This window comes from Lepidochelys kempii, chromosome 2 (assembly GCF_965140265.1).
Source record: "Lepidochelys kempii isolate rLepKem1 chromosome 2, rLepKem1.hap2, whole genome shotgun sequence".
In the NCBI taxonomy this organism is placed as follows: domain Eukaryota; kingdom Metazoa; phylum Chordata; order Testudines; family Cheloniidae; genus Lepidochelys; species Lepidochelys kempii.
Window position 1 is genome coordinate 94573029 of NC_133257.1, and position 288358 is coordinate 94861386.

At 40.4% G+C, this 288358-nt stretch overlaps 1 protein-coding gene across 11 annotated transcripts; it reads right to left on the reverse strand.

The window, feature by feature from the left end:
- Nucleotides 1-25452: 25452 nt before the first annotated feature.
- LOC140906869 (cadherin-19-like) lies at nucleotides 25453-194718 on the reverse strand. Of its 11 annotated transcripts, none has more exons than XM_073331695.1 (15): nucleotides 194471-194718; nucleotides 160170-160210; nucleotides 153372-153616; nucleotides 153194-153285; nucleotides 81784-82010; nucleotides 72687-72981; nucleotides 61735-61854; nucleotides 60117-60281; nucleotides 58109-58293; nucleotides 56505-56758; nucleotides 53683-53819; nucleotides 45125-45246; nucleotides 37162-37279; nucleotides 34879-35130; nucleotides 25453-26531 (listed from the first exon to the last, which is right to left on the reverse strand). In XM_073331695.1, the coding sequence occupies exons 5-15, from the start codon at nucleotides 81979-81981 to the stop codon at nucleotides 26041-26043; spliced, it is 2337 nt and encodes a 778-aa protein (XP_073187796.1). In that variant the 5' UTR covers nucleotides 81982-82010; nucleotides 153194-153285; nucleotides 153372-153616; nucleotides 160170-160210; nucleotides 194471-194718; the 3' UTR covers nucleotides 25453-26040. The 11 variants fall into 11 exon arrangements, with proteins under 11 accessions (XP_073187796.1, XP_073187799.1, XP_073187795.1 ...); XM_073331698.1 differs by adding an exon at nucleotides 164352-164448 and having other exon boundaries at nucleotides 153194-153616; XM_073331694.1 differs by adding an exon at nucleotides 164352-164451 and having other exon boundaries at nucleotides 153194-153616.
- Between the last annotated feature and the right edge of the window lie 93640 nt (nucleotides 194719-288358).

Here is a 288358-nt window from a genome sequence, read left to right on the forward strand (position 1 = left end):
GAGGAGTGGTAGATACGCTGGAGGGCAGGGATAGGATACAGGGGGACCTAGACAAATTGGAGGATTGGGCCAAAAGAAATCTGATGAGGTTCAATAAGGATAAGTGCAGGGTCCTGCACTTAGGACAGAAGAACCCAATGCACAGCTACAGACTAGGGACCGAATGGCTAGGCAGCAGTTCTGCGGAAAAGGACCTAGGAGTGACAGTAGACAAGAAGCTGGATATGAGTCAGCAGTGTGCCCTTGTTGCCAAGAAGGCCAATGGCATTTTGGGATGTATAAGTAGGGGCATAGCGAGCAGACCGAGGGTTGTGATCATCCCCCTCTATTCGACATTGGTGAGGCCTCATCTGGAGTACTGTGTCCAGTTTTGGGCCCCACACTACAAGAAGGATGTGGATAAATTGGAGAGAGTCCAGCGAAGGGCAACAAAAATGATTAGGGGTCTGGAACACATGACCTATGAGGAGAGGCTGAGGGAACTGGGATTGTTTAGTCTGCAGAAGGGAAGAATGAGGGGGGGATTTGATAGCTGCTTTCAACTACCTGAGAGGTGGTTCCAGAGAGGATGGTTCTAGACTATTCTCAGTGGTAGAAGAGGACAGGACAAGGAGTAATGGTCTCAAGTTGCAGTGGGGGAGGTTTAGGTTGGATATTAGGAAAAACTTTTTCACTAGGAGGGTGGTGAAACACTGGAATGCGTTAACTAGGGAGGTGGTAGAATCTCCTTCCTTAGAAGTTTTTAAGGTCAGGCTTGACAAAGCCCTGGCTGGGATGATTTAGTTGGGGATTGGTCCTGCTTTGAGCAGGGGGTTGGACTAGATGACCTCCTGAGGTCCCTTCCAACCCTGATATTCTCTATGAAAGTGCAATATTTCAGTGTCCTTCGAGTCAAGAAGGAAATGCTATTTATCCTGTCCTGAATTAGGAATCTTCTCTTTCCAAGGGCATAAAGATCAGGTTTCTAATCTTGAAGGGTTTAGCATATGTTAATACCTGTCACTTGTTCAGAATGGTGCATCTCAAAGCAGTGTAATTTGTGAAGAGACAGGAGATTTCACATTAGAGGAATAGAAGGTAACAGTTTTCTAGCAGGTTATTTTATTTCAATAACTAATTTCAAACAGCTGGTATTTTGAAAAAAAAATCAACCTGACTCCAAATATGGAATTCCGCCCCCCCCAAAATCACACTCATCTCAATTTAACTAATTGCTATTATTTCTTTTAAGATGAACGGCCTCATGCTTTTGACTCTCCTGAGTACTGTGGTTGTCCCAAACTCATATGGGAAAAAGCTTTATATTGCCATCATATCATATGTGCATCCCTTTGTTTCCCCTGATTACTTCATTGATGTTGTTTCTACTTATCTGACCACTGAAAAATATTTGCAAAAGAACATCTTGCCTAAACACACATGAGCTATGTTCTTTACTGATTGGATCCATTTTCATTGGGTTGTATTCCTTAATACAATTCAGTATGCAAAGGAAGCACAACAACTTCAGAATGCTCTCTTTCTTCTTCCCTTTGGTTGTAGCACCTCTGAAGCACATTGTGTATATAGCGTGAAGTATTTTGAGGTGTTTTTTTAAAGATGCTATATCAAAGTCATTTTATTTATGTTACATCCCACGGATTATACAAAGAACACAGATCAGGGGTCTGTTAAAAAGGGGAGAAAGATATTTTATGAATGACTATTTTGTCTTCGAAAGATACACATTTGAGATAGATAATATTTACTGTGACAATTTTTCAAAAGCTAAAGTATTCATAGATTCCAAGACCAGATGGGACCATTGTGACAATCTAGTCTGGGCTCAGGTACAATGCGGGACAGAGAACTTCCCTAAAATAGTTTGTAGAGTATATCTTTTAGAAAAAAGATCCAGTCTATATTTAAAAATTGCTAACGATGAAGAATCCACCATGGTACTTGGTAAATTGTTCCAATGGTTAATTATCCACACTGTTAATCATTTCCAGTGTGAATTTGTCTAAATTCACCTTCCAGCCATTGGATTATGTTATAACTTTCTTTGCTAGATTGAAGAGCACATTAGCAAATATTTGTTCCCCATATAGGTACTTATAGACTACAATCAAATCACTGCATACCTCTTTCTTTGTTAAACTAAATGGATTGAGCTTTTTGAATCTATCACTATAAGGCATGTTTTCTAGTACCTTAATCATTTCCACGGCTCTTCGCTGTACCCCCAACAATTTATCAATATCCTTCTTGAAGTGGACACATCAGAACTGGTCACAGTATTCCAGCAGCGGTAACATCAGTGCCAAATACTGAGATCAAATAATTTTTCTACTCCTACCTTAGATTGCCCTGTTTATGTATTCAAGGATCAAGTCTTGGATGTGCAGCGTGCAAACAAAAATGTCTGCAGACGTTTCTCTATGATTGTACCCATGTTTACCACAATTGTATTCACATTATATAATTGTACACTTTTTGAATAATATTTCTATGTATTGTTTTTGCAGCCATATTCTTGAAAATGTGGCTCAGAACAGTTTTATTCATGCAATTTTAGCTTCAGTATTCCCTCTGATACCTGGTGAGATGTTGCTTTTTGTGTGTGAAAATAGAGATTAGTAGGCTTGTATATCTGTTGACTATGAAAGTGATCTTTTAACTAGCCACTTTTACATTAAAAATAAAATTTGCCTTTTAACATATTTCTAAAATTGTGTTTTCTTTTGCAGAAATGATATACATTAAATGCTTAGATTAATACTAAATTTAGGGAGGAAACTGCTTTGCAAGTACAGTTGAGTTCTTTTTTTCAATAAGTAAAAAGCAAAATTGCTTTGTGATTATCAGAAATTAAGCTTCTACATTACAGTGTGGGAGGGAACCAACTGGCTGACTCCGTAAGTAGCAGAAGATTAAAAAATAGGAAAAAGAACAAATAAATGCAAAATAAATACAAATCAGATTTTTTTCAGACAACACATAGTACAATGGGGCCTATAGGTGCTGGAACTAGAGGGGCAGGGCGGGGTGGTGGGGGGCATTCCCCTGGCTTGAAGTGGTTTCTGTAATATACAGGGTTTATGGTTTGGTTCAATGGCTCTCAGTTCCCCCACTATACAATTTGTTCCAGCACCCCTGGGGGCTCCAATTTTCTTGGAGGTTCTGAGCACAACTATAATTAATACAGTTAATAAATAAATACATAATAACGATAATTTTCAGGGAGGGGGGAGTTGGAGAACAGAAAGTAAAAAAAAAGAGAATGAGTATTTGTATTTGTTCTTTGTGTAAAATTTCTAAATGGATTATTAAGGAATCGTGTGCCTGAGTAATTTTATTTGGTGGGACACTGTCTCTAGTTGTCACATTGGGAATGTACATTTAAATGCAAGCACACACACACAGCGTAAAGTATCCCCAAAAAGAGAGAGAAGTAGGATTTGTTATATTACATGGAAGTGTCTTAGCTTGTTGGAAAGAAAGTTAAATAGAAAACAAAGCTAAGATTATCCACGTTAGTGGCCTCAGGCTGCTCAAGGACTTCATTGCTTGCGAAATAAACCTCTCTGCCTTCATGGTAGATTGCCTTGCTGACAGTAGCAGTAGGCTTGATGATTGATCTATAGAAAATAATGTAGTGCTCAGAATGTGTTAAATTGTTAGCAAGGAAGGACACTACTTTTATACTAAACAAAGTTTAACCATGGTGAGCTTTACCTGTACCAGCCATGCATCAAGCAATAGTTTTATCTATTTCTAAGTACCTATATATGAGAAGGTTTTGTTGTTGTTTTTCCCCAGGGTGTCTTACAAAATTACACACATAGGGCCTAATATAATTTAATCACACTGTTAAACAATAATAGAATACTAATTTAAATTTATTATAAATATTTTGTATCTTTTTTCTACATTTTCAAACATATTGATTTAAATTACAGCACAGAATACAAAGTGTACAGTGCTCACTTTATATTATAAATTTGATCACAGATATTTGCACTGTAGAAAAGAGAAAAGAAATAGTATTTTTCAATTCAGCTCATAAAAGTCCACTCAGTCCTACTTCTTGTTCAGCCTATCACTAAGACAAACAAATTTGTTTACATTTACAAGAGATACTGCTGTATTTGTTCTTTGTGTAAAATTTCTAAATGGATTATTAAGAAATTGTGTTCCTGAGAAATTTTATTTGGTGGGACACTGACTCTAGTTCAGTGTCACCTGAAAGTAAGAACAGGCATTCATATGGCACTGTTGCAGCTGGCATTACAAGGTATTTATGTGCCAGATATGCTAAACATTCATATGCCCCTTTATGCTTTGACTTGTAGGATCTAAATTTTTACGCTGGTTTGTTTTTGAGTGCAGTTATGTAAAAATATAATAATTCTGTATTTGTAAGTTGCACTTTCACAATAAAGAGATTGCACTACAGTACTTGTATTATATTAGTTTTATTACTATTTTTTGTAAAATTGTCTTAATTATGACCCATCCACTGCTGCAGAGCTTGTCAGATCCGATGGAATCACAACACAAGGCTGTATAGGTGCAAACTAATTAATTCCTAATTAATATATATTTTTCAATCATTCCAAGTAGTCAGACACTGAGTTCAATAATATAATATTAAGGTTCCTGTATTTTCATTCCTCACACCATTTTTGTTAAAATTTCCTTTCCGAGCTATTAATGCATTCCTCTCTGCATATGCATATGTAGAAATGGTTAGAAAATGGTAAGTATTTTTCATAATTTTTGAAGATCATTTTTTTCCAAAATGTTTTTAGATCCATTCTGGTTTCTTTCGCTTTTCAAAAATCAAAAAGTTTTTGGATTTCAGGTTTTAACTGAAAAAAAAATGGAAAATTTCAAAAGAAATAAAAATTTCTCTGTGAAAATTTTAGTTTAAGGGGGAAAGCCATTTTTCATCCAAATGTAATATATAAACTTAGCAAGTTCTGTTGCTATCTGTTTAGTACTCTGCCCTCTACTTTTGATTGGTTTTTGATTGAGCAGCAGCTTGTTTGACTTTGAAATAACTTTAGTTTGCAGTATATCACTCTACATTTCACCCATAATTTTTCCCACTGCTACCATTTATTTCAATGAATATAATCAGCAGAGTGAATATCATATACAACACTTCTTATAAGATTCATATCTTAGTCAGGTTGTGGCCACTGGCCAATGCAATCATTTCCTGAAAACAAAACAAAGCAAACATAGATCTTTTTGCTCCTCTTCTCTTTTATTAAGAATTTAATAAAATGCCCAAAGATATTCATGCTCATTTTTTAAAAGACAGATGTTTGAAGATGATCACCACACATAGCCATGTTAGATTTTAAAGACTTTATTTTCAACACAAACGGGTGTATCTGAATTAGACCCAAATACTACAGTTGAACTCATGCAGGCAGACCTCAGTGTCTATGAAGATCCCCATTGACTTTCACAGAGCCCTTCATGGGAGCATGCAGTCCATCATTTCAGAGACAGTTGAGGGATCCAGATATTAATAAGATAGACATGGCCTAGTCAGTGACTATGGGCCAAGGGGATCATCCAAGGTAATCATAATAGTCTCGCTAGCCTTTCAAATCTATGAATCTAACAATCAATATGCCTGCAACAATCCGTACCCAAAATGTCATTATGCCAAAACTAATTATATAGAAAGGCACTATATCTCCCTGTCACAAAATAATATTTATCTCTTTGACTGAAGGTTAAATATCTGTTTCTTCTCCTTCATTTACTCTTAATAAGGAATCTCATTTAGAAATGGGACATAGCCCTCAAGGATTGTGTAAATGTAGAAACTGCTATTGCAAGCGCTCTATTAATGATACAAAGTTTATTGGAACTGATTCTCTTCTCACACATACAGCTCTTACATGCAGTTAACTCCAATGCCCTAGGTGGAGTTACTCCTGATCTGCACTATTGTAACTGAGAGGCCTTAGAGCTTAAGGTGGAAAGGCATTGAAACTAAACCTGTAGCTTTCATTTTCTCTTGGGCATTTCCAGTGCCTTCATGTTGAACCCTTGATACCTTTTATAGTACACTTGTCAAGAAAATATTACTGTATTATTATTTCAGAGCTCAGATGGTAGTTTTTTTCTTAACTTCCCTAATTCCATCTTATATGGAACATCACAACATGATTCTCTGGTTGTTCACCGTTACCCTATTACACATTTTTTGTAGGAGCACATGACAGAGTGAAATATTTCCAAAATATATAAGGAAATAACTTAAGCATCTTCTTTGTTTTAATGCTCCTTATCAAGATGCTCATGGCTAGATTCACAAAAGGAGAGGGATAGCTCAGTGATTTGAGCATTGGCCTGCTAAACCCAGGGTTATGAGTTCAATCCTTGAGGGGGGCATTTAGGGATCTGTGGCAAAAATTGGGGATTGGTCCTGCTTTGAGCAGGGCGTTGGACTAGATGACCTCTTGAGGTCCCTTCCAACCCTGATATTCTTTGATTCTATGACTTAGTTGTCTAACTACCACATTTGGCACCTAAATCCCAGAATCAGGTCCCACTGGTATCCACAATCCCTCCACTCAGCATCTCTCGAACCTTGGGTGCTGAATGAGTTTAGGCACCTATAAGTGTTTTCAATAAAATTCCTTAGGAGCCTCTGTTTCAGCCTCTGGACACATGCACAGCAGCTTTACTTTAGGTGTCCAGATGCCTAACCCAATGGTGGTTAGTACATTCATCCAGGATGTGGGAGATCCAGTCTCCTGCTCCAATAAATTATTTATACACAGTAAAACAGCTTCAACAAGAGAAACTGAGGGAATCTGACCTCAGACTATCCCATAGCCTAGTTGTTAGAGCAGTCACCTGAAAGGTGGCAATCCCAAATCAAAGCCTTCCCTGCCTCAGTTTAGGGAGTTTTTCCACATCTCAGATGAATATGCTAACCACTGGGCTAAGATTAGGAGGGAACTTCTCCTCTTTCTCACAAAAATACCTTAGATGCCCTAAATCCACTGAGAATCCCAAGGAGAGGGGGGCACTGAACTCTGCGAGAGGGATGGGGCTTAAGACATACCCATCTCTTCAGCATTTCCCATTGGCCAGTTTAGTCAGGGAGACACTTATCATGGTGACTTTTGTGAATCCAGTTCTTAGGTGCATGTCTCCCTTTATTCATTGTATAGGGATCCTGAGCCCTAACTCAGGCTTAGGGAATCCCAGTGATTTCTAGGCATATAGAAGTTAGGCGTGGTGATTCTTATGAGTTAGGGAATGAGGCTTTTCTACTATTGCACAATTTCCCCTTAATTAATTATACAAACTGCACCCTTCTCATAATCAACCTGGTAACAAGTAACGCGTTTACTCCCCTTAGTGCGTCATTTAAGTGTGTCTGTTTCCCCAGGCGCTGACTTTTGTTTTTGCCGGTGGGTTCTTCTCTCTCTCCCGCCACCCCCGTGTGAGCGGCAGGTGGAGACTTGGGGGGTAAGTGGCTGAGTGGGGGCGTGGCCTCAGGGTGGAGCACAGGTGGAGCAGGGGGGCTGGGCCATGGTCCTGGAGCCAGGGCCCACAAAAGATTAATCTAGCCCTACGGGTGCGGAGCATCCCCTAATTTGTTTTTGCTGGGTGCTTGAGCCCTGGAGCACCTACAGAGTCAGCACCTATGTCTGTTTCTGAGCTTCCAGGTGAAATTGTTGCTCACTAAAGGGAATGGCTGAGAGCACTGATGAGGGCAAGACAGTGTGGGTAAGTTCTGACTGTATGAAAAATTCAAGATATGGGAAGAGAGGGATGAGAAAGGCACTCATAACTGTTTCATTCACAAAGAGTGAAGATGAATACAGCTTAAGCTGAATAAGTGAATAAGGCAGAGTTGAATCATAGAATATCAGGGTTGGAAGGGACCTCAGGAGGGGTCATCTAGTCCAACTCCCTGCTCAAAGCAGGACCGATCCCCAATTAAATCATCCCAGCCAGGGCTTTGTCAAGCCTGACCTTAAAAATTTCTAGGGAAGGAGATTCCACCACCTCCCTAGGTAACCGCATTCCAGTGTTTCACCACCCTCCTAGTGAGAAAGTTTTTCCTAATATCCAACCTAAATCTCCCCCGCTGCAACTTGAGACCATTACTCCTTGTTCTGTCATCTGCTACCACTGAGAACAGTCTAGAGCCATCCTCTTTGGAACCCCCTTTCAGGTAGTTGAAAGCAGCTATCAAATCCCCCCTCATTCTTCTCTTCCGTAAACTAAACATCCCCAGTTCCTTCAGCCTCTCCTCATAACTCATGTGTTCCAGTCCCGTAATCATTTTTTTTTGCCCTCTGCTGGACTCTTTCCAATTTTTCCACATCCTTCTTGTAGTGTGGAGCCCAAAACTGGACATAGTACTCCAGATGAGGCCTCACCAGTGTCGAATAGAGGGGAACGATCACATCCCTCGATCTGCTGGCAATGCCCCTACTTATACATCCCAAAATGCCATTGGCCTTCTTGGCAATAAGGGCACACTGTTGACTAATATCCAGCTTCTCGTCCACTGTAACCCCTAGGTCCTTTTCTGCAGAACTGCTGCCGAGTTGCTTCCAGCCTAACTTCCCACCTTCCCTGTTCCACTGGTGTCCCATCGAGAACAGTTCCTCTAGGAAACATGGGCCCTCTGACTGCAGTTCCACTGATCATGATACAGTAACCACCCTCCAAGCTCCATCACCCATTTGTGTGAACTGGTTGCTTATTCACAGTTTTCTCACAGTGCCCTGGGCAGAAGATACTGCAGCTCCAGAACAGTAGTAGCTCCTGTCTGGGAGGAAGAGAGGCAGGAAAAAAGAAGACCAAGACCATGATCCATCCTCCATTCTCTTCACTACAGATCTTTAGGAATAAGGTATTTCCCTTTGCATGATTTCTTAATGTATGGAGTAAGTATTACTATGCATTTACTGCAATAATATTTTCCACTTGGTCAGAACTCCTTATGCTTCATTCTTTTTATTTATTTTATTCTAAGAATGATTTGCAAAATGATTATTATTATTTTATTATAAATAATAACAGTAATACTTAATAATAACACACACACCCCAAGCCCACCAGATCTACTGTAGTAAACAGAACAATTTCCCAAAGGGACAAACAATAGAATTTTAAGGCCCAAACATTCTAAAAGCATTTAGTGACCGTTACAGGTTACAAAACTGGATCTTCCATCGTAAATCACTTGCTGTCACATACAGTGCTCTGTTTTATAATTAAATCAGTCATATAAAGGTTATTGCAACTTGAAAACTTAACTCATGCAACATTATGGGAGCATAGCTATCCATTCCAAACTAGCTGTAAATTCACCATATGCTGTGATACAATAAAGGTTAAATTCTTCCCTTGAATAGCATTCACAGTGGTCAGCCTATGGCTCTACGTGTTACTTCGTCAAATACATTTCATTCATTTTTATACTACATATAATCTCATAGAAATCAAGATATTTTATTTTATCCTCTAAATGGTTTCATGAAATGCTGCAGGGTTAAATGTTGATGTAAATTTTATCACAATATTATTAAGCCAAATATTTGAGGCTTCCTGCTCAGTATGCCTCGTCAAAGCCTTAAAATTTGATAATTCATGGATTTCCTATCTCAAAATCCCAAATGAATTTACATTTAATCTACCTTTTAATAAAAGTTTGGAAATTATGGGTTAGATCCGCAGCTAGCGTAAATTGGCATAGCTCCATTGACTTCAATTGACTTGAAGTTATGAGAGTTACATCAATTTACACCAGCTAATGAGCTGGTGCTTCATGTTTACATATAGTTATCATTTTATACATAGAACATACATTCCATGTGGCAATTTGCCAATAGTTCTCTAATATTCTTCATTCTGCAATTTGCTAGATTCATTCATGAAACCCAAACTTAGTTTCTCTGATGCTGGATTCTCGGAATATTTCATTTTGCATCCCATCAGGAAGAGCTCTGAGAAGTATAGCCCAAGAATTTGTGTGACACAGCATGGTACATCAAAGAGGACTGGGCCAGCAGATCCAAAGTCCACATCATTGGCTGATATAAGACATAAGACTTTTTCAACCATAGATCCCAAAGCACTCAGAAAAGGTGGAAAAACTGAATTGTTACCACTTTAAAGATGGGAAAACTGAGACACAGAGAGATAAAGCTAATATTTTCACATTTGGATGCCTAAAATCAGGCCTCTCTCTATATATTTCAATACCTAAATTTGTAGTCCGATTTTCAAAGGTTTTCAAAGATTTTCACCTTCACCTTTCACTGAAGAAAATGGGCCTACTCATGAGGCTAAACAGCACTCATGATAGTGAGTGTATGCATGACCTAAATGCCGGGATTCAAAATAGGATTATACATGTAGATAGATAAGGAGAACTTTAGTTTCATTAGATAGGATTATAAAAATCAAATTGTAGTTGCTTCCAACCTCCAAATGAACTGGACTTCAAGAAATCTTTCCTGTGTATTGAGCGTGTCACTCCATAATAGGTGAGAGCCAGGTTTCTGACAGCTTGCAGTGAGCCATCTATGTCGAGCATCAGAGGAAGGCACTAGTTTAAAAGGACCACTGGATTAATCTAGAATGATATTATTTATATTCCTGAGCAAATGTCTAGCAGTTGCACCCTAGCCTCTCTGAGAGAGGTGTTGATGGTCTCCACTGATCCTGGACTCTATCAGATTGAATTGCCCATTATACCAGTGAATATTGAGAGTAACTCCATGGAAGCCTATCACAAAACCAATATAAGTGAGAGGAGATTCTGGCCCATTATGGCTGTTAGATTTCATTAAGCAAGAGAAAGAAGTGTCTAGTTTGTGAGTGATGAAGTGAAGTTTCTCAAACCCCACATCTGGAACAGAAGTCAAGGCTAGCACTCAGAAGATCTCATGTTTGTGCTTCTGCCCCAGAAATGATTCTGCTGCCGAGGGAATAAATTTTAAAAAAATCATATTTGAATAACAAAAGTTTAAATTAGAGGAAAGAAAATGTTGCAAACTTTTACTAGCTCTAAAACCAGAAAATCTATTTGAAGAGGCTCATGAAATCTCCAAGTTTGCAAGCTTTGCCTATATCTATTTTGCAAGTCAATGTTTAAGTTTTTTTTGCGGAAATGTGTGGTAGAAAACCAAAGAAAAGAAAGAATAAAGAAGAGAATACAGACTAAAGAGATGGTTTATGTTAAAGCAGTATATTTCCAACTGAAGTGTTCTGCTGAAAACAGACATAAATTTATTAAGCCCCGGAATTAAATATCCCATCTGAAAAGTTAATCACAATGTGAAGCTAATCCTGGATATCAGGATTTTCCCACCAATAATCTCTATGCTATAAAATATAGACCCTACTGTAGCACATCTATGCTTTACATGCTCATACTTGAACCCATATAAATCACCTTAAGGTTTAAAAAAAAAGAAGCAAGAAAGAAAGAAAAGGAAAGAAAAGAAAAGAAACACAATAATCAGCATTTAACCTAACACAGGAGCATGAAAGGATCTATATAATCACCTACTTAGTGGAAGCTGCTTGTAAAGTAATTCTCAGTAAGCACTGGCTCCAGAGGTCTCTCATAAAGCCATGAACATTTCTCATAGATGAGAAAACTATTTCCCATGGTCAGCAAATAAAAAGTTGCAAACATAGCCATAATTATTGTTAATAATTTTGAAAAAAAATCCTTCAGTTAAAAATATCTATGCTTTTCATAGGCAAATTATAATGATGCAGATACTTCCTGAATGCTTGTTTTACTATAGAGATTCCAAACCCTTATCTCCTTTATAAACATACTGTATTAAAATTCAAAAATGCCATGGCCAATCTTCTCTCCACTCCAGGAAGATCTTGGGATGCTCTCGCCATGCAAAGCAGCTCCAGCATAACACAGGAGAGGGACCAATATTTTCAGTAGTCTTTCTGTGGCATATTGGGCTATAACTTAAGAATACTATACCCATACAAATGCAGAAGGTGAATAAATTAAAATCAAACAATTTAATGGGCCTATTCGCTGGTCAAGGAACTCACAGTCTTCTATCTGCAGTTATGTTATTGCTCTGTGTTTCTTTCTTGGTCAACATTAGGCTTAGCAAGCCACACTAGCAATAAGTAACTTCATGGTCAAAGCAACTAGAATTTTAAAATATCTCCAATGTGACTTTATTTGATTTTTAACACCACTTCTAAGATATATGTTTTCTTTTTTCCTAATCCTTTATGTGGTTATTCAGTATTGATCGTTGAGGCTTCACTGCAATGATTTTCTAGGAATATTTTTTTTCCTCTTGAGCTTTGATGGGTGCTTGTCTGCTCACAAGCTCTAGAAACTACTGCAGATTGACAATTTCATCTTTCTCTAATATCAGTTTTGCAGGCTATGCCATGTAGCAGTTTAGGGATCTGAAAATAGAGTTTAAAGGGTAGGTTTTTTTTTTTTTCATTGCTCTTATTTTGTAAATGATGGGGTTAAGTGTGCACTGGGGATTTGGTGTACCAGGTTCAGGTATTAGGGGTTTAGAACATGTGTTGTAAATTGGATAATTAGCTTTTTGATGAGGAAGCATGGAGGATAAAAAGGAGGCATCTGGGAGCACAAAGAGGAAGTTTCTGAAAGTTGTAATGTCAATTGGAGCTGGACTGTTGCCTGGAACGTGTCCCTGTTCAATGATTAGTTTATGAACTAAAAGGGGGGAAGGGGAGATTACAAAATCATTTCTAGATAGGGCAACCAAAACCTGGCATTTAAAAATTAATACATTTTTGAGAGTGTGGAAGGTGAGTGAAGGGCACTGGCTACTAGTGCAAGGTACTCAGAGGGGAGAGAAATAGGGCATTTATGCATTGTAGCCAACTCTCCGAAGGGATGTGTGGAAATAGAGTATTTCTAGTATGCCTACCTTTAAATTATTAGCAGAACTATACAAAGGCCAGTGGATTTGTTTCTCAGGGGCGTCGCAAAAATATTTTTCTTTGGTTTTGAACCTCATAGGCCCACACCTTCTGTCTCCTTGCTATTTCCATTCCTCTCTTTGAATTTCAACTTGAAATGAACTCAAAACTCAGTCAAATTATTCACTTTCACTATGCTTTTCAGTGGATTGCAAATTAATGGTTTCACAGTAAAACCACGCAAAATATACTCAGCTTCACTCTAAAATTTGGCCATGTTTGTGAACTTTTGATGAACTGCTCTAAGTGTTAAGTTTCTAATAAATTATGAATTCAGGTAAATTTTGGATGGTTTCAAGTCTTGATCTAACGGTTATCATTTTTGCATAGCAAAGAATTGTTGGATATTACAGAAATAGTAGGGATTTAAGAAATAAGGGTTTATATGCTCTCCCTCTCTTAATATATGAACTACAATGTAAGAAGCAAACTTGCTTGCCTCTCCCCCAAATCTGGCTAAAAAAATATCCTTTGCCTTGGGCTCAGATTCTACAAGCAGCCTTTTAGGTAGCCAGATGGCTTCTGCTAGTTAATAGCATGCACGTTTCTTTCCCCTTAGCTAGAACCATTTTAGATATAATTAATATACAAGATCACTCATTTCCAGCCCTTAAAAATATATTGCCCATTTAGTTACTAAAACAGTTTTCCTATTTGGGGAGCCTTGACACACAGATAATATGCATAATGGACAAACTTTTTTTTCTGTTGTATTGCTGCAATTCTGTTAACTCAGATAGTAATATCTTCCCTCCTCTGATTTTTTTCTCCATATAATTCCTTCCAGTATTCATCGATTTTTGCAGCCAAAAGGAACCATTATGATCCTCTGCTCTGATCGCCTGCATGCAATGGAATAGTGTTAATCTAGAGGCTCTCTTTCTGGTTCTGTATGACATTCCTATCTTTGCCTGTAGGGAAGGACATGGTTAAAGAACAGGCAAGGCTACTAGGCACTCCTGAGTTCTAGTCCTACTATTAATGATTATCTTTGTTGCCAAAGTCAAGTAATTTGATCTCTCTGCTTTAATTTCCACCTCTGTAAAATTCTAAGAATACCTATTTTTGGGAGGAAGGTGGTAAACACTAATTAATTAAAGTTTACAGAACTTTTAAAAGGCTGTTTACAGTAAGGGCTAAGCATTATTTCATGCAGCTTCTATACTTTTTAAAGGATGGAGAGTGAGACTTTCAGTTGAGGAATAGGTGAAATTTCATTCATTGGGCTGGAGTACCAGTGGTCCACATCTCAACTTCAGTAGTAGTCCACACTTACAAACACAAGGCTGGAAATTGCACACAGCTAGAAGTCTGGTGTTGATAACACAGTTTCACTCAGTTGGGTTTGGATTAAGAAGAGAATTCAAAGTGAACTCAGTTATAGCAAAATCTATGGCGCTCCAAATAGAATGAACCTATGTTTTTAGTGAAGTTGCTCTGAGAAAAAAGTGACTGCACTATGGGGTTCAGTGAATGACAAAGGTGTTTCCTAAGTGCACCATACTATATGTGCTTTGTGTTTTTTGCACCAGATCAAAGCTTTTCCATGTTGTATCTATGGACTCCACTATTTGACCTGGCTAGTGTTCTCCCTCCATATATTTCTTAACAGTCTACTGACCATGTAGGTTTATATGTAACTACTTATATGTTCCTCACCACCACAGTACCAGATCCTCTTATAGCCGTGAATAGCCTTCTTTTGATGGGAAATGCAGTTGCACTTTTATAGTATAGGGTGGCTGGACGCTTTTTACTTGTTTATCATTTAATGCCCGCAGTGGGTTTTTATACACAGTGAACTCTGTCATTAGACTTTTGCTTTTCTTATTTAGCCAATTGTCCTGACTAGCCTTTCCTAACAGTTTTTCAAGAATCTGATGTTACTGTGTCAGAAGGATATTGAGTCCTGCATTTAAAACAATAGCTCTTCTTATATTTGTCAGTATATATATGAACGGCATCTTGTGCCTTGCAAAGGGAAAATGAAGTTCCATGTTATTTATTCATTAGACTTTAAGCAGTTGAGCAGTCAGGCAGATCCAGCTCTGAGTGTGTTTGACAGTGTGGGCTGCAATGGTATATAGACCTAGCCGAAGTCTCAAATAGCTTGTTGAGTTTATTTTCTTACTGGTCATGCTTCATGGGAATTTACTGTTCGGAAAAAAAAAAAAAAGATTTTCTTCCTGAACAGCATGAGGGACTCATCAGTGGAAATGCTCTGACCAAAAAGTGCACACCTGGTAAAATTGTTCAGGCCAGTAGATCAATAAGTAGGTATAACTTGAAAAGCTGAAACTGTTGGGATAGTCTCTGGAGAGAGAGCCTAAAAATTGTAATATTAATGAATGAATCTCAGGAGCAGTAGATCAGTGGTTCCCAAACTTGTTCTGCCACTTGTGCAGGGAAAGCCCCTTGTGGGCTGGCAGGTTTGTTTACCTGCTGCGTCCACAGGTTCGGCCAATCACAGCTCCCAGTGGCCGCAGGTCACTGCTCCAGGCCAATGGGAGCTGCTGGAAACAGCAGCTCCCATTGGCCTGGGAGCCGCGATCGGCCGAACCTGCGGATGAGGCAGGTAAACAAACTGGCCCGGCCCACCAGGGGCTTTCCCTGTACAAGCAGCGGAACAAGTTTGGGAACCACTGCAGTAGATTCATGCCCTACATACTGCAAAAGAAAATCAGAGAGCTGGATGGGCTAATCAGTATCAAGAAATATTATTCCTTTTTATTTAGATCACATCTTGTGCCCGACCTAATACATTATTTCAATAATGTTTGCAAGGACCCATTTAATCTACAAAGGATGGAATATGATACTAGATTGTTCTCATTTTGCATTAGCTGTTACACTGAAATCTATACACTGTCTCAGTAATGACTTACTTTCTGATGTTCTTTTTATGTATAACAGAAAACACTACGGAAAACTTCAAATTCATCTCTATGTTTGTGAGTTCTTTGTCTAACTTATTTGTGAATTCTTAGATCGCCACTAGTGTCCCTGAACATATTTGCGTACCCTGAAAGTTTTGTCATTCTCCTGATAAAGTTTGTCCTCCGATCGAGGAGCAGCTATTCAAATATTGAAAAACAAACGGTTGAAATCAACAGTTTGTGAAAAATCAGCACTCTGAAAATTATTCATCTGATCTCTTTGGTGGATACTTACAAATAGCAGATATTTGTAATTGGAGAATATTCAACTCGGGTGAGAGGGGTTTCAAACTAAAATTTTGGTGACCGCTCAAGTGATTTAACTTTGAAATCCTGCATGTTGTCTGGCTCAAAGGAGAACTAAGAACCTAACTTCTTTGGATCCTGTGTCATCTCTAGGGAGGGCTAATCTCTCTGTGTTGTTCAGTGGGTCCCCCTTCCCCATGCTGACACAGGTCATATAGGAGTCATGCTGCCACCTACTCCTTCATTTGCAAGTGACCATTCACCAAAGTGTCCTGGAAGCTGCAGAAGGGAGTTACAGTGGAGTGGAACACCATTAATTACCATCTGAATTTCCTCTTGGAATTTTTCCTGGTTGCTGAGAGAGAATGACATGGGGGACTTGGTGGGGAAGGGGCTCAGCTCTTTTCCTTTCATCACATTCCATCACACCTCTTCCCACAAACTTTTGAACCCCAAGCACATGGAGGAGTTTCATCGATGATTAGAATTTATCACCACACCTACTTTGAGACTTAACCCACATTTGAGTGGACTTTCTGCTTTGATCCCTTTTGCAACAGGGAACCCAAAAAGCTCTAAGAAAAGGTACACACAGTTAATGGAGAATAAAAAGATCATCCTCAAAAATGCTGATGGTGCTCTTTATTTCTAACATACAGCCTTGCTCCTATACTGTGCCCTTAACTTGCACTTGTTTGTATTTCAAAAAGCTATTCATATGCCCTCATGGTCTAGTTCCTGTGGGGAAAAAATCATCATCAACAAAAGCAAGCAGTTGCATTACTTTGACCTGACTTTACAGTGATCACATGAGAAAAAATGTTCAGTGTGACCTACAGAAACAGAGAGGAGACCTAGTCAGCTCAGATGAAAACAGCATTTTTAGTTTAATAGCTGTATTCCCCTGAGGTGCTAAGGAATTATGCCTAGAGCTACAAAAATTAACTGAAATGTTCCAATAATGCATCAAAACCAAAATATGTATGTATGTAAAATAAGTGAGAAAGGCACTGGACTAGAAATCAGGAGACTTGGGTTGTATTTCCAGCTCAGATGCTGAACTGCTGTGTGACTTGGAGCAAGTCATTTCCCATCCTTTGTCTGTCTAGTGTATTTGGATTGTACAGCCTTCAGGACTGGGACTGCCCCCATACAATGTGTTTTCACAGTGCATTTCAACTGAGACAACTGGTCTTTAGTGGGGCTTCTAAATGCAACAGTAATACAACAAAACAATCATGAGATCAAGATTGTCAGATAAGCGTGGTAGAGAGAGATGTTTATGAAATGAGTTTTAATTGCTAAAATAAACCATAGAATTTGTTTGTTGTAATTTTTCTGTTTTTTCTCAAAAAAAAAAAGTTTGAACACTAGCCCTCGAAATAGGCCTCAAATGTAAAAATAAAAGCATGCTTGGTTAGTTCCTCCCTAATAAGAATTATTAAACCTTGTTAAATGAACTGGCTGTGTGGATGAGGGGAAAGCGGTGGACGTGTTGTTCCTTTACTTTAGCAAAGCTTTTGACACGGTCTCCCACAGTATTCTTGCCAGCAAGTTAAAGAAGTATGGGGTGGATGAATGGACTATAAGGTGGATAGAAAGCTGCCTAGATTGTCGGGCTCAACGGGTAGTGATCAATGGCTCCATGTCTAGTTGGCAGCCGTTATCAAGTGGAGTGCCCGAAGGGTCGGTCCTGGGGCCGGTTTTGTTCAATGTCTTCATTAATGATCTGGAGGATGGCGTGGATTGCACCCTCAGCAAGTCTGCAGATGACACTAAACTGGGACGAGAGGTAGATGTGCTGGAGGGTAGGCATAGGATACAGAGGGACCTAGACAAATTAGAGGATTGGGACAAAAAAAAATCTGATGAGGTTACACAAGGACAAGTGCAGAGTCCTGCACTTAGGACGGAAGAATCCCATGCATCGCTACAGGGACCGAATGGCTAGGCAACAGTTCTGCAGAAAAGGACCTTGGGGTTACAGTGGATGAGAAGCTGGATATGGGTCAACAGTGTGCCCTTGTTGCCAAGAAGGCCAATGGCATTTTAGGTATGCATAAGTAGGGGCCTAGCCAGCAGATCGAGGGACATGATCGTTCCCCTCTATTTGACATTGGTGAGGCCTCATCTGGAGTACTGTGTCCAGTTTTGGGCCCCACACTACAAGAAGGATGTGAAAAAATTAAAAAGCGTCTAGCAGAGGGCAACAAAAATGATTACGGGACTGGAACACATGTCTTATGAGGAGAGGCTGAGGGAACTGGGATTGTTTAGTCTGCAGAAGAGAAGAATGAGGGGGGGATTTGATAGCTGCTTTTAACTACCTAAAAGGGGGTTCCAAAGAAGATGGATCTAGACTGTTCTCAGTGGTAGCAGATGACAGAACAAGGAGTAATGGTCTAGTTGCAGTGAGGGAGGTTTAGGTTGGATATTAGGAAAAACTTTTTCACTAGGAGGGTGGTGAAACAATGGAATGTGTTACCTAGGGAGGTGGTGGAATCTCCTTTCGTTGAGGTTTTTAAGGTCAGGCTTGACAAAGCCCTGGCTGGGATGATTTAGTTGGGGAGTGGTCCTCCTTTGAGCAGGGGGTTGGACTAGATGACCTCCTTAGGTGCCTTCCAACCTTGATATTCTATGATTCTATGAAGACAAAATCCTCCTTTTATGCTAAGAGCTTGAAGATCTGGACTGGGCATATGAGTGGTTCTAGGGAAGAAAGAATCTTCCTTTTCAGCTCATGCAATGTCAATGGAACTATATTATAGTCACATGTCCCCTTCTGAAGAGAGTGGGGAATAACTGGTGGATTTGTGTAGTTGTGCATTGATTGTCCACCCCACCCTAAAAAACACGTTTGCTGTTGTTCAAGGAAAGTACATGGGGGTTGGGGATGGCATGAGATCCCTACATCCTTCTCCCACTCCACACAACAGAGGGAGAGCAGACTTGGTTTTGGTTTTGGGGTGATTTTCATTACAAAATCATATTATCTGATGGTGAAAAGAGAATTTGGTCCACAATGTGATGGTGTTTAAAGAAGGGCCTCTTCACTGTGAATCCTCCAGGGTAGCACTGGGTGTGGACTAGCTGCATAGGGGCCCTCTGCACATCCTTTGTATCTGAAGTGGGTCTCCAAATCAGCCAGCATGCAGAAGGCCCCTGGAAGTAGATTGCAGATGCGCTTACTGCAATTAAATACTATCCTGTCACCTGGAACCTTTGTTTATTAATGCAGAGGGGCTGTAACAGATGTTAGGTTAGAATAACTGTTGCTGAGGTCCAAAATTCCCTTTGCAAAATGTGTCTGTGCTTTGTGTGGGGATGGGGTGAATTTACTCCTAAAAAACTGTATTTTGTGATTATTCCATATTTCTTCTCATACCAATTTCATTAGAACTTACATAGGAGTAAACAACATTAGTTTATGTATTGGCCTGTATTGACCTGTATATTCACCGCTATATTATAAAAGAAAACAATACAGTTTTGAAACACAATGTAAAAGTTTCAACATTCAGATAGCACAGATTATTCTGTTGTGACATCTACTATTGTAGATCACTGTTGATGGCTGTTAACGTTCTCTAAAGTAGAATGTCCTCTCACTATTAATGCTTCCCCTTTTTTTCAGGTGCTCTTCATGCCTGCCAATGCCTGTAGATTTGGATTTGAACCTCATACATGGTCTTGATCGTTGTTATATCCCTTTACATCTTTATGGGTAGAATTCACCCCTGTGCCAAGGGCCAGCACACAACCAGTGCACCATTTAATTTCCCCTGACCTCTTGCACCCTATGTGTTGAAACTGAGAGGAGAATGTGAAGGATTAATCTTTTTTTGATATGTGAATATGAGATGTAAATTACTACTGTGAAAAGGAGTCTAACCTTACATAAATAATACCAGACCATATTTTTATGTATACATGCTTTTACTGGCATGTCAAACAATTATGTGTTCTATTCTCATGATTTGTGAGCCAAGGGTAAAACTCATTCTTTGCCATATGTAATATATAAACTCTCTTAACTCCCACTTCTAGAGTGGAATTTTCAGAGAAAAAGTGTGCATTAAAACTACTTTAAGGCATAATAATATATACTGTCTGTTGAGTCCTATCTTCCTCTTATTTGACATGGTTACCCTGTACGATTAAGTACGCATGCTAAAACAACTGTATTTCCAATGCAAATTTAGCAAGCAAAGCTAGTATAAGAATGACAGTATTTATGGCAGGAGATGTGGATACATTATGTGAATTAAAGATTATCTCTAAAATGTTGGAAAATATAATCTCAACTATACACATGGAATTATGGGGGTCTACATTAGCTGTTAGCACTCAAGAATTATATCTTGAAATCATTGTGTATAGTTACATAAAGTCATCTGCTCAGTGTGCAATGGCAGTCAAAAAAGTTAAGAGAATATTAGGGACTATTGAGAAAGAGAGAGATAAAAAGACAGAAAACATCACAATGCCAATATATAAATCCCAAATATGCCCTCATCTTGAATATTACATGCAGTTCCGGTTGCTCCATCTCAAAAAAAGACGTATTTGAATTGGAAAAAAATATAGAGAAGGGCAACAAAAATGATTAGGAGTATGGAACAGCTTCCATATGAGGAGAGATTAAAAAGACTGGGACTGTTCATCTTTAAAAAAAGAGACAACTAAGGGGAATATGATAATGGTCTATAAAATCATGAGTGGCATGGAGAAAGTAAATAGGGAAGTATTATTTATCCCGTCATAGACACAAGAATTAAGGGTCACACAATTAATTAATAGGCAGCAGGCTGAAAACAAATATAAGGAAATACTTCTTCACACAATGCAGTCAGCCTGTGAAACTCATTCTGAGGGGATGTTGTGAAGGCCAAAAATATAACTTGGTTCAAAAAAGAATTAGAAAAGTTCATGGAGGATAGGTCCATCAATAGCAATTAGCCAAGAATGTCAGGGATGCAACCCCATGCTCTGGATGTTCCTAAAACTCTGACTGTCAAAAGTTGGGACTGGGTAACAGGGGAGGAATCACTTGATAATTGCACGGTTCTGTACATTCCCTCTGAAGCACATGGCACCAGCTACTGTCAGAAGACAGAATACTGGTCTAGATGGACCATTGGTCTGACCCAAAATAATATTCTTGAGATTATTTTTAGCAGCAACCAAGAGTTTCTCAGTGTTCTGATCATAAAAATACAATTTGAAATGCAAACGAAGGCAAATGACACATTTTTTGGGAAGTGAATGAGCAAGACTTTTTCTCCCCTTGAATCATAACAATGACTCATAAGTCACAATGTGTTAACACATAACTTTTGCTTCACATTGCTTTGTTATACCAAATTTATAATAAGTTTACAGGTAGCCTGTATTTCCTTATATTCAAAATATAAGAGTATTCCTTATATACCAAAGTGTGAAATCACTACAAGATCAGAAGTTAGATGTGGAAAAGACCTATCATTAGGTCCTCTAGTTCAGCAGTTCTCAAACTTTTCCAAATTGTTACCCTATGTTACAAAAGAATATGTCCCTTAGAGACATGAAGAATGGGAAAGTGGTCATGATTCTTCTGAAAAATGTTTATAATCTTCCCATGAGTCACGAACTCCAGACTAGGAATTAATGACCCCCTGCCACTGAAGTATTGTTTGTTATGCACCTATTCAACTGAATTGTCCAGTCTGATTTTAGATGACCTAAGTAATGGAGGTTTTCCTTAGGAGGACTATTCCAGGTGGTGTTTTGATGACTAAGTTGGAATTGCAAACTATTGCTTTGAGTGGGGGTGATTTCCTGTTCATGCTTGCAGGATAGGGGGCTCTGTAAGAAAGCATGCAATCAGACTGATTATGGAAAGAGACAGCCTAGAAAATGATGGGGTGAGTTGTCCATCTCTGCTTTAGGGGGAAGCCTGCTCTGTCTCTTTTGTGTTTTCATGTGTTATCATTCTGGATTATAAGAAATAGGGTTAAGCTGCAACTTTTCCATCAAGAGTATTTATGTTTTTATCTAACTGCTCTTTGTTTATGCTGTGAACGTAACATTCCATAGCGTAAGAGATCTCACAATGAGGAATTATTTCCTGGTATTCGGCTTACACTTTCTCTTTATTAGTTTCATCCCATTATCCTTATTATATATCCCTTTAATCTATTTAAGTAATTCCTGTCTCTTCTTGGTGTTTACATTCTTATATTTGTAGACTTCTAATAATATCCCTCTTTGGTCATTGCTTGGCCAAACTAAACATGGTTTACTTATATAATGTTTGATCATGTCAATATAGGAACACAGGATTTGTTACAATTGATCAGACCAGTGATTTGCTGATTTTTTTTTAATCATATATAAATATGTGTCCACATGATTGACCCTGGGCCTCATTATCAGAAATCTTGTTGAAATCCACTCCAGTGCCAACTTACAATGACGGCTGCTTACTGTGGAATTTAACTGCAGGACCCTCATGACTAGAAGCATGGTCCTCTATCACTTGAGCTAAAGGAGTAATTTCTTTAGCTGGTAACAGTAGTAGTCTCTTACCCTTTTATGTGAAGCAGCTACCAGAACAGGGATGGCCAACTTGTGGCTCCAGAGCCACACGCGGCTCTTCAGAAGTTAATACGCGTCTACTTGTGTAGGCACCGACTCTGGAGCTGGAGCTACAGGCGCCAACTTTCCAATGTGCTGGGGAGTGCTCACTGCTCAACCCCTGGCTCTGCCACAGGCCCTGCCCCCACTCCACCCCTTCCCACCCCCTACCCTGAGCCTGCAGTGCCCTCGCTCCTCCCACCCATCCCTGAGAGTCTCCTGCACACCACAAAACACCTGATCGTGAGGTGCGGGGAGGGAAGGGGAAGTGCTCATTGGCAGGGCTGCTGGTGGGTGGGAGGCGCTGGGAGCAGGGTAGGGGAGCTGATGTGGGGCTGCTGACATATTACTGTGGCTCTTTGGCAATATACATTGGTAAATTCTGGCTCCTTCTCAGGCTTAGGTTGGCCGCTCCTGTACTAGAAGGAGATATATAACACAATGAACCAATAGGACACAGTTAAATAATTTTGTAATTATTACATGAATATACACTCAAACTGGATGATATATGGAACACAACTTCAAGCAGGATGAAAGGCAATATCAGCATAATCATGGATTGTATCCTAGTCCCCTGTCTGAACAATTGAACAGTGATCATTTTCTCACAATCCATGTTGAGATGCAGAGGCTGACATCCTTCTTCATAATGAATGCTATTCCATTCCACAAGGGGTTCAATTAAAGACAATGGGACCAATTGTGGAGTATGGTACCTCTTACGGTTTCAGAATCTGGATGTTGATATGTACTCCCTGTAAAAGATCTCCCTTATGTTTTTCTCCCAGATGGTGGAAGACACTCACTACACCCACTTATTTACACTGGATGGTTCATGCAGAGGGCCCAGTTTTTTACTTCTTGCAAGGGGACTCTCCCCTTTGTGGACCTTCTTAAGTGCCTTCTGATAGAGGATTCTAAGGAAAGTTAAATGCTCCAGCATACCCCAAAATAACTTTTTACTAGGGCCATTCAAATGGAAAAAGTCCAAAAGTACAGCATCTGTGCAATGGTTTTCAAGGAGTCCCTCTGGTGGGGCTCCTGAATTAGGCTCATGCTGTCATGCTTGCCCTGGGAGTTTGCTGGACTCTTCATAGGGTCACAGTGGAGATCTTCTGGATGGGAGTTCCCCCCTGTGGAGCTGCTCCAGCAGTTTCCTGCTAAGGGTGATCTCTCCTCTCAGCTGACTGCAGTTTATTCCTTTTTAAAGGTCACCTCCCTCCAATACATGGTTGGCAGGACCAAGGGGTGGAACTAGCCCCACACAGAGGGACTCTGGCACTTTTCTCATCTGTGTGGGTTGTATATACCCCGTCACACTCCCATCCCACAAAACAAACAAATACAAGCTCATGTGTTGTCTCATTCCCATTCTTTTCCATGGAGCTAATGATTGATATGCACAATATTATCTAACTAGAAACCTTTTTGTCACATCTGTCTGCGTCCCATACAAGCATTTGATCTATTATTGCAATGCTTAACTGACATGCATCTTTTAAAGTTACTCTGTGACAAATCTTCTATGGAGGAACTTAGCATTGTTCTCACAAAAAAAAAACAAAACCCTCAACTTTTCCCCATTATACATGTGCTGGTTCATCGGCTGCTAGTCACATGCTTGATAATATTGTTTCAAGAACAAATAGCATCCATAGTTTTTTTTCTCTGAACTCATACCCCTTTGTGTCCTAATTCCCTTACTTTCTCATGTGTTTTATTTTTAACTTGCAGGTATTTAAAGTGTTTCTGTACTGGCATTTCTGCTTAGACTACATCCCTTGTTTTTCTTTAATAAACAAACAATTGTACAAGCTCTGTGATGTTTGCTATGCTTCATGCATTTTCATTTCTTGTATAAGATATGCCTAGCTTTCTGTAATTCAGTGGAGCTTACCTGAGAGCTTAAACAAAAAAGCTAATTGCTTTTCCTCTTCCTGATGCCAGCTTTCAGCTGTTGAAATGTTTCAATTGATTACATGTTGCAGATGCTGTAAAATAAACAACTAATGGAAAAAATGGTGAATAAATATAAGGCAGACCCTTCCTCTCTTAGTCAGCATTTGAATATATTTGATGGTTTTTAGAACACTAAATTTCTGTTGATCCACCATACAGATAAGTGAAAGGGAATAGTTCTGAGACAATTTAATACTCCCGAAAGACTGTGTAAAAAATACAGTGGGAAATTAATTTTGAAGTCTGACTCGATTCCTTCAGTATGATGTGGGATCATTTTCTGAAGAACTGGATTAACATTAAAGTGTTTTATTTTCTTATTATCTAATGTTATACATCAAGTTTTATATACATCAGCTTAGCATTTTAAAGATCTTTAATACTGTTACAATAAAATTGAGTACTGACGCTAATTTTATATTCCATAATAAAAAATATCTGTGCTGGGAAATCAGTCATCTTTTAAGCTCTTATAAAAGGGGAAAAGCCCAAATATGAATTGTATTTGATGCTATGCACAGTAAAATGTAACATGGTTGATACTACTCTATATAAGTTGAATATTGATTCAAACTTGAACCTAATACTTTTTGTCTTTTATAATTTTTGAATGCATTAACTGAGAAATTAATTAAGAATTTAACACACTTTCCAGCAGTTTAATAAAAATTCAAATTTAATAGTGAATAAATGTTGACTGTAACAGGCCTTTATTTCTACACAGCTAAAAATGGTATTTGCTTTAATTTTATGCTAAAAAAATAAATAGAGGACTTTGTAAGTGTTTATGGCAATCATTTAAAATATTTCTGGTGTCTACATTTTTTACACAATAGAATTTATATTACCAAACATAATACAAATATGCAAGCTTTAACTTTGGTTAATTAATATAAACAAAAAAACCCTACAAGTCAGCCTTAATTTTGAAAATAGTTGTAAAGCCTAAGCTAGGTCGAGTATTTCCAGGAACCATAGTTTTTTTGTTTTTTTTTTCCTGTACTTGTGGGACCTGTTTTAAGCACCCACCATTGGAACTAGATTTTCAAAGAAGTGCAGCTTGTATGCAAGCAACTGAATAAAATCTGACTTTCAAAATTGCTGAGCATTCAACACTTCTCAGAGTGATGCTCACGGGCAGATTTTCAAAAGGTTCTCAGCATCCACTATCCTTTTGAACTGCTCTTCTTGAAAATCTGGCCACTTTTTTTGATGCTTAAATTGGTCTCATTTTCAAATCCAGACTTGATTTTGATTTGAGTACTTTTGAAAATGTGGCCCCTAGTGGCTGCTAATCCGTTGCACTCTTAATGGGGTCATACATGCATGCTAGTTGTTTAAAGTCTGGCCCCCGCTCAGTAAGATAATCAAAATTCTCATCCACATCTGACATGCTTGATCCTAAAGAACTGAGGGATCCAGCCAGTGAGCCAGTCCCCTCAAATGCATATGTCTGAAGGGAATCGTATGGTGGAACAGTAGGATCTGTATTAGCTTCTTTAAGCTTTTCTAAAATGAATTCCCTGAACACAGCACTGTCAGGACCAACTTGCAGAGATTGTCTGTAAAGGCTTTGGATTTCTGTTGTGATGTTTCTTCTAGACTTGTGCTCTCTCATAACAGTACGAGTCCTGAGTGCTGAAATATCAAAAGCCTCTGTGTCCTCCTCTCCACCTCCTTCATCATCATACCTGACAATGTTCTCTCTGAACTCTTCAGGCTTGTCAGGAAATAGGGACTGCTTCCTCCGTTGCCTTAAAACCAGCATTGCCAAAAAAAACACTGACACAAAAGAAAAAAGAAAAAAGAAAAGAATCAGAGCCTTTTTATGTGTTTGGAAAGTCTTAAGGGTAATAAAACTTCCTAATGTTGAAGCATATGCAAACTCAAGCAATCTAGATGGATTTGTAGAGCTGTGATTTTTGTGGATTTATGGTTGCAAGATGTAGTATTTTTGGTGGGGAAATGGCTACAAAGGGATTTATAAAATGGGTTAAGGAAATGGAGCAATTTGTTTGGCCAATGAGAGTTTGGAGCAGTGAGGGAATCATGGGTTACTTGTGCTGTTTGAAACTCGTTTGTTTTATTACATAATATATCAATGCTCCATTCAAAATTTCATTTCCTTCTCCCAGATCAAAACCACTGGAAGGGCTGGGAAATAAAAAAGTAACATTATTGGGTTAGATCCTCTTCAGTTGGTGTCAATTGCTTCAACTCCATTGACTTCAATGAACCTAAGCTAAGCAGGTGAGCATCTGATCCAATAGTTTCTAGTAGCAGGTCTTGCACATTTGAGAAATAAGATTTTGGGGATGTTGTACCTCATATCTGTGCACCAGCAAGCTCTGTCTGTAAGAATGCCTTCTTTGTAACTGACATAAAAGCTTGAATTGTAGAATGACTGGCTCAGATAGAAAAGATTTTCCATTTGTTTATTTTTTTAAAATAAGCATTCATTTCCCCCCTGCCACCCTCCCTGCACCAAATCCTGGCTCACTTCATCCCAAACTGAAGGGTCCATTTCAAATACACAATGGGATCCAAAACGATGCATGATTTCAATTTGTAACTAATTAGAGCTGAAAACTGAATTCAGTTTTAAGCTTAAAAAATAAACCAAACAAATTTGATTGACAATTCTGGAAACAGCAATTCTTTATCCAAAACACAATATTGCACAGTACACTTGTGGTACTTAGAAACGTGGCAGTTTTACCTCATTTAAATAGATAAGGTTACTGCAATATTCTTTGTACTTCCATATAATTGCTAGAGATAATACTTTGAATACTGCAGATATTAATTGATACTAATAGATATTAATATTATTAATTAATAGCAGATCATAAGCCCCAGTCCATTTATCTAAGGCAAATAGCAAGAAGGTCAGACTGAGAGTCAGAAAATGTCACAGTACAGGTAGGGTGGCTTAGATCCAACTGCTGTGAGTTGGACCCAGGAGATTGAAGCTGAGATCAGAGTAAGGCCCATAGTCTTCATTTTCAAGCCTCACAGCTCTCCTGTGATTAGTGATATCCCACTCTTTGTTGTACAAAATAGGCTAGCAGAGGTTTTATTTTGTAATGAGGGTAAAATAAAGTGTTTATTTTCTCATGATATGCTTCACTTGAAAATATGTAGGGCTTCCTTAAGATGACTTTGTATTCACTTTCAACAATTTAAAACAAAGTTCTAAGACAAGAAGAAATAGTTCCCATTTATTTTGACCTCTTTAGCTAAACTCGGGCAATTAAGAAAATATTTATCCATAAAGGTTTGGGTTGTTATTTTAAAAAATATATTGGAACATTTTTAAAATTATTTTTCTCGTTTCTGATGCTACATCTTTGGGGATAGTTTTCTTAGGAAGCATTCTGAAGGGTTGAAGAACAAGTACAATTCATGCCATAGCTGCACGATTTAGAAAGGTAACACCTCTTCGTTATCATGCCCTTTGTAACAGTGGAATCAATTTTAAATTGAGATTCTACTCATTTTTTTAATTAAAATTTCACTTCCAGTGAAACAATTATGTTTGCCTAACTTATGACTTTTAAATCACACCATCTGTGAAATAACTCTAGTGCTGGTGAGTTTATATAGTTCTGATAGTAGCTGATAAGGAGGCACTGAAAAAGTTGTCCTTGCTTTTGATGACCCACATCTTTGGATGATGGATGGTGTTTTGCCCATGTCATGCTATCAGAAATTGTAGCATGTCAAATGATGTGCTATGCCAATGTTACCATAGGAAACACGTTCTTTAACAAGCTCACAGGGGTTGATGCATCCATCTAAGGGAATGCTAAATGAACACTCTAGTGCTAGCAGGGATTACTGTGCATTACATTTAGATGGAAGTGCAGTGTCTGAGTGGTTACTGCAGGGTTTCATAAATTATTTGCCTGTGTGAGCCTATTTTGAGGCTTATTGTGTCCTTTGACTTAAGATAGCAACAAAGCACCACAGCAGCCAAGGAATCCAAGGAATTTACGCATTAAGTATGTTACTTAATGCTCTTTGTGATGCATGGGCTTGCATATTGTGACACAGCTTCTTCATGTCCAGCAGTGAGGTAGAAATTGCACATCTAATCTCTGATGTGACATCAATGGTAGATCGATACTGAGACTTGACGGACACGAATGCTGAATCCAGCTTCACAGAAATACATGCTCGTGAATGGCACTATCAGTTCTGAGGTACTTCTTGACCATACATAAGAACATAAGAATGGCCATACTGGGTCAGCCCAGCATCACATCTTCTGATAGTGGCCAGTGCCAGGTGCTTCAGAGGGAATGAACAGAACAGGTAATCATCAACTGATCCATCGCCTGGAACCCATTCCCAGCTTCTGGCAAACAGAGGATAGGGACATGGTTTTGTATCACTGTCTACCATGGCTCGTAGCCGTTGACCAACCTAGCCTCCATGATTTATCAAGTTCTTTAACCCTTTTGTAGTCTTGGTCTTCACAACATCCTCTGGAAAAGAGTTCCACAGTTTGACTGTGTTGTGTGATGAAATACATCCTTCTGTTTGTTTTAAACCTGCAGCCTATTAGTTTCATTGGGTAACCCCTAGTTCTTGTGTTATGGAAAGGAGTAAATAACACTTCCTTATTTACTTTCTCCATACCAGTAATGATTTTGTAGACCTGTATCATATCACCCTGTATCATATCTCTAAGCTGAAAAGTCCCAGTCTTATTAATGTCTCCTCATACGGAAGCTGTTCAATACCACTAATAATTTTTGTTGTCCTTTTCTGAACCTTTTCCAAAGCCAATATATCTTTTTTTTTTTGAGATGGGGAGACCACATCTGCACTCAGTATTCAAGACACAATATGATATTTTCTATTTTATCATCTATCCCTTTCCCAGTGATTCCCAACATTCTGGTAGATTTTTTGACTGCAGTTGCACATTGAGTGGATGTTTTCAGGGAACTATCCACAATGATCTCTTTCTCTTTAGGTCCCATAATTTTGTCTGTAAAGTTGGGATTATGTTTTCCAATGTGCATTACTTTGTATTTATCAAGATTGAATTTCATCTGCCATTTTGTTGCCCAGTCACCCAGTTTTGAGAGATCCTTTTGTAGCTCTTTGCAGTCTGCCTGGGACCTAACTATCTTGAGTAGCTTTGTATCATTTGCAAATTTTGTGACCCCACTGTCTACCCCTTTTTCCAGATCATTTATGAATATGTTGAATAGGACTGGACCCAGTACAGACCCATAGGGGACACCACTATTTACCTCTCCATTCTGAAAACTGACAATTTATTCCCACTCTTTGTTTCCTATCTTTTAACCAGTCCAGTTACAGTTCTATGAGAGGACCTTCCCTTTTATCTCATGACAGTGACTCAGAACTCTGGGAAAGAATATTGAGTATATGTTCCTTGCAGGAATCGATAACAGGAAATTTCTGTGCTGTTTGATTTCAGCTGCTGGCAAACCAATGGCATCAGCCTTGCTTTGAAAGGGGCTTCATATCTAATCATACTTTGTCATGTCCAAGTTGGAGAAAAACGATACAAACTGGTCCTTCAGCCATCTGAGATACTCAGCCATCACCTGTGTGTCAGCCAGGAACTTGCAAAGCTTGAGGAAGGATTCACAGTTTATGTTCAGCAAATTATTCTTCCTGAAAACAATTTTCTTTGTGAATCCTGTGTTGTGATCACTCAGCTGAAAGATGTGGTGTTCTTTCCTTGCAGACATGTATTCAATTAATTCAGCTGTCGTCCCCTAATGCTCCTACTCTACTTGTGCTACATTGATGACATCTTCATCATCTGGACCCATGGAAAAGAAGCCCTAGAGGAATTCCACCATGATTTCAACAATTTCCATCCCACCATCAACCTCAGCCTGGACCAGTCCACACAAGAGATCCACTTCCTGGACACTACAGTGCTAATAAGTGATGGTCACATAAACACCACCCTATACCGGAAACCTACTGACTACTATTCCTACCTACATGCCTCCAGTTTTCATCCAGACCACACCACACGATCCATTGTCTATAGCCAAGCTCTACAATACAACCGAATTTGCTCCAACCCCTCAGACAGAGACAAACACCTACAAGATCTCTAACAAGCATTCTTACAACTACAATACCCTCCTGCTGAAGTGAAGAAACAGATTGACAGAGCCAGAAGAGTACCCAGAAGTTACCTACTACAGGACAGACCCAACAAAGAAAATAACAGAACACCACTAGCCATCACCTTTAGCCCCCAACTAAAACCTCTCCAGCGCATCATCAAGGATCTACAACCTATCCTGAAGGATGACCCATCACTCTCACAGATCTTGGGAGACAGGCCAGTCCTTTCTTATAGACAGCCCCCTGACCTGAAGCAAATACTCACTAGCAACCACACACCACACAACAAAACCACTAGCCCAGGAACCTATCCTTGCAACAAAGCCCATTGCCAACTGTGTCCACATATCTATTCAGGGGACACCATCATAGGGCCTCATCACATCAGCCACACTATCAGAGGCTCGTTCACCTGCACATCTACCAATGTGATATATGCCATCATGTGCCAGCAATGTCCCTCTGCCATGTACTTTGGCCAAACTGGACAGTCTCTACGTAAAAGAATAAATGGACACAAATCAGATGTCAAGAATTATAACATTCAAAAAACAGTTGGAGAACACTTCAATCTCTTTGGTCACTTGATTATAGACCTAAAAGTGGCAATTCTTTAACAAAAAAACTTCAAAAACAGAATCCAACAAGAGACTGCTGAACTGGAATTAATTTGCAAACTGGATACAATTAACTTAGGCTTGAATAAAGACTGGGAGTGGATGTGTCATTACACAAAGTAAAACTATTTCCCCATGTTTATCCCTCCCACACACTGTTCCTTAGATGTTCTTGTCAACTGCTGGAAATGGCCCAACTTGATTATCACTACAAAAGGTTTCTCCCCCCCCGACCCTCCCCTCACTTTCCTGCTGGTAATAGCTCACCTTATCTGATCCCTCTTGTTACAGTGTGTATGGTAACACCCATTGTTTCATGTTCTCTGTGTATATAAATCTCCCCACTATATTTTCCACTGCATGCATCTGACGAAGTGAGCTGTAGCTCACAAAAGCTTATGCTCAAATAAATTTTTTAGTCTCTAAGGTGCCACAAGTACTCCTTTTCTTTTTGCGGATACAGACTAACACGGCTGCTACTCTGAAACCTGTCAATTAATTCAGTTTCCCAGATATGTCTGTTACATAGGACAGAAGGCATATCTTCCTTTGGTCACCCAGAAAAAATCAATGAACTCAGTATTTTTTGCAATCCATTACATAGGCATGCAGCTTGTCTCTCAATTCAAAAAATCATCCCAGTACTTTCCCTCTCAAGAGCCAAAAACCTTCACTGTCAAAGAACAACACATCATGATTGGATTCCATTTCTTCACACAGGTTTACAAAGAGGCACACGTGAAGAGGCTGAGTCTTGATGTAGTTCACAATAGATGAGACCTGCTGCAAAACTTCACATAGCTCTGGACTCAGAGCTTTAGATGCTAGTTTTTCTCTTTGAATCATACAATGAGTTCACACAGCAAAGGAGCTACTTTCTCTACCAAGGCATGCACACCTGCTTTGTGGCTTGCCATAAACAGAGCTCCATCTGTGCAAAAGCCCACCATGCAATCACACCATAATTTTTTGTTTTGCATGTAGCCATGTAGCACATTGAACCATCTTGCACCATCTTGTGTCCTGGAAGAGGAAGAACAGAATGTCTTCAGAAACTACCATCTCATGTGTATTTCACAAAAGCCAAGAAATTTGCATCACAACCCTCAGTGCTCACATCAACTTGAAGAGCAAAAGAATCTGTGTTTTTCAGATACTCCATCAGTATGTTTTCTTGATCTGCGGCTGTCACTTTGATCCTTTGCTTCACTGTGTTGTTGGAGAGTGGTATGGATTTGAGCTTGTTTGCTTCAGTTTCCCCAAACATTATGTTAATCACATCAGTTGCAGCTGGCAAAATCAAAGTTTCTCCAATTGTATGAAGCTGCTTGGCCTGTGCAACGTGGTAACTCACCTCAAATGATGCCTTTTGAGCATGATCAGAGATGAACATGACTCTTTTGAATTGCAATTGTTGACGTGAAAGTTTGTCTTTCTGACACTGGAAAAATATCCTTAGTTTGTCTGTGTGTTCCATGTGAAGGGTTTTTAAGTGTTGTTTAAGCTTCTTAAGCTTTATGCTTTCTCTAAGTGACACTGTGTTCTGGCAGGCATTTTGGCCTTTCTTCTTTCTTGATCAAATCACTGGTGAAGTCATAATCAAAGAAAGCCTCATTATATTTTTCAAGCATGTTTCTTGGACTCTTTTTTTTGTTCATAACTGCACCATTAGATTCACTGCTGGAGGCTGAAGCAGATACTCTGGGTAAAAAAATGAGTCCTCTGTGTTTCTTATCACAAATCTGAAAGAGGAATTCACTATTCAGCAAATGAGGCCAGGACTTAGGAAGGCTCTGTGTGGTGATACTAGGGCAGCAAAATGATTCTTTATCCTCAAGTGACAAGGGTACTCAGGGTGGCATGAAAGAAGATACGGACCCCACCCTAGTGCAGATTCCCATCTCAGAAAAGCTTAGCACAGGTTCCTACTAGCTCAAGCAGAGAGGAGGCTCTCTTGTTGAGGCTGCTACCCACAGATAAGGATTTTCTGCATTCAAGTCCCTCAGATGGATACTTGCACAGCTGCATGGTGCAAATGGCCAAACTGGTGTCTGCACAGCAATCTCTACACAGACAACATGTCTGAACCTGCTTCACAAATGCCGCAACAAGAGCCCAATGTTATACTCTACAAAATGGTGGTCTCCACAAAATGTGACCTCACATGCATCATATATGCTAGGTTATGCTGCAAGGTTGCCATTGTGATCTAGAAAATGACAACTTCTGCACAGCATGACCTCGCACGCACTGTATGTATGAGGTTATGCTATGTGAAGACCTCCATTTTGTAGATCAAAATGGGGGCTTCCTGATGCAGTGTTTGTGGAGCAGGTCCAGACATGTTTGGGGGCAGATGCATCACAGTTTGGCAACTTGTGAGTTAAGGCACTTGATTACAGTCCTGAAGGTCTGTATTTGAGTCTCGCTCAAACTCACACTGAAAGTTTGGACGGACCAGATCACTGCCCCTTGTGCTCTAGATCTACTCTGAATGGGGGTGGGCTGAGAAAAGAGCAGAAACAAACAGTTTCTGCACTCAGAGTGCAAGGAGTGCAGGGCCTGCTACTGTGAGCAGTCCTTTCACAGCAGGGCAAAAGGGGAAGCTTCTTGCTTGAACCTTCATCCCTGTGCAGGCATAAGGGGTTAACACACTCTATCCCTATATTTATAGGGAATATATCTCAAACTAGTAGAATCTGTCTAAATGGAGGAAACATTTTAGTGCACAGACTGCATATGTCACATCAGGCCTAGCACTCTGCTTCCTAAATTTGTATCAACAGACGCGGAGGTAGGGAAGAAAGGGGAAGAGTAACATAAGAATGGTTGTATTTGAAGAAGAGACTATGTAAATATGTCACTTTATTATTCAACAGATCAACTCTGTATTCAGAGTCATAGCAGCCTCCTTTATGACAAAAATAAATAAAAAGAAACAGTAAAAAATTATCTTAGCTCTACAGAACCACACAGTTATGGTGGAGAGAATTGGATTCTATTCCTTCTCATGCATCATCAGTAGAACTGTCAGCTAAATTTCAACTGTAAGGCTAAATTCTGCTTTAGTTTTATGTGTGCTAAGACAAGATTTTAGCCTTCCACATCTTTACGACAGCTGATGATAGATGTGCATACAGGAACACACCTACACTTTGGCCAGATTTTCAGGGCTGGCAGTTACAAAGACTTTTTTTTTTTTTTTTTACTTGTAAACTGAACCAATTTGATTTGTAATCAGTGAAACACAATAAACACAACAGCATAATTAGCTCAGCCAAACCAAGGAACCTCTATTCAAATTATCAAGTCTCGCATATAGCAGAAGAGGGCAGTGGGACACATATATAAATACTAAAGCCATCTCACTTATTTTTTCTTACCTAATATTATTAGTATGCAAGCCGAAACTGCAACTAAGGTTTCTATGCTGAGACCCATGGAAAACATGAAAGCTCCAAATCGACAAGACTCGGCACTGGCTTCAGTATCACAATCACAGACGCTGACAGTTAGGGTGTTTGTGCTGGTAAGTGAGGGGGTTCCATTGTCCACAATTAGGACTGGCAGGAAGAAAGCAAACTGCTCTTGTCGACTGAAGCCATTTTTTGCTGTAAGAATTCCAGCTGTGTTATCTAGAAGATGAAGTATTTGTATCAGATATTTGTCACTTTAACAAAAATAAATAAATAAAAAAATCTGGCTAATAACTTATCCTTATTTGCAATGAATGACATTCTGAAAAGGTCAGACTGAGAGTCAGAAAATGTCACAGTAAAGGTAGGGTGGCTTAGATCCAACTGCTGTGAGTTGGACCCAGGAGATTGAAGCTGAGATCAGAGTAAGGCCCATAGTCTTTCATTTACACAGGAAAGCGAAGTGTGGGGAGGACTTTACTGATTTAAATGCTTTTATAAATCACCAAAACCAGGTAAAATGCAGGATGTTCTAAGCAAGATGAGATATTTCAATTTTGATAGATTAACAAAGCATCAGTTATAATGCACCATGCAAATCAGCTTCCAGGGACAACTCATTACTGTTTTATACAGTAATTTTCTTTAGTAAATTAATATAAAAATGGGCCTAATACAGAGCCATTTATCCAAACCTTCTGTACTTTGCAATATAAATATGGCTGATCAGAACAACCCCCAGGCTTTGTTTTGTAAAACCAGCTTTTCAACAAAGTATGCAAAACAAATGAACAAATATAAACATTCAGTTTTGTTTGCCTGCATATCTGTGGTTGTTGGTAACCTAATGTGTGGAGGGCAAACTCTGCTCTGTGTTACATCAGTAGATCCAGAGTAACTCCATTTACTTCAATGCAAGTATTCCAGAAGTGATGGCAGAATTTGACCAAGAACTTTGTATTAATGTTCAAACCCAAAAGTGGGGAAAAATACCTACCCCATATTCAAACTGATGAACTGATTTTTTGAAATGGACCCATGCAACCAGCTACCATCCTGTCCAGCTGTTTGTAGAGCATATTGTATAAGTGGCTAATCAAAAGGTTCAACATTCAAAGGATGGCTTTCTGATAGGTGGTGGTGGGGGGGGGGCAGACAAACTTGGTTGTGAGCATCCACAACCTCAAAACAGGGGCCAAGTGTGCTCCTGCTACTTTGGCCAGGGACTTCAGCTTAGAAACACTTTAACTATGTAGCTTGTTGGAAAAATATGCAGGGCAGGTGGCAGGGTTGTTTGGTTTTGTGTGATTAGAAAGTTAGCGACCCTACGTAGGATTCCACCTCCTAGCAGTGGGTCAGAGGTAAATGAAAACCAGAAATTTAAATATGTATTAAAACATTGCCTTTCCTTTTGAAGACATTAAGAAAACTAGTTTTCCTATAGAATGAACTTTCCAAAAGTTAGTCCCATTGATTTATTCACCTAGCCAGACATTCAAATAATTAGCAAAATCAATATAAGTAATGTGTATTTTAGTTGAGTTTGAAAGAAGCTCTTCTTCTAAGTCTCAGAAGACTGACTTTAACTGGTCATCTTTCCTGTAATATCACCAGCTGTTAAACTTAAGTTTTCCCTTCAGATTAGTTTCGATTGGTGACCCCCTAGACCATTCTTTTGAAGCATCTGGATCAATACCAAAATGGTACAGCATTAGGATATGCAGAGAAGTCATTCATATCATGTCATCAGTAATCAATGCATACAGTTTTAAATGTAACAGGATGCAAAGTTACATAATTGTGAATTGTGCTTCTGTTTATAATTCTATTTTTGCTGAACTGAGTAAAAGAGTGAACCCCTATTAACAGCATCTCTCTAATATTCTTTTTTTAACACCAATATGTGACAATTTAGGAGTTAAAATTATGCTCCATAACGTATACTATATTTAACTATCTATTAAGTAATATAAATCTATTTTTCTTGATTTTGTGCTAAGTATTTTTCTCTCTTCTATAATACTATCTTTTGTTGATTAAAGTTATTTAGATTCTAAAAGGACTATTTATTCTACATGAGGTTATTGGATTATATTATTATTAAAGTTTGCTCATGATAACTCTTTTGCCCTATTTCAAACTTAACACCAAACATTTCTCTGTATGGCTGGATGTGATGGTGATGTGAGCACTATTAAAGCATGAATATTTCATGAAGGGATTTTTAAAAAGCTACATGAATGACACTACCTTGATTATCTCTGACAGTAAAATTTGAGTTGTTTGTGGCCTCCCGAGCCAGATCGAAGTAAAAATGATGGCCTTCTACTGAATCATCTTTATCCACTGCACTGATGGTCTGGATTAGCTGCGAATAAACATGACTGTTTAAGAATAAACACTATTTACTTTCTTTTAACACAATAAATGTCAGCCATTATAATGAATTGCTGAGGCTACAAATTCTGCAGCAAATAAATGTATATAATTGTAACCTTGTTGGGGTTATCGGTTTTCTAATGTATTTTTAGTGTCCTGCCATTATGGCATTTGATTTTGTGTTGATTTGAGGGAGATAAGCATTAAATGCCTAGGATAATGTAAATGGCTTCCAGAATCAAAATGCAAAGTGTAAATAAAGTTTTCATATGCAAACAAGAATCATATATAAAATATTTTGCCCTTTCCTTTTTCCCACAAGGTGAAAAATATATCATTCTCCATTTGAACCAACCCTCTAGTGCAAAAGCTATTTCCTTCCAGCCCATAAACATAGCAGCATCATTCAACTGATGTATTATAGTGGCAGTAAGTGAAAGATGGTGACAAACCCATGTGCTGAATTGTTGGTTCTGGAAATTATGATAGACTGATTATGGAAGTTTTTGTTTTGGTTTTCAATAAAACAAAACAGGCCTTAGTTACAAATGTGTCAAAGCAGATTGTCATTTGCAAGAGAACAAAGTCAAAATTAACATCTTAGCCCTGAAAATAATATCTTCCATCTACATGAATAAACAACCAAGATGAACTCAATATAATGAGCAATATTTCTGCTTGCAAAGAGCAAGTATTTATCACTATTATCAGTTGCTATTCAGTGAATTATGCATCATCAAGTACATCATTCAATGAAGATCTTCACAGATCACTACAAAAGCCAATTTGTTTCTTTCATTAGCAGAGACTGGTTTCTTAAAAGTATGTTTTAATTAGATAAGGACCCAAACCAAAAATCCAGACCTGAATCTTTGATACTTAGGAAAATGTCATGTCCATTTCGAATAACGTGACTCTATTTTATCAGTCACTGTGTCTTCATTTTGTATATGGATTTGAGCGTCCAGGACTCTGAGTACACTCAACTCCCATTGAACACAGTGAAGCTGAGAGACCGTCACTCTTTTGGGTGCTACAGTGGAGATTTTCAAAGGCACTTAGCCAATGGGAGCCCAGCACCTAACTGCAATTTGTCTTCGAAAATCTCCCCCAATTACAAATATTTTCCATTCAAAGTTCTAAGTAAACATAAAATTCCATTTCCTTTTAGGCAAGATAATAATCATGGGAGTATCATGATATCTGTCTTTTCTGCCATGATACTTAAGGAATGTACGAGGCAAGTGTGAAAGCAACAGGATATGCTGTTGTTGTGGGTGCCCCATATTCCTGGCACTCCGTCTTGTTCATGTGACCAAGCCATCTTTCATCTGTGTAAAGATCCCATGGAGAAACAGAAGTCCTATGTAGCCTTATCTTGGCAGTGCTAGAACACTGATTGCTACTGCATGGGATGTCTCCCACATCAGACAAAAGGGTGTCTTCTACATAACTGTTAGGAATAATGGGATGTTTCCTCTTCTCCCAGAACTAGAGAGTATCTAGGGTGATTCAACTATGCAGAAAGGGGGGAGAGCGAACTAGCCCCAATCATAGCAGGGAAAGCTGCTCTCTCAACACTATTGTGAGAATAGATGCAAGATTATCTTTTGAAAAGTGAATGTAATTGTCACAGATAGTGCAATATTGACAGAACTAGAGAATGAAGCCATTTGCTTATGCATGTATCCAGTACAGAACTGGAAGCCATGGTCCAGCTTCCTCATGCTATTCTATCATGTACTCAACAAACTAATGTGGCTATCTCAGCAGGTTTGATGGTAATAATCTCCATGCCTATAGCTGACAAACTGTATGGCTGTGTGTATTCCACAAATATTTGCTTAAATTCAAAAGCAAATTACAATTTGGTTGTGTTCATGGCAGTTTCATGGTCATTTTCCATCAATTTTTGAACTTTACTAATGTGAGTTTCAGGAAAAATGAAAGTTGAGCCTCAATGTTTGACTATTTGATTGTAAAATTTGTACCTCATAATTAGCAATTTGTGCTTTATTGGTTAGTTATGTCATGTGACATTCTTTCAATTCCATGATTGGCTAACTATATAGCTAACCAAGATACTGATGCAGTGGTGAGCTCCATACAGACAATGTAGTCTGGTCACATGGAGCTCATTGAAGATTGACATTATCACAGAAACTATTAATTATTTATTTGATTCTGATACTCTCAATTTACAATTGCATTGTGCTGATTAGTAACATAGCCATCTAGTCAGGAAACAAATCATTACAAATCCATCATGTTTGGAATTCTCAAAATATCTGCAGTTTCAAGTCAACAGAGCTGGTCTGCTATTTCACTATTAATTCATTGTGACAAAGTTCCTCCTCTGCCTTGGTGGTTCCTGCACTTATTGGCGGATTTCCTTGCCTCATTGACTCACAGCAGCCCTCTGTTTGGTCACTTTTGCTAGTGGCTCAAACCTGCCATTCACTCAGCTAACCTCATCACTGGCCAGCATGGGGAAAAGAAAGGAAAACAATTCCCACAGTCTCTGCTGGTCCACCGAGTGGATCGGGGGACAGGCCAGGGACCTTCCCCTCTAATGGGACCCACAGTCCAGGTCAGCTCATCCTGTATCCAATAGGGAGTTGGGGGGATGGGCAGAACCCGGGCCCACCCTCTACTCCATGTTCCAGCCCAGGGCCCTGTACATCACAGCTGTCTATAGTGTTTTGTGTAACACCTGTGTGACAGCTACAAGTCCCTGGGCTACTTCCCCATGGCCTCCTTCCAACACCTTCTGTATCCTCACCACAGGACCTTCCTCCGGATGCCAGATAGTGTTTGCACTCCTCAGTCCTCCAGCAGCACATCCTCTCACTCTCAGCTCCTTGTGCGCTCTGCACTGACTGAAGTGAGGTCTTTTTTAAACCAGGTGCCCTGTTTAACCTGTCTTAATTGATTCTAGCAGCTTCTTAATTGGCTCCAGGTGTCCTAATTAGTCTGTTTGCCTTAATTGGTTCCAGCAAGTTCTTGATTGTTCTGGAACTGCCCCTGTTATCTTACCCAGGGGAAAGGGTCTGCTTAACCTGGGGCTAATATATCTGCCTTCTATCACTCTCCTGTAGGCATCTGGCCTGACCCTGTCACATCATGTATAGCTAGCTAGCTAAATAAATAATATATAAATAAATGTGGGCATCTGTATATATATTTTTCCATGCAGTATCAGTTATAACTAAGCAAAATGAATACTTCTTTGACAAGTTCATTTTCAGTCTGGAATAATAACAAGCTGACTTTTTCCTTGTTTATGTCTTTGCTATTTAAAAAAAAAAGAGAGGAAAAAATAAGGGAGGGGGGAATGGGAAACCTGCCTCTTTCTGACTATTCTAAGCATATGCATGTATCTTGTGAGCTTCATCCTAGAATTGAAGGAATACTGTCAACATATAGGTAGGGAAATGTCTTAATCTTTATTTCTTATTGGATCATTTTTACTAGGAATCAACATAAACCATATAAGTCTATAAATGATTAAGTGCAACAGAAAGCTCTGATTTTTCTAAGTGTGAAGTAAAAATGATCCAGAAAGAAAGAAAAAGATATATTTTTCCAGTCTCCCTAGTCTTGTTTGCATCTAACCTGGGACAGGCTGGCACCTCAGTGCAGTGCAGTGAAGGCAGCATCACAGTTTGAGAAGTTCTGCACTAACTGCTTGTGAATCAAGATCTACAAATCCTATGTGCTTGATGTCGGGAAAAAAGATAAGGAGGTTAGGTATTGCTTTCATACAGTTGTATAAGATGATTGGATTTAAATCTAATTGCCATGAATTGTGTTACTTTGAAGCTCATTAATCTGGAAGCTCTAATAATCTATGAGCCAATTTGAAAACGTGCATTTGTTTTTAAACTGAAATGTATCCATTATTTCTTCCCCTAGAGATGTGGTTTGGAGTTTTCCTTGGAGTGGTCAAGTCCACTGATTCTTTACATGAAAGTTCAGCTCTTTTTGCCAGATTTATCAGAGGTAGATGGAGCTGTCAGTCTGGATAAACCATGGGCCTGCCAGAAGTGTACTAAATGTTCACAACCTGTTATCCACGGTATTCATTGTTTGAAATTATTCACAAGTTGCCTCCTTAAAATTCATTGAAATTATTTCCACTTTTGGACAACTCTTGTATGAGCACACTCTACCAGATCAGCCTCAACTATGTGGTCAGGAAAAGCTCATGCTTTAGCTAACCATAATTACAATACGGCAACTTGGTCCATAGTTACATACCCTCTCAAAATACCAGAAGCTGGATTCCCATGCATCAGCAGATTCAGTTAGGGCAAGAGGAGGTTTAAATCCCTACACACTACTTCCGTTTTCTTTTATTGTCTATGGAGATATCCCCATTTCTCGTCCTCCCTGTTTTCTTATCACTCCTCTTTATGTGCTACTTGTACATGATCAATAGACATACCAAGGTAAAATAATAAATGTTGTCTTACCCATCAATTTCTCTCTCCTGATTTCAAAAATTCTTTCAAAACATGACTTGTTAGGAATGGTCTATTTTTGCAAACTGCTCATTTTCAACCTGAATCATGTACAGACAGTTCTATATACAACTTGGTATTCTTTGTGAGGGTTTTGTGTGTGTGTGTGTCTGTGTGTGTGTGTGTGTGTGTGTCTGTGTGCTACAATTCATTTTATAGGAAGCTAATATCACATAAATTCTCTTCACTTGCACTATAACTACTGGCTATTTTATTATATGCTAAGTAGTTGGGTAAATGCATGGCTTTTTCTGATCTCTAACTCAAAGTGCAGATTACGTAGTCTCTGCTTTTGGATCTAATAAGTAAAATTACAAAGTAAACTACAACATCAAAGTCAGTTCATGTGTGATCATCAAATTAGAAGAATTCATGCAAAACAAATATACATTAGAGAAGACAGCACTCATTCAAAATGTAGGTGAACTCAGTGCAGCTTGTCTTCAGCTGAAATCTGCTTCTTGCCTGATATGAAGAAAGACTAGGAGCCACAAGGGGGTTGAAATTACTATACATATAACTGGACACATTCTGGATGCTCAACTCACTTACCCTATCCCAGAAAGTCATTTGATGTAGTACATTTAAATCTCTCAAGCTGCAGTTTTGAGCTAGAGTCAATTCATTAATGCCCAGTGAGTAAGTCTTGCTGGGCTAAATTCATTCTTGCTATGACATCTGTGGTCTTACACCAGGGATGTATTTGGTCCATTTTGCTTACTGGCCATTTTTATAGATTTTGGTATAGAATTCAACGGAGTTTGTAACTACTGTAATAAAAGCAATAAAGAAAAACTGTCACACTGTGGTCAACAAGTTCCCAAAACGGATGAGCCTATTATTTATATATATATAGTGGTAAGGTCAAAGAGATTCAATGTGAATCCAGAGAGAATCCAACAGCCACATGGTTTACTAATATTGTTCTATTAGATCTGATGCTAGCAATAGCTATAATAGGATAGTATTCTATTTTATATAGCACCTTTCATGCTCAGGTTATTTTGAACATAATAGATTTAATACTGGTAGTGCAGTGAAAGTGGTTTCTCGATGTGCAAAAGGAAGCTGCCTTCCTGGCTACTATGCAGTTGATGTGTGGATTATAGGAAGGTGCAGAACTATAAGATAAAATGGAAAATGAAAAATCCATTAAAAATGTCTGATAAACCTGATGGATGGATTTGGACCATAGCCAAAAATATCCATCTTCTTTTACATTCTTTTTTATTGTCAAGCTATCTTTTCAGATGATAGTCCCAAGGACCCAAATGCAATTCTTCTATTTGAACCACTTCCAGGGGCTAGGAAACATAATATAACAAGGAAAAAATGAGAGCAAAAGTAATTTGCTAAAAATAGACTGAGAACTTTTTAATACTCTTGGGGGGTTTTCTGCCAAAAAGAAAAGAAAATGTAATTCAAGGTTAGCATTGTTCTTAGATATAAGCTATAGTATCACCCCACTGTCTTTGAGTTTGGCTAAGCAAAAGGGCATTTTATTCTATGTATTGTTATAGTTCCTTTGTTTCCTAAAATATGGCCCTTTTATGCTCTTGAATCATTCACAAATAATGTATTTATATGTATTTGCTTTTTGTTTTCACTTACAAACTGGATTGAAGTCAACAATAAAATCCTCCAAATCCCAGAGCATAAGGAACTTTTCCCCTTCAATAACTCCTCCCCATTCTGACAAACCTGAGAATACAGGGTAAGCTTTGCAGTGCCCCATGAAAGTAAACAAACTCCAGCTCTCTTAGGCTAAGGAAGGAAGCAATTTCCAGAGGTAGGAGCCCTTCAATGAAAATACCCCTCAATACCTTTTTCAGACATAAATAGGGGGGAAGCTACCTCAAGCACTCCAGCTTATCATGATGGCCTCACAAACCCTGATCTACCATTGCCATTGTGTGGACAACCCTGGGCCATCATAGAGTCAGTTGAGGAAAGATGGCCAAAAAGAGGGGTTGTATTTGACTGACTGTTCAAAGCTGACTGAAATCAATGGAAACCTTTCCACTGATTTCAGTAGTCTATATATCAGGCCCTTAGAGTTTGAAAGAGCTCCATTGCATTCAGTGGGCTATGGATTGGAATCTGAGTTAGGCAGGAACTAAACCATTTAGAGCTTCATAACGTGAAGCTTACAACTTTAATTGCCTTGTATTAATTCTCACTATATATAAATTCTAAAATCTAAATTGATCTGTTAAGTGATCATCATAAAAATACTAATTTTTATCTCTAGACTCCTTCTGATGAAAATATAAAAACATTAATAATATCTATGTATCTATATGGAAAGCCTACAAAAACAGTCTGTTAAAAGTAAAGGAAGGTAAAATTTATATTACACATCAGCCATAACAATCTCTTTTTTATACCATTAAGTTAAGTAAAACATCTTAATCATTGACTGTGATAATTATGCATTTCAGTAACAATTTCTTATTATTCCTTCCAAGAGTGTTTGGTGTTGAGCAAGTGACTGAACAAATCTCTGTTCTATAGTTTTGCCACCTGTAAGCTCTGATAAATATTATTTTCCTACTTCAGATAGGTGTGGTGAGATTCCACTCATTAATGTGTATTATTGTTTTCAGCAGTGCCTTTCTTCCTAGAGGATTCCAGAGCACCGTGGAAATTATATGTAAATTCAGAGATTTCTTCACCTACTCCTGAAAAGAAGTCATCTTTGGGGCAGAACACAACAGCAATTCATCAGCACACAACAACATTATGCAACAGTAGTAACTTTAGAAAAGAAAACCAATGTCATTTTGAATTATGAACAAATAAAAAAATATTGATGATATAAATATTTGTTTGTAAATTATATTATTTACTACAATGATATCATTGCATTTTTAGTTAAAGCATTAAAATATGCTAATAGCACCCGAAAGACTTCATTTTACTTCAATGGGCTTTTGATCAGGGTACATAATTAAAGATTTAAACCTTACTGTATTCTAAAAGACAATGAATAATCCTCTCAAAATGCTATACATAATTGCTGAGAATCTCAGTCCCAATAGGATTTTGTCTCTGTGACATTAAACTGTACTAAAATTGTGGTGTTTTTTTTTACCAGTTTCCTTCTCTACCCATCTAAGATTATGTTTTCTTGTTTGGTTGCCAGGGATATTGTTCTTATTGGAAAGAAATATTATACTCTATGCGATTATCCTGCATTTGTAATATCGAAATAAACTGGGTTCAAGCAAATAGCAATACCATATGCCAAATGTCTTAGGTCACTGAAAAGGGAAACAATATGGTTACACAACAACTTTTCAGCCTCTTACCTGTCCAGATCTTGCATTTTCACACACATAAATCTCATAGTGTTTTGGGAATTCAGGAGCATGATCATTAACATCAAGAACTTGAACATACACAGTTACTTCAGAAATTTGTTCTGGATTTCCTAAATAAAAGGAGGAAAGGACATCAAGAATCAATGGTTACGTTCTAACCCATTGCATGTTTTCAAGAAATAAGGGTATTCAAATTTTCTATTAAGTGATGACAATCTTCAGCTGAGAAGGAAATCCTTACTGATGCCCACAAATATTGCCCAAAATATTAATTGGTTGGGGTATTCCTATCCATTGCGCTGTAAAATTATTTTAGCAAGGTAACACTTCTGATTATAAGATTGCAGCAGCAACCAAGAAGATTTTCTGATATTGTATTTCATTTCGAGAAGCAGACAAAATTGTAAAGCAGAATCTCTCTTTATTATTATTATTATTATGATTATGATTATTTTCTGTTAATCCATTGTCTAAAAACACCCTTCCACAAACCACCATATTTTTTTTAAAAGGCAATTTTAAAATCATCCACAATGCTTTCGTTAAATGTTGGATTTGTTAATTCATCCATTGGATTATAAATTGATTTATTTTTTAAAAGGAAGCTATGGGACCTGATCCTACAAGCTGGTCAATGCATGCCAACTGTTGTACCAGCACAGAGCTCCATAGACTGTAATGGGGCTTTGCCCATGCAGAACACTGTAGAGTACTGGAGTCATGGATGCCACTAGAGCTGGTCTTAGTTGACATTTCAGAGGTTTGGGCAAAAACAAATTTCCCCAAAATTCCCACTGTTTCAAAAATATCCAGCCAGCTCTAGCCATAAACCAATCAGGATGGATGCACCATCCTCTGGTTCATGCCCACGGGTTGAGAAACTGTATTCTACAGAAATGAGGCCCATGGGTGACAACATATCCATAAGCCTCCAAGCACACAGATGGGTGCAGAAACCTGAATATTTCCAAACTTTCCCAAACTAGCACCTTTGTTCAAAATACGCCTACATATAAAAGGATGACCTCTTAGGTCTTGTCTACAAGCCTATGTTGTATCATTTTAACTATATTGATACAACCCGTCTGGTGTGGATACAGTTATATTAGTATAGCTGTACTAATATCTTTCTCTGGTATGGAAAGGGGATTTAGCTACACTTGTATAGGGCATCTTTTATTGGTATAATGGTGTCCACAGTAGTGGGTTGTAATGCTTCCCAGGGGGTTATGAGACACCTCGCTACCACTTGCCATTAGCATGAGGAAGCCTTGTTTGTGCCTGCCATGTGTCAGCTCCCTGACTCCTTTGGCCACAGGAAACACAAGCACTCCCCTCTTAGCCAAATCAGGCTCTACTGTCTAGTGATAGGCTTGCTACAACCCCTCTGACCATCTCCCTAGAGTGTCGAAGACTTGGTCCATTAGAAACAGACTTCACAGATTTGCTACTTCCAAAGTAGCAGCTTACAATTTTCCTCTTAGATCACAGCACTCCTTAACACACAACACTTAGATACGTTCATAGCGAAAACAAGCAAAAGTTTATTTAACAAAGAGTAAAGATTCAAATGATAGCAAGTAGAAATATTGGAAACAAAAGATGATTGCATATAAAATAAAATCATAACTCAAATTCTAGAACTTAGATTTATTTAATTTTCTACTTTCATATTTTACAGATCAATGCTCACCCCGAAGACCTTGCAGTGTTTTTCAACCAGGGTTGATCTTTCATTCATGATATAAGTTACGCTGCCAGTTTGCCTCCTCAGTGAGAGATGCCAGGGGGTACCTCTGCTCCCCTGAAACACTCCAACAATCCACTGTCTTTACTCGGAAACAATATTCCCTCCTGCTGCTTTATTTCTTCCTGTAAATATCCTCTCTCATATAGTTCACAATCTCTTGCTTCGAATTTTAGCTCAGTATGTAAATAGAGTTGTACTGTGAAGCAGACAATACACAATTCCCAGCCAGTGAGATAGCTTCTATTACCCCCTGCCTGGAAGGAACTGGTATGAGGCATGTCACCATGTTTATCTAAACTCCAAGGCACTGAGAATATAATTTCCAGTATAGATGCCCAACTCCTTAGGTGTTATCTGTACATTCATTTTGAGATAATTATGATACCCAGTGAGCTACTGGCTCTCAGTAGAAATCTCACATGCCATCATTTTGTGAATTATTGTGCATATATTTGACCCAGGGGATCCCTTTAAAAGTCCATGGACCAGCCGCCCATTCCCTCACCCAGTTGGCACAAAGAAGTTCCTGGGCCACAGGGTACTGATATAACTATTCCAGTAAAAAAAAATCACACCCTACTCAGAATAGTTATACTGGTCCACAATCTGTATGCAAATCAGACCTAGACATATTCTTGCTCATTTATTAAAAGATTCACAGAATGCCTCCTAAAGTCAATAGGAGCACGGCGGTTGAGGGTGATCAACAACTTTTGGAAGCACTCTTCACATTACTGAATCAAACCTCTACTGAGAGAAAGAGACAGTACAAGAATGTACGTGTCACAGGCACCCTAATAAACATACCACTTTGGCCCCAATACAGCAAAGCACTTGAGTACATACATAGTCCCACTGAAGTCAACAGGAATACTCACATGCTTAAACTCAGGTGCTTTACTGGATCAGGAGCTGAAGCATAATATTTTCCAGTGAATAGAACCATTGTAGTACATTCTTGTTGATGAATGGCACAACCTGGTCTGTCAGTACAGCATGATTGATATTGGCAAGACCCTTCACAGTAGTTGACAATGTGTGCTAGCATAAACTGCCTGGTGACCAGCCTTCCCATCAGGCTGCTTCCTCTACTCAGGAAAACGAGTCAAATGGATCATGAAGATCAACAAACACTGGAATCTGAGCTGATGCAAGAGGGAACGGTATCAGAAATAACTGTAAATAAATCAGGTCAGATCTGTAACTGGTGAGTAGCGGCAGAGCCCCATTGAAACCACTGGAGCTGGGCTGATCTATGGTAGGCATCAATAGTAGGCATCAAAATTCATGATAACTCCTTATATTAACCTCTTCATATATTTCTTGAAAGATTTCTTTTTGAGATGAAATTTCTCATGCTTAATGTTAATAAGAATTGATTGGGAATGTATCAATAAAATTGGTTGGGCTATTTTTTACATAACACAAGCATGGAAAAAATAAGTATCTTAAAAACAATTTTGACACTGCAGCCCTCACCCTATTTGATGCAGGTATGTGGTGAGGAGATTTGGCTGGGATGGCAGAGGGAATACATCTCTGAATTCCTGGCTAGTATGGGAGGGAATAGCAGCGCCTCCCCGCCATCCCTCTTGACAGCTTCATGGACAGAGCTTTAGTGGAGTGGGCTGATTTTAGTTCCTGCCCTCAGAGCCTGATTGGCCCATTTATAGACTGCATGGACACTTCATTGGCCTGATGGCACCCTCTGAAAATGTGAGTGTCGGAAGTTTATATTGCTCCTCCTGGCCACGAACTACCATTCACACTTGTTTTCTTTCCCCAGTTACCCTTCCATTTGGTATTTTTAGACATTTCTCTGTTTCTAATGGTAGATTCCAAACTTTTCTCTTAGCTTTTGGCCAGAAACCCCCACATAGCTAGTTAGCACCTTCCTCAGAGAACACAAGAGGTTTTTCTTGAGATGAAATATTGTACTATTGAGTTATTTGTCACAACTGTGTAATATCTGTCCAGGGAATGTTAACTGAGGTAGCAGGGGGAACAGAGTTGCTTCTGCAGTCCTTGGCACTGGCCAGGTGGCATCTGACTAGACCCTTGCTGCACATTGCATGGTGAGGGAAAGGGGTCAATACCTATGCAGAAAGACGTACCTCTTGTCTCACCACTTATCACTTGCGCAAGAAAATGAGGATATCTGGATCTGAGCATAGCTATTTTACTCATTGCCTATGATACGATAAGCAGAACATTTACTACGCAGAGCACAGTCTGCATGAGAGGAAGAGGAAGCTGAGAGACAGCTAGATTCCAAGACAGTAGAAGATCCACAGTAACAGAGTGGCTGGTGTCTAGGAAGGTTCTTTAAGAAGAAATCAAGGTTGTAGCAGTAATTATTGGAGACCAAACTGGCCAAATCATGCAGAAATCAAAACAAAGTTTGCTAATGTAATAATGTGATTGTCCCTAGTGATAAAATCCTATCCAATAGGTGCAGAGAACTAAAGAAGTTCTGGACTCTCAAAGGCCAATCCAAAGTGAGGTAGGAGAAAAAAGCCTAGGACTAATCATGATGCCAAGAAGAATATGCCCTTGGGAAGAAACAGAGGCCTCTCAGAAAAAACAGAAGTAATTTATACTCAACATAACCAAGTAAAGGTATCTCAGTCATCATTGTGTAAACAAAAAAAGATTTCAAAGTAATTCATTGTTATTAACTGAATCTGTAAGAGAATGAAACAAATTTATGACACTGCAGATTCATTTGGGAAGAGTATGAGATGTATTGTAGCAATTCAGCCAAGGCAGACGGGGTGGGCTTGCTTCAGAGTAGCACAGAGATGCACCACACCATGGCTGAAAGAGGATGTCCACTATTTGCTAGAGTCATTCCAGAGCGAGAAATAGTTTGTGAGAGAAGAGCAATATGGGGAAAACTTTCCAGTGTCCTCTCTGTTGCTGTGACTGACTGGAGTCACCCTATGTGTTGGCAGTGACATTTTTTATCAGACTAGGAGGAGTGAGGTTGTGTGTGTATGTATGTATGTGTAACAGGAAGCAAACAGGTTTCAGAGTAACAGCCGTGTTAGTCTGTATTCACAAAAAGAAAAGGAGTACTTGTGGCTCCTTAGAGACTAACCAATTTATTTGAGCATGAGCTTTCGTGAGCTACAGCTCACTTCATCGGATGCATACCGTGGAAACTGCAGAAAGTCTGCTGCAGTTTCCACGGTATGCATCCGATGAAGTGAGCTGTAGCTCACGAAAGCTCATGCTCAAAGAAATTGGTTAGTCTCTAAGGTGCCACAAGTACTCCTTTTCTTTTAGGAAGCAAACAAAAGAACAGTGTTGGGCTAAAAGCATTAATTAAAATGAGAAACAAAGAAAATGTTACAGATGGAATCCTGGCCTGACTGAAGTCAATGGCAAAATTCCCACTGACTATTATAGGGCCAGGCTTTCACGCTGCGTATTGGGCTGGAGGGAGTGGAAAGTGTTTCAAAGATAGAAGCGTGATTTAAATGGCAAACACTGTATTTGGAATTATAGGAAGATGCCTAAACTTAGTCTGAGTAGCTTGGCTTTTATGAGTACCGAGCACCCAGCAGCTCCTGTTAACTTCAGTGGGAGATGCTGGTTTCTCAGCCTTTTTGAAAATCAGGCCACACATTTAGGGGCCAGAGCATATCTGTAAGCATCCGTTTTTGAAAATATTGACCTAAATAATTATACTATGTGTTGAATCAGGCATTGAAATGTGAACATTGCTGGGAGAAATGCATTAAAGTGGACGATCAGTGAAAAGAATTCCTCGAAAACCTAAAAGACAAAAAGAGTCAATGAGTATTTCCCCCCCCCACAATAAGCTCACTTGTAAATAAAATTTAAATGGAAAAAAAATCAGATCACTTACTTGATTAGCTGAGCCAGGTTGTGACTGTGTGTTCTCCCACCTCATTTCCTAGTGGAGATGAGCAGGAAGGAAGTATTGAATGGTAATGCTAAAAGCTAAAAATATAAAAGAACTGTATATAAATTGAAAGGCTAATCAATAAAATCACACTTATCAGACAAAACTGGAGAGGTGAGTTAAATCCTTTACCTTCCATGCTTACGAACTGGAGAGAGTTGTGAATTCTGTAGTCAAAAGAAAATTCTGAAGCTCAGTATAAAAGGGGGGTGGTATGCTGAACTATTCAGGACAGATGGTGCTTTCTGTTATCTCTTGCTGGTAACTACTTAGAGCTGGTAGCGAACCACACCTCTGGGCATCCAAAGAAATAGCAAATTAGAGTCAACGTTGTCCCATGTTTCAGTCAGCTGTCACCATCAGAAGTACTTGATGGAGATGTATACTTCAATTGACAGAACTTGGAGGCAGACAACATTTTGGCCCCTAATGACCTTCCTTTTGTGAATGAACAAATCACCTTCAAGTCAGTCTGGTGGCTCAAGTTTTCTTGTTCTGTTTGAATTATTAGAGTGCTATTATTTCTGGTTTGGATTGTGTACTCCAGGGATCAGCAACCTTTGGCACGTGGCCCGTCAGGGTAAGGACCCTGGTGTGCTAGGCCGGTTTGTTTACCTGCTGCGTCTGCAGGTTCGGCCTATCATCGCTCAATGTGGGCTGCGGGAAGCAACGCAGACCGAGGGATGTGCTGGCCGCCACTTCCTGCATCCCCCTTTGGCCTAGAGCAGTGAACTGCAGCCAGTGGGACCGCGATTGGCCAAGCCTGTGGACACGGAAGGTAAATAAACCGGCCCAGCCCGCTAGGGGGCTTACCCTGGCAGGCCATGTGCCAAAGGTTGCCGATCCCTGGTGTACTCTATATAGGCAGATTAGCACCTACCAAAAGACAGAAAATATTTGGCTTGATTCACTGTTGCATTGGAACTCCACACAGTGCATGATGGAAGAAGGGTCATTAGGCATCTGGTTCTGGCTCTGAGAATCTCAAGGTCAGACCTGGCACAAGTAGACATACCATATGTTGTGCCACTGATGTATGCTCCTTAATGCAACTTACATCAGTGGAGGATTGCCGTGGAACTCATCCCTGTGCCCCTCAGCCCCCTATACTGAGAAATGGTTGGGGATGGAGGCATGACTATGGTGCAGATGCCAGGACACTTACTGGATTTGAAGCTGGATTTATGCCATCTGGTTGGTGCAAAGGGACTGTAACCATACATGGCCCATATGGGATGAAATCCAGGTTCCACTGTTATCAATGGTAGTTTTGCCATTGGGGTCAATGGAGCCAGAATTCCACCCATAGTTTCTTTGTTTTTCAAGAAAATATTGCTTTGTCCACAGGATAGACATGATGATTATTATTCAGGTGTTAAATGTTATTTATTGATAAAGTAAATCATCTTCAAGGATATCCAAACCAATGTGAAACACCTTTAATACCTCTGGATATCATCTTATTAAATGGTGACCTTATAATCATTAAAGAGCTGGAGAATAAATGTAGCAAAATGAGAAGGGCTCCCTCTTCTTACAATACATATCTTAATATTTCTTGACATTGAAAGCCTTGGCATTTCTTCTGGTTCAGGAGACATTCATTCAATTGTAATGTGTGGGTCTCTCCCTTTTTAGTGTTTAGCTAAACAGAAAAGTCACAATCCTAGACTGAAGTCATCCTGCAATGTTTCCATAGACCTATTCAAGATATGACAAAAATATGCCAGAGATGCTTTCCATTACACCATATCACCCGCCAGCTGTCCAATAAAGTGAAAAAGAAGATACATTTGTGTTAAAAACCTCATAGATAAACCAAGAATTCAAACAAGACTATCAGTTCACAAATATAAAATGAGGGTTGCAGTAACTATTGCCACCAACTTTACTATATTAAGCTCACTATTGCATCTACTATTCTGATATATACATGGGGAATGCTTTCTTATGGGGAATCTATTGGATTAACATATAGCTAAAGGTTGTCTTTTTCACCAGAGACAAGAAGCTGGTCCAATAAAAGATGTTACCTCACACACCTTGTCTTACACATATTTCTAAATAGTCATAATAAAAAACAAATGTATATGACACAATGTCTAAACCACATGCTAGTTATTAAAAAATACATGGCAATAAGTAGTTCATCCATTGATATCCTCCTATTTTGTTGACCTTTTCTCTTCCTATGGATGATGTGATTAATTTTAACTGAGAAGAAACACATTTTGCCACATCCAGTTCCAAATTAGCAAGCAAGCATTTTCCGTAATGTTGTCCCAAAGATAGGGCAGCTGGATAACTGAAAGCACAAACAGAGGCAATTTGCATTTGACTTTCAGACAAAACTGACAGGTGAAATCTATATAAAGGATAATGCCCAGACTTAACTGTCACTGTAGAGAACTCTAGCTGATTTAGGCCCCACATTAACCATTAATTTGAAATACAGGTTTCCTACTGGTGTTAAATTAGACCCTGGCTAATTTTACACTAGTCAAAAATCTGGTGTGAAATTAACCAGGGTCTAATATAACATAAGATCTTGCACCAGGGGAGCAATTCATATGCTTCAGTATAACTTGAAAGTGTTAGAGTCTTCATCTCATTACAATTTCTTTTCTTTTCTTTTTTTTTTTTAATAAGGTCATCTTTTATGAAAGAGCACAAGACCTTGGAGCTCAAAAACATCCTGCTTCCACTGAACTCATCATTTTAATAATGCTCCTTAATGTAACAAGAAACAGCAATATAATGAGAAATTAGCATGTATTCTCCATTTTAAAAAAAGGATGTTCAGATGATAATTACACTAAGTGCATGCAGGATACAAAACATAGTGTTCCTTAAATTCTTACTCACTTGTTTCTGTGGCTGTAACAGTTATGTTGTGCCAAGCAGCTGTCTCTCGGTCCAGAAGCTTAGTTATAATGATTGTTCCACTGTGTGCATTGATGCTGAACAATCTCTTTAAATACGTGCTGTGGACAATAGAATACCTGCACCAAAAGAGTAAAGAGGTTGCCTAATACTGAAATGTTCCATCTTGCAGCTTGGACGTATAAAGCTATTGTCAGTCGAGAAAACAGAGCTGTGCATATATACATATAAATGTGTGCAGCAGCAGCTCAGAAATTATGAAAAATGTACACTTATAAACATTTAAAATTCACTGCTGCCAAGATCAAAGCTCTTCTTTTCATAAAACTAAATATGCGTCAGATCTATATTAATGTGAACTGAATCTAAAATGCATTATTCATTCTTATTTCTCAGTCGGTCTCACAGCAGGTGAATGACTTGGTTGAAAAGAAACAGCAAAAATGCCTTGTGAAATGAATAACACTGGAAACTAAGTAGAGGTATAATGGTAAATCTATTTTATTGTTGCTGACATGTTATGATGTCGAAGGAATGAGCATTAGGGAAAAAGAGAGGCATCTGGCTATCTGTAATGAGGTGTCTGCTAACCCCAGGTACAAAATCCAAAAGTGAAAAATGACTGCAATGAGCCCAACTTGAAGCTCTATTGCAACAGCCATCATTTGAAAAGCTCTGTGTGCCATGTTCATATGCAAACATACAAAATGCAGGTGGAATGATAGTTACATTCTTATCATTGGCCACATATGAGTGACTATAAAAAGGCAGAGAGTGAAGTCAAATACATAAATTAAAATGTCAGAGATTTTTAAATGATTGGATTTTTTTTAAAAAGATAAAACTAAATGTGTGGCTTTATTCATAAGGTACAGTAGGTGGCTATTTCTTGGAAGTGAAATTTGCGCATACTCAGAAAGTCTGCATTGGTCCTGTGCAGAATACCCATACTTAACAATTCCCTCTTCTTCTTCAGCTTTCATTTTGCTTGATAAAGTCTTTATATAACAAATTGACACTTAAGACTCTTCTCTGATAGCCCTTATTAAATGCCAGTGGTTGGATGACTCTCTAACTTTTAATTTATAGTTACCATGCATCCTGTGTGAAAATCAGCAAGATACTAAATCCAAGAACTACCATACTAGCTTGTAGTCTGTTCACTTTAGTTTAGCAAGAGACTTGTCAATGTCTCCTTTATAAACTGCTATTTCAGGGATTTATAACTCAGCTTCAAACATATTTCATTTATGAGAATATCTTCTCATATTCCCTCCCCACGCAATCTTTTCTTGTTGTTGTTTCTGTTTTTTTTTCTGATTTCAGACATTTGTTTGTTTTAAATAAACTTCATTTATTATAACATATATTGCTGTTTGCAAACTAGTGTCCATAATGGCAATCAGGCCTGGGTTTGTTTTGTTTTGTTTTTGTATTATAAGAAAACACTGACAGCTGAGTTGTTGTTAAATAATTGGCTGCATATGCATATACTTTCCCAAAAACATACATATATATGTCTTAAAATCATAGTTGATGCACACTGTAAAATGAAATGTTCCATCTTAAAGGAAGTCTATGGTGCAACAACCCTGCTTAAACATTGCTGGTTTGGGGCAATCGACACACATTTACATCACAGCAACCCCTAGAGTAATATTTTATTTTGAAAAAATATACTATACAAATGTTATAAATATTCACAGTATTTACATGTTTTGGTACAGATGCTATAATTCTCTGAGAAAAAAACACCAAGTGTTTTGAAAAATTCTGTACATATATTTGTACTTTTTTTAACTTAATTTTACCCCAGACTAAGTCTTAAAATAATATAATAGGAAACTAGTATTATAAAAGACAAAAATATTAGAAATCTATAGTATATTGAAGCATAAATAATAATAGAATATATCATCTACTAAGAACTTGATAATGTAGTCCACACTAGTGTATTATTTTGCACCAAACTAGTTTATACTGTACCTTAGGTTGTCTAAATTAAGTGATGTTCAATTATATCAACTGACTCTACAAGCTATTTTAATTATAAATCAAATGCTAAAGATTAATCAGCTGTGCCCTGCCTTAAGATACATTAAAACTATATTGTGAAATACATAGTTTGTAGAATTGTTCAGTATAAAATTTCACTATTGGGGCAAATACCAGTCATAGAAGGCTGAAAGAGAAGGAAACTGGTACAATTATGTTACACAGAGCTAGCTGGCTAGATCCTGGCTGTTGGAGTGGACACTGTTCCTACCCAAGTCTAAAACATAACACAGCACTACAATATTTCCCTCTGCCCCTCTGTAAAGGAGATTTTGGGGAGCAGGCTGGAGTAGGGATAGGGGCATAGCCAGTGGATCAGCAATTATTCAGAACACCCTGACATCTGTGCTACTGCAGGCCTGAGGTTTTAGCTGTGAACATGGCACCACAGTTCTGCTGTTGCCCCATATCCTCTACAGGGCCACTATTTGATCTATTTTTCCATCCACTGGCTACTATGAAGAATTGATTTACAACACCCATTTATTCAGGCTTTGTACAGGGGTCAGGATTAAGCCCAGAGGGAGGAAATGACATTTTACTATTCCAGACTATTTGGCTTAAGGATATCCAGGCTATCATAACGTAGGTGAACTTTAGTTCAGTCGTGAAGCACAGACCTGTGTAATGGAAAAGAGTCCCCTGGGAATTTTTCTCACTTGAATAGTCTTGGGGCCCCTTTGATATCTCAGCCCTGTTTTTTAAATCATTTCTTCCTAGCATACCTATTTACATTGTACGGTGTGTACCTGATGGGACTGTTGGCATTGTCTGGATCTCTGGCAGTGATAGCACCAACCAAGGAACCATTTGTGGCCCCTTCAGCGATTTCCATCACATAGTTCTGTGAGGTGAAAACTGGAGGCTCATCAGCATCTTCCACACTGATCTTGATAATGGTTGTGTCTTCAAAGGGCCCTTCCTTCATAAAACGGCCATCCATTTGCCTGTTGACTGCTTTTGTTCTAACACTGTATCTCCTTTTGCTCTCATAATCCACTCTCTGTCGACAAACAAAGTGGGAAGTGGAATATTCCTTCTTCTTTTTTTTTTTTAGAATTTTAAAATTAATAATACATTAATGACTGATGTAAGATTAAAGACAAGAAACAGTGGTACACTTCTTTTGGGAATGTTTTAAAAGCAGTTACACACACACACATATACACACACTGCAATAACAGTTTAATTATTAATCTGTCTTACTTTAGTTTGCTTTCACTATTAAAGATTGATTTCCTTGGCTTGCTCTGATGTTATGATTTAATAGTATTGTAATGGATAGCTTCCTTTACTTCGTCACTTATGTCTAATGTAGGTTTTATGTTCTTAATGCCTGTAGAGTTAACACTATACAATACATCATATGAATTTTCATGTAGAATAAGGGGAATTAATTAATTTTCAGATGCTCAGACTGAGTTTATTAAAGTTTAGTCTTCAGAAAAAATAACTCTGCCTCCCCTTTAAAAAAACAAATGAAGAATAACTCTCTGACCATACTGTCTGTCCTACTATCTGTTTAGTCAGGGTTAGTAATACAAACTATAACAGGAAATATTAGCGAAATAGCTTCCTTTCCTTGTAACTGTTCCAAATGGGCAAAAGACAGCAACATAAAATTCTTTAGTCTCCCATACTTCACAGAAGTGCTGACATTGTCTGAGTAAATACCTTGTGCTCTCTAGCTCCATCACAGAATATTTTTTGGCTTTTCATACCATGAGAACACAGGTAACCAACTCAGTGAACTTACTTTCTGTCTTTTCCCTCCCCTTCAAGGTTTAAAATGAAAACTTGTCATCAGTTCAATTCTAGTAGCTAACTCTTTTTCTCCCTATGTGATGCTAAAGTAAGTCCCATATACAACTGAAGCTTCCTGAGTATGTTTCAGTGAAGAAATCATAACACTTTTCACTAATACACAGAAGTACCTTCCATCTCAAGATCTTAACATTCTTTACTAACAGTGAGTTATGCCTCAGAACACTCCTCTCCAATTATTCTTTCCATTTTACAGGTGAGGAAACAAGGCACAGAGAGATGAAGACATTTTCCCACAATCACATAAAGAGACAATTACAAAGCTGGGAATAAAACCCAGATATCCAGACCCCAACTGCTTGAGCCACAAACCAAAAATATCATTCTACTTTCTAAGCTAGTGAGGTTGTTTTTCCCCACATCTTTCCAGATCCTACTTTCAGTCAGATTATTAGTGCTTAAAGAAGCCAGATAGAAAAACATGGAGACAACAACATGCAGTGTTGTTGTTTTAGTAGTAGTAGTTATTATTTTATTATTTTAAAAGATTATGATATGTGTCATTTTAGTGAGTTTTTTAATGCCTCACCTCTTTTAATATAACAATTCCTTCTTGGGTCTCATTGTTAGTAATGATGTCAAAAACAAGTGACTCATCTCCTTCGATGACATAATTCATGGCTGCATTCTCCCCTATGTCGCTGTCTTCTGCCATGATTTTGCCTATGGTAGAGCCCGCTGGTGCTGCCTCAGAGATATTCATGTAGTAGAACTCTTAAAGAAACAGCCAAGTACCTTTAGATTAAATATTGTCAACTTTGTCAACAGTAACAGTTGAAAGCAGTGGTGTGCAACCTGTGGCCTGGGGAATAGTAGTGGCCGTTGAAACACTCACCTGAGGCCATGGGGGGGTGACTATTTAAGAAAAAAATGTTTGCCTGAATATAAATTGAAAATATGTCTCCTGAGCTGGGTAATGTGAGTTTCAAAGGGAAGTGTTTGAATCAGCATCATTCCCATGAGGAAGCACTAGGGGGCAGCAACTCCATAACTGCATCACAACTGCTCCCCTGCAGCCTGGGAAACCACTCTGAGGTGAGCTGGGAGCAGATTCTGTCATATTCCTACTAGAGCTGCTCAGCAGTGACCCTGTTGCTAGCCTGCTACTTTGCAGGAATAGGGATCGAGTAAGTCCCTGCAGCTGCAGCTGCTCAGCACTCCTGACACCCTAACAAGCCAGCTGGGATGCCTGATGAACTGCCTTGCCTGATTCGTTGAGGAAGCCAACAGGCTGGTTCTTAAACTCAGCAGCAGTGGTAGCTCACTGGTTGCTCAACGCCCACACTCTCTCTGCCTCCCTGTGCTTGTCTCTCGCCAAGCCCTGCTCCTCTTTTGCTCCTCCACAGCTCCAGTCCAGATCCTACCCTGCACCAAGCATTGTTCCCCTCCTGTCCTCCTGCTCCTAGCAAGCCAGTTCTGACCTTTGGCTCTGCTTGCTGGTTCTGGCATTTGGACTCCGACCACTAGCCCTGACTCCCACTCCAACCACTAGGCCTAACTGCCTACAGCTCAGTTTCCTGGCCAAGCGAAGGGAGGAGAGAGAAGATTAAGGTTCTACACTTCCTGTTTTCTTGCTAGATTGTGGGATCCATAGGGAGGACAGCATAGCAGCTCAGTTGCCTATGCCTGAGCAGAGGGAAATAGAATATTGATTGTGGCCCTGTGGCCTTTTTAAACTGCTGGATGAAATCTTAGCTCAGTTGAAATCCATGGCAAAGCTCACATTAACTTCAGTGAGACTAGGAATCCAGCTGTTAAGTTTAATTCTAATGCTGAAAAGTTGGACCCAACTGGTTTACAGTATTTGAATGGTGTGCACTTGCAACATCATTATTATTTACTGTAGGTTTCTGAATAAAAAGTATCTAAGTCCAAATTATTTCCCACCACTTCATTCTGTAACCACCTTTGTTTCCCACACTTTTACAATTAACCTTTATTTCAGATCAGTGACCACAGGGTGCAGAAAACTAGTGGTGTGAAAGCTCCTCTCTACATATGCACACTCTGGGAAGACTGCCATTAAAATATAGATCTCTGTATTAATCTAGCATAGTGTGCTTCTTTCTCCTGAATGCAGCTGCATGCTAGATAGCAGTGGCGATGCATAGCTTCCCTACTAGTTCAGTTTGTATTTATTGTTTAAGTAGTCAGTCCTGAAAGAAAGAATTTTTATCCTCAGATAAACATAATTTTACTGTTGTCAATATATTAACAGTAATAAAGAAAAAATATGCCCTAAATCCCAAGAGAAAAAAACTCCTTTTTTGTATTTAACTTCCCTAAAGGTATCTTTTTTATCTCAAAACTATAACAAAACATAGCACTGGCTTGAGCTCTCAAGATATTTAGTCCAGGTTATTTTTTTTATGGAAAAGTTATTGGTTTATCAATCTTTTATTTGACTATATGAGACAAAAGGCAAAATGTAGATCTGATCTAAATGGGTATACCACTGAACTCACTGACATTGCACTAGGACTAAATTTTCCCCACCGTTTCTTGTGTAATAATAAAACTTCTTGGCATTTACTCACTTTGTTGAAATTTGGGTTTGTTGTCATTGATGTCAGAGAGGTTGATGGTTACAGTTGCTGTTCCTGAAAATCCACCCATTTGCCCAACCATATCTTTGGCTTGGATAATGACAAAATATTGCTCCTTAGTTTCTCTGTCCATTTGGGAAGAAATTCTAATGACACCTGGAAGATACAGTTAGCTAAGCACATTATTTACAATATCTGACCGGACATTAAGAGTACAAAAAGAAGCACCAGATTTGGTAGCACTAAGAGCTCTCACAATTCATAACATCTGCAGGCTGAGCTTATTCTTCCATTCCCACACTCCCACCCATGTGCCACCGTCCCATCATACTTTATTGCAGGGGTTCCCTGCACCCTCCATCCCTTCCCTCATGCCAAGGGCTCTGGGTGATGCCTTTCCACCATGCAAGAGTTTCCTATTCCCCTATGCCAGGGCTCTGTATGCATCCCCATTCCCCCATGCTAGGGATTCTATGTGCCCCCTCCCCATTTGCCCTTCCCCCACACAATGTCCCCCATTCTCTGCTCATGCCATTTTAAATTTTATTGGGAGGATGGACAGAAATGGGATATTGTTATGCTCAAAGGCATTAATTGGTGCCATCAACCAGTGGTTTAATCATTATACAGTTGCAGAGGTACTTGAAGCTGGGTTAAACAGAGTAAAGGGGGCTACACATGTCCCTCGTGGTCCCCCAAACCAATAGGGTTCTGCTCATTGGTTCATAGAATATTCCCTGAAGTTTTGGAATTGATCAGATTCTGTGTTGAAAAGCTGTTGTGTTACATACAAATAGACAGACAGACAAACAGACAAATGCCATCAAGTTTTAAGTAGATGGCCACAGCCAACAATATACATACTAATTAGTTCATAGCACATGTGGCCTTGTGCTGGAAGTTAGGGCTTCTTGTTTTATATATCTTGGGTATCCCACTGTCTCACTTTCACCTTTTAGCAAGTCTTTTAACTTTCTGTGCTTCCGCTTACTCATCTCTGAAATGAGAATAATAATATTCCCTACTTCAGAGAAGTATTGAGGCATAAATAAATTATGCTGATTAAATTTTGTTTGAGGTGTTAAGCATAAAATCTTATAGACTTGGGAGTATTATTATTATATGTCCTGGAATTTAATGTTTGCATCGTGACTATTATTTGAACCAGTTTTATATATGTCTTAAAAATAGAGAGATATCTGAAATGTCTCGCAGGCTGAAATTTTCTTAGATTTATGTGAAATGTATTCCATTTTATTTAATGAAGTGACTATGGGCGCCATCCAAAAACAACTGAAGTAAATATGACTCATTCTATTGACTTAAATGGTCTCCAGATTGGGCCCTAAGGACTTGATCCTGTATTAGTCAAGTCAATGGGAGTTTTTCCATTGACTTGAGCAGGAGCAGGATCAAGCCATAAATCAGGAGACATTCAGATACTACAGTTGTGGGTGCTACAGGTAGGTAGATTGTCTGATCTGAGGAAATTATATTTGTGCTGTCTTGAGAAAATAAGATTACAATCTATTGTAATTTTTATCTGACACACAGCTATTTTAGGAGAGTTCATGAATTAAGCTTGGGTTATAGGAAGATCTAACAATACCTGTCTTTGGCTCCACAGAGAAGTAGGGCTGTCCTTGCAAAATACTGTAAAGCAACCGGGCACTATTGCCATAAGCAGGATCATCTCCATCTGTAGCTGTAACCTGTATCACCGAAGTACCTGAAAAGAAAAGAAGTGAACTAAGAAATTTCTTATATATATATATATACATTTGTTTAAAATGAAATGACTGTTTGCCGTATAAATAACATATAAATCTCTCATGGCATATCTATAGCTTTTAACCAGTGTCTGATTCTCTCTTCTTGTCTCATCTTTGTCTACATCTTTTTTTTTTACCCATTTAATATAAAACAATTCATACTGTATGGAACCCACCCTAGATATTCAGTACTGGCCAACTACCACCCAGTGTCAGACGTCTCATTCCTGAGCAAGCTCATAGAGAAGCTAGCAAAAGGCCAACTAAATGCTCATCTAACTAAAGCTAACATTCTAAACCATGCATAATCTGGATTCAGGTGAGGACTTGGAACTGAAACTGCCTTAATGGTACTGATGGTTGATCTTCTGCTGTCAATGGATAGAGGACAGACAACCATTATCATCCTCCTGGACCGCTCTGCAAGATTCAACACTGTTTACCACAAGATTCTGCTGTCTTACCTGAGAGAGATGCAAGGGTTCAGGGTAATGCACTAAGATGGTTTGAGTCCTTCCTGGAGGGATGCACATAATGAGTAATGATGGGAAACTGCACCTCCACCACTAGACCTGTTACTTGTACAGTCCCAGAAGGATCAATTCTTTCTCTGGTTATTTTCAGGATTTATACACAAACACTAGGTGAACTAGTCAAATCAAAACTTAAATGACAGCAATATGCTGATGATACACAGCTGTACCTATCCTTCAACACATCTGACCATATCACAACCACCACCAAAAAGGCCCAATGTTTGGATGAGATCAGCTCTTTGATGAAGAAAAGCTGGCTGAAGCTGAGGCTGATCAAGACGGAGGTGATGCTGGTGGGCAGAGGACAAGATTTCAACGAGTTTGCAACCACAGTGTACCCACAATTGGTCAATTCAGTCCGTAAAGGAGTACTCTTATATTCCTTTCTGAGGTTGACCTCTCACATATCAGCATCTACAAATAAGATTTTCTACCATCTCCATCTTGCTTGGAAACACCATTCCATCTTGGTGCATGAAGACCTGGCCTTTGTCACCGCTCCACTGGATTACAGCTTCAAATACAGTTTCAATGAAGACACACAAATGAGGGTCATTCTTGTCAGTTGCCAGCTTGTGCAGATCAAGGAGTGACTGGTTCACATTCTTTTCCAGGTGCAAGGCACACTCCATTGCTGTCAACCCTGGTCATGAATCCTTCAGCACTTAGGAAACTCCAAGTAGTTCAGAATGTTGTAGCACATCTCCTCAGCAACAAAGGCTGCTACAAATACATCAAACCCACCTTCCACTCTCTATAGGCTTCCCACATAATTTAAAAACAAGTTAAAGGTCTTTGGTCCTTATCTTCAAAGCACTCCATGGCCTAGGCCCAGGGTGTCTAAAAAAAACATCTGAAGCTCTGGGACAAAGACTGTGGTTGACAACTATGTTCCTGTGACACAGCTGGACTCTCAAAATTAAGAGTAAATCTTGTCTGTGCAGGAGACAAAATCTCCAGAAACTGTCTAAGGCTGTGGAATTAACTCCTCCAGGAAGTAGGGACTATTACAAACCACTTCACATTTTTGCTCCAGTGCAAGGCTCATTTCTTTGATCTTGCCTTCTAACAGAACTACATAGCAGCAGTATGTGTGTATATATATATATATATAAGGTACACACTGCCAAAACAAGACACTCTACTGGAGAGCAAATGAGAAAACAAACCTGTGATAGATATGTAGTCATGCTGCTTAATGCAGTACTGGAAGGTGCTCAGGTACTATGGTGATGAGTGTGGTATAAAAACCTATATAACTTAGAATAGAATAGTACACTGTACCTTACTTCTAACTAGGGTGACCAGACAGCAAGTGTGAAAAATCGGGATGGGGGTGGGGGTTAATAGGAGTCTATATGAGAAAAAGACCCCAAAATCGGGACTGTCCCTATAAAATTGGGATATCTGGTGACCCTACTTCTAACCATTTCATGTACCCAGCTATGTCATCCTGCAGTTCAGAGAGAGAATGGAAGAGTGTATATTCCAAAAATAGGCTCAATAGAAGGCTTAATATTTCTTCTCTTCTTCAGCCTCTGTTCTGGTTCCATTCTCCTTTTCTATTTATATTAAAAAGAAAGATTAACTTGCGCCTTTCCAGTGGGATTTTTATCTCTATATTGGCAAATACTGTATATTGTCCTCAGTTTTTTTCTAATTTATGATATGTGAATGGGCTACTTTCAGATTTATTTTCCATTGGATATGTTTAAAGATGTTTTATTAAAGTGTTCCACATAAAAAACAAGCCAAAACAAAAGACGAATATTGTATGAACCTCTAATTTAAAACCTACAGAGGAGCTGATAGAAAAAAAAAAACTGTTAACAAGCAAAGCAGCCAGGAAATAGAACAAGACTCTGATAGCATTTTATATCCTTGAGGCCTTTAATGAGCCTTTCCTACTGCAAAAGAGATAGCAAAATCAATCTAGAGAACATGATTTCATCTCTAGTTGGGAGTCAGTCATGTCCTAGATCCAAAATTGACAACATCCCCATGGGCCATCCATGAGGATATCCTTGCAAAGAAATATTCCTCAGCATCATCATTTTATAAGAAAATGATTATGTTTATCTTATTTCTTACCTGATTTCTATATAAGAATACAAATAGCTACCTCACTTGAGGAAAAACAAGACCTAGAGCCACTTTCCATGACTTTCTAACATATGATCACATTATAACATCTTATCATAAGACAGTCTCTCCCATTGCATGTTTTCTCTGATAATTAAGTCAGCAACACCCAGAGGGTCTGGGGTCATGAGTGTAAAATACAGTATCCTCTCAACATATCTTGCTCTGAGTGGAGGCCACTCTCTGGATACTAAAATACTCTTTTAGAAACTTCTCAGACTAAAGAATCAGTAACTTGGCTACTCTGAAGCAAAATGCTGTTCCTTTGCTGTTGACTTCAAGAGCAGTTCTGTGTCTAGAGCAAGTACAGAATACCACCCGCAGAACATGCCTATAATATCAGTCTCAGAGTGAAACTAATCGGGGTGGGGGGTGGAGAGAAGAGAGATCCCCCCCCCACACACACACACTCTCATGGCCTTTAGGTGTATATGTGGCACTTTTTCAAGCGTATTATGCAGAATCAACTCAACCTATAGGCAGACTAAACAGCTGCCTAGGTCTGCAAATTTTGAGGCCTCAGATGGGCAGAAATGGTATAAATGGCAGTGGTGATGGCGTGGTATGAAGATGGTAGCGCTGCCCAGTGCAGGGGGTGGCTGGGGCTCTGAGCAGCCAGAAGTGGCCCTCTACTGCACTAGGGGGAAGTGCTCCTGCCCCTTTCCCAGGGGCTCCAATGAGCAGGAAGCTTCCCCCAAATAAGCTGTGCCTGCTGAGGAAGCACTCTTGCCCCTCCCCCCAGCCACTCCCCACCCCCCTAGCAAATAAGATCATGGGTACTACCAAGAGCAGCCCTGAGCTGTTCGGCACCTGTGTCTGAGATTGGGGCTGTGGCTACAAATGCAGTGACCCACCTGGCTCTATGTTGGTGCCAGCCTGCACCTGCTGCTCTGCACCCAGTCTCTGTGGATCTTGCTGCCCCAGCTGCTGCTGCCACCACTCTGGGCTCATGCTACTGCTGCTGGTGGGGCAGGCAGGGGAGGGAGGCTGGGGGTGTGGAGTATGGGGAGACAGGAAGGGGGTCCCATTGTGGTTGAACTGAGCAGCTCCAGGGACAGAGTTGCAAGGGCTAGATGTGGAGTGTGTCCTTGGCCCCAGGGGATGGAGGAGACCATGAAGCATTTCAGGGAACAGATGGGGAATGCTATAACGGTGCAAGCCAGAGGGGAGGTGCAGTCAAAATCAAGGGATGCATCAACCACACTTTTTCGACCCATTATCCCCCTCTGCCACTGATCAAACTAGTGATATATACATCTTTCTATTGCTGGTGAGAAATTTCAAAGATAAATTGACAGGTTAATCTTCAACAACCGCAAATATTTGAGGCTTTCAACTTCAGAAGCAACACCCTTCTCAAACATGACTGATGAGTAAGGGGTGTATATATATATATATACACTCAAGTACATAAATGTTAACTCAAAACAAACTGTGATCTAGAAACAGAAGGTCACCAGAGATCAGTCTCACTGAACCACTCCTGCATATGAAAATCACTGTTAAGCATGAAAATAATGCAGCCCTTTTGAAGTAACTGAGTATTAATATTGACAAAAGCTACCACTGTGGATAATCCAGTGGATACAGTGTATGATTAATGCCATCTCTGAAACAGGAACCAAAATATAAAAAGTAAAGCTCAGAAATGTGCTATTTTATGGGATTATATTTAATAGATCGGGGATATAGATACACAGAAAAAGAGATTGCTTATGTGACTGCAATATGATGATTACAGCCTATTGGATCTTATTCAGTTAAGGCCATGTTTTATTTTCTACTCATTTTATTAAAAAATGAATACTTGAAGCTGTGATTTGTAGTACTACCCATTTGGGCAGCTCCAGTCCAATCCCTCTGGTTCTGTGTTGGGTCTGCTGAGGTATAGAAGCAGGCAAGGAAGGGCTAAGGAGCATGGAGCTCATACAGGTGGGCTCTGCCAGGCCTAGGTGCAGGGTATAAAAGGAGAAGTAAGCAAGTGGTGGTAATCTGATAAAGAGAGGCCAGGCTCAAGGCAGGGGTAAATGCTCCTCTCCTTCTTGAACCTCAGATGGAGGAGAACTTCCATTTTAAAATGTGGAATATATTTTTGAAAGGGATGGGCTTTATTTTGGGATTGGCTTCTCACATCTCCCAAGAAATGAGATTTCACATCATAGATTAAATGTGGACTTGGTACTAGGCAGCCCAATAAGGAGAGATTCCTTTCCAATTTTGAATTGCTCACCTCAAGTGGAAGATGTTTCTGTATGGGTATTACCATACAAAAGCAAGAAGTTACCTCAGTGGAATAGTTCTTCATTAAACGTGTCAACATGAGCAGTTATGCCTGAATAATAAAAAGTTGCCACTGCTACTTAGCATCCCTGAAACAATAGTATAAACAATACTTTCAGCTTCCTCTTTGGAATTAAAAAATAAATCAGCAAATACAAATGTTGTACTTTATACTAATGGGCTCACACATTTTTAAGCAATTTTCTGAAGTTCCAGGAGTAAAATGACATAACTGATGGCCTAATTGGTATTGTTCAGAGTTATGATACCATTTATGGAAGTATCATTTACGCAGGAATGGAAGTTTGGAAAGGACAATGAACTTGACTTTAGTATGCCGAAGATGCAAGTTACTCAGACATACCCATCAGCTTTCACACACTTGTGTCTTTGAATACAATACAGTTAGATTACACAATACTGATAAAACAGTTCAGACCCAAATATGTGTTTTATGTGTTCAAACATAGATCTAGTTAATAAATCAATTTACACTTTCTTTATGATACTACTTTACCATCTAAGTTGGGTACACTGCTTTCCGGTATGTTCTCTTTAAAGATAAAATTGTTCTCTTTATTATTGGTGCCTCCTATGGTGCAAACATCAGAGTCGTTTACCTATTATAACATATTAGGTAGCTACAGGAGAGTCATATAGGAAATATCTTTTTGTTTTTCTAACTAGTCCCCAAATAGATTAAAAATATTACATATTGATATATCATTGAATCTGACTCCTACCCATTCTATAAGATGTACTGCATTTGTAGGAGTTTAATAGCGCTATGGGAAGCACTTTATGTAAAATCATACCAAATGCCTGAGGGAAAACCATAGTCTTGTACTCCCAAAAGAGTCCATTTACTGATACATGTTTCATTTACTATGACACTTGCATAACAAATCCTAATAAAATTTAAATCCCGCAGATGTGGGAGATCTTAGAAAGCATACTCTTATGCTAATTTTCATTTATGTTCATATAAATATTAGTACTTGAACCTAACTTTGGGCTAAATTTTTCAGTGTATGTGGCAGGTCAGTGTTGGGGGCGAGGACATTCTGTGTCATACTAGGAAAAGTAATGCATTATTGTCTTTGGCTAGGCAGTGCTTTCTGTCACCTTATTTTCCTTGGTCTGTGCTTGTCTGCCGGCAGAGAACTCTTTCCCAAATGCAGAAGATGAGCACAGAGCCTTGTAGTGCTGTTTCCTCACTAGGTGATGCCCAGATCTGAAGGGAACCTAAGCTAAAAGATAAAAGCAAACTGACATGCTTAACTCAGCCAAGGGAAATTCTATGTCTGCTGTGAGAGAAGAACTGGTTTGCTGAACTGATATGGGGTTGATATCACAAAGCTTTGCTGTTTCCAGTCTCCATCTGCTGGCAGGTTAGAGGACCCTTTACTGGAATTAATGTTTTAGGATGCCGAGAAACTAAGGTCTTTGGCTTGACTCTACTTGCTTTGTCCAGATTCAGGGTGCAGTCTCTACACACGATGCAGCAACTGGTAGCCAGTATTTAACACCACTCTGAGTTCTAAAGAGGGTATGAGTGAGGGTAAAGGGGCATGTTCAGCCAATGTGCGTATGAGAGTTGTCTGTAGCAGTATAACTCCTGAAATGACCATGTTGTCAGTGCTGCAGGGGTTCCCACACCATGGTGCACCCCAAGAAAGCTGCTTCATGTGGGTGTCCACAGATCTGCAGGCTTTCACCTAGATTTATGTTCATGACTCGGGGCGATCAGAAGACCATGAATCTATCACTTCTGTAAACCAAGTGTCTCTCCAAGAGGGAAGCATGCAGAGAGTCTCCTCAGAGATCACCCATTCAGGTAAGGTTGGGGGAGTTTACTTTTGTACTTTCTGTGCTAAGGGGAGGATATAGGCTTTAGATCTGTAAAATTTCCCTAGCACTGTCGAAGTACAAGTGCTACATGATCTCAGAGCAGGGATTGGCAATTTTTGGCATGCGGCCTGCCAGGGTAAGCCCCCTGGTGGAATGGGCAGGTTTGTTTACCTGCCTCGTCTGCGGGTTCGGCCGAACACGGCTCCCACTGACTGAAGTTTTCTGCTCCAGGCCAATGGAAACGGCAGCCAGCATATCCCTCAGCCCGCGCCACTTCCTGCAGCCCCGATTGGCCTGGAGCAGTGAAATAAGGCCAGTGGAAGGTGAGATTGGCCGAATCTGAGGACATAGCAGGTAAACAAACAGGCCCTGCCCGCCACGGGGCTTACCCTGGTGGGCTGCGTGCCAAAGGTTGCCGATCCCTGTCTCAGAGGAATATCTTAGATTAAAAGAAACCTTTAACCAAATGGAATATTTAATTCATCTTATTCTATAATCCTGTGATATTAGAATGGAAATATATAATAGATGACTCAGGGGATTGGTTATAGGGTTTTGAGCCTTTCATTTTATGTGGTCAATTTCTATCCCAGGTCACTAATTATTTTAGAATCATCTAAAAGCAGTTTGCTGGACTATTTGAAATAAGATGAGGCTTTAAAAAAGGTTTCTTGGGAACATGTCTCCACATACCCTCTCTCCCCACACACACATATCACCACTACAATTGGCCCTAACTGTCACCCTTGTTGGCAGGCTCAGCCAAGAGGTCAAGGCCCAAGTTTATTCCTGTGGAGATGTAAGTGTCAAGGTTGAGGTTAATTGACAGTACAGCGCAAGAAAGCTTTCACAGCTGCACCCCATGTTGTAGCTCTTTGAAGAATTATAGAAAAATATTGAGCCAAAACTCACATGATATAAAGTGGCATTGCTCACGGGCTCCATAGCTGAGGATCTGGCCTACAATCTCTTGATGTGTCACATCAGCACTTTTCATGGACAAGAATTTATCTGTCACATACTTAATGGAAACAAATATACAAATAACACTTAATGTTAATGTACACATGTAAATTCAGAAACCAAAGGGAAGTGAAACATTTTGGTTTAGCCGTTAATTCCTTATTAATTCATCTTCCACTGTGGCATTTTCTAGAATATTTACATTTTAAAACCATTTTTCTTGGGTTACTGATGCCTGTTTATGCTCCTATTTTTATGTTAATTCAATATTCGTATCATGTGTATAGTCAATTCTAAATATCAATTACATAGACTAAGGGCCAATTCTAGGTTTATGCCTGCCTCCATGCAACCCTAAATGGAGGGGTTTTAAGGCCAAAATGTCTGCCAGGACAGAATTCTGTGGCAGTGAAGGGCCCAGAACAGGCCCCAAAGTGATCATCACTGTCAGGACATGGGTATAGCCTGGTGGTGGTAGATATGCTGATTAAGTGGATCTGCCAGTAGCATCTGCTAGTGCGGTCTTATGGATCCCTGGCTATAGAATGAAAGTGCTCCCTCTATGGGAAGTCCAAATGAGTGTAAACTGGCCTCTCAGAGTAGGTTATCATGTTATAATTTGAAATACATCCAAGGGTCACCCTATCCCAAAATCACTGACCATGAGATGAGAGCTGGGGGCAGGGTGTGGGTGTTACACCATGATAAATGATTATTTAATGATAGATAAGATGGTTGTCAAAAAATAAACATAACAGGGATTTTATTTAAATCAAAACAAAAGCATCTGGTTTCCATCTACTTCCAATAACATTAAATATATGAAGAATGCATATAATAAAAAATAACTATTTGAATAAACACACACACTTTAACTTACTACTAAGTGTACCTAACTAAATATAACTCTCTAAATAAAGAAAAAAACCTATATCTATCTCAGTATGCAGAGGCTATTATCTTATAGGTTATTGTTATTATTATAATTATTATTAGTTCTGGGCTCCCCTTTCCCCAGATATCTCACTGGGTGCTGTCTAATACTCAAGACAGTCTTTGAGCCCCATGTGCCTCTCGTGACTTCCTGAAAAGATGGACTTGATTCCAGTAGTGCTTACTTGTGGTGGTGCACATTTAACCAGACCCACGGGATCTGAAGGACCTTTGGTTCTCCTGTTCTAGATCTCTGGGACATTATGAATCAATGACAGGAGATGACCAGATCCAATGCTCAGGAACCTACAGGAATGGTTGCTCAGGAACATGCCATCAAACACAGACTGACTTGACCAGCCAGCATTGAACTCAGGGGACCCTCTCCTACACAAATGTCTGTTCTGCTCATCCTCAGCTTCTCCACTTACTCACGGTTTCTCTCAGTCCTGGTTTCCCTCTGTCCATCTGTCTACCCTTCCCCTCAGCCTGTTTCTCTCAGTTTACTCACTGACTTTGTTTCTGTCTCTCTCTCAGGTTCCCCCTGGCCTGCCTCTGTCCCTCCACCATCCACCTCTTCTCCTCCAATTGTCAATTCCTCTCCTCCCACTTTCTCAGAGAGAGGGGATAGGAACAATGACAGTGCAATCACATTGAACACACTCTAAATCATATATCCCAATACTGGGTCAAATCCCTTTACTATATTTACATGAGGGAAGTACTGCCTGCTGGCCTCTGGACTAAATCTCTCCTTCTTGGAAGCTGAGATCCAGACTGGCACAGGAAGTTGTAGTTTACATCTCGCTGTGAGGCTGTGAGGCTTTCCTTTTTTGACAGTATGGCATCTTTACTTATTCGTTCAGTACCAACCTTCCAGACATATTCCAAATCCTGGTCCAAATTCTGTCTGGCCCTAACATAGGGATGCTGGGACAGAGAGGGAATACAAATTACCTTCAAGACCCTTCCCCTCTAATGCAGCCTATCCAGGGGGCAGGGAAAATTTCTGTCTCCATGCTTAAGGAATACAGAGGTGTTTCCCTTATTGCACCTCCAGAGCATAATTCATTCTAAATGGAGAGAAACTGAGTGGGCAAGGATTAGGGAACAAGTGCCGCCAGTCTAAAGGATGGTGAAGTGTGAACACTCTTACTGCCAGAAAGTTTGGGAAGGAATTGTACCTTTGGACAGTGCAGCTCCACGCCACCCTATTGCATCCGCACACAATCCCCAGCATAAACCAGATTAGTAAACTTGAAATCTGGCACTAAGGGGAAATACTGACTACCCATGATGTGAAAGGCACTCTTTTCTGTTCCATTTACAGTACATGGTGTGTTACATGGAGTGTAATAAAAGCTTGTGATTTAATCATCATACAGAATCAGAGTAGCCTGAAAGAGGTGATCAAGTAATTTTCATTTAGTTTGAGCTTACATTTATGTACTTAAAGGAGTCAATAGAGGTTATAGGCCTTTGCAATTTAAATGTATAATGATAGATTTCCATGGATATAAGCCTGAAGAACAGACATGTTGTGACCAGTAAACATGATAGTGACACTTTTTGAAAGATTAGAGGATTGGTGTCCTAGCCAACTTTAAATTTGAATGTTAGATTCTGTTTCCCTCGCTTCTCCTTTGCAACCTCAACTTGATACAATATTCTGCCTGTCTTGAAATGTAATGTTGCTGTGTCCTGATATTCAACACTACTATTTTCAAGCCTAGAAAGTTAGCTGTGTTTCATTGGTGTATGAAGGGATGTACCATAGTTATATATCTGCTCATTACAACCCTGATTTTACAGAGACTTATGCACATGGAGCTACTCACATACTTAAAGGTAAACATGCCCAGGGGTTCAATAGGACTACTCACATACTAAAGTTAAGCCTGCATTGTAAGTCTTTGCAGGGTTAGAGCTCCCCTTTGGGAAAATGCTCTAGAGCCCTTCTGGAGCCCTTTATAGAGTGTCTTCTGAATGAAAGGCAATCTATAAAATAGGATATAAATATTTTAAAATAATATAACTGTCGAGCAACCTGGGAAAAAAAGAGTTGGTTCTTGACTTTCTTTTACCTTCAGGAGACATCTCGGGAACAGTGGCTTCATAAGGTCCATCCAAGAACTTTGGTTCATGATCATTGATATCCTGAACTTTGATGATAAATTCTGACTCAGGTTCAACGGGCAGCTGGGTATTCCTGTTAATTGCCTGTGCTCTTAGAGTGTAGAAAGGTTTCTCTTCTCGATCAAGCTTCTGTGTCACATGAATTGTACCTGTATACTCATCGATAGTAAAAATGCTTCCCGCTCCATCCCCCGTCAAAATGTATTTGAAAGTGCCATCATGTTTGTCGGAATCAGACTTCAGCTACAAGGGAAAAAGATTACTATTTATTTTCTGGGTAATAAATCAAAAGAATTATAGCTTTTTTTGTTCAGACCTATATGAATCTGGTCAACAGTGAGCATTCTTAGGATCTTATACAAGGCTGAGGCTACAGGGTATTGTAATAGATCCATCCAACCATGCAGTAGTTGTTGTTGATTTATGGCCAGAATTGAACTAAACATATAAGCACCTGCTTTACTTTAAGCACATAATTAAGTTCAGTTGACATCAATGTTTGATGTTTGAGTGCTTTGCTGAATTGGGACCTATATATCTATATAACAGGGTAGTGAAGGGGTGAAAAACTGTTCTTCCTTTTTTCATATATAGATATAGATATACTATTTCTCTCTATATATATACTATATACTATTTCTCTCTATATATATATTATATATATTTCTCTATATTATTGTACTATATACTATTATACTATATACTCTTATACTTTTGTATAATATACTATTATACTAAACTATTAACAATAGTAAATCTAAATCTGAACAAGAGTGGCACTGTACCTATACAGTAATAGTAAATGGATACAAAGCCATTTGGAGGAGGGTGGGAGGAGTAATTCTGTGTTATTTATTTTGAAATAATTGATTGCTGTTTCTCCTTTCTTTACAAAGTGGTGGTCTATGTTCCTGTAGCTAAGATGAGGTTTGCTCTAATCATGCTGAGCCACAGGGACAATTTTGGTCCAGCCGCATTTGTTCGTGCTGTCATGATTATTTTCTTAGTATTAACAGCACTTTTGTCACCATTTATGCAGTTCTAATTTGCCAAAGATCTATAATTATGGTATTTTGAGAACACCAATTTCCAACATGTCCTTTATTTTATAATGTTCCATTTATTTCCTTTTGATTTTGAATCATAATCAGTGCCAATACACAACCTCTGAGCACACTGCCAATTATATAAAATTAAAAATCCAGTCTCAGTCATTTCATTCCTTCTATCAAGCAGAAGCTCCCTCCAAATACAGATCTCAACTCATTAGCTAGTGCTTCACTGTTCCCTACTTTTCTGTAAAAGTCAGTGAAACGAATGGGCTCTATATCACACGCTGAAAGTTGGCAAATCCACGCTATTTGGGACCAGGGAAAAGAAGGCACGTCAAAGTTCCATCATGACCTTGTGAAGAATGAACTGCCAGCCATCTTCTCTTTTCTATCAAGGGGGATGTTGAATCAGGACCTCTGCTGGCTGCTACTGTGGCAGTGTACCATGAGCAGAGAGATAGTCCCTCATGTAGGCTCTAATTATGGTTATTTACTTCCCAAAAACTTCATTAATGCACAGTTACAGTTAACTGGCAATGTCTCATAGCTTTCCAGAATGTCAAGTGCACCCATATTTAAAACTCTAAAAACCAGGAAACAGAGTTAAGGTACACACCAGCCTTGTCATTTCTCACAAGCTAAACTCTGCCCTCTCTGGAGCTGGCAAGAGCCACTGGGGTAACACTGTAAGTATGTTTCAGCCAGGGTTGCCCTATGATTAGGGCCCTACCAAATTCACAGTCCATTCTGGTTAATTTCACAGCCATAGGATATGAAAATTAGTCAATTTCACAATTTCAGATGTTTACATCTGAAATTTCACTCCCTTGTAACATAGGGGAGGGGTTGCAAAGCTGTTGTAAGGGGCGGATCACAGGATTGCCACCCTCACTTCTGCACTGCCTTCAAAGCTGGGCTCTGAATGCAGCACCCCCAGAGCTTCCTGCAGCTGCAGGAGGGTCCTGGAGGTGGAGGTGGGTCTGATCTTCCCCATGCTGCTGGGAGCACCTCAGCCAGAGGCTCCTAGCTGCTAGTTCTGGCCAGGCTGAGGAGGCACAGGACTTGTTCTTCCCCTGCACGGAAGAGCTTGGAAGGAAATCAGACCCACCTCCAGGTACCTCCCACAGCTGTAGGAAGCTCCGGAATTTGGCAGCAGTCTTGGAGCTTCCTGCAGCTGCAGGAGGTTGCCAGAGGTGGAGGTGGGTCTGATCTCCCCTCAGGCACAGCCGTGCAGGGGAAGAGCAAATCTGGTGCCTCTCCAGCCCAGCTGGGACTAGCAGCTAGGAGCCCCTGGCTGGGGCACTCCCAGCACCATGGGGATTATCAGACCCACCTCTGGTAAGTTCCTGCAGCTGGGGTAGGTACACAGAGGTGGGTCTGATCTGTTCAGGGGAAAAGTAAGTCCTGCCCCTCCCCAGTCCCCTTGTTTCAGTGTTGAGCTATGTAGGCTGTGCAAGCAGAGGAGCACAATAGTGAGTTCTAGCCATTGGAATTTGTAACAATCTGGTTGTGTATGTGACAGTGCACTACAAGGCAGAAGTAAGTGCAGGTAATGTTCCAGAAAGTCCTTAGTATAATGGCCAAAGGGTGGTAACATCTGGTGACTAATGAGTGGTTTGTTCAGTGTAGGGGAAGTGGTTGAGTGCAGGCCAGGCAGATCCAGTTGGTTTTCACTAAGCTTGCTTTAAATGTGACTTTTGCCTTAGTGGGGATGTGGTCTGACAGTTTCTCCTACTGTATCCACATGTTGTGTGCTCTGCCATGTTCCATATCATATGGAAGGATAAAATGCTACAATGTCTCTTGGGGTAGATTGTGGCATCACTGAAAGAGGACAGAGTTAAGCTTATGGAGGTGGGGATGATGTGAACCTTAACTCTGTATTTTCTGGCTTTCAGAGCTTTAAGTTTGTTTTGTGAATTTTCCTTAGGGAAGCAGTGGTAATGAGAGGGGTATGACTAAGATGCACCTGTGGGGTACGCATAGACACTTTCTGAGAACAGTTCACTGCACTCAGCTATCAGATTGGACTTTCTCCTTGCCTCTCTATGGCCCCAATAGGGCTGAGAGGACCATGGGGAGGAAGGAAGACGGTAACTGAAGGATTGTAAGTAGATATGTGCAAATTATCAAATTGTCAGTTCAGTTGCTGACCTGGAAAAAAAAAAAAAGTTTTGGGCCAACCTAACTTTTTTTTAAAATTTTTCAGCAAAACAGTTTTAAAAAACCATTTCAGGTCAAACTAAAGATTTTGTTTGATCCAAAATTAAACATTTTGACTTTTTTAATCTTTTAAAGATCAATACAATCCAGGTAAAATTTAAAATGAAAAGCCCTTTTGAACTGAAAAATCATTTTAACTTTTTTCAGATTTTTCTTTTTTTCAGCCACAGCAATTATGCAAATTCAACATGAATTCATTAAATATTTTGTCTAACCAAATCTGCATTTTTTTAGAAATGAAAAAAAGATTTGTCCACATTTTTTTACCTAGCTCTAGCTGTGAAGAGCACATCTTCCAGCTGTAGTCAGCAAGGAGGGAAGACTCAGACTCTATACTTCTCTTCAGGGGCAGTGCAAAACCCTCTGTGGTTCTCAGATGAATCACAACATCCCCTGGAGGTGAATACAGCCCGACACAACAGCTCTGAGAGATGTGAACTGACCCATTCATCAAAATGGGTGTTTTCCTTCCTCCTTTCCCAAAGTCCACGTGTTGTGGAATACCAATTTTCAGGATAATCTTGGTACGCATGTAGGTTTTACTTCAATTTGAAACTAAAATCAACAACTTATTGTGGGGGCTATATCTGAGAAAGCCGTTGACCAAATTACCACAATTTCAACTAACAACTTCAATGTTGGCTCTAATGTGGCACAACAAATATTATGGATGGGTAGAGTTGCTACTACAGTTAAGGCTGCACCAGGATTTCCATTTGTATAGGGAAGAAGATGAACTAAAAGTCTGTCTTTCAGGTTAGAATAGCATTTTTGAATGTTGATTGTCATTTTCACACTGCTTGTTTTTTTCTATAGGGAGGGAGAATATAATTTGAGATTTGTTACAACTGTTTTTTAAAAGGCTATGTGATTTGTTTTCTATTTGATATTTCCTTTGGACCCCCTTTTTAGAAAAAAAACACATCACTTTGAAGGGTAAAATTGATAGGCATGAAACTTAGGTTTATGCACGTTGGATGAATTCTTGTAGAAACTTGGTTTGCAGCTTGTTCAGGGGAAGACCCTGGTGGGCCGCAAGACGCTTTGTTTACCTGAGTGTCCACAGGTACGGCCACTCGCAGCTCCCAGTGGCCATGGTTCACCGTTCTTGGCCAATGGGAGCTGCAGGAAGCAGTAGCCCGGGGATCCTAGTTTTCCACTACTAAAAAAAACAAAGTTCTCCAATAAAAACATAACATAAAAAACATAAAAACCCACATTTTTCCATGATTAAAATGAAACACTGAACTCTAATTTTCCTAGCCACAGTATATACTGGTATCAGTTGAACACAATGTTTTATTGATACAGGGGAACCCTGTTTATCTGATCTAAGTGGGACTGGGGCCAGATCAGATCATTAAAAAAATCAGATAATTGTAGAGCTTCAGACATGGATGAAGGGGTCCCTCTGTCAGCCCCAGTTCAGTTAATACAGAAGAATGGATAATGGAGTCTCAGATAAATGGGATTCTATTTTATTTTTTTTTTCACAAAATATAAAAACTAAATATTCTCTCTAAAAATGCAAATTCCATTTTTTTCTGCATTTTCACCTAATTATAAATAAATTTCCTGATTCTCAACAACATCTTTGATCATGCTGACATTGATGAAAGTCACAGCTATTTGCTTTCCTTTGATCACATGCAGTCCCCTTGTTCACAAAATGATTGAGGAGCACATGCCATGATTCCATTACCCTAATGCTGCTGCTTGCTAGAGTCTTTCATTTTCTTTCTATTTACATAATGGTACTTTCCTTGATAATACTTCTAAAGTAAAATCTGAGTGTGCATATGAATTTCAGAGTATTTATAATATCAGTTGTTAAACCAGAAGCTTTGCTCTCAGGTCAAACTTTCAGAAGAAGCCCTGCAGATTGCAGGTATACACATAATACACATTCTCAGAAAGCTGCCAAGTGTAGGATTCAGCGTCTCAGAATATAAGAATGACCATAATGAGTCACATCAGTAGTCCATCTAGCCCAGTATCCTGTCTTCTGACAGTTACAAGTGCCAGATGCTTCAGCAGGATTGAACAGAACAGGATAATTATTGATTGATGCATCCCCTGTCATATTTGTAGTGCTATACTCTTATTACTCTAGCGTGTGATTTCCATCCATAGCGATTATATGGTACACTTTGTTTCATTTAAGGTTTTTCAACTTTTAACTCGATGCTTTCTTTCACATATAGTGCCACTCCCCCACCAGCATGACCCTACTCTGTCCTTCCTATATATTTTGTACCCTGGAATTACTGTGACCCATTGATTACAATTGTTCCACTAAGTTTCTATTATGCTTATTATATCAATATCCTCATTTAACATCAGGCACTCAAGTTTATCCCATTTTAGTATTTAGACTTCCACTATTTGCATACAAGCACTTAAAAATTGTCAATATCTAGTAGTCTGCCTTATTGTGATATAACTGAGTGGGACTCTTTTTCATTTGACAGTTTCTCTTCAGGTTCCTTCCTGTACTTTATCAGCTTCTGTCCTCTTCTCTTTACTCAGATATATAGTATCCCCTTAATACGCCATCCCCTAATGGATGTCTCTGTCAGAAATGTGTGCTCGCCTGTACCTGTTGGCTGTACTCCAGCCGCTAATTTAAAAACTCCATTATGACCATTTAAAATTTACATTCAAGTAATCTGGTTCCATTTAGGTTTAGGTGGAGCCCATCCTTCCTGAATAAGATCCTGTTTTCCCCAAAGGTTCCCCAGTTCCTAATAAACACAAATCCCTCCTCTAAACACCACCATCTCATCCACACATTGTGACCCTGCAGTTCTGCTGGTCTAACTGGCCTTGCATATGGAATAGGTTTCAAGGTAGTTGCTCAGGTTCAATGAGTACGGCAGGTCACCTTGAGCCACACACTTACTTTGAGATCAGGTTACCTACAAACACTAACTTGCAACAGAATAATAGCACTGCTGCACATGTGCAAATAACTCTGGAGCATCATCTTGGCTCTAGCCACAATGTAGACCCAACTTTTACCTGGAATGACTTTTTAAAATATTGCTTCCCCACAAGGACACTTGCTTCCCCACAACTAGGTGCCAGACACTAACTGAGATCCGTCCTGAGTAGGTGATATCAGTTTGAAGAAGATCAGCATAATAGTTTGAGCTCCAGGTGTGTTATAAGAACCAAAACATGTTGATGCCATGTGATTATTTTTAATGGGGCTGTATCTTGCTTAAATAACCTCACATTTAGACCATTAACTAGAGATGATCAGAGGATGAACATTTTGTTTTGTGGCAACTTTTGAGGTTTCACAATTTGTTTTCATTCCACCTTGGAACAAAACCGAGACTTTTTATATATTTTTTTATGAAATGTAATTGGTTCAAAATGTCTGGTTTTGGACCACAACCAGATCTTGTTGATTCAGTACATATGTATATGTCCAAGTGGTTAGGATAACGGTTTGAGATATGGAAGACCCAGTTTTAAGTGCCTGTTCTGCCTGTTTCTGAGCAGAATCCTTCATCCCAGATCAGTATTAGCCTTATAGAGACTTGGACCTAGATTTCTTACATCCCAGGCTAGTACCGTATCTACCAAGCTATAGAGTGTGAGAGACTCTTTTTCTCTCTTCTCCTCCCGCATTCCCAACAAATAGTTAATCAAAACCAGAATATTGCTATGAAATTCTTCAGCTTCTGTGAAGTTAAATTTCAATGAAAATGTTCCAACCAGCTCTACCACTAACATCACCCCCAGATGCCCATTGAATGCACTGATTTTCAAGACAAACCATGTAAGCAGGTGGATTTTACAGCATTTAGAAAAATCAGCTGTAAAACAATCAGCTGGTCTCATTGGTCATTGGTCTCTTAACCAATGTTGTGCTACCATCCTTGTAACCAAAAGATTGTATTAGGTGACATGACCATATTACATAAAAAGAGGAGACTTTTTATATTGAACATTTATTGCAGATCCATACAAAGGACCTAATTCTTATTTACACTAAGAACTCTTTGTGCTACCCTGGTGATGTAAAAGGACCTTAGAGTGAGTGTAAATTGTATTAAGTCAGAGAGGCATAACAGCAAAGTAAACGGTCCTGTATTACAAATGAGAATTAGGCCCAAAAGGTTTTATGTACTTGGTTTAAGAATATATCTGGGGTTATAGATACATAGATTCCAAGGCCAGAAGGGACCATTGTGATCATCTAGTCTGACCTCTGTATAAGACAGGCCATAGAACAGCCCCAAAATAATTCCAAATGTGATGTTGATGGAGACATACCTTTTCACATATGTGATCACTGCAAAGGGATTCATAAGATTTATTTACATTTGCAAATCTAGGAGGGACTGATTTAAAATTGAAGTTGTAGAATCATAAGATCTGATTGTATAATCAGAGTGTGTAGGGGAGTTGTGAGCTGGAACAAGTGACAGTTAATAACAGAGACAGTCTGTTTTTGGACTCTTGTTGATTCAGTTCCCTGCAGGGCCTTATTTACTAAAAAGACACTGGCTGATCTTAGATTGTCACTTCCCTACTGATAACAGAACATGTGCTTCTTGGTGGAACATCACAAGTAAATGTGGCTGATTTAAACAGCAATAAGTTAATCATAATCCTCAATTACAATTCCATATCAATTTACCTGTATTACTGTGAAGAACAAGAAGGAAAGAATATAAGAATTATATTAAGGGTCAGGGAAATCATAGCATTTCTTTGGCATGAAACTAAATTCCTAGCCACAAAAGCATATGCTGTATCTACACTTGCTCCTTTAGAAGTGAGACATCATACTTCTACATTAGTTACTTTGAAAGGGCTGTGAAAAAGTAATTAATGAATTTTGAGCACTTCACCCTCTGGGCCCAATTAAATTTTAGTGCTAGTTAATTAGTGGTTAAAGTTATTTCAGTTCATTCATCTAGAAAGTGCCTTACAGAAAAGGACACCAGATCTAGAGATTATAGTTATTTCTGGTTGAAAAAAAAAGAGCAACTAAATAAATAAATTATTAATAATAATAATAATAATAATAATTAATAAAAATAAATAAGCAGAGAGGGAGATCTCATTTAGAAAATTATCTTAATGCACAATTTTAAAAGAGGTTGAAAAATAATTGCTCATTGTGCTAAAGCTACATTAATCTAATGAACCATGCAGGTTCCTATAGCTTCTCAATGGTAAAAGGATTTAGTATTAAACTGCTTCATTAAAAATTAATGAGGGGTAAATCACCTGCTACTTAGTGTAATAGAAAATCATGCTAAATACTGTTTGTAAACTGCATTGCACTCAGTATGGCTGCTTTCATACAGTGCCAAAAATAGCATAAGCAAATTGCCAGATGTTGATAAATGAGTCCTTAGCTTTCATTCAGAAGATAAAAGGAAAATTTAAAGTCTGATGACAACATCTACTGTGTGTGATTTTACTTTTAATTGCATAATGAATTTGGTGTTGAGGAAGATTAAGGACTTATATTGTAGCACTGGTAAAAGCCTGGTATATGTAGGGCTCCGACCCTGCAATGATCTTCCTGATTGTAAGATTAGGACCATAATAAGGGGAAATGTGCAGACATCTGACAAACCTTTCGGCCAATGCACTTTCCCTCCTGCCTCTGAGCACAGACTTCCAAATCTCTGGAGGTGATTGCTCTGTCGATGGCCAGATTTATATGATGCAAACAGTTGTTAATCAACTTGTTAAGTCAAAATGTTGCACTCTATGTTGCCGTACCTCCCACAGAACGTACCTGGCCAACACACAAAGGCTCTGTTAAAATCTGTTCTTCCAGCACAAAAAACTGGCTCCATACCCAGCCACGTTTGACTCTCTGAAGTGTTGCAAAAGGTTGCTTCATTTTGTGGGTGTTATGGTTCTGCATACTTGGAAGGCAAGGCCGTAGCTGACCAAGTGTTAGCAGAAGAGATAGCCAAGTATAACAATTCATACTGAAACCTCCTTTCAATCAATATTCATCTGTGGAAGGAAAAAAAAAAGAAAAGCTTTTACAAAGTAGCACTTCCCCAGCCCCTTACAAATATTGATTCTATGTTAATCTAACAGATAATTTTTACGATTAAAAAATCTTCTATTCCTAAAAGAGAAGAACCAGAAGAAAGGCAACTTCTGATTAAAAAAGAGAGGTATTTTATTAGGGATTCAAAGGTATAAAAGTCTGCATTCAATTTCCTTTTTATGAAATCCCTTCAGAGGGACCATCTATGCAAAAAAGAAAATCACCCTTCAATTAATTCATCCTCCAAATTAAGCTGGATAATTGTATTGTGTAGACCAGCAATAATTTGATTGGAATAATTGTACATTTCTGCTTAGACAGTGCTCATTTTGAGCTGTAGTTACTGAACTGCCTGAAGGGTGAATAAGTAGCCTGGGTGATCCTAATGACTGACAGCTAAAATGGAGGATTGCCTACAGTTGTTTTTAACCTCCTCATTCCCTCCCTCCTATCACAACAAAATCATCCTGCTAAAAATGCCAAAGGAGCTAGCGTGGTAAGAAGAAGCAGCTAAAATGTGCACATCTCTTCTTTCCTGATCAATAGAAATTAACTGTCTCATCCGATTCTACCTCCTCTGACATTTCATATTTTCAATTAAACGGACGAAAGGAAAATATAGCCTGGAAGCCCTTGGGTTCCACCAGTCAGTTTAACTGATCACACAAAATATTCTTTAGGTAAGCCAAGTCTTTGCACAAGATGTATGCTATTATCATTTGTTGTGAGTGGATCCTGCATTGACAGAATTAACAGAACTGTCAGTTTGAAATAAAGTGCAATGCTTGACTGAGAATGGCCATCCTCTCTGAGGTGAAATAAAGGATTCTGCAATACTTGGCCACACACACTTGTTAAAGCCTTACTCGTAAACCCAGTCTCTGGGGGCTATGGGGTTATCTAGGTATGAGAAAAAAATTGTTTTATGAGCTGACTCCATGTCCGTCAGTTCTTAGAATATAAGGGAGGTTTCCAGCAGTGACGACACATCTGGCTATACATCCATTTAACCATGAACAACTGTCATGTGTCCTTACCTACCCAGGCACATCTATTCACCTACCCTTAAGCATGATGATATTAATAATAATAGTAATGAATACCAACACAAACTAAAGACACTTGACCTGGCCTGGGGTTGGGGACACATGCTTGCCCTGAAGGAATGGAATCGCACAAGGCTGAATTACTTGGAAAGAAACTGAAATGTCTCTCACTTATAATGCAAAGTGTCACATTTTTAGGTGGGTGTAAAGGAATTTAAGTTGAAGAAATTTTACATGCTGAGGGACGAGAAGAAAAGAAAAAGTGCTAGTAGGAAGATATAAAGAGTTGTATGTTTTAGCTTTTACATTCATGCACATTCTTCTGTTTCTTCCATATCAAAGCTGTAGTATCATAGGGGAGATTTTGAAAGGAAGGAATTGGAGTTAGGTGCTCCATTGCCATCAACTTTCAGTGGGAGTTGGATGCCTACCCACTTTGTACCTTTGAAAATCTCCCTCTCATATTCCTTAACACTCAATAAGGATTAATTTCAAGGCATGTGAGAAGGCCAGAAAAAGGTACACTTTAGCTCCAAAAATAAAGCTTACAGAGGACTTAAGTAGTGCATAGGCCTTGGGCTTTTCTTCACAGAGGGTGAATTTCACCCTCACTGATGTGTGATTTACAATCTCTCTCAATTTGGGCAAAGAAGCCATTGGAATCTAACATATACAGTTCATTGTACTGTATTTCATAGCAAAGGAAAAACATGCTGAACAAAATCAAAACCATGTGGCCTTTTGAGATAATTCATAAAGAAAATTATTTCAATCATGACTTAAATCAACTGACAGGTGTTCAGCTTGTGCTTAGGCTACTTCTGGCTTAACCTGCTTCTGGCTACACATTAGCTTGTGTTTCACCCATCCATTCTGATGCTACCCATCTTACCCATCCAGTTTAATAGTCTCCTTCAAGCATGTTATAAACTAGTATTTCAAGCAGAAGGAAATCGAAGTTTGTTAGTAAACTCATCTGACAAACACTGTATGTATACACATCAACTTAATAAGTATACAGAATAATACTATGTTACTTACTATTGCTCACCCATTAAGAAGGCACTCAACAGCTAGCCATCAATGACAGACAACTGAAAGAACATAATTAATACATTTCTCCTGTATTTCTTATTTGAGATGATGGCTATGATACTCATAGAATAGTATTGTATCTACAGTATGCTGTAATTACTTCCATTGCAAACCTTCAATTTAAGGGGGATAAACATTGTTCTTGGTTTCAGGTGTTGCATACCGTTCACTAAATATGTAAAAATATTAGTCCAGTTTAAAAAAAAAAGTGTGAGATTTTTAACAGTGAGTGGTTTTGAACTCATAAATGATCCTCTTTTATGAGAAAAAAAAAGAAACAAAATCCAATTTATTGTCAAGTGGAGGTTGTATTTAGGAAGGGTTTGGATGGATAAGCAAAAGGGCTTACACAGATAATTTCCACATGGAGCAAGAGGGAAATAGGGACCAGATTGTACATTTCAACATAATAGTCTGGTCTCTGCCCTACTCTTCAAACGGTGCGGCTACATGTTGCCCCATACTTAGGTTGGATTGCACCTATTACATTGATAAGAATAATAGGAATATCAACTGCAGTAATACTAGACAGGCTGAAACTTTTTAGGGGGCTGTGGTGATTAACTTGTTATGGATTAGGAAGAAATTTACCCCAAGGACATCATATTGCACAATAGTCTATTTCTGGAGTTTGTGACACAGAGGCTACTTATCAAAAGTCCCCCTTCTTTGGAAACAACTCTCCTTCAAACCTGAAAAACTCACTACACCAAACTTTCACTACACTAAACATCTTACAGGATATTTATTATGGAGAGTAATGCAGAGGTTCCCCAACTTTTCTTATTGCATACACCCTTCCAGAGCTACCAGCTGCCTACACTTCTCATGACTCATACTTTGTGTGTTCTTCTTAACACTAACTGTCTTTAGCCAACTATCCATGTTTCACTGTTATGTACAGATATAGTTATAGTGCAACATATACAACTGAAAGGAAAACCCTAAATTCTGAGCTCAGTTACACTGAACAGTTGCTGGGCAACTGAACCCATGCTGGATAGTGATTGGAAGTGAGGGCTCTGTATGTCAGCATCTTTGTGTAACTGTCTTCTCATTGGTATATCTTGAAGTAAATTAACTACTGTATTTTATATAACAAATTCCCAAAGTATTATAAAGCTTATGAAAATTATGAAAATTCAATAAATAAAGAAATTAATACATGAAATCCACCATTACACAATTTATCCCATGTGCCTTCAGAGATGTCTTGCATGCTCCCAAGGGTCCACATACCACAGTTTGGGAACCCCAATGTAATGTATATACAGAGATTCATAACAATTGTGAAATACATGTATGGGTATTATTTAAGTATTTGTATTGAAAGGACTTGGAGTAAAAAATAGTCACGAGGGCATAAAGTGTATCAGTGATAACCCATTCAGGCAGAAGAGAGTTGTTACCCACTATGGTTAGCTCGTGATGCATTGCAAGGCTCATTTGCTTCGCCTTGCACAATACTAAAACTTTGAATGGAAAACCAACAGAGGAAACTGCAAGCAATCAAAACCTCTTAAAGTTAAAAAAAAAAAAAGGAATTTTTACAATAAGACAGGGGTTTGCCCTGTCTGTAAACAGAAGCAAAAGACTGTTTTAGTAAAATACAGAGGAGAGAAAGGATCTCTGGATCTATTCACTTAGTAACCCCCCTGTGGAGTAGGGTGTTTTCATGAACATTGAGATCCTGGTTCTTGTGATACCAGCCAGCTCTGCAATGGATGGAACTTGGGGGGGGGGGGGGGATTTTTACTTTATTAGCTAGGAAAGGTAACTATTGATAATGTAGACCCAGGTTCACATTTTAAGATTTTTTGTGTGTGTTATAACCATTTGTTTCTACCACTCTCTCTTGTTTCTCGTTAAATCTCTATTATTTTTAAAATAAACCTATTTTTTATTGTAAGTGCTCTCACATGCTATGTGTAATGCAGGAGTGATGGATTAAGGTAAAACAGATGAACTGGTGTACACTGCAGCTTTGGGGGCAGAGGATCTGGAATATCTGTGAGTTAGTAGTGTCAGGGGCTAGATATCACAGGGGAAAGATTCCAGGGGGACTAGGGTGCACCTATTGGTAACCTGCAAGATGAAGACAAGGGTGCCATAGACCAGAGGAGAGTGCAAGGCTGGTTGTGTCAGGGAGCCGACAACCAGCTAGGCACAGGCAAGACTTCCTCATGCTGGAGAAAGGGGTAAGAAGGTGGCTTACAGTCCTGGGTGCCCCAAGGACCATCACAGGGTTCTACTCCTTTCTTCTCCACAAATAGCCAGAAACAGCATACTATTTTAGATGTATCACTAGTTGGATCAGGTTTCAAATTTCCTATATTCCTATCATGGTAGTGTTGCCCCTTTTTTGACCTGAGTTGTTAGGTTCGTTTCCACTAGGATTGTTTCCACAAGTAGGAAAAATTGATGATGGAGTCAGGTATTTCTTTGATGCAATCCTGTTTATTTATAAAGAATGGGACAAGTCCAAATTTCTCTGAACACAATAAGAATCAAACTACAGGAGACAGGCTTGGAGCTGTGAGCAAAGAAACTTTTTTCAGCTAGCACAGTACCCAAAAACTTCTCTCGCTAGGCTTTTTCTTAGGGCCATGCTTCCAGTGCTTCTCCTGGCTGTCTCCTTGGCTTTCTGTTCCTTCTTTATGTCTGTTTCTGAGGTGTTTCTCACGGCCTCCCTCAAACACATGGATGCACACAGATCCACAAATCAATGCCCTAGCCTTAGCTTTTGCAATATCAGTCCTCAGGGAAGCACTTTGAGTCTCGTGGCTCAGCTTTTTCTCAAGCTTAGCCATGTCTCTGTGTTTTGGACGGTGCTCCTGTTGCTTCAGCTACCTGGTTCTAAAAAGGAACTCCTTTGCTTTTTACATTTATCCAGAATGAAAGGCAACTGTTAACCTACTAGCTTCACTGAGGTTTAACCCAGCTCTGAAGGAGTTTATAAACCTCACACTGTAGTTGAGGCAGGGGAAAGGATGGAGCAATACAGGAAAGCTCTGTTCCTCAGACATGGCAAAGCATGCTCCTGAGGAAAGGAGCAGGATAAAGAGAGCTACAGCAGCACAGGCTCAGGGAGGAGAGAAGTCATTTCCAGGAGGAGCACAGCCTGGAGAAGAAGACGCTCTTTCCAAGGATGCCTTGGAGTCCCCTCATCATCCAAGGGATAGGGAGGACCACGGATGGGGGAAGCAGAAGGTTCTCTCCAACAGCCCTAAGACTACGAGGCTGCAAAGGACTATAAATAAATAACATGCTACAAACTGAGGCATTGGATGGGTAGGAAGTGGCCCAGGGAAAGGTGTGCAGGAGGTGAGCTGAGTGAAGGCCAAACTGTGCTGTCACAGTTACAGGGCCCTGGGCCAGGATCTGGTAGAGTGGGAGGGCCTCTGTCCCCCTACCCACTCCAAATTACCCAATGCCTAGCCCTAGTATGGGCTGGACTAGAAGGTTACTGTCAAGGAAACTAACCAAGCTGACCCCCATTCAGGGAGTCCTGGGCACAATGAACTGAAAGAGAGACTGGAACAGCAGGGCCTGACCACTAGGTCTGCTGACTGAACAGACAAACCTGCTACATCAGCCAGTGGCAGTAGCATATTATAAATCATATCCATGTTATTTCATTACACAGAATATTACATGTTACATTGCACTGCTATCTAAAATGGGAGAAAATATTCTTTATTGCGTTTGGGGAGGAGATTAAGGCAAGAAATAAACAACAAAAACAAAATATGGACAACTCATATGTCTTTTATAATGAAAATATTAAGGTTCAGGTAAAATTTTATTAGAACAACTTCTTGAATTAAATATTTCATCTGGCGGATAGGTATAACCACATAATATTCAGTTTACATCTGTTGTGTATATTGCTATCAGTGTAGTGAAATGTATCTTTATTTGTAAACTTTCTGAGTTCTTGATAACCTTTATTTTTTTCTTAGTAGGTTTTGAGGAAAAGGGGGTTTGTAAATATTTTTTAGAAGAAGCTACTTCAGTAGAAGACTTGAAGAGTTAGAATACCTTCACAACTTCAGCTATGCATCTGGTATTTGATTATATGTCTTTTATATGACAAGCTAGTGATAATTTTACTATATTAAAATGTAAGCTGTTATATGTTTCTTTGAAAAAAGATTACCTCAGCAAACATGCTACTGTATACCACCAGCGACTTAGGATTCAACCAGTAAGTATGGAATTTATTTGAAATGTTATCTTTATTATTTCTGTAATTCCCAAGGGATGACTCATATATGGATCAAACTATATAATTAATGTGTATGGTTTGTTGTTTTTCTTTGTAACTGTTTTTTTTTTTTTAAGGAAAAAAACACATCTGTGCAATAATAGGTGTGAAATTATTAATTCTTTCCCTGTGTGCCAAATGGTGGACACCCTACTAGATGGCCAAAAAGCCACAATCCCATAACTGAGGAAGAAGGTCATACTGGTTAAAAACTGACCTGCTTTAATGGAAAAATGAAGACAGTGCATTCTCTCTCTCAACACAGATGGGAGAAAGGAGAAGTTGATGAAAATGAATGTAAATCACAAGTTAGGAATAATAGAAAATTGATAAGGGAATCAAAGTGACACAAGGGGAAATCTATGGCCAACAGATAGATAGATATAGGTTCATTAGTAAATGGAGTTGGTAGAGTTGTTAATAATAATTCAGAAAAGGCAAAAGTGTTCAATAGTTTTGTCCTGTATTTTGGATGGATGATATAGTCTCATTATATGATGATAACACTCTTTCCATTCCACTAGTATTGCTGAAGAATATTAAACAGAAGTTAGTCAAGTTAGACACTTTTAAATCAGCAGATCCTGATGACTTGCATCTAAGAGTTTTAAAAGAACCAGTTTAGGAACTTGCTGGACCATGAATGTTGATTTTCAGTATTTCTTGCAACACTGGGGAAGTTCCAGAAGACTGGAAGAAAGCTAATGTTATGACAGTTTTTAGAAAGGGTAAATGGGATGTCCCAGATAAATAAAGGCATGTCAGCCTGACATTGATTCCTGCAAGATAACTGAGCAGCTAATATGGGACTTGATTAATCGAGAATTGAGAGGGTAATGTGACTAACACAAATCAACGAGTGTTTATGGAAAATAGATCTGTCAAACTAACTTGATACCCTTTTTATGAGGTTACAAGTTTGGTTGATAAAAGTAGTAATGTTGACATAATATTTTTAGACTTCTTTAAGGTGTTTGACTTGGTACCACATAATATTTTGATGAAAAACTAGAAAGATATACAATGAACACAGCACACATTAAATGGATTAAAAATTGTCTAACGGATAAGTCTCAATGTAATTGTAAATGCAGAATCATCACAGAGCAGGGATGTTACTTGGAATCTATGAATAATCCAGTTCTTACTACTTCTGTTGTTGAATTCTACCAAGATGGTAAATAGAGACCAATTACAGCAGGTTTGGTGTGATAGAACCTCTTCATTATTATTCCTGCTTTTTAATTATAGCTTTATCTTTTTGGAACCTATGTGAAGGATAGTCTGATGTAACTTTTTTACTCTTTAGTTCTTTTAATAATACTGTGCATTCTACACTAGAAAAAGGAACACACTCAATCTAGTGGAATGAGTATGGCATTGGGAATAAGGAATTCCTTAATTCTAATCTTGGCTCCACTGAACTTTCTTTTTGGCCTTAGGTAAGTCACTTCAGTGATTATTATGCTTATTAGAGCTAACCCCCCACCCCACCCCCAAAAAAGGCACTAGACATTTTGTAGAAGTTTACAACTTTTTTCACTGAAATTTAATTTTTGACTAAACTTCCCAAATAGCTCTAATATCTACCTTCCAAGGGAATTGTGTGGATTAGTTAGTTAATATTTGTAAGGTAGTCTGAGCAAGTGAATTGTAATATTAACTGCCAAAAACTTTGTTAACACAGAGTAAAGGTTGACCAGCCATGCCTTGTACCTTCCAGAATATGAATATATTTAAACCTCTGAAAACCAAGAAATACAGAATCAAGTTGGCCCACAACCTTAATTCTGCCTCTGGAGAGAAGCCGGCAAGAGAGCTGGCAAGAGCTATTGAAGATATGTTTCAACCAGGGCTTCCCTATGATAAGCAGACATAAGGAATGAGTAGGTAAATGTGCCATTTTTTATGGCATATTGTTGTAACTCATTGTATTCTCTCATTCATCTGCATGCACCTAGTCCGCCCTTTGCTGTGTTATGACCAGCTGAAATGGCTGAGTAAAAGCTAGGTGTAGCCAGATGGAGTTTACTTAACCCTTCCTAAATGCAACTTTTGCCTCAATAAGAACACAGTTTCTTCTACTCTTCTCAAGTGCTGTGTCCTTGCAGTGCTTGATATCATCTGGTATAATATAGGGTGATACAATGTCTGTCATGGGTGGATTGTGGAATCACTCAAAGGGTGCTATCAGGCTGACCTGTGAGTTGTCAGAGAGGAACATTGTTTTTGAAAGATGTAAGGTATCTTTCCTTTTTTTTCTATAACTAAGCTGAGGAGGCCTATCTCATTTAGTTTATGAAATGTTTGCATAATATTTCTAGATTTTCACCATTTCTCCTGTTTTCCATTTTGCCATTCTGTTTTTTCTTTAAAAAAACTATTGTATGGATAACTTTTATGCATCTCTTCCTCAAGAGAGTGAATCCTGCCACCTCTAAGGAGAGGTATACCAGTATGGATAAGCCTTTCGCCAACCTGAGAATGACTAATGTTGATGCACTCCGCCATATCTGAATGATTGTCTGGCAACTGTGTCACAATCTCTGTATACATACAGTGGTCATTAACTGCTGTCATGTTTTGTTTCCTACTAATAAATCTAATTTCTGAGATCTTAGTTAGATGCAACATATGCTTTATTTTAAATGTCACAATATACATTGGCCTGGCATATGTATAATATTTATGTAGGTCCATAACTAATGTACCTGGGTCCAAATCAACCCTTAGTTAAATAGGCACAAATCTGAAGTAGCTCCTTTGATTCCAGCTGTCTGGATTTGCATCTGTGTATGTGATAACAAAACTTAGACCATTCCTGAGGCCTAGTATTCAATCACTGCTCTACAGCTTAGGACAGTGCAAGCAACTACAGTGTGCTGGAGCCCAGAACTTCCATCTCTTTCACTCCACTGCAAGAACATGCATACCAGCCGTGGGGACAGGATCACAGTGCATGACTAGGAGAAAGAGAGGGAGAAAGAGGATAGGCACAACATAACCCTGCAAAAGAGTTAATGGCCCCTTCTAACCATGTCTCAAAATGTATTTTTGCAGGTACTTCTTACCTACTTCTCCCTGAAAACATCATTAAAAATACACAAAGAATTGGTCACAATAGCAAAAGCCAAAGGACTTGATTTAAATGTTAGATATGGTAGAAGAATCAGCATCTTTGTTGTCAGGCTGCACTTCCTACTGAATCCTACATGTGGAGGTGCTGAGAATGAAAGCACATTTGGAAAACTAGTAAAAGACAATATGGTGTGGTGTTGTAAGAGGGGACACTTTCTCCTCGAAATCTTGTTTGGCCACTGCTTTTTCAAAACATAAAGAAAGGCATAGGACACTTCTTGGGACTATAACGAGGACTCAGGGAGACTAATATTGTAAGGAGCAAGTCACTATCAAATGCAATTGCCTTTTAGTGCAACTATTTACATTTTGTTCCTCTTGTTATTTTTATCACATAGCCAGGTGTGTTATCACTTTAATAAATGCTCAGGTCCCTAAGATCCTCCTCAGGCAAGGACTACCCATCCAGAGTCTCCTTCCCTCCAAACCACTGCTCAGTACCTCTCCCTCATTCCCTGGTATCTCCTGCAGGAGGGAGATTCCACAGTGCTCGGTGGGAGGACTCTGGGTAAAAATTTTCAAAAGTACTTATGTCCTGTTTTCAACATGACTTACGCATTTAGGTTTCTAAGTCCCATTGACTTTCAATGAGTTAAGCCCCTAAGCCCCTTTCATTTAAGTACTTTAGAAACATTTACTCTCAGCCATTTGCGATGGTGTTGCTCTTTATGGTAATATGCTGCATAAAGTAGCTGGCCCTTTGTGCCCCTCCCCTCCAACCCAAATTCCAAATTATATTTTCCAACATGTTCCTACTGGTTCTATTTGGCCAACATTTTTTTGGAACACAACAACGGGTCTGTTGATCTTCTGGTTCCTGGGGCTATATGTTCCTGAGACTAGATTAAGTCCTAGGCTCAGAGTTGTTAGGCTAATGCTCCCATACTTTAGATGGGAAACTGAGGCTGCTTCTGTGCCTATCTCTGATGCTTGTCTTCCACCGAGCCAAGGCCACTGCCTCTTTTGCCATTGCTGTGGCTCTGGGGAGGGCAAATGAGGACGAAGATCCTGGGTGTTCTGGAAGGGTAGGACTTCTCTACAGATTGGCCTGTCACTCACAGTTTGAGCCACAGTCTTCTATCCCCCTCAGATTACCTCAATGGCAGATGCCACCATTGTACTTTTTTCTGTCAACATGCGGGAGAACAGGATCCAGTAGCATACCACTGCCATTCTTTTCAACCTCCACCTGAACAGAGAGCTCTGTGAAGACTGCCTTCCCCATCCAAACAGTCATAGGACAGACATGTCATCCATACCACTCCTGCCACATGAGTAGACGGCTCTGTTTGTGGGTGAGGGACATTGAGAGGACTATCGCCAAAGCCAATGGCTCTGTGAGGGTGCTGTCCTTCCCCCACAGACAGTGAGCTCTATGGGAATAGTGGCTCCCCTACCCTAACAGTAGCTCCTATGCATCCTTGCTGCACATAGAGTAGATGTAGAGGGAGTTGCAGGGGGTTGAGGCTGAAAGCAGGCTTATATTCAGGTCAGCCCAAATAGGGCCCAACATTGCCATAATCCTGCCCTGTTAGTTCTTAGAACTATTGGTCTTTCAACTGAAACCAACAGAGACTATTTGAAAAAAAAATGAATAGAGATCAGAAGAAATTAACAGAGGACAGCTGAATTAGTGTAATGGAGTCTGCTGGAATTCCCAGTAGGGCTCTGCATGAAACAAGTAGGGGGGAGCTTACACAGGTTCCAGAAAGGTGCTCCCCTCCTTCTGCATTTCCCTAGCCCAAGCAATGCCGGTGCCATACTGTCTGCTTGCAGAAGCAGAGGACAGCCTGTGTCATCAGACTGAAATAAGCAATTTGAATAATCTAATTCGAATGAGGTTGCTTGGGGGAGTTTTTTATATTTATTATTGTGTAATATACACTGTCTGATTTTAATAAAAAAGAAGTAATGCTATTTTTGGCTCATTATCAGCAGTATTTTTATACTGTAATTAAAGAACTGTTGCTTCAATTATATCAAATGCTTGTTTTAAGGAGTTTAAGCCTGAAAACTAAAAGGTTGTTCCAAGCCAGCATCACAATTGGAGCAATACATCATAGCAGTCACACAAAAGAGATTATGCACAGAGTTTATGATATACCTGTAGAAGAGCTCAATCCCAAATCCCCTTGGATTACTTAGCATTTGCCAGCAGATATTAAAATATGGGTAAGAAGTTTAATGCATCTGATTAAACTTCTGATTAAAAATAGTGTTTATCTCTAACACTGACGAATAAATAATTATCTCCTGCTCTCCTTCACAGATTACACTAGTATAAAACCAAACCCTATTTAAATCAAATTGCAGCTGGATGCTACCAAGCTGAAGAAAAATTGAAATCTTTATCTGCAAATTGAATATTATGACAAATTACATTCACTTTTACAGTCATTCCGTAACTATAGCAATTTTATTTAGAGATCTCAAATCAAGAAATCAATTTAGCAAACAGATGCTTGGACTCTAAAAATTCAATTATGTCAATGCTTGAAGTACAATCTACAGACTAAAGTAAGAAAATGTTATATTTGAATTGTAGTTTTTTCTAAGTGTTCTGTTAGATAGATATTTTTGAAGATAGTTTGTGCATTGTGTGTTCAAAAAAAAAAAAAAAAACCCGACACCATGTCCTTAACATAAATGTTTTGATGATTTAAAAACACCCAAACACAGTGGCAACAACAAAAATCACTCCCTTCAGTACCCAATTTCTATTGTAGAGAAATGGCAAATCCAATTACAAAATATTTGACTCACTGGGCAAATTCTGGAGGAACACTGTCAACTCTTCAGGATATGACTTAGTACTGTAACACCACTTGTCAGCATAACTTTGTAAAGGACCACATTCTGTGACTTAACACACTTGAATCTGTTTTGTCAGATGATTTTCAGGAAAGCACTTCCTGAGACATTCCACTATGTTTCTTTGGGGTTTGGTTCCTTTTTGTCTTCATTCAAATTTGTCTTCCCATGTAAAAACTAACAACATAAATGCCTGAATCTTGCTCACATTGAAATCAATGAGATAGTCTCAAAGATGTCTAAAGCTTTAGTATCCTCAGCTAGGTCTGTCTTTCTGCCTTATCTGACAAATCATGATGGGCTGATTTTTCTTTCACTTACATTGGTGTAAATCAGGAATAACTCTGACGGAGTTACCAATGGGAAACCAGTATGAGATCAGATCTAGGCACTTATATGTGAGTAATATTACATTCCATAGTAATGTAACAAAAGCCCTCAGGTAAACATAAAAAGTAACCATAACAGAGGATGAGATTTTGGAAAATGCCAATAGGATAATAGGAGCAACAAGAGGGCAGAATCTGTTGAACACCTTAGATGCCTATTACATAAATGCAAAGAGTATGGGGAATAAACAGGAAGAATGGAAAGTATTAGTACATAAGCTAAACTATGATTTAATTGGCATCGGAGAAACTTGGGATAACTCTCATGACTGGAACCTTAGTGTAGAGGGGTATAGCTTGTTCAGGAAGGGAGGTGGTGGTGCACTATATATTAAGAATATAGAAACTTGTTATGAGGTCCAGAGGAGATGACAGGCAGAACTGTTGAGTCTCTCTGTAAAGATAAAAGGATGTTTAAAATAGGGTTTATCTCATGATACTACCAAATCAGGAAGAAGAGGTGGATGAGTAATTTCTAGAACAAATAAAAAATATCGAAAAATCAAGACCTGGTAATAATGGAGGACTTTAACTACCCAGCAATATGTTGGAAAAGTAATAGGGAAAAACACAAAATTTCCAGTAAGTTCTTGGAATGTATTGGGGACACCTTTTTGTTTCAGAAAGGAGGTAACTAGGGGAACAGCCATTTTAGACTTGATTCTGAACAAAAGGGAAGAATTGGTAGTGAATCGGATGGCAATTTAGATGGAAATGATCATAACATGATAGACTTCATGACTATAAAGAAAGGAAGGAGAAAGAACAGGAGAATAAGGACAATGGAGTTCAAAAAAGCAGATTAACAAAAACAAACATCTGGTAGATAAAGTCTCATGGGAAGAAAATCTAAGGGGAAAAAGGAGTTCAAAGGAGATGGTAACTTCAAAGGAGACAATATTAAAGATGCAACTGCAAACTATCATGCAAAGGAAATATAGAAAGAACAGTAAGAGGCCAATAGGGCTCCATGAGGAGGTCTTTAAAGATCTGAAAGGGTCAAAAGGGATCCTACAAAAATGGAAATATGGACAAATTGCTAAGCAGGTGCACAAAAGAATAGCACAAGCATATAGGGACAGTCAGAAAGGTTAAGGCACAAAATGAGTTACACCTAGAACAGGACATAAAAAGCAATAATAGGAAGATTTTAAAAAACTTTAAGAGAAAGAGAAAGAGGAAAGAAAGTATAGGTCCTCTATTTAATGGGGAAAGAGAGCTGATAACTGATGACATCAAGAAGGCTGGGGTGTTTCATACATGTTTTGCTTTAGTCTTCACTAAAAAAGATAATGGTGACCAGATACTCAGCAGAATTAATATTAACAACAAGGGGGAAGGAACACAAGCCAAAATAGGGAAAGAACTGGTTAATTGTTTAGATAAGTTGGCAGGGCCTTATGAAATTCAACCTAGGGTACTTAAGGAACTAGCTGAAGCAATCTCAGAAGCATTAGTAATCTTCATGAATTCATGGATAGGTGAGGTCCTGGAAGAATAGAGAAGAGCAATCATAGTTCCTATCTTTAAAAAGGGGGACAAAGAGGACTTGGGGAATTATAGACCAGTCAGCCTTACTTTAATACACGGAAAAATACTGCAGCAAGTTATTAAACAATCAATTTGTAAACACTTAGAGGATAATGTGGTTAAATAATATCCAGAATTGATTTGTCAGAAGCAAATCATACCAAACCAACCTAATTTCCTTTTTTGACAGGGTTACTGGCCTACTAGCTAGGGGGAAAGCAGTATTTGTGATCCATCTTGATTTTAAAAAGAACAGGAGTACCTGTGAGACTAACAAATTTATTAGAGCATACGCTTTTGTGGGCTACAGACCACTTCATTGGATGCATAGAATGGAACATACAGTAAGAAGATATATAGATATAGATATATACACATACAGAGAAGGTGGAAGTTGCCATACAAACTGTAATAAGCTAATTAATTAAGATGAGCTATTATCAGCAGGAGATAAAAACTTTTGTAGTGATAATCAAGATGGCCCATTTAGACAGTTGACAAGAAGGTGTGAGCATACTTAACATGGGAAAATAGATTCAATATGTGTAATGACCCAGCCACTCCCAGTCTCCATTCAAACCCAAGTTAATGGTATCTAGTTTGTATATTAATTCAAGCTCAGCAGTTTCTCGTTGGAGTCTGTTTTTGAAGCTTTTCTGTTGCAGAATTGCCACCCTTAAGTCTTTTACTCAGTGGCCAGAGAGGTTGAAGTGTTCTCCTACTGGTTTTTGAATGTTATGATTCCTGTTGTCAGATTTGTGTCCATTTATTCTTTTGTGTAGAGACTGCCCAGTTTGGCCATGTCAGGGTTCCTTCCCCATTCTGAACTCTGGAATACAGATGTGGGGACCCGCATGCAAGACCCCCTAAGCTTATTTTTTACCAGCTTAGGTTAAAAACTTTCCCAAGGCACAAATTCCACCTTCTCTTTGAACAGTATGCTGCCGCCACCAAGTGATTTAGACAAAGAATCAGGGAAAGGACCACTTGGAATTCCTGTTCCCCCAAAATATCCCCCCAAGCCTTACACCTGCTTTCCTGAAGAGGCTTGAGAATAATATCCTAACCAACTGGTTACAAAGTGAACACAAACCCAAATCCCTGGATCTTTGGACACTTGATTTTAGTAAGGCTTTTGACACAGTCCCACGTAACATTTTCATAAGCAAATTAGGGAAATTAGATGAAATTACTCTAAGATGGGCACATATCTCATTGAAAGAGTATATCCAAAGAGCAATTATCAATGGTTCACTGTCAAACTGGAAGGGAATATCTAATAAAGTCCTTTAAACTTGGCTCTGCTACTATTCAATATTTTTGCTAATTACTAGGATAATGAAGTAGAGTGTGTGTATAAAATCTGCAGATGGCATTAAAATGGGAGGGGTTGCAAGCACTTTGGGGGACAGGATTAGAATTCAGAAGGATCTTGACAAATTGGCTAATTTGTGTGAAATCAACAAGATGAAATTATTTAAAGATAACTGAAAAATACTTCTCATGGGATGGAAAATTCAAATGCACATTTCCAAATTGGGGAATAACTGGCTAGTTCATTGGTGGGCAACCTGTAGCCCATGGGCCGCATGTGGCCCATCAAGGTAATCTGCTGGCGGCCCACCAGACAGTTTGCTTACGTTTGCATGGCCACCCGCAGCTCCCAGTGTCCGTGGTTTGCCGTTCCTGGCCAATGGGAGCTGCGGGAAGCGGCACGGGCTTCAGGGACTATCCCCCCTTAGTCATCTCTTTTCCACTGCTCTGCACCTGGTACAGTCGCTTGTATGGTAGCATTTTATATTTCCTGTTTGCACTTACTCTGCATATATATTAAATGGGAGAATCAGATCCCAAATGTAAATATAGCCAGAGGCTTCATGGCACAAATGCCTCAAAAATTAAAAGCTATTGTTATTAGTAAAATTAGTAAAATAATCAATTTCCTTTTGGGCTGTTATGTTTTTCTGGAGGCAGGTTTAATTCTTCTAAATCCCTACTCTTCATGGTATCTTGGATGCTGGCCAAATATTGTGTATCTAAAAGAAACAGGACTATATCAACCCCATCCTCATCTCTATGATGTGCTCTCTACCCTTCTTCTTTGACCTTACATCCAGTAAATTCCCTGCCCACTTTATCTGTCTGTCCAATTTATCTTCCTTGACTCACTGCAATGCTGAGTCACTTTTTTACTTGCTCTCCCCAGCCTACATAGAATTCTCCCTCCCCTCTCATAAAGATATTAAATCAATTTCTTTCTTCCAATCTTAATTTAAAACCTGCCTGTTTGTTTGGGTCTAAGATTGATCATCTACCTGCTCACTAAAGCACCTGTCAGTTCTATCACCACTACTGTAACTTATCTGCCAGAATACTTTATTGCACCTTGATCCAAGTTTCCTAACTCTCTTCAATCTTTGTATGTCATTATTCCCTCTTTACCTACATGAGCCTCTGTAGCTAACTCTGTTAAATGTTATCATAGCTCTCTGTACAGCTTTTTTGATATTTTGCTTCATAGAACACTATTGTAAAAAAATAAATTGTGCTATATTATGTTGTTGAACTAAAGTCTCTGTGACTCATTCAGAAGGTAATTTAGTCTACCTCAAGAGCTACTACAACTCTGTAATCTCATTTTTCATATCTCAAACTGAATAGTGTTTGATATCTTCAGTGCTTTCTATGTCACTGTAGTGTTAAAATGCATAATCAAACTGTAGATTTTTAAACTTTATTACATACTTTTCTCTTTCCCGAAGAGATACAACTCAAGCTGAGAAGCCAGCAGAGGGAAAAGATAGAAACAGAATGAGTCCACATTAAAAAATAAATCCTGGCCAGTTTGAGAGAGCGTGAGAGGATTAATGGAGCGGAATCTGAATTAGAAGCAAATGACAAAGAAAAAGTGAGTGACTAGTAGAGGCTGTCCTTCAGAATGCATAACAAAATAAAGTTAACTTAATTCTCCTGCAGTGGTTGGGAAAGTAGCCAGGCACTGAGTTAGAACCTAAATGGAGTTAGAGGGAAACAATAGCTATAGAGGGTCTCCAGCAGTTTAGTCCCTCATTTATTCCACATAGAGCAGTATCCTGTGTCCACAGTCATATACTAGGATACTAGAAATCAGGATGGAATGTTGTCAAAAGTTGCAGTTTTCTTCACCATTTTTAGGACTCATTGGAGATTTTAGACAAAATCTGCAAGGAGTTTCCATGTAGTTTTTGGCTCTGGTAGGGTAATTCAAAATATTATTATTAAAGTGATATTCTGTTGCTGGGTTGAACTTTTCAGAAACCATGCAAGATCCACTAGAAGAGTCCCATATTTTGTAGATGGCAGAACTGCATTTTAAATTTTAAAGCCTGTCACAATTGTCTCAAATTACTAAGCAAAACACTATATATAGGGCTGGCCTTGTTGCTATGTGGTTAGTGTATAACACTGTAGGGTCTGAGTTGATATCTACCTTCCAGATCCAGGTGAGTAAGAGATTGGAGCAGGAAATAAGAGTGTTACAGATGCTGTATGATCAGACCTTGTTAAAAAGGTAGACTATTATGTAGTTCTGAAATAAATCATGCAGCTGAACAACAAGCAGAGTTCATGGGATGCAAAGTGAATCACAGCCTTCCTTCAAAGACAAGGAATATCATTGGGACAGGAGGGATTTGGATGCTGGGTTATCAAGTTGGGAAAACAACATGAGGCTCTGGAAGATGGCAGGATTGTCCTGGGATGTAGGAAGTTTAGGCAGCTAACAGAGAATTAGACAATTTATAACTGTTGTTAAGACTATGTCCTGGGATGGAAGGGGGTTGTTTCTATAAATAGCTGCTCAAAATGTGCAATGAGATGTGCGGATACATAAAGAATCAAAGTAACAAGGCAAAATTTAAAAGAATTATGTGAATCTTGTAAATATATTATTGCTAAAGCAGAGTTTGTGTATCTGCATTTTTTCACATTATCTGGGTTACTGAATAGAAGCTATTGTATCATGTGATTGACAGAACGTAAATCAATACATGTGTGATGTTGCACTCCAGATGATTTTATGAAAATATGTTAATGAATGTGAATATAATGTAACTGGAATATGCTTCATGCAAAAGGTCTCTTGTAAGGTATCATTACAAGCTTATAATCTACTGAGTGTGGTCATCCTATTTTTATAAATGTATCATTCTTGTATCTGAAACTAGAAATATGAAATATAACTCTGAGGTCCTATTGTAATTATGCAAAGTGTGGGCCATTAATGGTGGTATGGAATCTTGATGGCTCCCATCAACTAGGACAATTGGTTGTAAATGGCTCTGTTTTCTTGCAAGCCTTCCTGTGAGTCAGACCAGGAAGAATGAAGGCTTGGGATCTCACAGGACATGTGACCATGTCACCTGGTACTGGAATCCATCTTAAATCTGGTGCTTTTCCATTTAGAAGGAGGAGTGGGGACCCAGAGAGACAAAAGATTCCTGCCTTGTGCCAAAGCCATAAAAGGGAATGGAACATAATAAAGGGGGTTGCCAGTCATGATAAATCCCCTCGTTACCACCTGATCTGGAACTAACAAGAACTGTACCAGGGGAAATTATTGAGCCCAGACTAAGAACGAGTCTAGTCTGTGAAAGAAGCTTATTGAAACATCTCTGAGAGTGAGATTTACCTGTATTCAGTTTCTTAAATGTATTAGGCTTTGACTTGTGTGCTTTGTTTTATTTTGTTTTATTTTGCTTGGTAACTTACTTTGTTCTATCTGTTATTACTTGGAACCACTTAGATCCTAATTTTATATTTAATAAAACCACTTTTGCTTATTAATTAACCCAGAGTAACTGGTTAATACCTGGGGGAGCAAACAGCTGTGCATATCTCTCTATCAGTGTTATAGAGGGTGGACAATTTATGAGTTTACCCTGCATAAGCTTCATACAGAATAAAACAAATTTATTTGGTATTTGGATCCCATTTGGAGCTGAGTGTCTGGGTGCTTGAGACAGGAGCACTTGCTAAGCCATTTACAGTAAAGTCTGCAGCTTTGGGGGTGAGGGTCAGACCTTGGGTCTGTGTTGCAGCAGATTAGCATATCTGGCTCAACAAGATAGTGTTCTGGAGGCCCAAACTGGTAGAGAAAATGAGCTCAGAGGTAGTCTCAGTACATCAAGTGACAGTCCCAAGAGGGTCTCTGTGACTGAACTTGTCACAACATGGTTTTGGTAACTTGTCAGAAAATAATTAAGGAGACTCAGACTAGCTATGACCTGGTTTGCTTTCTCTCATACTGATTTGTAAAGTTCATTTAATTACTATAATTATTATTTTAAGGAAAAGTTAGCATATGTGACTTCATTTTGGTTTGGGGCCCACCATTGTCTAAAAGCAAACACATCATGCACCAGGAGGAGTGTTCCTTAGATATTGCATTCCTGTGAACCCTCCCCCCCACCCCTTGTTTCCAGCCTGTCTTGACTCCCGGTTTCTGTTCTTTGTCTGTTCCTAACTCCCTGCCTCCTGGCCTTGATGCGAGCCTCCCATCCTGATAAGAAAGGCTACTAGTGCATTGCTTTAAAACCATGTTGTGTAGTTGAAGTAATGGTTTAGCACGGGGGATGCACTTAGCAGGGATAGGTGGTAGATAAGGGAAGGGTTTGTCTATTGGCTAAGGTTTCTGATGCACGAGGGCAACATGCTTTGCTAAAAGGTATATAATATCTGTATAACCTGCATTCGGGGTCCCCTCCTGATTAGCAGTGGGGCACCATGCTTGAGCGTAATAAACTTAGTATCTTTGGGAACTCTGCAGTTGTGGACTTTGTTCGTGTGCCTCAGCCTAGACTCGAACTGTACGTGACCTATCGGGTATAATTCGTAGCAGTTCCTGTGCGTGACCTATCAGGTATAATTTGCAGCAGTTTGTGTCCATGACCTGTGAGGTATAATTCGTAACAATTAATAAAATATTTATATAACACCATGGAGTTCAATCCACAGTGAACAATAATCATATTTAGAAAAGGACTCTGCCTCTCAAAAATTATTGTGCTTGTGCAGGGCTTTGCTCCAGAAAATATTTCAAACTCTTAAAAAATATCCTATCAGGGGGATAGTGTTTATGAGCAACTCTATGGAAACACACTGGTCTTTGTGAGGAGGTCAGTAAATTCTGCATGAGGAAACTGATTTAATTTTCAAATGAGTTGTTATAAACAATAGTTGGAAGAAAATACTTTCACAAGTATGAAAAATATTCTGTGTCCTCTAAATGGTTGATATTACTGGTGATTAAGAAAAATGCTATTTGCATGCTGATACTGATTTTTTATATAAAAATGGGAATCTGTTACATAAGGAGGCCTTAAATTCCCTCTCTCTTATACATTCACTTCTTCCACACTCTGCACAAAGCTTAAAGTGGACTTTGTGTAAGGAGCTATGGAGGACTAGATGAATAGAAATTACTTCCCAGTGTTGGGCAGGATTGTAGGAGGTAGTTCTTCAGCCCTGTTATGTCTACAGCTGCACCCTGAGCTGACTCAAATGGTGGTCATGAACTTCAGCAGCCCTCTGTATTTTTCTGACAACTGGATTTGTGTAATTGTGGACCTAGTGGTCATACTTCTCCAAGCTCCACCACTACTCCTGCCACAGTGACCTATGCAAAGCTGCACTGTAGGAGACCCTGCTTCTGTCAGGATCCTGGACAAAGGTAGTCACTTCTAGTGACAGGAGCTCGGTAGGTAGGAACAACCATTGGGGTTGAAGTCAGTATTAGGGCCAGTAGTCAGACCTATGATCAAGCCAAGGTTCAGACAGAAGGGTAAGACTGGAGACAGGTCACAGATCAGGCCAAGGGTCTATACCAGGTATCAGGTCAGTTGGGTGTTGTTTGGAAAGCCAATTAGGCACCATGAGGCTGCTGTCTATTGAAACCCTTGAGGCAGGATTGCCTGTGGTCTGTGACTGCAGTCGGGCATGGGTAGGGAATTGTGAGCCGGTTAGAGCTGCCATTGCGTGGCAGTGTTTGCATGGCAACTCGACAGGCCTGGGTTTGAGACCTTCTGGGCCTTACAGCTCCAAAGCCCTTTGAAGCAAATGGGTATTTTCAATCAACTTCAAAGGTGTTGGGCCAGACTCAAAGTGTAACATCTCCCTGTGGTCCTGCCTTGTAGCTATATCTGTCCCCTTTCAGCTACTGTGCTGCATTGGGACATTCTCTGGCCTCTACACTGATGGCTGACTGTCATCCAAAAAAACTTTGACACACATATAGGTGTATGTAAATATATATGTATAAAACACACAAAGATGGTTTTAATTTTGATTGCCTTTTAGAATTGTTTACAATTGCCTACAAAAAGTAAACCCTGACAACAGGAAAACAATATGAAATTAATTTCTCCATATAATCTTTCTCCTTTAAAGTTGGTTTTCCCCACATAATTCTCCTTCTTGCAAAAATCAGGGATCGTGACCACTGAACACAATTCATCGTGAGCTGGACAAAATTGGGCAGGCCATAATGTTGCCATAGTAACTGATTGGACAAGAATTAATTCAGTTGTCTGGCTGAGCCAGAACTCAGATTCAGCAGACAGTAGAGGTTTTTAATTATTTATGTATTATCTATAAAGTACACTGAATGTGTAATGAAATGTGTATATATATATTTAATAAATAGGTGCCAGTTCCTTAATAGTAAGAGATGTGTTTTGATTGTCCTGTACTGGCACAAAAGCACTTTGTGTTTGATATTCAGGCAATCAGGAGGTCAAGATGGATGGATAGGAACAGGAGAACACAATTCAGTAACACTAATTCTTTTCATATTAAGGTACAGAATGTGATATGTGTCATTAATTTATTAGACATTTATTTTGATAAGCATAGTAAAAAAGGTCTCAGAAGTGCAACAGTTAAGCTCTGTAAAAATAGCGTGGACAGTGTAGTAGCAGGGGGCAAAGTGCTTCTGGTTTTGCAAGCTAATGAAAATTGGTGGGCCAGTCCTCTGTTCTCCCTGCTCTAGTTCACAAATATAATTTGTGAAGAGCACTGTTTGCCCAAATAATGAGCAAGCTGTGCAACCGGGCAGGGGAAAAGGCTTTTGGAAAATATTTGATGCATTACATCAGTATGTCATGAGATGTGCCATTTATTTTGATGTATTTGAATTCTGTTATGTTGGAATATGTGTGATGTGATGCAGTCATCTGTTATGTTCTGTGATGTCAAGATGGAATGTGTCAAAATTAAGTAATAAAAAATGACACATTACCATTAGTTCAGAGAAGTGGCTTGCTTCTCTATGTATTTGTCTCTGTGATGAAGCAGAGAAACTGCCCACCAGCATGGCAGGAGTTAAAGAGAGTCTTTGGGCCCAGCTAGCCCTGCCCTCTTATACATGCAGCCAATGCCAGTTCTGGAGGGGGAGAAAAGGAGAGAGCCTGGCTTAGTTCATTGCTGACTGGTAAAGAGGTAGGAGCTACCTGCCTGAGCACATACTGTCCCCCTAGCCAAGGGTGATTGTGGAAGATACCTAGGAGTCTCTGTAACTGAAGCCCAGAGACATTGTGGGGTTTGGTCTCACTAAATTTGCAGCTTCCCTGCCCAAAGGAGCCTGTCCCACATCTGGAACACAGGCCTGGGGTCCCCAGACAGTTGCCACATCCTAGCTTCCACCCAATGGCTGCTGAAACCAGTGGGCTGTGAAGCTACTAAGGCTATAGTCCCAGCCAAGACACCACCCACAGGAGCTCTGATTGGAGGATCACACTGCTCCACCAATCAGTCCGACTGTGCTACTTATACCAGAAGGAGGAACAGGAAATTTGAGCAACAAAGTAGTTTCCTGTTGTGGCTGTATTGGACTTTGCTTGTACCTGCCTCTTGCACTCAACCTGCTCTGTGCCTGCCTTACTCCTGCCTGTGCTCCTGTTTCCATTGTGCTCCTGCTCCATAGTTGATCCTTGCGTCTCCTCCTGTCCTTATGACTCACATCCGATCCTCAGTGACCAGTCTTGGCTCCGACTCTGACTTCTGATCTTGACTCTGGCTTGACACTGTGCTCTGGCATTTGGTATCTGACCTTGGCTCTGACCCTCATTATCAATTCCTGGTTCTGATTCTGGCTTGACCCCTTGCTCTGGTAACTGACAGTTGACTCTGGTGCTGACCCTTGCCTTCATTCCCCAACCTGGATGCCTTCTCTGCCTACTACATAGGACTCCTGCTCTGATTACTAGGCCAGACAACCTCCCTCCCAATCCATAACACCATGGCAGGGTGACACCCAAGATCCATGAGAGGACGCTATAGGAGGAAAGCCACCCCAGCAAATTCGACTGAAGGGTCCATGCCCCAGACTGAAGAGACATTGGAAGAAAGTAGCCCAGGGAGCAGGATTTAGACTCCCTGGTGGTAGGGCTCCCTGTTCAAGGGTTGACTCATACAGGCCCTGGGCAGGGACCCAGAGGAGAGGGTGGGCCCGTGTCCGCTACCCCACCACCTACAAAAATGAGGCAACTCAAGGAGGGAAACAAGGGGCCAGAGGTCAGGCATGCCAATTGCTAGGTAGCTTGGCCTTCCAAGCAGCCTGTTATAGTCTCTAACACCAGATCTTTGACTATTAATTGTATGGAGGTCACACACTAGTTCTGACCACTTATCACTTATAAGTGTGTTCTTTGATCTATGCATAATTTCATATGTGAGAACTGGGTTCATTTCCCTGCAGTCATTTATAACTGTGATATGTTTAAAATGCTACCATTCTGATTGGTTAGCATGTGAAACCGACTTCCCATAGTGTAAACCAGTGGTTTTCAACCTTTTTTTCATTTGCAGATCCCTACAAAATTTCAAAGGGAGGTGCGAACCCCTTTGGAAATCTTAGACATAGTCTGTGGACCCCCAGGGTTCTGCGGACCACAGGTTGAAAACCACAAGTGTAAATGATTACACTAGGTGCAAAAGCAGTGGAGAATATAGGCCACTTTGTTTTAATTGCCCTAACTTGTTCTAACTATTCATAATCTTTGTATATAAGATTAAATGTACGATTGGAACCAACCCTACACTGGCAGGGAGATGGACTAGATCAGTGGTTCCCAAACTTGTTCTGCCGCTTGTGCAGGTAAAGCCCCTGGTGGGCCGGACCGGTTTGTTTACTGGCCACATCCGCAGGTTTGGCCGATTGCGGCTCCCAGTGGCCGCAGTTCGCTGCTCCAGGCCAATGGGAGCTGCTGGAAGCGGCGCGGGCCGAGACTTACTGGCCGCCGCTTCCAGCAGCTCCCATTGGCCTGGAGCAGCGAACCGTGGCCACTGGGAGCTGCGATTGGCCGAACCTGCAGATGCAGCAGGTAAACAAACTGGCCCAGCCTGCCTGGGGCTTTACCTGCACAAGCAGCAGAACAAGTTTGGGAACCACTGGACTAGATGATCGATTAAGTCTTTTCCTATCTCTAGCTTTCATCATTTTATATAACCCATACTATAAAATCTAATAGCCTAGATGTGTAATTTCATGGGACCACTAGATTCTCCCATGGAGCTATGTCACTTTCTCTTGGGGTTTCTGACGACTCCACTTACTTTAATATGGCGTGCTTGATATGGGTAGCAGAGGTGGGGACCTGAGACTATTGCTTTCATTATTTTAAATATTCTAACCTTACTGTCACCTTGTGTTCACAGTTTAGGGTGAGCTGTACTTGTGATCTCTCTCCATTCCCTCCCCATGAGAACTTCTTACTGTTGACAGACCAACACCTACACTATACTCTTAGCGTGGAATCCCGTGATTCACCCCAGTTTAAGGCTGGCTCACAAGACAACAGCACCTTCCATTTCCCAAACATATTCTCTTTGCATAAGAAGATTTTCAGGGTAGGAAGCATAGATAGAGAAAAGGGAGGATTACACTATGGCAGTCCTCCACTGGTGGAATGGACTGTTGGGGTCACGTGCAATGGAAATCAATTAGAGAAGACCTTCAGATGCTTTCAGGTACACCAGTGTCCCCAGTCACCCTGAGAACTGAGGGGCAATAAAGGCGGTGTACCTTACCCCTAGCACAGCTTACATGGATCAGTTGTTGGCCTCCAGTTTTGGGTGCCTCTGATTTCAGGTGACTAATGTTAGATATGGACAGCTGATTTTGTGAGCACCCACAAGTCAGCGGGATCTGTGAACCGTCAGAATCTCCTAGTGAAGGTCCTAAGGGTTAGATTCTGTTCTACACCCCTTCCTCATTCCTTCCCACCCACTACATGCCTTCTATGCTGGAAACTGCAGGAGATGATGTGCTTCTTATACTGGCTCTATGCCCACTCAGGGCTACACCACTGTGTAGGAATTCCTATCTGGGGAGATCTCTTAGAGATATGCTATAGGCCCTTCTAGATTTCTGATCCTGTCTCACTATGGAGTTTATCTCAAAGAAAAAGTCTGGCCCAGGGGGTCTACAGTTGGATGCTCATAATTAGATGGCACTTTTGAAAATTTTGACAAGGATTTTCCCAAGCATGCAGCTTTGGCCTGACCACTCCAACTGACATCATAGTAATTCCCACTGATGTGAATGGATACAAAGTTTTTGAAAATCCCACCCAAAGCGTTAGGAGATGTGCAGGTGCTCTTGGTAAACAATGTAGAACTCATGCTCATCAAGGCCAAAAGGAGCAGTTAGCTGTACTTTCACAGTACATCAAACATTATACTGACGCTTTGCTGAAGCAGATTGAGGAGAGGGAATTTTAAATGACTATTCTGGAATAAATTTATGCAGAGGGCCAACTTGAGATTTAGGTCAATTGTTGGTCCTAATGTGTTTTGCCATCAAAAAACACAGGGTCCTGAGAGAGAATTAAATACATTTTGGGTTTAGCCTCCATTCTGGATGTTACCAATATTCTATTTTTCTGTCTTAGGCATTATTGTACTGAGTGTCTTGCAATCACTAATATAGTTATCCTCCCAGCACCTCTGTGAGGTAGGGAAGTTCTATTATCCCCACTTTAAAGATGGGGAACTGAGACACAGAGACCAAGTTGACTTGCCCAAAGTAACACAGGCATAGGCAGCGAGTTATATTGGCCCGTGGTGCCTGTGATCCATCAGTATTCATAAAGGTGGGCCCGGCTCCACCAATGTTTGGGCCACAGGCCCCGCACTTTGTGGGGCCCCGTGCCCTGGGTCAGCAACGTGGGGTGCTCTCACCTTGAGGACAGCTCCCCCACCTCCCCACAAGCAGCTTCCCCCCCGCCTCCCAGCATCCCTGTATGTCAGCGGAGGTGAGTCTCAGCGGAAGTGAGTCTCCGGCTCCATCTGTCTGTCCCCCCTCCGTCCCCAGTGCTGACCCAGCTCCTGTCCAATGGGAGCTGTGAGGGGCAGGTGCCAGAGCTGCCTGGACACGCCTCCACAGCAGGGAGGGGGAGGGAGCCACAGGCAGCAGCTTTCAGCCCCGGGCAGAGATAGCAGCAGGAGTCTGTCACTGTCAGACAGAGATGCACAGACACAGCCGGGGGGTTGTGGGCAGCGGCGTATTAATGCCTAGGCCAGCAAATTTGCAGGGGCAGCAAATTTATAATAGCAGCCAGAGGCCGCTTCCCCCGGCGTGGGTTCGTGCCCTCCGCCCCTGGCCCCGCCCCAACTCCACCCCTTCCCCACCCCCATCCCTCGCCCTCTCCCTGCCCCTATTGGTCCCCTTCCCCAAATCCCCTCCCTGGCCCCACCTCCTCTCCTGAGTGCTCTGTGTTCCCCCCACTTCTCCCCTCCTTTGTGAAGCTGTTTCGAGCACAAGCACTGGCAGGGAGAAGCAGGACCCAGCAGCGCACTCAGGGGAGGAGGCAGAGGCAGAGTGGAGGTGAGCTGGGGCGGGGGGGTCGGGAATTATTTCAGAGCTTAGGGGCGGCAAAATCTTTAATCCGCCACTGGTTGTGGGGACAGAGAGATGGAGCCTGAGGGAGGGGAAAGGAGCAGCAATGGGCACGCAGGGGCTGGCATAAAATATAGAGTACAGAAGGGGATTCCTTGGGGGGCTAGAACAACAGTCCCGCCCCCACCACAGAGCAGACCCGGGATGCAGCTGGCTCTGTCCATCAGTCCCCCCCACCACCCAGAAACCCACACAAGCCCCTGCCTCCCCAAAAGACACCCACCAGCTCCTGTGCCCCCATCACCCCTCTCCAGAGAGCCCTCCCTTTGAGCCTCCCGAGACAGCTCCTTTCCTGTTTCCTCTGCTCCTGAGCTCCCTACAATCTCTCCCTTTGCATTCCCTCTCCCCACCCGAGCCCATTGGCCAGGAGGCTCACAACCTATTGCCCACCGCGGCCAATGGGAGCTGCACCTGAGGCAGGGGGCCTGCTTGCAGATGTAGACCTGCCTGGCCATGCCTCCACAGCACGGGGAGGGGACACCACAGGTGAGCAAGCCCTGGTCATCATCATCACAGGCACAGCAATTATCTGGGTATTTAATTTCACAGAGGCAAGTAATTCAATCTACTCTTCCTTTCCAGACACTTTGTGGCTTTTCCTGTAGGAAAACTTACAATTTCTTTGCAAAGAAGTCCATTTAGTTTTTCACTTGAGAAATATATTTTCTGGTTGTTCATAAGCTCATTTATTTTGTTAACTCAGTTTCATAGGCAATTTTAAAAGTCACTTGAATTGCACCTGTTTTTTTTCCATTTGTCCAAAAACACATGGAAGATGTGTAGATTTTTATTTCTGTGCGCCAAACCACCCTATGTAGAAATGTAAATGTTGGAACTAGAAAAGTTCAGCAAGAGTAAGAGTCCCTTCAGGAAATTGTCTGTAAGTTATTCATTCTTCTGGGCATTCCATTCTATTGTTCCCTCCTATAGTGATAGTGATCAGTGCTTCCACCCACAGGGGAGAGGCAGAAGACTGGGTCAAACCTGCAGCCACTCTGCCTCTACTCTTGTTCTCTGTCCATTCCCTCTACCACGCACGCACGTTGACCTCCCTAGGATTCTCCCTACCATTACTCCATCTGGGTCTTCTTTCTCTGGAGCGTCTCATGAAGTAAAGTCTGTCATTACAGGTTCTTATCTCTGCAATGTATTTAATTGTGATGCATTGATTAAGTGTTAATTAATGCACTATAGGAGTCCCCCTTCAGCCCTCTGTATAAATTGATCCCCTTCTTTCCATATGTTTTGCCCATAGGGTTTTCTACAGCCCTAGGGCAGCCAGCAATAACCCCTGTGCCTTTGCAATGGAGTGAGGGAAGGGGACCATCGGTTCCCTATTTATGTGATTTGCAAGAAGTTTTATTATTACTCAGGGTACCAAATGTGTTTAAATGATATAAATGCCTTGTAAAATCCCAAAGCAAATTCATTTTCGTTTCTCATGTAATAATCTCATATACAGTATACACACATTTTTTATTAATTATGAGTTGAATTTATTATCTATTATTATTATTAGATAAGTTACTGGGTTTTTTTCAGTGCGGAGCAGAGCGGAGCGAGGCAGACTGGGGCCGGGTTGCTCACTGCTGCCAGTGCCAGGCCCCCTGCTAACTCCCCAGGCTGCCCTGGACCCCGCATCCCCCCTCAAGTGTGGGCTCCCCCAAAATGTGGGGCCTAGGATGGTTGCCCCAGTTTGTCCTATGGACAGGATGGCTGTGCTTGAGCACCACCAAAAATTATACAAACCTGGCACCCATGCACACAGGGAATTTATGGTGGATCAGGGGCTTGAACTCAGGTGTCCTAAATCCAGGCTAGTGCCCTACCCAATAGATCATTGTTCCTCTCTCATGCAATGCTTTTTGCCATGCCTTTAAAACAGATTAAAATTGACTTTCTAAATATGGAAGACAGGCATACCGATTGCTAAGAGGCTCTTAAAATTGTTTCAGTGGAAAGTAACAGTGAGATACCATTCACAATATATATTTATCAGGAGAACAGAAAGACACTGGGAATGGACAATCTGCTAGGTAGATTCTGTAACAATGTGGCTTGCCGGTGGACTGAAGAGCCTCAGGCTAAGCCAGTCCTGATTACAAGATGAGCCCAACCTGAAAGGTATGACCTGATTATATAAAAGGCAGCTGCAGGGAAGGGTGTGGATGAGAGAGTAGCTGAGAGCATGGGAGGCAGGAAGCTAGGAAACAAGCCTGAGAGGCTGTAGCTGGCTTGAAGAAGCAACTTCAGGGGGGCAAGATATTGAGCTGTGACCCACCATTGGGAAAGAGGGCTTGGAACAGCCTTACATACACCCCTGCCTAATGCAGAAAGACATGTGACTGGAGCCTGAAGGGCCAGCGCGTACCTGAGGACTGAATAAATTGAATCCAGGTAGGAAAAGTTTTAATTTTTCTTTGGACTGTGTAGAATTTGTTGAAGGAGCCCTGTGAAGGAGAAAAACAGGCAGGGCACTGTAGAGGTGCCCTTGGCCACAAGGGGGTGCTCAGTAATTGGTCACTGTGCTACAGGCTCTAATAGGTATACAATATGGAGTAGGTACATGCATATAAGAGTTCACTAATGCTGTTTTGTCAACCTTGTCCTGTTTAAGGATTTTGGTGGTAAGGAATTTAATTGTTTATCTGACTTCAAACCAAACAAAATTTGATATAAACTAATGTTTGTAGGGGAGAGGAAATGTGACTAGAGATACCCAGATGTGATGACTGAAATACACCATTCATGGTGGGAAATACATTATATTTACTTAGTCCATGTTCACTCTTCAGGAGAAAAATGTTACGCTTGTCATCTCCCAACCTCTACATAAGGGCCCAGCTTCTGTACTATAAAAACATTTATCCTGCAAAAACTATCCCTACATCTGGTATAAATGTCCTCGGACTGATCATCCTGATGTAGGGAGCTTCTTAGGTGGTATAGGGATGCTCCTAAACTAGCCTTTATGACCCCAATACTTTTGTAGGGACTTTCTGTCTAACTGCCATGTATCTCCCTGAGCACTTGGCTAGCTGGTATAAAGTAGACCAGAATACAGGCACTGTGTCCATACCCACCCAGCCCAAGACCAGTTAAGCAAAAATATGAGCTTTATGCCACCTTTGCACCCCTACTTTCCTTGTTGCCAGTATTTAGGCTAATTATGCCAAAATGCTGCAATCAAATACCTGATACCTGAAGATTAGCTATCAAATAGGCTTTTCCAGAACACAATATCCAAATAATTTTATGGATGGTGGAAATGAGATCTAGGTTCAATTCCTCCTTCTCGGCCAGAAGGGGGAAAAAAGAAGTGAACCACCTCTCCAAGGGGTACTCTAACCATTGAGCTATGCGATATTCTGAATTGGGTTTCCTCTGCTGAAGGTGTTCCACTGTGGATAAATAACAAAAGAGTGACTGGAACCGGGAGACTGGGCCCCGGGTCTCCCACCCCCCAGGAGAGTACTCTAACCATTGGACTGCAGAGTCCTATTTTCTTTCTCTCTCTCTCTCTCTTCCCTGCCCCCCCCCCCCAATGATTGTTCCTCTCTGGATAAATACTTAGTCATCTTGTCTATCCCCATGCTAGTGAAATATTTCCTCCCTTAGATTAGCTAGTGCTTTATCCAGTCCTATTTTAAATGACTCAACCTATTTTTTTAGTGTCTGATTCTGATCTCCTTCCTCAAATTGCATATCTCTTTATTTTAAGCAGTCCCACTTACTTCAGTGTTTATAATAATAGTAAAGAAGACCATAATTTTTAAGATGTTACTCTTTAAATTAGAGTTTAAACCTGGGTAGTTCCTAGTTTATACCTTATGTATATCATGTATCTCAGGTAAAGATGGATAAATCTGTTCAGACAAATAAGAATGGGAAAAAATGTTACCCAAATCCAAGTTTGTTTGTTCTTTTTCTCCAGCTTGGGAGAATGTTTGGTGACTTAAAAAATATTATTTTGTTGGCTACATTATTTCCTAGCTCAGTTTTAAAACTGAAGATGTTCAGATAAGATTTGGATAAACAGCTGATCTCTTGGATGTTTTTCCTGAATTGAAACGCTAAAACAATCAACCCTTCCCTTTTCTCAAGTATCAAAAGAATGGAAAAACGTCTTTTTTGGACAAGACTAAAAATCCCTTAAGTCTATCTTTTCATGTTCTTATTTTTGTGTGTGAAGGAATTTATCATGTTAGTGTCTCAAGCCTGTTTAGTGCAATATTTCCAGTAAATCACAGCAGATTGTAATGCTGCTGCTCTTACTTTTGCTGGTGGTTAGTTCAACCCTCTGCCCCAGCACTCCCCAAGATCAGGAGTATGTGAAAGGAAGTGTATCCCTCCCTTTGCAGAGGTATATATGGAAATGTGTCCTCAACACAAACATAACAATTTGGTCTGTGTAATGCTTTTGCCGGAGACAGAACAGGAATGGAGTCTTAGAATTTAGTTAGTAATCTAGCTAGATATGTGTTAGATTATGATTTCTTTAAATGGCTGAGAAAATAGCTGTGCTGAATAGAATGAATATTCCTGTCTGTGTGTCTTTTTTGTAACTTAAGGTCTTGCCTAGAGGGATTCTCTGTTTTGAATCTAATTACCCTGTAAGGTATTTACCATCCTCATTTTACAGAGGTGATTCTTTTTACTGTTTCTTCTATTAAAATTCTTCTTGTGAGAAACAGAATGCTTTTTTCATTGTTCTTAAGATCCAAGGGTTTGGGTCTGTGGTCACCTATGCAAATCGGTGAGGATTTTTACCAAATCTTCCCCAGGAAGTGGGGTGCAAGGGTTGGGAGGATTTGGGGGGGGGGGAAAGACATTTCCAAACCACGCTTTCCTAATAAATAAACCCAGATAAACGTTTGGTGGTGGCAGTGGAAGTCCAAGGGCAAAGGGTAAAATAGCTGGTATCTTGGGGAAGTTTTAACCTAAGCTGGTAAAAGTAAGCTTAGGAGGTTTTCATGCAGGTCCCAACATCTGTATCCTAGAGTTCAGAGTGGGGAAGGAACCTTGACAGAGATATAAGAGTTTCTGTAAAGATGCCTCTTGCTTTGTTTACATAGCTGCTGTTACAGCTGTTAACATTATTGCTTAGTTGTTCCAGTCAGACATTTTGTATATTTAAAATAATTCAGGTCAAAAAAGTGCAATGTACCTGGAAAGACTTTGAAAAATATGTGGAGGTGTTTTCTTTAAATTATGAAATCTTTAGTATTGTCCAAGTGTAAAAAGCTTGCTAACTAGGATCAAACTGCCACCACATTATTCCTAAGAGTGAGCAGTTACTTGCAAAGATAATCCCATTGACAGTAACAGAATGATTTAGGTAAGTAACTGCTCACAAATGTGAAAAAAGGGCTCACAACCTGACCCCCTGGATAAGCATCTCAGGGTTCACTGAGCTTCCATTAATGATATGGTTACATGCAGCTTATAACACCACTATCTATTATCATATTTTTATATACCTTTCTTACAATATTCTGTATTTTTATATAGCTGTACTTCAGGTTCAGGTCTCGTTTTCCCTTAAGCTTTCAAAGGAGAAAAGCTTTTCACAAAAGGATAACTGAATGATTAAAGACTGAGCTAAAGAACTGAAAAGCATAATATTTTATACACAAAACACTACTTGTCTTATGCTGTTCAAAAAGGCCTTATTTTATAACATTAGCATATTTCTCAAATGCACACATGAAAAGCTGAACCATCATCACAGTCTGTCTCCATGTGATATTTCCAAATGCTTTTTATATATTTCATGGGTCAGTTTCTTTATGAAAATAGCCCTGCACATCAGCAATCTAATCTGGCCTTTTGAAACCAATTCAATTTGTTACATTTGTTGTTGGGGGGGTGGGGGAGACAGATTTTCTTTATGTAGGACTGGCTAACATCTTTTTAATTTGTATGGAATTTGTTTTTATTTTCCAGAGCTATACCATGAATGAAATAAAAAGATGCTAACTTGCCCACCGTTAGGGCCAAAATATGGCCTCGCTAACATCTTGGCACTTGGAAAAAGCCACAATTTAGCCCTCGATCACGAATACGAAATTTTTGAAAACACAAAATGTAGGCTACAAGTGTGCCTTAAGAAATGTTGGGAGCCTTATTTTAAAGCATTATTGAGAATTCAACAGAAAAGAAGATATAAGAACTTAAAAAGCAGCAGCAGAAATCCAGTCACTGAAAAAATGTTGGTACTTTAATTGACAATGTTTTCTATCTCCCTCAAGTAAAGAGTCATTTTGTATAAAGAGATTGTGGCCACTTCTATTGCTTTAAACACTCTGGGAAAAGAGTTCAATTTTCCACGGGCCTTGAAGACATACTGTAGCTGAAGCTATTTCATAGTATCAGAAGAGGTAAAATGAAAACTCTTCATCTTTCAACATTCAAAAGGGAACTCTTTTTGATGTTTTGTGAATAACCATGGTAAAGTTTCCAGTGGCATTTTTTAGGGATTGATCCTGTTACTACTGAACTCATTTTTGCTTTCTGACTTCAATGCAAACAGATCTGGGCCCTAAACTACCTTTACATAACGTACAAAAAGTTTGAGGAGTGCGTGCCCTTACATGTGCATTTAAAGTGCAAGCACATTCTCAAATAATTTAATTCTGATTTAATAATGTAGATACTTTAATAAGTACACTAAGATAGATTGTGGGTTTAGCACAAGCTCTGGAAAAGGGGCAGCCCAACCATGGATGGAAACACAATACGATCTCTGGTTTCCCCCAGGCTCCAGGAAAAAAGGAATCTACACTAGCCCGGGATCTGGTGGAGATTACTTCCCACGCTGCAGCAACACAGTTGTGATGGCTTGTGCATTGGGGGAGGCAGAATCAAGTCACTGTCTATTCCTAATTTACGCTTATCGACGCCTCTCACACTTGCATGGGAGGGTGAATAATGGCACCACATGGGCTCTTCTGTCTTCCATGTGGCAACCTGCAATATGGGTAGTTCATGCAGGGAAACAAGAAAGCTCTTCATACCTGCCCCCCAATTATTCCTCTGTGCTGGCATGTACTGTGGGACACAATTGTGCCCTCTAAAGGTATGTCTACACTTCGAAATTAGGTCGATTTTATAGAAGTTGATCTTTAGAAATCTCTTTTTATACAGTCAATTGTGTATGTCCACAATAAGCGCATTAAGTTGGAGTGTGTCCTCACTACCATGGCTAGCATAGACTCATGGAGTGGCGCACTGTGCGTAGCTATTACACAGTTCCCGCAGTCTCTGCTGCCAATTGGAATTCTGGATTAAGCTCCCAATGCCTGATGGGGCAAACACATTGTCGTGGGTGGTTTTGGGTACATGTCATTAGTTGCACCTCCCTCAGTGAAAGCAATGGCAAACAATCATTTAGCGCCTTTTTTTCTGTGCAGATGCCATACCACGGCAAGCATGGAGCCTGCTCAGCTCAGCTTACTGTCACTTCTGCTGTTGCGTCCTGGGTGCTGCTGTCAGCAGAAGGAGCAGTACGACTGCTAACCATCATCCACTGCTTCCGCTACAACTGTGCTCTCCTGCTCTTGTAAATGAGCTCAGTCTCAATAGCAAATTTCTCCATGTTGTTGACATCCACCGCTTCCGCTGCAACTCTGCTCTCCGGCAGACACCATACCATGGCAAGCATGGAGCCTGCTCAGCTCACTGCTGCTGTTGTGAGCATTGTAAACACCTCACGCATTATCCTGGAGTATATGCAGAACCCGGCTAAGACACCAGCACAAGGACGAGTTTGATGAGGATATGGACACAGATATTTCTGAAAGCACAGGCTGTGGCAATTGGGACATGATGGTGGCAGTGGGGCTGGTTGATACAGTGGAACGCCGACTCTGGGCCCAGCAAACAAGCACAGACTGGTGGGACCGCGTAGTGTTGCAGGTATGGGATGATTCACCATGGCTGAGAAATTTTCGCATGCGTAATACCACATTCCTGGAACTCTGAGTTGCTTTCACCTGCCCTGAAGCACAGGAATATCAAAATGAGAGCTGCCCTCACAGCTGAGAAACAAGTGGTTATTAGCCCTGTGGAAGCTTGCTATGCCTGACTGCTACCGGTCAGTTGGGAATCCATTTGGAATGGGAAAATCTACTGTGGGGGGCTGCTGTGATCCAAGTAGCCAATGCCATCATTGATGTTCTGTTATCAAGGGTAGTGACTCTGGGAAATGTGCAGGTCATAGTGGATGGCTCTGCTACAATGGGTTTCCCTAACTGTGGTGGGGCGATCGATGGAACGCATATCCCTATCTTGACACTGGACCACCTTGCCAACCAGTACATAAACCACAAGGGATACTTCTCAGTGGTGCTGCAAGCACAGGTGGATCACAAGGGACATTTCACTGACATTAATGTGGGATGGCCAGGAAAGGTGCATGACGCTCACATCTTTAGGAACTCCAGGCTCTTTGAGCAGCTGCAAAAAGGGATTTACTTCCCAGACCAGAAAATTACTGTTAGTGATGTTGAAATGCCAACAGTTATCCTTGGACCCAGCCTAACCCTTGCTCCCATGGGTCATGAAGCCATACACAGGCAGCCTGGACAGTAGTAAGGAGCAGCTCAACTATAGGCTGAGCAAGTGCAGAATGGTGGTAGAATGTGCCTTTGGATGTTTAATAGCTCGCTGGTGCTGTTTGCTGACTAGGTCAGATCTCAGCTCAACCAACATTCCCATTGTTACTGCTGCTTGCTGTGTGCTCCATAATATCTGTGAGAGTAAGGGGAGACATTTATGTGGAAGGTTGAGGCAAATCGCCTGGCATCCTATTTTGAGCAGCCAGACACCAGGGCAATTAGAAGAGCACAGCAAGGCACGCTGCGCATCAGAGAGGCTTTGAAAACCAGTTTCATGATGAGCCAGGCTTTGGTGTGACAGTTGTGTGTATTTCTCCTTGATGCAAACCCTCCCCTTTTTTGGTTTTTAATTCTCTGTAAGCCAACCACCCTTCCCCCTTCAAAATAAAGTAACTATTCTTTTGAAACCATGCATTATTTCTTAATTAAAAAAAAAAAAAAAGAGAACTGACAAGGTAGCCTGGGTAGGGTGGGATGGGGGAGGAGGAAAGGACAAGGCCACATTGATTTGTAGTGTGGCTACAATAAGCAAAGTGTTTCAATGACAGCCTTCTATTGCTTGGGCCGTCCTCTGGAGTGGCTGGGTGCCCGGAGCCTTCCCCCGCCCCACTGCATTCTTGGGCATCTGGGTGAGGAGAATATGGAACTTGGGAAGGACGTCAGGCAGTCATAGATTGGATGCAGTGGGGGGTCTGTGCTCCTGTTGGATTTCCTACAGCTGCACCAGATGCTTCATCATGTCCATTTGCTCCCCCATTAGCCTTAACACCACCTCCTGCCTCTGCTCTTCGCACTCACTTAATGCTTTCCTAGCCTCTAACACTGAATGGCTCCATGCATTCAGCTGTGCCCTATCAGTGTGGGAGGACTGCATGAGCTCAGAAAACATGTTATCGTGAGTGTATGGTTTTGTTTTTTTGTTTTTTCCCGCCTTCTAATAGGCAATAACCTCAGGGACAGAGATGATAGGGGGAGCCTAGAAACATCTGCACGTGTGGGGAGATAAAAAGGGAGAATAAAATGTAAGATACATTTCTGAGAACAAAAAGGAGACTCTTGCACAGTGAATCAAGCAATTCACAGCAGACAGCACATGTGCTTTAGGTACAAGGTTGCATTTTGCCTTTTATATTGAGCACTTGACAGTATGGTGACACATTACATACAGCTGGGCAACAGAATTTGGTTTCCATGCAGCAGCCATGGTAAGGCAAAGGGTACGTGGGGTTGGCTTCTTATGCATAACATGTGGGAATGGTTTCAAACTGCAGTGCCATCCTTTTCCATAGCAAGCAATGGTTTTGGCCTTCACATTTAAAAGGAGGGGCTGTGGTGTTTGGGTGGATGTGCAGCACACACCTCCCCCCCCACCCCCAATCCCATCTCTGGGAAGATCCCTTTTAGCCAAGCACAAACAGACCAGCATGAACAGGGTCCTTTTTACTGTTCCCTTACAAAACTTCCCCTATTTCAACCAGGTGACCATGAATGATATCACTCTCCTGAGGCTAACGCAGAAAGATATAGACCGAATGTTGCTAGAATATGACCAAAACCCAGGACCATTCGCTGCCATGCTTTGTGCTGCAATGAGTCCAGAATACTTTCAGTGTACCTCCAGGAGAGCTTCATGAAGAAGTCCCTGGAGGATTCCCGCTCCATCTCCAGACATGTGAACAGACTTTTCCAGTAGCTATACTGGCCACGAATGCATCCCAATGCTTCGGGGCAAATTAAACATTATTTCTTTTTTTAAACCCTGTAATGTAGTTACAAATGTGCACTCAACAGAGGTGCCTTCTCCAGCTTCAGGGTTGGGGATCCAGCATTTGGAGGGTATTGGCTCCAGGGTGATGAAAAGGTCTTGGCTACCAGGGAGAATGGATTCACCGCTTGCCGGCTGAACATTATCCTCTTCCTCATCCACAAAATCCTCCTCCCTGTTTGTATGAGACTCTCCCCCTTGCAGGTGTCCACAGACAGTGGTAGGGTAGCGGTAGGGTCCCCCTCCTACAATGGCATGTAGCTGATCATAGAAGTGGCATGTATGTGGCTCTGATGTGGAGTGACCATTTGCCTCCTTTTTCCTTTGGTAGGCTAGCCTGAGCTCCTTAACTTTCATGCATCCTGCTGTGTGTCCCTGTTGTAGCCTCTCTCCAACATGCTCAGTGAGATTTTGGCGAATATATATGCATTTCTTCTTTTTGATCAGAGTTCTGCCTGCACAGATGCTTCTCCCCATACAGCATTCAGATCCAGTGTCTCCTTTTCGGTCCATGCTGGAGCTTGTTTGCAGTTATGTGGGGACTGCATGGTCACCTGTATTGCTGAGTTAGCCATGCTGACCAAACAGCAAATGAAATTCAAAAGTTCCTGAGGCTTTTCCTGTGTACCTGGCTAGTGCATCGGAGTTCAAAGTGCTTTCCAGAGCAGTCACAATGGAGCACTCTGGGATAGCTCCCAGAGGCCAATACTGTCCATTTGCATCTGCACTACCCCAAATTCGACCAAGCAAGGTCGATTTTAGTGCTACTCCCCTCATGGGGGAGGAGTACAAAAGTCAATTTGAAGAGCCCTTTAAGTCGACAGAATGGGGTTGGTTGTGTGGATGCAGTCATTTTAAAATCGACCTAGCACGGCTAAATTCGACCTAACCCCATAGTGTAGACCAGGCCTCAGAGTGTATATGTGAATTTATTTCTAAACATAACTTGCTACACCTATTGTAATATTTATATTTCAGATCTGATAGATTAAATATTTTGTTATATATACTACAAAATATTGAGATTATTTTATTTATATACACATAAAATATAACACTAGGAAACATAACCCCTCTTTCTCCCACTCTGTTTTTTCAGTCTTGTTTCCTAGTGCTCTATTTTGTGAATAAAGACCATACATAATATTTGTCCTGTGATGCCTGGCTATCTTCTGGATAAAATTCAGGGTGCTGCTTATCTACAAATCTCTGAGAAATGACCACTAGTTCAGTACATGTTCACATTTCTCATCTTTTAATATATCACAACATTTTCATTGGATTGGAACTCTTAAGCTAATTTTCCCCAAGGTGAGAGTCTAGGGGACTAGGACACCAAAGCATTTTATGTAGTATCCAAACCTGTGACCGTACCAAAAATACATGTCAACCTCAACTTGAGTACACTGAGAAAATGCTATATAACACACCTCTTTGCCTTGGGTTTTTTTGGTTAACTTTTTTTCCTGAGATCTAAACCTGGTAAATTTCAGTATTTCTTCAAATTATTGAAATTTTTCTCAATCATGTTTCTACCAGCTTCTACTAATATCCCTGGAATTCAATCTATTGGCAGGATTTCTGTAGACTCATAGTTTTATTTATATTTTTAAGGCCAGGAGGGAGCATTATTATGATCCAAGATCAAAGAACGTCCCCTAATATTTTCCCCCCTAACTTCTGTTTCAAATATAGCATCTCTTTTAGAAAGACATTCAGCCTTCACTTAAACACTGCAAGTGATGGAGAATCCACCATATCCTTAGCTAAGCTGTTCCAACAATTAATTATGTTCACATTTTCCAGTCTCCATTCTGTAAAGTGGCTGTGTTGGAAAGGTATGCTGGCACCCTATGCTATATTTGGGCAGTTTTATTGCTTGCAGTGTAGAGGACTTAGACTGCAGATTGTATGGTGGTAGGTGCTATAGAAATACCTGCAAAGAATGAATAAATTAAATATGGTCTATACAATCTATATGACTGAGGGGGAAAAGGTTATGGTGCCATTTTACATTTAGGGTTGTTACTCATTTTTAATACATTTGTAGGAATAAAATGTTCAGTTGACATGACCATGAGGAATCTAACTTCAAGGTAAAAGGACCTAACAATTGTTATCCACACCAAAAGTAAAATCCCTGCAAGCTGCATGGAAACTTTTGAAAGAAACCAAAATAAAGGCTCAACTTAAATGTATATCCCAAATTAAAAAAACCTACTAAGAGAACCAAAAAAGAACCCCCATGTCTAAACAACAAAGTAAAAGAAGAAGTGAGAGGCAAAAATGCCTCCTTTAAAAAGTGGATATTAAATCCTAGTGAGAAAAATAGGAAGGAGCATAAATTCTGGCAAATGCAGAGTAAAAATATAATTAGGAAGGCCCCAAAGGAATTTGAAGCACAGCTAGCTAAAGACTCAAAGTAATAGCAAAATAAATAAATAAGTACATCAGAAGCAGGAAGCCTGCTAAACAACCAGTGGGGTCACTGAACAATCAAGATGCTAAGGGAGCACTGAAGGATAAGGCAATTGTGGCAAAACTAAATGAATTCTTTGCGTCGGTCTTCATGGTTGAGGATTTGAGGGAGATTCCCAAACCTGAGCCATTCTTTTTAGGTGAAAAATCTGAGGAACTGTCCCAGATTGAGGTGTTATTAGAGGAGGTTTTGGAACAAATTGAAAAACTAAACAGTAATAAGTCACTAGGACTAGATGATATTCACCAAGAGTTCTGAAGGAACTCAAATGTGAAATTGCAGGACTATGAACTGTAGTCTGTAACTAACTATTTAAATCTGCTTCTGTACCAAACGACTGGAGGATAGCTAATGTGATGCCAATTTTTAAAAAGGGCACCAGAGGTGACCCCGCCAATTACAGGCTTGTAAGCCTGACTTCAGTACCGGGCAAACTGGTTGAAACTATAGTAAGGAACAATTGTCAGACACATAGATGAACGTAATTTGTTTGGGAATAGTCAACATGGTTTTAGTAAAGGGAAATCTTGCCTCTCAAATTTATTAGAATTCTTTGAGGGGGTCAACAAGCATGTGGACAAGGGGGATCCAGTAGATATAGTGTACTTAGCTTTTAAGAAAGCCTTTGACAAGGTCCCTCATCAAAGGCTCTTAAGCAAAGTAAGCTGTCATGGGATAAGAGGGAAGGTCCTCTCATGATTGGGAACTGGTTAAAAGATGGGAAACAAAGGGTAGGAGTAAATGGTCAGCTCTCAGAATGGAGAGAGGTAAATAGTGGTGTCCCCCACGGATCTGTATTGGGTCCAGTCCTAGCCAATATATTCATAAATGATCTGGAAAAAGAGGTAAATAGTGGGGTGGCAAAATTTGCAGATACAAAAGTACTCAAGATGGTTAAATCCCAGGCAGACTGCAAAGAGCTACAAAAGGATCTCAAAACTGGGTGACTTGGCAACAAAAAGTTAGCTATTACCACTCAAGAAAGAAATCTTGGAGTCATTACAGATAGTTCTCTGAAAACGTCCACTCCAGTCAAAAAAGCAAACAATGTTGAATTATTAAGAAAGGGATAGATATTAAGACAGGAAATATCTCATTGCCTCTATATCAATCCTTGGTACACCCATATCTTGAATACTGTGTACAGATGTGGTCGCCTCATCTCAAAAAAATATATTTTGGAATTGGAAAAGGTTCAGAAAAGGGCAACAAAAATGATCAGAGGTATGGAGCATCTGCCATATGAGGAGAGATTAATAAGACTAGGACTTTTCAGCTTAGGGGGGGGAAAGATGACTAAGGGGGGATATGCTAGAGGTCTATAAAATCATGATTGGTGTGGAGAAAGTAAATAAGTGTTATTTACTCCTTCTCATAACATAAGAACTAGGGGTCACCAAATGAAATTAATAGGCAGCAGGTTTAAAAGAAACAAAAGGAAATATTTTTTCACACAACATACAGTCAACCTGTGGAACTTTTTGTCCGATGATGTTGTAAAGGCCAAGACTATAACAGGGTTAAAAAAAGAACTAGATAAATTCATGGAGGATAGGTCCATCAATGGCTATTAGCCAGGATGCGCAGGGATGGTGTCCCTAGCCTTTGTTTACCAGAAACTGGAAATGTGTAACAAGGGATGCATCACTTGATGATTACCTGTTCTGTTCATTCCCTCTGGGGCACCTGGCATTGGCCACTGTCAGAAGACAGGATACTGGGCTAGATGGACCTTTGCTCTGACCCAGTATGGCTGTTCTTATGTTCTTATCTTACTTCATGCTGCTCTGGGTAAATAAGCTGATCCTTAAGGGAATTAGGAAACGATGGAACAAAGTTGATTTAGCAGAAGAATTTTAGCCTTGCTAGAATTGAATTATCCTAATAATGAATGCATAGGGCCAACACTTCTTCTCACCAAAGTCAAATATTGTGTTGCTATTGACTTTAATGGGAATTGGATTTTGCTCCTAGTATGCAATAATTCCATACCAAACACACAAATATTTTTAAGTTACAATGTCAAACATTCAGATGTTAGAAAATGCCAAAATTAAAGTTGCCTCTGCAAAAAGAGTTTGTGAGTAAATAATTAGACTGTATCATAATGCACAAGGGGGCAGAATTGAAGTTGTTTGGGCAACCTTAATTCTAGCATTTCTTAACTTGATTTTGCATCCTTAAATACAAACCAAAAAAAAATGCAGATTTTTAAAATTTCTTATGAGATTTAAAAAAGAAAAGAAAAATCAGTTGGGTAACAACTTCCCACATGGGTCATTAGCATGGTTTGATTTACCTCTTCACCTAAATGAGTAGTAACTCAATCAACTGATAGAAATAGGATGTTATGCCCCATGTACATCAGTCATTTGATGGCAAAATGATACACTTTTTGCCAGTTGGTCACACAGTTATTCGCTAGACACCAGCACAATGCTGAGACTCTGGATTCCTGAATTCTATTCCTGGTTCATAGAGAAGAGTGATACAGTGATTAGAGAACAGAGTGAGAGTTAGGGGTCCTGAATGCTTTTTGTTAACGAAGCTTTCATTTATTTAGCCCTTATCATTTGTGTCTTTCAAAGGAAGTATGTAGGAGTAACCCCATTTTAAAGATACCATAGCTAGTTGCATATATTTGTCATATTCATTTCAATAGGCAATATGCTTAAAGGAATAACATATGACTCTGCCATATTAGAAACTTGGGTTGTATTTCCAATTTGCCCAGTGCAAGATCTTCTGCAAGCTCTCTGATCCTCAGTTACTTTCTCTGTAAAATGGGGAACATATGTTTGCCTTATTCCTAAGGTAGGGGCATGAGCTAAGGGTTGTGATTAATGCTAGTAACCTGGGGTCTTGTATCCAAGTCCAGTGCCTCCTCTTCTAGGCTAAAGAGTATTTTCTTGGGATAAAAGTGTTGGAGAAATAGCAGTAAGTGGAGGAGGAGGTAATCTTTGGTTGAATTGTTCCCCTGGCTAGAGCTCTAGCTTTGTGTGTTGTAGGTATTCACTAAGAGAGGCTCTATGGGGTCTGGGAACAAGGTGCAGTGCAGTTGGAACATTCACAAAATGAAGGGACAAGTGTGGAACAAGTTCTACTGCACATGTGGAAATGAGATTTTTCTCTGGCATATAATCCTGACAGATGTGTGGTCTTTCTTGGGGACAGACTGAATCTCTCCAGTCTCAGCATTGCCCCCTTGTACATTTCAAATTTCTGTTTCAAACCACATAAGCTGTAAAGAGGTTTGCAAATATTGCACTAATCACATTCTTGGTAATGGCCAAACATTTTTTTTGATCAAACCTAATATAATTTAAGTAAAATTGAACTTGAGACAGAGACTACACATGGAAAATGTCAGCCCAAATAGTTAAAATTTATAAAGTTACAAGCAACTGAAAACACAGCATTAAAATGAAAAGTGATCGGCAACCTTAACTATAGGCATCAATCCAGCTCCAACTGTTAAACATAGCACATATATTGACTTTTTATTGAATATAAGAGAATATCAAGATTTATTGATCTTGGTCAATATTTATCACTTGGGTCAATAAATTCTCAGTAGTCACTGAAATAGGAAGTCATTATTGTGAGAATTTGTGAAAACTCTAAACATTGGTCTGCACAGATATGAAATCAATGCTGCATTTCATAGAATATCTGACATCGCTAAAAATAGTTTAAATTGCAGTTCTAATAATAATCCAAATGTACTGATTTGTTTTAACCTCTTCTATTATGTATGGCTCTCCTCAGTGTATGTTGATACCCCAAGTGATATTAAACTCTTTCCACTCCTCCCTTAATTAAAAATGTCTCCATGCATGGATTTCATTGTCCATTAGTTGGCCATAAGTCTGATGAATTAATTAATGTGAGAAAAGGCAATAAAAACAGAGCTCTATAGGCGCACACACACCACATTATCTGTCTGGTTCAATCATGTACAACAGAGATAAGCCAAAGTTTTTAAAATACATCTCTCCAATCATTCTTGGTTGAGTCCACAGACAGAATTCTGTATTTAGTTATACTATTGTGACTCTTAACACTATTGTGACACTGAAACTAAGTGATTTTTTGCATAGGAGCAGAATTTGTCTCCAAGTTATCATATATTATAGTGGTGAAATAATAACCCATATATCTCATAATACAATGATGTTTAAAGTTCAACACACTGGTATACATTTTGCATTGAAATGATGTATTTTCAACTATTAAATACCTCTTCTTTTTTTCCTGCTTGTCTTCTTTAGTCCAGTCTAACCTCAGAAATGTTGTACATGAAAGAAAAGCAAAATACCCCACCAATATTCTTGGAAATTTTACTTCTGGCTAATAGCGGGTTTACAAAGGAAAGCTCAGTTAGAATATATTTATGGTATACTCTATTAATGTTTGAAAAATCTTGTTTTTCGGGCAAGCACCATTTTACACGTGAGATCTAATAAAAACACAGCAATAACTTTCTGCAGCCTGAAAGGCATTTTGATTGTCAGATATAGAATTATAAAGTGAAATAGGATCAGATATGTGCATGTACAGCATAGAAGGCTAAACATTTCTTATTCCTACAGTAGGATGCTGAATTGTGGAACAGATAACACTTCTAAGTGTTTCTTCAAGACAGCAGGAAGCTTTTTCTCTCATTTCTGTAGAGTCACAGAAATTGTGAACATATTAAAAGAAAATCTCCTGGATGACTATGGAGTAGATGTTTTCATAAACTGTCAGGAGAGAATGCCTTTCAGGACACAGACTGATAATCAGCAGGAGAGTTCTAACATGCAAGGTATACAGAACAAGTGTAGTCAATGACTCCATCAGGTGAATCAGAGTAAATAAAGTCAAGTTTCCAACAATTACAAGATTCCCAGTAAGTTTTGAGAAAAGAGTACAGAAGCAGAGCCCGGCTACTGAAGGGTTTTTTAGTGGCTTCTGGTTTTGCCTTTGTAGATCTTTCAGATGTATACTAGAGGCACTCAGTTAAACATTTTTGCATTTGATTGGTACAGATAATGAAGAAAAAAATATCACAAACATACCTGAGGCCTCCGGGCCCTCCTAGTCTTAAAGCAATGAGTAGTATAAAATCAGATTAAACATCTGATGAAGAAAAGGAAGGAATTCTCTTTTAACTTCTCAGCCTCCTCCTCAGAAAATTTTAGAAGTTACAGCTTCCTGCCAGTAAGACACTTGTGCTTTTAGTTTTGAAAACTCACAGTATGTCACTGCTTACTGCGTGCTATTTTCAGTGCCGGAAGTAAAAGTATGAACACAGGCACTTTTGTGCTAAACATCATAAGGCCCCTCTGAAGTTCACTGAGAGTCCAGAATTAAAATGCAGAAGGATCCAGCAAGCAAAATACAAGCTTATTATTTTCTATTTTCTAGTGGAAAATAAAGTACTTCTTGGCATGTAACCGAAGTGGTAAGAAAGTAATTCATCTTGTGTGAGAGTATTTTGCAAATGAAAGGGACATGCCGTCTGTTTAGGGAGTAATCAGGGAAGCAAATGATAAATTTAGAGCAGTCACAAAAATTATATAAAAGAGGAGAGGGTTTCAGCAGTCTGTGTTTTTGCTCTCCAGCAATGACTTTTCCGAATCTTTTCCTTGTTTCTGAACAGAAATGATACTGTGAGAGAACCATATCCATAGTATAGCTTTGTCTTGCCTCTTGTTTTCTGACACTTTATGAAATGTCTCATTTTATCTTCCTTGTAACTGACTAATAAAGCTAATTTTGATGCTTAGTTTTCACAAAAACCCCAAAACAAACCTTAGTCTACCATAATAGAGAATATAAAATGATTATAATTTGGGCTGTCAAATTATTTTAAAAGATAATTGCACTTAATTGTGAGATTAAAAATATAGTAGTGATTAAATCAGTTTTAATTGTACTATGCCAATTTCAATTTATTATGCATGTTTTTGGATGTATTCTACATTTTTCAAATATACTGATGTCATGGTAGGGGACTACTGTACAGCACCTAACTAGGAAAACACGAGGCTATTTTTAAATCAACTAACAAAATCATCCAAAGCACGGGACTTGGTGTTGGTGGGGTATTCAAACTACACAGACAGCCGGTACGGCAGGGTAGATTATCCAAACAAGTTCTTGGAATGCATTGGAGATCACTTTCTCCATCATTTGTAATACAAAGAAAAAAAAGTTACTGTGGGAGAGGCTCTTCCTCCTATTTGTCAGAATCAAATCTAGAACTAGTTGAGAATTTGAGGGTGGAAGGCAGCTTGCGTGAAAGTGATCATGAAATGATAGTGTTAATGATGCTGAGGTATGGTAAGAGGGAAAACAGCAGAATACAGACAATGGACTTCATGGATGCAGACTTTAGAAAACTCAGAGAATTGGTAAGTTCCTATGTGAATCAAGTCTAAAGAAAAAGGTTCAGGAGTTTTTATAAAGAGACATATTATTGAGGGAATAAGAGCAAACTATCTCAATGTGTAAGAAAGTTTGGTTATATGGTAAGAGACCACTCTGGCTTCACCAGGAGATCTTTAGCCACCTGAAACACAAAAAAAAGTTATACAAAAAAATGGAAACTAGGTCAAATTATGAAGGATGAATATAAATAAACCCACCACCACAAGCATGTACAAAATTAGAAAGGCCAAGGCACAAAATGAGATTAAATTAGCTAGGGACATAAAAGGTAACAAGAAAACATTTTACAAATACATTAGAAGCAAGAAGAAGCCTAAGGGCTGGGTAGGCCATTAATATGAGGAGAGAAAGATGATAACAGAAAACATAGCAATAGCCAAAGTGTTAAATGCCTTTTTTTGTTTTGTTTGTTTTTTCACCAAAAACTTTAGCAGTAATCATATGATAGTGCAGTGAACATCAGTTTAAAAGGGGTAGAATCTGAAGCTGAAATAGGGAAGAACAAGTTAAAAATTACTTAGAGAAGTTAGATATGTTCAACTTGGCAGGGCCTGATAAAATACTTCCTAGAATACATAAGGACCTGGCTGAAGAGATCTCTGAGCCATTACTGATTATCTATGAGAAATTGTGGAGGACAGGAGAGATCCCAGAGAACTGGAAAAGGGCAAATATAGTACCCTATATATAGAAAGGGGGAATAAGGACAACCCAGGGAATTATTGGTACCCATAAACATAATGGAGCAAATAACCAATCAATTTGTAATCACCTAGAAGATAAGGTAATAAGTAACAGTCAACATAGTCTTGTAAAGAACAAATCACTCAAACCAACCTTCTTTGACAAGGGTAACAAGCCTTGTGGATGTGGGGGGAAGCAACAGATGTGGTTTTTCTCAACTTTAGAAAGGTTTTTGATACTGTTTCACTTGAACTTCTCATAAACAAACTAGGGAAATACAGCCTAGATGAACCTACAATAATGTGGATGCACAGCTGGTTGGAAAACTGTACTCAGTAGTTATCAATGACTCACAATCAAGGTGAGTCTCTAGCTCTATTCAATACCTGCATCAATGATTTGGATAATGACAGAGTACACTCATAGAGCTTGTCGATGATACTAAGTTTGGAAGGTTGCAAGGGCTTTGGAGGACAGGATTAGAATTCAAAATGATCTTAAACTTCAGAAATGGTCTGAAATAAGTAAGATGAAATTCAGTAAGGACAAGTACAAAGTACTACACATAGGAAGGACTAATCAATTGCACCAGTATAAAATAGGAAATGATGCCTGGGAAGGAGTATTGCAGAAAAGGATCTGGGGGTCGGGTTACCAGATGTCCTGATTTTTATAGGGACAGTCCCGATATTTGGGCTTCGTCTTGTATAGGTGTTTATTACCCCCCGCACCCTATCCCAATTTTTCACATTTACTATCTGGTCATCGTATCTGGGGTTATATGGATCACAAACTAAAATAAACATGAGTCAACAATGTCATACTGTTTGCCCCCCCCCCCAAAAAAAAAAACAAACCATCATTCTAGGATGTTTTAGCAGGAATGCTATAAGCACAGATTAGGCCTCAATTGGAGTACTGTGTCCAGTTCTGGGCACCACACTTCAGGAAAGATGTGGGCAAATTGGAGAAAGTCTCAAGGAGAGCCACAAAAAATGATCAGAGGTCTAGAAAACATGACCAACAAAGGAAGGATTGAAAAAAATGGATTTGTTTAGTCTGAATAACAAAAGACTGAGTGGGGAATATAACAGTCTTCAAGTACGTTATAAAGAGGAGGGTAATAAATTGTACTTCTTGTCCACTGGGAACAGGACAAGAAGTAATGATCTTAAACCACAGCAAGGAAGATAAAGGTTAGACATTAGGCAAAACTTCCTTATTGTTAATAATTGAAATCAATTACAGAAAGAAATTGTGAAATGTCATTCATGTTATGTTTTTAAGGGCAGGTTAGACAAACAGCTGTCAGGGATGGTCTAGATAATACTTAGTCCTGTCTCAATGCAGGAGACTGGACTATATGATCTATCAAGGTCCCTTGCTGTCCTACATGTCTATAATTTCTATGACTGTCTAATTTGACCCATGTAGTTATTTGGGTATGTGATGCACTGGATGAGGTACACCAAATGTTGTGGCAGGCATGCGTCAGATGCTTAAATCTTGAAAGGTGTGTAGTAGGGGGTACTAATCAACATAGCAGTGGAGATTAGGGCTGTTAATTAATTGCAGTTAACTCACGCGATTAAGTTAAAAAAATCAATTAAAAATTAATCCCGATTAATCACATTGTTAAACAATAGAATACGAATTAAAATGTATTTAATATTTTGGATGTTTTCTACATTGTCAAATATATTGATTTCAATTACAACACAGAATACAAAGTGTACAGTGTTCACTTCATATTTATTTTTGATTACAAATATTTGCACTGTAAAAAAACAAAAGAAATAGTATTTTTCAATTCACCTAATACAAGCACTGTAGTGAAATCTCTTTATCATGAAAATTGAACTTACAAATGTAGAATTATATACAAAAAATAACTAAATAAAACAATGTAAAACTTTAAAGCCTACAAGTCTACTCAATCCTACTTCAACCAATCGCTCAGTCAAACAAGTTTGGTTACAATTTGCAGGAGATAAAGCTGTCCACTTCTTGTTTACAGTCTCACCTGAAAGTGAGAACAGGCGTTCAAATGGCACTTTTGTAGCCAGCATTGTAAGGTATTTACATGTCAGAAAGGCTAAACATTTGTATGCCCCTTCATTCTTTGGCCACCATTCTAGAGGACATGCTTCCATGCTGATGATGCTGTGACTGAACTCCTAGGGGGAGAATTGTATGTCTCCTGTTCTGTTTTACTTGCATTCTGCCATATATTTCATGTCAGCAGTCTTGGATGATGATCAGAACATGTTTGTTTTAAGGACACTTTCACAGCAGATTTGGCAAAACACAAAGAAGGTAACAATATGAGATTTCTAAAAATAGCTACAGCACTCAACCCAAGGTTTAAGAATCTGAAGTGCCGTCCAAAACCTGAGAGGGATGAGGTATGGAGCATGATTTCAGAAGACTTAAAAGAGCAACACTCAGATATATGGAAACTACAGAACCCGAACTACCAAAAAAGAAAATCAGCCTTCTGTTGGTGGCTTCTGACTCAGATGATGAAAATGAAGCTCTGCTTTGGATCATTATGGAGCAGAACCTGTCATCAGCATGGACACGTCCTCTGGAATGGTGGTTGAAGCATGAAGGGACATATGAATTTAGCGCATCTGGCACGTAAATATCTTGCGGCACCGGCTAAAATAGTGTCATGTGCACGCCTGTTCTCACTTTCAGGAAACATTGTAAACAAGAAGTGGGCAGCATTATCTCCTGAAAATTTTTACCAAATTTGTTTGACTGAGTGATTGGCTGAAGTAGGACTGAGTGGACTTGCATGCTCTAAAATTTTACATTGTTTTATTTAGGGGTTTTTTTTGTACATTCTACATTTGTAAGTTCAATTTTCATGATAAAGAGATTTCACTACAGTACTTGTATTAGGTGAATTGAAAAATACTATTTCTTTTGTTTTTTACAGTGCAAATACTTTTAATCAAAAATAAATATAAAGTGAGCACTGTACACTTTGTATTCTGTGTTGTAATTTAAATCAATATATTTGGCAATGTAGAAAACATCCAAACATATTTAAATAAATGGTATTCTATTGTTTAACAGTGCGATTTAATTGTGCAATATTCTTTTTAATTGATTGTCAGCCCTAGTGGAGCTATATCTGGAGGATTTTCATCTGTTTTGGCAGGACCTATGGGGCAGGGTGATGATTTGGGTTGGTGTTTCCTAGTCTGTGGGGAGCTTGCTTTTGATGTGTTTTTTTTTTTTGGGGGGGGGGGAGTTGAAGGCCAGAAGAGTTCAGGAAAATTTTTCAGGACATGGTCATCATAGATACAATTTTTTGTACACAAGTGGTTGAAATTTTCTCATCAACTAGAGAGAGCATAAATTCCAAGATATCTATTTGTTCTCTATATTCATTTCATCTGGCTTCATTTGGACCCATTTTAATTATTTTGTGAAGTGAAACATTACCTTATGGTATTTTTTTTAAAGTGGGTATTTTGTAAATAACTGCATTTTTTTTTTTTTTTTTTTACTTATTTATTGGCAGCTAATTTTATATAAGGAAAGGAAATGTAAATTACTATAATTTGACTGCATTATTTCTGAGTGAAACTCAGGTTTAACAAACCTGGTTAAGGTCTGAAAAACTTGCAAGGGGATTATTTTCTTTCCCTGCATAAAGCTACACCAGCAATTCAGTGTTTTTGTTGTCGTTGTTTGTTTCCCCCGGCCCCGGCAAATTTAGCCCTTTATTCTGTTCACAAATTGTCCACGTATCAATTGTGGATTTTTATCATTTTGGCCCTGCCCTGCAAAGTGTTCTGCATGGGTACAGAGGTCCTCCTATACAAAACAGCTTGCGGAATTGTGGCCTTGTTCATTACTTGCATTGGTGTAATTAATCATTTGTGCAAATTAATTTCTAGATGCACTGACAGCAAAATATTCATTCAGCTATTCACTTCTGATGATTTGATATTTGCACTGTGAGATTACTAACTTAAATCACACAGAGCTGTTTTTATTTCCTGATCAAATGACCTGACTTACATGTCCCTATCTTTTTTTTTTTTCCTTCAAGAAGGATGTGTCTGTAGATTTTTTTTACTTTAACTAGTCAATGGCTAACCCTTCATCTGAGGATCAAGAAGTTGCTCTGGATTTAATAGATTTCTTCTTGAATTTGGCAATTCCATATTTTGCAGGTTCCTCATTAGAAAATGAGATTACAGGATGCCTATGCTGGACTTGGCATAAAATTTCTTCTTCACCTGATAGCTCGTAAAAGTTACTTTTGACAGAAGTCTCCCCTGAAGATGATCAGGAGGTGAAAGGTTTTCTGTTGATATGCTTAGGTTCGCTTCTAGCCTTTAATTTGACCCATTGAGCACATGCTAAAATACAACTTGCTTTGTCCTGACTAGAATTCAGAGCATGTTGGAGTAAGTTAACTAATGTGAGGTTTCAGAGTAACAGCCGTGTTAGTCTGTATTCACAAAAAGAAAAGGAGTACTTGTGGCACCTTAGAGACTAACCAATTTATTTGAGCATAAGCTTTCGTGAGCTACAGCTCACTTCATCAGATGCTTATGCTCAAATAAATTGGTTAGTCTCTAAGGTGCCACAAGTACTCCTTTTCTTTTTAACTAATGTGATCTAACATCACACCTTTAAAGTTTAGGCTAGACCAAGATTTAAAGTCAGATTTTCCTTCTTACTTCTGAAGTGGTAGTTCTCGGAAGGAATTGTAACTTCCTAAGAAATGTGAATCTGCATCGGATTCAGAGCATGTGAATAGGTGCAAAATACCATCTGACGACACAGACTTTTTAGAGCTTAAGATGTCTGTCTCCAGAACTGTCTGTCACATCACAGCACTTCCTTAAAGAATAAAGTGAGAGGTCTAGCCTCTAGCAGATGACCTGAAGGGCTACACATGTAAGACTATGCTGTGAAAGCCCTCTTTCTGTATCTGCAAAGAGTGGAGATATATGGATGGCATGACAGTGGTATGATGAGATTTGCTGCATTAGAAATACTTTTGCTCTTACTATTTGTGTCATCCTTCATTATTTCTCCAGTGGAGATGAAAGTTAACTCAGAACCAACAATAACGTAGAAATAGGCAGAACACAGCAATATCCTCACTCATTGAGGAGATGGGAAAAGGCTGTGGACAGAAACTGGTGATGGGAATTTACCTAGGCTATCTACACAGACCTGCAGCCAGGAGTCTAAGTTGTTCAGGGCAACTATATCTGCATTTCCCCTTTGTGGTTCAGCAAGGGCACTCTGTCTCAGACTTCCAGCTCCTAGTCATTGCCTTTTTTGGGTAGAGACCCATGTCTGTCTCTCTTCTGACCAGAGTATTTTCAGGATAAATGGTTCCTTGCCTTGACTGTGTTACTCTGAACAAAAGATGGGGAGCCTAAACAGAGACTAATAATAGCATAACTGTTGGCAATTACTCCATCACAAAGTACTTCCTATGCATGCACATTTATTCTTAGGATAAAAGCATTACAGAGAAAATATATTCAAAGCAATAAAAGAATAAGCTTACCAGAGTTCTCTGCAACTGTCTCCAACTTGGGTTCTTAGACCTCACTCCCCTCCAAGGGGTCTTTTCTATGGTCACAACTCCATAACACCCTCAGGTCAGAACTACAATACTCATGAAAAAATTAGCCCATCCTTTACACCATTCAGGGGTCCTTTTCTGGAGTTTTCAGCAGCATGTAAACAGTAGGCAATGAGTTTTTCCTCAATGCACAGCTTCAAAACTTAGAGGGGGGTCATTTGCATTGACTTCAACACAAATATTTCTTAGGAAATCCACTTAACAAATATTGTTCCAAAATCCTTTCAAGGTCCTACTCCTTCCCAGAGATTGCATTAGTCAATCTACAGGAGAAGTTACATATTTTCACAATACAATACACACAATTGTGTTTTTAATACAATGGACCCCAAAAGTATTAAGCTTAGTTAAATAATGTTTATCTTAATTCCATAAGGTTTGTCCAAGACACTGCAGAATATTGTCATATCTGTTATATGCGCATCAAAGTTGTATCTACTCTGTGTAAACCCTGCTGCTGTAGTGTTGCTGTGTTGAACTACTAGGATTATGTTAATGTGAACTAGGTACCTTTTAGTTTGCTCTAGCAGGGTCTACATGGGGCAGTTACAACACACTTTAGTGCACGCTACAATTCATACTCCCATAGTCCTGACTGTGAGGCCATGTAGATGAGCCGTAAGTAGGGCATGCTAAGTGCATACAGAAGAGAAAGGACAATAGGAGGCTACTGGAAGTTAGAGGTTAACAGGAAAGAAAGTAGAACTGATTAAATGGACTGGCCAGCTATGATAAGCACACCTATCCCATGAAATGGGGAACCATTGGCCAGAAGCAGATAAGCTTGCAGCAATAGATGGCACAGAAAGATGGGCTAGGGTAAGCTGCACTGTGTGCACAACTTTCAAAGCTATGAAAAAGTTAAGCAAGTTTTTTGCTGCCTTAAAATGGCCATATTGAGAGGGAGAGGGCTTCCCATGATTGTGAGAGGAAATCTCCCAAATAATTTACTCTGAGGAGAACAGAACATCATCTCCCAGACTGTGGTCAAAGCAAATTAGCTCAGCGGCGACCACCAAATTGGGGGACGACTGATTGTATGAGAAAATAAATGGAACATTAAAGTAAGTTCTTGGCAATAAAGGGTAAGAACCACATAAAATCACCCTGGCTATGTGTTTGGCTAGTGATGCACATCCCAATGTGTTTTACTGATGTATAGATAGATAAAACAATGATTTTTAATACATCTACTAATTACCACCAGAACTTTTTGTTATAAACATTCAAAGTAAATAATTAGGACTGCCATATTGTGACAAATAAAATTACCCTGATATCTTTTCCCTGAATCTCGCAGGTCACAGTCCACTACTTCCAACAGAGAGGTATCTCACAGAAAGATGGTACCTTTCAGCAGACACTGTCACCTTGACTGTTGTCACAGCTTCCCTCCAAGACACATGAAAGACCTAACATCAGCTATCTCTACAGGGGAGAACCTCTGCTTGCTGACAGTAAAATCTGTATCACAATCAAAAGGAATAGGCAAACTAGGTCAGCTACAGTTAAGCAACAACCTGAACATTTGCCCATCACTTTTGAAACAAATGTTTTTGAAGGTTGGAAGAAGCTGAGTTTAAAAACAAATGAAATTTTAATTTTCATACTAGTGAATATTACCTGGGTATTTGGGGCAGGGGCTGGGGGAGGGGAGAGTGACAGAATTCCAGCTGATTTTTTTTTCATATTTTTACCTGGCCAGAAGAAATTTTATATAGTCAAGAGCGCTGGATATTTCCATTAGGTGCTTATCTGGATAGTTAAAATAAGGTGCCAAAAATGGGTACTTATCAAAATCACTAAATAATTTTGAGGTTTTGCCCATTAACCAATCTTTCTAAACAACCTGCAATTCAACCTCATTCCACCCTTTTGCCAGGGAGTTTAGTATTGCATTACTGTTTAAATATAATGAAATGAGACCTTTTTAATGTTTTTATTGTGATGGCTTAGTGGGTTAGGGTTAGTGGAAGAGAATTGCAGCAGAAGTTTGTTTAAATATTCAGAATAGAATAATTACTCTGTTTGAAGAACTCAAGTTGTTTTCCCCCGCTTAAACAAGCATTGGCTATAACACTTTCTTTTGATGAAAGAAAATGACAACTGGCAACCTTTAAAAAAATAAGATTTTAAAATAAAACAAATTAAAGTAGGACAAGCTCTCAATTTAGCACAATAGAGGGCAGGCATCACTGAAAAACTGCTTTCTAATGATACCACTCTGGTAGATTCATCCAGCTGTATTAGTGGTTGTGATGTTTGTATACCCCACACTGTAGAACAAGGGGCTAAGGAGCAGATCTGGTTCAGGCAGTGCTGCCGTGCCACACCTGCAGAGACTGCACAAGCTGGAGGTGAGGTTCAAAAGAGAAGCAGAGCCACTTGGAGAAGGCAGGGGGTAGAAGGAAGCTCTCCTCTGAGGTCAGGGGAAGTACTGCCTGGAGTTCTCATTGCCTGACATCTGGCAACACAAACCTCATATAGCTTGCAGAGGAGAGACTAGTGAGACTGATTGCGAAGGTCAGAAACTTTCTTTGTGGTTCTTTAATTTGCTGTGGGAGAAAAAGTTATTCTGCAAGTTTGGAGGGTCTAAGCCCATGTTAAACTGGGACCTAGGGCTCTGAGCCCAATTGCTTTCCTGTGTGCCCAGGGCCCCAGCTTGACTAGGTTCTGGAAGTCCTCTGGTTGTATCCCAAAGTTCCCTGTGGCAGAGGAGCAGCACAGTTGGCCAGAAGTGCCATTACTGCCTGGCTGAGCATGTTCCCCATTCCTGCTCCTCTCCTGGTAGCAGCAGTTCCGGCTTCATCTCCTCCCCACTGCTGTGCAGAGCTTGCCCAGAGCAGGAAGCAATGCTGACACATGGGAGGCACCCCTTAGTTGTACTGAGCCAGGAGCCTTGCCATTCCCCTTTCCTGCAAGGCAGCTGCTTGGCGCCTGCTCTGCTCTCTGGCCCTTGCTCCCGGCCTTCCCCTGCCCCTCTTGGGGCTGCATATGCAGAAGCACTTGGGCTTTCAGGGCAGTAAATGGGAATCAGCCCCAGTTAGATATATCCAGTTACAGATATATATGTAAAGGGGAGTTCGTCAAGGAGGGAGACAACTTGTTGCTCCCTCGCCTGACTACTAGGCAACACCGATAGTGAGTGTTCCCCTTTACAGTGGACTTCAGAAAAATCTGTATGTATTCCTTGCCCATTATGTGGAGGTTTCACCATAGTGAAGGATGTCTTAATGTGGGAATTTTTGGCATCCCAAAGGAGAAGTCAGACAAATCTTTTTTCACCTTCAGGGCAAAAAATGTGATTCAAACCTTATAATTTTTCTTCTTGCCTTGTTTAAAATTATCCTTCTAACGTACAGAATGGGCTGACTATACAGAGAGAGAGGCTTAAATTGGATTTCAGTGATGGATAAGCTTTGTGCTGGGCCTCTGCACAGAGTTGAATTTTACACACTGAACATAAGAACCCTGAAACTAGAGCAGAGTATGGAAAAAGAATGAGTATTGCACCACAAACAAAGCTGCCTTTTTTTTTTTTAATTTTAGGAAGATTTATGGATCTTAGAGAAGGTGAAAAAATAAATCACAAGTGCAGCATGGTCATTAAAGGGAGAGAGAGAAAGAGGGGGGAAAGAAAATAATCACTTTGTAAAACTACTGAACATTTTGGCAAGAGGTTAATGGAAACCAGTCAAATGGCCTCCAAGTGTCCCCATTGCTGGCAAATTGATGTGTTTTATGGCACTGCTCTATAAATGAGATCTGTCTCTAGAAACGCAAATAGTTGGCTAATAGATAAATTGTCAATACATACTGATCCAGAATATATTAGCATCTTTCCTGGATTTTGAACAGTGCCAACAGAATGGGAATGTGGTGTACACTGGAATTGGCTTCTTGTGTGTATGTCTTTACATGGTGCTTTTATCACTGTGCAATGAGCAGTATTAGGGAAGGTTATCTCCGGGAGTTTCATTCTTAGAAAGGGCTTTAATCTGATGAATTCTCAGCTCATCAATGATACCAAAAAAAAACAAACAAACCTCAAACAAAAAAAACGCCCCTACATATTTATGTAACCTACAATTTAATAGAAATAGTATAAGAAATTGAGGGATATTTAGATACTGACCTAATATGCAGGTTCAACTTTGTTCAGATGGATGCACAATAAAAGGAAATATATACACACACACATTCCTGTTTCATATATTGCAGGCAGTGGACACAGTGGAAGTCTATAAGTGTAAGGATTACTTCAGGCTAGAGCAGCAGTCCATGCTTTCCAAGGATAGGGAGGGAGAGGACCCTACATACAGACCAGCCAATGGGTCCTAGCAGAAATAGTGGGAAGGTGCATTACAGCCTCTTTAAGGATTGTGTAGTGGCTGTCTTCCCCTGGATTCTAGTAGATGTTGAGCCTGACCCTAAGTCAACGAGAATCTCTCATTGGGGTGTACATAAGAATGGCCATATTGGGTGAGACCAATGATCTGTCTAGCTGGTATCCTGTCCTCTGACAGTCACCAGTGCCAGAGGCTTCAGAGGGAATGGACAGAACAGGACAATTATTGAGTGATCCATCCCATCATCCAGTTGCAGCTTCTGGCAGTCAGAGGCTTAGGGACACCCAGGGTTTCACTCCTAATCATTTTTGTTTTCCTTCTTTGTACTTTTTCCAGTTCTAATATATATTTTGAGATGGTTTGACCAGAACTGCACACAGAGTTCAATGTGTGGTCATACCATGGATTTATATAGTGGCATTAAGATATTTTCTGTTTTATTATTTATACCTTTCCTATTCGTTTCTAACATTTGTTAGCTTTTTTGACTGCCACTGAACACTGACCAGATGTTTTTAAATATTTACCTATGATGACTCCAAGATCTCTTGAGTGGTAACAGTTAATATAGACCCCATCATTACGTATGTATAGTTGGGATTATGTTTTCCAGAGTGCATTACTTTGCATTTATCAGCACTGAATTTCATCTGCCATTTTGTAACCTAGTCAGACAGTTTTGTGAGATCCCTTTTGAGATCACAAATCAGATGTCAAGAATTATAACATTCATAAACCAGTCGGAGAACACTTCAATCTCTCTGGTCACGCGATCACAGACATGAAGGTCGCTATCTTAAAACAAAAAAACTTCAAATCCAGACTCCAGCGAGAAACTGCTGAATTGGAATTCATTTGCAAATTGGATACTATTAATTTAGGCTTAAATAGAGACTTGGAGTGGCTAAGTCATTATGCAAGGTAGCCTGTTTCCTCTTGTTTTTTCCTACCCCCCCCCCAGATGTTCTGGTTTAACTTGGATTTTAACTTGAAGAGTGGTCAGTTTGGATGAGCTATTACCAGCAGGAGAGTGAGTTTGTGTGTGTATGGGGGTGGGGGGGATGTGAGAACCTGGATTTATGCAGGAAATAGCCCAGCTTGATTGTCATGCACATTGTGTAAAGAGTTGTCACTTTGGATGGGCTATCACCAGCAGGAGAGTGAATTTGTGTGGGGGGGTGGAGGGTGAGAAAACCTGGATTTGTGCTGGAAATCACTTTAGATAAGCTATTACCAGCAGGACAGTGGGGTGGGAATAGGTATTGTTTCATATTCTCTGTGTATATATAAAGCCTGCTGCAGTTTCCACGATATGCATCTGAGGAAGTGAGCTGTAGCTCACGAAAGCTTATGCTCTAATAAATCGGTTAGTCTCTAAGGTGCCACAAGTCCTCCTTTTCTTTTTGAGATCCCTTTGTAACTCTTCTCAGTCAACTTTGGACCTAACTATCTTGAGTAATTTTGTATTGTCTGAAATACACTGTTTACCCCTTTTTCCAGATTGTCTGAGTATGTTGAATACCTCTGATCCCAATAAAGATCCCTGGGAGACCCCACTATTTACCCCTCTCCATTCTGAAAATGGACCATTTATTCCTACCCTTTGTTTTATGTCTTTTAACGCGTCACTGATCCATAAGGATCTTCCCTCTTATCCCATGACTGCTGACTTTGCTTAAGAGCCTTTGATGAGGGACTTTGTCAAAGGTTTTCTGAAAGTTCAAGCACATTATTATATCCACTGGATCACCCTTGCCTGTATGTTTGTTGACCGCCTAAAAAAATCCTAATAGATTGATGAAGCATGATTTCCCTTCACAAAAGTTGTGTTGATTCTTCGCCAATATTTTATGTTCATTGATATGTCTGATAATTCCATTCTTTACTATAGTTTCAACCAATTTGTCTAGTACTGAAGTTTGGCTCATTGACTTGTAATTGCCAGGATCGCCTCTGGAGCTTTTTTCAAAAATTGCTGTTACATTAACTATCCTTCAGTCATTTTATACAGAGGCTGATTATCTATCATATCATAGTTATCTATCATAGTTAGTTCTCCAATTTAAAATTTGAGTTCATTCTGAATTCTTGGATGAATACCATCTGGTCCTGGTGATTTATTACTGTTTAATTTATCAATTTGTTCCAAAACTACCTTTAATGACACCTCAATCTCTGATAATTCATCAGATTTGTCACCTAAAAAGAATGGCTTAGATGTGAGAATCTCCCTCATATACTTTGCAGTGCAGATTGATGCAAAAAATCCATTGAGTTTCTCCTCCACTGCTTTGTCTTTCTTGAGTACTCCTTTTGCACCTTGATCATTCAGTGGTCCCACTGATAGTTTGGTAATCTTCCTACTTCTGATGTACTTAAAAAAAAATTGCTCTAAGCTTTTGTCTTTTGCTAGTTGTTCTTCAAATTCTTTTTTGGCCTGCCTAATTATACTTGTAAACTTGACTTCCCAGAGTTTATGCTCCTTTCTATTTTCCCCAGTAGGATTTATCTTCCAATTTTGAAGGATGCCTTTTTTGCCTCTACCCGCCTCTTTCAGTTTGTTTAGTGATTGTGTTTTGGATTATGGCCATTGTCCTTATCTGAGATACACCATCCCAATGAAATCACTGGGAGGCATTGTATCTGTGCATCTCCCTTTCACAATATAGCTTGAAGCCCTTATGTTGAATAAAAATATTTCCCTTTTTGCCCTTTTGTTGGTAATGACATCCACACAGCTAAATCCTACCTCCCCCATTAGAACTATTATAAGCAACAAGTATTAACAATAAATCCAGAAACCATAAATTGGTCAATTATCTTTAGCCAAAAGGTGTGCATACAATATGCAATATCAATGGATGAATAACACAATAATCCCATTTCCTTATAGATAGGATAATTGCTTTAAGTAGCCACCACAAGCTGTAACTTCCCTTTTGACAAATCGGACCCCTTCCCTTGGTAATCGTGACAATCAATTTCATTATCTGGTTTTTAATATTGTTCCTTAATTGTGTGCATTTATGTACTATTTATGTTTTTCCTCCTCCATCTTTGACTCTGCATTTCCATATTGTGGAATCCTTTTTGAATGGGGATAGGAGTTTAATGAATCACAACAAAACATAATTACTTTGGGAAAAGTGTAGACTTAGTAAATGTGTGAAAATTAGTGGAAATGGTGCATAACCTTCTTAATGAAAATAATCTGAACATTATAGTGTAGTCATGCCTTTCCAAAGGTGAATCTTTCTTTTTCTAAACAGTGCAATTAATATTGCTATTATGGAGTGCATTGTGTCAGAAAGAGAACATACTCAAATTCTGTCACTCTTTCCATTCATTGCACAGGCTAAAACCCAGGGGAATGGGCTCAGGGCAAGGGAATCTCCTGAAGAATCCCCTTTCAGAGGGGATCCCCCTCTACATTTTTCTGCTAGAGGTTGATACCCCCCCCCCCGCCACACACACACCCTGGAATATGTCACAGAGCCAATTTGGGACCCCTGTATATCCTAAGATAGGCACCAGAGACTAGAGTAATTCTGCTCCACCACAAAAGTTCTGGCCCCTGGTTGTTCCACTGTTTCCTGGTGGTAGAATTAAGCCATGCTGCCATGAACTCCCTCTGGCTGCAGCAGCTGCACCTGCACCCAGATGCCTCCTTAAACAGGGATCCCTACTGCTGAGTTGTTTACTAAGTTGGACTGATTGTAGTTTTATTTTCTTCACAAAGGTTACCACAATGAGTTAATTGAAACTAGGTTTATTTGATTTTTACAAGAATTAGTATAGTAATTAGTTTTGTGTGTGATTAATCCCAGTCACACTTGAGAGCTGGGATTTCATTTTTTTTTTACCCAGAAGGCACATCTTTAAATTGCTGCATTCTTCATACCTAGTTCAAACTGAAAAGATTACTAGTTGAAAGCAAAGAAAAATAAAGGTTGAGATAAACCTGTTTCCCTATTGGAAACAGGCTAAGTGGGATTATTTCAAAGGAAAGAGTTAACGCTCACACTCTTTCTGCATTAGGCTACCTCCTACACTTGGAGGTAGGATGTTGATTCCCACAAGAACAAATGAATATAAACTGGTGATTGGGAAGTTTAGACTTGAAATTAGATGAAGGTTTCTAACCATCAGAGGAGTGAAGTTTTGGAATAGCCTTCTGAGGGAAGCAGTGAGGGCAAAAGATCTATCTGGCTTTAAAATTAAACTTGATAAGTTTATGGAGGAGATGGTATGATGGGATAACATGATTTTGGTAATTAATTGATCTTTAAATATTCATGGTAAATAGGCCTAATGGTCTGTGATGGGATGTTAGATGGGGTGGGATCTGAGTTACTACAGACAATTCTTTCCTGGGTAACTGGCTGGTGAATCTTGCCCATATGCTCAGGGTTTAGCTGATCGCCATATTTAGGGTCAGGAAGGAATTTTCCTCCGGGGCAGATTGGAAGAGGCCCTGGAGGTTTTTCGCCTTCCTCTGTAGCATGGGGCACGGGTCACTTACTGGACGATTCTCTGCTCATTGAAGTCTTTAAACCATGATTTGAGGACTTCAATAGCTCAGACATAGTAGAGAGGTTTTTTGCAGGAGTAGGTGGGTGAGATTCAGTGGCCTGCGTTGTGCAGGAGGTCGGACTAGATGATCATAATGGTCCCTTCTGACCTTAGTATCTATGAATCTTCACATTAGCTTTCATTGAACTAGTGTGCTAAAAATAGTAGCATAGCCAGGGTAGCATGGGCAGCAGCTAGTGGTCGCACAGGCTACCTGTGAGAAGTACACACCCATGAGGTTCAGGTGGTCTTGCACTCAGCATAACTAGCTCATGCTGTTGCTCACTGCTGCCTATACTACACTTGCTACAGTACCATTTTTATCACCTTCTCTTGATGAGAGCTATTGTGAGTATGACTACACGAGCTGGGAATCACATCCCTAGCTCTAAGTGAAGACCAGGGATTGGCAACCTTTGGCACATGGACCATCAGGGTAAGCCCGTGGCAGACCTGGATGGTTTGTTTACCTGCCGCAGTTCGCTGTTCCAGACCAATGTGTGCTGCGGGAAGTGGCGCAGGCCGAGGGATGTGCTGGCCGCCACTTCCCATAGCCCCCATTGGCCTGGAATGGTGAACTGCAGCAGTAAACAAACCATCCTGGCCCACCAGTGGATTTCCCTGACAAGCCGCTTGCCAAAGGTTGCCGATCCCTGGTGTAGACATACACTTACAGCCAAAGTAATTAGCAGAGGTGGGAGTAAGAAGTGCCCAAAAGAAGTTGTAAGCACTGAAAATAGAGTTTACAGAGTGAGCATTATCTTAGATTTCATTTTCTGTTTTTTTCCCCAATTTAATTTGCCAGCATCTCTACCACCTCTTCCTCGTTGTTGTTTTGCAAGAAAGGGCAGACCTGGCTTGGACATCTACCTCTAGATGGGGGGGGTCACAGAACCTAAATGCCAAGTGTTGCAACTCTGAGTTTAAGTTCCCTTTGTGGATCTAGTGTCCCATGACCAAATGGATTTGAGCTTCAGAATTCTGGCTTCACCCTTGTAATAATTAATAGTAATATTTTCATGAATGGATTTTTCATTCTGATGAATGTCATTGCAGAGATCGTTACTAATGAATTAGCATTGGCCAAAGTTTACCACAAAAATGAACCTGAAAAACCACAAGTTTGCCCTGTACTTATAATAGATTTAGAAATAACTGATATTTCATATACCACTGAGTAATAACTGTTAACAGATGCTGCCATTTGAACAATATAGGTCAGATTCTCAGATGAGGAAATGTTGGTCTCGCTCCTTGATTTCAATACAGAGGACGCTGCTTTAAACTAACTGAGGATCTTGAAATAAATGTGTATATAGTACAACTGAGATGCAGCAACCTTAAAGTTTCCAAAACTAGATGTCCAAATATACAACACTGCACAATAGGAGTAGGGAGGGAACATTCTGTGGCAAACCCAGGTGAGATGGGATCTGTAATAATAGAATAATCATCCACATCACCTATATAGTGTTTTGCATTTACAAAACATATAATCATGAACTATTTATTATCAATCCAAAGGAGACAAGACTTTGGTTTTACAGATATCATTCTATTTTCTGGAGTTTGAATGGCTAGAGTCTGTTTTCATGTAATGCTTACAAAGTGACTATGTTATAATAGGCAGTATTTTACCAACAGAGGGGTGAAAACAAACAAATGAACAAACAAAACAGGTGTATAAGGCTGATATGGATGTTTTGGAAAAGACCATGAAGATACAATTACAATATAAGACGGATTCTGTAGCTGGTTTACAAAGGACTACAGCAAACTATTAATGGAACGCTGCATAAATGAGGAAAGTGACAGTAAAGACGAGAGATTCTTAGGTGGCTCTTCTGCCAGCTAGAGCAGAACAGTAAAGAAACAGAAGAAGAGGCACAGAAAAATAGAGCCAGATTCAGTCTCTGCATTAGGCAGAAATCAAGCCAGAAATAAGTGAGGATATACAGTAGCAAGGCTGTAGGAGGAGTGTGTGGGGTGACTATATTAAATTATCAACAGACGGCAAATCATTCCAAGAATAAACCAGATGGAGAAGTTGCAAATGGGTCATCTTGGCCACCAGCCAGATGGAGAACCAGCTAGCGTGGCAGCCAGGAGTGGAGGAAACCATGCTAGAAGCAAAACAGCAAGGTCCCAATCAGATTAAGAGCTAGCTACCCAGCAGCAAGGTCACTCCTGTCTTGGGAGACAGCCAACTAACCACCAGCCAGATGGAGAACCAGCTAATGCAGCAGCTCGGCCTACTCAGTTCCACAGTCAGTCAGCCTACTTTGCAAACAGCAAGGTCAAGGGATTGCAAACAGTGGAAAAGCCTGAAATGAAAAGATGGCTATTATTATTGTTAAGCAGGTCTACTTCAAGATGTCTGAAAGGGCATAGGGATCCAATTAGCTAAAAACAGTATGATGCTATTATAGTGTGTTGGTTCAAGCAGGACATAGGCTATCAGGAGTCCTGGGCTCTATTGCCTATTCTGCCAGTGATTTACTGTTTAGCCTTTTTCAGGTTACTTGTCTGCCTTATGACTCCTGAACTGTAAAAGCAGGGTAATTATATTTACCCATTCTGTAAAGTACTTTGAGAATCTCAGATAAAATTCTTTGTGGGCTCAGTCCAAAGTCTGAAGTCAGTGGAAGTCAGCCCTGTATAACTGCAAAGTATTGTTATTGAGATTTCTTTGTTATTCTAATAAAGATTCTGGACTTCATTAGAAAAAAACAGATTAGCACAAGAATTTATCTCAGTTTCTCCTTAAAGACAAAAGGGTCTGACTCTGCTCTCACTTATTGTATCTAATGCAGTGGAGTTACTGGTGTAAAACAACAACAGAGCAGAATAAAGCTGAAAAAATAGCTCTAAAAATAGAAAACTTCACATTTTCTTCCTAGAGGAACACTGTTCTCTCTTTCTATTTAATAGCTTATAAAATATTCACACTTAAAGATAAACTTTTCCTTACACGCACATGCGTGCACACACACACACACACACACACGTTGGGATCCACTTAACTTCGACAGGAACCTCTGCTTATAACCAAAGGTAGAATTTGCACTCCGTGTCTCACATTGATGCAAATTTGTACATATCTTTAATCCAAGGGTTTTTTTTGCTTTAAATTGTTGCTATCACTGATTTGCAGTGGGTTTCTTATGAGGGAAGTAGTGGCTTACAGGTGTAAAGCTTCAATAATTCCATGGCCTATTACAGAGAACAAAATGGAATGGCATGTGCCAGTCTAAACTCTGCCTTACAAATATACCTTAAGCCTGACCTGGAGAAAACACTGCTCTAATGTCAGTCTATTTGCTGGTTCAAAAGTATGATAGTTTATTGGATAGGGTCTGGTCCGGAAGGCAGGCAACCTGGATTCGGTTCCTCTCCCACTGACTTGCTGAATGGCTTTCGACGTCTTGATTTGGCTAAGCAATTGCTTAACTATAAGCATGTGCTTAAGGCCATCCCTATTCAGGAAAGTATTTAAGCGTGTTTTAGTTTAAGTGTTTTGCCTCTGTGCTCCAGTGTCCCAGTCTACAAAATGAAGACAATATGTCCCTCTTTTGTGAAGCAGTGAGATATATGGATGAGAAGAGTTATATAAGTGCTTAAGTTTTGTTGTGGTAACCTTGTTTGGTCCTCTAGCAAGGTTGCTAAAATTTTATTCACATGCATGCACTCCCCTTCCTGCCCACTGCCTCAATTTCAAAAGAGACGATTAGTCTCTAATTTCTGTTCAGTTTAGAGATTCAACAGAGAAGTCAGAGATATTTATAGGGACAGTGCTTTAATCACTTGTTAGATTAAATCATACACACCACATCTTTATTGAGAAAGTATAATTCCTTTGGTAATTTTTAATACCTGAATTATAAACTAAATTCTCTGAAATATAGAACATAAACATTTTTGCTCATGTCCACTGATTCAAGTATAAAGTGTTCTTGTTTTTGTTTTTTGGTTGGTTGGTTGACTGGTTGGTTTCCCCCCCCCTCTGATTCATGAAGTTTTTCTGCACATCCCTAAAGGAACATTAACAGCTTTTAAGTATTTCTGCTTTAACCCAATCAATCAACAAATAAAGGCAGCTTTCACTGTTAAACTGACATCTCCAATGAAAATTACACTGTTTTGTCCCTGTATATTCCTGCTAAAGAATCTCTGCAGCAATGCAGCAAATGAATGCACAACTAACTTGGCTCATTTCAAAAACTACTGTGCCTATGTAAAGAATTTTACTTCAGTAAAACCATTTATAAAAACCCTGTAATACACAGTGTTTGTGTGCTGTTCCCAAGAAGTACAGAGTCACCTCACAACTACTTGGAGTGAAATAGTCTTCTGTGTCTGCTGCGGATCAGCTCCCTAAAACGAACAGCCTATTGCAGCACAGCACTCCCTTACAAGACTTTGTAGACCTTGCACTCTCTCTGTACGACCTGTTAGGTAGTAACAGGTTCCTAAGCCCCCAAACCCTCAGAGCATTTCCTGTAATGTCCAGCCCCTTAGCTAGGGTTTCCAACTTTCTAGTTGCACAAAACCAAACACCCTAGCCCCTCCCCTGCTCATTACATTCCCCCACCCTTACTCACTTTCGCCAGGCTGGGGCAGGGGGTTGGGGTGTGGTAGGGGGTGAGGGCTCTGGCCTGGGGGCACTGGTTCTAGGATGGGGCTCAGGATGAGGGGGTTTGGGTGCAGGAGGGGGCTCCATGCTGGGGAGTGGGGCTGACAGATTTGGAGTGTGGGAGGGGGCTGCGGGTTGAGGTGAGGGGGTGAGGGCTCTGGGGTGGGGCTAGGGTTGAGGGGTTCAGGTTGTGGGAGGAGGCTCTGGGCTGCAGCAGGGGGTTGGGGTGTGGGCTCTGGGCTGGGAATGTGGGGTTTGGGGTGCAGGAGGGTGCTTCAGGTTTGGGGGGGTCAGGGCTGGGGCATGGGGTTGGTGTTTTGGGTTGGGATGTGCGTGGGCTTACCTTGGGTGGCTCCTAGTCAGCGGCACAGCAGGGGGGCTAAGGTAGGCTGTCTGCCTGTCTTGGCACCACGCTGCTTGCACCCTAGAATCAGCCAGCAGGTCCAGGTCTTGGGGGCGGGGGGGAGGGGGTCATAGATTATTCTGAAAAAAAACTTTGCACTCAGGACACTCAAGCTCCTGGAGTTTCTGCTTGATAGCATATCATGATAGACTGTTTATCAGCACTACAGTTATTTAAAAGAACACAGAAACGGCTATATTGGCTGAGGTGAGTGGTCCATTTAATACAGTCTTTGGTCTCTAACAGTGGCCAGTACCAGGTGCTGCAGAGGAAGGTACAAGAAACCCTTTAGTAGGTAGTTGTGGGATAACCTGGCTTCCTAATCCTCAATAGTTAGAGTTTGACTGAAGCACAAAGCCCTTCCAGGTTTCATAGGCCTGGGCCTGAACAGAATGCAAAGACAGAAACTCTTTGTGGGGAGTGGGATAGATCAACTGATTAATAATGGACCCCTTCCAATAACGGTGAAGATGTCAGTTCAGATCCCACCTATAGTAAATCAGTAGTGTCCTAAAGTCATTGTTACAATCTGATGGCCTCTGAAGTGAAATGAGTTGGTGTTCTGAACCACATCTTAGTGGATAGATGGTCAGTTCATAAAGACTAACATGACAATTGGTATCTTTGTTTGTGGCCTCAGGAGAAATCCCAAGACAGAAGTGGGCATTAAGAGTCTCCCACTTGGGAAGTGCCTCTAAGAAAGGATTGACATGGACATATTGCAAAAACTTTGCATAGGTTGAATGTTTACTTCCTTTTTTATTTTGAGCCACACTGGGACATCCATTGCTAGCCATCAGAAGTAGGTTTCTCAACTTTGACAACATGGTACACTGATTATGTGATTGTGGTTAAGGCTCTTCAGCAGACTGAAGAGTGCATGTCAAGATACTTGGAATCAGAAGCAGGAGAGGAAGCTCTGCTCCAGTGTGATCTCTTTCCCTTGTGGCTTCTGACTTCCTTTCCTCTTACTGCACCTGAGTCTCCAGCCCATCTGCCTTCTACACAGTGATTTTTTCCCCTGCTTTTTTTTTTTCTCAAGGGATACCCTAGCTCTGGAACTCTGGCTAAGAACTGGATTTGTGACCGCAAAATAACAACCTCCCCAACCCCAAATATCTGATGCGCAAGATTAATGGGAGCTTTTTATTTGTTTCGAGAGGGTCTTTATCAGATCACTAGATAGCTAGATAAATGGAGAATCAATAAAAATACATTAGTGATGTCTGCAAGGAGAACCATGAAGAGCTTTACTAATGTCAATGGGATTCTGAAAAAAAATAGTTTCTGCAGAAAAGGACGTAGGGGTTACAGTGGACGAGAAGCTGTATATGAGTCCACAGTGTGGCCTTGTTGCCAAGAAGGCTAATGGCATTTTGGGATGTACAAGTAGAGGCATTGTCAGCAGATTGAGGGACGTGATCGTTCCCTTCTATTCAACATTGGTGAGGCCTCATCTGGAGTACTGTGTCCAATTTTGGGCCCCACACTACAAGAAGGATGTGAAATAATTGGAAAACGTCCAGCGGAGGGCAACAAAAATGATTAGGGGACTGGAACACATGACTTATGAGGAGAGGCTAAGGGAACTGAGATTGTTTAGTCTGCGGAAGAGAAGAATGAGGGGGGATTTGATAGCTGCTTTCAACTACCTAAAAGGGGGTTCCAAAGAGGATGAATCTTGACTGTTCTCAGTGATAGCAGATGACAGAAGGAGGAGTAATGGTCTCAAGTTGCAGCGGGGGAGGTTTAGGTTGGATATTAGGAAAAACTTTTTCACTAGAAGGGTGGTGAAGCACTGGAATGTGTTACCTAGGGAGGTGGTGGAATCTCCTTCCTTAGAAGTTTTTAAGGTCAGGCATGACAAAGCCCTGGCTGGGATGATTTAATTGGGGATTGGTCCTACTTTGCGCAGGAGGTTGGACTAGATGACCTCCTGAGGTCTCTTCCAACCCTGATATTCTATGATTCTGTATGAGTACCGGGATGTGCTATGCAGTACTCTTGGCAACTACTGACCTCAACAATAACCTTCAAGATTTGGGTTCAAAATTACTCTAGTCCACATTGATGGATCAGGTGCCACATTAGTCCCAGGGGACTGAAAAGTTTTCAAGTCCAATGTATGTAAAGTAGTGAAAAGGTCCCTTACCTTGAGCTATAAGCTCTCTGCAACTAGAAACTACAGCAGAGGTGCTGCTGAAATTTAACTTGCTTACACAGTTACAAAAAATGAGAGCAGTCAAGTTGGCCACATGTGTGTCAAATCCATAACAAGACCCCATAACTAGGAAATTAATTACTTTTGCTCAGCACTGGGTACCAGGGGGTTATTTACAACAAACGTCAGTGTGCCTATAGTATGACTAAATGCAATACTGATACCCCAAATTCCATTAGAACCAAACTCCACGTAGAATTTGGGGATTGTTTTATTTCTTATTTTACAAGTCTTGAAAATGTTCTGATACTAAGAAACAAAGTCAACCAGTGGGTCCTAACCTGGTGAAATGTTCTGATGTCAAATATAGCCTGAGACTGAATTGAAGTGTTGACAATAGACTTCTTTTTAAATTTTGTAATGAATTAGGAAACAGTGAGGAGTATATTGGTATATAAAATACCAGTGAGGAGCAGTTGGTATATAAAACGAACAGATGTTAAATATCATTATTACAACATTGCCATGGTTGTAATAATATTTATCTTGTAATAAGCAATATATAAATAAAGAGTACTGCCAGAACGAGAAAGGACCTGTGCAGAAAATGTTCTGATTCTTAAGGATAGAGAAAAAAAGTTCTAGATAAATACTAATTGAGATTTTTGAAAAAATGGTATGTGCCCATAAATCATTAAAAGACACACCCAGTCTTTCCTCATTAAAAGGAAAGTAGAGATTGGTACCATTAGAACAGAGAAGGAACCTTATGTACATAAATCAATGCAAAAGTTCACTGAGCCCTCAGAATGTAGAATTAAAAACTGTGAGAATGAAGAGTTATTGCATAGTGCTTAATGGGAGAGAGCAGATCCCATTGGCAATGGAACAGATGACAAACATCATTATTGTGAACATCAGTATCATCATGCAAGTTATATACACATTCTAACCGGGCAAAGGTGAAACTCCCAAAAGGAAAAAAAAAATCACTCTTCTGCTAGCCAAGAAGGGGTAAAGAGCTACATTTCCCATATTCAACTGTAAATGTATTGTCTTGGATTCAGTGTCCAATTCAATAGAGACTTCATAGGAGCTATGCCAGTTTACATAAGCTTAGAATCTGACCCAGTGCAGGACTAATAGCAAAAAAAAAGATAAAATTCTCCAGTAGAAGAAATTTCTCAGTGGAAACTCAGAACAGAAGGAGTGATATCATACTGAAGTCAATTATGATTTTTCCAGTGACTTCAATGGTGCTAGGATTTCATCCAACCGCTCAATCTGGCAATTCTACAGTAGAAAAATTGACAAAACAGGTGGAACTCCTCACCAGCCTTGAGAGAGAATTTAGGAAAATGGTTTGTCTTGATTCTTCAGAGAGATATTCATTATTCTTACATACGCTGCAGTTACCTGTTCTACTGTATAACAACATTGGCAACAAAAGAGAATATTTTACAAGAAGAGTTTCTTTTAGGGAACATGCAGGGTAATAATATATTTTGGTAAAAATGATCAGATAACAGGAAAAACAACTTAGTTACTTTTTTAATAAGGCTTTCCAAAAAAGAAATGCATGGCATTCAAAATTATCGTAGGACTATACAGTCTGCTGTTTGGAGAACAATGTATCTGATGTAAATCAGCCCCATTTACTTCAGTGCAGCTTAGTCAATTTACACCATCTGAGGATCTGACCTATTTTTCCAAGGATTAAATATCCCTGAAAACCTTCAGCATATTATATGCTCAGGATTTGGTGCGATATCCCAATATTTGTATTTCTTCCCATAATTTTTAGTATTATTCTTGGTAATACAGTTTTATTTCACTTTTGATTAAAGGACAATACTTTACTTTCACTGAAGAAGCCAAATCTGTAAAGGGAAAAATATGGTCATGCAGGGGAGAAGAGACTTGTATTTCACACTAAAGTACTGTAAGTGGCTCATTTAGATATAGTTTTGACATATGGGCTAAATTAAGGCTCTAAATAGTGCAATACATCTTTTAATGCAAAAGGAACAGCATAAATGGGGACTCAATTAATGAGCAGAAAATAAAGTATCTGGAAAGAGCTATACATTGCTTACTAAAATAAACCACCAAAATGAATACATAATGACTCCTGTAGCTCACTATCATGCCCTCCAAACCACAACACTGATCGGAAAAACAAACAAAAACAAAACATGATTATACCTCAGGTTGTGGGGCTGTTTTTTTTGTTGTTGTTGCTGTTGTTTTTGCACTTGCTGAAGCTACTAGGGTGAAAACAATGATGGTTCAGTGTGCTGGGGACAAATTAAAATAGCTTTTAAATTGCCAACTCAGACGTATATCAGAACAGTGTGTAGAACGTTAATGCTTTCAATCTCACCATCGCAGGCCTCTCTTCCTTCCTCCCCTCCTTCTCTCTGAAGTGCAAGTAGCCATTCATCAGGCTGTTCTGAAATCTTCAGTGTGGAGAGTTGGCTTTTGCCCTCTCCTGTTATAAAGACTGACTGCCTCTCAATTTCCAGCTCCTGCAAGAGCAGTCTGTTCTGCCCTTCGCAGGCAATGCAAAGCAGACAGTTGAGCAGGGGGGTGATGAAGGCCACAACGAGGCGGGGAAGGTCCTGGCCTCTGTCAGAAATCAAACAATGGCAATTTGACAATTTGTTGCCTTTTTCCCATGGCGTGGGGCTCTTAATCACAAGGTAGGAAATTACATAATTATCTGTTTAACCACAGTAAGATTACTACAACTTCAGGTTTCATTCCTGCCTGTAAGTGTTAACAGTGCTGCGCATTATCACTTTGTGAGTTAAATAATCCACTTCATGCTTCAGTGATTTTACCTGACGTTTAAGAAGGGGGAAAAAATAGTGGTGGATTGTGATTCTGAATCATGATTTAGCATTATCACCCCAAACCAACTATTTTACTGGTTGGTGGGAGACGCTCAGTCCTCCAGATGTGATAGCAGCTAACTCCCTTTTTTATTTTATTGTAATAATCAAATATAATTTTAGTGCCTCACAAAACCAGCACACATTACTAATTTTATTGGACAGACACAAACATGTACAACATAAAATTGCAATATATTTCCTTTACCTGTCCTTTCCTTTCTGTCCACTTGCCTGAAATATATCTGTGGACCTTATTAATCTCTCATAATGATATTTGTAATATCCCCTGGGTCCGTCTCAGTTTCCCCCCTCCAGTTTATCCAAAACTCTGCACCCAACACTTTATCACTCTCAACCTTGAATCCTGACATGGCTTCTTAGATTTTTATTGCATCAGATTCAATATTCTAATCTTTAAAGCTTCATCTAATTTCACCCCATCTTTATTTCTGCTCTCATTTCCTCCTGCTCCCTATGGACCTCACAGCCCTCTTTCCTTATTGCTCTATGTGCCAGTCTCTGTAATACTGCTTCCTATGGCTGAAGAAGTGTCTCATTTCTTGCCCCCCAGGGGCTTTCTCTTCACCCAGTCCTCTCCTCAAAGCACATTTCTTCCTTGAATTCTTCTTCTATTGCTCTTCTCTGCACAGCCCATATATATTGAAATCCCAGGAGCCAGAAACTGCAGTTCTAGAGGGTCAGGGAAGGCTAAGTAAGTCTCAGTCTGCCCTACCTGGGACTCGAGAAGAACCATATTGGTCTGGAGCTCTATCATCCTGCCAGAGGCACTGGCAGAATCCTACTGGGGCAGAGGAAGACTCTAGTTGCTACCTAATATTGCAGCCTCACAGTCCTGGATTCCACCCTGATACATGGGCGTATAATATGGTGATCTGCTCATTTGTGACTGCTTGGAGGGAGGCAAATGAAAGAGCAGTAGCAGCACTGATATCAGTCAAGAGAGATCTACTCCTATGACCTTTAAAAATGGGAAGCACCCTATCCCATTTTTGGAGTGTTTTTTGAGGGTCAAAGAAATCCAGTATGGTTATTTTTATACCTGTCTAGAAGATATTTCCATTTCATGACAACTTTTGAGATGTAGAAATATGGTTTTGTTCTGCATGGTTTTTGATTCAGGTCTCTCTCTTTCTCTCCGTGTTTAGAAGTGATCAGAATGCCCTGGATCTCAAAAACCTTCCTGATTAATCATAACTGGTACCTCTTCTCAAAACAGCACATTTCCATGAAATTTTATTTGGTCTAAAACGTTCCAACCACCTCTACTCATTTTCTAACTACTGGTTTCAGAGTAGCAGCAATGTTAGTCTGTATTCGCAAAAAGAAAAGGAGTACTTGTGGCACCTTAGAGACTAACAAATGTATTTGAGCATAAGCTTTCATGAGCTACAGCTCACTTCATCAGATACATTCTGAAAGCATCCGATGAAGTGAGCTGTAGCTTCCGAAAGCTTATGCTCAAATACATTTGGTAGTCTCTAAGGTGCCACAAGTCCTCCTGTTCTTTTTTCTAACTACTGTTCCCCAGCTACAATGAACTTTGTCACTGTTTTAAAATGATGGTGTCCTTCTCTTAGAAGTACACCCCTATGGTAATATTGGAGCTGGTTTACAGTTTGGGGACAGACACAGGAAATATTAGTGCCTTTCTAATATTCCTGGATGTGTCACCTACCTGAGGCCGCACTTCCAGTAATGAAGTCACTCAGGATAAGCCTTCAGATATGTGAGCATTTGGGGGCTTATGCACGGTACTGTTACACTGGGTACTTTTGCATTGGGTATTTCAGTGATAACCTTCACTTTATGCTGGTTTCTGGTACTGTTATGTACTGGGCAACAAATTAGACATAAGTTTACAACATGACGTGACAGCAAAAAAAAAATGCTAATACACTTTTGGGCTACCTACATATTGTTCTGAATTGAGAGAGAGTGCAAACATACCTGGAGTATAGTGGGAACTGCATTAGCAGGGTGATATTCACAAAATGGAAGGGGTTCAGAGAAAGGCAAAATAAATTATTGGGGGCTCTGAGAAATAATTCACAAGAAAAGAGTATGGGACAGATTGTCATTCCAATTAAGGACCCTTAGACCACTCTGAACCCCTTTACATTGACAGACTGGGCTTTAAAGGGTTAAGTCTATGCAACCTGCTTAAGTGCTGATAAAGGGAAGGGACAAGATAACAATCTAAAACTATATGAAGGGTTTTATTACAAAAAAAATAGAAGAATTATTTTGGCTAATACAAGACATATAAATAGGAGTAATGGATTGAAAATAAAATGTAGAATATTAAAGTTGAATACCAGGAAAACATCCAAACAATAGGATTATGTTAGACTCTAGGACAGTCTTCCCAAAGAGGTGGTGGAAAATTTACTGCTTGGGACATTTAAAAATAAACAAAAGCAACATTTAATAAGGAACAACCCAACAGTGGCAGGGCAATAGACTGCAATACCTGACTTTGCAGCTAGGGAAATATAGGTTGGGTATTAGGAATAACTTCTTAACTATAAGGATAGTTAAGCACTGAAACAGGTTACCTAGGCAGGTTGTAGAGTCCCTGTCACTGGAGATTTTTAAGAACTGGATAGATGATCATCTATTGGGGATAGATTAGGTAGACTTAATCCTGTTTTAGCACAAGGGGATGGACTAAATGATTTCTTGAGTTCCCTTCAGCCTGACATTTCTATGATTCTATGACTTCAAAGGACTTTGAATATTCTAATATTTTAAAACTATCTAATGAAACTGTGAATGTTCTTATTGTCCATATAAATGCCTAATCTTCTTTCTTTAATTTTAAAAAAAATCTTGCTATGCTCTTGGCCTCAATTGTATTTTGTGGCAATGAAATGAAGTATATGCTTAAGTGATATTCTGGGTCAGAGTCAGAAAGTTTAGCTTATTTAGCTCTGTCCTTCTGCTGGGGACATCAACTGCTTGAAGATATATTTCTTTTCTTGTCCCTATTCTTTTCCTCTTGCTGTGTCCTATCACCACCAGATAATATGATGCCGGGTCATCATGTAATTTGACGTCAAGACCTGTGAGAACAGCCACCAAAATTGGTGATGTCTTCCTCGCACTTTAATCTATGTTAGCCACTGTAGGGGCTGGAGCTCATCTGAAAATCTGACTCCTTATATTCTAATTCTCAGTTTTATAACATCAGGTATATTTACAGTTTTTTCTAGATCATGTCAAGGGCTCACACATGACTTCTGAGGATTTCACAGCCGCACACCTTTATTTGCTAGGGACCAGGGACTCAGAACAATCAATGGTATTCCTTTCTTCAGAACAAGTTCTTTCACTACTGAACTTGAATATTTTAGAAGTGTTCTTGAGGTTTATACTGTTGTCAGACCGAAATTACAGCTGTAGCAACCTATCAGTGAATGTGCTGTTCATTCCTACACAAAGTTAGCTAGGACAAATTTATGAGAGGAAGGAGAATGCTGAGAAAGTAAAATAGGTTTCACATGCTGATATATACATTGTATTAAATTCTTTTGAGCCAAAAAGGAATACCCAAATGCTAGGCTTATTTGTGCTATACAAGTTTATCCTGGTTAAATAAAAGACCTTGCATAACTGCTGAAAGCTCTTTTGCTTGAAGATAAATAGTCTGGTGCCAGTGATGGAATATATCCTAAAGTGCTCAGCATCAACAAAAATTAGTATCATAGGTATCTGAGTGAATTTGTGCATCACATTAGGTTATTTTTATGTCAGCCCTGCAGATATACGATTCCTCCACTACATATTTCCATTTAGATTTAATAGGTTATCTTTAACAAGTACACTTTTCTTTTCTTTCCTGGAATTTTTCTGTTGTGGCAATTGTTACTGGATACAATCTTTTTTCTACTGCACCTCATCTGAGTTTGGCTAACAGTTGCAAGGGAGCATATATTTTTGAACTATCAGTAAAGCAACATTTAATAAAGAAGACCTTATCAAGGCTAGAGTTGTCCTTACTTTTCATACTGCTGTGAAGCAACATGACAGGCTAGGAGGAGGAATCTTGAAGTGCTAGTCACCTGTGTAGAAATGAATAACCAAGGGACAGAAGTTGAGTGACCTTTGTCTGTTATGTGTCACCATGCTGCTATATCAGTGGCCAATGTTAGCAGGGTACAAGCAGCTGCCTTAGTGAGCTAGTCTTGCTGTTGCCAGTGTGTGTCAGCTAGTGCTGTAGAATGTAAAAAGAGAAGATGGACTGGAGATTAATGGGCAGGGGGAAGACTTAAATAGAAATCTCCAAAGAATATGAGTCCTGGGAGAAGTAGTGTTAGTCTAGCAGGCATTATATTTGATTTTTACTTGGTTACGTTATCTGATTTTGCTGCTGAAAATAATATCTTACATTTATATACAACCTTCCATGCTTTGTGAACTGTAATGATGATGATAATGTAAGAATCACTTCATCTAATCCTGAAGCTCCGCTAGCTCTGGAGTGAAACACAGCAACATCCGAACAGTGCACAGCAACACTGTAGAACAACAGACAAACTTGTTTCAGCTAAAAGAAAAGGAGTACTTGTGGCACCTTAGAGACTAACCAATTTATTTGAGCATGAGCTTTCGTGAGCTACAGCTCACTTCATCGGATGCATACTGTGGAAAGTGTAGAAGATCTTTTTATATACACACAAAGCATGAAAAAATACCTCCTCCCACCCCACTCTCCTGCTGGTAATAGTTTATCTAAAGTGATCACTCTCCTTACAATGTGTATGATAATCAAGTTGGGCCATTTCCAGCATAAATCCAGGTTTTCTCACCCTCCCCCCTCCCCCCACAAACCCACTGCTGGTAATAGCTTATCTAAAGTGACCACTCTCCTTACAGTGTGTATGATGATCAATGATATATGCCATCATGTGCCAGCAATGCCCCTCTGCCATTTACATTGGTCAAACTGGACAGTCTCTACGTAAAAGAATAAATGGACACAAATCAGATGTCAAGAATTATAACATTCATAAACCAGTCGGAGAACACTTCAATCTCTCTGGTCACGCGATTACAGACATGAAAGTTGCTATATTACAACAAAAAAACTTCAAATCCAGACTCCAGCAAGAAACTGTTGAATTGGAATTCATTCGCAAATTGGTTGCAATTAACTTAGGCTTGAATAGATACTGGGAGTGGCTAAGTCATTATGCAAGGTAACCTATTTCCCCTTGTTTTTTTCTACCCCCCTCCCCCGCCCAGACGTTCTTGTTAAACCCTGGATTTGTGCTGGAAATGGCCCACCTTGATTATCATACACACTGTAAGGAGAGTGATCACTTTAGATAAGCTATTACCAGCAGGAGAGTGGGGTGGGAGGAGGTATTTTTTCATGCTTTGTGTGTATATAAAAAGATCTTCTACACTTTCCACAGTATGCATCCGATGAAGTGAGCTGTAGCTCATGAAAGCTTATGCTCAAATAAATTGGTTAGTCTCTAAGGTGCCACAAGTACTCCTTTTCTTTTTGCGAATACAGACTAACACGGTTGTTACTCTGAAACTTGTTTCAGCTAATTGCTAGTGTTCTAGTTCTGAGGTAATACTAAATGCAGTAAGGAAAGTGCAAAGCATTTGTCACAAAACCCCCAAGTCAACCTTTGTTTAGAAAAAGAGTCAGTGATCTTTGTTAAAGTTTCAGTGATCCTGGACACAGGTTTAATTCACTTCTAGGACACCAATCTCCAACAGGCTCTGGACCCATATAACTCTCTTCTATCTTCTAGATGTTGAGTCTGGCAGGCTACAGTTCTTTTGCTTGACAACATTTTCAGAGATAGGGTTGGGTTGCTGGCTGGCCCTATGCTAAATTCCATGGATGCCCAATCCATAAATATTGTGGTTGTCAGTCCTAAACAAAGCCTGGCTACATGATGGCATACCTGTTACAAAAGGTAAAACCTTTGTACTCACAGCTTTAAAAAACCTCAAGGCATATGAGTAGCTAACTGGCTTTTCTGTCATGCTGAATCAATCTAAAGCAACAACTGAAAGATTTCTCTAGTAATAATGGAGAATGCTGTGGCTGCAGAGAATGCTCTACAGCCATTACCTCTAGAATGAGCCCCAGGCTTCCTTCTGAATAGTGACATGCTTTTTCTAAGGCAATGAGCAAATAATTATAATTTAACAGTTTCACAAACCTTTTGGGGGCCTTTTCCTAGCTGCCCAAGATGTACTATTTGAATCCTAAAGAATGAACAAGATGGGAGACTCCTTACCTTTTTCCTAAATCTGTTTCTTGTTTTTCACTCTCTTGAACCTGAGGCACAAAATCAAAAAGAGGGATAGACTTTTTTTCTCATTTGAGCTCTGCACATTAAACAAAACAGACTTTTCTACAATTCTGCTTTCCTAACTACCAAAGAGCACCATGCTGGAACAATGACACACATTGGATGGGGTTACTTAAATGAGTAAATACTATGCAATGTGAGTAAAGGCTGCAGAATCTGACCCCAAAATGGTGAAAACCCTCAATGTTGATTTTTGTGCTGTAGGCAAAATGATCACTCACTCTATATTCTTCCAGGTAGCCAGCACCTAACTCTTCTGCACAGGCTACTCAGCGTACACGTAGGTCCATATGGGACTGTGCAGATAGTGTCTTCAGTGGGGCCTCTTCTCTCTGCTCCACAGTGTGTTGGCCAGTGCCTTTGAACCAAGTTGGAGGGGAAAATAATCTATGCCAATACTGGGATGACCCAGAATACTTTCTCACTGGAACAAGAGGGGAACCAAGTGCCATATTGTGATTCAAAGTTTTTCCTGAGTCACACTATGATCCTTAGTTTGCTCCTGGTGCAGCACAGCTGCATGCTGCCCCTTATTCAGTGCTTGTGGCAGAGCTGCAGTCTAGTCCTATGTGAGTAAGAATCATGCAAGCTAAATTTAATAGTTGAAATACATGTTTTTAAAAAATTGCTTCTGAACCTTATCTTTTCCCACAAACAAAAAAATATAGCCCTGCATAGATTTCCTTGAACATGCCAAGGATCAGTTAACCAAAACTGTAGTTTATAGGCTAAGACACATAAATTGTGTAGAAGTTGATTGACTTTATCATGAATGTGGACTCTTATCAATGCTAGCAGGCATCTGGCTGTATTCACTTTGATTTACTCAACCGAGCATTTATTCTACTGAGCATTTTTACAGATGTAAACCTGTTTTGCCAAGACAAATGGAGTGGTAAATATTATAAACGAAATTCTCATAGTAGGAGAAAAAGGAATTGTCAGGGCGCTAGTTGCAGAAGAAAAAAGCCCATAAGATACACCCTTCATCTTTCCTAAAAGATAGACTCCAAAGACTGAATTAAAAATAAAAGCCTTTCTGAAGAAGAAGAAAAAGAAACAGCTACAAAGATGGAGGGGGCAGAAGGGAGGGGGGAAGTAAGAGACAGCCCTGCTGAGGTTAAGGTTCCTTTTTCCCCCACAAAAGGCAGCTCAACAAACAGTGGCAGATGTCACCCTGACAGGGAAAGTGGCAAGCGGCCATCTCAGTTCTGTTTGTGACTTTTTTCACAAGAGTCAGGCTGCTTTTTCCACTCCATTCAGCATGTTTGTGAATGCTTGATTTTCTCAGAAGACAAAAGAGGGCAAGAGCTCTAGAATTCAATAGAAGGTCAGAATGGCAATCTTTTTGCTGGGTCCGGCTTCCTTTTATACTCTGACATCTGGGGCCTATTACCAGAACAAATTAGAGCAATTCAAACCACCAGCAGGGGAAAGAGAGTTTTCTGTTTTTCATACAGCATAGCTACAAACTCAGGAAGGGGAACTGGGGCTCCTGACAATACAGCATAGCAATAGATTTGCCACACTTGTTTTACAGACATATACTGCAACAAATGTAATCAGTGATTAAGTAAAAGATGTCTGGTCTTCAATATGTCCCCCACAAAAGGAAAAAAAGAAATAATTAAACTGATGAATTTACACTTAATTTTCAGCCTGTTACAGCATGAAGCTCTAACTGTTTCAAGGAGTCACATTAGCAGAATCTATAACATGGGTCCCCTTCCCCCCATCTGGCACATTAATATGTGGGGCTTGTGAAATTTCATTTTCTTCTGCATTCCAATAAATAACAAAGTATTATACTCTTAGTTGAAAGCGTAACTTTACTTAATATGTCTGGAATGTTATGCCAATTGGTGGTGGTAAACATTTTCACATATTTATCCTTCTTTTAATTGTGTTTTTCAGCATTCCGCTTCGCTTTCTCTTAGAAGTCAGTCTTTGGAGCCAAATTCCTTTTACTATCTGGGAAGCAGAGACAGGGACAGTTAACACTCTTTCTGGGTACATTGGCTGGAGGCAACAACAGGTCTTAAACATGTAATCTGTACTTGTTAGAGGGACTCATTGAGCAGCAAGGCAATTTATTCTGTCAAATTGGTCTGAATTCTCAGTATGGGGGATAAGCGTATTCACTGAAGCTTTTTGCAGTTAAACTCTTTTCTCCCTGGGTGAGATTTACTTTTCAGTCCAGTCTACTTGCTGTGGAAAGCACGTTCTGCTGGTGACCCTTCAGTTGACCGGAAAAATCAGGTCTTGATGAAGAGGAGAAAATCATAGACATGATACAGAAAATGAATAATTGTAATAATAATAAAATGTTTTCTAAATATGGTGTGCCTTATAAAGCCCTCTGTTAAAATCCTACCCTAATGCTATATTTGTATTATCATTTTCATCCCTTTGCAGGGGCCCTATTATGAGAGATGTTATCGATACATTGGTATTGTGCTGGTGTTCTTCATGGGTGTGTGTGTCTGTGTGTGTACTTTTGCTAGTAACACTCTTTTGATCACTTGACCCTGTTAACAGATATGTGAATAATATCCAAGTTGGTAATATATATTGAAAAAAATATGTTGACTAGATTTGTGCCATATAAAACATTTTCAAACAGCCTTCACTCCCCACGCTCTCTCTTTCAAACAGTCCCCTTTAAAGCCTCTGCTATTAATGTTAAACTGGTCTGGCTAGGGTAGAACATGAGACTCTGAGAGGACCTATTTCATAGTAGTGCATTCTCCAGTGTTGAGTAAACTGACCTGTGAAGAAGTGCTGGTACTTACACGTGCTGTATATAATGTTTTTCATCTGAACACTTTCATCTGAACACTGTACACTTTAAGACTTTCAGTTATTTTATTCCCACAACATCCCTTGATGTAAGTACATATTATCTGCATTTTACAGGTGAGGAATCCTGAAAGTAGTTGGGGAGCACCATGGTTCAAGATTATCCAGACACATATCCTATTTTGTGGGTGAGGGCTATACCATAGGAGCTGCTCCAGTAGCTATTTACAACCTGAGGAGGAATCCTTAGGAGGTTGGATCCACTGGGTTTCCAGATTTTATATTTTCCGAATGATACAAAGTGATTGGAAAAGTGGTCAGGATCTGTCTTTCCTTTAGTCTGAACATTGTTGCCCATAGTGTGCCTTTGCATAGAAGCAAACACATGTTCTCCATTCTTTGCTGGATTGTTTGAATATTTCTTTATTCTTATTCTTTCACAATTTAGAGAACAACAAAATACCTTTAAAACCTTTTTCACTTTAAAATGAAGTAAGTACTGTACCTCTTTGTTTTCATCTACCTCTATAACTCTTCTTGCTTCCAGCAAGCAAAACACATTAGTGGCCTCCCAAGGATCAGGTTGTCATAATGTGGGAGATACGATGGGCCGGATTCTCTGGTCAAGCCAAGTAGTGTTTGGTGATAAGGTTTGGTCATGGGAGGGTAAGGCAAAAAAGGACTGAGGCAACTTTAAGGCACCTTTATGTTCCTGCAATCTGAGGGCCAGCCAGAGCCCAATCTGGTCACTGGAGTAAATTAAAACAGACTGACCGGGAAACTGAGAGTAATGGATTTTTTTTCTCTAACAAATTAGTGTTAGAGAAGCCTTCTTTAATGGTAAACATTTATGTAGCATTGATTCATGTTAAATCAGAAATGTTCACATCGTGGTCAACAGAGCACCAGTGGTTTTCATAGTCCTTGCAAAATTAAATAGTTTGAGAACCATTTATGGGGTGACTGGAGTATTGGAAGAGGGAGTGATCTATGAAAGGTGACTCTGCTTGCCAGATGGTCTGCAGAATGAAAAGGGCAGCAAAATATGACCATGTCTGTGTCTTCAGAATTGATGATGCCACTCTATCTTGGGTAAATATTGCAACCAGTGAAATAGATGTGCAATGGTGCAGCTGGGAGACACTGAGATACTAACACCAAAGTAACAACAGGTAGAATGAATTTTCCATTACTCTCCTACTCATTTTCATTGGGGGCTTAGTAATGGGGGGCTTAGTGAGGCACAAGAATGTCAGAGACATTTAGATATATTATTACTGTTGTTTTTCGTATTTCTAAAGCACATACCCTCAGTGTCTGCATGCCATGGTCCATTATACATTTTGAAGCACATCAGCTCTCTCGGGAAAGAACAAATCTACATGCTGTTTCCCACAGATCGAACCTACTTATGGAAGAAAAAACAACAAATAATCTTTCCCAGTCAAGACCATTTTGCAGCTTGAGGAAAAACTTCTGGAAAGAGATGATCTTCATAACTACAAATATTAGAGGAGCTGTTCATTGGGTGAAAACATGCAACGTTCCAAATATATAGTGATCCTTCTCTCCAACCGTTTTAAACTCATCTTGCAGGATGTTCTTTTCTCTGGTGTAAGAGATGCACCCGTCTGTGTATTTGTACCAAACTATTTTACAAAGAAAATAAAATCTGTAGTTCTTTGTTCTGCATCTGCAAAGTGACAGTCACACACTGTCCTTTTCTCAGGAGTTTGGCACTAAAATAGCCTAGCTCTATTGCAGGCTTACAGACAAACATTTTATGCAGGCTAACAATAGCAAATGATTTCATAGGTAAGGGATCCAACCCTGAGTCCATCCAGAGGCTTAGGGTGAATGACTCTATCTCCCAGACCCACTTAGTCCTTTCCCACTTGTCCCCTTTCATCTAAATTCAAAACACTAACTGTCAAGGTTCCTTCCCCACTCCGAACTCTAGGGTACAATGTGGGGACCTGCATGAAAACCTCCTAAGCTTACTTTCACCAGCTTAGGTTAAAACTGCCCCAAGGTACCAACTATTTTATCCTTTGCCCTTGGACTTCCACTGCCACCACCAAACTTTATCTGGTTCCTGAGAAAACGTTGTTTGGAAACGTCTTTCCCCCCAAAATCCTCCCAACCCTTGCACCCTGCTTCCTGGGGAAGGTTTGGTAAAAATCCTCACCAATTTGCATAGGTGACCACAGACCCAAACCCTTGGATCTTAGAACAATGAAAAAGCATTCAGTTTCCTTACAAGAAGACTTTTAATAGAAGTAAAAAAGCATTACCTCTGTAAAATCAGGATCGTAAATACCTTACAGGGTAATTAGATTCAAAACATAGAGAATCCCTCTAGGCAAAACCTTAAGTTACAAAAAAGACATACAGACAGGAATAGTCATTCTATTCAGCACAGCTATTTTGAAAGTATCTTGTCTGCTCGTTGGTCATTTTGGTCAGGTGCCAGCGAGGTTACCTTTAGCTTCTTAACCCTTTACAGGTGAAAGGATTTTTCCTCTGGCCAGGAGGGATTTTAAAGGTGTTTACCCTTCCCTTTATATTTATGACACTAACCCTCTTGACTGAATTCTGTATTTGTTTGAAGCTCTCTCCCCTCCGTTAACTGACAGTTCCCACACTAGTTAAGTAACAACTAGTGTGCTCCTGAGTGCTTAGGACTGGACATTTGAGACCCCTTTCAACAGTCTCAGTAAGGGTATGTCTACACTACAAAATTAGGTCAAATTTATAGAAGTCGTTTTTTTAGAAATCGGTTTTATATATTTGAGTGTGTGTGTCCCCACAGAAAATGCTCTAAGTGCATTAACTCGGCGGAGTGCTTCCACAGTACCGAGGCTAGAGTCAATTTCTGGAGCATTACACTGTGGGTGGCTATCCCACAGTTCCCGCAGTCTCCGCTGTCCATTGGAATTCTGGGTTGAGATCCCAATGCCTGATGGGGCTAAAACATTGTTGCGGGTGGTTCTGGGTACATATCGTCAGGCCCCTGTTCCCTCCCTCCCTCCATGAAAGCAAAGGCAGACAATCGTTTCACGCCTTTTTTCCTGAGTTACCTGTGCAGACGCCATACCATGGCAAGCATGGAGCCTGCTCAGCTCACTGTCACCGTATGTCTCATTTGCAAACCCGCCCCCTGTCTAGGGGACTCATTTCTCTAGGTCACACTGCAGTCACTCACAGAGGAGGTGCAGCGAGGTAAATCTAGCCATGTATCAATCAGAGGCCAGACTGACCTCCTTGTTCCAATAAGAACAATAACTTAGGTGCACCATTTCTTATTGGAACCCTCCGTGAAGTCCTGCCTGAAATACTCCTTGATGTAAAGCCACCCCCTTTGTTGATTTTAGCTCCCTGTAAACCAACCCTGTAAGCTGTGTTGTCAGTCGCCCCTCCCTGCATCAGAGCAACGGCAAACAATCGTGCATCTGAGTTCAGAGTGCTGTCCAAAGCAGTCACAATGGAGCATTCTGGGATAGCTCCCAGAGGCCAATACCATCAAATTGTGTCCACAGTACCCCAAATTCGACCCAGAAAGGCCGATTTAAGCGCTAATCCACTTGTCAGGGGTGGAGTAAGGAAATAGATTTTAAGAGCCCTTTACGTCAAAATAAAGGGCTTCATCGTGTGGACAGGTGCAGGTTTACATTGATTTAAAGCTGCTAAATTCGACCTTAAGTCCTAGTGTAGACCAGGGCTAAGTGTCAAGGTACCCTAAGTTCCATTGTGCATGGTTCATCTAATGGGACAAAGATAAGGTAGATTTTTTTCAAAGCAAATGAATGGGCTTCTATAATCTATTATGTGTTACTTGTGAATATGGCTTGATTCTGTTTTTGTAAGTGATTTCGGTGCTCGTGATTGGTGCCATATTGAAAACCATGTAAACTTCAGTTCTCTATTTATTCACAAAGCAAGGACAAAGTGAGCAGCAGAGATGAATCACATACTGAACTTCCAACGTACCTTAATCCTGACCTGAAGTGCTAACTTCTAGCACTGCAAGGGTAGTTCATTTTCTGTGGCGTTTGAGCTTCTGCTGTGACTAAACTGATTGGCATTAAAATATGAAATAAAACTAGCTTGTACCACAGCATGGTATTTGATTGTGATGCCTTATTTGGAGCATACCCTGTACTGAGAGAAACCCAGTATGAGAGCAAGGTCCTATAGTTAAGGCACTGGACTGGGACAAAGAAGATGCAGTGGATTTAGATTTAGGAAATTTAGATTCAGTTAACATTTCTGTTACAGACTTTCTCTATGGCATGTCACTTAGTCTCTCTGTCCTTCAGTTCCCCATCAGTAGAATGTGGATAATAAATGCTTTCTATCTCCTACCCTTTGTCTTTCATGTCTATTTAGTTTGCAAGCTCTTAAGGGCAGGGACTGTCACTTACTATATTTGTACAGTGCCATGTGCAATGAAGTTAGATCTTGTTTAGGGCTTCTAAGTCCTACTGAGATTATATTAATAATAATGGGCAATATCAGGGAATATTGAAAACACTACATTAAATTTAATAGCCACAACCAAAAATCATGCAAACTAAGATTTTTTTTGGGGGGGAGGTGAAGTGAACTGAGCTGAAGACTAACATATTTATCAAAGTCACCAAATATCTCACAGGCAGTAGCTATTTTTCCTTACTACGAACCTGTGCTTCAATTAGACTGATCCCATCCAAAGATAGGCATCAGTCCTACAGTGGTGCAGTGCACAGATGGACTAATGAAGTCTGGAAGAATCTCGCAGACTTCAATGGGGCTGTACACTGGTGCAGCAGTATGCCTATGCTTCTTAGACTAAAAGAACTCTTTTGCACTGTGTTCACCTGTAAACACAATTACTGGTTTCAGTTTTGCATATCATAATTTTAAATAGCTGGAAGCATACTGGAGAGGAAGCATGCTGCACAGGCAGCTGTGGCATGCACAATTCAAGCACTTGAAAACAATAACAAGCAAAACCCTTCCAGGTTCAGAGGAATCTTACAAATCTTTTATTCAAAGCTTTTTGTCCCTCTTCTCAAATCTACCTGTTCAAATAAAGCTGGGGACATCTGAAGTCTGACTGTTTTCCTGCAGTTAGTTTAAACTTTTTTCATGCAGTCATATTCCCACTGATGTCCAGTGCTAGCAATCTGACATGTCTTAGTTGAGAAAAGTTGTTTCACATCAGTGACATTGTCCCTTTAAGGGACCATTTTTCACAGACTTGAGCCTCCTCTAGGAATTCTGTTTTTAGCAGATAAGAGCATCATTTTCATAATAATGTTTTACAGATTTTCACAACTTGTTTTTGTTGACTAAATCTATAAAAATAAGGAGCAGGTAGGAGTGAACTGTGCTGTGGTTTGTCACATCTAACTTGTTTCCTCCTAATCTTGGTGCTGAGATAAAGAAGACTAGAAGCATGATTAGATATCAGAACTGTATTCCTAACACAGTTAGAGCTGAGAATCATCATAATAAGTGCATAGGTTTTATCTCCTTTCATTGCAGAACTATATTACAAAACCTAGTATGGTGCAGGTGCATTTTGAATACTTCCCTCTCCAAACACCCTCCATTATTCTCTCTGGTACAGAAAAGGAATGGTAAACTGCCACATTTTTACCTTGTAATTTTCCCCCTGTTACTTTATTGCCTGGTTTTCATTCTTCTCCACTCTGAGCTGCTGCTGCTTCTTTTTCTTTTTTTTTTTTTTTTTTTGTATTTACAGTGACTTTCAAGTTAGACTTTAATTTTAAGATGCAGACATCCCAGCTAAAATATGGGTCTGAGGTACTGATGATAACTTGTTTTACTTCCTCCCATGTACCTCACAATTTATATTGTCCTGACATAGTACTTTTACACTTATCTTCCTTCGTGTTTGGCACTGCTGTTCTAGTTTAGGAGTGTTAAGGAAGCCACCTGCTATGCCAGCAATATGGTACTGCATTTTGAATCTCTGAGAAATAGACTATCCCATATCCCTAGAATTATAGTGGAACAAAGGTTTTTGTTTGTTATGTATTATGACAATGATGATTATTTTCCATTGAATCTGGAGCATATAAAAGTGCTCTGGGACACAGTGTCCTTCATCTCCTCACTAGTACTGAAAATGGTCATGTGGGACCAGCAATGACTAGAAAGATCCAGCTGTGATGATTGGCCTTGTGGTTTGGTAAGCAGCACTCTGAGACTTAGGTTCAGGCCCATGGTGTGTTGCAAGAGTGATAAGCTGGGGCTCCAAGGGAAAGAGGAAAAAGACGTGGATGTTCATTACTTGACCTGCTTGACCTACGTGCAGCGAAAGATATATTCAGTGAATATAACCCTTTCATCTCTTTAAGAACAGACTGTGACTTTTGCACTAAGTAGCATCTGTGCTGAGGCTATCCCTAAGAACTAGGGAGGCATAAGAGGTTCTTTCTTCCCATTCTTTTGTGCCAAACACAGCTCTGGTTCAGGTGAAACTAGACATTAAACTAGTGATGATGAGAGGTAAATCAACTCTTCAATTTACAGTATAAAAGGTTTCATTGTCCTTTCTCAAAGAAGTATTACTTCTAAAAGAAAACACTTTTCCACGGTATGCATCCGATGAAGTGAGCTGTAGCTCACGAAAGCTCATGCTCAAATAAATTGGTTAGTCTCTAAGGTGCCACAAGTCCTCCTTTACTTTTCACACCGAAAAGCCAAAGGACGGTTTGAGTCTTATCACCTCCATTTCTGGTCCGAGCACTTTGGCAACATTCAAGGAACTTCTAACAACTGAATCTTGGCTCCCCTGTATTAAAACAGACAAAGAATCCAAACTAAACATTAAACCAAAACAACCAGTCCCTGTATCCAAACACCCATAAACCTTAGAGCAACATTTGCCAAAGTGTAGGACGTGCCACTCTGTGAGGAAGTGAAAGTATATCAAGGGATCATGGAAGATGCATACACTAAGATGGGCAGGCATTTAGAAACAGCTGGTGGTACTATTGGTTGCTCACTAGTAATTTCTCTGCAATAATAAACCCAAACGCTGCAGCTTAGATAGTACTATATAATATTGTGCATCATTACTGAAGAGAACTATGTATCTTTTGTAAATCAGCCCTGTGCAGAATTAATATTATTGACACAGGTTGAGCAAATGATGGGAACAAGTTGGAGAGCAGCAGCAATTGTAATGCTGTCAAAGGTGAATGCAGCACCACTTCTTACATTACTAATTTATTTAGCATTCAGAATTTACTGAGGAATCTTTTGTCACATCATCCATCACAGATCGGCACTAGAGAGATAGAAGATACGAAAATTAAAAACCTGTTTATTACCGTAAACAAAAGAGCATGAACAACATCCATCAAAGACAGACAGAGATGGAAGATAAACAAGAATTGTCTAGAGCCAACTCATCTGTGCTTATTTTTTAAAACTATTTATTAAAATGTTCTAGATACAGATTAACTTTCTTTTGCTCAATATTATTTAATTTGCCTTGAAATGGAATGGCAAACACTTTGATAAATTAATTGTAAGGGTCTCTGGTTTCACTCACTATCTTTTTAAATACCTTTGCATCCTTCGCTGAAGTGTAATTTTGTAACTTCTTTCACCTATACTTCTTCCTGAATTGCAACAAATGCCACTGACACACCCTACAGTGGCAATTAAGAAAGGGAGTGTTTTTCTTCTTTTTTGCTGGAAATACAGGAGGTATTACTGGAGGAAGGATAAAGGCTAAAGGCTTGATCCAAAACTCATGGATGTCACTTGAAGGCTTTCCATTGACTTCTGTCAAGCCCTAGGGAAGCCCTGTGCATTCCTATGGTTTTACTGAGGAATGAGCAAAACAATTTGCTTTTACTAAGAACCAGTCTCAAACTCAGTCATGTTCCCAATCAGACTAAACCTTTTTAGAGACAGATTAAATAATGCTAGCATCTCCCAGAGCCACCTATCTTTGTTGGTAAAATTGCAAGATTCAACATCTATGACAGACTTGCTACTGGGCCCAAAGTGCTACACAGTGTAAAGACTGTGCTCTGATACACAATGCACAGTGGGAAACTTCTAACATGGAAAACCCAAGTATGTGAGAAACATAAATTCAAAGAATGTAGCCAAGAGGCAGCTACAGTTGCTCTACCTAGCAAGTATATAGGGTGACCAGACAGCAACTGCGAAAAATCAGGACAGGGGGTGGGGCGTAATAGGAGCCTAGATAAGAAAAAGACCCCAAAACTGGGACTGTCCTACAAGTATATCAATAAGAACAAAGAGAATGCAGAAGGGTCTGTTGGTGCTACAGGGTGAAGATGAAAGTTGGAAAGAGTTCTATGAGCCTGTCAAGGACAAAACCAATGGGAAGGATGAAGGTCATGATGTTCAGGATTCTATCTGGAAAGGTTTAAATAGAGGGAGGTCATTAGGTTGTCAGAAGGTTGTCACATATAGAAATAAGAGGAAGAGAGAGGGAACACAGCACGGGTGAAGAGTAAAATGCAACATCATCGGATAACAGAAAAATATTCAGAATGTCCACACAAGGGTAATGGTATGGTACTGCTAACATACCTATCTAAAACAGGTATCTAAGAACACGATAGCAGATGATATTCATTGTCGTCAAGTGCAAAGTATTATACCTCGGAAGGGGGAAAAATAAGCTACTCCTAAAAATGGATAGTCTAAGAATTATGGTATGTGTCCACAGCAGCTGATAGTGTGGTGCCCAGCACTGGTACAGACGTGCACTAGGGCTGGTCAAGCTAGTGCCCTGAGAATAGCAGTGTGGCTGGGATAGCACAGGCAGCAGCTTGGGCTGGCCACCAAGCACAGATCTGCCCGACCCCCTGGCTATGTACTCAGACGGATACCCTGAGCTGCTGCCCAGGGTGCTATGGCCACACTGCTATTTTTCGCATGCTAGCTCAAGCAGCGCTAGTGCATATCTGTCTACCCAGGCTGGAAAGCACAGTCCCAGCTGCTGTGGAGACATACCTTTAGTTTCCAACCTGGTAGAAAAAGAGAGCCGTGCATCAGTGTGTACAGCTGCTTACTGCACAGAAGTGGTGAAAAAAGCACATAACATTTCTCCTGCATTAGGAAGGGATAGATAATAATATGAGAAAAGGATAAGTCCCTTCTCATTTTGTGAGTACTGGGCCTGATTCATAATTGCATTGTTCCAGTTTCATGCCAGTGTAATTCCACTAAAATCCGACACTCGTGTAGTGTCCAGTCAACCAGGTGCACAGTATTTTGTTTGCAGAGTTCATTTCTCAACAGAAGCATGTTGACTTGGCTGCTGGCAGAGTATTCTCTACAACAACCTCTCCCCTTTGAAATTCTCTGCCCCGCCCCCTGACCGTCCAGGCACACTACAAAGCATGTATGTGGTGAGGAGCTTTAGGAACCCTGTTGCCCGGCTAGGTCCTGCATCCACAGTAGCATCCACAGTCACAGCATGAAAGATTAGGAAGGGAAGCTCCCTGACATGGTGATAAAAATATATAGGTGGTACAGCCATCAGGCTTGATGTGTCCTTTTCTGAGGGGTAGAGTCACAGACTCCACCCCATCCTTGAGAGCTGCTTAACTCTTTTTGGATGTCACACATATCACTAAAAGAAAAGGAGTACTTGTGGCACCTTAGAGACTAACCAATTTATTTGAGCATGAGCTTTCGTGAGCTACAGCTCACTTCATCGGATGCATACCGTGGAAACTGCAGCAGACTTTATAGACACACAGAGAATATTCAAATATTAAAATATTCAAATATTCAAATTCAAAGCTTATGCTCAAATAAATTGGTTAGTCTCTAAGGTGCCACAAGTCCTCCTTTTCTTTTTGCGAATACAGACTAACACGGCTGTTACTCTGAAACACACATCACTGTTTCTCTTTGTCCTTTCTTTCCTGCTCCCTGTATAGGCTACTCCTGCATAACAGACTAGTTAGAGAGCTGATCGGTTCTGAAATATTGGATCCTATGTCCCCCATTTTTTTAAGTCCATACATACCAGAAAGGGAAGGCCCAAGTTTTTCTTACATTTAATCTCTGAATCCAAAACAATGAATGCAGACTGCACTGTATCCCCCAAATACTGATGAAAAATTGACATCCTTTAGTTTTCTATAAAACTTTTTATCTAAGTTGTTCCATTGAGCTTACAGCATTGCTAACATCAGTACCAAACCCAGAAAGAGAGAGACATAGTTAGGAAAGCTCCCTTTCTGTCATGAAACAACTAAAGAAAGAGAGAACTTTTCGGTTTCTTTTCAAGTGGGACATAGTTTTCACACGTATCACAGTTTTATTTTGTTTGTGTCTCTCTAGACTCTCAAAAACTGAACACTTGGGGATCAGTGCTTAGGGCTTATCTTCGCTTTAGCTCAAGTGTTGGCCCCAGCCCCAATTCCTATCCACACTTGCATATCTGTAGCTTGAGTTACTCAACCTAGCCAGCCTATTAGAAGGTATGGATGAAAGCATGAGTGCTGCTGATGCTGCAGCTAGTAACACAATGGGGACTCAGCGACTCTGTGGTGCTAATCTAATCACTCTGTGCACTTTGAGTGTTGTTTGCAGGGTTGTCAACTTTGGTTGAATGAATTCCGGGAGGTTTCATCACATGACATTATCTTTAATCAAAGACTAATCTTTAATTCCTGGAGACTCCAGGACAATCCTGGAGAGTTGGTAACCCTAGTTGTTTGACCAATCTCTCTTGAGCTAGGCTAACTCACAAACAGTTAACTTGAGTGTAGGTAACACGAGCTCACATTACAGTGAAGACAAGCCCCTGGTTGCAGCTGAGGTCTGCTTTGTGCAATTGAAGAGAAGGAGCAAAGATGTCTATCCATCTCTAGGAAAAAGAGAGAGAATAGTTCTTATTCTAAACTCATTTAATCCTTGGTCCCTTTGATGAAGCTGCCAAAGTGTGCTTGTTTTGAAGGTGGCTTTGCTTATGAGAACCTTGTCTCCCAGGAAATGTACTGTCACCATCATCTAATTTTTTATATCCTACTAAACAGCCACCCCAGATTTAAGCAAATTTCAGACCATGTCTACCTGAGTCAAATACAAACCAAAGTCCTACCGATAAAAATCTTTCCATCAAGTAAAGCCTACTCAGCCCATTCTTATCAATCAATGGAATAAAATAAAATCCATTTTCAAAATAAACCCAACCCTGCATTTCTTTCACAGTTTAAGTAACAAGCTAATTAGGTCCCAATCCTGCAAACACTTATGCATATGCCTGATTAAAGTAAGACTGCTCATAATTGAAAAGTTAAACACATGTAAGCATTTAGAGGAGCAGTGTCTTATTTGGGGGAAAAAATTACCCTGAAATACAGCTATAATCCTATTTTAATATACAGTATATTAGGGATATTCTCTCACACTCTCCTCTCTCTTTTACCACCAGAGTGGTGCACAGAGAACAGAAACTGGCTGCATCTCCCTAAATGGGGATTCCCTTTGCACACTGCAGTGCTCAGTCAGCATGTATGCAACCAGCACCAACACCATCCTTAACTGCACCCCCGGTGCGGGTAGCATAAAGGGGGTGTAACCAAAGTGTGCTGCGGGTGACTACTACCAACTGGCAAAGCTTAGGGCAGTGCCCAGGCTACTCAAAGTCCAAAGAGACCACTGTTGGCGTAGAACCAGCCATGGAATCTGGGAACTTCAACTGTTGTTCTGGTTATCATCCCTCTCTGCTGCACCCAGTTGAAATGGAAAGTCTGCAGACAATAAGAGCAGAAAATCTAGACCTATGTGTTTTTGAGCACATATCAATACCCCTTATATCAAGCTCAAGTAGAACATGATCTGGGTTTATTATTAATCTGTGTATGTATTTAATAGTGTAAAATATGTGTCCATGTGGATACAGATGGGGGGGGGAAAACATTTTCCTGCTTCGAAATATTACTATGTTCTGAATTGTTTCAAAAGAACATATGAGCTCTGTCAGCATGGCTAAAAACATGTCATCAAGTCCCAAGAGATGGGTTCAAATCTAGTTTTCCAATTTATGAATGTCACTGATAAAACTTAATATGCATTGGTGAAAGAATTCAGCAAGTTGGGAACATTTTCTAATTTTATACACTAGGAACAAATAGAGAACTGGAACAGAACTGGTTCATACAAAGGGTAATAAATCCATAGAGTAAGATACAAATACATGTGAATAAAGGAAAGCGTATAAATGAGTTCAAGAGACTCCTAGCATAGAATTATTTCTAAACAAGGAAGTGATTGATGGATATGATGAAAAGGTGAGAAGTTGAACCATGGGAATAAGTTAAACCATAAAAAAGTATGCATGCTGAGCTTAATGGGCATTTTATACTTCAAAAATGTCTTATGTTCACTAGCGTCTGATAGAATTTATCAGTTTAGTTTGATTTTACTGCAGGGTGCTCTGTAGCAGATTTTTGCCACTGTTGCCCATTGCTTCAGTAATACCTATTAGCTGAAAAGTGCATTGGGGTCTTTATTTCCCATAAAAGATGGTACCTTATCCTGTGGATTGTATATTATGTTTAAACAAGAGTTTCAACCTTAAAGAAAACATATGTCCTAGTTTTTACTGGGAGACTCATGGATCTTCATCTGAAGTTCCAAAAATATTTATATGCAGGATGCCTAAAGTGTCCTGGCTGACATTTTGTCAGTTAAGATATAAAGAGTTTTATAATGACAAAATGTCTGTGCAAGTCATATTGCTAGCTATCTTGATACAAAGTGCCTTGTATAGCCTCGTTTCACTGTCACTATGTATTGAGTGTGTGTTTTGTTCTAACCATAGTATGAGGATGAAGCTTGTCGGGTTTTATATGAGGTTTATGCGTTGGCAAACCAGTCTAGCTAATGCAAAAACTTGTTCAAGACTTCCGCTCTGGCCCCTTGAGGTGCTTGAGGAGTGTGAATGCAGGGAGTGGGCACTTGTGCTCTCTCTGTCTCTCCTTGTCTTCCCTCTTTGAGGGCTGCAGGGGAAAGGAACACAGCTCACCCTTTCTTCATTTCTTCTCCACTGATCCAGGTGCAGCTTTTCCATCCCAATTGGAGCCAACCAGAAAGTTGAGTGCTTGAGTATCTTGTAACCTTTAACCATGTTGCCAATAAAACTCTGGGCATTTGCTTTTGAAAATACGGTCCCATTACTGAGCCTACTGTCATTTAATTATGGTGAGTTTTAGTGTTGATTTCAGTGAGGGTCAGAGCAGGCCCAGAAGAACAAACATATATTAATCAGATCCAGTTATATAGACTGAATTGTCTGGTTGCAATTTTTTTGTATTTCATTTGAGAGTTTTCATGCTCACTTAACCCTCTGGGCTTCTTGGCCCTTTAAGTTAAGGGAGTTGTTCACAGAGGCCAAAGCTACAATCAAGAGGGACAAAACTTGGCAAACAAAGGCAGGAAACACTGTCAGCCTGTCTCTCTAGTCTGTCACAGTTTCACTAAATATTTCAGGGCCAGTTGTACCAGTTCAGCACAGTCACTGTGTAAAAGGATGGGAAAAGCTTACAAGGCTTATTTTGAGTCGGCATCCCAACATGTAAGGATCATTTATCTGAGCAGCTCAACCTATTTGATCTGGATATCAGAGCTTCCTGAAAGGAAACGGAATGCTCTTTATTCTGTCTGTCTAGAACAGTGGGAGAAAAACTTCCCTCTCAGCACATGCATGAACTTCCTAAGTGTTCAGTGGTCCGGCCCTGATCCAACAATGTATTTTAGCATGAGTTTACCTTTAAGCACATACATAGTCTCATTGACTTCAATGGCACTATCTATGTGCTTCAAATTAAACTCATGAGAGAATGCTTTGCTGAATCGGGGCCAGAGTACAGAATCGAGTCCTCTTTCTCTTTAGGATATTGACCTAATGCAAGAAGTTCAAAGATATGTGCATAATTTAATTAAAAGGTTTTCCACCCTCTCCTTAACAAGCCCAACCCCACAAAATAGTGCAGCTTTAGTCTGCGTTCTGAGTGAAGTCTTGTGTTAACACTTATTTAAACCATCTTGAATCACCTGAACAGCAGACTACTTTTGTTTCTTCTTCCAAAGGCTTCTCTGTTTTGTATAGCTAAAAAAATTAATTACGGTTCTACTGTTAGGTTTACGTCATGGCCTATTTCATTTACAAAAACATGGATTTATAATTCTTGAGAAACTTCCCAGCTATATTGAAAGTGAGGACATTAGAACTCCAGCAGCACCTTATCCAACCCTGGCTGGGACTCTTCTTTCTTATTTTGATCATCTGGTATTTTATGACTCATGAGACGGAGATTAAAGTTGGTGTTGTGAATAAAAATAATTTGCTAACGCACATTCTGCTTTCTGCAATATTCCGATAAGAAAGCCTCACTTAGTATGTAACAGATTCCACATACCTCCAGTGCCAGGATCCTCATTAAATGAATGCATATTTTACAGATTGGACCAGCTGAGCCATTTTCATATGAATAGGTAGCTAATCAACGATAGAAAGCTCTTGAAGTATATAAATGATTCTAGTAAGGAAATCCAAAGGAACAGGCAATGTTAAGTGTGTAACGGTATGACACTGCCTGCTGCGGTATATTGTGACAATGTGAAACTTGTGAACTTGAGTTGGGTATTCAAGGAGCAGAGACTCTTGATCTTCTTCTTCACTACAAATGTGAGGGAGCTTCTGGCAGAACATTCTCTGTAATGGCCTCCTACCTCCCACAAGGTCAGAAAGAGACCCAATTTGTTGACTTTTCAGGCACATTGCTAAGACCAGCTCTTTGAATGGTCATCGGCAAAGGACTGATGCAACTGAGAGTGGAATGTGTATCTTGTTGGAAAGTGTGTGTTGTTTTAAACTATATTAGTCATATGACTGGATCAAATCATGTTCAGTAGTACGGGAGAAAGAAGTGCTTCTGCTTTGGTCAAGTTTTACTTTCTATCTTTTCTATTTGTTATCTGCATGGCAAAGGAGCCCAGAGCCATGGATTTGATATAAGACTAGTCTGAATAAATAAAGACAGTATTTGTGAGTGGAAGATATGCAGATAATTGCAGTGCCAGATGCCGATGCTCTACCACACCTGAATTGTCAGATCTCTAGACTTCAGTCTTCAACCATCAATTTCACAGAGAATACCTTTTCAGACTCAAACTATAGCTATATTTAGCTATGCATGCAATTCTTTTTGAAAGAAATCTTTATATATTTTTTTCATTTTCTTCTCTCCAGTGTTCTTGTCAATTTTCAATCCAAATTCCTAGTCTAAATATCAGCCAATCAGACATTCTATCTAACTGGCCTATTGCTACATTCCAAGTATTATTTACTTGATTATAAAGCCTGGTTTGATGGGATACAATCACTATTCTGTTCTCAATTACTCTTTGAATGTTGTATTACTCAGACACCCATTTAGATGATGTAAATGACCTAATAGGTTAGTATTCTACCATGGTGATAACTGAACTCAAATGTCAAAGCATACTTGTAAACAAAATCTGCCTTTTTGCTTAACTGAAATTATGATCCAAAAAGCATAGGAGTATTATCTATGGCAGTTGGTTATTTCTTATTTCTTTCACTTACATGACATAGCTATATGTCTCTAGACACATACTTGTTATATAGGGACATTTCAAGATTTTCTCTACAATACAGTGTAAAGGAAAACTGAAAATGAATGAACAAAATGACATTTAATATAAAACACAGCAGATTGTTATTGTATTTTGGTTTTACCATAATGTGAACTGAAATATATTTTGATTGTGGGGGAAAGTTCTGAGTGAGGAAAATGTCTGTCTCTATTTGTCATTTTTAATTTACTTTTGTTTAAAGTCCTGTAAGTAACATTTCATTGTTCTATGACTAAAAACATATATCCCTTATCTGGTCAGTCCTGTCCTCATTAAAATAATTCTTTGCAGATTATAACCTATAAGTACTTTTGAAACACTGAACCTGATTCTATTAGTTCAATATAAGATATGGATTTGGTTCTAAACCCAAATCTCTCTCTTTCTCTGTCTCCCACATGCATTTTTGAAATGGTACCAATTACTGTAAAATTTGAGTACTTCCTAAAGAGTTGGAAGCCAAAAATTTACAATTAGCCAATGGTCTGATTTTCCTTCTCACTTACCCTGAGGTAGTCAGATTAATTTTTGATTCTAAATTTTTCTGCTTATTTTTTGTTTAGTTTTATTTCCTCCTTCTCTCTTCTCTCTTGTCTCCATTGCTTTATGCTCCTCTTCCTCTTAATTCTAATTCATGTGATCATAATCTCCAGTGGATGAGAAAGCCCTGTCTCCCACTCTCCCAAGCTTCACCCTTGAGGTTTTAATGTCTTAATTCCTGAGGAACAGGGCTGTTGAGAGAGAGATTATTGTCACCTACAGAGATGTGTTGTCTGAAATGCCCATGACCAGTTCTATGGAGTGTCCTAAAAATTAGGATCACAATTTTGAAACTGACATTATTTTCTGTGTCACATTGTCATGAGCAGATCACCAGAATGAGATTCTCTGAACTGCTAGAATTTTTGGGGGAGGGAGGCTGCTGCATTCTGGACTGACTGAGGCTTTTGTAAAGTTGAAGTGCACATTCCATTGGATAATATGGTGCAGTAATCAGCTTGGGGGACAAAAAGTGTGGACCGCAGTGACAAAGCAATTATCTGAGAGGATGAGACTCAGTCTTTTAACCAGTCTCATGTGGAATAAGGTGTTTTTCACAGCTGGAGGTAGTTGAGATTCCAGCAATTGTGAGAAGTCCGAAAGGGACTCCAAGGGAAGAGCAATTTGACAACTTGGTGACAGACTCTTGATCTGAGTGTCTGTTGTGGGGTCAGTGTCAGTTTGACAGTTTGACCATGTGCTTGATTGGTTGTTTGAAAAGTGTGAATTGGGAGTGCTTTGTTCCAGGTGAGCCTTGAGTGGGCCTGACTGTTTTAAAAAGCCAGTCAGCTGAGAACAGCAGAGAGGCTAACAGAGGGAGTTTGCCTGGGAGTTCACCTGGGGAGAGCCCACTGAGGCTTACATCTTGCCAGCTTCTCTGAGTAGTTACTACAACTCCTGAGGAAGCTCGTAGAAGGAAGGTAATATGGATGCGGAGTGTTCAGCTGTTGTGACCTTCACTGGAAGTGCCATGTTTGTTTTTCTTCCACAGGACAGAAGCGACTTTGTCTGTACAAAGTGCAAGCTGGTCTCCATATTGGAAGAGAAGGTTCAAGGTCTGGAGCAACAGGTATCGACCCTGCATTGCATAAGAGAAACTGAAGATTTCCTGGACAGACGTCAGGATATGCTTCTACGGACACAACGTTCTGAAGATTCAGAGCAGGCTGCACTGCGGGGACAGGAGGACAGTGAAGAACTTCGGCACATGTGACCTCCAGAAGAAGAAAGGGGAGCGTCCATGTACCAGCAACACAGATACAGGTAAGTAACCATTTTCATGTTCTCTCCACAGGTACTAATGTGGAGAGTGGACTAGATGATACATCTGAGGGAAGGGAACAGAAGGAGACTCCGCCGATTGGAAGTCATGAGATGCACTGTCCTAGGGTTGGGGGTTCCACAACCACTGCTCCCAACAGAAGGAGGCAGGTAGTGGTGGTCGGGGACTCTCTCCTCAGGGGGACTGAGTCATCTATCTGCCACCCCGACCGGGAAAACTGAGAAATCTGCTGCTTGCCAGGAGCTAGGATTTACGATGTGACGGAGAGACTGCCGAGACTCATCAAGCCCTCGGATCGCTACCCCTTCCTGCTTCTCCACGTGGGCACCAAAGATACTGCCAATAATGACCTTGAGCGGATCACTGCAGACTATGTGGCTCTGGGAAGAAGGATAAAGGAGTTTGAGGTGCAAGTGGTGTTCTCGTCCATCCTCCCCGTGGAAGGAAAAGGTCTGGGTAGAGACCGTCGAATTGTGGAAGTCAATGAAGGGCTACACAGGTGGTGTTGGAGAGAAGGCTTTGGATTCTTTGACCATGGGACGGTGTTCCAAGAAGGAGGAGTGCTAGGCAGAGACGGGCTCCACCTAACGAAGAGAGGGAAGAGCATCTTCGCAAGCAGGCTGGCTAGCCTAGTGAGGAGGGCTTAAAACTAGGTTCACGGGGGGAAGGAGACCAAAGCCCTGAGGTAAGTGGGGAAGTGGGATACTGGGAGGAAGCAAGAGCAGGAGCGTGCGAGAGGGGAGGGACTATCAGTGAATTATCTCAAGTGCCTATACACAAATGCAAGAAGCCTGGGAAACAAGCAGGGAGAACTGGAAGTCCTGGCACAGTAAAGGAATTATGATGTGATTGGAATAAAGAGACTTGGTGGGATAACTCACATGACTGGAGTACTGTCATGGATGGTTATAAACTGTTCAGGAAGGACAGGCAAGGCAGAAAAGGTGGGGGAGTTGCATTGTATATAAGGGAGCAGTGTGACTGCTCAGAGCTCAAATATGAAACTGCAGAAAAAATGGAGAGTCTCTGGATTAAGTTTAGAAGTGTGAGCAACAAGGGTGATGTCGTGGTGGGAGTCTGCTATAGACCACCGGACCAGGGGGATGAGGTGGACGAGGCTTTCTTCCAGCAACCCATGGAAGTTACTAGATCATAGGCCCTGGTTCTCATGGGAGACTTAAATCACCCTGATATCTGCTGGGAGAGCAATACAGCGATGCACAGACAATCCAGGAAGCTTTTGGTAAGTGTAGGGGACAATTTCCTGGTGCAAGTGCTGGAGGAACCAACTAGGGGCAGAGCTCTTCTTGACCTGCTGCTCACAAACCGGGAAGAATTAGTAGGAGAAGCAAAAGTGGATGGGATCTGGGAGGCAGTGACCATGAGATGGTCGAGTTCAGGATCCTGACACAGGGAAGAAAGGAGAGCAGCAGAATACAGACCCTGGACTTCAGAAAAGCAGACTTTGACTCCCTCAGGGAACTGATGGGGAGGATCCCCTGGGAGAACAACATGAAGGGGAAAGGAGTCCAGGAGAGCTGGCTGTATTTTAAAGAATCCTTATTGAGGTTACAGGGACAAACCATCCTGATGTATAGAAAGAATGGTAAATATGGCAGGCAACCAGCTTGGCTTCATAGTGAAATCCTTGCTGATATTAAACACCAAAAAGAAGCTTACAAGAAGTGGAAGATTGGACAAATAACCAGAGAAGAGTAGAAAAATATTGCTCAGACATGCAGGAGTGAAATCAGGAAGGCCAAATCACACATGGAATTGCAGCTAGCAAGAGATGTTAAGAGTAAAAAAGAAGGGTTTCTTCAGGTATGTTAGCAACAAGAAGAAAGTCAAGGAAAGTGTGGGCCCCTAACTGAATGAGGGAGGCAACCTAGTGACAGAGGATGCGGGAAAAGCTAATGTACTCAATGCTTTTTTTGTCCCTGTCTTCACAAACAAGATCAGCTCCCAGACTACTGCAATGGGCAGCACAGCATGGGGAGGAGGTGACCAGCCCCCTGTGGAGAATGAAGTGGTTCGGGACTATTTAGAAAAGCTGGACGAGCACAAGTGCATGGGGCCGGATGCGCTGCATCTGAGAGTGCTAAAGGAGTTGGCCGATGTGATTGCAGAGCCATTGTCCATTATCTTTGAAAACTCATGGTGATCGGGGGAAGTTCCGGACGACTGGAAAAAGGCTAATGTAGTGCCCATCTTTAAAAAAGGGAAGTAGGAGGATCCTGGGAACTACATGCCAGTCAGCCTCACCTCAGTTCCTGGAAAAATCATGGAGCAGGTCCTCAAGGAATCAATTCTGAAGCACTTAGAGGAGATGAAAGTGATCAGGAATAGTCAGCATGGATTCACCAAGGGCAAGTCATGCCTGACTAATCTAATTGACTTCTATGACGAGATAACTGACTCTGTGGATGAGGGGAAAGCAGTGGATGTGTTGTTCCTTGACTTTAGCAAAGCTTTTGACACGGTCTCCCACAGTACTCTTGCCAGTAAGTTAAAGAAGTATGGGCTGGATGAATGGACTATAAGATGGATAGAAAGCTGGCTAGATTGTTGGGCTCAACAGGTAGTGATCAATGGCTCCATGTCTAGTTGGCAGCCGGTATCAAGTGGAGTGCCCCAAGGGTCGGTCCTGGGGCTGGTTTTGTTCAATATCTTCATAAATGATCTGGAGGATGGTGTGGATTGTACCCTCAGCAAGTTTGCAGATGACACTAAACTGGGAGGAGAGGTAGATATGCTGGAGAGTAGGAATAGGATACAGAGGGACCTAGACAAATTAGAGGATTGGGCCAAAAGAAATCTGATGAGGTTCCACAAGGACAAGTGCAGATTCCTGCACTTAGGATGGAAGAATCCCATGCACCGCTACAGACTAGGGACCGAATGGCTAGGCAGCAATTCTACAGAAAAGGACTTAGGGGTTACAGTGGACGAGAAGCTGCATATGAGTCAACAGTGTGCCCTTGTTGCCAAGAAGGCCAATGGCATTTTGGGATGTATAAGTAGAGGCATTGCCAGCAGATTGAGGGACGTGATCTTTCCCCTCTATTCGACATTGATGAGGCCTCATCTGGAGTACTGTGTCCAGTTTTGGGCCCCACACTACAAGAAGGATGTGGAAAATTTGAAAAACGTCCAGCGGAGGGCAACAAAAATGATTAGGGGACTGGAACACATGACTTACGAGGAGAGGCTGAGGGAACTGGAATTGTTTAGTCTGCAGAAGAGAAGAATGAGGGGGGATTTGATAGCTGCTTTCAACTACCTGAAAGGGGGTTCCAAAGAGGATGGATCTAGACTGTTCTCAGTGGTAGAAGACGACAGAACAAGGAGTAATGGTCTCAAATTGTAGTGGGGGAGATTTAGGTTGGATATTAGGAAAAACTTTTTCACTAGGAGGATGGTGAAACACTGGAATGCATTACCTAGGGAGGTGGTGGAATCTCCTTCCTTAGAAGTTTTTAAGGTCAGGCATGACAAAGCCGTGGCTGGGATGATTTAGCTGTGGATTGTTCCTGCTTTGAGCAGGGGGTTGGACTGGATGACCTCCTGAGGTCCCGTCCAACCCTTATATTCTATGATTCTATGATGTTAACATTCTGGTCTTCAAAACATTTTCCTCTCCTACGCCAACATCAACCCTATGCCCTGTCTTACTGGGATTCTTCTTCAGCCAACAGTGTTTTATTCAGAACTGCCAGGCACTGGTAATTATGGAATTCTGTGGAAATGATGGAAGTGAAGCATACAGGTCGGCATGAGTGTGTCAGTAGCAGCTGCCAGTGTCACCTTATAGAATCTGACTGATTGTCCACTTCTCAGCTCTTCAGATGGGCATGGTTTTTATCTGGCTCCATGGGGGTGAGCCATAAAAGGCAGAATCTTTTATTTCCTTGTTTTGTTTTGATCTCTGCTTTGAGGAGGTAGTGCTCTATCAGAAGGGTTTGCTCCTACCTTTTCTGATGTCTGCTTCTAGGCTAAGGATCCAGTCTTGAGTCTGATCAGCTATGTGAGTTGCACATAAAGTCACATGTTGGAAATCTATCAGTGGACTGAGGGGACAAGAAGATTTGGTCCACTATGTCTGAGGTGTTGCCAACGTGGATATTAAAGTTTCCTTGGTCACTTGTCCTGTGGACACCATCAATGAGTCAGAAATGTTATCAAATCCTCTGTGAGGTCTTTGTTGTCTAGGGAATCTGTAAGTAGTATGTCTATGTTAGTAATATTGTGTCTTCTTAATATATCTTGCGTTACTGTGAACACAAGCTTAAGGAAGATCTGGAGTAATTCTTTGTTAGGATCCCTCAAAATGACCAACAGCAGATTGAGATTCTTGTACCTACCTCACTTCTTCTACATACAAGCACATGAAGCTGAACTGAGGAAGGAGTTTCTACATTAAATGAATGTCCATACTTTGGTGGGTTTCATTCACAAGATAAATATTATTGTGAGCATCTAATTAAAATATACTATAAAATATTTGCAACTTCAGTACTTTTCTTCAAGAGTGAGAGCAAATGGGAATAATAAAATGTGACAGGGCCGGGCCAGAGGGCTACAGGAGAGTAATAGAAGGCAGACATATTAGCCCCAGGTTAAGTGAGTCCCTTTTCCCTGGGTAAGGTAACAGGGAAGGTTCCAGAACAATCAGGAACCTTCTGGAGACAATTAAGACAGACAGGCTGATTAGAACACCTGCACCCAATCAAGAAGCTGTTAGAATCAATTATGGCAGTCTAATCAGGGCACCTGGGTTTAAAAAAGAAGCTCACTTCAGTTTGTGGTGCGCGTGTGAGGAGCTGGGAGCAAAAGGCGCTAGGAGCTGAGAATGAGAACATGGACTGTTGGAGGACTGAGGAGTACAAGCATTATCAGACACGAGGAGGAAGGTCCTATGGTGCGAATAAAGAAGGTGTTGGGAGGAGGCCATGGGGAAGTAGCCCAGGGAGTTGTAGCTGTCTCACAGCTCTTTCCAGGAGGCACTCTAGACAGCTGCATTCCACAGGGTCCTGGATTGGAACCTGGAGTAGAGGATGGGCCCGGGTTCCCCCAAACCTCCCAACTCCTGGTCAGGCACAGGAGGAGTCGGCCTGGACTGTGGGTACAAAAAAACGGCCAAGCTGAGGGGTGCCGTGAAGCTCCAAGGCGAGCAAATCCACCAGTAAGCGCAAGACCCACCAAGGTAGAGGAGGAACTTTGTCACACAAAGTAACCTGAGAGGACTAAAAAAACCAAAACAAAACAAAAAGTCAACCCTTTTTAGAGAGCACAGGCTACTTGTACAAAATATGAGTTAAAAGCATACCACTTTAGGCTTTGTTCACACAACAGCAGAGACAAAAATGGTACTTGTTCATTCTTTTTTTGGGTGACTTTGCATACGGGATATGGTATGAACAAAGCAAATGTTCAAGCAGGGTTCATGGGCAAGAGAGAGACTTGCCCATAAAGTTCCCCTTAAAAGGTTATATTTAAAATATTTCTATAACTTTTTTATTACTTCATTGTTAAAACATCTGTATTAACCTAAGTAGAATGTTCAACCTATGCCATCCAGTTTAGCTTGGGTATCTTTATTGTTCACAAATTTTGTATTTAGTAACATAACATGAAATAAACTAAGCATATTGTTTTTATTATTTTTCTTTTGTATGCAAAAAATTAAACAGAGAGTCTGAATCACTCATACTGTCATCAAATGCATAGGATTCAGAACATTTGCATTGTATTCTACAGTGTTAAGGAAACATCTCCTATATAATAACTATCTGCTGCATTTATATTCCTTTAGCATATCTTTGTTATTTCTTGTCCTTTGTTTTTTTAATCCTTGTTAAATCTGAAATGGGAGTAATTAATTGCATGTTCCCCATGAGTCTATCACAACAACCTTGGGAATCAGAAAATAAATGGCCTACAATTTCCAAGCCATGTCATCAAAATTATTTTACTGCAATGTGATGTTCCTTGTGCCATTCTAATAAAGATCACCACATTTCACGCACATAAAACTATACTGACAATCAATCCTACACACTCTGGGTTTCCCTACCTGTTGTTCACTTTCTGTAATACCTTTGGACACCTACATTAACTTATTCTATGGTACATCAGCTGCTTGAATGCTTAAGCTTTTAAACAAATGAGCCAAATTTCCAAATAGAACCTTAATCAAGGGAAGGGCAAACCCTTTTGATTGTGATCATTGAAAGGAAGTGGTGACTGGGTTTTTCAGCACCTGGCTTAGCTCACCTTTTATAGAAATTTCAATGACTGCTTTGATAACATCCATCACTAGTTTTAGTTCTTCATCTGCTATTCAGGGATAATATTTAAGAGACCGTGGAGGGGCATAAGGGCCAAAATAGAAATAGATTATATGTATTTTTGTCTTCCGGTGTTGACACAATGGCCCCTATCCCTTGGTAAACAAATAATCTCTGACAAATGAAGAGGAAAGGAATGAGACTACTGCACTGGTGGAAAAAAAAAACAAACAAAAAACCCCCACATTCCAAATCTGACAGATTGCAAATCAGAGAGAGACTTTCTATGTTTTCTAGATCACTGATGTAATAGAGGCAAAAAGTAAGTGTCCCCTACACTTCTCTAAAGTCTAGACCACTAGAATTAATAATTCTAGTGAACGGCGTAGTGACTCTAGACCAGTGATACTCAGACTGTGGCTCGCAAACTGCAAATGGCTCTTTGGTGCATCTTCTGTGGCTCTTTGCAGCATATAATAATTAAATCACATAATGTTTTAATATCAACCAGTCTAAGTTATTAACCAATCAGGATGCTTTTACTACGTTGTTAATAAATTATGTTATCAACTTCACTAAGTTATTAACTTATTTGCTGTGAGTATAATATATACATAAAATATTATATTATATTTAGATAAACTAAATATTTCCCCTGCCATACTATTTAAATATGAATTAAAGAACTTTGGGCTGAGAAGGTAACTGGAAAGTAAGTGAGTTCTTAAAAGTGTCCTGGTAAAGGGAAACTGAGGCAAGTGGTGGGCATAGTACTACATCTCCCTCTGGAAGGCAGAACACAGGCTGTTCTCAAACAAAGAGGGGTTATGCCCTTGCTAAATAAGCTAATACTTAATGTTAATGACTCTATTAATTACCACCCTGAACCTCCCTTTCTGGGGAATGTTACTGGACAGTCCATCATTGGGTAGCTTCATCTTCATGTGAATTATTCTAAATTTCTATGTACCTATCAGTTGCATGGTTTCAAATTTGGTTTTGGTTTTAAAAACTTCACTAATTTGGTCAAAGGTCAGATGTTCCTGTTGACTTTAATAGCTCTGCCATTGGCCTATTTATACTTCTGATGACAAGATATTGCTAACTCAGCTGAGCGATCTGACAGGGATGTGATAGATTAGGAGTTGCTCCTCAGTGACTCTGTTCCTTTCTTTTTGTGATTGTACTGAGGAGAATGTAGCATTGCTACCCACATTTATGAGATTTTTAACAATAATGCATTTAGGGTTTTCTTTATTTGCCTGGCCATGAACCCGGAAGACCTGCTGGATGCTGTTCTACCACCTCTCTTCCTTTTCATGTGTAGGTAACGCTATAGGGGAGACTTTGTGTAATTTGGAATGTGAGTAGGCTTGATTCTCAGCTGGTGTGAATCAGGCCCAATGAGCTCTTCCTCCACTTATTGTGACATCTGGATGATGCATTTTCCTTATTTTTCCAGTGCCTAAGAATGAGATGGCTAAGGTTTAGTCTGAATACTAATCAGCTGATCCTGGTCAGCAGAGGGAAAGCAATTAAAACCTTCCCCTTGCAACTAAAGATGTCTCTTCTAATGCAGAAATACAGACTTCACAAAATTATATTTCACAGCAAGCTTATGGTAACTGAGTTTTAGCAGCTGTAGCATAACAATGCCTTTTCTTCAATGTGGAGGCAACATAGCACATTATTAAATACAATGGATTTTTTTCGGATAGGGTTGTGGTATACAGACATCTGACTAGATGTTAAAAGTTTTCACAGACATAATACTGCAAATCAATAGTCACAATAGGGATGACAGCAACTCTTAAGTAATGTTACAGCAAAAAATATGTATTGTTATACCCAGCGTTCACCAAACGGTGCTGTTACACATAGTCTTACAAGTTCTTCTTAGTATGTGAGCTAGGATTTAATCTTGGAAGAAATAATATATTGCTGTTAGTGGTGGTGTTGTAGCTTTTCTTGGGAAGCTGTGGCAAGGAGCAAAGGATTCTGCTCTCTGGCTTAATCTCTTGAACTAGAGTCAGTTCTCCAGGTAGAGTTTGTCCCAGCAAACTGGGCATTAGTGGCTGGGCTAAGATGCCTGGAAAAAAGAGAATTGCCTGTGTGCTGTTTGACGCCTCCTCTATTCCAAAAGTGGTGTATATTTGTAAATCAAGTTGTACTAAAATATGCACAGAACCAACATCACTGGAGCCTTGCAGGGCAATTTTTTATTGGAGAAGAAATTGGATATCTGCCACTGATCAGTGGAGAAGCAACAATATTTAAACTTGACATAAACATCATTTAATTTGTTGAAACCATCTTTAAGATACTTCATCTGAACTCACTGTTCACATTCTCATTGTTTGAAGTATGTTGTTTTATCACAGCTGACTATCCCTAATTTTTATAAAACAAACAAAATACATTGTCCAACTATGAGAGCTGATTTGAAAAAAAAAAGTTTCTTTTTGTATAAATATGTATGTAGCATTAGGTAAAATATATATTTAACACTTTCAAATCTGTTATATATTTGACAGGTCTCCATATTTGCTTTACAGCTGTTGTGGTATATTAAGTAACTGTGTTTGTGTCCAAATTTTGAAAACACAGATTTACACAATGGACTAGCCACATGCACTCTTAAAGTAGAAAGTTCTAAGATATTGTAATACTTTGCACGAACCTTTCTTTATTTGTGGATCATTTTCCTGGTCGACTGAAAAGGCATTGGGCTCTGACTGCTTATGGTCTGTCACATCAACCTGATTGTGACGCATATGAACTGAGGTCCCTTGACTCCCAGTTCAGTTCCCTAGCCAACAGATCACGCTGATTTTCACCCTTACTTGGGTGAATTTCCTTATGTGAAGTAAGTGATTACCTTTTCTAACACACACAGGGTTAGTTTTGATTCTCCTTTAGGGGAAAAAATATGGGGTTTTAGGCTGCAATATTCTTTCTAGAGTCAACAAACTCCTCAGGGCAGATATTGTCTTCCTGTCTGCATGTCCAATACTTAGAACAGCAGGGAGCAGATCCAGAAAGGATTATATACCAATAATAGCTGAATGCAAGTACATGTTTGTGTTTGGTGGGTTGGTTTTTTTTTTTTTTAATATTAGATCTGGCATCACAAAAAAACAACTAAACCTGATAAACGTTAGGACCAAATTGACTTCTGGTCTAAACTGGCTCAGCTCCTTTGACTTCATTAGAGTTTTCCCAACTTACACCAGCAAAAAAAAAAAAAAATTCCTTTGTGTTTTTTTTTAAGCAAAATCAAAACTAAACTACATTTAACAATGATCAAATTGATATAACACTTCAACATTTGCCTTATTTTTTTCTCCTGTGCTGAGATCATAAAGAAGTTTCAATGGGCAATAACATTTTTTAAAGAAATTGAAATTTCTGTGCTCTAATATAACAAGAAAACCACTTATAATGGAGATCATCTACTTTGCAGCGTAGCATTGAGGACCGACTCTGCAATAAGCTTGCTGATTTCTACCACACTATTGGTTTCATAGGATTTTTGCCCTCTGAAGGTCTTACAGTGACCACCATGTGCATTAATTTCCATGTTTTTCTTCATTTGGGATTTCCTCATGTGGCCTGTTCATTCCTTAAATTCATGCTTAGTACGAAGGTTTGCTATCTTGCATAATAGAAAGGAAGATATACTACATAATAAAATCTGACAAACATACAAATGACTGTACCATGTTTGTCTGGCTGGTTTATTATACTCTGTATTTAGACACAAATAGTATCTAACAGAATTATTTAAAATCTTACATTAGAGTCCAACACTCTATCCAGTGGCTGAATGTTTGACTCATCAGTAACTGCCTCTCCACCACATCAACCCAGACACGTAATTTGTATAAAAATATCACTTTAGCATTGAGTCAAAACCTTTTGCCAGAGAGCTGATGAGTAAGTGGAATTCTTTAGTGCCCGTGACATGTCTTATGTGGAAAGGGTAGCTAGAAGATGCAAAAAGAACCAAAAATCTGAGAAACAAGTTTAGAAAGTGTCTTTGCCACTATGCCCCGTTTCCCCCTATTTCACAGAGGTGTTTCAAGGCTTAATTAATTGGGCTTCATTCTGTGGTGGTGTAAGCGGGCACAGCTCCACTGACTTTGGAGTTGTACTAATTTACATCATCAGAGGATTTGGCCTGCTGTTTCTAAAGTGCTTGGAGATCCTTAGATGAAAATCATGACTTCTGTATGTATCCATCTTTTAGCACCTGATCTGTAGTTATTCTGTCGATACTCTGACCTCTTTTCAGAATACACCACAGAGTAGTGCAGTGGAGACATCCTCTATTTCAATAGGTATCTAAAGAAGAGTACATGGCTTTCCCTGCACGCTAACAAAAGGGAGTAAAGAGGCATATAAACAGCCTATGATGCGATGTATAAACCCTGCACCAGTGATGAAGGTGTTAAAAACCTGCTGCGGGCAAGGCTGGTCCTGCTTTTCCAGCCCAATCAGTCATGTCAAGGGTGGAATAAGGATTTAGAAACATGAAGTTCCCAGCAGTTGCTGAGCAGTGGAGGGGAGAGGCCAGATGGCAGTGCTATAGCTCCCAAAGGGGATTCCTGGAAGCGTTTGGGCAACTACCCTCAATGAAGGCCCTCGGTATCATTCCTCTCTCCCTTCTCCTTCTTCCCTCCTCCATATACAGGGAAACAGTGACTCTGGTATACTGGTGGTAAAGACAAGTTGGGTAAGCCCCAAGACAAGCTGATTAGGTGGTTGGTGCCGTTCCCTTCTGCTCCTGTTGGAGTTAGACAATCTGAGAATTGAGTAAGTCTAGGAGAGTGGGAGCCAAAAGGCCCATCCTCATCAATCCAAAAAGATTTTTTAAACATTGTGTAATTGGGGCTCCTACTTAGGCAGATGGAGGCACCATAAGGACTTCTAAGCACCTCTCTGGTAGGACGTGCCTGTCAGCAGCCTGAGAACTATGACAGAGCTGCATCAGTGGTAGTTACGGTTCAAGGTGGCAACTCCTTGCTCATCTGCATGGTAAGGGCAACAGACAAAGAGGGGCAGGCAAAGTGACTCCACATCTTGGTGTTTTGGCCGGCATAGCTAAGACATGGAGGAGAAGCAACTTGCATCAGGGAAAGGGTTGTCATATTACATCTCCCTGGAGCAAGGACAAAGGTTGAGGGATTAACTAGGGACCAAACTGTGACTTTTACAACTCTGTGCTGCCCCTTATTCAGGGCTTGTATTCTTGTATTCAGGGCTTGTATTCTTGTATTCAGGGCTCCATATTCTAATCCTAAAAAAAACCACTGACAATCTAGGAAACCATTGAACAATATGGTCCATAGAAAGCATAGAAGTCCATAGAATATGGTCCTATGCCACAATAGGTTAACTATTTCCAACTTTCTCTTCCCTGTATTCTTCGTGATTAAGAAAATGGCCATTAAAACAGGAACTCTGTGTAGGATTTAAACTATACTTGCTCCTTAATCCCTATTTTTATTTCCCACTCCTCTTTGTGACATCATAATTGGTCAAGTGGAAACTAGTCTGTCACAAAGGGTTATAATTTTGGGTGGGAATTAAGCAGAAGGATAATAATGAAAGTAGGAATTGTGTCCTTACCTATACCAATGGGATTAATCCTGATGACTAAAGTGAACAAAGTTGGGCCCAGGAATTTTTTTTTCCTGTTTCCATGAAATTGCAAAAATGAAAAGCTTGGAAAATATATGGTCAGTATGAAAATGAATTTTAAAAACATTTTCACTCAGTTCCTTGCTCCTGAATGAGAAAATGCCTCCTGTCAAACATATACTTCCCTACTAATGGACACAGAAACATAAAACTGAATCCTTTAATATTCTCTATTTTAATTTACCCTGACAGGTGCTGAGCACTTTCCACTCCCAATGAAATCAACAGGTCTGCTCTGATGTCCACTTAAATCAATGGAAAGGCTTCTTCAGTGAGTGTTGGATCAGGCTCAGTGGGCTCAGTTCTCGAGTTGAGGTCAATTCCACTTTATACAAGACCCAAGGGAACAGCAGCCAACGATATGACCTTCCCCTTTTCCCCAAAAGCCAGTTCAGCTACTGGCACAAGTCAGAGAAGGCCTATAGCCCATGAGTCAATCCTTTGCTGCTTCTGATGTTGGTAATACCCCCACTTCTACCTGCTATACATGCGGTCTTGGAAGGATTAGGGGATTTTATTGGTAAATATCAGTACATGTAGACATCACCGCACACACAGACTGACAAATGTTTCCATTAATAATCAAAATGTATAGAGATAAAGGAACAAAAATGCTGCTGGAGAACTTATTAGGTTGACCTAATGATTTTTACTTTGCATCTTTTGACGTGTGATGTAGACAGTTCTGTTTTAACTGTTATAAAGCTTTAACTTCTTGAATCATCACCTGTACTGTCATGACACTGCCATCATTTCCTGCAACTAAACAAATTAAATTGATAAAATTTAAAAAATGCTTAAAACCCATAAGTTTGCACAACTGAATTTAAACGGATAAAAAGAAGAGCTCCAGCATTGGTATGTGTGTAAATGATAAACAAATAAAAACTGGATTCTGCCAAACCTATATATGCAGCATAGGCATATGATACTGTTGCTACATTACACCACCATCAGGATTGGTGGACTATATATGCTGCTGACTCCTAAGCCATCTTTTGAAGAGTTTGAAAATTAGATGCTGAAAAATTAAAGACGCCAAGATGCATAATTAAAAGATAGTGACTGACTGAGGTATTGAGGTGTGAAACGCTATACTATTAATTTATCTTATTTAGTTACAAATATACTTTAATATAGCTCAATACAAGAGATGGGTTAGCTTGGTATACCCAAACACTCTTAAAATAAACATAGCCAGTCAGTTTGTGGTCCTAGAGAGAGATAAATTCAAATCAGTGATGGGGTACAGGGGTGGAAAGGGAAAACTAGAAGAAAGTAGGGCAGAAATAAATAGTAAAACAATGCTGGATCTTGAAACCAGGATTGATGGCATGATTGATGCAAGGGATAGGACGCATCAAGAAGAGGGAACTTAATAAATTGTTAAAGCTGCAGTGTGGCAGAATTGCAGGTAAAAGGTGAGGGGAAGAGCAGAAGGCATAAGAACTATATCGACAGAATGATGGAGACTTGGGAAATGATTCAATGAGCTACTGTGTGCCCTCAATTCCCACCTTAACCAGTTAACTATGCACAGCACCACATAGAAAACACTCAGTTCCTTGTAGCATTATGCCTTTGTTGATCAATATCCATGGCAGAAATGCCCCACATAGGTGATCACATATGCCAGTGTTCTCTCCCATTCCTTTCTAAACTCAATTTCTATAAAAATCTATAGATTATTTGAAACATCACCTCCCCTAAATAATATATACAGCAGTAGGATAGTGATGTAACAAGCCCTAATAAACTCGTAGAGCAGGTAAAACTGTACTGCTTCCTATGCCTCTTCCAAAATCATAATGTCCTCCATTGAAAATATACAGCCTAAATGAATGTCTGGGAGGAGAATCTACTAATTTAAAGTGCCCTCTGTTTTAGAAAGAACAAAAACAGACAAGCAAGTAAAATAATGAATTCCATACCTGGTCTCCCAGTAAAGTCAATTCTCCCGTTTGGAGGATTCCTTCTCTGTGTTTCAGTATCTCAGCATTAATTCACTTGCACACCATTCATCACTATCACAGATGGAAGCTATACTAGCATCTGTAACAGCTGTAATATGCTTTGGATGAAAGATCTCCCTGTTTCCTGATAACAATGGCAATTGTTCTCCAATCTCAGTATTCAGAGTTGGCCTTTAGTAGTTAGAAACAACATACCCAGCTGTGCCGGGAATGAATTTTGCATAAAAACTGGCCAGGCAGCTAAAAACTCAGTGGTATTTATAGTCCATGAGGACCATACTTTTTGAATCTGAAACCAATATATGAGTGTATTGTGGTAGTCTTCCTCTTGCTAGACTGATACTGTTGTATAGTCATGTAAATAGACTTCCATCAGAGATGAATCTGGCAATGAATGGCAGTGGCCTATTTCTGCTAGATATCTCACACAATTTAAATTCCATGGGCCAGATCCTCAGCTAGTGTAAATCTGTGGCATCAAACAATTGTTCTCATATTTGTTTGTAGCCCCAATTTACAGTAGTTCATATAGTATAAGGTAGAAGAAACAGAAGGCAGATGACTGGCTTCTATTTATAGCTTACACTCTGTATCAATGAATGTTGTGTTTGCTGGAGTTTAGCTCTTATTAGCTGCTTTTTGTGATCAATTCTTCCCCTCTGCCCCTTAAGTGAGGTTAATACTCATGAAAAGTGCCAGACTAACAGCTGTACAGATCCAATTCCTTCATTTGTCCTCAGGACAGAAAGCTTCCCATGCTACCTCACTGGTGGCCTTCTTCCTTAAACCACCCAGACTATCAAAACGACTGAGAGGGTATCTCCATTCAACCTTTGGCTTTTCTGTCAATAAGTCTACCATTTAATGCTAACAGGTGGTGACATTCGGTGGTGATTACTTATACAGCAACATAAGTGTTGATGAGGATTCACAAACAAGTTAAAGAAATGGTCCCTAACTGGAAGACCCAGGAATCCCATTGGATTCCTATACACTGCAAATCAACTCACATCAAGTAGGCGTTCAGAATCCATCTGAGGGAAATGAATTTTGATGACTGAGTAGGATTAAGAACTGTAATCTTACACTGAAAAGGCAACACTCCTTCTCTTTGTACGTAAACATTTTATTTTTATTTTCAGATTGCATCTGTATTCATCAACTTCATTCCAATATTTGGAATATTTGGCCTAATACTGCTCTTAAGTCACTGATTTTTACATGGTATAACGCCTCTGGCTTCATTACTGACTTGTATTGATGTGCGAGGAGAATCTGGCCCCTTATCTCTAGGTCTAGAATGCTTTCCAAAATGGCTCTTTGTGATGGATAGCAATATGTTTTTCAATGTCTCCATCCAAATATTTCAATATCTGATCTTTTTAATTGATCAGAGATTAGAAAAACACATTTCTTTCCCTGTACCTTGTACACCCTTTGTATCTAGAGTATTAGTTTATTCGTGTATTTGTTGTTCCACGAGCCCTTTCACCAAGTGGGGAAAAAAGTTAAGTTGGAACTTCTGGTTTTAAGTTGAATGACAGAACATAGTCTATCTCCAGCAGTTCTCACATGGGTTGAGGGGCTTTTTATAGTGACTAAAATGGGTGCAGATATTGTGAGCATCTGCTAAAAAAAGATTTGATACTTCTTTCTAAAAATATAAAAAATATGTCCTAGTAACTTGAGAGGGAGTTCAATATGGTCCACACACACACACACATACCCCCCACATTACATTGCTCTTACTGCATTAGTATCACAGCCCGTGCTAACAGCTCTGGGAGGAAAAAAAAATTGAGCGGGAATATTAGTTCAACCAACAGACTCAAAGCGTAGCTTCCTTTTTAAAAGTTACAGCTCTTGGCTAAGACCATCATCAGAAATAACAAAAGGTGAGCTGTGAAACAAGGGAAATTGTTTGTCAACCTGCCCACGTATCAGTTCTTATGTATCTTCCTTTCATTTCAAGACTATTTTATTCCTTTAGGATATTGTACAGAATAGGTGACATATTATGCAGCCTCATATATTTGAGATGCAGGGTTTTGTTTTGTTTTTTTTTATTTTGTACTTGTTTTATAGATTATAAACAAATGGTGGACACCATTTATCAAGTCATTTGCCAACCATTACTACACAGTGGTATCTGAAATATTTATATTATGTTAGTGCTTTGAGGCACTAACCAGGATTAGGAACACATCATGCTAGATGCCGTATTTACATATCAGAAGAATCAGCCCCAGTTCCAAAGAATTTGACAATGACAGTGGGAAGAGAAACAGGGATAGAGTTTAACTGATCAAATTGGGAGTAGAAACAGGGCCTCCTGACTCCCAGTCCAGTGCCCTACCGGATCACACAATCAAAAAAATCCACTGAGTTTAAAATATTCTTTATTCGGTTTTGGCCTCTTTTAGGCACCTCTTTTTTTATTTGAATGAAATTAACTTGTAATTTTAACCTAGTTACTTAAGTACCCAAATTTGCAAATCTTGCACTCCCGTTAATATCACTGAGAGTTTTGCATGCAGGTTCAAGCCCTAGGATTTTGGGTTTTTTTCTTATGGACAATAACAAAGCTCTCATCATGAAGGGTTTTGTTTTCTTTCCTGTTCACATTATGAAAGACAAGAATATTGAACTGAAGCACCAAGAGCAGAATTTGGTGTGTGGTGTTTTGAGACAATGGACTAAATCCAGGGACTAAAAGTCAGTACTATGGGATTTTATTCCCAACTATGCCACCATTTGCTTAAGCAACCTTGAAAATTACTTTGGTTAAAAAAAATCATATGTGAGCCCCTACCTACAGGTAGGCACCTAAACTGTGGGTTGTCAGTAATCACAACTGAAAATAAGGCCACTTATTTCAGTGGCTAACTGCCTAGTATTATCTACCTTGCCTCTCTTGGATGGCTAAAAATCTTTTATTGGACTGACTTATGTTGGTGGGAGGGACAAGCTTTTTCACTTCACAGAGCTGTTTCTCAGATCGGGAGAAGGTAACTGGAGCATCTGAGCTAAATACAAGGTGGGGCTGCTTGTTAAACATACTAGGTTCTCATCTTTTATTTAGCTCAGACACTTCAGTTACCTTCTCCAGATGTGAGTAAGCTCTGTGAAGCATAAAAATGTGTCCCTTCCACCAACAAAGGCTGATCTAATAAAATATCTTATCCCTCATCTCCTGGGCTGGGATCAACATGGTTACAGCACTTTAGCCACCCAAATCAGAAAATGTTTCTCTATTACCTGTGTTCCTTGTCTGAGCCATTTTTAAAATGAGAATGTGTGCCTTCCTCAAAGGAGAGTGATGAGTTTTCATTCAGCAATGGTTGTAAAATGTTTTGACATCTTCAGATGACAGGAACAAATTAAAAGCATGTAAAATGTGATTAGGATAAATAGCATGGGACATATTCACCAATCAAAGGGAAGATACTGTATCCCATCTGTTTCATCAGGAATTAATTCAGTACTATTGTCTGACTCCATATCGCTCTGTCCCTACCAGTCCTTGAAACAAATAATAAAAGTTCTCTAACACTTCTGTCCATTCCACCAGAACACATATTTAAAAATCCTCTTGCCAAGGTAACAATATATTGTTCCCTTGACTCAGGCTCTACAACTGTAGCCAGCGGGAAAGATATGACCATAATAAAGCAAGCATTCTCACCCAGAGTTGTCACAGAAGCCATTCTTTTTTTATCCCCACATTAAGGATTTAATATAATGGAAAACTATTTGTTATACAGATTGTCATACTCTCTGAGAACTTTGAGCAGACACGCTAACCAATAGTGACAACTCTCGGCAATATTTTGTTGGTGTTGTTCTTATTTAAGAAATTTAGTTCTTTAACAAAATATTACTTTTGTGTTTGGGCTTCTTTTTTGCAGCATGAATTTGACATGAGATGTGGTCTCTTGAGGAAAACATACTGAGCTGTTGTGATAAAGAACCCTGAAGGACATTGTTGCTAGGAACCGAAGAAATTAAAAACACTCGATATATTTTAAACCTTTGCAGACTCTATGTGGGTGTACAGAGTGTGGTTCTGAGTTTGTAATGGTCTTGCATGGAAAAATCAATAACCAGAAAGATTTTAGAGAAAATAACCATGTACATAACTTTATGCTGTGGTTTTGTAAACCTATAGTATGAACACTTTTAATTTCATTGAAATGCATTTGCCTTCCACAGCTCTCTTCCTTGTCCCTTACTCTGACAACCTGACTCTCACACACAGTAGTTTTACACTTGTGAATTCCATTGAGCTCAATTTTTGTCTGTCTAATATCGACTAAGAGTAGTTGAAGGTGTGTACATGCAAAGAAGCTGTTTGCGACTTCCCCAATCCTGGGGCAAAGTGTTGGTTATCCTACAATATTATATCATGTTTGTGGTGTTTGGCTGTTACTGTATGTTGTGAAGGCTATTTCTTTATAAGATCTTTCAGTATAAAAAAAGGGAAAGCTACTGTCTACATTGTTTTCCCCTATGAGCCACCAATAAATCCTCCAGCAAACTGATTTCCTAGGTTTGGGCAGTCAGGAGTTTAGGTGTTCAAATGCACTCATTCTCCTTTGAATTTCCTTTTAGTTCTCAGTGTGTAAGAGAGCTGTCTTGCTGAGGTCACCAATTATGAAGTCTTGCACTCCTAACAGGTTTCTGAGTTGCTCATTCACACTCTTAGGGATGAATGTTCACTGGAATCATCTTAGTTCTAGTCTTCCATAATCACTTCACTTCATGGCAGAGTTCTTCATACTTCGACATCTTTTCTTCTTGTTTCTCTTCTATGTGGCTGTCTGCCGGTGATATCAATTAACATGGTCTTTGTCTTCCTTTCCACAACTACATCCTGCCTGTTTGCCTGCAGTGTTTGGTCTCTGACAATTGCCAGGTCTCATAAAATCTTCATTCATTTCTGTGGTTGTAATACTGCATGGTTTGTTGAAATCCATACTTGCCACAGAGGCTCCAATGCAGATGCTTGGTGACCTCATTGTGTCTGTTCATATATATTCTCCCAGCCAGGCTCCTGCAGGCACTCAACACATGCTCTACATCTCTCCCTTTATGAAACACATTCTGCAGTTTGGGGAGCAGTTCTGTTGGTCAAAATTTTGTTTTGAACACAATTAATCCTTAAGGACTGCTCTTGTGCACTCATCATGAGGCTCCCTGTCTCTTTTGAGATCCTTATCGAAGCCATGAGTTTGTCAATTTTCAATCACTAATGGATACGATTTCTCATCACCATTGTCAGTGCATTGATTTCTGTGTAAATCTTTTCAGTCTTTCTCTGGTGACTGATTTTCTCCTTTCTTTTATGTTTCTTTGGGGTTCGGATCCATTCCTGGCCATCACTTGTTGCAAACAGAACTCACTCTAGCATTAATTAAAACTAGCATTTTTGTACTACAATGGTGTCTAGGATCCCAATCATGGACAAGGACTCCATTGTGCTCTGTACTGTACAAACACGCAACAAAAAGATGGTCACAGAACAAAAACATTGTGTAGTGTAGAAAAGCTGTAAAGCTCTGAACTACTACAGGTGGCCTATAAAACCCCCGGTAGATCATCTACCAGCCGGAGAATGCTCATGAGTTTGGTAAATACCATTTGACCCACTTTACAGATGAGGAAGATGAAGCATCGTGGGGTGAAATGATTTGCCTGAGTTAATAAAGCACTAAGAGAGATCCAGGAATAGAATCTAATTTCTTGAATCCCAGTGTCAATAACTTGGCTGCCTATGCAACTTGTCTTTTTCTTAAAAGAACATAAAACACTACATGAACACGATGTCCTTTTATTTTATCTGAATTCCATTTTTCTGGTGCTTCCTTACCACTTGCACGCCTCAAGTACCGCAAAAAAAGCAGTCTACACTGGAAGACACTAAAAAGTGTAACCCTCCCTCAGTAAATGTATAGGGTTGGCCTACTACTGGTTGCATATGCTCCCCGAGAACTGAGTACACTGTTTCAGGGGGTCTTTACTATAGGAGTCACAAACTCATTTATAATAGTTGCTTCAGTGGCCTTTTGTGACAAGCTGTTCCATGAATTATTAACCTTTTGCATAGAATTGTTCTGCCAAAGTTCATCCTCCTCCCCGAGCTTCCAAATAATTGAGTCTTTGTTCCTCAAATGAGAATTGCCTCATTTTTCTGATTGTGCTCAGACATTGATCCAGTACCTAAAGATTCAACAGCGTAGTATTAAAAACAAACTTGTTCTCAGTTGTTGACTTTATTTTTCTGGTCGTCCTGGTTCATGACAGCAACTGAGGCTGACATCACTGCCATTAAAAGAACAGATACTTCTGACTCTTTTTCTGTACAACTAACTGGGAACATTGACACAATTATGTTCTGGCTCCAGAAACTCTAGTGCTTGAAAGAAAGCATTGTATTTTGTTTTTTATGAACCATTGGCCTAGCCTTCGTCTGTTTTCCACCCCTATGTTTGCACAAATATGTCCCAGCTAATTCCTTTAGTAAAAAATAGCAGGCTGCTTGAACTGTTCACTTTGGGGATGATTCTGAACGGAAATAAAAATCCATATGTCTTCTATTGAAAAAAGATGTTCATGATATGGAAAGCAGCTGGATTTTTTTCCCCCTAAACCAGGTCCTTCTTAGTGCTGATATTACTCATTTCCAATTCTTAAGCCTGCTTATCTGTGTTGTGTAATATAAAGACCTAGAATCAAATAGATCACTGTCTTAAAGGAACAACATCTCTTCCAATTCACTTCCATCTGGAACATTTTGTGCTTGCTGTTCTTACAATTTAGAAATACCACATACGATTACTATGAAGGAAAGATAAGAGGGGCCGGGAAGACTAATCCTTTTGTTTCAATACTTTGTGCATGTGAAAAAAAAACTATCTACAGTTAACTTCAGTTTCCCATCAGAAGACAGTCAGATTGCCCTGTTATTCATGTGTTTCTTTCATGCAAGAATACGGAAGAGAAAAGCTTTTTTTTTTTTTTTTTCAAACTGGAAAAGGTGATTGTTAAATCAGAAAAAAAAAAAAAAAAAAAAACCTGTCAGAGGAGCTCTTTAGCAAGTGCAATAACTGATTTATTTTTAACACTTAAAAGAAAAAGTCTAAATTTCAGTTTGAAAGGCTGTCAGTGTCCCTTGAAGTTCATTGAAATTTTCCCTTACTTAAATAATCATACAGTACTAAATTCATACAATCTATTTTTGCTGCCTTCTGAACTTCATACCCTTCATGAAGGATTTTGCTCAAACATGAAGATCAAATCCTGATTCGTTTCCTATTTTCTTTATGAAAGCACATATAAACACACAATACTTTTTCAGACTCTCAAACGTAAAGATGTATTTTAGAAATAACATCGGCAGCAAAAAATATTTCACTAATACATCAAATTTCTTATATTATATACGTATTTCCTGTATCTTAATTTTAAAATTCCCTGATACAAATATATGTATAATACATAGTTATATATAGGCCCCAATACAGGAAACACTTGCTTACATGATTAATTTAAGCATGAGAGGAGGCCCATTAAAATCAATGGGACTCTTTATGTGCGTAAAACAATTTAAGCATATGTATATTTGCAGAATTTGGGGCTTTATTTATTACAGGGATTTTAGGCACTCTCTGAGTGTGTGTGTCCAGATTTCTTTATATCTAGACCTATATACACACTCCAATTAATAATAAACAAAATGGCAGTATCTTTCAATAATATTACTTAATTTCCTTTCTCTTCCTCCTTTAGTAACCTTTAGGATTTGCATGGGTACTCTTTTCTCAACCCCAAAAGGATTACAGCCTATTCTCTTCTTGAAGCAGCTCTCTAAACAAACACACACTCCTTCCAATGGCCTTTCAAAAAAAAAAAAAGGTGGAAACCTTTGAACATCCCACTGAAGAGCCCAGCACCTCTTGGAAAGCTTCTCTTCTGAGTCTCAGTTTCTAGGACATAGACATACCATGTGTTCTGTCAAGGTTCCTTCCCCACTCTGAACTCTAGGGTACGGATGTGGGGACCTGCATGAAAACCTCCTAAGCTTACTTTTACCAGCTTAGGTTAAAACTTTCCCAAGGTACAAATTAATTTTACCCTTTGCCCTTGGATTTCCACTGCCACCACCAAACTTTATCTGGGTTCCTGAAAAAACGGAGTTTGGACACGTCTTTCCCCCAAAATCCTCCCAACCCTTGCACCCCACTTCCTGGGGAAGGTTTGGTAAAAATCCTCACCAATTTGCATAGGTGACCACAGACCCAAACCCTTGGATCTTAGAACAATGAAAAAGCATTCAGTTTCCTTACAAGAAGACTTTTAATAGAAGTAAAAAAAAAAAAAAAAGCACCTCTGTAAAATCAGGATGGTGAATACCTTACAGGGTAATTAGATTCAAAACATAGAGAATCCCTCTAGGCAAAACCTTAAGTTACAAAAAAGACACACAGACAAGAATATTCATTCTATTCAGCACAGCTATTTTGTCAGCCATTTAAAGAAATCATAATCTAACGCATCTCTAGCTAGATTACTTACTAAATTCTAAGACTCCATTCCTGTTCTGTCTCCGGCAAAAGCATCACAGAGACAGACACAGACCCTTTGTTTTTCTCCCGCCTCCCAGCTTTTGAAAGTATCTTGTCTCCTCATTGGTCATTTTGGTCAGGTGCCAGCGAGGTTACCTTTAGCTTCTTAACCCTTTACAGGTGAGAGGATTTTTCCTCTGGCCAGGAGGGATTTTAAAGGGGTTTTGCCCTTCCCTTTATTTTTATGACATGTTCTGAGGTATGTTAGCAAGGGAGTTGCTCACCATGGCACAGAGCACATCAGATTTTAATAGAATAGTTAATGGAAGCCAGGCCCAGTAGAAATTCCACCCGAGATGCTTGACTTCACCAATGCATTTCCAAAAGTGAGAGAGAATTGAAGGAAGGTTGGGTGATGAAATGAAGAAGAGTCAGATGTGCAGACCTATTGGCAGAGCAAATATTAGTAGGGAGGTAAAAGAAACATAAATGAGCAAGACAAAGACAGAATCTGGAGACTATTGCAGATGGGGAAACCTTACTCTTGTTGACTAGGGACAGGAGAAGTGAAGGATTCTTACCTCAATCAGTCTACGTCTGTTTCACTTCAGGTGATAAATTAAGTTTGAACATGGTTTGCTCATATTTGAATTTTTAATTTGCCTGATTTCTGCACAAGTGCCCAAAATAAAATGTTAAAAGCAATAATGCAAACAATTGCAAATCAGGCCCACAGACTTCTGTCTGAATGGCATTTAGAATCAGATAATACTAGAAAACATATGCTGAAAATTAGCACAAATTAAACCATTTGAGCACTACCATTTGGACATATGTTGCTTCTATTTAAAACTCCTCCCCCCCCCGCCCTTTTTTTATACAATCTGGGATGGAGAATGGTTTCAGAAGGATTACACATTTTAAAAACTCAGTTTGGGCTTTCTAGCTCTCCTGGGTTAATATTTTTATTATTAGTGCATCTAACATCACTGAAAATAGAACAACAGTTATTTCAATTGTATTCACTTTAAATGCCATTACTCATAAATATCAAGATAAACTTTGTCTTGAACTATGTACAATGTAACATGTCAAATCTCACATCATAAAATCAGAGCATACTGTAGGTGGGATTTGCCAATATCTAGCTGTCAGTCTTATTCAAAGATGTGTGTAAAAAAGTCAAGCACTTTGCTATTTCTCTTGGAAATAATGTCACAGAAAATTATGCAATAAAAGACTGTAGTATAAGCTCAGAATTTCATATGTTCCTAAAGTAATCTTTCCAGTAAGGACAAAGTGCTTTACAAATGTTAATAAACTGACTCACAACAACCCTAGGAGGTAGCTAAGTGTGATCATCCCCACTTTGCAAACAGAGAGGCTGAGACAGAGTTTCATTTGCAAAGAGTTCAACTGAACACAGATTAAGTTGAACAAGTGGAACTTTGTGGATCAATTTGTGGATCACTCTGTCCACCTGTCTGCATTGCCTCCAGTCTAACTCCATCCATTTCCTGTTGTTCTCTTCAATCACAATCCCTCCAGGGAATACAGGCCCTCTGACTGGTTCCACTGATCGAGATACAAAAAGAGGTTAAGCGATTTACCGAAGGTTATACTGAAGTCTGTGGTGGATCAAGGATTAGATCAATCCTAACTCTCATTCCCTTTTGTTTTGTTTTTTGTTTAAACCATACAAATATATTTTTTTTTGCTTGTCAGTCATTGAACTTCTGGCTTAGACTCAAAACAAACTTGAGAGGTTAGATAGAGTTTAGATAATTTTTTAGTAAGATAATGTGCATGGTTGTTTTTTTTTACTCCCCTTCCCCCCTCCCCGATTGATTTTGTCTGTGTATGTACATCCATGTACCTCTGCATTTCTAAGTTCTGGTCAGGATCAGAAGCAGAAGCACCAAGATAAATGCAAACGCCTCTTCGCCTTGAAATTTCAGACATAGCGAAAGTATAAAATATCAGGAATCTTAAAAACCTGTGCTAACAAGATTCACTGACAGTGGCTGTACTCTTTATCGTGCTCTCTTCTCCCCTTTGTAAAAGACAGTACTCCATCCTTATTCCAGATTTCCCATACATGAAATGATCAAAGTTTGAGAAACAGTTCTTATTTTAATTTTGTACAGTTTAATTAAAAAATGTAAAACCAGATTTTTAAGGTATTTGGGATTTTCACTGAAATACAAACATTCTGAAAAATAAAAATTGTGGGAAACTGTTTTTAAAAACATCATTTGTTTTAACTTTTTAAACTTTTCAACTTTTTAACCAACTATCTCCCTACTCCTCTTTCTTTGTTCAGAGGGCCATCATAAGTAGACGTGACTCCAAATTTACCCTGGGAGACATTTTAGGCAGTTTGTTTATTTTAGATGCAAATTACATTAATAGTAACAAACAAAATGTGCCCATCCCAGGATCTGGGTACCCTTGCCATGTCTTTAAGAGCATATATTTAAATAAGCAGACTCCTTCAATTACTCCCAGATTATAGGATGATAGGACTGGAAGGGACCTCGAGAGGTCATCTAGCCCAGTCCCCTGATCATAACAGATCAGAGAAGAAAAATAAAAAACAAAACTATGTGGTGTATCTCAGAATGTTCGAATGCCCTGATTAAAATTATGTAGGTGAAAACAGACAATCTCTATGTTTTCAAATAGCGTTGCCAGGCATCCAGTTTTAAACTGGAACACCCCATTAAAAGTCTGGTTGGCAGTGCAGCAGGGCTAAGGCAGGCTCCCTGCCTGCCCTGTCTCCACGTGGCCCCTGGAAGCAGCCAGTATGTCCAGCTCTTAAGTGCAGGTGCGGCCAGGGAAGCTCCATGTGCTGCCCCCCGCCTCGAGCACCAGTTACGCAGTTCCCATTGGCCGGGATCCACAGCCTTTGCCATATTGCACCACTGACCAGGAGCCACCTGAGGTAAGCACCACCTGGCTGGAGCTTGAGCCCCAAACTCCCTGCCCCAGGTCAGAACTCCCTCCTGCACCTTAATTTCCTCCCAGAGCCTGCACCCTGCAACCCCTCCCGTATCCCAACTATCTGCCCCTGCTCCTGCTCACACACTCAAACTCCTTCCCAGAGCCCCTCACCCTGCACCCTCTTCTGCATCCTGCACCCTTCCCAGAGCCCTGCACCCTCTCCTGCACCTCAACTATCTGCCCCAATCCTAAGCCTGCACTCCCTCCCACACCCCATGCCCTTACCCCAGCCCTGAAACTGCTCCCACACCCAAACTCCTTCCTGGAGCAAGCATCCTGCACCCCCTCCCGCACCCCAACCCCCTGCCCCAGCCCTGAGCCCCCTCCTACATCCCAATCCCCTCAACCCTAGCCCCACCCCAGAGCCTGCACCCCAGCCGGAGCCCTCACCCCACCTGCACCCCAAACCTCTGCTCCAGCCTGGAGCTCCAACCCACACCCTGAACCACTCATTTCTGGCCCCACCCTGGAGCCTGCACCCCCAGCTGGAAGCCTCACCTCCTCCCACACCCCAGCTCCCTGCCCCAGCCCAGTGAATGTGAGTGAGGGCTGGAGAGAGCGAGTGTCGGCGGGGGGAGGCAGGGAAGTGAGTGGGAACCGGGCTGCAGAGACGGGGCGGAGCAGGGGTGGGGCGTCAGGGAAGGGGTGGGGCAAGGGTGTTTGGTTTTGTGCAATTAGAAAGTTGCAACCCTGTTTTCAAATGAATTATGGAAAATATGACAAAAACACTGTATCCCCTGTGGCAAACATTTTTCACACAGCGATCTGATCTTTTAATACATGTCCTCAAAGGAACCATGAACAACACCTTCAAAAGGAGAGTCTGGAAACTTAAATTCATAACTATGATTAGACACCAAACACCATGGACTTCACAGGGACCCTGCTTTTATGGCTCATTACAAGTTGAAACTCACCATGCTGCCTGCTACCCTTAATTGCCCACTTCAAACAATATAACCCACAATTGCCCACTTGATTTCAAATGACTGCCTCTGACATGTTACCCATTCTGCTTAACAATCTGTCCCAAAAATCTGTATTTCGCTCAGAGTCAGACACTCTCTGTTTCCTTCCCCAGAGCTGAAGAGGAGCTCTGTGTAGCTTGAAAGCTTATCTGTGTCATCAACAGAAGCTGGTCCAATAAAAGATATTACCCCCCTACCCCCTCACATCTTTCTCTGTGAAAGTCTATAAAACTCAGTCATAAGAAATAATATAGTAAACCACATGTCTATTAGGCTACATTTTCAAAAATGCAGAAGTGCATCAGCAAGGTGGATAGATGCCAGAATGTATGTGTGAACTGATGTATCACTGGTTTAAAAAATATATTGAGTAGGGGATTAAAAATGTTTGAAAAAGAACAAGAAGTTGTACCTTCATGAAACTACTGCCACAGATGAAATTGGTAGATTAAAAAATCAGGTGATAAAGATTAGGCTGCTGGTTCAGTCCTGCACAGCTGGTGAAATCAATGTGATAGTAGTCAACAGTGTACACTACAAACTGAAATCAACCTGTGGGAGACTGGAGCCCAGTGGGGAGCCTCAGTGAAGCCAGGGTCCCAGTGGGGAGTGAGGAGCTGGGAGCCTGGGCAACACCTGTGGTCCTGGTGGAGAATTGGGAGCTGGGAGCGGGGCGCTGAGACTTCAGGGGCAGCCTGGTTCCAAAGTGGGGAGCCAGGCACAAGGAGCCCAGGCAACAGCTCTGCTGGGAGCTGGGCCCTTGGGGCAGCTTGGCTCTGAGTGGGGAACCTGGCCAGCACCCCGGCTCGGAGAGGGGAATTGTGAGCGCAGAGCCCAGACAGTAGGTTTGCCGCCCATCCAGGTTTTACATGGACAGTCCAGTTTTTAGCTACTGTGTCCGGGTGCCAAGTGCCTGTTTTTTTTACTGGAAAGTCCATTCGAAAAAGGGATCGGTCAGTGTCTGGTCAGCACACCTGACCGGACACCAAAAGTCCAGTTACTGCAGGACAGAGGTAGGTGCTGGGTCATTAACCCATGCCAGCCTCCGATGAGCTGGGGCAACCTCCTACCTGCAGGTAGGCTCCTTGTCAGGCTGCAGCAGCTCCCATCCCATCCCTGGAGCGGAGGGAGCCCAGGTGGGGGGTGGGAGGTGGAGACAATCCAGCCAGTGATGGAGGTGAGAGGAGGGGAGCGAGTGATGAGGGTGGGGCCTCAAGGGAAGAAAAGAAGGGGTGGGGCCTCTGGGGTCCAGTGAACAGTAAGATGGCAACCCTACTGGGGTTCTGCCCAGCTGGGAGTGGAAGCCGGGGGCGGGGGCATCTGAGTTCTAGCTGTCCCTGGGGTGACAGCCTGAGCTGTGAGTGGCTTTCTTGTCAATTTCACAGCTCTAGCCAACAGTCAATGTAAGTAACCCTCAGTGTCTACACAGAGACTTGTGGAGGTGGAGTTATTATGCCGGTGCAGTAGGGCACTTACATCAGTGGGAGCGAGGCTGTAGTGTGTACACTGACATAATTAGCTTGACAAAAGCTGCCTTATGTTGACCTAGCACTGTAGTGTAGACCAAGCCTTACTGTCTGCTCCCACCCTTTTCCCCAATTTGTGCAACTGATACTTATCAGCTGGACTCAGTTTCCTCCCTCTGATTGGCAGCTCAGTGCTATTGCTCTCCTCATGCTGTACCTCCCTTCTGACTGTTCGTTCAGTTTTTTATCTATGTACTGGCTTATGTGGCTACCACCTTGCTAGTATCAGAACTCCTCACCATTGTTAATGTGTTTCTCCTCACAACATTGGTACACTTCTCAAGACATGGAAGTTAAATTATCTGTAAAATGGGGAACTGATGGACAGAGAGATTAAGTGACATGCCCAGGGTTACACGGGAAGTCTCTAGCAGAGGCAGCAACATAACAAGTCTCACTTCAGCACCTTAGCCACATGACCATCCTTGAGGAAGTAAGCTGATCCAGCCATTTTCCTGGAAATGCTTACCCCCCTTTCCTGCCCCTGTACTGTCTCAGCTGCATTGGCTGATACATTTAGTGGGGCCAGAGCCTTGACTCCCCCACCCCTTGCCTATCTGACCAGGATGAAGAGTAGCCACCCAGTGATGGCTGCTCTCCCAGTGCTGTGTTGTGATCCATAATGTGGACAGCCCTGACAAGGGACTATGCGCGTACTTATGCCACTTACTCCCCTGTGTGTGTGTATAGGTAAGGTCATGACTGAGCCTAAATAATGGACCCAATCTTTATAGTCTGCTGTATTAAAAGGCACAACCTCTGCAGCATAATAGTGAAAATGCTTCCGCTGCACTGTTTTATGAGGAAATCATTTTTATCTCTCATCGGGATGGTCTACTTGTCCTTCAGCCTCATAGCTTATCCACTCAGGAACAAAATTATGGTCTCATAAAACAGCACAGTGGTTCTCTAACTGCTTAATTAAGTCTACAATATTTTATATTAAATTCTATCTAGAAGGGATTGTTTTGTTTAATTGCTAGTAATACAATAATATTAAACACCATTCTTTGAATAAGTTTATATATGCAAAACAGTGTAAAGATATATGCAAATAATATGTATGGTATTACTATTAAGTGTCCATATGGACATCCTTAATTTTAGAAGGCTTGCTAGATGTTTGGTATTCCCTTTCGGACTACATGACAGAATACTCCAGGCCCCATTTTTCACATGCCTGAGAGATGCAGCTATGCCAGTGTAGGTTCCCGGTGTTGACCACCCTGAGACTCAGAACCTCTAAAAGAGGGTTGGGCAAAATTCAAAGGGGAGAAAATTGTTGCTACCTAGAAGCTAGGCCAGGTGCTCTAGCCTAGGGACTGAAGAGCTGCCCTGATGAAGTAGCTTTGTTTATAGATGGTTTCAGGTGTTGCGGTTTACAGATTTAGCTCCAGAGCACTTAGGGCTTGTCTACATTTAGAAAACTGTAACAGCACAGCATCGTGGCTGTAGCATGTCAGTGAAGATGCTACCTATGCCAATTGAAAGGCTTATCCTGTTGGCATAGCTAAGCCACCTGCCCGATAGGCAGTAGCTAGGTCGACTCCAGCACTGTTTTCATGAGGGGTTAGGTTGGTTTAACTGCGTCACTCAAGGGTGCCGATTTTTCATACCCCTGAGTGACGTAGTTATACTGACCTAGTTTCCCAGTGTAGACCAAGCCTTAGGACTAGTCTGCATTGGGATCCTACATCAGCATTGCTACATCTCTCAGGGGTGTGGAAAATCCACACCCCTGAGCAACACATTTAAACCAACCTAACCCCTGGTGTAAACAGTGCCGGGTCAACCAAAGACACAAAAACAAACAGACCCTGATGCCCCAAACTGTTTTGTTTGGTTGTGTTTTTCACTATTTAAAAAACAAAACCTGAGACCCACGGAGAGTTGATTTTTTTTAATCTTCAGCCTCACAGCTACATTATAATCTGTCCCATGTATTATCAATAGAATTGTGTACCAAGTTCCATATATATATATATATATATATATATATATATATATATATATATATATAAGTTCTATATGCAAACATGGAAACTGGAAAAGACAATGATTTAAAAACAACAAAAAAAAGATTTAATTTACTTCTTTCTCTGCCCCTGTCTTTTTTTTTTCCTTTTAGGGTTTTTAAGTGGAATCAGACAGGTTCAAAGAAACTGGAATAGATAGATATATAATTTTTAAAAAATACCTTTAATTTAACTGGAATAATTGAGTTGTGTAGTAGTTAGGGTTATACAACTATGGCCGTAAATATGCAAACATTTAGGTACATACTTACAAAGGCACTGACTCTGTGGGTGCTCTGGGACTGGAGCACCACAGAGAAAAAATAGTGGGTGCTCAGCACCCACCACCAGCCTCCCAATCAGCTCCTCCTGCTCCCCGCCAGCAGCTCCTTCCAGCTGGTGATCAGCTGTTCAGTGTCATGTAGGAGGCACTGGAAGGGAAGGGGAGGAGCGAAGGCCGGGCGGGCATGTTTGGGGCAGGAAGAGGGTGGAACAGCATGGGAAGAGATGGGGTAGGGGGATGGAGCAGGGGCGGGAAGAGTCAGGGTGGTGGTATGGGCTTGGGGGAAGTTGTGGAGTGGGGTCGGAGCCTGGGGCAGAACAGGGTTCAAGCACCCTCCGGGCAACTCAGAACGACTGCGCCTCTGCATACTTAGCTTTAAAGTTGAAGTCGATGGCACTATACACCTGCCTAAGAGTTTGCTGGATGGGGATCTATGTGACCCTACTCCTCTTATTCTCATTCTCCCTCCCTTTTTCCTCCTCCTATTTGTTAAACCCACTTATCATGACTTGTCTCAGAATTAGAATGTAAGTTGTCAGAAAACAGATCTTACTATGTGTCTGTACAGCTCCCAGCACAATGGGGCTCTGGGAACTACTGTAACAACAATAAATAAGAAAGTTAGGATAATGGAATTGAACGGGTACCTAATTGGTCATACAGAATTGCTATCACTAATGATGTTGGAGAAGAACGAGAGATACACCCCCACCCCAACATGCCTTTCAGAGCCCAGGTTGAATTTGTAGGCTTGATAGTCAGATTAAATATCTTTTTGCAGGCAAACTGAAACTGAGCATATTTGGAAATCGCTGAGAGACAGCAAAATGGAACCCCACCATGCCAGTTTTATAGTCACTCTAAAAGAACAATCCAATATGTCCTACAGACAATACATTTTTGCAATTGACTTCTGAAGGAAGTGTTCATAACTGAGAAAAACTCACTTTAAAAATGATAGAAAAATGAAATTTTCTCACGGAGCTTGCCAGTTGGGGGATCCCCTAGTGGGCTTCTTGGTGATGAGAATATGAGGTAAGAGTTACTGAGTATAAAACTATTCTGAGGCTTTTGGAGGTTTTAAGTACCAACAGATAATTTGTTGTCCTCCTTAACTGCAGTAGAAAAGAGCCTCAGATTGATGGAAAGCAGGCTTGAAAATGTGGTATTCTGTTCACTGCTTTAAGCACTCAGTTTTCCATGATGGAAAAGGAGAATTGTGACAATTGATCATAAAAAATACTATCTCAAGAGGGCCAGGCGTTTACTCTTTATAATAATTGGAAAGTATGGGCAAGAAATTTTCAGTAGTAAAATTATATATGGAGCTATTGAAAAATCAGGTAAGGTCTAAGAGTTTATGGCAATGTTCCTATGTCTTTTATAATACTTTTGGAAGCTGTTCTGTGCTTAAAGCTGATGAATGATTCTTTGTACGTTACCAAGGTTCAGTATCCATATGCAGACACCCAAAGGCACAATAGCAGTGGGAGCAATATGATTTTTATATTGTGTATTAACTAGAGGTTCATGATAAAGGTAGGATTCTAACACATGGCAAGCAGCACGCAGAGTTCTGGATTTCTTTCCTCCAATGTTACTCCCATCACACAGCAGGAAGGATAAGAATTATCACTGAGTCAAACCCATAGTAATATTATATCCAGTTGAGTTTCAAGTAACCTTTGTGATGAGCAGTTTTTGTTCTATAACAATAAGCCAAAGAGAAGCTGTTGTTAAAGCTACCGCTAGAACCTCAAGTGGGGAGCAGAGAAATGTTGAAACATCTCTTCCTTTTCAAAATCATTACTCAGTGTTTGGCATCCTCTCATGCTGCAGTTTACTTCTTCTTTCTGAAAAGATCAAAGAGACAAGATGTGTAAGTCAATATCTTTAATTGGACCAACATCTGCTGATGAAAGAGACAAGTTTTTGAGTGTTTTTCTTTGGATCTGGGAATGGTGCTCAGAGTGTCACAGCTAAATACAAGATGGAAGAGACTGTTTATCATAAGCAGTTACCACAAATTCTAAAAGACCATTCAAGGTGAAATGTCCCATAAACACTTCTGCAGTCATAGGACAAAAAAGGGGGGTTTAGTGGGTTATAGATTGTTGTAATAAGCCATAAATCCAGCATCTTCATTAAGACCACGATTTTTAGTGTCTAGGAAATTTTTATGAATGTAAAATAACCTTTTGAAGATGCGATGGAGGTTTCCTTTGAGGAAGAGGCCTGAAGGTCAGATATAGAGTGATTGTTTTGTGAAAAGTGTTCACACTCAGGTAATGTGGTGTCTTTGTCTTTCACAATTTTTTTATGTGAGTTCATTTGAGAGCATAGTGATTGTCTGGTTTCACCCACACAATTGTTGGGCCATTTAGTGCACTGCATGAGATACATCACATGTTGTGATAGGCATGTGTAGAACCCATGGATCTCGAAAGGTGTGTTTTGGGAAGTACTGACTATCATAGTAGTGGAGATATATCTGCAGATGTGGCAACTGTTGTTCTGGCAGGCTCTGGTGTCACTCTGATTTGGTGTTTCCTGGTCTGCTTGGAGTTTTCTTCTTCTGATGAGCTTGACGAGGCTGGGGCATTTTTTGAAGGGCAGGAGAGGGGGTTAGGGAAAGATTTCTTTCAGAATGTGGTCACCATCAACTATGGGTTGTAACTGTTTAATGATACCCCGTATGAGTTCCACTGTGGGGTGATAGGAGCCAACAAGGCGTGTGCAGTCAAAGGTGTTTTGTTATTTTTCCAGTATTGAAGCAGGTTCTCTTGATATGTATCCAGGATAGTATGTATCCCGGACTTTTTCCTTAGAACTCATTCTGTAGTATTGAGTGCCTGGCTGTAGATAACCAATTAATTGGTGTGTTTGGGGTGGTTACTGGATCTGTGAAGACAAGAGTGATTGCCTGTGTATTTCTTTATATACAGTAGGGTATTGTGGCATTCTATGTTTCAAAACAGCATCCTGGAACCCTCATATTCACCACTGCCATATAATTCTGATATGTTTTATACAAAGTATGCCTTGTAAGGTGCCATTTTAAAAGTCTTGATCTGTTTAAACAGTAATATCCTGTTGGATTGTATGTGCTATCATTGTATAGGAAGATATGAAGGTTTTCTATATGTGTGTTATGGAAATATGTTGTGAGATTGGGAACACCCACAACCAGCCTATCAGGTGCAACAATGGAGGAGCCAGATGGTCTGTTAAAGAGAATCCACACTCCCAAAGACTTCCAAAGAACAATGGAGACCTCTCAGAGATAACATGGAGACTGCTTGACCCACATCATAGCAAAAGACCTTTCCAGAAAACTGGAATAAATTGTAAAAGAGGAAAAGTGACATCATCACTTGGCCTCACTCGTCCCACAACTCAACACCTGGAAACCAGTCAGGACAAAGATTTTGAACTGGGGAGGATGGTCCCGAACTGAAGGAGAGTTCCAGCCTGTGTATTGAAGATCTGTAACCTGCTTGCAATATCTGTCAGGGTGGGACACTGCTCAATTCAAATCCTGTTTGGTTTATAGAACTTAGAGCACAAATTTATTTTATTTCTTAGGTAACCAACTTTGATCTCTATGCTCACTACTTATAATCATGTAAAATCCATCTTTCTATAATTAATAAATCTATTTTATATTTTACCTAAAACTGTGTGTTTTGGCTGAAGTGTTTGGGAAATCTCAGATCAGATTACAAAGGCTGGTGCATGCCCACTTTCCTTTGCAGAACTGGCAAACTTAATAAACTTTTCCACTGGTCAGGTTTGTGCCCAGTGCAAGATGGTACAATTCTGGGCATAGATGACTGATGGCTCCCCATAATGGGGGGGGGGGGGGTCCCAGCAAAATGAGGAAGACAAGTGACCTCCCCACATATCTCCTTCCTGTCCCGCACTCAGCCTGGGACACCAGTACTCTCCCCTTGCCCCACGTTACCTGCGGGGAGGGAGGGCTCATCCTCCAGTTATGTGGGCTCCCACCCTAGCATGTTCAGCTGCCCTCCCTGGCAGCCAGGCCTGGGCGGGGAGTGGGACAGAGCTTCTCCCAGATGCTTCTCCATGCAGTGTAGCCTGGTGCCTGGGAGAGAGCCTGGCTGGGGAGGGGCAGCAGCCCACTCCCTGTCCAGGTTTGGCTTCCAGGGACAGGAGCCAACTCCAGCTCACTTGTCCACTGTCACCAGAAGCCAGGTCTGGGCAGGGACAGCCAGTTGCCACCTCCAGGCACTCTCCCAGGAAGCTGCTGTGTAGGCCTGAGACCTTAACTCCCCTCCCCTCTCCCCACATTAAAGCAGCTTTGGGTGAAACTCAGGGAGTTCACCACTAAAATTTAAAAAAAATATTTTTCTGCTGCTGATAAAGCACCCCCACCTCCAGAATGTCCCTAAGGAGAGTTATAACCACCAAGGCTGTAAAGTAGAGACACCCAGGCACTTGGAAATTAGGGATGATACAGAAAGAGGCTCAATAAATCGTAAAATAAGCTCTGACCAGTGTTTTAATGCTGACCATCTGCATAAGCAGAGAAGGTCTGAGGATGATTTCTATGAGTCCTGACATTCCTGCAGTAAGAATGCCATGGCCAGATATTATGGGTCTTCCTAGGTTCCCTTGTTTGTGTATCTGAGATACATGTAGAAGGTCCCAAGTGTAGATTGGTGGGGGATTAGGTTGTAAAGTTTCTCTTGGAGTTGTTTGGGGAAGGATTTGATAATATCCTTAAATTCCTGGGTGAACTGTGATGTGGGTCGTCTTTGAATCCTTTACAGCAGGTGGTGTTGGTGAGTTGTTGGTTGGCCTAATTGACATGATTATCACAGTTAAGAACTATGATGACTCTCCCTTTGTCTGCTGGTTTGATCATTAGCTGTTCATTGGATTTCAGAGACTGCATAGTTGTTCTCTCAGCAGTGGAGGAATTGTGGTGGATGTGATGTTTGTTAAGGATTTCACAGTCAATTTTTTTTCATAAGCGATCAATATAATGATCAAATATGTGGTTTCATCCACTGTGGGGTGTCCAGTCAGATGATTCTTTTTACTTATGACTGTCAGTGGGGACATGGTAGCTGTGGGTGGTTTCATCATTTTTGTGAAAGAATTATTTGAGGCAGAGTCAGTGAAAGAATTATTTTAGTTCTCCATGTGTAAGTACAGTATCAGGTTTTGAGGTGGGGCAGAAGTTCAACCTATTTGCAAGTATAGACAATTCGGGTCCAGATAGGGGTGGTCTTGATAAATTGACATTTGGGTGTCATGTTGTGTCCACATGGTGGGTCCTGATTTCATGGTATCTCCCAGAGGTGGTATTCTGTGAGTTGTACAGTTATTGTAGTCGATTCCACTTGTGGGCAGTTATGGGGGTTTTGTTGTTGTTGTTTTGGTTTTCTTGCATGATCATCAGGTAGATTTACTGATTTTTTTCTTCTGTGGGAGTATGTGATCATTTCTTGTGTGAAGTGGTCCCTTAGAATCAGAGAACCGTAGGGTTTGAATGGAACGCAAGGGTCATCTAGTCTAACCCACTGCCAAGATGCAGGATTTGTTGTGTCTAAAGTGGCAGTTGGTGGTGATGTCATCATTATTGTGAAAGAATTATTTGAGGCTGAGTTGGTGAAAGAATCCTTCTGAAGTCTATGAGGTACAGGAAATGGTTCTTTTTTTTCTGAAGAAAGGTCAGTTTTAAATTCTGTTTTAAAAAAAGCTTCTAAAAGTATTCACATAATACCATGAACATTCAACATTTGTAAGTAATGTTATTATGTATGACGACCTTTTGTTAAACATGGCCATATGAGTTATTTAAAAACATTGTAATGAGGCACTGAGAGCAGAGCGAAAAGGAGTACTTGTGGTACCTTAGAGACTAACAAATTTATTTGCGCATAAGCTTTCGTGAGCTACAGTCTCTAAGTCTTAGTCTCTAAGGTGCCATGAGTACTCCTTTTCTTTTTGCGGATACAGACTAACATGGCTGCTACTCTGAAACCTGAGAGCAGAGAGAAGCCAGGAAGATTAACCTGGAAGACACCGACTGACTTAAAGAGGTAATAGTCATAGCCACACTCTGACCTCCTTCCTGTCCAGCCATAGTTATGAGTGTGGCTTGTGTAAGCTGATGGGGGATAAAAACTAAAAATAATTCTTGTGGCAGGACATGAAGACTGAGGATATGAACAGGGAGCTGAAAGCCTTTAATATCCAGCTGAAAATCCAGAGATTAGGCCTTTCTGCCCCACTGCCATAGGTGGATTTCTGGCCAGATTGATGAACCTACCCTGAGCCTCAGGAAGTTGCTTGTGGTTAAAATTGTCCCTGAACATTATTAAAAATAGAATAGTGAAAAGGAAATCCTCTGACTCATGGCCATGACTTCTTTCACTGATACTGTAAACAATACTGCTTCTTCTTGTAAAAGGGGTGGTGGTGTTGATAAGACATTGTTACCCAGGGTTTTCAGAACCCACAGCAGGAGCAACTTAACTATTTCACTTCAAGCAGTGTCAGGAATAAAGCAATAAGAACACAGCAATTCTGTCTGATTAAAGATTAAATGCAAGTAAGCATGCTCTTGTCGAACGCTGCCGTTTATTAGATTTAAGTACACGCAAACATAAGCAATAAATTTAGAACATCCCAGATATTTACTTAACATCTGGAGTGGTATTCAGTAATTAACAGCAGGTTCACGGTGGCCAGTTGCTCACCCACTGGGGTGAAAAGGTGTCAGGAAAAAATATCTCTCAAGATGGCTTCAGAGGACTGCTCCAAAGTACACTTAACTAATCTTTTATAATTAACTTCTAGAAAACACATAGGTCATAATGACCCCTAATAAATCATCACTTTTTCTAACTTTAATAATTTTTTAATATCAGAGGTGTCTAGACTCAAGGTCCTCCATCCACTTATCTTCTTTCCGTCTCAGTTGTTGACTTCTCTTTCCTTACTCCCATTCTGATTAGCAGAAACTGCCAGCAAGTTTTGACCATGTATCTAAAAGCCTGCTTTCCAATGAACCCTATACTATGTGGTGTTCTATTTCATTAATTCATAGTAGCTGAATGCACATAATATGGTTGCAATTGGCTTGATCACATTCTGGGGCACACACACCCCTCAAATCCAGGATAACAGCATATATATCTCAAATAGAGTATTAATTCCACATTTTGTATAAAAGATATTCAGCATTATTTGTATTGTATTAAGTATTCAGCATAGTTGTACGCATATTAGATCTTTCATGCTTTCATGTGACCCATAGATTTTTCATTAAGAGCCCACACAATATCAACTATTTTACAAGTACATGCAGTATCATGTAAGAAAAAAACCTAAAGATTTTCCCCTAATCTATATGGGGGAATATTAAAGACTCTTAATTAAATATATCTCCATATGTGAAAGAGCCAAATGTAGACCTAAAACCTTTGAACTGATATTTGCCACAATTATATAAAGAGCTATTTTCTTGACTAATGGTATTAAGTAGAATTTCTTAGACCATCAAAAATGGTCATCAATCGTTACTATTTTTTTCTTGTTTTTTGCCTATTATGCATAAATGCACTTCCATTAAAAACATTTCAACTAGGACAATCCCATATGGACAAGTAGTTGGAAAATAAAGCCAAACAACTACAATTTCAATGGCTCAGAGATCAGCATAAATTGCTTACTTTGCCTGTAATTTTGCAAATGTTTAGCTAGTTTCAACTGAGGAATAAAAATTTAAAGCCTTTCACCAACCCCATCTTGTGTTTTAAAAGTCCCTGGTTTGTGTGTCACTTACTTTGGTTTTACACAAATGTATTTCCACTGACTTCAGAGAGGATAATCCTGATTTGCTTCAGTGTATGGCAACAGAGAAGAGAATGATGCTCAATGTGTGTATAAATGTATAATATATATAGATAGATAGATAGACAGATATAAAGGTATGTGTAGTTTGACATTTTTAAAAATGATCATTTTTACCTTCCAGTATCCTTCTCTTCCAATGTCAGTTCCAATGAAGAACAAAAACAGACTTTGATACCTCAAAAGATGCCACAAAATGGAATTGTCCTCCAGTCATTATTGGTAGAAACATTATTTTGTAATCACCTTTCCTATCAGCACTCTTCAAAGTGCCTAATAATTTGTGAATGCTCCATTCTTGTTGTGCCCCATTTTGTGGACATAGGGAAATTAGTTCCAAATAAGTTTATTGTGGTTTACCATGACTCAGTTTCCATACAAGCATTCCTTTATTAGTCCAAAAGCCACCTAATGCTGGCTACATACAGAATACAAATATAAGCCGATACTGCAGCCAATATGCATGCCCCCGATGGAGCATGCAGAGGTGTAATCAGGAAGGCCAAAGAACAACTGGAGTTGAAGCTAGCTTGGTATGTGAAGGGTAACAAGAAGGGTTTATACAAGTATGTTATCAACAAGAAGGTCAGGGACAGTGTGGGACCCTTACTGAATGAGGGAGGCAACCTAGTGACAGATGATGTGGAAAAAGCTGAAGTACTCAATGCTTTTTTTGCCTTGGTCTTCACAGACAAGGTCAGCTCACAGACTGCTGCACTGGGCAGCACAGTATGGGGAGGAGGTAAGCAGCCTTAGTGGTGAAAGAACAGGTTAAAGACTATTTAGAAAACCTGGACATGCACAAGTCCCTGGGGCCAAATCTAATGCATCTGAGGGTGCTGAGGGAGATGGCTTATGTGATTGCAGAGCCATTGGCAATTATCTTTGAAAACTCGTGGCAACCTCCAGATGATTGGAAAATTCAGATATAGTGCCCATCTTTTAAAAAGGGAAGTAGGAGAATCCTGGGAACTACTGACCAGTCAGCCTCACCTCAGTCCCTGGAAAAATCATGGAGAAGGTCCTCAGGGAAACCATTTTGAAAAACTTGGTGGAGAGGAAGCTGATTAGGAACAGTCAACATGGATTTATCCAGGGCAAGTCACGCCTGACCAACCTGATTGCCTTCTATGATAAGATAACTGGCTCTGTGGATATGGAGAAAGCAGTGGACCATGATATATCTTGACTTTAGCAAAGCTTTTGATACATCTCCCACAGTATTCTTGCCAGCAAGTTAAAAAGTATGGATTGGATGAATGGACTATAAGGTGGATAGAAAGCTGGCTAGTTCATCGGGTTCAATGGATAGTGATAAAAGGCTTGATGTCTAGTTGGCCGCCGGTATCAAGCGGAGTGCCCCACTGGTCTGTCCTGGTGCTGGTTTTGTTCAACATCTTCATTAATGATCTGGATGATGGGATGGATTACACCCTCAGCAAGTTTGCAATAAACTGGGGGGAGATGTAGATACACTGGAGGTAAGGATAGGGTCCAGAGTGACCTACACAAATTGGAGGATTGGTCTAAAAGAAATCTGATGAGTTTAAACAAGAACAAGTGCAGAGTCCTACATTTAACATAGAAGAATCCCATGCACTACTACAGGCTGGTGACTGAATGGCTAAGTGGCAGTTCTGCAGAAAAGGACCTGGGGATTACAATGGATGAGAAACTGAATATAAGTCAACAGTGTACACTTGTTGCCAAGAAGGCTAATGGCATATTGGGCTGTATTAGTAGGAGCATTGCCAGCAGATTGAGGGAATTAATTCTATTCAGCATTGGTGAGGCCACATCTAGAGTATTGTGTCCAGTTTTGGGCCCCCCACTACAGAAAGGATGTGGATGAATTGGAGAGAGTCCAGCGGAGGGCAATGAAAATGATTAGGGGGCTGGGGCACATGATTTATGAGGAGAGGCTGATGGAACTCGGCTTGTTTAGTCTGCAAAATTGAAGAGCGAGGTGGGGATTTGATAGCAGCTTTCAACTACCTGAAGGGGTTGGGGGTTCCAAAGAGGATGGAGCTAGGCTGTTCTCAGTGGTGACAGATGACAGAACAGGAAGCAATGGTCTCAAGTTTCAGTGTGGGAAGTCTAGGTTGGATATTAGAAAACACTATTTCAGTAGGAGGGTGGTGAAGCACTGGAATGGGTTACCTAGGGAAGTGGTGGAATCTCCATCCTTAGAGGCTTTTAAGGCCTGGCTGGAATGATTTAGTTGGGGTTAGTCCTGCTTTGAGCAGGGGGTTGGACTAGATGACCTCCTGAGATCTCTTCCAACCCTAATCTTCTATGATTCTATGATATTCTCTATCCTACCAACAATACAGTTATAAGTACTGGCCAAGATACTCAAAACAGGATTAGGCCAGGGAAGTACCTTTGCATCATGGCATGACTCTAGAGAGGTAAGGGAAAGCTCTGACAAAGAAACCTCTAAAACAGTGATGGGCAACCTGCAGCCCGTGGGCCGCATGCAGCCCACCAGGGTAATCTGATTGGGGGCTGCGAGACATTTTGCTGACGTTGTCCATCTGCAGGCATGGCCCCCTGCAGCTCCCAATGGCCGTGGTTTGCCATTCGTGGCCAATCGGAGCTGCAGGAAGCGGTGGGCTGCAGGGACGTGCTGGCCGCCACTTCCCGCAGCTCCCATTGCCTGGGAATGGCGAAGCGCAGCTAATGGGAGCTACAGAGGGCCCTGCCTACTGATGGTCAATGTCAGCAAAATGTCTCGCAGACCACAATCAGATAACCCTGATGGGCTGCATGCAGCCCACAGGCTGCAGTTTGCCCACCACTGCTCTAAAACCTTGTCTTTGTATGTGCCATAACAAACAAGTCATGTCATTGCTGGTTATCGGATCTTAGCTAAGACCAGAAGGGCAATTAGGGCTGAACGCTATTCTTTTGCCTAGTCAAGACAAAATTAATGGCTGGGCCTCTTTCTCTAGGTCTTCTTCATATCTTATTTTCCCATGTTTCTTCCCAACTACAGGACTAAGCCTTTCAAACCAATTATTTACAGCACTTGGTGTGAAATTAACTATGCTTCCTTTATTTTCATTACCTCGATCTGAACCTGAAGGGTCACTACAAGTTTAACACAAACTATTTTCTTTTTCATGTTGCTCATGGTAATATCCAAACTTAATTGAAAAGCGTAATTCACCCAGGTCTAACATGGGCCTACATTCCTCCAGTGAGCCAGTTTCATCTTTTAGTTCTAAAAGTCTTGGACATTGAAACACATGTGGCTACCAAAAGTACTTCTTTGTAAGAACAAAGAAAAATATTTGTGGTATGTTTTTAAAGTTTTCTAAATGAAGTTCTTTAAAGTGGAAGGAAGAGAGCACCTTCCCTTCAAACAATTTCATGGTGTTTAGATTAAGCCATTATTCAACATCTAGAAGAGGACACTAAATATGCTAAACTAATCACAGTATATTTACACCACTGAGTCAGCACATCACTTTTTCTTTTCTCATGTAATGATAATAAAGGTTGTATGAACTTCAGCACTTCAGCTCATGTTATTTCTTTGTATTTGGCAGGGTGACTTTTGACGATTATCTTATTTATACTGTCTGTGAAGTCCCAGGATCACAGAAATTTCCAAATCTGCACTTATGGGGAATGGAGATAAAATATTGTTTTATTTTCCCCTAGGGAGAGTCCACCCTTAACTCCTTTTGATACTCTTTCACTCCTTGTATTGTTCAATAACTAATAATGATGGACTATCTGAGCAATGTTATGCCCCTTAAAAGATCCCTAAATACAAGAAATGAAGTGTTACAAATAACAGCTCTGTAATTTCAATATGAGATACAGGTCTCATCTTAAGAGGTTTATTACAAAGGTTACTACTGAATGAATAATATGCCGAAGAAAGATATTTAATAGAAGTGCACAGAACTGCAACATCTCTGTAAAATCTAAGAACTCGGAGGCAGTTAGGATCATTTGAAGGACAGACATGAGAGATATTGTTTTTATGTGACATTCCTTGTAGTATTTGTTAGATAAAGAGGAGAAAAATCAGCCTAACTTCAGAGACTAAGGCCCCGTCTACCCTGGTGCATGCTATACCCACATCGAGTGACCACATAGCTGTGCTGGACACAGGTATCACTCTGTGTACACATGTATACCCGTGTGCACACTGCCACTTTTGCTACATGACATTAGTGCTACCATGTTGGTGGTTGAACCCCTGGTACTGTTCATCACAGAAGAAGCTCTAGGAATAGCTGTGTGTTGTTGGTACAGTCCTTTGCCTTCACACATTTGCCGATGGCAGTTCCTGCTCACCTCTCATTTCTGCCAAGCTGGGTGGAAGACATGGAGTAACTAGATGATGATATGGTTCTGCTCCTGCTCCTTATTGTGGTTCAAAATGTTTATGAGGTAGAGCAGGCAATTGACGAAATGCAGGAGGGAATCTGGACAGAATTTTCTGACACGCTGAAGATGGCTGAGCATGAATGACAATCCATTCTGGTCACTTGGAACAGATATGATGAATGCCAGTATTGCCATGATACACCCATAGGTGGACTGTTACTTCTGGTGTGGAAGAATCAGCACACTTTGGAGAGATCACATTGTTTTGTAAACCTGAGATGAGCATAACTGGCTTCAAAACTTCTGAATGAAGTAACTGACCTTCATGGAGCTGTGTGACAAGCTTGCACCACACCTCCAGTGCCAGAACATTCGATTCAGGGAAGCCATATGAGTGTAGACATCTATCGGTGAGTTGGAAACCACTTTGAGGTTGCAAAGTCCACTGTCAAGGTCATGTGCAGGCAAACTGCACTGTGATCTACCCGCAGCTGGTTGCCATAAGCCTGGGGTGGGCAAACTTTTTGGCCCGAGGGCCACATCGGGGAACAGAAATTGTATAGCAGGCCATGTATGCTCACAAAATTGGGTTTGGGGTGCGGGAGGGGGTGCGGGCTCTGGGCTGGGGATGAGGAGTTTGGGATGTACGAGGGTACTCTGGGCTAGGACTGAGGGGTTCGGAGGGCAGGAGGGGGATCAGGGCTGGGGCAGGGATGCGGGAAGACGCTGAGTTTAAAATCAGGAATGTAGCACCAGAGCAAGAGGAGCTTTTGGCAGGGAGGGTGGGGACCAGACTCAGTTTCAGGGTTGGACTAGATGACCTTCAGGGGTCCCTTCCAACCCTGATATTCTATGATTCTGGTTCCTGCTGCGGTTCAGGATCCACATCAGGCTTTTTGGGGAGACTTCTCAACCGGCTTCTCTGGGTAAAGGTGCAAAATGCCATTCTCCTCATCTTCCAGGTGTTCTAGGGTGTCCTCCAGAGTCCCCTTTGCCCCCCTTGTTCTGGTTCTAATTGGCATCCGATCAGGTGACAAGGCTGACAGAGCTGAGGAGGGGATTGTTAGCCTCTTCAGGCTCTGTACTGGAAGACCACTGGTAGTACCAAGTCAAGCTTGTTGTAGAAGGGGCACATACAATGAGCCCTTCCAGAGTTACTGTTGGAGTCTTTTGCTCTCCAGCACAGGAGCCTCAGAAGCTTGATGTATTCCTGGTACTAGGCCAGAATCTGCTCAATGCCTGCCTGCTCCAGCCTCTGTGAAATTTCCCTGTACAGGTAAATGCACTTGTTGCTCTGGAAGAAGTCATTGAGGAAAGTGTGGTCAGGTGGCTCCTCTCAGAGCAGGGTCCATGTTCACCTGTCCTAACCAACAGTGCAACAGAAAACTGTTCTGATGTGGTCAGCACAGCCCGCTACTATGGGTGAAAATGCGGGGAGGGACAGGGACCTTTTACAGATTAAGTAAGGGTCAGGTAGAAAAGGGGTCATTGTATTGTAGAAATGGAGGTGGAAGACTATTGAAACTCAAGACCTGGTATGTTCCCCTTGCTCCCATCCTCACTGCACACTGGCATGGGTACAGGGCCATGCCATAGGCTGAAGCATGTATTGACCCATACACCTCCGGTGGGCTAACTTACTCACTCTGTGTAATGTACTTCTGTACCAGATATGTTCTGGTTTAAGAACTTCTACACACCAGACATGTTCATTATAAGATCCTTTAATGCTCTGCTGGGTATGGCTAAGGTTAGCTTTAAATGAAGTATTTTATACATATCTCCACTGAGTTGCTGAACAGTATAATACAGTTTAGCATTCAATTATACTGCCCACTAAGTGTTACATTCCTACCATTTACAAAATATACACACACCATCATGCTATCTTTAAAGTTCAGTACAGATGCATCTATTAAGTGTCTCTGAATTGTACTAGTTTTCTAATTGCATGACCCAAATGCATAATAACTTGGTTATCTGGCTTTCCATTAGTTGCAATGACTTGCTGTGATTTATCTGGAGTTCTTCAGTTGTTGTCATCTTATTCTGCATCTGCCATTTGTAGAGCTTGCTCTGTTGTTTGTTCGTTCTGAGGAACAACCTATAGACTTTGATAGCTTCTCAACTGTCAGTCTCGATTGCATGTGATCTAGCACAGAAGTACATGACATGGTGTCAAGAATAAACTAAGAACAGAAACAGAAGAAAAACAACAAAGGTTGCAAACAGAAGGAAAACAGCAACAAAGATTGCAGGATCACATCAACATGCAACTCTTCAATGCCCCAGAGAACTTCAGCTTTGACATGTTTTCACAATGGACAAACTGGAAGCCATATTTTGAAAAATTTCAATTTCCAAACAAACCCGAAGAAACTGGAAATAGACAGGGATTTTTTTTTTAATGTATGTGATGTGGAAGGAAGCAGAGTGTATCTTTAAATCCTTTGACTGACTTTACTGAAGACAAAAATCCTCAGCTGCTGGATACAGGACACTAGATGTGGAGGATTCTGAGTTGCTACAGATAATTCTTTCCCAGGTATCTGCCTACTGGGTCTTGCCCACATGCTCGGAATCTAACTGATCACCATATTTGGGGTTGGGAAGCAATTGGCAGAGACCCTGGGTTTTTTCCGCCTTCTTCTGCAGCATGGGACTCAGGTCACTTGCAGGTTTAAACTGGTGCAAATGGTGAATTTTCTGTAACTTGAAATCTTAAAACCATGATTTGAGGACTTTGGTAATTCAGTCAGAGATCTGGAGTCTATTTCAGGAATGGGAGGATGAGGTTCTGTGGCCTGCAATGTACAGGAGGTGAGACTAGATGACCAAGATGGTCCCTTCTGACTTTAAAGTATATGAGTAAGACAGTCATAACCCTTTACTAGTCAACTTTGTTACTATGTTTGATGCATACTTTATGCCTCAGACAAATATAGGTTATGAAATGTGGGTTTCCCCAGAGAATTACACAACAAGGGGAAAATGTTGCATGTTTTAGAAGAGCTCTATATACATTGCTGAAAACTGATTTTTTGGGGAAAACAAAACATAAAAATATAAGAGACAGTCTGGTTATTAAGTTAACAGAGAACCCTTTCACAGCAGCTCCAGTTAAAAAGAATTTTTATCCTTGTCAGACTTAAAAAAACAAGACACTAGCTTAGAAGCTGTAAACAGATTCAATATGAGTGCTAAAAGTTGCTACTATAAGACCCCCGAGGCAAGGAGAAATAATTCTCAAGCTAAGAGGGACAAATTTCAGCCTACTTGCACAATGTGTGGAAAAAGTCATATCCTAAGAAATGATGCATGGCCAGTCAGAGATGCCCAGTGTAAATACATGAAATATGGACATTTCGCAGCTGCCAAAGCTGTCAGGGAGTTGACTTGTATTGCAGACTATCAAAAGTAATTTTTTCTGGGCTCTATCATATGTGAAGACATAGAATCTGCATGAAGAGTGAAATTAAATAATCATGGCAAGACTATTGATTTTAAAATGGACTCAGGAACTGACATCACACTCATCTCAGAGGGACTTACAATCCCCTTCAATCACACCCAAAGCTGAAGTCACCTGACACAACTCTGAAAAGCCATGGAGGTACTCTGCACTGCATGGACCAGTTCATCACAAAAACAACTTACACTCTGAATACACAGTGTTTTGTCTTTGTATGTGATCAAAGGACCATAGAGCAAGAGACTTCTCAGCCACAGTTGGCAGCCAAGATGGGTCTAGTAAAAAAGGTGGAAGAACTCAATGGACTATTGCTGATATTGTATTTTTGAAAGGTGACAAACCCCTTAAGAGGCAATGCTAAACCATACAGTGTGCATACACCTTGTAGGATTCCTATCCCATTTTTGACACCACATCATGTACTTCTGTACCAGATACAGACTGGTCACACAGCTTGCTTGTACACACCAGACGTGTCTGTCATAAGATCCTTTTAATGCTCTGCTTTAAGGTTAGCTTGAAATAAGCACACTTAGTGGCTGAACAGTATAGTAAGTTTAGCATGCAATTACACTCTGTACTTGTCTTCAGATACATGCTTCCAGGGTTTAGATATGGGAGCAGAAGGACTATGGCACAACTAAGTGCATGGTCATATGTACAGGAATGAAGATGTCCAAGGAGATATGGATTGAAAAACAATGCTCTAAAATTGAAGAGTATATCAATAATAAAAATAGCAAATGATCCTTCCATGTTGTAAAAGATCTGACAAAGGAAAGTTGGACGAAAGCTAATGCAATTCAAGACAAAGAAGGGAACAGTCTTACGGAAGAAAGGGACACCATCAATAGGTGGACAAACTACTGCTCTGCTCTATACAACCGCCAGAAAAATGGAGAGCCTAGTGTCCTAGACAGCCCAGATTCAACAGAGGAGGATGACTTTCCAATACTACATGAAGAAGTGGAAACAGCTGTGAAATCACTCAAGAACAGAAAGGCTAAAGGTATTGACAACATCCTAGCCAAACTGACGAAATTCGGAGGAGAAATAGTAATAGATGTACTCAACAAGATCTGGCAGATCGGTGAGTGGCCCTCCATGTAGACACAGTCACAAATCATCACTCTGCCAAAGAAAGGCAACCTGCAATTGTGTCAAAATTACTGGACCATAAGCTTAATTTGCCATCCCAGCAAAGTGATGTTGAAAGTCACGCTGAACAGATTAAAGCCACGAGCAGAGAATATAATCACTGAAGAACAGGCTGGCTTTCATGCTGGAAGAAGTATCACAGAACAGATCTTCAACCTTTGTGTTCTATGTGAGAAGTACTTAAAATACCAACAGGACATTAACCAAATCTTTGTTGACTTCAGAAAGGCATTTGACAGAGTATGGCATAAAGCTCTCTGGGCAACCACGAAAAAAGTTGAAAGTTGGTTGTAAGCTTATTCTTACCATTAAACAACTGTATGCCAAGGCCAGCAGTGCAGTTCTTGTCAATGGCACAATAGGAGAGTGGTTTCACACCACTGTTGGAGGCTGCCTTCTTTTACCCACACTGTTCAACATCTACTTGGAGAGCATAATGACTGATGCCCAAGAAGATAACACAAGCACAGTCAGCATTGGGGGGCACGAACAATCTCAAATCTTCGGTTCGCTGATGACATTGATGGCCTGGCAGGCAGCGAAGAGGAACTTGCCAACCTTGTGAAATAATTGGATGAAACTTCTGCAAAATATGGCATGGAAATCAGTGCAGAGAAAACCAAGCTGATGACAAACACACGTGACAGGATCAGCTCACATATCACTGTCAGTGGACAAGACCTGAAGACAGTGAACCAGTTCAAGTATTTGGGGGTATAATAATCACTGAATAATCACTGATGAAGGATCAAAGGCAGAAATTCTGGCAAGAACTGAACAAACAATAGCAGCAGTGGCAAATCTAAAGCCAATTTGGAGGAATAAGAACATCTCCCTGGAATCCAAACTGAAACTGCTGCATGCATTGGGTCATCTCTATTTTTCTGTATGTGTGCAAGACATGGACGTTTACAGCAGAACTTGAATGGAAAATGCAGGTAGTAGAGATTAGATACTTCTGTAAAATCCTGGACATCTCCTACTTTGACCATGTCACTAATTAAGAGGTCTGCAACATCATTACCCAATGCGCTGGGTCATATGAAGACCTCCTGATGACCATGAAGAAACACAAGCTGAAGTGGTATGGCCCTGTAACACGATCATCTGGCCTCGCCAAGTAACATTCTCCATGGGACAGTACAGGGGATGTAGACAGAAGAAGAGATGGATTGACCACATAAAAGAGTGGATAGGAATGGACTTTGCAGAGACTCAAGCACTGACACCCAATCGTCAGGGTGGAGACAATTGATTGATTGCTCATCAGTGATGGTGCCCCAATGACCCATGCGGTTAAGGGAATGATGATGACGATGATGATGATGATGATGATGATGAAATGTATACATCTAGGAACAAAGAATGTAGGCCATATTTACAGGATGGGAGGCTCTATCCTGGGAAGCAATGACTGAAAAAGAGTTGGGGGTCATAGTGGATAATCAGCTGAACATGAATACCCAAGACAGTGCGGTAGTCAAAAGGGCTAATGTGGTCTTTGGATACCAAAAAAGAAGGCTTAGAATACTGTGTTTAGTTCTGATGCCCACAATTCAAGAAAGATATGGATAAATTGAAGAGGATTCATAGAAGAACCACAAAATGGCATTGCTTCATAATCACATGCCTTTTCGTGATAGGTCTATTTAGCTTAACAAAGAGAAGGTTAAGGGGTGCCTTGATTACAGTCTGTAAATATCTACCTGGGGAGCAAATTCTTTATAATGGGCTCTTCAGTCTAGCAGACAAAGATATAGCAAGATCCAATGGCTGGAACTTGAAGCTAGACAAATTCAGACTGGAAACAAAATGTAAAATGTTAACAGTGAGGATAATTAACCATTGGAACAACTTACCAAAGATGGTGTTAGATTCTCCATCATTGACAACTTTTAAATCAAGATTGACTGTTTTTTTTTCTAAAAGATATGCTCTAGGAATTATTTTGGAGATGTTCTGTGACCTGTGTTATATAGGAGGTCAGACTAGATGATCAGAATGGTCCCTTCTGGCCTTGGAATCTTTATAGTAATAATCACAGCTTAATACAACATATATATATATATATATATATATATATATATATATATATATATATATATATATATATATATATATATATACACTATAAACATGAGTTCCAGGACTTTTTAGGTGGTGGTACTTCAACTGCAGCTCTGATTTTTTCCCCCCTGTATCTGCTTTCAACTTGTCTGACAATCACATGTCCTAAGAACTATAGTGTTTTCCTTTATCATGGTACAGGGTTTTATTTCCTATTTAATTTTTATTTCATCAGCCTCAGTGACTTTAAAAACTTGCTGTAATGATGTGGAAGATTCTTCTTAATTCCCATAAACTAAAATTTTATCTATTTCCAGTCACAGTAAGGGACATGTGTCCATATGTCTTAACTTGTCATTCTATAATGTGACTTACATATATGTAACAGCACACTTAACTCGCACATATAAGTCCATGTGTTATCTTGGTATGATAAAGTCTGGGAGCAGAGAGGAGATTTGGCGAGCGTATTTGTGACTTACAAGATACTTGCAGGTCTTCATACTTTCAATCTAGTGATAGACCACAAACAACTCACATCATTAATAAACATGAAGACATAGACCATTTGCCCAGTAGATGCCTTTAGATTGCTCAGTTACTTGATGAGATTTAAGCCTATTGCAGAATATGTACCAAGGAATTCCTTAGTAGTAGCTGACACTTTATTGAGGAGTTATTTTGATTGCTCATATTTTCCAGCAGCTGGGGATAATATCAAAGCACTATAGGAGTGTATTTTTTTAGTAGGGTGCCAGCCTCTTCTGCCACACTTGGAATGGATGAAAATAACCACTAGTGTTGATACACAGCTGTACACGATATCCAAATTTATGACACATTTGGCTTAGTTATTTACCAAGGGTCTCATATCCAGCCCCTAATGTCTGTGCAATAAGAGTGGAACTCTCAGAAGTTGAATGTCTGAGTAGCTATGACAAGTTTATTGCAGTCCCACAGTACTTAAAGGATAATATATTGGAAAGGATGCATGACGGAAATAGAATTTCACAAAATGGAGGGAGGAAGGGAGCCAAAAAGTGGACGTGATATCTTAGTGTAAGGTAGGACTTAACACACAAAGTGGAATTATAGACATAAGGTGGGTGAAGTAATATATTTTATTGAACCAGCTTCTGTTTGGTGAGAGAGACAATCTTACCTCACCTAATGTGTCTCTAATCTGTGACTGACTGGCTACAACAACACTGCATACAAAAGTAGAATTATGACAGCTTTGCAGAATGCCCACAATGTCACAATACAAAGAATCTCTTACCCACAGAATTACTTGATAGGCCTTAAAAAAGAATAATCCTAGATCTGTGTGAAGAAAAGGGAATCGTTTTTTGGTAGCCAGCGATTCCTCTAGTTTTGTGGAAATTCTCATTAGGCCCACACATCAGCTGTTCCTATAAGAGTCCCAAAGCACATATTTTCATTTTGGAAGAAATAGCTACTGATGACAGATCACAATTTGCCATCTCTGAATTCCAGACTTTTCAAATAGTGTATTTTTTCAAGTACTGCTAGCTTCCGAAAGATACAAAGGAGAGTATTGGTGGAGAGAGTAGTAGAGGTGCTAAGATCATTTTACAAAAAAAAAAAAAAAAAGAACTGATATTAACTTTGCTGACTACTAAGGTAACCTTCATCTCAGTCCCTGGAGTAAGCTCAGATCAGGCTATGACAACACTATGACCTAAAGAGGTTCACTCATATGCTATGGCTGCTTTACATTATGGGGATGGCACAAAACACCAAGAATACACCAGTGAATGTTTCCCTATTTATAAATTGATAACCTTATACAGTAAAACCTTAGTTAACCAGAATTTTGGACTTACCGGCACCCCCCCCAATCCCACAACATGCTGGATAACAATCAGGGCGAGAGTTTGGGTGCAGGAGGGTGCTCAGGGCTGAGGGTTGGGATATGGGAAGGGGTACAGGATGTGGGATCTAGGAGGGGGCTCGGGGCAGTGTGGGAGGAGTTTTGAGGTGCTGGATCTTGGAGGCACTCCCCTTGCGTGGCTCCCTGCAATGGCCAAATATCTGGAGAGGTGTGGCCAGGTGGCCCTGCGCACTGCCTCCGCCCGCAGGTGCCCCCCCCCCAGCTCCCATTGGCCAAGGTCAATGCCCCTAGGCCAAAGAATGGCCACGGGGGCTCCATGTGCTGCCCCCACCCTGCCCCAAGCACTGGCTCCATGACTCCCATTGGCCGGGGACCGCAGGCACCACCCCTGCATGCCCCATTGGCTTCCTCTCCCTCACCCCAACCCCCTGCGCCAACCCCCATCCCGCACCCCAACTCCCTCCCAGAGCCCACACCCCATACTCCATCCCAAAATGCCAGTTTATAGAGCTTTCCAATTTGTACAATGTTGCCAGATAACACATCTCTTTCTGTAGTGTCTTTCATACATAGCACAACAAAATATTTTCAGTCCAATGCAATGCATACAAACATATACTGCTTCTAATCAATAACATAAAGTGGTTTGCTGTGTTTTGTTTAGTTAAATATTCTATGAGACCATTTTACAGTGATTGGTTGGATTTACCTGGAACTAAATTTATCAGCCAGCCTGTCATTCTGTCTTTCTACTTATAGTAACTATCACATTGCTTCTTAGGCAGACTTTGAGATACTAATGTTGTCAGATCAGCCTTTAAAATACGATGCAATGTTTGCTGAAATTTTGATAATTATTTTCCCATAAAGTTCCTACAGTATCATGAATTTTTAAGTAGTTATTCTGAAATCTGGGCATTCTGCTTTATTCGGGTTCATATACTGTGATGATTTATGATTGAAACATGATCATTTATATCATTAATATTGCCACTATTAGACAATTGCAACAAATCTTGTACAAAGTTTGTCATGTAAGGTATCAATGGAAAAGTGATTTGCTGAATATGATTATCCTGTGTGTATGCACATATCATCTTTGTATCTAAAGTTATGAATATTGAGTAAGTACTAATATTTCAAATGTTTCTGTCCTGTGGTAACACCCACCAGGTAATTGACATTCAGTCTAGCCAGCACATTATGAATGAGCTATTCAAACTTATAGCCCATCAAAGAACACTTAGCTCTCACAGTGCCTGTAGAAGAAGCTTGTCCCCACCTGGTGAGCCTTCAAGTGGATGCATTAGCCAAAATATGGGTAATGGCTCCTCCTATGAGTCATCAAAACATGTAAGGACATGTGACTTGATCATGTGACCCTGTACTCCATCTTGTGCCTGTAATTTCCCACAAACTAAGACTCAGAGTGTTTCCGCCACCTGGGAGAAGGTATAAAAAAACCTTGGAAGTGTCTCCACTTTGCCTCTTTTCTGCTCTGATCTCTGGACTTACACTAAAAGGACCATTCCAACCAATGGACTGAGGACCTTCCAATAATTTGGAATTTACTAGAGATTTTACAAGCCAGCATTCTGTAACATTACTGCTTCAAACTTGGCACAAGAACTTTGCAAGAAGTGTATGTTTTTTTTTCTTGACCATTTAAACTCTCTCCTCTTTCTTTTTTCTTTTAAATAAACCTTTAGATATTAGATACCCAAGGATTGGCAATCACGTGATCATTGGTAAGGTCTGAGTTAAATATTGACCTGGCTGTTTGGCTGATCTCTTGGGAGTAGAAGGACACTTTGTTTGATTAAATTGGTTTTAAATAACCACTCATCACAAAGTCTAGCATCTGGGTGGTGAAATAAGAGCTGGAATGCCTAAGGAGAGTGCATTTCTGACTTCTTGTTAACCAGTTTGGTGAGACAGAAGTTTACTTTTGTTAAATCTAATGGAAGAATAACCATCAATTTGGAGTGGGTCTGCCCCATTTCTCAGCAGTTTGTCCTGAATTTGGCATCTTCAGCTGTGACCCACTGAGACACGATGACATTTACAACACCTAGAATCTGAATGACTCCCTGTAGCATGCTAATCATTAGTCATTGGAACAACTTACCAAGGGTTGTGGTATAAAGCAATATGATCAAAAGTGTAGAGTCATGGCTTATGAATCATGGGTGCTAACAGAAACTGTCAGTATGCTCAAATAGAGAGGGAGGCTGTGGCTTTAGTCTATTGGTGTAAAATGTTTCATGTCTTTATTTATGGGAGGCTGATGTTAACTGAAACTGACCATAGCCCATATATTGCCATTGCTGAAAAGGGGATTTGCCACAACCCTGTGAGTATACAGAAATTATTTTTGAGCTACAAATGTGTGATTTGCAAATAGAATACAAACCTGGGAGAGATCTGATGGTTGCAGACATAATTATAGAGCATTTGACAAAATGCATTGGAGAAAAGTCCAGAGTTTGATTTTTTTACAGGTCAAACTGATTAAAAAAATTCTATCCAGTCTCAGATAATATGTGGACTGTGATTACCAGAGCTATTGCTGAGGATGATATGGTGCAGAAAATAATTAAGGCTTTTGGGAGGGGTGGTTGGGGCAGCATGTTTCCAGCCTTTATTATAAATTGAAGGGGTGCTTTCAGGACTAGAAATGGCACCAGGATTGTGATCCCTGAGGTCTTACAGAAAAAGATATTTAAAAGGATACATAAAGGTCATGTAGGGATTAAAAACTCTCTGAGAAGGACTAGAGACTTTTTATACTCGCCTCAAATGAACAATGGCATTGAAGAAGCTGTTAAAGCTTGTCATATATGCCAAAATTGCAATCCTAGTCAAGTGAAAGAGCCCATGTTGGAGGCACAGGAATAAATGGCCTACTGGAGCAAAATGGGGATAGTTTTATTTACACTGGCTGGAAAAAAATACATACTTGTCCTAGATCATTATTCTTACTTCCCTGAGCGTCTTACTTGAATATATTACAGCTAAACATGTGATTGTGCATGTCAAATCTATTTTTGCTAGACATGGCATTCCTGACATAGTAATGTCTGACAAAGGGCTACAGTTTAGTGGGCATGAGTTTTAAGCAGTTTGCAGTGAAGTTTGGATTTAGTCATGTGATCACTAGTCCCCATTATCTCCAGTCCAACAGCTTGGTGGAAAACTGTCAGAATAATAAAGCATCTTCAGAAAAAGGCTGCAGAGTCAGGCTCTGATCCATATTCAACCCTGTTAAATTACAGAATGGCACTAATGAAGCCTGGTTGCACCTGCTGATATTTATTTGAACAAAAAAATGAAAAAAAAAAAAGAATGTCTTCACTGTTGGAAACTCACGTTAGAGTCACTGGGGATTTGTGGAACCATGTAAGGGTCAAAAAGACAAATTTTAAAAGTCAACATGTTTTGGGGTTCTGGAAGCTGCCACCTCTTGGCCGAAAAAAAAGAGTTTATGCATTCTGACGATGGGTGACAAAATGGTCATAAGCAGCAGTGGTGTCAAAAGATGTTGCCTTAGAGTCATATGAAGTTGTCACACCAAATAGAGTCATACTGAGGAGGAATAAGTGACAACTTCTCTAAAACCAAGCAGGGAATGAGATAAGAGGAAAGAAGCAGACAACAACCACAGCAGGTCAAGACAATACAGCCCCAGGACATGTAACAACCATTGTAAGTGGACTTCAACAAAAAAAAGGCATACTTGTGGCACCTTAGACTAACCAATTTATTTGAGCATAAGCTTTCGTGAGCTACATTTCACTTCTGAGCTGTGCCACAAGTCCTCCTTTTCTTTTTGCGGATACGGACTAACATGACTGCTACTCTGAAACCAGTAAGTGGACTTGACACCTTCAAATAGCAATAGTGCTGATGTTTAAAGGGAGTCTTTGAGGGCTAAGTGATATCTCAGGGCACCTTAAAGACTAATAGAACATCAGTAGTAAATTTGGTTATGAGGTTGGTATGCTACATGAAAAAACTGTTTTAAACTTATAGAGTGCAATTTAAATTATATGTTTTTTTTTTCCTGGTCCTGCTTGCAGGCTAGTAGGCTCTGTAAGGAAGCATACAATCTGGGCCTAGCACATTCAGTTCTCCAGAGAGCCAGCCTACTGTAAAGTGGATTGAGTTGTTGTTCCCTGATGTTGGGAGCAGCCTGCTTTTTCTCTCCCTGTTTTAGATTAATGTGTGTTATTGTTCTGAATTCCAATAAATAGTGTTACTCTTGCTTTAAGGTTGCAGTGTATTTTTATGTTTTTATCTGACATCTCTGTAAACATAACAGTTGGATACAAGGATTTTTAATTATGTATTATATTGTGTTGGGTTTTTTTTTAATGTTTTTGTTATGTTTTTGCTGGGAAGGGAAGATGCGGTATTGGGAACTATGCCTTTAGGGGTTGAGTTTCCTAGCCCTGGTCTACATTAGGACTTTATGTCAAATTTAGCAGCATTAAATCGATGTAAACATGCACCCGTCCACACAATGAAGCCCTTTATTTCGACTTAAAGGGCTCTTAAAATCGATTTCCTTACTCCACCCCTGACAAGTGAATTAGCGCTTAAATCGGCCTTGCCGGCTTGAAATTGGGGTACTGTGGACACAATTAGACAGTATTGGCCTCCAGGAGCTATCCCAGAGTGCTCCATTGTGACCGCTCTGGACAGCACTCTCAACTCAGATGCACTGGCCAGGTAGACAGGAAAAGAACCTCAAACTTTTGAATCTCATTTCCTGTTTGGCCAGCGTGGCAAGCTGCAGGTGACCATGCAGAGCTCATCAGCAGAGGTGACCATGATGGAGTCCCAGAATTGCAAAAGAGCTCCAGCATGGACCGAACGGGAGGTACGGGATCTGATCACTGTTTCGGGAGAGGAATCCGTGCTATCAGAACTCCGTTCCAGTTTTCAAAATGCCAAAACCTTTGTCAAAATCTCCCAGGGTATGAAGGACAGAGGCCATAATGGGGACCCGAAGCAGTGCCACGTGAAACTGAAGGAGCTGAGGCAAGCCTACCAGAAAACCAGAGAGGCGAACGGCCGCTCCGGGTCAGAGCCCCAAACATGCCGCTTCTATGATGAGCTGCATGCCATTTTAGGGGGTTCAGCCACCATTACCCCAGCCGTGTTGTTTGACTCCTTCAATGGAGATGGAGGCAATACGGAAGCAGGTTTTTGGGGACGAAGAAGATAGCTCACAGCAAGCAAGCGGAGAAACCGGTTTTCCTGACAGCCAGGAACTGTTTCTCACCCTGGACCTGGAGCCAGTACCCCCCGAACCCACCCAAGGCTGCCTCCTGGACCCAACAGGCGGAGAAGGGACCTCTGGTGAGTGTACCTTTTAAAATACTATACATGGTTTAAAAGCAAGCATGTGAAAGGATTACTTTGCCCTGGCATTCGCGGTTCTCCTAGATGTACTCCCAAAGCCTTTGCAAAAGGTTTCCGGGGAGGGCAGCCTTATTGCGTCCTTCATGGTAGGACACTTTACCACTCCAGGCCAGTAACACGTACTCGGGAATCATTGTAGAACAAAGCATTGCAGTGTATGTTTGCTGGCATTCAAACAACATCCGTTCTTTATCTCTCTGTGTTTATCCTCAGGAGAGTGAGATATAATTCATGGTCACCTGGTTGAAATAGAGAGCTTTTCTTCAGGGGACACTCAGGGGAGCCCATTCCTGCTGGGCTGTTTGCCTGTGGCTAAACAGAAATGTTCCCCGCTGTTAGCCACAGGGAGGGGAGAAGGTTGAGGGGGTAGCCAAGCGGTGGGGGAAGGCAAAATGTGACCTTGTAACGAAATCACATGTTCTATGTATGTAATGTTAACAGCAAGGTTTACCCTGAAAGAGTGTAGCCACTGTTTCATAAAATGTGTCTCTTTAAATACCTCTGTCCCTTTTTTTTTCTCCACCAGCTGCATGTGTTTCAATGATCACAGGATCTTCTCCTTCCCAGAGGCTAGTGAAGCTTAGAAAGAAAAAAAAATGCACTCGCAATGACATGTTCTCCGAGCTCATGCTGTCCTCCCACACTGACAGAGCACAGACGAATGCATGGAGGCAAATAATGTCAGAGAGCAGGAAAGCACAAAATGACCAGGAGGAGAGGTGGCGGGCTGAAGAGAGTAAGTGGCGGGCTGAAGACAGGGCTGAAGCTCAAATGTGGCGGCAGCGTGATGAGAGGAGGCAGGATTCAATGTTGAGGCTGCTGGAGGACCAAACCAGTATGCTCCAGTGTATGGTTGAGCTGCAGCAAGGCAGCTGGAGCACAGACTGCCACTACAGCCCCTGTGTAACCAACCGCCCTCCTCCCCAAATTCCATAGCCTCCACACCCAGACGCCCAAGAACGCGGAGGGGGGGCCTCCGGCCAACCAGGCACTCCACCACAGAGGATTGCCCAAAAAAAAGAAGGCTGTCATTCAATAAATTTTAAAGTTGTAAACTTTTAAAGTGCTGTGCTTAAAGTGCTGTGTGGCATTTTCCTTCCCTCCTCCACCACCCCTCCTGGGCTACCTTGGTAGTCATCCCCCTATTTGTGTGATGAATGAATAAAGAATGCATGAATGTGAAGCAACAATGACTTTATTGCCTCTGCAAGCGGTGATTGAAGGGAGGAGGGGCAGGTGGTTAGCTTACGGGGAAGTAGAGTGAACCAAGGGGCGGGGGGTTTCATCAAGGAGAAACAAACAGAACTTTCACACCGTAGCCTGGCCAGTCATGAAACTGGTTTTCAAAGCTTCTCTGATGCGTACCGTGCCCTCCTGTGCTCTTCTAACCACCCTGGTGTCTGGCTGCGCATAACCAGCAGCCAGGCGATTTGCCTCAACCTCCCACCCCGCCATAAACGTCTCCCTCTTACTCTCACAGATATTGTGGAGCACACAGCAAGCAGTAATAACAGTGGGAATATTGGTTTCGCTGAGGTCTAAGCGAGTCAGTAAACTGCGCCAGCGCGCCTTTAAACGTCCAAATGCACATTCTACCACCATTCTGCACTTGCTCAGCCTGTAGTTGAACAGCTCCTGACTACTGTCCAGGCTGCCTGTGTACGGCTTCGTGAGCCATGGCATTAAGGGGTAGGCTAGGTCCCCACGGATACATATAGGCATTTCAACATCCCCAACAGTTATTTTCTGGTCTGGGAATAAAGTCCCTTCCTGCAGCTTTTGAAACAGACTAGAGTTCCTGAAGATGCGAGCATCATGTACCTTTCCCGGCCATCCCACGTTGATGTTGGTGAAACCTCCCTTGTGATCCACCAGAGCTTGCAGCACTATCGAAAAGTACCCCTTGCGGTTTATGTACTCGGCGGCTTGGTGCTCCGGTGCCAAGATAGGGATATGGGTTCCGTCTATAGCCCCACCACAGTTAGGGAATCCCATTGCAGCAAAGCCATCCACTATGACCTGCACATTTCCCAGGGTCACTACCCTTGATATCAGCAGATCTTTGATTGCATGGGCTACTTGCATCACAGCAGCCCCCACAGTAGATTTGCCCACTCCAAATTGATTCCCAACTGACCGGTAGCTGTCTGGCGTTGCAAGCTTCCACAGGGCTATCGCCACTCGCTTCTCAACTGTGAGGGCTGCTCTCATCTTGATATTCATGCGCCTCAGGGCAGGGGAAAGCAAGTCACAAAGTTCCATGAAAGTGCCCTTACGCATGCGAAAGTTTCGCAGCCACTGGGAATCGTCCCAGACCTGCAACGCTATGCGGTCCCACCAGTCTGTGCTTGTTTCTCGAGCCCAGAATCGGCATTCCACAGCATGAACCTGCTCCATTAGCACCATGATGCATGCATTGGCAGGGCCTATGCTTTCAGAGAAATCTGTGTCCATGTCCTGATCACTCACGTGACCGCGCTGACGTTGCCTCCTCGCCCGGTATCGCTTTGCCAGGTTCTGGTGCTGCATATACTGCTGGATAACGCGTGTGGTGTTTAATGTGCTCCTAATTGCCAAAGTGAGCTGAGCGGCCTCCATGCTTGCCTTGGTATGGTGTCCACACAGAAAAAAGGCGCGGAATGATTGTCTGCCGTTGTCTGACGGAGGGAGGGGCGACTGACGACACGGCTTTCAGGGTTGGCTTCAGGGAGCTAAAATCAACAAAGGGAGTGTCTTTACATCAAGGAGTATTTCAGGCAGGACTTCACGGAGGGTTCCAAAAAGAAATGGTGCACCTAAGTTATTGTTCTTATTGGAACAAGGAGGTTAGTCTGGCCTCTGATTGATACATGGCTAGATTTACCTCACTGCACCTTCTCTGTGAGTGACTGCAGTGTGACCTAGAGGAATGAGTCCCCTAGACAGGGGAGGAAGCAAATGAATACAAAACAAATCTGGTCTATTTGTTGTTTTGATCCACTCCATCTATCTTTTACATCTTTGGCTGGCAGCAGACGGTGCAGAAGGACTGCATGCCATCCACATCTCATGGCTGCTCGGCAGAAGATGGTACAGTAAGACTGCTAGCCATCCTCATCTCTTGCCTGCCTGGCAGAAGATGGTACAATATGACTGCTAGCAATCCTCATCTTTTGCCTGCCCGGCAGAAGATGGTACAGTACAACTGCTAGCAATCCGTATCGCCTGCCTGCTCACCATAAGACGGTTCAATAGGACTGACTGCAGGACTAAAGAGAATGACCTGGTCAAGTCACTCCAAATTTAGTCCCTGTGCCCATGTCTGTCCAGGCGCTCCCAGCCGACGTGGCCAGGAGCACCTCGGACATGACGATGATGGCTACCAGTCGTACTGTACCGTCTGCTGCCACAAGGCAAGGGGTTGCTGCTACTGTGTAGCAATGCTGTACCACGTCTGCCAGCACCCAGGAGACATAGGGTGACGGTTACCTGAGCGGGCTCCATGCTTGCCGTGGTATGGCGTCTGCACAGGTAACTCAGGGAAAAAAGGCGCAAAACGATTGTCTGCCCTTGCTTTCACGGAGGGAGGGAGGGAACGGGGGCCTGACAATATGTACCCAGAACCACCCGCGACAATGTTTTAGCCCCATCAGGCATTGGGATTCCAACCCAGAATTCAAATGGGCAGCGGAGACTGCGGGAACTGTGGGATAGCTATCCACAGTGCAATGCTCCGGAAGTCGACTCTAGCCTCGGTACTGTGGAAGCACTCCGCCGAGTTAATGCACTTAATGCACTTAGAGCATTTTCTGTGGGGACACACACACTCAAATATATAAAACCGATTTCTAAAAAAACGACTTCTATAAATTCGACCTTATTCCGTAGTGTAGACATACCCCTAGACAGAGTCTGCGTGGGGTGCTTCAGTATCTTGTGTTGCTGTCATGAACAGTCATTTGGAATTGGACACAAAATTAAGCTGATTTCTTTTAAACACTACGTGTTCACTGATCACTATAGTGAGCAGAAAATGAGCATATTGAAGAGTTATGACTCTGTTATGTGTTTCATGCAAATGAATCACTTAGCTATACATTCCCTCTTTGGCCTTATGCTTTCAACCAGGCAACTACATTTAAGAAAGGACATGGATCTCATTAACGCATGGCCAGTGTCACCTATATTCTTTGTCCTGATCATCATTTATAAAGTCTCCCTAAATCTTGGTTAAGGGTTATACGAATGACCCTCTGACCCTGAAGTGCACATGATTATCCTTTCTAGGTATTATATAGGGAAAAAAACAAGAAAAACATACCCCTACTGAAGAACCTTGGTAATTCACACTGACTAGGACACCAATGGGGAGGTACTAAGCAATCAAATGTGACAGAAGTATGTTGACAACAATCAAGGATGCTGTGGTGTAAAAAACGCTTTGTGTATGTATTTTCACAAGTTTTGTTTTAACTTTTAACTTCATGAAATGATACAAAATTATTATTTGTGGATGAATTGTGTGCTGGACAGAACATAAAAGATGTGTGTGATCCTATGCTCTATAATCTTCATAGAAAAATACTTCTGATATAAATATGACATAATTAAGATGTTTTATGCAAGATGTGTCATGTGAGGTATCATTGGAAAGACTATGATTTACTGAATGTGATTATCTAATATGTATGCATGTATCATTTCTGTATCTGAAGTTAGAAATATTGACTAGTTGTAATAATTATATAAACTGTGTGTATTTGGGGAACGCCCACCAGACAGTTTGCAATCAGCCTGGATGGGCCATTAGGAAGGACAATAGAGCTTTGAAGATACTAATCACCCTCCTTCCTGAGAAGTTTCCTGGGAAGCTGATTTGACACGCTAGGGTCACGTGATCGTGTCACCTGGTACAGAATACATCTTGAAATATTGGTACTTCTCCATGGGAAGGAGGTGGGGGGTCAAAACTGGTAAACAAAAGATTCCTGCCATATGAAAATCCTATTTAAGGCTGGGGAGTGAGTTAATCTGGGCTCTTCTCAACTGCATCCCAGCCCAAGAAAGAAAACTGCTGAAAACACCTGAAGAAACAAAAGAACTAAGCTAGGGGAGGAAGGGGTGAGCCCAAACAAGACAAGATCAGCCTGTAAAAGAAATCCCTGAAGATTTAAGCTGCAAGTAGTGCAGTTTACCTTCAAGAAACTCTGCAACCTGCTTGAAACAACATTTAGGGTGAGAAATTATTATTTGTAGCCAGCATTCCTTAGTGTATTAAGCTTAGTTTGCATGTTTTGTTTTATTTGCTCAGTAATCTGCTGTGTTCTGTTTGCTATCCCTTATAATCACTTAAATTTCACTTTTTGTAGATAACAAAGTTGTTTTTTGTTTATCCAAACCGCAGTTTTTGCCATTCAGAACTGGCGGGGGGCTTAGAAAGCTAGGCATATCTTCCTCCACATTGAGGGAGGGGGCGAATTTCATGAGTTTGTGCTCTATAAATTTCTAAACAATGCAAGACAATATAATTTTGGGTTTACATTCCAGAGGGTGTGTTCCCCAGAGTGCTGGGCAATTCCCCAAGCTGAGCCCTCCCACACAGAGCTGATTGCAAACTCTGTGTGATTCTAAATCTGGGTGTGTCCCTACCTGTGTGTGTGCTGGAAGGGGGCTTGAGAGCCTGACACAGTAGCACAGAGTGGGGGGGGTACCCAAACTGGTGGGACAGGTGGGCTCAGTGGGACCCCAGCACATCAGATGGCACCCCGAAAGGGGGTCAAACCTATCACCCTGCCCTTGGAACTCACATTCAGTGTAGTTAAAATGCAGTGTTTTGTCAAGGTTGTAGCAGCTCTAATAGGAGAGAAGAGATAAGATTTGGTTGTAATAAGCCTAAAGGAGATTATCCTCTTTAAAGACACAAAGAGGAGCCTATAGTTCTGCCTGGCACTCAAGCTCCCAAAATATGTGGACACAGCCAGAGCTGCCTAATGTCAGACTCACTGCTTAGGGTCTTTGTACACCCTGGTCTGGGTTAGGTGGTCATGTAAGGGACTGTGACTGAACAAAAAAGGAATGAAAACAATACAAAACCTCAATACAATCCTCTATTAAATCTATGCAGAAAAGTTGGGTAAGACCAGTAGGCCTTGTGAAATATATGGGGTTTGTGGAATAATGAAGTCAAGACTAGTGAGATACTACTGTATTTAGAAGCACAAAACAACAATAAAATGAAAGCTGGAATATAAATTCACATGTTAGCACAGAAAATGAAATAAAGAAAAAAAAAGTGTGTGTGGGGGAGAAAATTTGGCTTTCCTTTATGTCAGATTTTGCTTTAACACAATCTCTCTCACCAAACTGTGATTGTCCATAAATATTTGCTATGCATTTGGACCTACAGCCAAGTGTGACCACTTACAATAAAACATTCATTGTGATGCTTTGAGGTCTTCAGAGGTACATAAAATAGTTCCCAAATTGCACATTACATGCAGTTTTCCATTACATACTGCACAAAATGTCCTTGACATTCAAGAGTTTGCCATACACATTTTAGCATGCATCACTCCAGGGTGTATTTGAAAATACCCTCCACTTGCCTTTAATAATAATGACATGTCATGTGGAATCCAGATCTTGGTTAATCTAACATAATATGTACTTGATGGTTTTTTATTAACTGTCAAAGGAAGCCCAATAGCCGTCAGAAACATTTTTCCCTTCTGTCATGCATTTGTTCCCAGCATGTTTCATTTCTGACCACTAATGTAAAAGGTTAATAAACTACAGGATTAGATGTCATTAATATTTAGTGGCATGGCAAGTGAATAATTTTGCAGACTTTTGATTTTAAAGATATTGGCCATTAATGTGACTATTTTACAGCCTTGTAAAAGTGCACTATGCCGCATGCATCCTCTAATTTGAAAACTAACAAGTCTGAAGAATCTTTGCTATGTTAGACTGTTCTTACCTTTATTGAAATTCAGATGATTGCTTCTGAATTTTGAAGGGCTAATTTTTCCTTCATATTCAATCTTCTTCCCTTTATTTTTTTTCTTCTTGTTATTTATGAGTTATTATTAATCTATTTTTCTTTTATACACCTCTTCATTACGTGTTGAATGTAAAATGGATATAGATAATAGAGGCTGACACTAGAGTTTGGGTCCAATTGATCATTGATCACTACCTTTTTGATGATGATGGTCATTTGTTTTCTATATAGTATTATATCTCAAACAAAGAAACTAAGTCAGTCCTGAGTTATAATTATACAAATGTAATTCTATGTGTGCTAACTGGAATCATTAAAGGTGCATAGAGCTATGGGAATATGGATCTGTACTATATTTACTGATGTAATTATGGAGTAAAATCATTGATGGCACTGGAGCTATTCTTGATTTACCTGAGTGTAACTGACATCAGAATTTAACTAAAAGAGTTCTATTGACCTAAGCCTTCAAAAATGGGCTTTGTAATTTGTTTTCTTTTATAAAAGTCCACTATTTCTCACTCCAGCCTCATTTAAAAACTATTTCAATTTCATTAGCAAATTATTGTTTAATAAGTTTATTTAACCAGTTGTTTGTTTCCCTCTTTGGCTTGGCTTATATGAAAACTTTTGTTTGAATGGGAAAACAAATGAATAGATTCTCCATGTTCTTCACTCCACCTTTCTGCACGTTCACAGAATCCTTAACTTGGCTTTCCTTCAGTAAACGCTATGCATGCCCACACATGTGCTTCTTAAGGTGTATGGGTCCAAAATATTGCAAAGAAGTTGGAAGATCCATATGATGCCCTCGGGTGGCAATTTGTTTTGTACTGTCTGGGTTAGCTGAAAGATGTATAGAATCACATATGGAGAAAGAAATCATATTTCTTTTGATTTTGTTGAACTGACTTGAAACACTTCCTTTCAAATTTGATCAACATCAAACTGCATTTCTTTTGCCTTATGCAAGGTGTAGATTGGATCCTATTGTCTTCTATGTGCTCCCTGGAGGACTTCATCTCCCACAGTGCAATGCACACCCAACTGACTGAACTGTGTGTACATCGGGGAGTCATATGGCTCTAGGGACATCATAGGAGGTATACTTTATCCAAGGATGCTGGTCCATACTGGAGGATATCTTCCATGATGCATCCAGAGTTTGCATCTAATATACCACCCAGTTTGGTCAGCTGGGTCTACATGGCATTATGGGAGAGGTAATCTGTTTTGGATGCTGGCCTATCAGAGACAATAGTGGCCCAAACTACAAATCCTAAAAGGCAATGATCTAGGGAAATGCAATTAAATTTATTTTAATGGTCAACTCAATAAGACAAAGTATTCTGATTTGGGTCAAACTGACCTAAAACAAAATATGTAACTGATTTTTCTCAATGCAAAATAAAAAAAATGGAAAAATTGAGATTTTCCCAAGTAAAATTTCAATTTTTATAGAAACTGCACTTTCCACTGTAAAATCATTCAGATGGAAAATTTCCAGCTACCTCTTATGTCAGCCTTCTGTTGGGTTAGAAATATGCACATTAGTGATTAAAAATAAAGTTCATAGTGCAATCATCTTGTCTATTGTAGCAATGGCATGATGTCTTGAGTTGCTGACAAAAATTTCATTTATGAATATTGAATAAATCAGGCACCTTGGTAACAACTAAGGGCCTAACTTTGCCATATTTACTCATATAGAGTGGTAGCCAGGTTAGTCTGTATTAGCAAAAACAACGAGGAGTCCTTGTGGAACCTTAAGAGACTAACAAATGTATGTGGGCATAGGCTTTTGTGAGCTAGAACCCACTTCATCAGTTGCATGGAGTAGAAAATACAGGAGCAGATATAAATTCATGAAAAGATGGGAGTTGCCTTACCGAGTGTGAGGTCAGTCTAATGAGACAATTCAATTAACGGTAGGATACCAAGGGAGGAAAAATAACTTTTGAAGTGGTAATGAGAGTGGCCCATTTCAAACAGTTGACAAGAAGGTGTGAGTAACAGTAGGAGGAAATTGTATGGGGGAAATTTAGGTTTAGGTTTTGTAATGACCCAACCACTGTGTCTTTATTCAGGCCTAATGTAATCGTGTCCAGTTTGCAAATTAATTCAATTTCTGCAGTTTCACATTGGAGTCTATTTTTGAAGGTTTTTTGTTGAAGAATTGCCACTTTTAGGTCTGTTATTGAGTCACCAGGAAGACTGAAGTGTTCTCCTACTGGGTTTTGAATGTTATGATTACTGATGTCAGATTTGTCCATTTATTTTGCATAGAGACTGTCCAGTTTGGCCAGTGTCCATGGCAGAGAGGCATTGCTGGCACATGACAGCATATATCACATTGGTAGATGTGCAGGTGAACGAGCCCCTGATAGTGTGGCTGTTGTGGTTAGGTCCTATGATGGTGTCCCTTGAATAGATATGTGGACAGAGTTGGAACTGGGGTTTGTTTCAGGGTTTGGTTCCTGGGTTGGTGTTTTTGTTGTGTGGTGTGTAGTTGCTGGTGAGTATTTGCTTTAGCTGGGGGATGGGAGGGTGTCTGTAAGTGAGGGCTCCACTCTCACAGGCTTTGGGAGACAGGCAAGGATCATCCCTCAGGATAGGTTGTAGATCCTTGATGATGCGCTGGAGAGGTTTTAGTTGGGGGCTGTAGGTGATGGCTAGTGGCATTCTGTTACTTTCTTTGTTGGGCCTGTTTTGTAGGATGTGAATTCTGGGTACCCTTCTGTTCTCTGTCAATCTGTTTCTTCACTTCAGCAAGTAGGTATTGTAGTTTTAAGAATGCTTGAGAGAGATCCTGTAGGTGTTTGTCTCTGTCTGAGGGATTGGCGCAAATGCGGTTGTATCTTACAGCTTGGCTGTAGACAATGGATCGTGTGATGTGGTCTGGATGAAAGCTGGAGGCATGCAGGTAAGTATAGCGGTCAGTAGGTTTCCAGTATAGGGTAGTGTTTATGTGACCATCACTTATTAGCACTGTAGTGTCTAGGAAGTGGACCTCTTGTGTGGACTAGCCCAGGCTGAGATTGATAGTGAGGTGGAAATTATTGAAATGGGACAACTCAGAATAAAATTCCACTCCACATTAATAATTTGGAAAATGGAGGCATTAAATTAATGGGCTATTCCTGGGATTTATGGATTACTGTAACTTGCTTAATTAAAAATAAAAATGGACAGAAGAAAAAAGTTCCTACTGATTTTTAAAAAGCAGTTAGGACTATGTAAAAACAAATGATGACTAGAAAATTTAAGAATCACATAACCTCAGTTTAGCTTTAGAACTTTTCTGAACTACAGGGGAATCTTCTGTTGATTCTTTTGAGGGTTTCTTAGAAGAGAAAGTCTTCAAAGTCCTCCCTCCTTGGCTCCCTGCAAGGAGATTTAATCATTTAAAAGTACAGTGTACTTGTAGCTTAGTTGAAAAACCAGTGTCTATTTAATCTAGGTCAACAGATCAAACTCACACTATGAAGGAGAACTCTAGTGGTGAGTGAAACTCTTTCAGTCCTGTGAGATCATGAGAGAGAGAGTGTAAGTGTTCTTACATTAATGAAGTTCATACTTCTAGTTCCTGTTATCTCTCATGGAAATAATGGATTACTTAACCCCTGTGACTGCACAACATTGTATGCAATTTTCATGCCACACTGCACAACTACACTGCCTATATCATTTGCTCCACTTTAAATCCCAGTTAGTACTCTTTGGTGTTATTAATAGAAAGTCAATCTTTTTAACCATCTGAAAGTGATTACTTTTAAACAAACCTAAAAGTAAGCAAATATTCATAGACAGGAATTATCCATGAATATTAAAATGTACCTACTTCACATGGTCATTCAATCAGCTAATTATCCATAAAAACTTATTTGCCACTTGAATTACAGCTTTCCGAAGAGTAATTTTGGCAGACTTAGCAACTAAACCCTGCCAAAAACTCTCTTGCATGTACCGTATGGTGTGTGGTGTGGGGAAAACCCTGAAATAATGTTCAGAAGAGATACAGTAATTACTTTGATATGGGGTGGGAAGGTTGCATTGTATCACATCCTATTGTGTTGTTAATTAGTTTTCACTAGTTAAAAGGAATCTAATCATACAATGTTCTCTGAGTGCAGTATATTTCCATACATTTTGCCTGATTTAATTGCAGAAATTGACTATTGAATATATTAAACACAGAACTTGTTGCCAGCAAATTTTTACCACAACCTGTTGCTTAGAGTGAACATTCCAGAATGAAGACTCTCACAAATCCCTAGCCTATTCTTTCATGGGAGCCATAGTGGTGCTCCCCTAACTGGACACTGCCAGAGTGCTGTCTTTAGGGCCCATGTACTCCTTCATGTCCCTTAAAGTTCCCTTAATATGAATAGGTGGCAGCACTGTCTCTTTCCCCAGCCTCTCTACCATGCTTCCTAGCCACAGAAACTCTATTTCTTACCTTTTCATGAAAATGGGACCATACAGCCTCAGTGTCAAGGCCCCAGGACTGGTGCTGACAACCCCTCCTCAACTCCCCACTCCCAACTCATCAGTTATTTAAGCATATTCTTTTCCAGAGCTCTAATCTTGTGAGCATCTACGTTCACAGTTACCCCTTCAGGGACATGGGATAGTGAAGCAAACAGACACACTGACTCTGTAAGGGGCCACAAACCAGTCATTCTTTACTAGAGCTGGTTGGGAATTTTCCAACCATACAGGTTTTTGCTGGAAAATGCCTCTGTTGAAACTGAATTTTTTGTGTGGAAATATCCCAATATTGATTAACTTCCACCATCACAGAGGCAGATTTCCATTTGATTTCCTACCAGCTCACCTGGTGGGTTGCTGCAGACCCTGAGCTCCCAAGAGCTGCAGCTCTGGGGTACCCCTGTCATCCTGACTTCCTGAGATCTGGGAATCTTACGTAGTCCAGGCTCCTAGCTCCACTGCTGGCGCATCTCCTGACTCTGAGGGACTCCTTAAGATGTTCCCCCAAGATCTGGATGCAGCCTGGGGAACCCCTGGAGTTGGGACAGCCACTGCTCTGTTTCATTTATTGGAAAATCCAATGGAAACATTTTTAGTTTTCCAAAATGATTTGAGGGGAGAAGGGGAAGGAGGAATCTCCTTTGCATGGGAAATTTCAAAATTTCAAGTTTTTTTTTTGTTTGTTTCACTCCACAGTTACAGCTGCACAACAGGGAGAAGAATCTGGCCACTGTTCAAAACTCTGAACCTTCTTTTTAAAGGCTACCAGCAATTACTTTTTTAAATGTAGTACCCTAGATTCCACACGTATGTGACTTCAGTTGCTCACCCCCACCCCACCCCCAGGAAGGGCAGTAGCAATGGGCAAAGCAGGGGTGAGAGGGATAAGAGGGACTGCCCAGTGGTTGTGGGGGTAAATTCTATTTCCCCACTTCCACTTAATTCCTTGCAAATGGGCTTTGTGCAGGAAGGGTTGAACTCCACCGAAGTTGAATCCACATATAGACCTAAACATTACAAATACACTGAGTATAGTTTAAAAGTGAGATGCAGTGCTGCAACCTTTAATTAACAATATAAATATTTTCAAAATCACATTGTACAATGGCCATGAGACACTCCAATATGAGCACTCTGTAGTGCTAATTCACACATAGTCACATTGGTGGTGACTTATCCTTCAGCCGCCTGGCTTGCAGCAATACACTAGGCATGAATTAATGCAATGCAGTTTATGTCCTGCCATATCTTATTGCTTATTAAACAGTGAACCAGTTTATTAAACTGGAGAGATGGAATTTCTGGCCACCATGACTGAATAACTCTTTAAGCAGTGCAAAGTTTTCTTTCAAATTCCCTTCTCCAAAGTTTCTTATAAGAACTATTCACACAAACATTTGTTGGCTGTTCTTGAATGCAGTTGCTCCTTCATCACTGCTGTAATCCATGTATTGCAAGATAATAAAGGGTGGGGATACTGACATTCTGCCCCTCTTCTCCCCCCGCATGTCTTTTAAAATGATGGTTTAAACTATGACACTGAAACATCATTTCAGGAAGCATCCCCCAAACAAACATTTCTGACACAGCACTATAATTTCCAAGAATACTATAAAAAGAAAAGGAGTACTCGTGGCAGCTTAGAGACTAACCAATTTATTTGAGCATAAGCTTTCGTGAGCTACAGCTCACTTCATCGGATGCATTCAGTGGAAAATACAGTGAGGAGATTTATATACACAGAAAACATGAAACAATGGGTGTTACCATACACACTGTAAGGAGAGTGATCACTTAAGATGAGCTATTACCAGCAGGAGAGTGGGGGGTGGGGGGGCGGAGAGAAAACCTTTTGTAGTGATAATCAAGGTGGGCCATTTCCAGCAGTTAACAAGAACATCTGAGGAACAGTGTGTGTGTGTGTGGGGGGGGGGGAATAAACATGGGGAAATAGTTTTACTTTGTGTAATGACTCATCCACTCCCAGTCTCTATTCAAGCCTGAGTTAACTGTATCCAGTTTGCAAATTAATTCGAATTCAGCAGTCTCTCGTTGTAGTCTGTTTTTAAAGTCTTTTTGTTGTAATATTGCGACTTTTAGGTCAGAGATCGAATGACCAGAGAGATTGAAGTGTTCTCTGACTGGTTTATGAATGTTACAATTCTTGACATCTGATTTGTGTCCATTTATTTTTTTACGTAGAGACTGTCCAGTTTGACCAATGTACATGGCAGAGGGTCATTGCTGGCACATGATGGCATATATCACATTGGTAGATGTGCAGGTGAATGAGCCTCTGATAGTGTGGCTGACGTGATTAGGCCCTATGATGGTGTCCCGTGGATAGATATGTGGACACAGTTGGCAATGGGCTTTGTTGCAAGGATAGGTTCCCGGGTTACTGGTTCTGTGGTGTGTTGTGTGGTTGCTGGTGAGTATTTGCTTCAGGTTGGGGGGCTGTCTGTAGGCAACAGACTCCAAGGAGAGACTGCTGAATTGGAATTAATTTGCAAACTGGATACAATTAACTCAGGCTTGAATACAGACTGGGAGTGGATGAGTCATTACACAAAGAAAAACTATTTCCCCATGTTTCTCCCCCCCCCCCCCCCCCCCCCCCCACACACACACTCTTCCTCAGACATTCTTGTTAAGTTCTGGAAATGGCCCACCTTGATTATCACTACAAAAGGTTTTCTCTCTTCCCCTCCCCTCCGCCCCTCCCCTTCCCCCCCCCCCCCGCTCTCCTTCTGGTAATAGCTCATCTTAAGTGATCACTCTCCTTACAGTTTCAGAGTAACAGCCGTGTTAGTCTGTATTCGCAAAAAGAAAAGGAGTACTTGTGGCACCTTAGAGACTAACACATTTATTTGAGCATGTGCTTTCGTGAGCTACAGCGTGAGCTCATGCTCAAATAAATTGGTTAGTCTCTAAGGTGCCACAAGTACTCCTTTTCTTTCTCCATACAGTGTGTATGGTAACACCCATTTTTTCATGTTCTGTGTGTATATAAATCTCCTCACTGTATTTTCCACTGAATGCATCCGATGAAGTGAGCTGTAGCTCACGAAAGCTTATGCTCAAGAGATCCACTTCCTGGACACTACAGTGCTAATAAACAATGGTCACATAAACACCACCCTATACCGGAAACCTACTGACCGCTATTCCTACCTACATGCCTCCAGCTTTCACCCTGACCACACCACACGATCCATCGTCTACAGCCAAGCTCTGCGATACAACCGCATTTGCTCCAACCCCTCAGACAGAGACAAACACCTACAAGATCTCTATCAAGCATTCTTACAACTACAATACCCACCTGCTGAAGTGAAGAAACAGATTGACAGAGCCAGAAGGGTACCCAGAAGTCACCCACTACAGGACAGGCCAACAAAGAAAATAACAGAACGCCACTAGCCATCACCTTCAGCCCCCAACTAAAACCTCTCCAATGCATCATCAAGGATCTACAACCTATCCTGAAGGATGACCCATCACTCTTACAAATCTTGGGAGATAGGCCAGTCCTCACTTACAGACAGCCCCCCAACCTGAAGCAAATACTAACCAGCAACCACACACCGCACCACAGAACCACTAACCCAGGCACCTATCCTTGCAACAAAGCCCGTTGCCAACTGTGTCCACATATCTATTCAGGGGACACCATCATAGGGTCTAATCACGTCAGCCACACTATCAGAGGCTCATTCACCTGCACATCTACCAATGTGATATATGCCATCATATGCCAGCAATGCCCCCCTGCCATGTACATTAGTCAAACTGGACAGTCTCTATGTAAAAGAATAAATGGACACAAATCAGATGTCAAGAATTATAACATTCATAAACCAGTCGGAGAACACTTCAATCTCTCTGGTCACTCGATCTCTGACCTAAAAGTCGCAATATTACAACAAAAAAACTTCAAAAACAGACTCCAACGAGAGACTGCTGAATTGGAGGTTTCAGAGTAGCAGCCGTGTTAGTCTGTATTCGCAAAAAGAAAAGGAGTACTTTTGGCACCTTAGCGACTAACCAATTTATTTGAGCATAAGCTTTCGTGAGCTACAGCTCACTTCATCGGATTAATTAATTTGCAAACTGGATAGAATTAACTCAGGCTTGAATAGAGACTGGGAATGGATGAGTCATTACACAAAGTAAAACTATTTCCCCATGTTTATTCCCTCCCGCCGCCCCCCCGTTCCTCAGATGTTCTTGTTAACTGCTGGAAATGGCCCACCTTGATTATCACTACAAAAGGATTTCTCCCCCCACCCCCGCTCTTCTGCTGGTAATAGCTCATCTTAATTGATCATCTCCTTACAGTGTGTATGATAACACACATTTTTTCATGTTCTGTGTGTATATAAATCTCCTCACTGTATTTTCCACTGTATGCATCCGATGAAGTGAGCTGTAGCTCACAAAAGCTTATGCTCAAATAAATTGGTTAGTCTCTAAGCTGCCACAAATCCTCCTTTTCTTTTTGCAAATACAGATTAACACGGCTGCTTCTCTGAAACCAAGAATACTATGTAAGGAAGGAGCACCACAGAAGATATTCCTGGAGATAAAACTAGGAATAGAAGTAGCACCTCTTCCACAGAGATGTAGCAGTAATTTGCATGTTCAAGGGCAAAACAAAGTAATAAATATCTGCCCTACAATTGGGTAGTAAAGTTGATTGTGGAACACACGTTAATTCTGAATCTCATTGTTACAGGGTGTACCAGGCATTCACTATCCCCTCCCATCCCCCAGTGGAAACCATGCTGTGTTAATGCACCATGCCCTAGGAAGTGGACCATTAAGAAAAGAAGGGCAGCAAGTCTGGATCTGCGGGGTTGCCTATAAGGCCTCCCAGGGCCAGCTATTGGTGTAATGAGAGAGACATAGTCCTTCAGCAGCTAGACGGCCTGGGACTAGGCAGAGGCCAATCAGGGCCCAGTAGGACAGATAAAAGGACTGTCTGCTGCTGTCAAATTTCAGTTCTGGGGATGCCATGAGAAAAGAGGAAGGATTCTCCCTCTTCCTTAGCCCAAGAAGCCAATCCTGCTCAGAGGCTGATCCTGACTGTACTTTTCATTTTAGTCAATGAGAGACTTTTGATTTATTTTGTGGAGTATAAGGCCCAGGTAGACCATCCTAAATTAGACATTAAGGTTTTATGGGTCACCATACCCCTGAGGACAGTTAATCATCAACAGGAGCCTTTGCCTGGTGTCCCTCTGCTTTGGCTGCAGTGGGTTTCAAGGGCCAGGATTCCTAGCCGCTAACTGGTGGTGTCTCGACCTGACTGTTTACAGTAGTCAGGAACGCTCCCTTACCTTCCTATGTGGTTTTGATGATTCCCACTTGGTACTTATCCCTGTGACTATCCTGATACCTGATATATATACTGCTCTGACACCTACGTAATGGATGAACCAACAACCAATGTACACTTTATTTACAAGGCAAAATATAGAGGAAAGCATATAAAGGAAAGGGGAAGATTGATTTGGAGGGGATACATTAGTAACACCGTACAACCCACAAGTAACACTAGCCCAGGGTTGATTCCCCAGGATTCACAAATCCAGATTATTCCACACTAGTGGGCTCCATAATGTGGAGGAAACTATATACCTTAAAGAGTCATTGCAGGCCTGAATGCCCTTGTGTGGTGAGGTTGTTCAGTCCCATTATCTGACAGTCAGAGACTTAGGGACACCCAGAGCACAGGGTTACATTCCTGACCAGCTTAGCAAATAGATAAATTCATGGAGGATAGGTCCATCAATGGCTAATCCTTTTTTGAATCCAGTTATACTTTTGGCCTTCACAACATTCCCTGGCAACAAGTTTCACACGTTAACTATGCATTGTGTGAAGAAGTACTTCCTTTTGTTTGTTTTAAACCTGTTGCCTATTAATTGCATTGGGTGACCCCTGGTTCTTGTGTTCACTCAATTATTCCATATTTTACAATTATTCATTGATTGTTTAGAAGAATCTTAAAAGTGAATTTAGTGTTTCTAGCACTCATTTTTTTTTCAGTAAATAGAAAACACTCTCCCCACCCCAAACTGGTAGATATTTTCCATCCTTAACTGCAGTTTAACAAAGTTATCTTCCATCTACTTCTTGTTTCCCCCTCAATAATTAATCAATGCCATTAGGACTCTCACTCTACAACTGGAGAAGCTGATTCCCTCATATGGACAGTTCTTTGCTCCTCATATTGGCAGCTGTTTACCCAGTCTCAGGGGACAATTTGCATTCCCCTCTTAGCTCATTTGGTAGCTAGGTGAGAAGATACTATACATACTAGACAGCTATGGGGAAGGAGCTGTGAAGAACAAAACTAAGCAAATAAGTCAGTGAGAATTGTGAGGAGAGGGTGAGTCATTTTTTCATTTCAATCTTTGGAACACAAGAGTGTCTTCCGAATAAATTTAATTTCTATACATATCATCCTTCCAAATTAAAATCTTATCCACTGTAGTGAAATTACGAAGTGACAGATTTATTTCCATTACTGTGCTTCAGAAATGAAACTATCACTGTTTTTATCCAATTATGAGCTCTGTTTGTTCCTCTATTTGTATTCCCCTAATTGTCCATTGCTAAAAGTCTGTCACTGCATAAAGCTTGAGTACATTATCAAACATTTTGGTAATGACTCATGCAGAGAAGAAATATCTTTCTTTATTTGCCTAATCAGTATCACACTTTTCAATTTTACTAGATCATTACCTCTGGCATGTGTCACAATACTTCTGGGGCCTAGGAATTTAGCTAACAATTAAAAAAAAAATATCCAAACAGCCAGTTGCAGCCAAATAATTCCTTTCTATCCAAATCATTTAGCAGAATGTTGTAGACAGACATTTGATATTTTGAATTATTTTCCTTAAAATGTGTTTTTGGCCCTAATAAATATTAGAACGTCCAAAATAGAGAGAAACAACATATTTGCATATGTATATATGAGGGATAGACTATAGAAATATTGAACATAACAGATCTTTCTAGGCATTTATATTTGAATGACCAATATGAATATGCTGTATGTTTTGTACTATAGTTAGTGGCGCCTACAGGCAAAGTTTTGATGTGCCCCACTATAAAACTGTTTTCAGTTGCTTATTACTTTGCCAAACTTTATTTTACTGGACCGATATTTTACATGTTGGGTGTCACCTCAGGATGAAAGATTTTGGACAGTTTCAGCAAAAAATGGTTCAGCCGTTCCTGAGAATGATATTAGGGGAAAATATGTTGTTTTGCCCCGTGACTGACTTGATTTATTTATTTAAAGAAGCTCTAGTAAATCTATGCTTTGGATCAGAGACTGGAAATTTGAAAATTTCTCCTTTTGTGCCAGGGGTTTGCTTTTTTTGCTGTCCCTATTTCTGAAAGCAAGCTCAAATTTGGTTAATTTGTGAGCCTTTGGAAAACCTCAGTTTGCACATACTCTTTAGAGACTTGTTAGAGTTTCACTGCTCAATTATCTGAAGATTCTGTCTTCACTGAACATGCTGTAGCCCCTTACAGTTTCCATGTTTGCATGTACGCCATCCACACAAAGCAACTAAGCATGCTTAGCATGGCAGCTGCAGGAGCTGAGCTGAACTTTTCTCTGCAATTGATGTTCAGGACACTGTGTTGCTGAGTCCTAGAACTGCGAGCAGCGAGCATATGTCTCGTGCATTTTCAGTGCTCTGCCTACTGGCACCCAAGCGCTGGGTGAGGAGCAGGAGGAAACATCTTGACTTGGAAAGGAGGGTTTGTTGGGGCAAGGGGTTGCAGGAGACAGAGGGATGGGGGAAAGTAGATTAAAAGGGTAGAAATAGCTGGAAGGGGGAAGGGAAAGAAGTGGGAGAGAAAAGCTGGTATGTGTGTTGGGGGGAGTAGATACAGCAAGGAGAATGGGACAGGTGCCAATAGAGGGAATGTATAAAAGAATTCTGGGGAATACATAGGCAAAAATAGGGGGAATGGATAGGAGCAGGGGAGTAGAAGTTCTTTTTTTCGGAGGGGGTGATATTGATAGAAGTGGAGGGGAACAGAGACAGGCTTGGGGAGATAGGGACAAGTGTCTAACTGCTAAAGAACATTCCTCTACAGCAGAGGTTCTCTTAGTTGGGGATTGGTCCTGCTTTGAGCAGGGGGTTGGACTAGATGACCTCCTGAGGTCCCTTCCAACCCTGATATTCTATGATTCTATGATTCAAACTGTAGATTGGGACCCCATAGTGGGTCACAACTCCATTTTAATGGGGTCACTGAGGCTGGTGTTGGCCCTGGGCCCCAGCAAGTCTGAAACCTAAGCACAAGTCCCACCGCCCAGGGCTAAGGTTACATACCCTCCACCCAGGGCAGAAGCCATTGGGCTTCAGCTTCTCCCACGCCCCTTGCCCATGGCAGTGGGTTTCAGGCAGTCTCAGTCTTCAGTCCCCCCTCCTGAGGTTATGTAGTAATTTTTGTTGTCAAAAGGGTCATGGTGTAATAAGGTTTGAGAACTGCTGTCCTACAGAATCTGGAACTGAACCCAGGAGTCCTTAGCCTCTAATTTCCCTTGTAGTCCGCAAATCCACTGGTGAAATCGACTGGCAAAGTGTGTTTTTCACCCGTCTCTAATACTTGATCCACACCGAGGTTAACAGACTACTACTGCTATCAACTTCTCCATTAGCTCAAGTGTCAGAGGCCTCTGCTGTGCACCTAACACTCCAAATCCTGCTATTGACCCCTGCTAGGTGTCGGTATGGTTACACATGATGAAATGGAATGAAAGATAGGACAGTAATTATTTTTGTTTTTGGATTTATTACATATTTGCTGAGCCCAAATTACACACCACTATCAATCAACTTTTCCAAGTTCTAGAGCAATAGTTTTCCACTGGAAACAACAACAGCCAATATATTATGCATATAATATTATTAAGAGACAGAGCAACCTCTTCATAATTAAAGGTCAAATTTTCTCACTCTTAATGGCGAAAAAAGACCTCAGGGGGTGGGGGGGAATTCCTGGGAACCACAAATTAAAACAATTTTATGGCAACAAAACCTCAATTTTTGTGTAGAGGTTTGGGAATTCTACCCACTTTGAAAGTCTGAAATATATGTTGAGTGTAGGCAGTTTTAGTAGTACATATTTCAAGAACATTTTGGTTTCCCCACAAAGTTTTAGAGCAAGGTTAGATTCGCACACCTCTATTTATAAAAATCGATGCTTTCAAATGAATAAAATTACTACACATCTCACAAAGATTATACAGGGGCTATTCCTTCATTCCTTATGCAGAAAATGTTTCCTATACTTTTATAAATAATAATATTTAGCACAGTAGCTCTTTAGATTTTCAAAGTGCAGTATAAACTAAGTAATTAAACAATCTCATTCAGTGCATATTAAATATGTATCCTTTTCCAAGTGACTAAATTGGTGGGAAAATGCCAAATGTGTGCCTTAAACCTATTCATCAAAATATATACGCAATGGTTAACTCATTATTTTTAGGTTTTGTTTAGAAAACAAGAAATCTAAGAACTACGTTTTTAAAAGTATTGAATGTTGTCCCTTGACAGTAATTAAGGAGCCCTTTAGCAGTGAGAACACAACTTCATATGTGCTGCAGCTAACAATCTGAGGGGATATTTCAAATTGGCCATCATTGTCCAGGCACTTAGCCAATCACTTTGTAGCCTGGGGGTGTAAATAGACAGATTGCAGAGGGGATTTGCAGAATTACATGAACGTCAATATACTAGGTGACAATAGAGAACACAGATATGGGAGGGCTGCTGCTAGGTGATAATATGCCTCAAGAAAAGAGATATTATAGATCATAGATTTCCATGAATTCCATTTTGCAGCAATTTCTACCTAGCAGTAGTGAAGAAGAAATAGCATATACTTAGTTATGTCTTTACAACGCTGGAGCCGGTCAAAGAGTTAGAAACCACTTACAACAAACAAATATCCATAGAGAGGATCCTCTGGTCATTTTCATGATAATATTCAGTACAGAGGGACTCCTGCACAGCGCACAAGGCTCTATGATGGACTGAGATTATAATTATTCCAGAAGGTGAGTAGGAATTAGTTAATAATTTTGACCCTCTGAACCCTCTGCAAGCTCCTTTTTTCAGCTCCCACCAATCCTCTATATCTGAAGCAAGGGGCCGCTCAAACTCTTGTCTACACACCATAATAATGAGTTTCAGTACCATTAAGAAAATCTGACTTTCATTCAATAATTACATCATAGTATTAATAAGTCACCCAGGGTACAGCCATTGCTGATAGATAACTGAAATTTCCAAGTTTGTTTCAAGAAAGAAGGGTCCATATTTTGTGTCACAGCACCATTACCTGATCTGGGAACCACTGACAAGCAGATGGGGAAATTTGGCTATTATTCTGAATACATTCTAAATGTGAACTGCTGGAAGTTCAGTGGATTCATTTTTTGGGGAACGTAGAAAAAATATTTGTTTCCTTTAATGGTGTATTTGTCCTCAAATTTATATTTCTATTTGGAGATCTGTGATGGGATGTACAAACTCCACACTGAGCAACAAGGGGTTAAGGAACTACTCTGGGCACAGTCAGCCCCACACCACCACACCTGTAGCAAATCCATGGACCAGAAAAGGAATTAAAAGGCAAGTGATCAGCTCATTTGGGGAAGATTAGGGAAGAGAACAGACCTGCTACCAGCAGCTCCAGGGAGCCAAGCTAATCGAAGGCGGAATCTCTCCCTAAACAACAGCCCAAGGACCCCTCCCTGAGGGAAGGGAGAGCCTGCTGCAGAAACCGCCTGAGAGGGAAGCATTCCCCTCTTCTATGAAGTCTGGACTGGATTGATCCGCTTTATTTTGGACTACCCCAGCAGGGGAATGCCTTGGACTTAGCTGGCCCAAGAGGCTTGGCCATACCCCAGGAGGACACAGTTGCTGCCTTACCCCAGATGGTGACCTTGGGATAATTGCAGGGAGATGATAGGAAGTGGATCAGGGAGAGCTGCCTTAAGCCTCCCTCAGTGTTAGAGCACTGATTGCCTCAAAGGGCCCTGGCTCAGAGCCCAGGTTCTCCTACAAACAACCCCTTGGTATTTCACCAGCCTAAGCCTTAAGCATTAGGTAGTGCTTCCCGGTTGGGACAGTGCCAAATTATTATTATGAATTACTGTGATTGATATGAATGAATGTGGTGAGAGTGAGTTTGGTGTGGCTTGGCACATCTGAATTTGCTAGCGGTTTCTGGGAGCAGGGTTATCTTAGCATCAGACAGTTGGTATGGAAATTTACTAAGAGTGCTGAAATTGGTTAATCAGAGGCTCTATCTATGTGTGTGTTTCAGCTTGAAACTTTGGTCGTATCAGCTGATGGCCATCTCATGAAAGTAAAGAAAATGCAGAAGACACGTTATCAGTGATCTTGGAACAGGCTGACCCTTAATCTCTGACTGTTTTGCAGCCCCTTCTAAAATATTAATTAGAAAAACCAATAATGGAATGCCCACAGAGCATATTTCTGGGACATGTGACTCCTTTGAGAACAAGAGGCATAAATGCTAAGGAGAATTAGTTAGTTAGTTCCCAAATTAACATCTGAAGAGGTCTGTGATGCTGTAAGAGAGAGGGTCTCAGAGTAGCCAAGACCCTGACTTTCTGAGGACTTTTGAACCAGAGGGGCTCGGGGTAACCAAGACCCTGCTTTGGGGAACATTTGACAGACCAAGTACTTGAGGAGAAAAGAAGTCTCCATCTAGGACTGGTAGTTATACTTGTTTTGTTTGCCAATCTGGATACTGAGTAAGGCCAACATAGTTACTGAGGGGTTTATACTTGGGGAATGGAGGCTTATTAAGAAGACATATTATATAAAATTTTACTGCTTGTGTGATTCTTTCTCAAAATAAACTGCTGTGCATTGAGCACATTGAATCCGATTGATACCGGTAACAATCTGCCCAGCTGCGGGCCATTAAAGATCCATTTCAGCATTCTCTACTAACCAACCCTGAGTGAGGGCCATCACAAGTTTTTATATTCAGAAGTGTTAGTCAGAGCGGCATATATAATTTTATACATAGGAGAATGAACACACACACACAATTAAAGGTGCTTATGTGTATAATATCCCAGATGGATATGTGTTTGTTTTTTCAGAGTTGAATTTTCAAAAGGAGGATTTGAAATTGTGTACACTTTGTAAGTGCATAACTTTACACATACTTATTTTGATGCTTAAATTTTGGCACATGCTAAAACTGAATTTGCATCTGAAAAGTATATCTGCATGCATTGCTCAGGTGGAAATTATCCAGTTTTCATATATCAAGGCAGTTTGCACAAGCAAATCAAAGTTTTTGCACATTAGTAAAAATATATGAGCAGTCCAAAAGGTACCATTATAAAAGTTGGGTTAAGTTCCTTTTCCAAATGAGGCCCATAGAGACTAATGAAGGATTAAGTTCTTATCTTTCAGTTTTGCCTAAACTTTTCAGTTCTCCCTTAGAAAATTGAAACAAAATATTTGGTTGATGGCAAGTTGGAATTGACACATTTTGGTCTGTTGTACTGAACTGAAATGTTGTGTTATGTGCCATATCAACATTCATCTGCTCTGCTGCAGTTCCTCATAGGAGTTATAGTTTGAGTGCCTCATACTCCCACTCTCCTCTATAGTCCAAGCTTCCTAGTTGAACTACATCTCCTATGAAGCACTGAGATCTCCACTCTGGCTGAACCAATGCAGGTATCATGGACGTTCATGTGACCATGATGAATCATAAGGGATCTAGTCTAGTCAGGAAGCTTGTCTTATAGAGTTGAATGGGATCAGGGAGCATGAACCATTTGAACTATAATTCCTATGAGGCACCGTGGCACCTAAGAAAAACACATATTAATGTCCAAATGAGCTAAAAATTAATGTTTTGATTCATAGAATCATTAGGGATGGAAGAGACCTCAGGAGGTCATCTAGTCCAACCCCCTGCTCAAAGCAGGACCAATCCCCAGCTAAATCATCCCAGCCAGGGCTTTGTCAAGCCCAACTTTAAAAACCTCTAAGGATGGAGATTCCACCACCTCCCTAGGTAACCCATTCCAGTGCTTTACCACCCTCCTACTGAAATAGTGTTTCCTAATATCCAACCTAGACTTCCCCACTGCAACTTGAGATCATTGCTTCTTGTTCTGTCATCTGCCACCACTGAGAACAGCCAAGCTCCATCCTCTTTGGAACCCCCCTTCAGGTAGTTGAAGGCTGCTGTCAAATCCCCCCTCACTCTTCAATTCTGCAGACTAAACAAGCCCAGTTCCCTCAGCCTCTCCTCATAAGTCATGTGCCCCAGCTCCCTGATCACTTTTACTGCCCTTTGCTGGACTCTCTCCAATTTGTCCACATCGTTTCTGTAGTGGGGGGCCCAAAACTGGATGCAGTACTCCAGATGTGGCCTCACCAGTGCCAAATAGAGGGGAATAATCACTTCTTTCGATCTGCTGTCAATGCTCCTACTAATACAGTCCAATATGCCATTGGCCTCCTTGACAACAAGGGCACACTGCTGACTCCAGCTTCTCATCCACTGTAATCCCCAAGTCCTTTTCTACAGAATTGCTGCTTAACCAGTCGATCCCCAGCCTGTAGCAGTGCATGGGATTCTTCTGTCTTAAGTGCATGACTCTGCATTTGTCCTTGTTGAATGTCATCAGATTGCTTTTAGCCCAATCCTCCAATTTGACTAGGTCTCTCTGGACCCTATCCCTATCCTCCAGCGTATTCAGTTCAACAAACCACAGCAAAATATTTCAGTTCAAGAATATCAAAATGTTTAATGGCCATTACAAATGTCAAAATGAAATATTTCTGAACTTAATTTTTTGAGAACTTTCCATTCTGAAAAACAAACAAACCAGCTAACAAAAACAAACACTTCCCCCACAATATGTTGACTTTCTTGTCCCAATTCAGTATGAAAGCAAATATCAAGAGTATCAAAATTGTGTGCAAGTCTGAAATTCTCAATTGAGTGATTTTCAACCACTCTTTATGGATGTGTAAGTGTCAATGCTGAATACTGACTTAAACTATCCTCTCACCCCGAGAGCTAGCATTTTCAGAACAGAGTTGAGGAAAATGTGGAGAAACTTTCCCTGTTCCTTCCCATTGTCATCTGCTGTATAGATAAAGCTGTGGTTTTCATTATCTAGGGCTGCTAATCTGACATATGATCCAACATTTTAAAATAATAAAAAACACAAACATTTACTTATAAACTGCTGACTGGTTATAAATAACCTGTTGGTACTAAATGTGTGAATGTCAGAAAAACTTTTCATGGTTTTTATACAGAATCAGTAAAGAAAGAACCAGAAATTACAGGTTTACTAAAGTCCAACTTGATAAGAAATATTGCACAGATAATCTCCTGATTGCACAGATAATTTTCAAAGATACTTTATCCTCTATATGAAATGACTCAGTGAATTCACTTAACCCCATGAAGGACGATAACAAATGGGAATATACTTTTCTTTTTGGAAAGATTATTGTGCTCTTGATTAGCACTGCAAATCTTGGCACATTGACCATAGAAAATGTGATTCTTGCCATGAAGAACATGGCAAAAAACTTTCCCATTCTGTGCTTAAGGTTTATATATCTCATATTTGGAACACACAGAGAATAATTTTGATGCCCCTAATGATGTATTACAGACCACAAAATTATGGGGGAAACAGCCACACCTCACTCCCACCCCCAACAAAAAAAGAACAATGGAGATTCTGTCATGATAATCTAGACATGAACGGGGATCACTAGAATGTCAGTAATATCCAAATGGTAATCTGGCTGAGTTTTCATAGTTATTACAAGTGAAACAACTTTTGAGCATATATCTAATGTTATAGCAGCTAAACAATAGAGTAAATTACAACACTACATTGAGCATGGAAGATCTGGCTAGGAATGGATGAATACCAACAACATTCAAATAATGTTTTATACATTTTTTTTAAAAATGTTTATTTTACAATGATTAATATACATTTAAACTTTCCATACAAGTATTAACAAATTGTATTCCTAACTTGCATTAGCTACCTTTAAAAGACTCATTTGTGTTTTGTCAATATTTTATCATTATCAACACCTTTATCACCTTCATTTTGTACACATTCAAAAAATGGTAACCAAACATAACACCTACTTGACCTTATAGAAGCCTGTCTGTCATTATTTTCCTTGAAAGAATTTTCCATAACTTATACCACTAATGGGGGATCTGTCCTTTTTCCAAAAAAACCCTCTATTACATACTTGGCTGCTAGCAGTAATTGTGTTATACAATGTGTTCTCTTTTAATACATTCTTATTTATTTCAGTTTTTATTTATTTGATTTAATTTTAATTTTATTTTCATATAATTTTCCATTGATTTTAGCAATTCTACTCCAGTCAATGATTGCCTTCTAGTCATGTTTAGTTTGTTTTCACATCATTTTAGCCAGAATAGGTTATTAAAGAAGGCATCTACAATACGTTATATTCACCAAATGTGTTGGAACCTTACCAACTTGTTGTCCTCTAGAAAAATAGTATATGATCTTGACATTAAACACTGTAACATAATGTAGACATGCCAGAATTAAGGTTGCAATACAGCCTCAATTCTACTCCCTGCCATTTCCTAACTTTTGAATGCTTGACTTTTGCAACCTTAATACTGTTCTTTTAATGTAGTTTTTGTGTGATATATATAATTTTGAATAATGGAATGTAAAACTGGGCTATTTCAGGGTTCCTGAAAGAAGGTTTTTGAACTTCAGAACATGATATGAAAAATGACGAGTATCCCAAACTTGGTCTGGCCCACATTCTCTGATTTACAACATCACTGCCCGCGTTGCCACCACTAGTGGAACGATACTACCAACTGTGGGGAAAACTGGACTTACAAAGATCATTGTACGGGAGACCTAGGGCAGAATCCAAGTGTAAGAGAGAGATCCTTTCAGTTTGTCAGAGTTTCAGTGATTCTGAGGTTTCTGAACCATTACTTGAAATGCGTATATAGAGTTTTCTTTTGGTCTAACCCCCTATTATTGGCCCTACTATCTTACAGTTTCTCATAAAAGTTCCTAAACATAGTACGTTTTTTCATTCAGATTTAAAGTTTCCTTTTTAATATTAGCCTATGATTGAATTTAGTTTTTATCTTCATTTGTGATTGCAGCATCAATATGCTACGAGATGAAGTTATTGACTACACTGTATTTTATATTATTCTAAAATATATTAATCTTACAGTATCCGTACTTTTATCTATTGCCTATAGTAACTACATTCATAGATGCCAAGGCCAGAAGGGAACATTGTGATCATCTAGTCTGACCTCCTGTATAAAGATAATTGCAGGGCTAAATTAAATGCATAATATATATATTTAACAACAATTAGTTTTAGGGCATTATTTTTTGAATGAGGGTTCTATTACACAACTCTTCCTCATGTTGAGTAGAACCTCTTTCCAAGCTTAGGCTTAATTCTCATGCCTAAAGCAGTATTTTAAGTTTTACCGGGTTTGCAGCAATTCTGTGTGTCTCGTGACTTCAGAAAATGTCTTCCAGGAATGAAAAAGTGTTAGTCATTGCACTTATGAAGCACCTTGATTAGGTGTCAGATTATATTCCCCACTCCCCCTGTGGCCCAATGTGAATAAAACCAATATTTCCCATGTTGTCCTAAGTAGTGTGAAACTGACTGCCATGAAGATTGGGGTCCTAGTCAATTTCACACTGATGTTGGTGGAAAGTGCTTATGCACAGAACAATTCAAATCAATTTCCTTCTACAACTACTGGCACCTGAAAACTTGTGACTGCAAGGTGAGAGTGTGTGAAGTGTGTATCAGTGTTCCAAAGAAATTTTGGAGTAACTTGGTTATTCCCCCACAATTTCCAGTATCAAAGTTATAGATGTTGTACTGTATTTTTCTGCAGTGATGAGCTGCCAAAATCTTAACAACGGGTTCCCTCCTCACCCCACGAGAGGGTCGTTGCCCACCGCCCCCCCGGGACTTCTGCCCCATCCAACCCCCCTTCCCCCGTGTTCCTTGAAGCCCCCCCCAGGACCCCTGCCCCATTCACCCCCCTCCCCTGTCCCCTGACTGCCCCCAGAACCAGGCAGAAGGGTCTCATGGGCCTCTAAGAGACAGAGGCACCTGCCAGGGGGTGACGTGAGGAGTCCTGGCGGTCCTTACCTGGGGCAGCTCCCAGGAAGCATCCGGCAGGTCCCTCTGGCTCCTAGCTGTGGGGGAGTGTAGCTAGGCGGGGAGTAGGGGGCATGGCCGCTCCCCCCACTGATCACATCAAAAGTGGCACCTTAGGCGCCGATTCCCTGCTCCTTCCTACCAGAAGTTTCATCCTTTTTTTCCTCAATGGTGATATCAGGCCACACTTCTGTCTCCAAATTCTTGAAAATAATTAAAAAGCTCTTATCCTTGTACACTAATGCCTAGCACTTCAGAACATGATGAATTTAATCAGTTCATATTTGAAAGACAAAATGCTTGATGTACGAAGCTGCATCAGCCAATAAAGTTAAATGCCATTTAACTTATAGTATTACAAGCCTTGACAGTTTACTGAACCTGTGCATTATTGATACAAGAACAGTTCAATTGAGAAATGTTTCTTTGGATGAATAATCGGTGCATTACTTAGGCTTTAGAGGAGCACTTAGGTTAATTTGTGAGGCTATAATAAAGTTGAGGCTGTGAGATAGAAATATAAGCTCAAATATTCAGTTGTGTTTTATGTCATTAAAAAGTAGCTCCTTTTATGTTTTGCATATTCTGTGACTGTTCAGAAACCTCAAGGTCTAAGTGAAGATTTTGGCTTGATTAATGTGTAGGATCCTCAGTTTTTCAAGGCTAGTTAAAATTACTAGTCAGCTTTATTATAGCTAGGATTGGAATCTTTGGAGCCAAAAGGACTTTGGACGTTTAAAAGAGTCACAATGGACTTGGATTTTAATGTCTTTTGCTGCCCATTGAGTCCAAGAACTTTTCTACCGTTATACTTTGAACTCCTAGTTTTAAGGAGCCATATACACTAAAGCAATGATACTCACACATCAATGGTTCAGGAGCCCAATTAGAGATCAGTACTACGCAAAGGAGCCACAGTAGTGTGAATTATTGTTTCATTTCCTGTAGTATATTTAGTTTATATATTATATGTGGTCATATATAATAAATTGTCAACAGCAAATAAGTTAATAACTTAGTTCAAGTTCATAATTTAATTGGTTATTAACATAGTAAAAGCACCCTGATTGGCTAGTAACTTAGACTGGTTAATAATCAGATCACACACTGTTTTAAGATCATGTGCTGGAAAGAGATGTAGGAGATGCATTAAAGAGCAATTTGTGGCTCACGAGTCTGTCTGAGTATCATTGGACTAGAGTAACGGATGACTGGGGCTATATTTCCAGGCCTACGCACCAAGCAGGCCACTACGTAGCCAGGGAGGTTGCAGAGTTTGACAAAAAGTCAGTGGCTATAACTCTGAATGAAGAAAATGAAAAGCTCTCTGGTGGAAGTAGATGCAGATTTTGCATAATCATTTTTTAAAAGGTGAACCAAACTCTCATGGACTTCAATAGGGCCAGGATTTTACCCTAGATCTTAATTTTTTTCCAGTATTTTTTCTTCTTCTCTCTCAAGGTTGTTTTGCTACACCTGTTGAATACTACAGCAACCTTCATTGAAATCATGTACTCAATGCACACAAACTATTAGTAAGATTTATTTAAAAAAAAACCAAAACCTTTAAAATACTGAGAAAAATCTCATTTAAGTTAAATAAACATATTTCAAAACTTATAAGTGAAATAAATTCATCAGCAACCTTAAATCAGTTATAAATCAATGTACTATACCATAGGACTGTACTTTTAAATTTAAAGACCATTTACAAGTCATTTAGAACTCACAATGTATTTCCAGCAGAGAACTATAGTACATCAAGAACTACTACAAATGTACAGTCTTCATTATCAGGGGCTATCTGTTCCATTTTAAATGGCTTACTAAAAATTGTTATAAGGCTATCTAGAATAAACTACAGAATTCTCAAAATAAATACTTTTGAAGTAACGTATATGTTATATCAGTGCTATGATGGAAATGTGCCATAAATCCCGTACATTACTAAATACCAAAAAAGTGTGCATATAGGTTCTCTCTTTACAACTCATTAATCAGTATCACTTTAAAATAAGTGTCTTGAAACATGTCTTTCTAAAAAGAAGAAAAGAAAAAAAGAAATCAGTTATAATATGGAATACATCGTTGATTTGGGATTATTCTTTCACTTCTATACATTTTAACCACAGTAAATAAATCCTGGTAGGCTTGTTTGCTTTAGGTTTTTATTTGACAGCGATGGCCCTATACAAGTTTTTACTTGTACAAGGTTTACTTGAAAGTAACCCGTTACATAAAATTGCATTACAAAACATGACATTAAAACAATGTTAAGGCTGCAGAATCAAGGAATCAGAATTTAGATAATGTCTGGAATAAGGTTGCCCATGGAACCTTAATTTGGCCCCCTTGTGCCAATGCATTATGATACAGTCTTTAATTACATGATCACATACTATTTTTTCCATGAGCAGCCCCCAGCAAAGAGAAATAGTGCCTAAATGGTTTAAGTTTGGCAAAGTTATGAGCAACTGAAAGCAGGGTCTATAATGGGAATTATTGGACAAGCTTAACTATCTTACCTCCACAATCTATTATACCAAAATGAATATAAATATTCCCCAAATTCTCCAAACAATTCTGTAGTACTGCCTGGATCTGTAATGTCTGATATGGTAATTATGTGGCTGGGAGGTTAGAAAGGGGGATTAGAATTCAGGTCTTCTGTTCCCTGTCTTGAGTGACTTATTTTCCGATCTTTGGCAAGTTATACAACTCCAATGTGCTTTAGTTTAACATTTTATGAAATGGGTATTATAATATTTATTGATCTCCCATGTGAATTTGAGGCTTAATTAATGTCTGTAAGTGTAATTTAAGATCCTCATATGAAGGTTGGTAAAAATTTAGCAAGGATTGTACCACACTCCTCCCCCCTTGCTTAACAGAAGGTGTGTGCTTACAACATGTTACTTGAGTTGACCAGCTAGAAGTACTGTTGGTTCACCAGTTGCTGTTGGACAATAATACAGCAACACTGATTAAAATGGCTTTTTTACATATGTCAGGCTGGGATGTTGTGGCCGTTTCTTTTGGGATCCATGCCTTTATAACCTTGAGATTTGTTTATGGCAATGTTCCTTGGTCAGACAGAATGTTACATCCAATGGGAAATTATTCAGATTGGATTGTATGTGTTTGAAGGTATGTCTACACTAGTCTTTTTTTGTCTCCGTTTAGTGCTTGAACCCTCTTGTTATCATGGTACCAATACAATCCAGAGTATAGTGTTGAATTTTCAGATAAAGGCACCTAAATTTTTCATGGAAACTAACTATTAAACATGCAAATACATGCTCTGGCAAAAAGGGGCCAAAAATTTGCTCTCAGTTACACCCTGAAACTTCATTGCATTGATGTAAAGTGTAACTGACGAAAGCATTTTCTACCCATTGCATTAAAAAAGGCTCATTTTCTGTGCAATAACTGAATGTTAGGGACTGTTCATTAATTTCTTCTGCTTTTATCGTGTGGATCCTGAATTGGCAGCCTTAATTCTGGCATTTCCTAACTTTCAAGGGTTTGACTTTGCAAACTTAAATTCTGTTATTGCTCCTTATATCACCTCTTATGGAAAATGGAGCTGAGAAAAGACTTGGTTCTTGAGCCTGCAACCTTCGTGCATGTTCCTAGTCCTTTTTCAAAAGGGATAGTAGTCCTGTCTTCATTGTGCGACTAAGGTATCAGTCACATAAGGATTGCAAAATTCAGTCCTTATTAGGTCTTTACTCCATCCTCCTGTTATTGACGATCTGTTCTTTACAGTATACTTTCAAGTGCTTTGTCAAATCTAGCTTGAAATTACATAAATGTTTGGGCTTCCAGCACTTATCTTGAGAGACTCAACTAAAATTGAGTAGAATTTGCTGTTAGGGAATATTTTTGTGTTTTCCTTCAAATACGGAACTATATTTTTCCTTCTCTACATTCATCCAATTGACTGAGTTTTATGCACCTTTAGAGAATCTAAACAATTGCTCTCCTTATTTGGTGATGAATTCTGCTGAAACATTTTCTGTATGTTACTGTGCTAATTATTTACTAAAAGATGCATTAGATGCACTAGTATGGGGAGGAAAAAGTTCAGGGCTCCAAAAAGTCACTTAAAGTCACAATGCATGTATAAAGGGGAAGGGGGGGGGAATAAATCAAGACAAATGAATCAATAATCTTTTTATATAATGCAATATACAGGAAAGGTGGTTTTCCAGGATCCTACAGTACTGTTACAAAAAGCTTTTAAAATAATTTTTCAACTGTCACATTCTTATTGCAAGTGATTCTTTTAAAACTCTTATGATTAATACAATATTTTTCTTATTTTCATAATTATAATTAGGGCCTTACCAAATTCACAGTCCATTTTGGTCAATTTGGTCATAAGATTTTAAAAACCATAAATTTCATGATTTCAGCAATTTAAATCTGAAATGTCATGATGTTGTAATTGTAGGGGGTCCTGACCTCAAAAGGTGTTGCGGGGTGGGGGGCGGTGTTGCAGTACTGCTACCCTTACTTCTGCACTGCTGCTGGCAGCCGCTGTTGTCAGAGCTGGGCAAATGGACAGCGGTGGCTGCTGGCCAGGAGCTCAGCTCAGAAGGCAGAGCCACCACCAGCAGAAGTAAGGGTGCCATGGTATGGTACTGCCACTCTTATTTCTGTGCTTCTGCTGGTTGGGCTCTGTCTTCAGAGATGGTCGCCCAGCCAAAAGCTGCTGCTCATCGGCCACCCAGCTCTGAAATCAACACAGAAGTAAAGGTGGAAATACCATGACCCCCTTAAAATAACCTTGTGACCCCCCTGCAACTCCCTTTTGGGTCAGGACCCCCAATTTGGGAAACACTGGTCTCCCCGGTGAAAGCAGTATAATATAGGGTAAAGGCACAAAAGAGGAGATTTCACGGTCCGTGACAAATTTTTCATAGCCATGAATTTGGTAGGGCCCTAATTATAATATTTAATCAGTAGCTACTGCAACATCTTCTTTTGAAATAGGAGACATTAAATATAAGTAGGAAATCAGTGGCATAAAGCAGTCAGAAAAACTGCCCTAAGGGCAGCCAAGGATCCTTCCTTGCAGAGGGGAATCTGCAGAGGACAAACAGCCAGATACACCCACTTCGTCTTCACATAGGTTGTAGATTGGGCTGGGAAGTGGCTGTAAGGGAGAACATGGAGATGGCCATGGGAATGTGGGGCTGATGCAGCCTCCATACGTTAAAGAAACACTTCGCCTGTCCTAAATTATGTGGGTGTCTTTTCAGAACCCATTTAGCCCATGTTTGGAGGAGCAGAGAGGTGGCACAGAACCAACTTTCCACCCTGGTGTCCTGTAGCTAGGTGTTCAAGGTGTCAAAATATGGGGGACAAATTTCTCCTACAATTATTTAGGCCTACAATTTGGTGTTGCAAAATTGAGGCCCTGTTAAGGCCTGGATGAAAATTTAGTTTCTGTTGTCTAGTAGTGTACACAAAAATTCAGTGAATTTATCTTTACATCCAACTGCAATGATGGACATCATTTTAGATAATATGTAAGAATCTGCTGGTCTAGAACCTGGGTTTGTAGGGGTTTGCATGTCATCACTGGGGAGCCAGGTGAAACAGCACCCAACTATTACTAGAGGGTTAAGCACTGCAGGAAGTACTGACCAAAGAGGCCAAAGAGACAGAATCCTGCAGCTACCTGATTGTTCCACAACAACTCTTTAAACCAGGAAGTTGCCCCAGGTTGCTGTGTGAGCAATAATTCAGATTCTGGCTCACTACTGTTACAGATCTTGTCTTTTGCCCCCATCTTGCTCCTGACTCTTGCCTTCAACTCCAGCCTGACTCAACCTTTGTATTTGTCCCCCATCTAGGCATGATAACCAGGACTTCTGCCTTTGGTCCCAGCTCATCTTGACCTTGGTATCTGTCTCTTGACTTGGTTTAGTAACTAGTCCCGACTCCTGCCTTTGACCCTGACCTGGCTGCCTCTCCCCTGGCCATCACAAAATTTTGTTTAGACTTTATTCGCTCCTTTTCAGAAGGCCGGTAAAAGGCATGTACACACAGGTTAAGCCCCACTAAGATTCAAAATGGGGCTTACAAAGGGCTTAAATGGTGCACAGACTTTGAGCTGGCATTCTGCACAGGGGTGAAATCCCCCCTGGAGGCCAAACTGATTGCTTCCTGGCAGATGCAAAATTTCAGATACTTCAGCAGGAGCTGAGAGTACTGTCAACTTTGCAAGACTAGACCTTTTGGTGTCCTTAAAGCAACATGTCTTCCCTTTTTAACACGTTTATTTGGGGGATGATGCGCTTTTTTATCATAAAATATCTGCTTTGCTAATGAAAAATACAAGACTAGAATTAGCAAGTGTTGCACTGACTTTTTAATCAACTGACCCAATTAACAATCAGCTGAGATCTGAGCAACCCATATTTTGTCTGATTGCCAAGTTTTCTGGTGGGAAGCATTTACAACAAGCATGTTCACCTTCCATTAGGGTTTTTACACCACAATGAGCCTGAGGTACTATTGATCTGCCTTAGCATAGTTGCCAAAAATCTTTCTACCAGGACAATTTCCTGTAATTGCAGTTGTAGAAAAGAAAAGAATAAAATGTCATTAACATTTAAGGGAAATTAAATTTATATAATATTGTAGAGGTGCCAAGTATATTAAATACCATATTTATATAGGGGTAGATTAGCAGCATGGGCTTCAGGATGGCAAATTAATGCTGCTGCTTCCTTATGATACTATATACATATATATATAGTATCAATCATACTGTATGTATAGTTATAGATAGATAGATATAGATATATCAAAGATGTATGGGCATCATCAGCCTTCCTCCCACTGGTAACTAAATAAATAATTCCCATGATGCACTTACCTATGATCAAATACTCCAGATAAGAACATAAGAATAGCCATACTGGGTCAAACCAAAGGTCCATCCAGCCCAGTATCCTGTCTACTGACAGTGGCCAATGCCAGGTGCCCCAGAGGGAGTGAACCTAATAGGTAATCATCAAGTGATCTGTCTCCTGCCATCCATCTCCACCCTCTGATAAACAGAAGCTAGGGACACCATTCCTTACCCATCCTGGCTAATAGCCATTAATGGACTTAACCTCCATGAATTTATCCAGTTCTCTTTTAAACCCTCTTATAGTCCTAGCCTTCACAACCTCCTCAGGCAAGGAGTTCCACAGGTTGACTGTGTGCTGTGTGAAGAAGAACTTCCTTTTATTTGTTTTAAACCTGCTGCCCATTAATTTAATTTGGTGGCCCCTAGTTCTTATATTATGGGAACAAGTAAATAACTTTTCCTTATTCACTTTATCTACACCACTCATGATTTTATATACCTCTATCACATCCCCCCTTAGTCTACTCTTTTCCAAGCTGAAAAGTCTTAGCCTCTTTAACCTCTCCTCATATAGGACCCGTTCCAAACCCCTAATAATTTTAGTTTCCCTTTTCTGAACCTTTTCTCATGACAGTATATCTTTTTTGAGATGAGGCAACCACATCTGTACGCGGTATTCAAGATGTGGGCATACCATGGATTTATATAAGGGCAATAAGATACTCTCTGTCTTATTTTCTATCACTTTTTAAATGATTCCTAACATTCTGTTTGCTTTTTTGACTGCCGCTGCACACTGTGGACGTCTTCAGAGAACTATCTATGATGACTCAAAGATCTTTCTCCTGATTAGTTGTAGCTAAATTAGCCCCCATCATATTGTATGTATAGTTGGGGTTATTTTTTCCAATGTGCATTACTTTACATTTATCCGCATTAAATTTCATTTGCCATTTTGTTGCTCAATCACTTAGTTTTGTGAGAACTTTTTGAAGTTTTTCACAGTCTGCTTTAGTCTTAACTATCTTAAATAGTTTAGTATTGTCTGCAAACTTTGCCACCTCACTGTTTTACCCCTTTCTCTAAATCATTTATGAATAAGTTGAATAGGATTGGTCCTAGGACTGACCCTTGGGGAACACCACTAGTTAGCCCTCTCCATTCTGAAAATTTACCATTTATTCCTACCCTTTGTTCCCTGTTTTTTAATCAGTTCTCAATCCAAGAAAGGATCTTCCCTCTTATCCCATAAGAACTTACTTTACGTAAGAACCTTTGGTGAGGGTCCTTGTCAAAGGCTTTCTGGAAATCTAAGTACACTGTGTCCACTGGGTCCCCCTTGTCCACATGTTTGTTGACCCCTTCAAAGAATTCTAATAGATTAGTAAGACATGATTTCCCTTTACAGAAACCATGTTGACTTTTGCCCAACAATTGATGTTCTTCTATGTGTCTGACAATTTTATTCTTTACTATTGTTTCAACTAATTTGCCCAGTACTGACGTTAGACGTTGTAATTGCCAGGATCACCTCTAGAGCCCTTTTTAAATATTGGCTTTACATTAGCTATCTTCCAGTCACTGGGTACAGAGGCAGATTTAAAGGACAGGTTACAAACCAGAGTTAATAGTTTCGCAATTTCACATTTGAGTTCTTTCAGAACTCTTGGGTGAATGCCATCTGGTCCCGGTGATTTGTTACTGTTAAGTTTCTCAATTAAATTCCAAAACCTCCTCTAGTGACACTTCAATCTGTGACAATTCCTCAGATTTGTCACCTACAAAAGATGGCTCAGGTTTGGGACTCTCCCTAACATCCTCAGCTGTGAAGACTGAAGCAAAGAATTCATTTAGTTTCTCTGCAATGACTTTATCGTCTTTATGTGCTCCTTTTGTATCTCAATCGTCCAGGGGCCCCACTGGTTGTTTAGTAGGCTTCCTGCTTCTGATATACTTAAAAAGCATTTTGTTATTATCTTTTGAGTTTTTGGCTAGCTGTTCTTCAAACTCCTTTTTGGCTTTTCTTATTACATTTTTACATTTAATTTGGCAGTGTTTATGCTCCTTTCTATTTACTTCACTAGGATTTGACTTCCACTTTTTAAAAGATGCCTTTTTATCTCTCACTGCTTCTTTTACATGGTTGTTGTTTCTCAGATCTCCTTCTCATTATGGCTGAACAACTGCATACTACTTCGAATTTTTCAGACTGATCACTTTCTAGACTATGATCTAAGTATGTACCCATGCAATGGAAGAAAGGGGAATATGAACCCTCTTACACCCCCACAGAAGCAACCTGGACCGTGGGTCCAATCATAGCACCCACTTACTTCTGGAGCAGCTGGTGTGAAATGATGAGGACTAGCCAGATCTTTTGCTCCTACCCTCCAGAACACCAGTTACCAGAGCTGATCTGGTATGGGGGTTAGAAATGGGCATTGTAAATTCTTATGACTTAGGCCCACAGCAAATTAATACCTCTGTTCTCCCTATCTTCATGGAACAAGAGAAAGCAGAAAGGATGTTTTGCCTAAAGGTAGTGTCTTTGAGGGAAAGTGGGTGCTAGAGTTGATAGTAAAACATTTTTGTCTTGGAAAATTTCAGGTTTTTGGCAGAGTCAAAATCTGAACTATTTTGGCCACCCTCTCCCCCACCCCAAATATTTCTATTGTGAAATACTGTCATGGTGTCTCATGGGAGTTGAAACTCAGGTGTCTCATGCTCCCATTTTCTTCTGTAGGCCAGATTTCCTGGTTGGATTACATCTCCCGTGATGCATCACAGTCTCCCCCTGGTGAGGGAAGCCATGCCTGAGGCAGTTGCATGACTGCGGTTTATTACACAACAAGAAATCTGGCTTGGGAGCCTACCCCAGAGAGGAGAATGGGAGCATGCGACATCCATCCTACAACTCCCATGAGAGTCCACAGTGACATTGCAGAATATATTTATATAATATTTGTTTTGGTGTGGGGGCAATCTGTTTTTTGACAAAAGCCAACATTTCCCACAGAAACCAGACCCATTTCATGAAAATTTTCCTTTAGTTAAAAATCCAATATTCCAGCAAAACAATTTTCATGGAAAAATTTCAACCAGCCTTTATTGGTGCAACCAGACCTCAGAACCATGTCAAATGGCACAGTCTAACCCCAAGGACCCAGTTGTGCTTAGATTGTAACACACTGCAATCTGAGCAGTCAAGTGGATTTCATTGGGTGTATTCATGGCATAAAGTGCTAATAAGGGAATCAGAGTCTGGCCCTTAATGGGCTTGATATACTTTTTACATTTATAATAAATAAGTATTTAGAAAATATGTTGTAACAATTTTATTATAGTTGAAACTAAATTAGTTGAACCACCTGAAGTAAGTTTGGAATATTCATAGGCCCTAAGGGACTTAGGTGACCAACTTCCATTCATCTTCAAAGCGGTGGCTTAACTCCCTTAGTTCTCCATGGAAATCCCAGTTTAAATCTTTGGGTATAAATTTTGTCATAAGGACACAGCTCACATTAAGGGTCAGTGTATAAACTGTACCACACCAACAGCTTCCCAGAATACACTCCTTGAACCACAGTTCCCTTCATGGTCTACCCACTAGCTTTCATAAGGAAGTAATTAACTACTGGCCTGTAGCAGGAGTACATATCTACTCCCTCCACACTACCTCCTTTTTGACATGTACTTTATATCACTCACCATAAATCAAATGCTAGAAATTTGGCTTATTCTTCATTGGAGATTAACCGAACCTCTTAGAAGGGAAGTGCTTGTTGTCAGTACGCATTTCTTATGTTTACAAAATAGCGACCTTGTGCAAATCACAAAGAGATGGAAAGGACACAAGAAAAAAATGGTTTAATGTTAGGTTATTCCTTGAAAATAGCTAATTACAAGGTTGTGTAACTTACTTTTGAGAATCCCCGTCATTATAAGTACCTAGACCTCATTAGCAGTAACAGATGTTGACACCGACATGTCTGATCCAGTCTTCCTGGTATTTTATTGTCACTTTTCCTTAAGCATGATATTTGCATTTCCTGCATTGATATGATGATCAGCCCCTCCTACTCAGACATATAAATCATGTTCTGAGACATTGCTGTAGCTGTCTGCACATCTGTTCTGTGCCCTTTCCTTCCTATGTATGGCACATTTGCTGTCATCGTTGATTAAAACTTCACAACCGGCAGGACATTCTGACCTTTGTGTTCGTATATGCCTGGCAAAAATTTATTTTAATTAAGAGCTTTCTGCCAATTAGTGCCACACATGTTTAATCTGTCACAGTATAGCAGTGCCTGGGGTACTCTAAGGGGAGCTGTAAACTTGATAAAAAAAAGAATAGCTTACTCAGTTTGGCTCAGTATTATTAAAAAGAAACGGTTAGACGTCTTCAAAGAGCTAAACAACAGCCTTCAGTTCTGTGACTGTAAATCACCACAAATACTTTGCTATTCATCTAGGATAGCTAATTGAGTGTCTTCAAGATTATGTATATTACACAAACATTTCCCTACAGTTAAACCTGGTCAACTGCATTGAATTCAATGTCACACAGGGAAATGAATCAGTATAGAACTTGGCAAACTTTGTTTTAATTTCAGGGCCTGCTGCTGCTCCCATGAAGTCATTGGCAAAACTCTATCAACTTTATTGGGAGCAGGATTAGACCACTACTCTTTTAAGCATATTAAAGATCATGACAATAGAAAACTTAAAAAACAAAACAAAAACCTACAAACATTAATGCAGTGATATCATACAAAATTAAACAGTAATATTACAGGCAAGATCTGGCTTCTGGGCACACACTGCAAGTATCTTTTCAGCAGTACAGTTCTCAGTTGCATATTCTTCACTAGATCCCTGCACAGGACTTTCTTTAACAGCAATGTGGGGTTTACATGAAGGACAAAATAATAACAGTCCTCTCATTGTGGGCGAGAGGAAAGAAACTTACCCAAATATGGTAACACAATTCACGAAAAGATACTTTTCAGAGTAACAGCCGTGTTAGTCTGTATTCGCAAAAAGAAAAGGAGTACTTGTGGCACCCTAGAGACTAACCAATTTATTTGAGCATAAGCTTTCGTGAGCTACAGCTCACTTCATCGGATGCATACTGTGGAAACTGCAGAAGACATTATATACACAGAGACTATGAAACAATACCTCCTCCCACCCCACTCTCCTGCTGGTAATAGCTTATCTAAAGTGATCATCAGGTGGGCCATTTCCAGCACAAATCCAGGTTTTCTCACCCTCCACCCCCTCACACAAATTCACTCTCCTGCTGGTGATAGCCCATCCAAAGTGACAACTCTTTACACAATGTGCATGACAATCAAGTTGGGCTATTTCCTGCACAAATCCAGGTTTTCTCACATCCCCCCATGATGTGATGTTTTCTCACATCACTCCTTTTCTTTTTGCGAATACAGACTAACACGGCTGTTACTCTGAAGCTTATCTAAAGTGATCACTCTCCTTACAATGTGTATGATAATCAAGTTGGGCCATTTCCAGAACAAATCCAGGTTTTCTCACCCTCCCCCTCCCCCCAAACTCACTCTCCTGCTGGTAACAGCCCATCCAAAGCGACCAGTCTCCCCACAATGTGCACGATAATCAAGGTGGGCCATTTCCAGCACAAATCCAGGTCGTCTCAACCCCCCCCCCACACACACACACACAAACTCACTCTCCTGCTGGTAATAGCTCATCCAAACTGACCACTCTCCTTACAATTTGTATGATAATCAAGGTGGGCCATTTCCAGCATAAATCCAAGTTTAACCAGAACATCTGGGGGGGGGGCGAGGGGGGAGGAAAAAACAAGGGGAAATAGGCTACCTTGCATAATGACTTAGTCACTCCCAGTCTCTATTTAAGCCTAAATTAATAGTATCCAATTTGCAAGTGAATTCCAATTCAGCAGTTTCTCGCTGGAGTCTGGATTTGAAGTTTTTTTGTTGTAAGATAGCGACCTTCATGCCTGTAATTGCGTGACCAGAGAGATTGAAGTGTTCTCCGACTGGTTTATGAATGTTATAATTCTTGACGTCTGATTTGTGTCCATTTATTCTTTTACGTAGAGACTGTCCAGTTTGATCAATGTACATGGCAGAGGGGCATTGCTGGCACATGATGGCATATATCACATTGGTGGATGTGCAGGTGAATGAGCCTCTGATAGTGTGGCTGATGTTATTAGGCCCTGTGATGGTGTCCCCTGAATAGATATGTGGGCACAGTTGGCAACGGACTTTGTTGCAAGGATAGGTTCCTGGGCTAGTGGTTCTGTTGTGTGGTATGTGGCTGTTGATAAGTATTTGCTTCAGGTTGGGGGGCTGTCTGTAGGCAAGGACTGGCCTGTCTCCCAAGATTTGTGAGAGTGTTGGGTCATCCTTCAGGATAGGTTGTAGATCCTTAATAATGCGTTGGAGGGGTGTTAGTTGGGGGCTGAAGGTGACGGCTAGTTGCGTTCTGTTATTTTCTTTGTTAGGCCTGTCCTGTAGTAGGTGACTTCTGGGAACTCTTCTGGCTCTATCAATCTGTTTCTTCACTTCTGCAGGTGGGTACTGTAGTTGTAAGAATGCTTGATAGAGATCTTGTAGGTGTTTGTCTCTGTCTGAGGGGTTGGAGCAAATGCGCTTGTATCGCAGAGCTTGGCTGTAGACGATGGATCGTGTGGTGTAGTCAGGGTGAAAGCTGGAGGCATGTAGGTAGGAATAGCGGTCAGTAGATTTCCGGTATAGGGTGGTGTTTATGTGACTATCGCTTACTAGCACTGTAGTGTCCAGGAAGTGGATCTCTTGTGTGGACTGGACCAGGCTGAGGTTGATGGTGGCATGGAAATTGTTGAAATGATGGTGGAATTCCTCAAGGGCTTCTTTTCCATGGGTCCAGATGATGAAGATGTCATCAATATAGCGCAAGTAGAGTAGGGGCTTTAGGGGACGAGAGCTGAGGAAGCGTTGTTCTAAATCAGCCATAAAAATGTCGGCATACTGTGGGGCCATGCGGGTACCCATAGCAGTGCCGCTGATCTGAAGGTATACATTGTCCCCAAATGTAAAATAGTTATGGGTGAGGACAAAGTCACAAAGTTCAGCCACCAGGTTAGCCGTGACATTATCGGGGATAGTGTTCTTGATGGCTTGTAGTCCATCTTTGTGTGGAATGTTGGTGTACAGGGCTTCTACATCCATAGTGGCCAGGATGGTGTTATCAGGAAGATCACCGATGGATTGTAGTTTCCTCAGGAAGTCAGTGGTGTCTCGAAGACAGCTAGGAGTGTTGGTAGCATAGGGCCTGAGGAGGGAGTCTACATAGCCAGACAATCCTGCTGTCAGGGTGCCAATGCCTGAGATGATGGGGTGCCCAGGATTTCCAGGTTTATGGATCTTGGGTAGTAGATAGAATATCCCAGGTCGGGATTCCAGGGGTGTGTCTGTGCGGATTTGATCTTGTGCTTTTTCAGGAAGTTTCTTGAGCAAATGCTGTAGTTGCTTTTGGTAACTCTCAGTGGGATCATAGGGTAATGGCTTGTAGAAAGTGGTGTTGGAGAGCTGCCGAGAAGACTCTTGTTCATGTTCCGACCTATTCATGATGACCACAGCACCTCCTTTGTCAGCCTTTTTGATTATGATGTCAGAGTTGTTTCTGAGGCTGTGGATGGCATTGTGTTCTGCACGGCTGAGGTTATGGGGCAAGTGATGCTGCTTTTCCACAATTTCAGCCCGTGCACGTCGGCGGAAGCACTCTATGCAGAAGTCCAGTCTGCTGTTTCGACCTTCAGGAGGAGTCCACCTAGAATCCTTCTTTTTGTAATGTTGGTAGGGAGGCCTCTGTGGATTAGTATGTTGTTCAGAGGTGTGTTGGAAATATTCCTTGAGTCGGAGATGTCGAAAATAGGATTTTAGGTCACCACAGAACTGTATCATGTTCGTGGGGGTAGAGGGGCAGAAGGATAGGCCCCGAGATAGGACAGCTGCTTCTGCTGGGCTGAGAGTATAGTTGTATAGGTTAACAATATTGCTGGGTGGGTTGAGGGAACCATTGCTGTGGCCCCTTGTAGCATGTAGTAGTTTAGAAAGTTTAGTGTCCTTTTTCTTTTGTAGAGAAGCAAAGTGTGCGTTGTAAATGGCTTGTCTAGTTTTAGAAAATTCCAGTCACAAGGAAGTTTGTGTGGAAGGTTGGCTTTTTATGAGAGTATCCATTTTTGAGAGCTCATTCTTAATCTTTCCCTGTTTTGCTGTAGAGGATGTTAATCAGGTGATTCCGCAGTTTCTTTGAGAGCGTGTGGCACAAGCTGTCAGCATAGTGTGTGTGGTATGTAGATTGTAATGGATTTTTACCTTCAGTCCTTTTGGTACGATGTCCATCTGTTTGTATTTGGAAAGGAAGATGATGTCTGTCTGTATCTGTACAAGTTTTTTCATGCAGTTGATAGATTTCCTATTCCTACCTACATGCCTCCAGCTTTCACCCTGACCACACCACACGATCCATCGTCTACAGCCAAGCTTTGCGATACAACCGCATTTGCTCCAACCCCTCAGACAGAGACAAACACCTACAAGATCTCTATCAAGCATTCTTACAACTACAATACCCACCTGCAGAAGTGAAGAAACAGATTGATAGAGCCAGAAGAGTTCCCAGAAGTCACCTACTACAGGACAGGCCTAACAAAGAAAATAACAGAATGCCACTAGCCGTCACCTTCAGCCCCCAACTAAAACCCCTCCAACGCATTATTAAGGATCTACAACCTATCCTGAAGGATGACCCAACACTCTCACAAATCTTGGGAGACAGGCCAGTCCTTGCCTACAGACAGCCCCCCAACCTGAAGCAAATACTCATCAACAACCACATACCACACAACAGAACCACTAGCCCAGGAACCTATCCTTGCAACAAAGCCCGTTGCCAACTGTGCCCACATATCTATTCAGGGGACACCATCATAGGGCCTAATAACATCAGCCACACTATCAGAAGCTCGTTCACCTGCACATCCACCAATGTGATATATGCCATCATGTGTCAGCAATGCCCCTCTGACATGTGCATTGGTCAAACTGGACAGTCTCTATGTAAAAGAATAAATGGACACAAATCAGATGTCAAGAATTATAACATTCATAAACAAGTCGGAGAACACTTCAATCTCTCTGGTCACGCAATTACAGACATGAAGGTCGCTATCTTATAACAAAAAAAACTTCAAATCCAGACTCCAGCGAGAAATTGCTGAATTGGAATTCACTTGCAAATTGGATACTATTAATTTAGGCTTAAATAGAGACTTGGAGAGGCTAAGTCATTATGCAAGGTAGCCTATTTCCCCTTGTTTTTTCCTACCCCCCTCCCCCCAGACACTCTGGTTAAACTTGGATTTGTGCTGGAAATGGCCCACCTTGATTATCATACACATTGTAGGGAGAGTGGTCACTTTGGATGGGCTGTTACCAGCAGGAGAGTGAGTTTGTGTGTGTGGGGGGGGGGTGAGAAAACCTGGATTTGTTCTGGAAATGGCCCAACTTGATTCTCATACACATTGTAAGGAGAGTGATCACTTTAGATAAGCTATTACCAGCAGGAGAGTGGGGTGGGAGGAGGTATTGTTTCATGGTCTCTGTGTATATAATGTCTTCTGCAGTTTCCACAGTATGCATCCGATGAAGTGAGCTGTAGCTCACGAAAGCTTATGCTCAAATAAATTGGTTAGTCTCTAGGGTGCCACAAGTACTCCTTTTCTTTTTGAAAAGATACTGACGTTGACACTAATGCTTTACACATTTGATTTATGCTGCTTTAGTATCAAAGCATGGCTTAGGGGTAGTTGTATGAGAGATTTTCCTTTAGGGGATGAGTTATGGTCATTTAATACTAAATAAAAAGTTCATGAGGGTTGATGTGGAATCCTGGAAAAGCTGTATTGTATATATGTATACAGTGAGTACTCTTACAATGATTCCTATTACTTTTTTTTTTACAGTTAGGTAACATAATATTGGCAGCAGCAGTAATTCCCAAACTTCCCAGTTAGGTTCTAGGCAGGAGACATGTGCAAAATTCCTGATCTGCTTGTCCAGCTGTCTTTTCTGACAGATATCAGACCTTTGGTGTTCTCAGAGCATGCCTATGGGATTATATTTACTGGTGAGATAGACATTCCTCTACCTACTTTGAGAATCCTGCTTCTGCATCAGCAAGGGCTCCCAGTAACTCATCTGTGGGGTCAGTGTTTAGGCAGCTTTGTGCCTATCCACAGACAGAAACTTAGGTGCCTAGGGGGTGTCAGCATGTATGGGGTTAGGTGGGTGCTGTGCAGTGGTTTTGAGAATGACAATGGTGCCTAAATGGTGGACTTGGGTGCTAAATACCTTTGTAGATCTGGACCTCTAGGCCATAACTCCCATGGGAATTAGACTCCTAATTGCTTCTGAAATCCCACTGGATGCCCATCTGCTTATTTAGGTGCCTAAATACCTTTACAAATCTGGTCTTTAGGCCCCCAAGTGTAACTGAAAGTCAGTGGGACTTAGCTGTTACACCCCCTCCAAATTTGAATGAATGGTGTTGCAACCTGCCACCTGAGGGGGTGAGGGGGTCACAGCCCACTCAGGTTTGGCCCTGCCAAAAAGTGCCAGGCCATGGCCCAGGTGAACCAACAGCTCCACAGCCTATGTTTGATTGACTAAACTAGTTTTAAATAACACCTTTAGTTGAATCAGCCTGAGGCAGGTAGAGAAGCCCTAGATCTACAAAGGATACTTATACACAGCATTTCAATGCACAGCCACACATTAGGCACTCAGATTGCTGTCTAGAAATACATCAGAAGGATAAATACCAGGGAGGAGAAGAGTTATTTAAGTTAAGCACCAGTGTGGACACAAGAACAAATGGATATAAACTTGCCATCAACAAGTTTAGGCTTGAAATTAGGCAAAGGTTTCTAACCATCAGAGGCATGAAATTCCAAGGGGAGCAGGTGAGGAGGCAAAAAAACCTAACTGGCTTCAAGACTGAACTTGATACATGTATGGAGGGGATGATATAACAAGTCTGTCTATAATGGCATGTAGCCGATTTGCAATATCTCCAATGACCGATGATGGGGCATTAGATGGGGAGGACTCTGAGTTACCACAGAGAATTCTTTCCTAGGTGTATGGCTGGTGAGTCTTGCTCATATGCTCAGGGTCTAGCTGATCACCATATCTGGGGTCGGGAAGGAATTTTCCCCTGAGTCAGATTAGCGGATACCCTGTTGTTTTTTTTTGCCTTCCTCTTCAGCATGGGGCATGGGTCACTTGCAGGTTTAAACTGTGCAAACAGTGTATTTTCTTCAACTTGAAGTCCTTACATCATGATTTGAGGACTTCAGTAACTCAGCCAGAGTTTAGGGGTCTGTTACAGGAGTGAGTGGGTGAGATTCTGTGGCTTGCAATGTGCAGAAGGTCAGACTCAATGATCATGATGGTCCCTTAAAATCTATGAGCCTATACAACACATAGCGCATCAGGTACCTAAGAATAACATTCACAAAAGCTAGGAAGCTGAGCAGGGAGTTGCCTAAGGTAACCACTAGGAAATGCCAAGGAGAGTGATGTGGTGTAATGTGATGTGGATCAGACAGAGTGGGGTTTTAGAACCCAGAATTCCCACATCCTGGCTGAGCTTCTAATCACTGAGCTATAGGGTGTGAGATGGAGGACTACTGCCACAGCTGTGTTGTGCAGGGACTGATTTATTAGGCCACAGGCTACGTAGCTAGGGAAATGCCTAGTTTGAGGATCCCACTAAATTTGATACTGTTAAAATTTAGGGGGCTTTATGCATGTCTACCACAGAAATTTAGGCATGCAGGGAATTTAGGTGTCTACAGAATTAGGTGGCAGTTGAGTCACATAAAATGGTAGTCACGTGTTGAGTCATGTAAAATTGCAGTTAGGTACTTAAATGCCTTTATGAATGTAGCCATACGTGCAAATGAAATACTCATTTTTCACCTTGTAAAATATGCAATAAGGAAAAGATGTTTACTGAAATTGTGGACTATAGTATGGCAATTTTTGAGCACTGCTAACTGAAACTTTACATAGTGAATTAGTCACCCGTATAAAGAAAGTCACACTAGGCCTATATACCACTGAAGTCTTACTTAAGGGGTTAATTGGGGCTTACTTCCATGAAGCATAGATTTTGTGCTGCGTCACCCCACCCCCTTGCAGGGGGATTAATTTCACCCATTCTTATTTGAAAGTTTTAAAGCTTTTCTCTTTCTCTCTTTTTGGTAGTGGGATAGAAGGTGCATGGGTAAAGTCAAAGACAGACTGCATGGTGTGCTGGCAGTACACCAGGGAAGAGCAATTAAATAAGCAGTGCTGGAATCCAGCAGCAGCAAGCACCTTAGGCAACAACCTCTGAGGGTGAACTACAGATCCCAGTGAGGCCAGAATCGAGATGCCCAGGCTCTTCTCATATAATATGATTAAATACAAAAATGAAAGAATGATAGCCCTGCAGGGGCAAACAAAAAGGACACAAATATTCCTGACAGCTAGGAGTAAATGTTAAAATCAAAACAACCTATATGGGGGAAACAAAACCAAAAAACACAGTAATGTGACCCTCCTGGGAAAGAGGTAAAACTTCTTTATTACCCTGACTAATAGCATAAACCAAAATCAAAGTTATCAAGAAAAAAACAGAATAATAGGAATACAAATGTTAACCAGCTCCAGCTGTTGGCCTTCAACTTTTCATGTGGGACTAGCTTCTGACATAGTGTCCCCTATTCTCACACATTATTATTCAAGCCCAAATCAAAGTGTGAGTCCCATGGAGTATTTTCTAAAAGAGGAGAAAAAATTACTTATTATGAAATAAGTTTTGAAACAATAGTAGAGATGCAGGTAATACAATAACTTGGGATTGTCCCAATAGTGGACTCCCTCTCTACTAAATTTTCATAAGAGAACCCACTTTCATTTACATTAATTAGTTATTTGAGTCCTACCTGTAACAACATTTCTACATCACTCTATGGCAGATTCCGCCTGTGCAGAAACAGTAAGCATGAGAGGTTACTCAGAGAACTAAGTAGGTGGTTAGAATGTTTGTCTCAGGTGTGCATTGACATACTATAAATGATCTTCCATTTTTACAGTGTGCCCCCACCAAATACTGAGCATAACATTGTCATTCTCATTCAAGTACTGAGGCCCATATACAGCATATCATCCCACAAAGCCAATAAGGGGAATGATGTGGTCCAGACTAACAGTATCACTGCTCACCTCTTACTTGCCCCCCAAAGTCTCAGGTTATTGCCTTTATTTTCTAACAGCCTCCTATAAGCAGCAAAACTCAGAACCAGAATACCTCATATGGGTAACAGTAGCAATAGCTTTACTTTATCAGAGAGCCATGCAGGGTTTTTGGGGGGTTAAATCTCAGCAGATATTTTTCTTCGTCTCAGCTGGGAATGCTTCAGTGAGCTGAAACAATATAAAGCAGGTGAGCCTAGTTAGTCTGTGAACTTTTAAAGGGGGCTCCCTGGCTGAGCTAATCTCTAGTGCGGGAGAGTTGAGGGTTTAGTAATCAGAAGCCGTGGTAGGGGAATTTTGGGGATGTGGGCCAAGTAAATAAATTAGGCTTCACAGACAACATTATTTTTAACCTTCATCTGTGTTTGAACTCTTTCTCCTGACCCTACTCCTATCACAGGAAGGAAAGGGGAATTTCCAATAAAACAAATAAAAATTTGATTATCAAATAAGATGTTGCCCTGTCTTTCACAACCCTAGCTAGGCTTCCTAATCCCCAACATCAGCCCTGTGAATATGACCCTTGTGGTCTTATTGGTAGATGTACAAACAGCTAGCAGTCCTGGAAGCTTTATTTTTCTTCAGACCAAGCTCTGACAGACTTGTGGACCCTAGATGTGAGGATAAAGCGATAGTCACAAGAGGGGAAATCTGTATGTGCAAGAGAAGAGCGCCTGTTCACGGAAACCTATTTTAACCTTGTGTAAATTTTAGTCCACAACAGAAAGCCAACTGACTTTATTGGTTATGCTTCTTTATGACGTGGAACCTAAGAATACATAGTCTTTATTAAGCTGATTCAGTAACTGTACTAAAATTTCTGGCTCAGGCTGCTTCCAAATTATGGTGTGCATGAACCAAAACTGAGCTGGCTCAGACCTCAGTAGTAAAAGTAAAACATGTTCTGGGTCACCATCATTAAAGGCCTTGTAAATTAGAAGGGCTTCAAAATCTATACAGAGTTTTAGAAGGTTCCAATGAACAAGTTCAGAACAAAGATGATACAATTACCTATCAAGATTCTAATAGTCAGGAATCCAGGCTGCAGCCTTCTACACTACATGCAGTGTTTTAATAATGTAATGACTAGTAATAATAGTCAGAACTAATTAATGACAATAATCTCAAACCCTCCCATTTCTGACAGATATTGCCCTCTATCTCCATTGAAAGTATATCTTTATTACTGAAGACATTTCCTTTACCGTAATAGGGAAAGAAATGTCCTACAAATACTGAGAACTAATCTTAAGGGTCTGTCTTGTGGTGGGGGAGAGGACCTTGGAAAAGAGTTCTGAGGGGAAGGAAAGTTCCATGAGGTGATCCTTAGAAAGTCATTTTGGAATTTCATTTCTGAAGGTTTTTAGGGGGGCTGCAGGCAAAATTGGATTTTAGAAACTTTTTTGAATATTTCTTATGGAGCAGTCAGCACCAAATTATGAAAGAATGTGCTCTATTCCTTATACTGTTTCAAATGCTTTGGGACACGACTGTCGCCCTCAGTATGTCCCAGGAGCATAAGGTGCCTCCTTCTCCATGTACAGGCCACCCATAGTGCAACTGAAACATCGCTTCAACAGGACCACACTTCTCCCTCCCACATATGGGGGTGGGGAGTAGGGGAAGCCTTAGTTGTACCTCTTCGCTGTGCTGAGGCATAGAGCTGGCACAGATCCCTGGGTCCCAAGAGCACAGGTGCTGGTACTGGGGGTGCGGCAGTACCCCCTGGCTTGAAGTGGTTTCCATCAGACAGTGTCTACAGTTTGGTTCCATGGATCTGAGCACCCCCTCTATACAAATGGTTCCAGCATCCCTGCCCAAGAGTTCCCCTTATCTGCTCTTGGCATAGTGCAGCTATGTATAGCCCCTTATTCAGAGCTTGTGGTAAAGTCCCAACCTTGCCCTTAGTAAGTGGCAGCAATTGTATCGGAGATAGTAACATTATCAGTTATCTTTACTTTTACTTGACTTTGGCAGATGCAGTCTGTATTTGTGCAGAAAGGTCTCGTTTTAGATATCATGCAATGGAGAGAGACCTTTCCTGCTACCCAGTGTGCCTGAAGTTCAGTGATTGCTGCCAAAATCTTTGTAACCTGCTATCAAAAATTGTGCTGAAGGAGCAGTCCACACTTAGTTCTAAGGGGGTAATCACGGATATCCTTTTTGGTCCTCACTCTGAACCACCTGAGATATGTATAATCAAGGAAATGTGTGGCTTCCTGTAATAAATATTAATTAACATGGACTGTCTGGGTTTGTGTTCTGTTTTGTTTTT

Bases quoted from the DNA above. Each gene is read 5' to 3' on its own strand.
- LOC140906869 (XM_073331700.1), bottom strand. From the start codon at position 81,981: ATGAATTGTTATACTTGGCTATCTCTTCTGCTAACACTTGGTCAGCTA. The intron at 37,280-45,124 runs GTAAGAGGCTGA...GTTTATTCGCAG, and splicing joins AAAATGCAAGATCTGGACAG to CTAATCCAGACCATCAGTGC. The intron at 35,131-37,161 runs GTAGTGTCATTC...TTCATCTTCTAG, and splicing joins TACTGTCAGAGATAATCAAG to ATAACACAGCTGGAATTCTT.